At 40.1% G+C, this 222,704-nt stretch overlaps 2 protein-coding genes and 2 long non-coding RNA genes across 5 annotated transcripts; 2 read left to right on the top strand and 2 right to left on the bottom strand.

Moving 5' to 3' along the window:
- Positions 1-575: 575 nt before the first annotated feature.
- Positions 576-153,315, bottom strand: cntn6 (contactin 6). Its single transcript, XM_085273026.1, has 24 exons — positions 153,192-153,315; positions 68,223-68,283; positions 60,838-60,984; positions 57,792-57,915; positions 57,381-57,556; positions 53,995-54,090; positions 51,161-51,364; positions 50,914-51,016; positions 50,587-50,771; positions 48,248-48,390; positions 48,027-48,156; positions 47,550-47,703; positions 36,760-36,887; positions 36,025-36,197; positions 33,675-33,792; positions 30,806-30,964; positions 29,665-29,814; positions 28,968-29,038; positions 28,315-28,549; positions 25,474-25,589; positions 11,364-11,544; positions 7,530-7,642; positions 5,986-6,154; positions 576-2,201 (listed from the first exon to the last, which is right to left on the bottom strand). The coding sequence occupies exons 3-24, from the start codon at positions 60,896-60,898 to the stop codon at positions 2,122-2,124; spliced, it is 3,069 nt and encodes a 1,022-aa protein (XP_085129152.1). The 5' UTR covers positions 60,899-60,984; positions 68,223-68,283; positions 153,192-153,315; the 3' UTR covers positions 576-2,121.
- On the top strand, positions 116,856-119,841 carry LOC146573714 (uncharacterized). The gene is made up of 4 exons (XR_014892418.1): positions 116,856-117,698; positions 118,075-118,222; positions 118,968-119,053; positions 119,646-119,841. It is a non-coding gene; the product is annotated as an uncharacterized LOC146573714 (long non-coding RNA).
- Positions 146,948-150,450, top strand: LOC146573715 (uncharacterized). The gene is made up of 8 exons (XR_014892419.1): positions 146,948-147,083; positions 147,547-147,586; positions 147,732-147,778; positions 148,091-148,135; positions 148,983-149,012; positions 149,474-149,542; positions 149,749-149,823; positions 150,219-150,450. It is a non-coding gene; the product is annotated as an uncharacterized LOC146573715 (long non-coding RNA).
- Positions 153,316-184,737: 31,422 nt separating the features above from the next.
- LOC146573716 (uncharacterized) lies at positions 184,738-193,412 on the bottom strand. Of its 2 annotated transcripts, XM_085273029.1 has the most exons (11): positions 193,128-193,412; positions 192,647-192,787; positions 192,471-192,507; positions 188,452-188,554; positions 188,199-188,335; positions 187,999-188,093; positions 186,306-186,428; positions 185,929-186,188; positions 185,652-185,838; positions 185,352-185,479; positions 184,738-185,265 (listed from the first exon to the last, which is right to left on the bottom strand). In XM_085273029.1, exons 1-11 carry the CDS (start codon positions 193,249-193,251, stop codon positions 184,948-184,950), a joined length of 1,653 nt encoding a protein of 550 aa, XP_085129155.1. In that variant the 5' UTR covers positions 193,252-193,412; the 3' UTR covers positions 184,738-184,947. The 2 variants fall into 2 exon arrangements, with proteins under 2 accessions (XP_085129155.1, XP_085129153.1); XM_085273027.1 differs by lacking the exons at positions 192,471-192,507; positions 192,647-192,787; positions 193,128-193,412 and having other exon boundaries at positions 186,306-186,405; positions 188,075-188,093; positions 188,452-189,276.
- Between the last annotated feature and the right edge of the window lie 29,292 nt (positions 193,413-222,704).

Genomic DNA, 222,704 nt, shown 5'->3' on the forward strand with positions numbered 1-222,704 from the left:
GCTGTACAGATGAGCAAATAACTGGCCTCTCTTTTCTGCTAAATACCCCCTTTTTGGGTCACATTAGCCATTATCTGGTGTAATGTAATTATGTCTGTGTGTGTGTCTAACAGTCAGGCAGAGCTTCTGCTTACAGAGCAGCGTTTCTCACAGTGGACGCTTTCATTTGTCATAGTGGGAAAAGGCCCAGCTGGTAATTATTAACAGTAACAATGACTCTGTTCCACTCAGGTGTGTAAGCAAACAATGCCGCTGAGGCGCTGTTGCACAATAGCAAGCCTAACTTGAACTAGAACACAGCCAGTGGATGAAATGCAGTTGTTCTAAAAGTGAGCTGTTACATTTATCAAACGTGCCCAGGTGTAGTGATTAATTTCCCAAAGCAGGGGAATAAAAACAAAACGAAAAAAACTGCTAGACTTTTATGACTTTTATTAGAGAATCCAAACTGGTAGATTTCAAGAACATATATATATATATATATATATATATATATATATATATATATATATATATATATATATATATATATATATATATATATTTTTTTTTTTTTTTTTTTTTTTTTTTTTACATATGTGAAAACAGGTGCACAAAGCCTTTTGTGGCTCCAGAGCGAGCTGTACTAAATCTTATAAACAGTTTCAAGTGAAGCTGGGTATCGAGCTAGAAAGAATTGAGTCTACTCGATCTCTGGAGCCTGCCTCTCGTCTGCGTGCGCCTAGCAACTCAAGGCTACGACAGCATAACCCACAAGAATCACTCAGAGAATGTTCGGTGTTCAAAGTGCATTGTGGGTAATGCACTCAGCAGCTGAGTGGGGAAAAAAAGGACGCTGGGCATCGTTCACTTATGTGTGTAGAAACATTTTTTGCCCATCCCACAAAATAAATGCACATGCCAAATAACTGTCAAATTCAATATCAGTAAATCAGAATCTAAATCAAAAGATCTTGTTTGCTGTTTGCTGTGCACATGTTTACCTTGGGGTGGTTCATGCAGAAAGAGGAGACACCTGCACCATTAAAGCAAAAAAGCAGGAGAAATTCTAACTGAAGAATCTGAAAGAATATATAACAGTATAGAATAGTATATTATATACTAAGTGCAATAATCCTTTCTGTCATCGTTGTATTTTTACTCAGTTGTATATAGTATTTGTATTTGTATTCTATTTTTATCTTATTGTATATTTATTTTATTTTATTCTACTGTATATAGTATTTTATTTTATTCTATTCTGTACAGCTGTGTACTGTATTTATTCTTATTGTATTCTAATTTTTGCCTCATAACTTTTGCACTGTCCACTTCCTGCTGTGACAAAACAAATTTCCCACGTGTGGGACTAATAAAGGTTATCTTATCTTATCTTATCTTATCTTATCTTATCTTATCTTATTAAAAAAAAGGTTACTATTGGTGTTAATTTTGATGTACTTTCTTTAAATTTCCTTACCATCAGTTATTTAAATGCATAGGCATTTTTATTTGGAGATACACTGAAAATGCTGATCAATGAAACACACATACCAATGACTTGTATCATTGTTGCTTGTTACTTTGACTTACTGACGTGGACACCGACACCGTGTACCAGTAGCTGACTTTTTGGATAAACCTATAGCACTACTATATTTGTGCATGCTTTAAAACAACACTTAACAAAGTAAATAAAGGAATGTGAATGACTGTTTTAAAGCTGCATGTTAAAAAGGTGACACTCGTGCCTTTTATCTGTTCTTAGAAGCTAGGGCAAAAAAAAGTGGAAATGTAGAGTCAAATGGGGAAACTGGGACACGGACCTGCGCTGTTCAATTCTCAGTGCACGATAAGAAACTCATCTTCCCATGTTTATCAAATGCATGCATCCTGGAGGGTTGCAGTGGTCCTGAAAATTGCCAGATGAAAATGTTTTGTAATTGTGCTGTTGCCTGTGAGTAGCGGTCCGGCCACAGATTCTGTGGGGCATTTGACAACCTGTCAGAATGGTTTCATCATTCAGCTTTGGAAAACTTCTACTTCCGCTGCTTATTCCATAAATCTGATGGAATAAGATAAAAGACCATCTTACACTGTTTTCATTCTTTTGTCTAGAGCTGATTATAAAGGCATTAGAAGCTACAAAATGAACATAGAAAATATCACGAGGGCGGGAAAATGAATTGAAACTGGAAACACAAATCCTTTTGAGTTGAGACCTATAAAGAAAGGAACACAAAGTATAATGTTAGCAAAGAGATTCAAGACATAACTTCTGTGTCTTTTTTGAGTTTTGGAGTTTAGACAAGGAAAAATGACAGCACTGAGTAGAGGAGAAGTGCTTACATTATGATGTATGTTTAGCTTCGTAACACATTCGTTGTTTGGTTCACAGTGTTTCTAACGTGTCCTGATCATTCAAAGTGCCGTTTTTTGTTTCCTAAAATTTAAGAACATCTATATTAACATGCAAAAAGCTGATGTTGCTTATCTCTCTTAATCTTTCGACTTAAAGATGTCAAACTGTGTCTGTTCTTTGAATGACTGAGGTTTAGTAACAATGAAAATAGACAGTTGTGTGTAATCTAAATGATTAAGCTTATTATAAAAGCTCTGCTACGTTTACATGAAACTGCTGATCGATCACAGTCAGCAGTCGCCAGCATCACTACGAGGGCAAATTTCACTGGTTGACTGGCCAGGTTGCACCCCTAGGTGTGTGTGGCTGCACTTAGCCCAGGTTTCCTTTTCACAGCTGAGAGGTTCGCTAGATAAGGATTTGGGGCAAAATATTGCATTGGTTTTTTTTGCAATTTGTACATCAGAAACTGATCAATAAATTATAGTTTCCTTACATAGCTTTGAGAGGTATTTGCAGAGAGTAAAGTTAAGACAAACTGAGAATACTGGAAAGTCTAATTGGTGCAAAGGTTTTGCAAAACATCAAAGCAGTTGTAAAGTGCATGCATGTAGAAATCTGAGTGGTGAAAATTTGCTGAAGTCCAGAATATAACAGAGAGGCATTCTTAAAAGCACTTAAAAGTGATTGTGAATGGCATTTCTCCTTATATATTCAGAGGCCCTCATTTTGCCCCTCATCCAAGAGGCTTTTTGAGTTATAGAACAACTGGTGGAGAGTCCAAGGTAATAAACCCCTACTGGGGCTGTCCCCCTTGAAGTGGACCCTCAGGTCCACTTCAAGGGGGATTGATCATATGAGTCATTAAATGAGCCAAGAAAAAAAAAAGCCACGGATCATTCCTGTCACTGGGGCGACAGGTGAAACCTTAGCGAGACTTTGCCCCACCCCATCATTATGTGAGTTATTGAGGGTACCAGAAGCAAAGTATGAATGGAGGTTGAAACACCTGTGAAGGGATCTCAAGATAGGTGGCTGATCGCTAGTGTCATAAACCAACACCTCTGTTCAACAGTGGACATTCATAGTGGGCATAGATGACCTGCTTTACTTCTCTCAAACCATCTGTCTTCTTTGCTAGTGTTCACATCCACACCAGTGTGAACACTGGCATCCTCAAAAGAGTATTCTTTCTCCTTTAAATGCAGGTGTACAGCTGGATCTTATGCTGCTCAGGTGGCTCTCCTATGCTGTACCAAGTGTTTGTGGAGTGGCTGTTTGGTTTCTCCTACGTCTGAGCACTCCTCACTGCATATGCTGTGTTGTTCAACCAGTGTTTGGTGTTTTCTCCTTGGAATGAACCAGGAAGTTCAGTTGCCTTCCTTTACACCTCTCAAGAGGATAACTTAAGAGGATCTTTCTCAGCCAAAAAAATAATTTGTTAACTGTTTTAAAGTAACGATAATCATTTGCTTTATTTTTGAGAGTGAGATGAAATATGTGTATCATTACCTTTAGAGGGACTGGTTGGATTTTTGATCTTTGTACAGTAAGGCTACCTGGTTTTATTTCTCGTATTCACTGGGCTGATCTAAGCTAAATAACGTTTGACTCCAGCTCTGTAGACGCTGCACAGATAACACTCTGATATTGTGTTTCTCCAGCTTCTCTGGGGAAAAAAATGAATGAAGCACCTCTTCACTTTAGAATTTAAATGGCTATAGCTTTCCTGGCACAGGCTATCTCGTAGCTTCCTTTGCACTTATGCACTGCTGTACCTCTTTTAAACTGTACTCTTCATTTAGAGTTTTTGCACTTATCGTATTAAATTCCATGAAACCATATCCATATAATGTTAAATATGCCAATGGGTGTTTTTAGAGCTATTGTAACCTTGAATTTTATTTTGAGTCGCTTTGTTTTTAGGAAAATTTACAAAGACAAAGTCTGCTTTAGTTGAGAAATTGTCATAACAGAATAGTTGTTTAATTAGGTTTCCTGCTGATGATTTACACAGAATTTTCATTCTACCTGCCTAACTTACCTACTCTCATAACACATTTAGTTTTCCCCCCCTTATCCCATCTCTTTAGATTTACATGGAAAACATTTGATTTTTATTTAAAGAACACCAATTTAGTTGAATCAGACATTTACAAATGTAAAAAGGTCAACATATATATGTGTGTGTGTGTGTGAGTGTGTGTGTGTGTACATTTGCTGAACTATATAATAAATAAAAGGTTAAATAAAGTCACAATTATTTCTGGCAAAGTCAGCTTGTTTACATTTCTCCTCGTCTGTTTCCCAGGTAACGCCAATGCTTAGGGGCGATTGTGGCTCAAGAGTTGGGAGTTCGCCTTGTAATCGGAAGGTTGCCGGTTCGAGCCCCGGCTCGGACAGTCTCGGTCGTTGTGTCCTTGGGCAAGACACTTCACCCGTTGCCTACTGGTGGTGGTCAGAGGGCCCGGTGGCGCCAGTGTCCGGCAGCCTCGCCTCTGTCAGTGCGCCCCAGGGTGGCTGTGGCTACAATGTAGCTGCCATCACCAGTGTGTGAATGGGTGGATGACTGGATATGTAAAGCGCTTTGGGGTCCTTAGGGACTAGTAAAGCGCTATATAAATACAGGCCATTTACCATTTAGCCCAATGATCAGATCTTGAACTGACGTGACCCATCAGCTACACCTAAACAGCGACTGTGCTTTATGTTTTCATGATTCATCTGAAAAAGATGAAAACATGCTTCATATTTTCTCTTGTTGGCATTGATTAAGAGACAGCTGTGTTTTAAAAGATGGCTTTTATAGCTCTTTCTACAGTTTGTCTTACATTTATGTTTCCACTCACTCTAAAGACAGAAATGTGAAACTGAAAGAGGATATGAGGTTTGATCTACATGTCTTTGCTAATTGCAGATAATATTCCAAATTGCAAAATTAGTTAGAACAAAACAGATTACATGATTATAATCACTAACACATTTATTTTGACCATTAAACAGATCTAAGCTTCAGCCTTTTAAACTCTTTATTCTGTCTGAAGCAGGAAATCAAAGCAGTACGTCAGCTTTACCTGATTACATTCCGGGGTCTTAATCGTGCCAGAGTCTGCTAGTTGATATTTTCATTGAGACTACATAATACATTGTGATTGTACATCAGCTCCAGCGCTCCAGAAACTGGCAGATGAAGTTGAATTGTTTAACAATGTGATCACACCACAGCTGCCAACAGTTTTTAGACTTAATGAGATGTTTAATATCACAAATAAAGTGCTGTTTACCCTATCAATGGAGATCTATCACACCATCAACTACTCATCATTGTCAGTATATTTGCCAAAATGTTGAGCTACGGTAAGTAGCTCTGAAAAAACAAAACAAAAAAAGCCCCAAGAGCTAAAAAGCCCAACGTTCTTGGGTGAGATATCTGTGTACATTTTGTGTCTCTTCCTCTTGGTTGCATGGCACAGTCTACTTACAATTTATATGTGTATTCTGAAAGCCTTGTTCAAGCTACAGTAAAGCTGATAAACAACATCAGTCACACAGGGGATTAGTTACACACGGTGCACCCATCCCACTGCTTCTCTGCCTAATTCCAGCTCCAATCATTTGCATGCTGTGGAGTGTATGGAACTTACTGGACATCTTTGGTATGCGGATGGGACCGCTGCTGGTGCCATCGCCCCCTTCGGTCAGAGCTTTGATCTCAATGAGGTAGTCCTCTCCAGAGGGGATTTGCAGTTCCAAACTGGTCTTATTGGTTTCCAGTACAGTTGTCCTCTCATGCCAGTTCTGGCGATACACAACCTGGAGGACAAAATGCAATTCTTTAGTCATAACAGTGAGATATTAAACTTTTTTTACTCATCAACAGAAAAATTTGTAACTTCATTCAACGTATCAAACTAGTGTGTAAAAAAACACATTCAAATCCAAGAGTGGGGCACGATACTGTTGCTTCATCTTGGTTATACAATCCTATCTCTAGGAGGTAATGAATTCAAAATGCCACACGGCATGACAGGGATGATTTGGCTCGATGATTCAGGGACTTGAGAACAGCACCTCAGACGTCATTTTTGCACATTTACTTGTGTAGCTTCACCATCATTAAAACGCAGCAGAAAGATTTATTTAGTCCTCCGAAAGAAACACAGTGTAGAGAGCCAAACTGCAAATTTAGTTAAAAAAAAGAAAAATATGCAAGAAATATTGACAGTATTGTCTTTGTGAAATCTTTACTCGAGTCGTGTCTGCAAAAGAGCCGGCTAAAGACTATGTACTATGTATGTGCGGCGGGTAAAATAAGTATTGAACAAGTCACCAGTTTTCTAAGTAAAAATGTTTCCAAAGGTGCTACTGACATGACAAGCTCATTGGATGACTATGATAACCTAGCCAATCCACACATGCAAACTCCTCTGTCTGAAATCAGGCGAGCAGCATCTGGTCATGACTGCTATATGGTGAAATGATGTTCTTTCTACTTCCACATTAATACCCCGACAGTGCTCACTGCAACCTGCAGTAGCTTAGAATTCTTCTGTAACCAATGCCCTCAATATGTTTTGCAACAATAAGGCTGCATAGGTCTGAGAGAGCTCATCATCATGAGGACGGTAAGCAGAGGACCCACTGGAGGATATCAGGCCCTCAACCCACTTTCATAAAGTTTCTGATTGTTTGGAGGTCATTGTGTAGGCCACCCTTGTAAAAGGAGGAGATACCAATGATAGTGATGGGTTAAGGACCTTCTATGGCCCTGCTCTAACTGCCTGTCTCCTTGAGACTGTGCCAAGAAAACTAGCAATAGCACATAATGATGTACTATCCTAGAGGTAGAGGAGTTGGACTACCTTTGTGTGTGTCTTGTATGTATATATATAAATCACAAACAGTGTGCTTTTCCACACAAAGTATGCAAAGTGGATCAAATATGATTCATCGTTTTACTGCTTAGAAAAACTTCATTCCTTTTGTGGCATGACGCCTTTCATTTTATCACCTGGAACAGATCTTTTAATTTTGAAAGGCCAGACAGGGCCAATCCATAATGTAACACTGGAGTGCTGAGGTCTATCTTTCCACTGCAATGAGAAAGCCATTTATTGAGATGACAGCTGCTGAGGCTCTATTTGTTTCCGCAGTTCTGGACTTTCTGCTCTTATTCTGACAAACTCACCTTGTATCCTGTCACCTCGGACTCATTCTCCATCGCTTTGACATGTTCCCAATTTAGAAAGATCTTAGAGTTGGTCAGTTTCCATTCAATACTCCCTGGAGGGTGACTTGGTGCTGCAAGACATGTAATTACAAAGACAGAAGATTTACAAATGAATGCGTGTCAGTGATCGTATTCTCTAAGCTAGTCTGCACGTAGCCCATTATGCATTTTACATCATATAGTCGTCAACCTTCAAGAGCAAACCGGAGAAAAATGAAGGTGCATGACCTTTGACTATCCACAGGAAATCAAACTACTTGATTAGAAATAAACACAGTGTAGGAAATCATTTGCAGTCTCATGTGCAGTCCTGTGTCCTAATATAGCTGGCAATCTGTATAAGGATACTGATTATGCAGATTGGCTCTTTTCAGAATCTTACATGCAATGTAGGTGGATCATAATTTGTGATAACTACTGATTTATGAAGGCAGAAATGGTGCAGAGTGCAAAGTACAATTTCATTTGTTTCCTATGTTCGGCTTTGCATTGTGAGTTTTGAAATATTTCTTTTTCCTATCTATTATGTTAATAGTTACTATTGTTACTTAGATTTACAGTTATTTTATTTTATTGGGTTTATTTTGGTTTCATTTTATTTATTTTTTTAATATTTTGCTCACCTCATTTATATGTCATATATCATATTTGTTGTGTTTAACCCTAAACCTGTGGCTGCTGTATTTTGACTGTCACCTAAGCATAGTGAAATAAATCTAAGGACCCACAGCCAAAAAAAAAAAAAAAAAAAATAGAAGTGGCGAGTTGCCTTCACACCTAAACAGAAACATTGATGTAGTCAGAGGTTAAAGTGGGATTTGGCAGGTAGAGGAACTCTAATATCAGTTGTAGTGGCTCAGCATGGGGAGAAGAAGAAGAAGAATTAGTTTCTATTGAGAGCTCCAGTAGATTTTCTTTGTATACCAGCTGTGATCAGCTGACCTGCTACTGCTGCTCTGAGGTTTACTGGTCTTTGTGGATTTGCACAGCTGAATTGAACAGGGTGTAGCCCAGTATTTCACAGCTATCTTGGCTGATTTCAGTTCTCTACACTGACAGTATACCGCATATAATGTTTTTATACTAGACAGTGGAAAGTGTGTGTAAAGGTGGAATACACTGCAGTAATATAGGCATTATCAGATTAAATTCTGATTAATGTACACTCTTTTTACACTTTTCTAACAGTGGCCATGAACACCACAGCTTTATTATACATTCACCACGGTACAGAAAGCGAACCTGTTTTCATGCAACCTCTAAATAACACAAAGTTTGTATTAACCTCATTGTTCTTCAAGACGTTTCACAACAAAATAAATAAATAAAAACTTCACACCATACAGATCCAATATCTGATGTGATAAACAAGGACATTAAATGTAAGCTTTAAATCTGCAGTTTATCAAATGCCTCTGAGTTGTCCTTACCTTTAAATCTAACCTCTCTTCTTCCTTTCTTTCCTCATCTCTCAGTAAAGTCACCACACAGTCTTTTCTCTCCCTGTGAAATATAGCTGCTGTACCTTTAGCTAGCAGAAACTGTGCGGCAGACTGCATGCAACCAGTTCGTGTGTTTGCTGTTATTTGTTGAGCTGATAGGAACGTTGCATTTGAAATTACCTGCCACATTAAAAAACATTGTTCCCCTCAGGATTATCTTTTGTATCATTGTTCTTTTTATTTAGGCTCAAACTGATTCGATGTTTGAAGGCGCACAAAGCTGGGAAATAAGAACCTTATTTAAATGTGTTAAAGCTAAAGTAAGGAGGCTCTTTAGAAAATGTAAGCAGTAGAAAGTACAGATGTTTGTGTAAATATGTTCAAAGATAAAGTAAAAAGTTGTCAGTAACCTTACTTTGTTACTTCTCACCTCTGACCAAGGCAATTTTTAGCAAAGAGTTAGCTTTTCACCTTTCCTGTCAGCACACACTTGTTTAACCAGTATGTCCTCCACACTATTCTTACCAACATGGTCTCATTCTGGGGCATCACATGATGCCATTCTGTCACCTGCGTCACCTTTGATATACGCCATGAGATAACAGCCTTACAAATCCCTGAAAAGTCAGTATAAGAACATAGAAGAGATGCTGATAGTCAAGAGCCCAATGTGTCCAAACTGTTACATGTTTGAAGTTAACAGGTGTGACTTTAAAGGAGCTGAAAGATCCACTCTGAGTGTGCTTTTAATAAAAGCAGTCATGGAGAAAATGTACAATTTCCGTGTGGTACAAAAGTGCATTATAAAGTGTGGAGGATGTAATAGATTAAAGTTTCAGTTGTTCCATAATCAAATGAAGTTTTTACGACTGATAAACATTTTCCATGTTTGTCTATATTTAAGGGATAATAAGAAAGGACGGGCTTTTGAAATTAAGAGGCTCGAACCTGAAGATACTTTGAAGCTGAGCCTTTTATTGTCTTCAAAGACATGTTTGAATAGAAACCTGCACCGAACAGGGGCCTGCTCATCAGGTTATCTTTTAATGAACTACACTAACAGGAGGACTTGTGGACACATTGATATTGTATTATTGAAAGAATCGACCCAATCTTACAGCCTATAGTGATTTCTAATTTATTAACGGCTCTCTTTTGTTTTCACTCAGCTATCACACAGGAAACAAGTTTAGCAAAATTCTTAATTCTTTCATTTGGGTTTTTAGCTTAGTTTAATAGACAAAGGTACAAAACTTTTGACTTTATAATCAGAAAAAAGTAACTTGTAAATTGGTGCTTGTGAAAAAGAAAATCAAAGAGTGTAAGAGAGGCAGCTGTGATGTAGGTGTATGTGTGAATGTTACCCTGAGGTGAGAAATAGCTGGAATAGCTGGAGGCTTCAGTAGTCTGGTAATTAACTGTAGGGGTGTTACCATAGAAATGTGACAGTATAGACGGCTTTCTTCCTGAAAAGATGGATTTGCTGCACAACTATTTGGGAGAATATGACTGGATGGGTATGAGTGAGTAAACAAGTACCACTTTTTATTGTGATTTAATTTACTTTAAATCACAATAAAAGTTTAAATTCTTGAAAGGAATGCATCTACATTCATGCAATGCTTTAAATACATTTTGATTGTAGGGTTTAGGTTTATAAAAGAGGTATTCAAAAGCCCCTTATGGTAAAAAGCAGATATAAAATATCAGACATAATATAATATTGGGAAGATCTCCAGCTGGTCTCAATGAAGTTGGTAATATATTTTTTGAATCTTAAAAAGTATTGAAAAAGTATTGAAAAAGTTTTTCTATGATGAACCACAAACCCTTAAATTTATATTCACAAATCTGACTGTGTATTTAATGATTATTAAGATTTTTTCCATACAATATTGCAAACTCTGATGGTAAATGTTACAATTAATGATTGTAAAACTTTGTGATTTGACATCAATCTGATGCACTCATCAGAATATTTTTTTTTTGTTTCATGGAACAGGTAAAAAGCATGACGTTTAAGTATAAATACAGTACTTGCTTATATTTAAACATATTTATTTCAATATGGCCCCCTAACAGCATGTTGAAATACTATCCTAATATGATCTCAGTTTTAATATTCCTGCTATTAGAAGGATAATAATAGTGATATTATTGGTGTGAGTAATTACCTCAGTCTCAGCTGTTACTGTGTAAGTATTATCATCATTGGGCACATATCGAGTATGTCATGTCTAAACTCCATTAAACAGACTCAAACGTATTTTTTTTAAAAAAGAAAGACCCTCGAGTCAACATGAAAAAAGCGGTTAAAGTAAATAGATCCCAGTTTTGTGTGTGGACTCACGTGGTTTCTTGGTGGTGATATTAAAAGGTGTGCTGCAGGGTCCAAGTCCAGCACTGTTCTGGGCTCTGACTGAGATCAGATAAAGTGTGCTGCCCTTCAAGCCGGAGAGCAGAGCTGTGCAGTTGATAACCCTCACTCTGTCTGCTTCACTCTGCTCCAATCCTTCCTCCCAGAAGAGAACCTGGACCAAAGAGACATGAGTTACCACAGACCTCTGAGCATAGTGCCTACCTTTTCATTTTTTCCTTTTAAACTGTCAAGGTAGCCTGTTTCCACCCTGATTGGCCATTAAGATAGTCACATCATGATTATGAAGTAAAACATCCCGCACAATGTCATTTCAGAGTGCATATGCTGTAGATTCAAAGTGCATATGTATGTTTAAGCAGTACCAGCTGACATATAGTACAAAGGAACAGACCTATGGATAAGATATAGATATCAGGTTTAAAGGAGCATCACTTTAGTGCTTCCACTTTATCGACTTAGCTATTGTAAGTCTCCGAGCAGTCCAACACTACCAAATGATACTGTATCAGACAATCAGCAATATCACAAGCAGCAGTGAGAGTGAACAGTACCAGAGCTTGTCAGAATCTGTATTCACTGAGAGACTGTTTATGGCCCAAACACAAGACAGGAAAACCAGACAGGGAAATGTCAAACAGATGGTCTGAATGTAGGTACTTATTTAACTGAGTGCACACACGTTTTTGTTTTTTTAGGATCTTGCTTGGGAGAGGCAGATTAGCAATAGGGCCTGGAGTTGCTGATAACAGATGCATCTAGGGTGTTTTCTCCAACTGAATTTTAATTATAGAAGTCTTTTCAAACACTTGGGAAAAATCTCTGAAATACCTGAGCACAAGAAGTTCACAGTTCTTATAGCACCTCTGCAAAGAATCTAAACACTCACTCAAAGAGGGATCGAAGAAGGCTTAAGCTGTCTTGCTGAATCTTATGCTGTCTAATAGAGACAGTGACAGTGAAATATGTCATACCTGCAACACAAATTGTGGTTGTGTGTGGTAAACATGAACAGTAAGTGCTGCTGATTTTACATTATATTATACATTCCAATACTAGATAACCAAGCAGGACAGGTGCTGTTTGAAAAGGAAAGAGCTGTAACTACAAATTAGGACGCTGTACATCTTTCCTTATCTTAGTATGAAGTTAATTCATAAGAAGTGTCACATTGTATACGTGTGGAAATATCCATCCATCCATCCACTGGAGCACTAGTAGTGACACAGCAAATTTTTGGGAGTGGGGTGGGGGGTGTCACTACACTGATGCAATGCATTTCTATTGATGGCCTCACAATATTCTACTGATTTTGCAGTAACAAAAAAAACAAAAAAATCTAACAATGTGCCAAAATACAATGCCTATACTTTATATTATAAAGGTTTAAGATTAATGCAGCTTCAGGGTCTGAAAAGTGAAACCAATATGGAAATGCCTGCATTCTTTCTATTGGCCTGTGGGGGTCGACTCCGCTGGTTGCAGAAGTAGATTGCTTGTATAATTATTTACATCATCAAAAATCTTCCTGATGAATTTATGGTTTAAAATATCCAGATATATTACCATTATGGGTAATTCTACTAACTGTATATTAGTATATTTAAGCTTTGTAAAAGTGTGCGGTTTGTCATTTGTGGGTTTTGTTTTTCTTTAACAAATAAAAGATGAACTGTAAAACTTTTTATGGTGCAACGCCGGGCAATTTGACCTGTGGGATCATGCCTATTTGGACACAAAGAAATGTACTATGCCCATTACTTATTCATGCGTACAGTCAGCATATAGGAGGTGCTGATCCTTCTGTCAAGCTGATGCTGGTACACATTTACAAGATCTCTTCCAGGTCAAGGTGATGGGAGCTTGGATATATCTTTGCCCTATACATCTCTCTTACAGACTGCTGACTTGTCTGTGAGACAGACTGTGTCCCATTGAACAAGAAACAAATATGTCTTCAAAGGTTTTGCTTGCACTTGACCACAACTTGAAGCAAATAAACATCCCAGTATCTAAAGCTGAGCGACCGTCATCCTCCTCTCAACCACGAGCTGCTTCAGAAGGAGCAGTACATCCCAAGAGCCTCACAACCACTACACTTCAGTGTGAGAGGCTGAAGTTGTGCTACCTCTGCTGGAAATATATGTTCTTTGGCTTGAATGCACACCAACAGTGCTTTGATTACTCCAAAAAAGTAATTATTACACAGAAATATTTTCTTAAAAGTAATCCAGTATGTTACTTAATTAAAGAAAGTAATTTGTTAAAATAATTGTTACATTACTTTAATGTTACTCTGTAAAATGACCTGAAAGGCACTGTCTCAAAATTACCATTAAACAGTATGGCTGCAGTCCCACACACCCTGATGAGGACACGCATATGATCTCTCTGTTAGTATTACACCACGGCTCTCTTAGTAGAACAAAAAGCCGACGTCACAAAGCAAAAAGAAAACGAGCACAAACTGCTCAGCCTGACTGCTCATCAGTTTGTTACCTGCTTACGTTCAGGTTCTGGCTGCTGGGCTGAGGTCGGCATTCACTCAATTTTAACGTTACCCTGGGTTCTCGGCTAGCTTAGCATTAGCATGTTGTCTGTGCCGGGTTTTCTGGAAATCCATCCTATCACAACATCCTACCTGTTGTTTCTGCGTATGAGCACAACATGAAATTAAGCACCAAACCGTCCTACCTTCGTGAATATGAGCTACAAGCATAGTCAAAGGAGCTTGCAAACAAAAGCGTCTGGACTTCTTTAAGTTACTTGAAGACGTTTCACCTCTCATCCGAGAAGCTTCTTCAGTTCTAAGGTCAAATGGTGGGGAGTCCCAGATTTAAACCTGGTGGGAGTATCCCCCCACAGAGGGACAAAAGGACCCCCTGATGACCCTCTAATCGCCTGAGCCAAGGTGTGAAACTGGGTGTGGGTCCCAATCAGCCAGGGTTTCGGGTGAGTTCATTGTGAAACCTGGCCTTATAGACATTGCAGTACTAAAATATTAAAAGAGAATGAAAGACACAATACAAGAGTCCCAAAGCAATGTGCGAATGGCTGTCTTTATCCTGTTTATTGAAAAAGTAAGAGGAGTTTTAAGATTCAAACTATTTTCATCCTTCATCACTGTTGCAAAGTTTAATGTTTTACATAAAACTGAACTAAAAACAGAAATAAGTGGAAACTGTGTGGGGAATCATGTGAATTCCTGAGGTCAGATGGCCCAGGATGTGAGTGGGCGTTAAGGCGTCTGGGGAGGGAACTCAAAACTGGATTATAGATGGCAGACATTTGGTGTCGTAAACCACCGCCTCTGTTCAAAGATGGTCGCTCACAGTGGACATAGATGGCTTCTTTCACTCCTCTTTCAAACCATCTGTCCTCTCTGTCCAAAATGTGAACATTGGCATCCTCGAAAGAGTGTCCTTTATCCTTAAGATGCAGGTGGACTGCTGAGTCTGGGGGGATACTCCCACTAGGTTTAAATCTGGGACACCCCACATTTGATCTTAGAACTGAAGAAGCTTCTTGGATGAGAGGTGAAACGTCTTCAAGCAACTTAAAGAAGTCTAGACGCTTTTCTTTGCAAGCTCCTTTGACTACAATGACCTGGATGACTGAGAACCTTCACAGACAGCTTCAAGCATACTTCGACGGGTAAAATTAAGTGGCAAACCGTCCTATCTTTATGAATATGAGCCAGAAGCATACTCTGATAGGTAAAGTTGCAAACCGTCCTACCTACTTAAAATTTATGCTGGAATTATTGTGTGACAGTAGAAATGTGCATAAACTATGTACAGTTGGACGGTTTTCCAAAGTAGAACCGGTGCTTGCAGAGAGGCAAAGTTGTTACAGTATAATGTTGTTGTTTCGAATGAAGCTCTTAGAAAACCAGCACACCGCAGACCACGGCCTCTCTGTGTGAGGATCTAAACGTATTCTACGCTAGATTCGACACAGCGAACACCACAAGACCGGACAGTGTGCGCACCGCAGATGACGTCAGTACGCACACTGTGTCTGAGGAGGATGTGCGGAAGTGCTTCAGGAAGGTGAACGCACGCAAAGCTACTGGTCCGGACGGGATTCCCGGCCGCGTCCTCAAGTCATGCGCGGCTCAGCTGGTTGGAGTGTTCACGCACATCTTCAACCTTTCCCTCTCTCTGTCTGTAGTCCCAGCCTGCTTCAAAATGGCCACCGTCGTCCCTGTAACCAAATCCTCCACCATCTCCTCATTGAACGACTGGCGACCTGTAGCCCTGACCCCCATTGTAAGCAAATGCTTCGAGAAGCTGGTCAGGGACTTCATCTGCTCTGCACTACCCGACTCACTGGACCCTCTACAGTTCGCATACCGCCACAACAGGTCCACTGATGATGCCATAGCCCTGACACTACATACTGCCCTGTCACACCTGGAGAAGAGAGACACGTATGTGAGAATGCCGTTTGTAGATTACAGCTCAGCATTCAATACCATCGTTCCCTCAAAGCTGGACAGGAAACTGCAGGATCTAGGACTGAGCAGCTCCCTCTGCAGCTGGATCCTTAGCTTCCTGTCTGACAGACGCCAAGTGGTCAGAATCACCTCATCCCCCATCACACTGAACACTGGTGCTCCACAGGGGTGTGTACACAGCAAATCCAGCATGTCCAAATTAACACTGTCTGATTTGATTTCAACACTATTAAAGTGTCTATATGGGTCCACACCATCCATCCATCCATCCATTCGCTTCCGCTTATCCTTTTCAGGGTCGCGGGGGGCGCTGGAGCCTATCCCAGCTGTCATAGGGCGAAAGGCGGGGTACACCCTGGACAGGTCGCCAGTCTGTCGCAGGGCTAACACATAGGGACAGACAACCATTCACACTCACATTCACTCGCACAGTCACACCTAGTGACAATTTAGATTAATCAATTAACCTATCCCCACAAGCTGCATGTCTTTGGACGGTGGGAGGAAGCCGGAGTACCCGGAGAGAACCCACGCAAACACGGGGAGAACATGCAAACTCCACACAGAAAGACCCTGGCCTGATGGTGGAATTGAACTCAGGACCTTCTTGCTGTGCGGCAACAGTGCTAACCACCGTGCCACCGTGCTGCCCAGGATATGAGGAGGATGTGCGGTCCACACCAGAGAGTGTTAATTTAACTCTTTTTGGAGAGTTGGTACGTTAACTCTGATTTAGTGTTAAACACCAAATCTGTCTGGAGTTGATAATTTAACACTTGGTGTTAAGAGTTTATATATTAACTCTCAAAGAGTATTTTAGTTTAACTACGTAAGAGTTATCTTCTAATTCATTCTAAAAAGCGGGGATTTTACTGATCTGAACTTCTAGAAATTTCTTTTGGAAATAAACATTTACTAAAAAGATGCAATGGTTTTTGAAAAACATTTATTCTGAACTGTGCACCACAATTTCAAAACATTTTCTGAAAGATGTAACAGTGTACATGTTCTCACTTTCATTAGAATTTTGTTTATCAAAAGGTCTGACATGGTAAATGCAAATAACAGCATTCTCATCACTTATTTCTTCAATACAATATGCAAGTCCTTCATTCATCCCTTTGTGGAACTTCAACGCACTTCTGCTCTCCCCCATATTCCATCTTCACAAGCATATCCTGTGCGGAGATCGAATAAAAATTAGTTGACACTAATTAATGGCACAAATAATCCAGTAAACAATTGCAGCACAGTAAAAAAAAAAAGGAATCCTCTTTGAGCCATTACTTGTGTAAAGTATTTTCCCAAAAGACAAGGACACAGGCAACAGGTAATACTGAACTAAATGTAAAACCTCAACCTTTTTAATTTTTACCTAAACCGTGTGCACAAAACTCTGGAGGGATCTATGCTAACGTAGAACCCAGTCAGGACGTCTGCTACTGCTGTTTGCTCGTTTTTGTTTTTTTTTTATGGGCGATCGTTTTCAGGCTTCAAGTAGCACCATTATACCAACATTTCACATTCTAGACATTGTTTTAGGTGTATTTGACCAAAAATGTGACTGAAAATTCACATGCAAGCTTTTTTTCAAGGCTGTGGTATTTGCCTGCAAACAATACCTTTCAGCTAGCTAAAACAGAATGTTATGCTATCAGCGAGCAACATGGCTAATGCCTTTCACACAGCTTTGTCTCAACTCCAAAGAGCCACAGAAGTAAAAGCTAATAACAATTGAAACAATCTTTGAAAAAATGACTTACCAAGCATGGCAAACAACTCAAATATGTAGAGCAAAATGTTCTGAAACGGCTTCACTTCAGCTTCGATTGGAGCCGTGCTGAGGGCGGAGTCTGTGAATTTACTCTGTTGGTGTCATAGCCCCTCTAGGAGTTCAGAGTTAAGAGGTCAAGAGTTAATGTTTCCATTGTAACACCTCCAGATTTGAAATAGAAACACTCATTTTTGACACTCGATTTTAACTACTATCATTTTACACCTCAGAGTTACATTAAAAGAATGTGACTCTGCTTAGAGTAAAATTAACTCTACTTTTGCAAGGAGACTATTAACACCAAAAAATTTAACACTTTTGAATTTGCTGTGTACTGAGCCCTCTCCTGTACTCACTCTACACCTACGACTGTACAGCCACTAACAACTCCAACATCATTGTGAAGTTTGCGGACGACACTACAGTGGTGGGTCTTATCACCAATGGTGATGAGACGGCTTACAGGGAGGAGGTCAGCGCCCTGACCCACTGGTGTCAAGACAACCATCTCACCCTCAACGTCGCAAAGACAAAGGAGTTGATAGTGGACTTCCGGAGGTGCAGAGAAGTACACACCCCCATCACCATCAACGGCGCTGCTGTGGAGAGAGTGAGCAGCTTCCGGTTCCTTGGTGTACATCTGGCTGAGGATCTTACGTGGTCAGTACACATAAACAAAACAGTGAAGAAGGCGCAACAGCGCCTCTTCTTTCTCAGGAGACTGAAAAGATTCGGCATGAACCCCCGCATCCTCAGGACCTTCTATCACTGTGCCATTGAGAGCATCCTCACTGGATGCATCACCACCTGGTATGGCAACAGCACCGCCTACAACCGCAAAGTTCTCCAGCGAATAGTGCGGTGCTCTGAACGGATAATTGGAGGTGAGCTTCCCTCCCTCCAAGACATCTACAGGAAGCGCTGCCTGAGGAAAGCGGGGAGGATCATCAAGGACTCCAGTCACCCCAGCCATAAACTGTTCAGACTACTTCCATCAGGAAGGAGGTTCTGCAGCATCCGGTCCCGTACCAGCAGACTGAGAGACAGCTTTTTCCACCAGGCCATCAGACTGCTGAACACGTCACAGACACCTCACCTCCACTACTGGAACTTCAACATTATGTACTCCATACTGTACAGTAATGCCACTGTTTTGCACATGTCTCAACTCTGTATATTTTTATATATTTTATTTATTGTTGACTCTATCTAATTTGTAAAATATGTGTATACACACACACACACACACACACACACACGTAGAAAAACACTTAGTATACACATCCAGAAATTTTTTTTTTTTTTTGCATATACTATTATATATTGTACATATATTTATTAGTTTCAGATTTAGCCATTCGTATATTTTGCCTGTTTATGTTATTGTATTTTGCACAACTCTGTTGCTTGTGAAGCTCGCACACAAGAATTTCACTCGCATGTGCTGTACCAATGTACCTGCACATGTGATGTGACAATAAAAGTGATTTGATTTGATTTGATAGGTTCTGTGATGATCAATAGCCCCTTATCACAGTTGGCATGTTGACCTTTCACAGTAGGAAGGAGCAGGTGCTAATGAACTTAAAGATCTAATATTAAAGTGTAGACACGACAATATGACGGGGATTCAGCATACACAGAGCCCTTTAGCTGAAGCAGCTTTATGGGATTTTGCCATTTGTTCACCATGTATTCACTTTTTCATGTATGCCATCATAGTTTTAATGATGATGACTATCATTATTAAAAGCATGTTTTGGCATTTTTCAACTTTTGATTGGCAATCATGGAGTTTGCTGAGTTTTTTATTTTTTTATTTTAGGCATTTAACATCTAGAGCTGTAATTTGGACTTGTGCACTCAGACAGTGAAGGCGTGACCAAGTGCTCCTGCTATTTTGGTTCATGCAGCTGAAGCAGGGCTGGACAAAAGTTTGGGTGGAATGGAAGACAAATTGAAGGGTGTGATGATGACTCATTAGCCTCTCAGTCAGTCACATTTCTTTTTTTTTTTTTTCTTTTTTTTTTTTGGAAGTGACATCAGAAACAGCAGCATGTGACATCACGTGATGGCGGAGCTTCAGTTCATCCTTTGTCATCCTTTTTTTTTTTTTTATAGGACAGGGGGAAAGAATGAAAGAAAGAGGGGGAGAGGAAGAAAGAAAACCAAAAGGGGAGAAGAGACGGTGAGAAGGGGGGGAAGAGAGAAAAAAAAAAAAAACAAAAAAAAAAAACTCCTGGGTCACCTGTATGGAGAGAAAGAAAAACAAAAAAAAACAGGGGAGACAGCAAACAACAAAGAGCAACATAATAATAAAAAAAAAAAAGCACCATCACAATAAACTAGCTAGTCATAGATATCAATAGTTACTAAATAATAAACGATATTGTGCAGCACGCAAGATAGACAGCGCACAGTGTGCTTTGAGGCAGCAGCCAAGAAAGCTGTAGTCCGCATCTGTGAATACCCATGTGTACACCTGTGTGCATACCTGTGTGGATCAGCATGCTTGCATTCCAAAGGTTTCTCCATGTAATGATCTGCTAGAGAGTGTGGGGAGCCACAGCCCTGTCCTCTATGGTATCAAGCAGGTATGGAGGAGATCAAAACTCCAGACATCCAGAGGCACCCAGAACACAAGAGACCAAGGAAGACCAACAGAGGGGCAGCCGCGCCACTGTCCCAGTAAGAGCTGAGGAGAGTCCCAGATGAGAGCTCATTCAGCAGCCGCAGAGCAGAAGCCAGGGGGAGTTGCAGTGACGCGCCCGTGAGCTCCGCCGGCAGCCAGCTGTGCCTGAGTGACCGAGCCCCAGGTCACCCAGCCCGAGACCCAGCCCCCAGTCACATTTCTGCTCTCGTACTTTTCAAACTGCTGTTCCAATCAGAAAGGCATAAGAAGAAAATGTTGCTTGGGACTGACCTCAAGTACAAAATGGTGTTGTATAGAAGTGCAGTTAGGTAAGAAGTGATTGTTCTGAATTTTTGGCATACAAATTTAGAGGTACATTTCCTCATCTTATTTTAATGGTTTCTAAGTATTTCTTTAAAGGGGCACATAGAAACCACTTTTCTTTAGCAAAAAGACTGACTTGAAGTGTAGTTGTCATCCTCTAAGCAGACATATAAGATGGCACTTCACTGAAATCAAAGACACTGCTAACATAAGTAGTATTTGTCACCTAACATACATGGAGGGCTCTTTATGTGTGATAGACTGGCAGCTGGTTGTTCCGCTTCAAGACTTGGCCATAAAAACACTAGTTTTTAGTTCACTTCTATTGGGGTTTCTCCTTATTAACCTGACTCCTTAGTTCCCCATCAGTACAAACCTTTGATAAAATAACTCTGAGGAAAGTGCTGCATTTTGGCACCGTGTACGAACAGGATAATATGAATGTGCAAAGCTCTCCAGCTTCACTCCCCCTCTTCCCTCTTTGGCTGTAAAGAGGAACTTGCTGTGGGAGGAACGGGTATCCTCTTCTGGGAGATTAAAGAGCAACTTCAGATGGAGGTTATTTCTGGAATTCCTCCAGAGGACAACAGGTAAAAAGTTTTTAGGCCAATCCAACTATTTTCTGGGACTCTGGAAAAGTAGATGCTTCACTTAATGTCACTATGGTACTTGCAATAAAGACACTTTATTTAAAGCCTGTGAATAAAAGACTACCATCATTTAGTTACTGCCTGATTTTCAAAGAGCAATGATGTGACTTTTCTTTATATGCACCCAATTCAAATTTATATTCACAGTGCTTAGTTAAGGAAGTGCATAATTGCCCTGGAGTTTACAATAATATAGAAGTAAAGGAGTTCTGATGCTACCCAGCAGGTGTAGGATTCACATAGTGTCTACACATTATAAAACCAGCACATTAGCAGAGAACAAGCTACAGCTTGCATTCAGTCTCTTGGGACACGTAACAGTGACATGTAATGGAAAACATTTGACTTGAAGTGTAAAAAATACTGAAAAAACACAGATGAAAGGCCTCCTATGTAGCAACACAGCTGCTAGACTCAGCCACACTGGATGATGCTTTCAAAGCCTGGAGACGCGGTTCCTGTAATAACACCGCAGACAGGGAGGCTGAAGACACACGAACCAAGCAGATCTCTGTCTGTGCATCTGCACTGCTGATTTAAAGAAAGTGGCTCTAATTTCTTAATTTTTGTTAGATAAACATTTTGTTAGGTTCACATAATGACTTGTATGTGATCAGCTAACAAATAGTTGTTATCATTTTGCATATCTCCTCACCTCTTTACAGCTTATTCTTGTCGTTTTACCCACTTTACTTACTGGTTTAACCACACCACCACCAAACGTGTTCACACCAGACGGCAGACACAAATACTCACTAACATGTAACAGTAGTCCAGCATGCAATAGAATGAATTACATGTTGGTGGTAAAGAACAAAACACAGCTAATAAAGAGTGAATCTAGTTAGCACACAACAGCTAATTTATTAGCTCCACCTAGCTAAACATAATGCAATCTATACTATTTAATGTAAATGTTACTTTGTAAAAAAATATTTCAGAGACCTTTTGATATACTTTTGGCTGCTCACTTACTTCAGATGGCACAGTTTTTACACTGGTTGCCCTTCCTGACACAAACCCTACCATTTATCTTACCCCCTGAGTCTGGGTTTGTGTCTCCTCCTCCTGTTGTCAAATTGGGTAATTAACATATATACCATGGGGTCACAAGACTTCTTGATACAAAAAATTTATTCATAGGTGTTTCTCTTATTTAGTCCAGCCTCACTGATTTAAACAGGATGGTAAACAGAATTTAAACAGAAGTATCTTTTAGGTGTAACATAACTGATTTAAGCAGCACCACAAACTTTAAACAGATTACACGAAGCCCCTCACTGAATTATAAGAGCACCTGAATATTATGACCTTTATCCAGGGGTAATTTCTAGCAACTACAACTGTTGTTTTAGACCACATTAGCTTTAGCACAGTGCTCCTAATACACTGGCAACTGAGTGTGAGTGATAATAATGTGTCAAGTCCAAAAAAGATTGCAATTGCAATGTGTGTAAGTGTTGTTGCCCTGAGCATTGAAAGGCCGTGGCAGCCCATGGTCTGACCAGCACCAACCAGTAACAAGGCAATGGGATGTATCAGTATAATAACAGTAATGCCACTATGACATTAATAGGCCCCTGGTGCAATCCCACTTTAATTCCCAGTAACCTGAAATAAGCAGAACAACCCACTGCCACTCCAAAGCCATAATAATTTAAACCATAAATTTTCCTCTGGAACGCTGTTGTAGCACAGCCAAAATTAGACTCCAGAGGGGTTTGTACCCAAATGTACAGAGTTTAGGTAAGCACTTGAAAACAAAAGAAACTTTATCGTCCACATGAAGTCAAACCCTAGAAATGCAGGTGGGAAAAGTGCATGTAGTTTTCAGTCAAATGCATGCACATATTTTTCCACCATCAGCTGCTGTTTTTTTCTCAGTCTAATCAGAAGATTTCTGACCTGACCTGTTACTTCAACCAATCCATGAGTTCCAACTGAGCAGATTTCAGTTGTAACCTTTTATATAGTTCTGAAAGTAAATAACAACACAAACATAAAATAATTCAGTTCCTTAAAGGAAATTCCACTGTGTGATGATCCAAATTATAAGAAGCTGTATTTACTGTATATTCTGCAAGCACTAAAGAAAAACAGCACCGACGGGTGTGATGCTGTAGCATCCCTAAACCGTATGCTTGCTGGAGTTGTGCCAAGCCTTTAAAATTCAAATGATCCTCTAAAACAGCTTTTGAGAGGCAATTTAAGCCCTAAATTAGATTAATTAGAATATATGTCACAAAATCCCAGTAGACGTCTTTAGGAATGGTTTGTCATTGCAAGGCTTAAATATAAATATCTACCCACAGGCTGCTGTTCGGTTTTTCAGATCAAACTGGCCAAGCCAGCTGACAAAAGCAATGCCAAAAAATGTAGATTTTACAGTTAGATAGTTTAACATTGTTCTTTTTTATTTTCCTCCAGCTTGCATTCTGGCTTAGGATGGAGCTTCTGTCCGAAGTAGAGGAATTTGAGTATTTTGGTATATTGGTATCACAGGTAAAGTATTGTCTTGATGCATTCTCAATCATCCAGGAAAGTAAATCTCCAAAAGTTGATTCTGTTCATCTGGACGTAGCGTTTTGTGGGAGAAACGTTTCGTCATTCATCCAAGTGACTTCTTCAGTCTCAGCTGACTGCAGTTTTCCCCAATCTTATAACTGGTACATTTACATAATGACTGAAACCAGCCCACTGAAGGAACAATGGGCTGGGAGGTCAGTTCCTTAATCTTAATTATGCAAATTCTAATGACCATTGATCAACAACCACTGACCAAAACCCACTGATCAAAGACCACTGATCAATGGCCATGAGTACCATTCACAGAGAGTTGGGGAATGGCTGCAATCACAGCATTGTAAGATGGTGAAAGACGTACCCTTAGCCCCTTCCTCGATTCAGAGATGGTCTTTCGCTTTTCACGTAAATAGGAGGTTGTTTGGTTTCCCCGATGTATAAATCCTGGCAATCCTCCTGGCACTTAACAGCGTACACTATGTTACTCTGTTTGTGTCGGGGGACCCGATCTTTGGGGTGGACCAGTTTTTTGGTGCAGTGTGTTTTGGGGTTTAAAAGCCTGTTCATAACATTGGGGAAACCTGCTGTCAGCTGAGACTGAAGAAGTCACTTGGATGAGTGACAAAACGTTTCTCCCACAAAACGCTACGTCCAGATGAACAGAATCAACTTCTTGGACAAAGGTAAAGTAGTTTATGAAAGCAATGCTGATCCAAGATCCTATCCTCACCTATGTCTAGGTACTCTGGGTAGTGACTGAAAGAAGGAAAGTGGTTACAAGGGATGGAAATGAGCTCTGTTTAGGATGCCTTATAGGTGCCTCCTAAGTGAGGTGGTTTGGGCATGTCCTACTGGGAGGACGCTCGAGGGCAAACCCAGGACATGCTACAGAAATTACATATGTCAGCTCCTTTGCAATTGCCTCAGTGTCCGTCCAAAAGGAGGCTGGGTATCTCTGCTAAGACTGCTTACCCCGCTGCCTGGACCAAGGTAAACGGTAGAAAATGGATGGATAGTGTTTTTTCTGTTGTCTTTGTGGTTTTTTGGATTATATAATTTGCACATGATCAATAAAACCAGCAGGATCATATAAATTTTATAACTGAGCAGTAAATTTGTACTTGCATAGGCTTCAAATTATAATAAGTTGAATATTTTAAAACATTTCTACTCTTAGCTGAATATTTCATTGGATTTTCCCGTGTTAAACATGAATATTCTAAGCTGAGTTAAATACCTCTGTCTTGTTTCCAAACATGGAAACCTCTGTCTTATGACAATGTGTGTAGCAAACATTGGCAGCGACCTCAAAGCATCTCTGCAGAGGTTAGGCCACCTGGGTATACACTGCCATGTAAAATATCTGGGGTTTCGGAGACAGTGTTATTTTTATCTAGGTTTACCACAGCTAAATCCCAGGAGAGTGTTTGTTGTACAGGATAGTGATGTATGATGTTCACACATTCTCTTATTTATTTTCTCTCCCTTTTTTCTTAATAGCAGCTCTGAGACAGCCTTGGGTGCAGAGTTCTCTTAGAGACTGTAACAGCTGTCAACAGACCTCTGTGACTCCGGCACACACAGTGTTTTAATGCCAGAATATTTCGACAGCGTCACCATTGGTGGTTATATTCAGATGAGATCAGGTTATTGTGCTGTCAGCCATCTGGGATTAATTTTGTGTCTTTGTTTGAATGTTTCACTTTTCTTTGTTTTCCTACCTCATATGCAACGATCTTCTCACTGTTGGACCTCGGAGGAACTGGTTCCCAGAACACCTCAATCTCAGAGGCTGACACCGCACGGGCCCACGCTCTCGAAGGTGCTTCAGAGGGTTCTGTAAAGGATGGATTGTTATCAACAATGTTCCCTCTAAACTGCGGCGCGTGTGCATTTGCGCACTGCTGGCACGGTCTCTGCGCACAGAAAATCTGCGTTGCGCACAAAAAAAATCTAACCTGAATTGAAATTAAAATAAATACGTTAACAACTCTGTTTTGCAGTGTTAGTCAGTAAGTGACTGGCTGCTCCAGTATGGGATTAGAACGATGCCACCTTATCCCGTAGTCCAGCCAATGATGCGATTCACATTCGTATATACGCAGCTAATCGACGTCGTTGACAGGCTACGACAGCGTCCTTATGTGCCGACACTGGCGTTTTAGCTAGCAAAGCGGCGTGGCTGATGTGGAGTGAAGCCACGTTAATGACAACGTGTACAACCATTGGAGATGTGAGCAGGACAGACGGAACAATTGACGGAAAGTGTGGACTTTATACCAGCTTTTAAATTGTGTTGATCGGCCACGTAAAACCAGAGTTATGATAAAAATATTTGCAATGTTTGTTTTTTTCCTGAATACTATCGTTGTTTATATTTACTGCGGGAAGAAACGGTAAAAACTGCGTTTTATAAGGAAAACGCTCGAAAGCTCTCTCCACCTGTGAGCAAAGACAAAACCAAAACCCCCAACCTTTCCTATTGGTGGAAAAATGTACCATGTCGACCAATCAAAAAATGATATGGCAACATGGCATTTAGTTGTTAAGAAACGTGGGGGAAGTTTTAGGAGTGACGGCGGTGTTTTGAGATGTGAGAGATTTGCGACATTTAGCGCAAATCTTGTGTAGTTAGTGTGTAGTGTAGTCAATGGCTGTTGTTCTCCTTTATCTCATCGTGGACAGAAATTATTTTTGGAGTGGCACAAATAATCTGTGTGGCATCAGATTTGATGCAGAACAGCTGATTGTTCTGTAAATAGTTTGAAATGTTTATTTAAAAAAACGCCTTGGCTGCATTTTTAGGTAAACAGCTGCAAAAAACTTTGTTGTTTGCAAAACTCAGTAACTTTTTTGAAGAAGTAACTATATAATTAATTGCCCAACATTGGTCATTATATACTGTATTTTGCAGACAGAGAGTTACAGACTCTCTCCCAGACCACAGACTCATACTCAAAATACAATTCACAGCTTTATATTAAAAAAAAAAGAAAGAAAGAAAGTTGTGTTTTCAAAATTGGAGTTCAAGTTATTTTTACTTCCAATAGTGTTAACATGCTACACAGGTCATGAACAAGATTTTTTTTTACATTTTCATTGTAAGTGGGCTAAAGCAGTTAATTAAAAGTAGTCCGACATAAATGTAAATGCTGTAATTTGATTATTTTAATAAACCATGTAACTTGGATGGATTCGATGCTGGCGTGACCACAGTGCACACGTCTGCTGTTGCTCACAGTGGTCCAAGGGACCGCTCAGGGAGTTGGTGTGTTCGCTCAGACACATGAAAAATTAGAGGGAACATTGGTTATTAATGCACATGTTTTTACTTCTACACAATAAAAAATATATTTTTGTCAGATCTTTTGGGAAATCTAAAAAAAATCTAAACACAGGTGTAATTCTCTAAGCTACATAAAACATGAGCGTCACTTGATTTTTACCTGTTAACTACAGAACAACAACTGCTGCCTGCTGAGCTACCTGCTCTGAGACTTATTTCTGTACTACTCCATCATCTGTGACTCCAGGCAGACTCTTTTTTTTTTTCTTCTTCTTTTCTGTCCCTCTGTTGCAATGATCCTGGACTAGACTAGACAAGAGCATGTCCTCACACTAACGACACACACTCGAACTTACAACTCTCCTAACCTTTGCACCAGTTTGTCTTGTTCCTCGAAAAACCTTGATACCATATCTCATCCCATTTTTTGGTAAACTCAAAGTACAAGTTAATGGAGTCTATAATCATAAATGCACAAAAGCAAAAAACTAAAGACAACGACACAGTTGTTTATGATATTGCCTTTTGTGTGTACCGTATTTTTTGGACTACAAGGCGCATTTAAAATCCTTTAATTTTCTCAAAAATCGACGGTGCGCCTTATGTATGAATTCTGGTTGTGCTTACTGACCTCAAACCGATTTTCTGTGGTACACGGCGCTCAAAAATCTGTCAAAAAATGTTTTAGTACGACTTTGGTAAGCTACGAAGCCGCACCACTTGATGGATTGTCGGAGCATTATGGCTACCATAGTCAGGAGCCTCACAGAGTAATTCGTACTGTGCTTCAGCATAATATTACCGTATTGTGTGTGTATAAGGACCCCAAAATGTCAGCTGTTAAGACACATGTTTACGAAGCAGATTTCCAACTCTATCAGTCACGCAGTAGAACACGGGAACAAGAGCAGCTGTGAAGATGAAGAATTTGATGGATTTGTGGAATGAACTGAAAAAGTGAGTGTATTGTTCTGTATTTTTTGTGTTACAACCGAATGATGCTGAGTTATTGTGAATGAGTTGAATAAAGTTTAACATATTTGACTGTTTTGTTTCACATAATTTGCCTTATGTATGAAAACAGACCCGTTCATCAACAGTGCGCCCTATAATCCGGTGTGCCTTATGGTCCGAAAAATACAGTAATTGACACAAAATGCGTATTTTACATTGTTATCATACAGTTATCATCAATACACTGTTGTCGTGAAAGCCCTATTTGCAGCTAAAAGCGAAAGGATAAGTATTTATATTTGCAGGACGTGAAGACGCTCACCTTCCTCTGCAGAAAACACTCTAAGAACGCGGCTGAACGGCCCCTCTCCCATATTGTTGTAGACTCCCACTGTCACCTCAAACAGGGATAGGGGTGCGATGCTGTCATTTCTGTAAATATATCTGGATGCGTCAGGTGATGCCAGCACTGTCTGGATCCAGGTGCTGCTGCCAAGTGGGCGGAAAGCTACAACATAGCCAAAGTCCTCTCCGCTCTGCTGTTCCTCTGGAACTGGCTGAGATGGGGACAGAAAAGTTACGCCTTTGACCCAAACAACTGTGAGCAGAAATTAAATTAGGCAGCTGTAAAAGAGTAAAGCAGTAACAGTGTTTTATGTCTAACAAAGTTTTGAGCAAATCAACGGATCCAGCACCTCTCCGTGCTTTGACCCACATCCAAAAAATGTAAAGCTGTCACCTAATTCTGGATTTACACACGTGTAATTTGCACTGGCTCTGTATCTCCTTGTTGATTTACACAACAGGGGGAGTCAGCAGGCAGCAAATCAGAAAAGCTCTGCCTTTTAATTAAAAGCCATTCCACTGAAGCCAGACTGCTGCAGACGCAGTAACCTGCCAGGATTCCATTCTCATCAAAAGAAGAATACTCTGTCACAATGAATGCCCACTCAGAAATGCCCATGATCCTCTTACCTCCCACATAATAACAAGTTCTCCTCGAGCTCCTCCGCCACCACTCACGTTAATCGGCGCAACCTTGGGAACTAAACAGACACAAAAGGAAACTTGCTCATCCCTCAGTTCTGACTGTTATGTCTGACACAGGTGCAAGAAGTAGTTCAAATAAGGGGATCACAGGCACTATGTGGAGCTTCTGTTTACACAAAATGGGTTAATCACACAGGAGAGGAATTAGGTTTTTGTTGACAGTGGCATTACCACCCGTGTGTGCCGCCGTTATTAGCCGAGTGCCATATGTCAGCCCTGTGCGTGAGGCTCAACGGGAAACTTGTTCCCTTGTGATTCAGCCAGCGGGATAGAATTACTCAGCTAACCAGTCAAAAAAAGACTCGCTCACGGCCGTGTCTCGTGGCATGTGCGAGCGGGAGATGCTTCTCTTGATGCAACCACTAATTAAACCCAACACATGCTCCAGAGTGCACAAGAGCTTAGTGCTGATACTTTAAAAAGCATTTTAAAAGTGTAACTCAATTTCCACTCTTCCCGCGTGCGACTGAGTAATCAAAGTAGTGGCATGAAAACATAGAACAGATTTGAAACATCACAGGTAGCACGGACAAAAAGTGGAACTAATCAAACAGTTAAATTACATTTTCCAAGTGGGACTGATTAATTTGTTATGAAGAGAAACAACAAATCGAGAGGGTACCTGCTGCTTTGGTTCGAATCTGTTTTGATGGCGTGCTGGGTTCTCCAACACCAACACTGTTGATTGCCACCACCCTGAATTCATAATCCACCCAGGGGTTCAACTCTTTCACTGTGGCATGCATCATCTGTCCAGGCACAGAATCAGGAACTAGGATTAAAGAATTTAGAATTGACATGTGTTTTGTGTTTTTATGTTTCATGTGTCACATTCACATTTGGTTCCCAGCAAGTATAAGTAGTTCATATACCAATGAAATGCATGGAATGAAACTATGACGTTTACAGTTTAATTACAGCTCGTCAGCATCTCTACAAGCATCATAATTATTGTCGATCGCACAGGTGCATCAGCATCTTGCAATGCTATTTTAAACAGTAACACAACTAGATAACCACAATTAATAAGCTGTTGCGGGACTAAGGATTTTTAGGCTGTATTGCCAAAAGTGGCAAGAAATTCCTGTGAATACCTGATATTTATTTACTTAATGATGGTAAATCAGCCCTCAGTACACGTGCATTTTGATTAGAAAAAATACATTTCAAAGTACAGTGAACAATAGCTCCCCTCCCGGTGGTTCTGAGGGGGGACACAGAAGTGCAGCCTGTGTTTTATTTTTGGACAATAAAGTTACAATGGAAAGGTGGTTAATTTTGAAACCAACTAAATATCAGGATATGTCACTTTTATAGATCAGTGAAAGGGCGATGCTACTTATGTGCAAACGATACTAAGCTATGCTACGTATCTGCGTGGAGAAAAATACCAGGAAATATGTAACTATAAAATTCTGTGAGTAAAAAGAATTTTTTGCATTTCTACATCAAGACTTCTTGTTTATTGTGGAGCTATTCACAACTCACTAAACAGCTTCATTCACTGAAAAAGCTGCGAAGCATTTCAGCTTTCCTCTGTTACATGTCATACATGTGAAATGTGTCATAAATGGTTTATATGCACAAACTTTTAATACATCAAAAAAATTGTTTTTAAATATTGTATTTTGTATTTATATCATGCATTGCCTTAATTATGTTCATTTATAATCACCATAAAGAACACTGAATTTTGAACGTTGAATGATAAAAAACACATTCAATAAAAATATAACTGCCTGACGGTGGTGGTGCATTTGTACCTGTCCTCATAGTCTGCCAGCCTATAGAGAAGGGGGTCCTGGCCTGCATCATGTACTTAGTAACAGGGCTGTGGTTGTCAGGTCCAGAGCCCCAAGACAGTTGCACAGTAGTGTCAGTAATGTCAGTCACAACCAGGCCCTCGGGGGGCCCAGGAGGTCCTGCAACAAGAAGAGACACCTGCATCAGCCTCACTGTACGGCAGCAGCCTAAACAAATGAGCTCACGTCAGCTTTGAGACTCCACTGCAGGTGTTATTCATAACCTAGCTAACAGGAGATATAACAGGCTGTGACACCACCATAATTATTACACCGAATATCACAGATCAGTGGGAACGCAGGTTACACTTCTTTTATCAGAGACTGGGGTGTTTTTAATGCTTTAATTGTTAAAAAAAACAAGTACAACAAGAAAACAGTGAGTGAGCTCATCATGAAATCTGACCTATTTAGTTTCTGGAGACATGTATGCCTCACACCAGCAAGAAAAACAACAAAAGAAAGAGAAACAGGTCGCTGAATATTTTTCTTTTAGGAGGTTTGTTTAGCTTTAATACGTAGATACATTTCAAAAATGCCTTTATTCTTTATCCCTGGGTTTCACAGATTAGCTGTACAATAGGTTTAAGTAACCTTGTCTTTACATACTTATAAACTAGGACTAGATAATGTATCCATGTTAAGACTAAGGTCCAGAAAAAACAGAGGTAAAATTGTGCATAACATTATATGTTGTCTAGCCCACTGTAAGTAGGTGTACCTACTTACATTATGATACGTTTTTATCTCTATGAAGATATGTTGCATGGCCGAGACCCTTGGATGAGTTTTTCAGTAAAGATTTCATTTTACAAGTTTTGTGTAGTAGAATGAGCTTATTTTGCTCAATAGGGATTTTCTGTCTGAGGGAGGTTCAGTGTTTTTTGCTAAGTGAAAGTAAGTGAAGTAATAATAACAAAAGACAACATTAATTACCAAGGATTTGGGAAAAAGGCAGATTTTTCAGTTGGTTTCTCACTAAAATCAGGGAACGCAGCAACATGGGATTTCCTGCTAAGCCCTGCAAATCTGCAAAAGTAGCGCTGTGCTCTCAATGCGACTAACTACTTCTGTAGGAAGATGATTGAGCATCGACAACACTGGTTTTTGATTATGCATATAAAAACACAATATGGAAAACCTGCATAATCTATATTGGTGGCAGACTCTTTATTACCTGCATTGTTAATCTGAACATCTCAGATTATCCCAGACCATTCTTTCTACGCCTAGTCTAACCTTTGCACTTTTATCATGTATTTCCTTTGTGTAATAAGTCATGGTTGTGATGGAGTGTCTGTGAAGATATTTGCAAATTCAAATGGAACTTGAGTCTGCACACTTGGTTTAAGGTTTTGACAGATTTAAACTCAACTGAAGCTCGAGAATAAATATGAGCAAGCTTGACACAGTCTGTCTCTCATCTCACAGTTCTCCCTGGCAAAGCCTATAAGGCGCATAACATATGCATAAGCTATGCTAACACATAATAAAAATGGAATAAAAAGAGACAAAGGAAGTGTTTGGAGCTTCGGACACCTCTGAAGGTTGTGTAGAAGCAAGCACCCTGAACTCTACGTTGTTGAATAAAGCCTATTGTGCCTGGGTCACAGACATATTTTGTCTCTACTTAAACTACTGGCACATCAACCAAAGAGACGGGTATGTAGGATATCTATAATCCTTGAGTTTAAACATCAAAAATGCTCTCCCCCAGAGTAACATTTATGGCATGAAATCAGTTAAAAACATACTTTATAAAATGTTTTCTTGCATGAAGACTGTTTTTCTAGATACCCTTGAAGCTTTTGTGGCAACTTACTCTTTCCTTCAAGTTAACTGTGATATAAGAGGCAATGAGTTTAACTTCTTTTATTTTCTCAAAGACTTTGCAGTCATCAGCCTGAAAGTTGGAAACTGGGTAACACGTGTCAGGAGTATCTGTTTAACAGGACTAATTTAACTGACACATATGCTTAATTACCCATCTGTTTTTTTTTAACCACTTAGCCAACATCCAACAAGTCTGTCCAAGCAAGACGGTACGGGCAATTACATTCACAAGTTGACCTAACCTCCATGTCGTTGTGTTGTTAGACGAAAGCAGAATACGCAGAAAAGAAAAGAAAAAAAAACATCACTGTGCCACCAGTTAAATCCAAATTATACTCACTAATCACAGAATGTTTTTTTCACAAAAGATCTTATATGCAGAACACTGTTGCTTTGCATCTTTTCATGTGTAGAAATGCCTTCTTTTGGCATATTTCCACTAAAGCCACTGGGACAAATTTGAGTGTAACACCATCGGGGGGATGGCTTACAAAGCCCTGTCTTTATGTCTAGACGGGCTCCTTTCGTTTGGCAGCATCATTCTCCTGGCTGAATTTGAACCGGCTCTCGTCTGCCAGTCAAATCGATCAGTCAACGGCACTATGAGCAACCTGAGTCTGCATTGCCTGCAACAAGCCAACCGCGCCAATACAGGCGGCCGTGTCGTATTAAAAGAACAACTTTCAGTGCTGAAAATCATCAATATTTTCCTTCTGAAATCAGAAAAGGGATCTAACATGTCTTTACAGAGTAAAGCTTATTTACCAGCAGTGAAAATGCTGCTAACACTGAAATGCTCAATGTCAAATGTAGAGGAGTTTTCTGCTTTATCGCCTGATTTAAAACTTCTGTTGGAAATTATATCAGCAAGTAATGAAACATGCAACAAGTCTCCCTCTTTACACTGTCGGTGATACAGCTCTTATCATCATCTTAAGAAACACAGACATGCAGAGTACTACAAAATGACAAGCAGTGTAAGGAGGAAAAAGCATACCTCTGACAATTAAGTCTGCTGCTGCAGAAACTGTGTCGATTTCAGTGTGTACCATACACACATACTTCCCAGAATGCTTTAGCTGAATGTTCCTCACCATCAGGTCACCCGCAAATCCCTGATGACAGAGACATATGCGACTGAAAGTCTCGGAGAAGAAAAAACCTCCACCAAAAGCAGCAAAGTCAAAGTGAAAAAAGAAAAGACGTATAGGAAATCCTCAGGAGCACATTCAGTTTCATTCTCAGCCATGTGCTGCAAATCCTCCACAAAAGGAGCTTGGAATAATCAACCACAAAAAAAAGAGGCAAAAGAAATTAATTTGGTTTTACGTTGTAAGAAAGGCTACACAAAATTGACTTGTTTTCAGTGTTTTCAGTATTTGTTGTATTTACACTTTAACCTTACAACTCGGCTGAGTGGCTCCAAGAATAATTTTCAGAGATGCTTTTTTCAATTTGTTGCTGCTTGTTCTCTCTCTCTCTCTCACACACACACACACACACACACACACACACACACACACACACACACACACACACACACACACACACACACACACTCGTATTTTGTTTTGTTTTTTCCCAGAGAAACACAGAGACTCTTTGTTTGTTTGAATATTTTTAAAGGAAAGTCAAACATCTGTTGTCATTACGCTCACTGTGAAATGTTAGTGTTTTACGGCAGCTTCAGTGGCCCTGCTATGATCAACCTGACAAAGCATAAGTCTTGCATTCACAAAAATTTTGGCTCCTTTGTGAAGGCTCAAATTGATTGATTTGCACTAAGATCTCCTCTGGGCTAGAGTCTCATCCTTATAGGCTCCCTCGTCACGACTCACAGTAATATCTGTTGGCGTCTGAATTGAATGTACACAGCTTTCACGTGGGTTTAAAATGGAGCTAGCCTACAAATACCAGTTCCCCTGGTGCCTTCATGTTCTCACAGGACCAGTTCAGTGTATACAACCTTAAGGAATAATTTGACAGGGTGAGAAATGTGCTTAATTAGCATAGAATCCAGAGAAAAGAGTGATACCACTCACTTCTCTCAGAGACAGGCTGGGACCATTTAGCCTAGTTTAGCACAAACACTGAAGGGAATTCAAAACCTTTTTTTTAAATTCCAGGACCACAAAAGCTTAACAATTACAGACAAAATACTATATTTGAATTTATTCATTGACTATAATGCTATAGGTATGAAGAGGTTAACTGAGTTTATCATACAGATTGCCTGAGCTCACTAATCGCTACATATTATTTTATTAACCCAATATATTTAGTGAGTTTTAGAAGCAAATGTATGTGTTTTTGTCAGCCGGTCAGCCAGCTACCATTTCTTCTGAACCAACTTCAATTTGCTGGCTTAAAATTTGAATGGAAGATTATCTACATATTTACATATTTAATCATGTTTGTCTAATTGTTGCGGAACAACAATTTACAGAGTTTCAGGCATGTACCTGATATAATTGTGCAGTATGATCATGAAATACATCCATTAGCTGACATTTTTATGGGTAAATAATATATATTTTTAAAAAGTTAAATGGCAACACACTGCATCATGCAGTACTCTGTCATTTGATAGCTGTAACCTATACAGAAGTAGCCAAGGGAGCAACAGCTATTAAGCTGCTGCTGTTATGATGAGTTGATGCATGTCTATGCTGGAAAACAGGACAATAGCGTTTCCTGACTCACTGCAATAACGTGTGTCAAGATGTGGGGCCTGTGTGGGCAGTGATGGGGATATTTTGACACATGTAGGTCCTCCTAAAACCACATGTTGCCATTTTTATATCTCCATTTGTTCCATTTTTTTTTGTTTTGTTTTTTTCAGATGGAAACCTCTGAGGCTGAATAATGAAGCCAGTGAGGTGCAGGTCTATAATCTTGTCCCTGACGTCCTCGCACTGCTCTTTGGTCTTGCCCGTGATGATGATGAAACTGACTCTGTGTACAGGTGTGCTTTATATACATAACAACTTGGGATCAGAAATATATGGGATTAACTGTGCCACATGGGCACACAGCCACTCTGTGGAAAACAGAATAATGACTAGCTTATTTCATTCAATAATGCAAATCAGTTTATAGCTTTTATGGACTGTGCTTTCTCTGGATGTATGTCTGGTACTCTGCCTCTCTTCATTAAAATGAGAGACTGTTCCTATCTTCAAAAGTCAGAAAACTTACAAATTCAGGGATCAAATAATTATTCCTTCCACTGTATGTTTGAAATTGATTTGGATTTTACTGGATCCACCATGTTTGTGACAGATACAGACGTGGTGTATTTTCATCAAACACAAAGCAAAAAAGCTAACCATCATATGTATACATACCCCTCCAATCATCTCAAAGTGCTCCTGTCTGTTGAAGTCGATAGCTTTGCCGTTGAAAAACCACTTGAAGATGGGGCTCAGGGACGAATCACTAGACACCTCACAGGGCAACACGATGCTCTGTCCCACGCTGGCATCCAAGCTCAAGGGTGGAACTATGATCTTTGTGGGCTCTTGGGGAGAAAAACACATTGACTTGTTACTATATGCAGCACGGTGTCGCTATCAGCCAAATGAATAAGGTAATGAAGCTTATTTTGCCCAGAATCACGAGACAGATTTTGGTCTAGCAGTGTAATTAAGCGACCTTAAATAACTTCACTTAAAAAGCAAAAGCTGCCCATAACTCAGTAATGAATAATTAAAGACGCTGCAATCACAGTGTCAACTAGAAAGAAATAAAATGACTTTTTCACTCTCGTTCTCCATAATAATCATCATTTAACAACCCCAAATCTGAAAATGCTACAGGAGCTCTTTTTAAATTAAATGAAAATATTCTTCACTCACAGCTATAGACGTCAGTGGTTTGCCCCACTCTGCTACATGAACAATAACTCAGAGCTGACAAAACCTCGGATGACTTATATGTCTGTCAGAGCGGCAGGAACATAAAACGGCTATATATTTCATTATCCATTTCATGCTTGAGCTACTATTTTTTTTCCCTCTAACAAAAGTTTAAACCCTCGGCTTAGAAGGTACACTAAAAAAAGAAAAAATGGAAAAGAATACCTTTTACCACCAGTGTCCCTGTGCTGCTGGAAGTACCAAAACGGTTTCTGGCCACACATGTGTACCTGCCTCCATCCGATTTGGAGATATTGGTGATACGAAGAGTTCCATCCTCCATGATGGTCCGTCTGAGGAGAGAGAGACAAAACTGAAATAACCCACTTCTTTATGACTTCTTTAGTAATTAACTGAATGAACAATGATGTCAGGAATCAAAGGGACCAGCTCTGGCTGTGATAAGATTTCATTTCTCAAACCATTTGAACTTTCTCTCTTTTATCTTTCTCCATTTAATTCTTTTTGAATGAAGGCTTTAGAATCTATTCCAAAAATCTATTTGCACGCTTCAAAAGATAACAATTATCTTAGCTGAAGCAGAACAGATTTGCTGTAGGGTCAGCACAGTATTGACAGCACAATAGCTTAAATGCACATATTAATTGGACACACAACAGGCCACCGGGGCCGGGCGGGACAGTGATAGGGCGAGGGGAGCAGCGCTGTAGAGAGGGATCTTTACCTGCAGCCTTATCGCTCTACAACATGCGGCGATTATATCAACATGCTATAAGCCATTTCTGAAATGCAATAATATGGTGATATACAAGAATCACACCTTGAAAAAAGCATTAGGCTGGCAGTCTGATTAGAGAGCGAGACAAAAACATGAGTAAAACAACAGCTACACAGAGGAATGATGGCCTTGTTGTAAGAGCGAAACAGCTGGTGACTTACTTTTGTGAACTACATTTTCCTTTGATACAGGAGCTCTCTGTGGTCAATAAAGGTGGGGCTTCTTTTGGGGACTGTGATTGGGGAATTATTACATTTAAAAAAAAAGAAAAACAGATATATATATATTTAATATGTCATATAAAATCATATGTAGTACTGTGCAGGTGCCTTGAACTGATCCCCATTTTATTTTTATTTCACCAGGAAAATTGGAACTAGATGCATGAATTATTGGCATAAGTGTAGGCATAGTACACTGAAATACAATATATAAGGCAAAAAGAGTTTGTTCAATTCTCATAAGGCTCAAAGTCAATATTTGGTATGAGACCTTTTATTATTTCACACAAGCTGAACTCTCTTAGGCAAGACTATTCCTTAAATAGTCTTCTGGAATAGCTCTCTGGGTTTCTTGAAGAACATTCAAAGTTTTTTAGACCTCTTTTTGTCCCATTTTCTGTCCCACACTGCTTCAGTAATGTCCAGGACAGGGCTCTGGACTTTTTGTGTTTTTACTGCATTGGCAGTGTGTTTGGGATCATTGCCAATTAAAGTTTTCAAGATCAAGAAATATTCAAGGACTATTCAAGACAAGGTGTCCAACACCGCTGGCTGAAATATGGCTCCAATCCATGACAGAGCCTCCACCATGTTGTACACATGGCTGTAGGCACTCACTGTTCTCTGTCTCTCTTCTGGCTTCCTCTGTTTGAACCAACAGGGCAGGGATAGGGCAGAAGGTAGAGTGGTGCCCCCATGATCAGAAGGTCGGGGTTTGAATCCACTGAACGGCTACCCTGAGGTACCCCTGAGCAAGGTACCGTCCCTACACACTGCTCCCCGGGTGCTGGATTGGTGGCTGCCCACTGCTTCACTGAGTGAATGGGTTAAATGCAGAGAGGACTTTCCCCATGTGGATCAATAAAGTATACATACATACACATACAACAATTTCAAATTTGGATTCCTCCCTCCACAAGACCTGTTACTGCTAATTTTGATGAACCTCAGCCTTTTTTCCCCATTTCTGTTGCTTAAAAGTGGCTTCTTGACAGCCACTGAGAACGTTTCTCATGAGGCTTCAGCAAACATATATAGGTGAAGAGCCAAATGCATCTCTCAGATCCTGTGTCAGGATACTATAGATACTATTCACTTGCCACATCTTGTTCTTTCTCTTGTCCAGTTTCCACAAATCTTTACAAGTTACTTTGAAAAAGTAATTAATTACAGTTACTAGTTACTTCTTCAAAAAAGTAACTGAGTTAGTAACTGAGTTACAAGATTCTAAAAGTAATTAATTACTTGAAAAGCAACTATTTCATTACTTTAAAAAAACGTTTAACCCTCTGGGCTCCAGGGTATAATTGGCCATTTTTAACCACTTTTGATGTTTTCTCCACATTTCACCTTTAAAAACTATTTACTTTGCCTTGTTTGGTATCATCCTTTTCAGCACAACCACACGTGTCTGAATTTACAGTTATGTTTTCATTTTGACATACTGTATTAACACAATTGATCTAAAATCAGACAAAAACATAAAATCCGAGTAGAAAACGTTATAATTTTTGACAATCACAAACATGTTTATTGAATCATATTTCATAACTTTAAATGCAAATATAAATGGTCAATTTTAAAATCATATGCACAAATTTTGCAAACAACAAAGTTATTTGCGGCTATTTACCTTTTACCCTCTATTTTTATAACCATTTCAAACTATTTATATAACAATCAGGTGTTCTGCATTCAATATGTACATACTCGCTCTCTCTCTCTTTTTCTGCTGTCTCTCTCGCTCTCTCTCTCTCGCCGTCACTTCTAAAACTTGCCCCTCTTCCTAAACAACCAAATGTCATGTTGCCATATCATTTTTGATTGGTCGACATGGTGCATTTTTCCACCAACAGGAAAGAGCGTTTTTTTTGTTTTGTATTTTTTAAATTTTTTGCTCATAAGCAGAGAGTGCTCGCTGCACTGTCCTTAGATGTTAGACGAGACAAAACTATTGAGGAAAAAATGCCGCATATATATTGTTTATCATCTACATCATGGTTTTACGTGGCCTATCAACAAAATTTAAAAACTGGTATATATCACCTTGTTGCTTTGTCATCTTGAAGTGGTCATGTGATTGGCTTACCGTGACTACTTTATTCTTCCTCAATCAAACAGCAGCACTCATGCCATTGTTTTGCCCCCTTAGCTCCAGGTGTTGTGCCAAAAAGTGATCGTGATTGCCGTCCGCCGGAGCGAGCGCAGCTGCTTAAAGCTCTAGCGCCCAGATTACTTACAGCTAGGGATGGGTATCGTTTAGGTTTTGTCCGATACCGGTGCCAAACTACGTACTTTTGAAACAGTGCTCAAACCGGTGCTTAAAGAATGGAGAGCACAAACTTTGTCCAAAAACCTCTTATGTTTTTATTTTTAGCAGTCTCCTTTTTTCTGCAAAATGATAAGAACCGTCCAGCCCCCCGCACGGGGCGATCCGTGCTAACTCACTAATGGAGATTTACCACGCCGGCAGTAGATGTGCTCGGTGTGAGGTCTTGCAGCGAGCTATCAAATACGGTGCATTTCTCGGCTTTTAAAAAAACACTATGCGTCGCCAGGTGTTTCATCAGATTTGAGGTGTTACCTCTTTTGCACAGTATCACCTTAACCTCTTAAGCCCCAAAGGGGTTTCTTAGTTTCCTGCTCGAAAATGCAATGCCCAAATTTTATTGATTATTTCTCTGCAATTACAAACTCTGTGCTTACAATCTTGGTATCAAAATAAAGCTAACACTTGTGAAATTTCATCAGAGGTGTAAATATTGAAGCAGCTATTACTGTGTCAAAGTTACTGAGAACACAGAAACACAGAAAAAGTAAGTAGATTTTATCCTCGCCTAGTTTTTTTTTTTAGCATATGCCTCAGTTCACATTTCATTACAGAAATTTAGTAACCAACATATAAACATCAACTGTGCAAAGATTTATGTTTGTAAAGTGAAACAGTGAAAAATTACAGCACTGTCAATACATGAATATCCAGACGTTGTACAAAAATGTCCAATTTTGGCACACAATTGGACACCATGCCAGTTGAACTTTTTAGGTATTTAAGAGCAGAAATAAATTAATTTTATTAAGATGCCTAAAAAATTATTTTTAAAAAAAAATACATTTTTGAAGAATTAACCACACATTTACATGGTAATGACCCTTTTCTGCTGTGCGCATGGAGCGCTTCGCCTTGGGCATTTTTCATCTGTAGCTCTGCTCTAAAAGAACGTACGTACCTGGGCCCGCCTACTATCCTTGGAAAGGTAAAATGATTGGCTAGAATCCAAAGTGTATGAACCAAAGCACCGAAATGTGCGCTACTTTTCGTTCTGGTTACTACCGTTTATGTCAGAACCAGTGCCATTACCGGTACTCATCCCTACTTACAGCTACTTCCCTGCGACTGATATAAGATACCGTAATCTGAACACAGCTTCAACCGTCTGTTAGTTGAAAAAAAGTAACGTGACAGCACCGCATTTTCTTGTTAGTAACGGTAACGGCGTTGCAACGATAGGAATAGTAATTAGTTAGATTACTCGTTACTGAAATAAGTAACGCTGTTAGTAACGCCGTTACTTGTAACCAACATTCTGGCCAATAGCTCTTTGGGAATCACCTTTTTGGTGAGAAACACAGTATTATGCCTGTCAGACTCAAGGAGCAAATGATGTGTTTGCAACAGCCTGCCAGTGACTAAGTGCCTAAATATACTGTTATTTAAAACTATCTCATGGCTAAGTTATCTGTCATGTGCAGACACAACACCGGTCAGTCTATGAGTAGGATGTCTTTTTTATGTTTGAGTGATTCATGGGCTAGTGTTACAAGTGGCCTGACCAAAAAAAAAGATTATATCGGCATGATGAATTTTAGAGTCTGCAGGTATTTCTTCCCAAGAGCTGACAAGGTAGGATAACCTGTATTTTGCCTGAAAGGGGAAATCGAGGCCAAATAAGCTCATTGCGCTAATTGCTTCAAGAGTGCGTAATAGCTGAAGATGATTCAGCTGAGTATATAAACATTTTTATCTGCTCGATCTTCTCTGCTCACTCGTGGGGGAAAGGCTCAGAAACATTTCAATAAGAAAATCAACCTTTAACGATAAAATGAGTGGATGAAAAAATAAATATTTTCAGGTTGTTCAGACTGACATTAATATACAACTTTGCTTATACTACTTTACGTTACGCCCTGGAATTTTATTTTGCCACCTCGGTTGATAACAGAGAAGTCGGAAATCACAGAAACACACGCATAAATGAGGCAGATAATGCTCTCCTGTTGTGACCTTTGGATTCAGTAAATCAAACAGAAATGCTGTGAGCAGCCAGCTCAAAAAAATCAAACAATTTCATATTGGCTTCCAAGAATAAATATGTATTTGCTCGGGCCAAGCTAAGACCCAGGGAGCATGTCTGACACAGGGTGCTTTGCGCTGATTTATTGACAAAAATATCAAACACTGAGTGATGGAGGCACACTGAGAACATGACCCGAGGAGCAATGAGCTGCAAAAACAAATAGAAACGTAAAGAACTATCTACTTTGTAGACAAACTGCGTTCCAAGCTGTGAATTTCTATTCTTGTTCAAATGTGCTGCCTGGGTAATTTTTCTCCCTTTCCTCAAGACTGGCCGATGGAAAATATGATAAATAATCAATCCCACTGGTCGCATGTTGAGGCAGGTCTGCAGAGCTAAGGAAAGCCTATGGAAATGTGGTTGTACATAATGATTGGAGCGGGAGCAGGGGGGAAAGAAAGAGGAAGCATGTGATAATCGACATGAAAATGAAATCTAAAAATATAGTCGCTCTGTGAAATAAACAGCACTTCGGTCAGATTTACTTTTTAGCATCTAGAATGTTCTTCTTGATAGAAACAGACAATTGGATACTCAAACCAGTGTACTTTGACTTTCAAATATCTCGCACTTTGTTTTTGATGTGGTATAATATAAAGGAAATGTATTAACAATCCATTGCTGGTTTCTTGGAATACTAATAATCCAAGGAGAATGGACAGCTCTTCTAAGATACACTGTTTTTGTGCCTTCAGGGCTGCAACAGCTTGTCACTGAAGAACTGCTGTTATGCCCTTGACAGGAGTTACTTGTAAGTATTGGCTTGTGGTTTGTACCTTACAGAGACCAGTCTATAACCTGAGGTGACAACGTTTGTACCTTAAACAGTACAAAAATGGACCATTAAAAAAAGGTGCAAAGCTGGTTCCAAGGGCACCCATTCATTTCTTTTCTATATTATTATTATTTGTAGTAGTGTTAGCAGTAGTAGTATCATAGGAGTGGACAAAGATCCTAGGAGAATTTGAACCCAGGACTTTCCAAAGGCAACACAAGACAGATACATACACAACGTATTGAATGCTTTTCCTGTTGTATTAAGAAGGAAATAGTGAAATGAGAAAAATAAAAGAGTAGATTTAATATCTTTTTTTATATTTCACTGAACACTGCGTGAAAAGTTAGATCAGACTGACGAAATGCGCTAGAAGAAAATGCACCAGTATGTGTCTTTTTTGGGATCTACACTTTGAACTTCGAAGGTACAAATAATCACATTGAGGACCTTGAGGAAGGTTTCCAGTCAAGTAAGTTAATTGCATTTTCATTTTCTATTTATAACCATAGGAATGTATAACTTGCATGTTTTTAATTTCTTATTTTATTTTCTAATTAAAATGTAAACATTAAAATGAGTGAACTGTGTCCATACTTTTTTTTTCTTCAAATCTACTGGCAGCTAGTTTAAGTATAAAATACTGTTTTCATGGAGAGAATTTATCTAAATGAATTCCTTTCAAACCTGTAAGGTTCATCGTAGGCAGTTTCATTCTGTAAAGAAAGCTGACGTACAGTGTGCCATGAATACTGCTACTGAACCTATTAAAGGCAATAAATTTACAATTTTCAGTTTTCCAATGAAGCCAAATGTAAGAAATTTATGCTACATTTTCCTCAATCAATTCAATCGATTACCAAATTTCACAGTTATTAAACTGAGAGAAACCAAGTGAGACTTCTACTGCCACAAAAATCAGTTCAACAATAAACATGTGCATTGGGTTAAGACTGTGAAAGGCCTCAACAAAGAGCATTTCAAATTGTTTTTTAATGGTTAAAGCCATCTTAAAGTTGATCCCGAGAAGTATTAAATTTGCGGTGGTGAGTTGTTAAGTTGTTGGTGTAAGGTTATTTAGTATTAAAAAGCATGAGCCCACTAACTAAGGAAGAATATTTTGAAGCATGTATAAATGGGAATCCTACAGTCTTGTGCCTGTAGGTGGGGTCTTTGGGGTTAGCTTACAACCCACCAATTAAAATTTCCACAGATGAAGAGACCGCTTTTTGTGATGCCGTGTGCATGAGTGACGTTAGCAATAACAAGGACAATAATAAAAAAGGAAATGACCTTTCGAGAAAGCCCTCCACCTGTGAAGCTTTCACTTGTAGCACATATGTCATTTCTAGTGAAAAAGCAGGCAGAGCAGTCAGAATTCTCTGAAAATTCTAAAAGTCCTTGATTTAAAAGGGGAGAGGGAAAATGTAGGCTCTAGTTTTAAGCCAGGGACCATGTCCCCCCCCCCTCTGGGAAAAAGAACAATCTCGAGCTGCATGAATCACAGACACGTCTCACACTTTTGAAATACAACAAGTGCCCTTGTACCTATCACCATGCTGATTAAAACTCAACATCTTTATTTTTACATGACCAAAACTGTAAACTACAGGGTGAATAAAAAGTCTTATTACACTATGAGCGCTACTGCTGTAAAACCTTTTCAGCAACTGAAGGCAAATTATGCTGCATCCCTTTTAATCATAGCTGGTCTTTCAGAGATGGTGCCACACTTTGTAAAACCATCCATAATATATATTATAAGGGATCGTGGTGAAGCCCCTCATGGTATCAGCTGTTATGAAGAAAACTGTTTTAGCTCCATTCCACCCGCATATAAACCAAATGTCTTCTGATTGGCTGTTTTTCACAAGCAAAAGGTTTGAACTACAGGTGGGTGCTCTGTGCTCACAGACGGAGCTGTGTGCCCTACATGACCTTCTCAGAAATATTTCTAATATATATGATTGACATCACAGAGAGTAACGAGCACAGCTTGGGGGCAGAGCACTCATTGGTCTGTTGGAATTACACATACGATAACCTCATTATTTAATATTTTAGGCCTGTTTTAATATGAGCATCTTTCACTGTAAAAGTATAAAGATGACAGAAAGTAAGGAAACGGATAACAGGTCTCCTTTAATAACACCTGTAATAGTAAAAAAATACAGAACAAAATCCAATGTATATCGACCTGTAAGACAATCTAAACAAACTAAACAAGCATGAAAAGTAGTCAGACTGCTAGAATGACAATGAGATCAAATCAGGGTTCAAAACTCGAACCAACAATAATCAAAAAGTTCAAATGCGAGAATAACAGTAAAAGCTAAACAGGAACCCAAACTCAAATAAATTTACAAAGAATTGCAAAAATTACCACAACACATAGGACCATGATACTAGAAGCTGGCTACTGAGATTTATTATATATTAGGGCTGCCACAAACGATTATTTTGATAGTCGACCAGTCACCGATTATTTTTGCGATTAGTCGACTAATCAGATCATGCATCCATTGGACATAAAACGTACAGCTTATTGCACCAACATGCATCTGCTCTTATATAACTATCATTAGCTTATAGCTTTAAGTGTTTCAGGTATGTGCTAACTAAAAATAAAGGCAAGATGATAGTTTATTAAATTTTAATGAAATCTGCAGGTTGTTTAAGTGAAGTTTAATAAACTCCTTGCTATCTATAATATAACGGGACACCGGAGTATATTCTTGAGCATCTCACACTTCTGATAATCAGTTGTCTGCTTGATGTTTATTCAACTGTGTAAAACTATAACTTTAATCTCAGCCAAACCGATTTACCCAGGAACAAATAAAATACTAAAAAAAGCCAAACAATAACATTTTTAAGTTATCTAAGTGACTTATATATCATGTTTAACCTGAGTAGCGAAAGGTTTGAAAATGATTTGCTGGGAGTCCGGTGTTCTCACCGGCTCTAGTGAGCCTTGCCCCCGGCTAGCTATCGAGCTAGTGGGTAACAGACGTCTCCGAAAACGTCGGAGCGCTTTTGCAAATATGTGGTGTCTTGATAAACTGAGCAGATATTTGAGGTTTACACAGCTACATTATATGTTAAACGTTTATTTTGTGACCCAGAAAGAATAATAAGAGTAACATTAAAACTAACTAGCTGCTGCCATTATTGACAACTGCGCTAGGCCGCGCTATGAATTCTGGGACACAGCTGCTTCTTCTTCTTCGGGGTTTAACGGCAGCTGGCATCCTTGTACGTGCAGTGCTGCCATCTTCTGTTTCAGTCCGTTATTACACTCTTAAATCCTGCTACTTATCCCTGCATCTTTTGGGATCTTACAAAGCTTCAAACGACGCATGACTGTTAAATCAGTCGTCGACGATTTTGATAGTCGACGTAATCGTGACTAGTCGACTAATCGTGGCAGCCCTATTATATATTAATTTATTCATATTTATAAAGGATAAATGTTAAATCATACTATTTCTCCATACATTATTCTATTTGGTTAAACTGCCAACTTACTTCAATTTTCAAATATCATATTTCTTTTTTATAAAGGTAACAGCACTATAAACATTTTCCCTTTAATAAAAAGGCTGACTAACAGTTGGTAATGCAGCCTCATTGTGACATCAATACAGGAAAGCTTCTGTTCCTTTGATGGCCAATTTTAATGCATTATTACCAAATTTATGACCTCAGAGCTCCACGTTTAGAATACAATTAAAAATTCAACTTACTGCCAAACCTTTTGTTATTTCAAAGCCTCAATTGATGTTAAGGTGTTGTAAGCCACTGAAGCTGTGGTGGCTTTAGGAGGCAAGGCACTAACACAAAATTGAAGCCATTAAGTAATTATACAGTGTGAGACTGACAAGCCTTTTGGACGGTGTTTTACAGAAAAGACATGCTTTCAATTTCAAGTTGGATGATGTATGGGTATGCTGAACAATGGCTCAAAGACGGATAAACCAATGTGCCAATGCTGCTTTTTATTCCCATCAAAAAAACAGAAGGATCCAAAATACTCCAATATTATGTGATTAAGATAACATCATATTGTCAACAGTGGGAGCTGCACTTAGGCGCAGCTCAAAAGTGTGTAAGGAAAGTGATTTTCAGTGATTGTTGACAACTGTTAAACTGCTGTGAAGTTTCCTGGGAAATAATTTGTCTGCCCTTATTGTAGCCTGTCTACCAGTTATCTAGCCATCACTACATGACCTTTCATGTCCCTTTCTTTGACACCCAGCGTTTAATGAAAGCAGACCTCATACTGTGCTTGAACTCTTGCTTGGTTCATCCTGTGTGGATTAGCTTCTGCTGAGGCTGGGTGCAACAGAAAACGGGTTCTTTTAGCTCACAGGTGTCGCCTCAGACCTTCAATCATGACACGGCGCGGCCTGTCATGTCGCCTGAGGTGGCGTTTCACTGAAAGATGGAGTCAGATTGTTTTTCTCTTTGGCTTTCACATGGAAAAAGTCCCAACAGGATCTCTGTTCTACTTTTTTTCCCCGGCTTTGAAGATCTGTAAAACTGCGGCGACACCGGACGCTTTGAAGTTTCAAACAGCTAAATCATACAGTGCTCTCCTTCCTGTGCATTGCAAAACTGATAAGGCTCGGTGTCATGGCCTCCTTGGTACAGGCAGCAAACGGCAGCAGTGTCAGCAGAAAACCAACATCCATATCCGAGGGAATAAGGTGTCTATCTAAAAAAAAACACATTCTTTGACCAACGAGGAAGTTTTATGCAACACTGATTCCAAAGTCCCCTTGAGCCAAGGCATAAATAACAATCGGTACTGGAAATTAATGCCTTCAGTGGGTTGTGCAGCGGTGCTTATAATACCCTACCTCTCACTGTCCTTCAGGTGCATCCCCCCCTCTCTCCACCAGGAGATTGTGGCCCTGGGAGAAGCGTGGGGCCGACACTCTAACACCACCTCACCCCCCCTCTGGATCACCGTGGACTTCTTCACGGGGCGCCGGGTGAAGTCAGGCGGCGAGGCTGAGGAAGAGACCCGTGTTGATGCAGTTTGTCTCGCTTTGTCAAGGTGCAACAGCTGTGCATCAGCCAAAATGTCAAGAGCATCACCAGCAATTACGGAAATTATATGTCACCACCAGAGCTGGCTCATTGTAGGAAATAATTATGGAAATGAATGTGCAAGGCTCAGTGAGGTGCTAGTTTAGCTGGTTTCTACTTATTTATTCACTTTCAAATAGGGAGCATTTTAATTCCAGTGACAGCAAGATGTACAGACAGCATATCTTTGCCTTGCCTCTTGTTCAGTCCATTGTAAATGAAACAGGGCAAACACGACTGCTTACCTACAACCTTGAGCTCAGCACTGGCATACACAGATCCATGCTCATTCTCTGCCACACACTGATACATCCCAGAGTCTGACAGACTAATCTTGGGTATGGTCAGTCTGCCTGCTTCCAAATGGATCCTCTCCTGAACAATAAAAAAAATTGAAAGAAAATGTCAATTATCCTTATTAATGATTTTGAAACATGCAGTACTCGTACTCACTCACACATCTTACCTCTGCTTTTAGTGACTGACCATTCTTCAACCATCTGTACGTAGGCATAGGTTTGCCAATGGCTTTACATTCCCACTGCAGGTTAGCATCGATGGCCATATGGGCATCTTTCAGTGTCTGGACCCACTGTAGATGTTCAGCACCTGCAGAAAGACAAATGGTTATGAATATATCCTATGAATTCAAAAATTAATTGCATATATTCGTAAAAGTGTCGCTCTACAAAAATCAATCCCGATGTGACAAATATGGTAATTTCCCAGTGAAACTCAGGAATTAAGAGTAAGAGAGAAAGAGATTATTTTAAATGAAGAACTACTGCCAAACAACGTTTTTGGGAAGACAAAATCCCGTTTGATTACTCATTCTAAGTCATTCACGTGATTGTAGTGAAGGAGAAGGCATACTAGACCAGAGTTCACACTTCTGGTCTTTTCTGGTCTCTCCTAGGCAGGAATTAGTGACTTGACTTCATTAGTGACTTGACATGTTACTGCTGGCAACAGATAAGGAGTGGCAAGTAAAAGAAAAGGTAGTATTACCTAAGCTGTCTTTGGGTGATTGTAGACTTGACATGCTGCCACAGGTTTGGACCATTTGCAGAGGTTTTACTGTGCCTACTGACAGCTCTGCCATTACAGCATAATCGGTGAAAGATGACACCTCTGTACGAAGAGAGCAGCTCTCTCTGTCATATAGGACCTAATCTTTCTTATATTATATAGTGTATGGCACTGATTCTCTTTGCGAACCCACAGTAAAGAGTTTCAAGTTACGTACAACATGGCCAATCAGTGGAATCATTAATGTAACCAATCTGAAAAACCCAGAAAGAGATGAACTTCAAAAAGCACCCAAAGAGATTCGTAATAACTGTGCGAATGATTGTATACATTAGATTGTATAATCCAATTAGATATATAAGATGAGCTACATAGGGATAGGAAATTAATAAGAATTTGGTTCCTTTGTAGGTCGACTGGGAAATGGTCAACATTATTTAGCATGTGAATATGATCTTTCTTTGATTTCACGCTCATCTGTTTTGCTATTTGCATTAACACTTGTTGCCCATAAGTCCAAAATAATGATTTTATTGATTGATTTATATAAATATAAAACAATACTATTCTAATCGATACCAGAATAGGTATACCTACAGCAAGCGTGTTTTTATATACTTGAAGATTTGATAATTATGAACTGATCACTGCTTAGTTTAATTTGATTTGTGTCTCTCAGTCTGGTTGGGATTTAGTACTAACACTACTTAGTAAGGGTTAGGCACTAAATTGCACATTGGTTTTCAGAAAAGATTGTGGTTTAGTTTACGATATCTGTATTTACTACATTAACCCAGCACATTAAAAATGGCTCTTTAGCAGCATGTTTAAATATAATTCATTTACATTTGTAATGGGATGGAAACTTCTTTGTGCTGTTGCCATAACCTTGTGTATCTCTGAGACAGGTAATACCAGTATTTGGCATCATAGGCGTGAACCAGCTGTTCATGCAGGGCTTGTCTGAGCTTCAAGTCATACTTTCAGCGTCAGATGTGCAGTATTTAGTTACTAACTTTAAGAAGCTCTTGCTCACTACTACTTTTAAGTACTGGTTAAAAACTTCCTTCTTTACACTTAACTTTAAGCTCTAGTTAGTTCTACTTTTGACCCTCAGATTTCTTTTAAATTAAAAAAAAAAACTCCATTGAATTTGTTCTTTTTATGTTTTAATGTGACACTGTTTCAATGCCATCTCCATCTCCTTTTGAATTCACTGTGAAGCACCTTGAATTGCATTCATGTGAAATGTGTTGCATAAACAAACCTGCCCGGCGTTACTGCTGCTTTGTGTCAACAGCCATTCACGGCTTAATCTTTAGCACTACTGATGTCATAACCAGACACCTCAGAATCCACGCTGCATGTACACAAGGTCTGCATAAAACAAAGGATCCTGAATCTAGTTCAGACACTGATATCCATCTTTCCTACTTTCTTATCTGCACACATGGCAGACAGGAGCAGGCGAGACACTGACTCCTCTCTCTGATTCAGAGATGGTAAATTTGTCCTGAGATACTGGAAATCATATTTTCTAATTTGAAAATATTTATTGCACTGCATTTACACTCCAACAATAAGGACATATGACTTCAAATTATCATGCTTATTATCCTTCCATTAGAACAAATATTAGAAAAAATAATGCTTGAATAAAGGACTGTTTTCCAATAATTATAGCTCTGACTAAAGGTCTAAATATTACTGAAAAAGAAAAAAAGGGTTATTAGTAGACTCCGATAAGCACGAAGCAAAATGTTCTTTCTTACTTACTGTGGAATATAAGTTGCCCTCTGGCAACATTTCGTCCTCTGCTGTTTTCGGCTACACACTCGTACACGCCGGCATCCTCTGGGCGAAAATATGGAATTTCCAGAACCCCGCTGGAGTGGTTGATTTTAATCTTGCCAGGGAGTGGATTTCCATCAGCTCTTCTCCATGAGATGGAAGGCACAGGGCTGCGGAGGTCAAACACAAAGAGGTCACGCAGGCCACATTCTCCTGCTCCACCATGACCGGAAAGATTGCTGCTGCCGTGTTTGATAGTAATTGAGGACGCTGCTCTGCAAATACTCCAGTGGACTGTGTTGTGCCACTTACTTTCCTAAGGCAAAGCATTCCAGTTTCACTGACGATCCTTTGGAGACATGAAGGGTGTCAGGAAACTGAACCTCGATCTTTGGCTCGTATTCGCCCATCACCACTGCACAAGGAATAAATGGAAAATCATATCATTTAAAACACAAAAGAAGGGCAAGAGCTGTGGCGCAGGTGACAACTAGTTCACTCAAGTGATTTATCTCATAGACTGATAACCACAAGGCAGACTGGTGATGGTGATGCTCACCGTCCCTCCGTACCACCACTGGGGTTGGAGAGCTGAACACTGTTGAGTTGGTCATCATGTTTCTCACTGCGCATGTGTAGTTCCCCGCATCCGATGCTTCAACTTTGGCTATGTACAAATTTCCCGTCTTCTGAGAAATGAAACGACGAGCATCCTGCTGCAGGAAGCTGCGCTGTCCATTGAAAACCCATGAATATTTGATCTCTGGAATAATGGGAACAGGACATGAAATGCAGATAGTGAGGCACAAAAGAAATAAACTTTCCAGTCACATTTACAAAATTCCCAGAACAGCAAGACCATTAATGCCTAACACATACAAAGATAATTTAAGGACAAAAGTACAGGCCCACCCACACATTACACTTACAGTATGGGAGCTGCTCGGCCATGGACACCCACGCTACAAAGCTTTGGTGCTGATATTAATGCCAGAGGAGATTTGGAGTTCTGCACTTATTGAGTCATCATGGGATTGACCACTTTTAAGGACAATAATAATTCATTATTAAAAGGTGTGGACCGACACGTTCACTCTATGTAGTTTATCAGGAAATGAGAAATATATTTTATTTATCTGTTGAACAATACAAGATGACTTCAAAGCACAAAAGAGTTCAAAGTGTTTTTAGTTAAGCCAAGTTAAGATCAGCTGACCTTCTGCTCGGATGTTGACGCACAAACTTATGGTTGAGCATTTTTATAGTATACATGGTGAATTCAACTCCAACAACAATAAGTCATCAAGAATGTTCTTTTTGAGAAAAAAATAGGACCTTTTTGGACATTTTTAATTAAATTTAATAAATAATTGAGCCATTTTTCTTCCTTTATTATCATAAATTTGGGCGTTTATTTTGAGTCGCTCCCCCAAACAACAAATCTGCAGCTGACTCCAGCGCCCACCTGACTATTTTTCTGCTTTTTAACTGAAAGTTTACATTTGTGTGCTATTTTCTAAAGCTTTGTGCCTTCACTAGGCTTGAAGCGACATGGGACTGGGTGCTGCGGAAAGGTTAGGTAACATGGGAAGCACTGAGAGATGGGCTAAGGTTGCGCTGACACATACAGCAAAAGAATAGCCTCTCTGTTTTGACTCGGATCATTGAGTTGCTCAGCGAGGCTGTCATCACAGGGGACTCCAGCAGAAGAATGCAGGTTTGATAAAAGTTGAACCCAGCACTGGGACACTTTTTTTGGCGATATTGGTCAAGCCTCTAGCTATCAAAAATGTACAGAGTTGGTTAGAGTTCTATGTTATGTGTTATAAAAACACTGGAGGATCATATTTTATTTTTTCATTTTTTGATTTGAACTCAGAGTTTTGGGTTATTTTGGATGGCGTCATTGTTCCTGCCTTATCTGTTGAGCATGTGGAATATGGCAACAACACTTATGGTTATTAGTCTCTAACTTTATTAAAAATTATTTTACACTTCTGAAACAAATAAAAAACAAACAAAGAAAGGACTGATAAACAGGCCAATGTATGAGTGCAAAGCGCAAAGAAAAGCGAAAGAGAGCTAAGAAGAGTGAGAAGCGTCTGCAGGGAATGCTGAATGAACTTTGCTATTAGTGCAGCCCGCCCGTATCAGACACATGACATTCTGCAGGCAGCCCTTTTGACTGGGCAGATGGGGGAAAAAAAAGAAAGGAAAAAAAAAGTCCCACTTGCTTTCCTTCAGGGAAAGCTGTGAATTAAAATCATTACAAGGGAAGTCAGGGCAGTAACTGACAGACCTTTCATGATTAGGGACTATCAGAGAGTGGGTCTGTTGAAGAGCTGCAGTCTCACAGCAACAGAGGACTTGCAGGCACATAATCTCATGTCCTCTGACAGAGTTTAACTCACAGAGCAGCTCCTTTTAGGCCACTTACCTATTGATTGCTCTGAAAAGCTTCAAATGTCTCCTTTTTTAATAAGGTGCATCAGTGTATTCCTCAAGTGGTGCATCAACAAGTATTAAAGAAGTATTTAACATTATCTAAAGGTGGAGGGGAAAAAACACTTTTTTGTTCCATTTTAAAAACACCTCCAGCTACTGTGGTGTTATCACATCGTACAAATCCCATCAAATGTTTCACTATGCTTCATTTAAGAGGAAAAATAAAGAAATTGAGGTTTTTTTTGTTGTTTTTTTTTTTTAAACGGGAAGGGAGGGAATGCTGGAGGGCAAATTGCTAAAGTGTGGATTCCCACGTGGCAGCAGGATTCAGTTGGAAACAGAGAGCGGAGAAAGGCTGGTATGCTGGCGTGAAATTGTGCTGGTGGGCATCGAATGGCTGCAGGAGTGTGGACCACTTTGAGGGTCTGCTAATCAGTAGCACACAGACACATGAGCCGACTCACTGCTGTGCCACGGGATAAACGCTCCCGCGGCCGCACCAGCCACCGGCAGCCTTTATTACCCAACAGATAACCTGCCCACATCCAGGAAAAAAAGGAAAAAAAATGACAGTCGGGGAAGTGGAGCACTGGAGACTTTATAGATGACAGCATGGTCACAGATCATATGGGCAAGAAAAGTGAGCTCAAGGTTAAGAAGTATGAGGCTATGAACTATAGATGAAGGCATGGGTCTGGGCAGGTAGAGCTGCGGCTGATCATAAAAAGTTCCCTGTCTGACAGATAAGGAGAAGTGAGTGGAAAACAGTATGTCACGGTTCTGAGGGAAGAGCTGCAGAAAGAGAAAGTGGGAAGACATAAAAACAAAGAAGACGCTGCAGTGTTACAGCGAGATAATAAGCAGCAGAGTAAGGGAACAATAAAGATTGCTGAGGCAAGCAGGAGTGTGAAAGCACAGCAGACAAAGAGTCAGGAAGGTGCGCTGTACCTCCGTAATGGGGCGGGGGTCCGCAGAGCAGAACCACGGCCTGACCCTCTCTCACCGACACCGTGTTCCTCGTCTTGCTGCTGAAGTTCTGCAGAACTGTTGAGCGCAAAACACATCAATAACTTTTCAGGGTCTGACAGCTGTAATAACTTTAATTTTACGTGCGGGCGACATCCGAGGGAAGGGCGTTTTAATCCTGCACAACATTTCCCAGTTTGTTCATATCGCTCACAAGTCAAACCCAACAGCCCCCTGTTCATATCACGGCATGCGCTAGAGACCAGGCAGAGGGTACACCAAAATGCTCCTCTCCAATCGTGCGTTAGAGATTACTTTCACCTTTAATTAAATGCTGCTGTGCTGCGTGAGACAATAAGCAGTGGGGAGACATATCAATTCCAGCGTCAGAGAAATACCATCAAATCCCGGGAGGGGAGCAAGCAAATATCAGCGGTTGTCAAACCAGAAATCAACTGATTAAAAGTCCCTCCAAATCAAGACGTGCAGGCTTCATTCCTTCATGCATTGCATCAGAGCTGCAGACTAGTGTGCAGCGGTAACACACTTACTGTAACTGCTGTCATCCGTGTAACACTACTTTTTGTTTTTTTGTTGCATTTACTTTTGACAAGTGATTTTTTTTCCAGGTTTAAAAAACAACAGAAAAAATTGATGCTGTGCATTAATTAGGTTTTAAAAACCACTAAAGAAGGCAAACAAGAAATGCACTGTTTGACCAAAACAGGACGTGTTAGACAAAAACAAGACTGGCAATCTCAGTAGCTAAACAAGTAAACAGCTCTTTTTCTGGCAATACTTTACCCTATCCAGTGGAAATATAGTAAGGCCACCAAGTTGTTTATTTTTTGCTTGCTTCTTTTATGCTCAGTCACACTACAGAAAAAAACGATGGCAAAAATCAGTGCTTGCCTGGTGATTTTTCTGCATGTAGCTGCAGCGACCAACTGGTCAACCAGAAGTTGAGCTTACAACACCCTCAACCTCTGGACAATCACTTTCAATCACAAGGGGACACAGGTTGCATGGTGTAAGGCAGCCTGGCTTCTAACAATCACGGTCCGACTGCAGTGAAACAGAGTCAGTCTGCGCTGATGAGCGCAACTCGTCTGCATCTCTTTGCAGTTGAATCAACTCAGTTAATTACCAACAGGCTTTAACAGCAAGGTTTTCGAGCAGCTATGCAGTCCTGTAGCAACTACATCACTATTTGTTTCTAATATAAGAGGTAAGAGTTGTCATAAATCTGCTCGTGGCGTGGTCACCAAACACAGTTTTAATTAGTGAGTATGAGCCGCCTTCATCCAGTACTTTTGTTAAACTTCTTTGGGCATGTCTTACCTCTACAACAAAGAGAAGTTCACACCCCACAATGTGGCGGGGCGTGGTCTGGACATAACTGCAGCTGCCGTGCAGGTGCGTGCACCTTCCCAGCACGGCATCAGCAATCATGTCCCGTCTTAAAATCTGTACTGGTTCCTGTTTTGAGTGTTGTTGTTGGAGTGTTCGGCTGAGCTAGGAAACTGCAGCCTTGTGTGTCTGTGAACAGCAATCGAGTGTGTAAATAAAAGTTAATGCTGAAAAGCATGTATGTGTCGTCAGGTCTGCCGTGGGTCCTTTGTAGGGCTGGGCTATATCATACCGTTCACGGTAATACCGGTGTAATGTTGGGCAACGATAGGAAAATGAAATATCGCGATAGAATATGGGTAAAATGCGCATGCACAGTGCCTTTGTTTACATACGCACATGGCGGCGACGCAGAATGAGAAGAGCGAAAGCGGATCGTTGAATGAAACGGATGAACCAGAATTGGTTTGTAAAAATGCTGCAACTTCAGTGGTGGTTTAGCTTTCGTCCGTCAGATACACAACAAAGCACTATTTTTGGTAGCGCATGCTAGCGGGCCGTCGTTATTACCGTGTTGTTTGGAAAATACAGCACACTTAAAATCAATCCTTTGATTTTTCTGAAAATCAACAGTGCCCCTTATAATCCCGTGTGCCTTATGTATGAATTCTGGTTGTTTTTACTGACCTCGAAACGATTTTATTTAGACGGCACTTGAAAATCTGTCAAATGTTTCAGTACAACTTTGCTAAGCTACGAACCCACCGCTTGATGGATTATCGGAGCATTACGGCTATATTAGGCAGGAGCCTCGCGGAGTGATACGTACGGTGCTTCAACATAATATTACCGTACTGTGTGTGTATAACCTCTTTTTAAGTTTTGTGGATATTATACATGGTTATGCTGAGGATACGTCGGCCAATTTCCACTGGAAATGCCTTTTGGTTAAACTGTCAGCGAGGAATTTGCATTTGCACTGTTAAATTTTTATATAACTTTAATGCACATAAAAAACAGCTGCTTGTTTAAGTGAAAATACATTGATGTTTTGTTTTGTTTTTTTGCACTAATAAAGTTCAGGAGTTGTAAAGTATTTTGTCTAGTGTCAATTATATCGTCAATTATATCGTTATCGCAAATTTTCAAATGTATATCGTGATAAATATTTTTGGTCATATCGCCCTGCTCTGGTTCTTTACACACAGTTTTTATCAGTGATTAATTATTAAAAAACAACTTTGCAAACAAAGGCCAGAACAGTTACATCAGAAAACTTGAATTTGTTAACTTCACAGCTAATTCTTTTTTAATCTGACTCCGTTTCATTGGTCGTCCACGCTGGACCTGCAGAGGCTACACACCTTGTTAGCAGTGCACCACAACAGTTGGCTTATGGCCATACTTAGAAGTTGGCAGATTAAACATGATGAACTTCTCATCAGAGAAGCTTCTGTGGGTCTGAAATAGCTGTTTAATGACCACAAAGCTTACAATATGCTATATTGATAATATTGTACTGGATGTAAATATGTTTTATATGGAACACTTAGAGGGACATCACAACTATCATCTAACAAATTTACTAGCAAAGCATTAAGAGTAACACGAGTATAAAAACTGGGATCAGATTTCAATATTTCTGAATATCTTACCATTCAAATAAGGAAAAACAGCCAAAAACAACCATTATCTCTGTCCAGTATCATGTTCTTGCCCAGAACAGAATACAGAATACTTCTGGGGTTTGGACACCTGGCCTGACGAATAAAATATTGTGTTCTGGGATTTTTCACCATCTCCTGACATTTTAAAGACCAAATAAATCAAATGATTAACCAGGGAAATTATAATAGAGATAAATGGAATTAATCATCGGTCGCAGCCCCACTCTAACTGTTTTGCATTCCGTTGAGTCACACATAATATCACACCGAGTCAAAGTGGGGTGGGAGAGTGGGATTTTTTTTCACTGCTGTTACAGTATGCATATTTAAAAAAAAGAAGAATCAACTCACATGCAAACTGGACTTTTGCCTCCCTGCTGACGACAGTCCCGAATGTGTTGGTGGCAATGCACTGATACACTCCCCCGTGATTGATGACATGAGGGTTACTGATCAGCAGGTTCCCCTCTACAAGGCTGTAGTTTAGATCTGAGTCCGTGTTTATGTCTCTTCCATCTACCTTCCACCTGCACAGACAGACTGATGAAGACTGAAGCATTTGCACCATCAATGAAAAGTGATGCTGGCCAAGAACATGTAGCTTTCCTGCTTTTCCAGAAAGCATCGCACAAGGAGACCAACGACTAAACACAAATACTTGTAGTGAACGACTGCATTAAAATATAAATGGGTTCTGTAAATTTGATCCCACACGCTGTAGTCTCACTTTGTAGATAAACAAAAAGCTGTCAAACCACTCACCTATAACGCGGAGGTGGGTTCCCTTTTGCTTTGCAGTTAATAAACACCTGCTTATCATCAGTGCTCATTGGGAAAATACTGTCGCTAGGTTCCTGGGTGAAGACGGGACCATGGCGTGTATTCTCTGCAGAGAGAGAAAAAAAACAAGAAAAGTACAATGGGGAAAAAAAAGCACTCATTGCTCAGAAAACTGTGTGTGAACTTAACACCTATTATAATTAGCTGCCAACATGGCTCCTTGAGCAGATCCTGCATTTAATAAACGCTCTCGTGCACATGTCACGAGGCAGATAATACATTATGATGAAAGAGCAATTAACCAAAGATAACCCTCAAGCATTTTGGCTAACTGACTGAGTTTTTCTTCCTCCTCTCCCGTCCTCATTCTTACACATCCACATACACAGTTATGATCGCAAATCTGTGCAGCACATAAATACATTTGAGTAACACATGGCTGAAATGTTACTACTACCATTACTACTACTACTAATAATAATAAGAAGAAGAACAAGAAGAAACAAAATGCATCATCATTAGTAATCATATCATTGGTCAACATGTTTTCAGTGTATACAGGTATATATGATATGTATTTCACTGGTGCTACTTCTATGTGTCACAATGCTTTCAACAGTGTACTGTGAAAGGAAATAAAATTTATCGAGGCGTATTTTCATATGCTTTAAAAAACATGTTACTTTACCTCGCAGCTGTACAGATTTCCTTTCCTTTTGATTTGAAATTTGATCCTTGAAACATTCCAATTTGTTCTGATTTCATGAAAATTGGATGAATAGTTTAGTGCCGAAAGTTTAGCCGACAAAATGTATTTTAGTCATTTCTGGTCTCAAGCTGACAAAGTAGCATATCATAAAAATCAGAGTCAAACAACAATTTTAAGCATCTTTTTCAGTTTAAGTGGCAGAAACTGGTACACCACCTGGAAATCACTGGCTAGCTGGCTTCCTCCTAATGATATCACACACACTGTAAAAGATGGCAAACATTTCCCAAGCACAGCTGAAACTATGACTTCTGGCAAAGCAGCTTCTACTATTGAATCAATAGTCCAAATATAAAAGAGTGTTGAGCTTGTGATTATTGCAAACATTTCTAACATGTTTTTGCTCCGTCTTTGGGGGCCGTTGAGTGCAGATTGATGGGAAAACATTTTTTATTAAAATGCCAAAAGACAACAAATACATGAAAGTACAGAAAAGCAAAACACAGAATCCAGTTTAAGCTGAATTACATGTCGAGAATAATTAGAAAGATGGACAAGTAACCCAGCTGGCTAATTGAATTATGTTTTATTTCATCTTTGCTTTAATGCAAGCAGGATGACTTGGTTAAGATGTTTACACGAGAGCCGCAGTAATCAAAGTAGTGCCCCATTCTGCTTATAATCTAATTAGACGAGCGCATGCAAAGCTGTATACATGTTGTTTGAGCATGCATGTCTGCTCCGTGAAGCTTGTTGTTTTGGTTTCCTCCAGCCAAACTATCAATACACAGGAGTAATTAACTGATATTGCACTAATTAGTCCCGTGAAATCTATCGTTTCTTTAGCAGATGCACGGCCACACTGTGGCACTCGCCCTCCCTCTCCACCGACCACGTGTGTCATATGCCCAAGCTGCACAGCAGCGCTGCTCCGGGGGGGAAAAAATTGTCCATTTGTCTTCTGGTGCACTTGAAAGGATGAGGTGCTTTTCTTTTATAATACAGTCTTTAACCTTGACTAGGACAAAACGCGCTCCCTCCCACACCATCATCACCATCATCCTAATGAGAGTGGGAGTCTTTGCCTCTGGTAAGGGCCTTGTTTCCCCAACCTCTGAGGGAGGTGCTTCATTTTTTTACCCTGTTTGCGGTGTCCTTTAAATTAAACAAATTAATGAACCTTTAACAGCGGGGCTATTTCACCTGGGAAACGATTGGGTTGGTTTGAGTTTGTGCTCGCGAACAGACCTGCCCTGAGAACACGCCAACTGGACTGACCACCAGCACAGATGAACACACACATACAAATTAACCTTAATTAGATTTCCTGGGAATGCAAGTGAATGTGCGCTCCGTAGTGAGCGCACATTCACTTGCATGTATGTAGAGTATAGCGTGTAATGACATGTGCATAACCCTCTATTCTCTGCTCTGTGACTGCAGACTACATTATGCGCCTCGGTGAAAATGCTGACTTGAGTCGAGGCTCTAAATCAATGGGAATGCAAGCATAAATAACAATACAATAGACCCCACTCCATATGCTGTATAAATTTAAATGTATTCCTTGATGCCTTGTAAACGGTTGGCTTGAGTTGAGCATACAGTATATTCTTCAAATGTGACTGTCAACACTAAATCTCTACGCTGCGCAGGTTGCCATGTTCAGAGCTCTTAGCGAGATTTTAATGCCTTAGCTGTAACTCATGCAGGTATTAGGAAAATAAAGTCTAACGCTCATCTGCTTTACTCAAAGAGCATCTCAGCACACTGCGAACCTGTGCTGCTGGGGAAGAGGCACAGAATAATTGAGTGTTGAGGAAAGAGTTAGTATGGATTTTTACAGTGCTCTGCCACAATTCATGGAAGTGGCAGCAGCTGGACATAAAGCAAGAAAATTGCATAATAAAACAGCGAGGCATAAAAAGACAAGAGACAGTGAGTCCCACACCGGATGCGAGTCTCTTTTCAAATGTTGGTCTTAACAATGATTCACATCATGAGTCTGAGGTGCTCTGAAAGGAAAATATGAACTCTGATTGTGGCTTAGCGCTATTATCAAAATTTCAATAAATTGATGCACAAAAGTTTTACCATTTCCTACTAAACACTGATTTTAATGAACAAATTGGATCAAATTGGTAGATTTTACCCACAAGCAAAACTAATAGAGTGATTTTTGAGGTCTCTATCTTTCGGTTTGATGTGCAATAGTAACATAAACACGCATTAAGAAAAGGGAAGCCCTTCCTTGCTCAAGATCCACTGTATTCATATTAGGTGTGTGTTATAAAAACGCGACTTCAATTGGCATCTCACCAGCAAGGCACTCTTTGAGTGACAGAAGGATTAACAGTTCCCATGGCAACAACATCTTCATTTTCCAAGGTCAAAGATTCTCCTTCTTCCCATTCAGTTGCCAGAGAGTGCAGAATATTTCCTGGGCAAACGCTCCTCCGTTTGGCTCTGAAAGAGATGGGAGGTAAATGTGTTGCTGTGAAGATGAGGAGATGCAGTCCACATCGAGCCTGCTAGGGAAGAGAAAAAAATAATAAAAAGATGGAACTTGTGGAAAACCGGTGAGCCATTAATAATTCATTCAACCAAATAAGCAGAGCCAAAATCCCATGCCGAAAGGCCAGCTAGCAGTCGATGGGGGAGCTGATATTTGGTGTACACACTGCTACACTATCTCCAAGAGAAAGTCAAGCAGAAAAAAATATCAGCTGATTTTTGCAGCTCCAAGGAGCATTTTAGTTTATTACTATTTAGCTCCCACAACCTATTTTGTCACACGTACCTTATTCATTAGTGGCTTCTTGCAAACACAAGAGGAAGGAGTTTTCAGGTAGCAGCTATAGCGGGGGCACAAGCATTTTAGAGTTGATTAGCTAAATATTTACCTCAGGAGACGGTGGTCTTGAATTTGTCAAATGAAGCGAACTTGTAATGAATGCTAATGTTGCTTCATATGTAATTAGGCATGTGTTTGCTTACAAGTTAAACATAACAACTAAATGTTAATAATATGCCAGTTTTGTGTTTACAGCTTGTTTTTCCTTGCAATGTAAATGTGTGGACAGGGTAGACTAATGATTTAAAGCTGTGTAAACAGAGCGTGACATCTTTGTGACATGCTATTAGCGCCTGTGTTGAAAGAAAAAGGAAAGATATAGTATAACTGCTATAAGGGTACATGAGTTTATGCTATTTTGTTGCATTATTGCCTTTAGTTTAGTTTTACACACTTTATATATATTTGAAAAGAGTTTTGTACATGTGTGAAGCTTCTACGGTTTTAAAAGTCGCAGTCTTTTTCTTTTATTTCATTTTATTCTATATTATATTTGGACAAAAGACGTGAAAGCTTCAGTGCTTCAGTCAAAAAGTAGTGCTTTGGGGTCATGTGACTAAAACAGTAAGGACAATGCTGTCATGCATATAGGCTACTTTTCTTACATTTGAAACAAACACATAATATTCTTTTAAATACTGAAAACAGGGGAATGAATTCTTCTCTGATTTATAGAACAAATTTATAGATTGGCAGATTTATAGATCAAATATTCAGAGTGAACATCTGTGCAAACTATGTGCTTGGAAAGAGTTGGTCATGTTGAGTCTTAGCCTGTGTGTGACCACAGTACGTGTTTAAATCTGACTGAGTTATGACTTGGAAATGAAGTTCAACCACTGATGCAAATTGTGACACTCGGTTACCGAGCTTCTTAAAGTATTTGTCTGCATGAGCTGTGTGTTACACATGGCTGTGTTGATAATGATTTAAATCAGCAGGTCAGACTAAAACAACAAACGTGATGTTTTGGATCACTGTCAGGAGGCTGCCTGTTCAACTTGCTAACTATATTTGACTCTCCGTTCATGGAAAGCAAAGCAGAATCCACAAAGCTGACACAGCATTTACACAACATGTACCTAAAAATGTACCAAATCGAACTCTGACCCCAAACATTATTAGACCGCCTGCCATATGATAAGGGATACGGATGTGTTGACCCCCCAAGATTTATTAAGTACATGTTTACCACACATTTTGCCTTCAAGAAAGTTTTACATTGTACTGACTAACGGTTAACACACTGTTTAACTTATAAAAGCTTAACTTGTATGTAAAAAACAAAACTCAATTAAAAAGAGTCAGAAAACCTGCCGAGTTCTTTTTTCCAGGTATAAGTATTTGCTCATTTTGTACTCTGCAGTAAAGAATGGCCCCAAACTCCTCTTGAACATGCAGTCTTGCTCTGCAGCTGCTTTAAATGCTTGTTTGACGTTGCTGCCAAAGGATTTTTTTTCAACATTATGTTTATTAAAGTTTTACATATATACATATATAAAGTACATACACAAACAAATTTACACAATAAACAAAACATAAGGTACATTCAATGAAAGCACTTGAGTCCATGAGACCTCTGACAGATTTTAAAGAATAATTTTCAGATTGCAGCATATGATTGTGGTCCTGTACAGGGAATAGCTAGGCTGTCCCTGTCTCACACAGCAAACCAGATAGATCTTTATTCCCAATATACTGGATGTAGCGCCCCCAAATTTTCTGGAAAATTTCTTGTTTATCTTTTAGAGTATATGTAATTTTCTCTAATGGTAAACATAAAGACAATTCTTTGAACCAATGTGAAATACTTGGTTTGCCAAGACTCCTCCACGTTAGAGCTATCACTCTCTGCCAAAGGATTTTTAACCAGTTACTAAAAGTGGGGGTTTTTTTCAGCAGCAAAGGGAATGTTTAAATGCTCTAAAAAAAATAACTAAAAGAAGAAAAAAAATCCTAAGAACCCCCCCAAATATCAAATGAGCATATTTTAACACATTTGGACTAAAGTTCAGGCAACTTGAAGTTTCCTGTTACGATGCAATCTACCTCAGATGAGATGTATTCCCGCCTTGAGTTGAGTAAAGTATAAACACTATACCCTCCTAGTTTCAAACAGATCTTTTCCTATAGAAGGGAAATGCCATAACCACTCGAATCAAGGTTCTTCTGCTACAGCTGTATTTATAAACCACTGTCAAATAAGAAAGTTCAACCACTGAGCTTCAACTGCTTCAAAAAACAAATTAAAATGAACTGTATTATTGTCAGACAACAAGTAAAATGAAAATGCATGACTGAGTGATCAAGCCTGTGGCAAAATAAATTCTTTTTCTTTTTTTACTTTCCCTCTAAACAATATAATATTGAGGTGTCAACAAACAGCAATCGAGGTATTAAATGTGGTTTTGGAGAATTATTACATCTAATATCCAGTGTTTGATACATTTCCAGTGATTAAACAAAATGTCAGTGTTGTACAACAATGCCACAAAGGCAAAGAGGGAACGCATACTGAAAGCTAAACTGTGTTTGTATGCGTACAACACTAACTACAGTGAACAAGAACAGTTAAAACTTGTACATTCACCTTAGTTTTACTGACGATCAGGTTGACTGAGTGCTGCTCAGACAAGTGCAAACCACATGCACTCATGAGGAGCACATGGATGATAGTGTTATCTGCAGGGTTTCCTCGAGGGTAACTTAGCCTCTTGCAGTCTTCTTCTTTAGTAGTCTTCTGTGTAACTCAAAAATCCCTGCTACACAGCTTTGAGAAAATTTATTAGGGTAACTACTGTAAGGCGAAGTTTGTTAGACTGGCAATGTTGTTGTAAATTTTGGAGATAAATAAATTTGAAAACCTTACTTGAATCAACGATTGCTAGCTGCAGTTAATCAAGACAAAAAAAAAAAAAAAAAAACGGCGCTAAAACAGATAATGTCCACAAATCATGAATAGAAGAAGGGAGAATGGACGTGTAGGGAGGAAATGCAGTCAATTTTTTCTTCTCTCTATTATTTATTCTGAGAGAGCTCAGTAGTGTTCATCCAAGCTTCGTCTTGTCAGGCATCATCATTGATTTGGTTTCCACTTTTTTAACCTTCAGCCTTTTTGTTTGTCATCCTGCCCACAGCCTTGTCATGAGTCTCAATCAAATACGGAAGGACTGATCAATAAAAGTTGTGGTTGATGTCTTTCCTTATGAGACTCACTAGATTGATGCATTTCCTGTTGTGCAGAAATGCAATGAAGAAACTTTATCCATCTAACAACTGAAGCCAGTCTTTTGACCTACTTAGGCTTCTGAGGTGTGAAATGTTCCCTTCTTTCAATAAACTGCCTCGCGTTGTGCTATTCTCAGCCTACTTTAGAGTCTGAGGTAATTATATGTTGATTAAGGTGCTGGATGAAGAGATTCTAAATGAATGACACCAAGCTGCATATGGTAATTACAGTTAGATGCGAGGCTTTTATTTTGGCCCAGAAGACACTTTCAATCGATGTGAAATGTTTTCCAGACATTTTGTCAAAACGCCTATCTGTGATCAATGCTGCTATAGACCAGCACCTGTAAGTAATTCCTAATCAATATGTTTTAAAATTCAGACACACTTGCTAAGTGCCATGTGAGCAGAACTCAGAACAAGTCAAATTAGACTTGGATGAAAACACTGAAAAAGCAGATCTTTTGCTTCTTTGCTTTTCACTGACAGTTACTACCGTGCCTTTTAAAGGTCTTGCTTAGAGAGTTTCAGAGATTTGAAAGCTCGTATAAGAAGATCTAGCTGCACTCTTTGAGGTATAACTTGTAGATAGGACTGCATTATCTATATTAATCCTCCCATCATTCATTTTTGCATGTGAGTCAAAGACAGGCCATTTGCCAATATAAAGATACCAGATTAGGAATTAGAGTCGTTGGTATTTCATGGATTGTGAGGATATGAAACCATTAAAGCCAATAGGAGAGGTTGCCTAACAAGCCCCTGCAGCCTAAAGTCATTAGTAGACTTGCTCTGCTCGCTGACAGATGTTAATTTATGTCGAGTTGTCCACTTTCACTTTTGGGATGATCAACTTTATTCTGTCCACTTGCAAACACCCTCGTTTGTTCACCATTCAAAGTCGGGCTCAAGGATTCTGGTCACATTTAGCAATAGACAGTAGCTATTTATGCGTAGTGCAGAGGCCCCAATCCCATAAGGTATATAAGTGAGGGAGCGGGCACTGTTCCTGTCTCAGACAGCACAAGTCTCTTTTAATGATGCATAGGTCCTTGGCATCCTCAGGGAGGATGTGTTTCTTGGTCACAGTCCAGAAATTTAAAGCAGTTGCTTGTGATCCCCATGATTAATTTATATACCCTAGAAAAAATACAATGGTAATAATTCTTGTGCCCAGTGGATGGTGGTCGCAGGTGTTGGAAATACCAAATGGGATGAGGCCAAGCTAATGGTGCCTGGAAGGGAAACTATCTGTCAAGGATAATCCCTAATACTGTAACACCCAGCATAGATAATGTCCTTTCCCCCACCTTTCTCCCCCCCACTGCCCATGATATTGAGATAACGGTGCTAAAATGATTACATGAGGAATGGGTACTGACACGGATAAATCTGTGTATCCAGAGTGAAGTTTTGCCTGGTTTAACAGAAGATTACCTTTCCCACTCTGAAACAGCCAAACTAAGCTAAGAATAAAAGGTGGGGTGGGGGATGTCCTGTGAACTCCAGTGAACCACGTTCCACTTCATTACACTCTGAGTAATTGGTTAAATATGTGACTACAGAAATTAACTTTGCCAGCCTTGCGAGAGGTAATTAAGGCATTTTTTCCTCTTTTTTTGGAGCAGGGAGGACAACCAAGATAAACGCAACATTCAGCATCACACAGAGCCAGGTAAAGACTGCGTAATCATAGCACAAAGTACCAACAGCCTGAAAACACATCCCTGATTTCACTCACTTCCTGATTGTTCAGTAATTATATGGTACGCTAATGCTAATATCAACATATGCCTTCACTGTAGAGCTGTCGCTTCAAAGTCTTTGTTTTATCTTATCCAAGCTGTAAATATCCACAAACCCACCTGATCTCAGATTACAGTCCATCTTAAATCCCATCAGCCACAAGGGAGCGTGAGCAGTGCTGCAGCTCAGGTGGCAGACTGTCACTCATTGTACAAGTGCATAATACAAACACTGAGTAGGAGAAGAATATTGAAAGCTAACACCCTGCCAGTTCAATACAGACTTAGCAAACAGAACTACATGAAGTTAGGGCGTGGAAGGACCAGAAAGACCTCAGATGTGAGGTGAATACTTATAGATGCTCAAGGAAAGAAGATACAGAATTCTCAGCTGTCTTTTGTCAACTTTTGCTTTTCATGCGGCAGGGTTAGGCCATAATTTGTGATCAGTTGTGTAGTTGGAAATGTTCCTACCAGTTTTCTGAAGCTGAAGGTTTCAGATAACCTTACAAAGAAGGACAGAACCATCCTTTAAGCAGTCATGATTTCCTGAGTTGATTTTTTTTCTCTAGAGGACCTGAGCCATTACCCAATGAGGTAATGTCTGCTAGCTCCATTTTACATTTTTAAGAAACATCCGGGTTACGTTAAGTACAGCTCCTAAATGATGCTCGTGAGGCCGCTGAGGAGGTGAAAGATGCTAGAGCTCCAAAACTGCTGTAAAGTTAGCAAGCTAGTTGCAGCTAATGTGGTAAGGGGGGAATGCTACCAATATCAAATTGCCATCCATTGAGGTAAAGTCAGTACATTTAGATGTAAATCTACAGTAGGTTAAACACCTTCGGTACAATGTGATGAGTATGCACAACCTTAAAGTAAAGGGGTGTTTACTTTTAGTAAAATACTGTGATTGGTTACTTTTCTCAGTAACACTGTAACATCAACGCTAATACTGGCTTTAGCTTTCATGTCCCGCAATTGGGGTGAGAAATATAGTAAAACTTCAAAATAATATTGCTTTATATGTACTTTTTTCATGTCAGTCATGTCGTAATCTGGTGTAATCTCAGTTTCGCTCTACTGTAAGCATAGCTTGGGTGTGCATTTTATGCTGTGATAATTAATGTAAATTGTTTTTACTGGATGAATTAAAATTAATATCATTTATCAATACTGTATGTCTGACAGATGGTTTGTATCTCACCTTGCTACAACAACTCAACAATATTAGAGTAAAACATATAATGGGAAATATGGAGGAAGAAAATGAGGTGTGAGGATGGGGAAACTGATTTAAGCAACTTTATATTGGGTTTCTTTACTATTAACGAAATGTTTCTATCACAATTACGCATTGCTTTATATAATTTGTCATTATTGTGGCCTCTTATCCTAATAATTTAATATTATCCAGATATATACATTTTAGTTACCAAACAAATTTCTGGGGATTATGTTGGTAAACAAGTTGTTTTACTGAAATACAACTACACTAATATTTTTTGGGGGGAAATTGTATTTTAAATAGACTTACCTTCACATTTAATCTGCAAACTAGCTCATCAGGGAAGTAAAGTTAGAAAATAGCCCCTTTTGACTAGCATAGCAACAACAACATTAAAGTGTCTTTATTTATTGACTGCATGTTTTAGACTACATGTTTTTACTTCTCCAAACCTAAAAAGTGTAATACTTTAAATACTTAAAAAATAGTAAATTGAGAATTGCTAGGACAGAACATACAGATATGGCTAGATTATGCTACCACAGTTCCTTTACCTGGAAAAACAGTAATTTATAGTCAGTCAGTCATTTATAGCATGCAATAAATCACAAAGGCCAAAGACAAGCATGTTTCACACTGATTGAATACTCACAGGAAGTAGAGTCTGCTTGCTCTTTCCTTCACAGGTAAGACACAATCAGTCCTTTGGCCAGCTAAGAAAAAAAAACAGAGGAAATGTTGAGTGATTGTAATAATACTTTCATGACAAGAGAATTCAAACTGAGTTTAAATTCAACCATACAATCTGCACAACCAAACAGGCTATTCCTTTAAAATCCCCTAGATTGAAGGCACAAAGTGATACAAGATTAATAAGTGATATGTTTCTAAAGAAAATGTACATCGGAGAGGTGCTGCAAATAATTATGTGAGGGGAAAACCTTCAGATATATAGATCTGCAGGAATCAGAATAAACGCTTTATCCTGTCACAATGTTAAATTCTTTTTATGATTATATTATATGAAAATAATAATTTTGCTGCTCGCAGTAGGATGGCTAAAACAACAATTCCTCCTTCGGCCAAATGTAATATTCGTTCATGGTGTTTTTTCAATCAGCATTTAAAAATCAAACAGAGCAACTGTTCCTTTGTTGTACAATAAGTTGTGAATACTGATAGATTGGATGCATTCCTATAGTGTCCTTGTTTCTATAAGTGATTCATTCTCTAGCTCAAGTGAGCCGCTTTAGTTTTTTTAGTTTAGTTTTCAGAGGGTGGAAATGTCAAAATAATTCTCATCTTTTCTTTGTTCATTATGTTTAATGTAAAGACTGTAAAGTTAAAGCTTAATAGGTCAGACTGTTTATAATATGTGATATGTTTCTTTCGTTTAGACATGACCATTTGTGTTTGCTCTAATAGTAGTCATGTACAAATTTTGTATATTTTACAAAACACAATTAAGTTGATCAGTGAAATTACTGAAATACTACTTTTTTGACTGTTAAACAAAAGTATACAGCAATCATGGAAAATGGAAAATATTCCAACATGTATGGAATTGGGTTTGTATTAAGTAATATCCATATTAAGTATAGCTTTTCCAGTTGAAAGAAAAGCATTTAGAGATTTAATGAAAACGAAAATTGCAGAGAATTTTATTTTTGTTTTATTAGTACTTTTGGTGCTTTTAGTAGTACTAATCTTTAGGTCTTATTGTCACATATATAGTTATTTCACAGATCATCACATTAATTATTTGGTCTATTCATCTTTATTGACTCTAATGTTTCCATAGCTGCTGTGTAATAATGAATAATGAAAAATAAATAAGAAATAATGAAAAAAGGAATGAACAGAACTAGCTAATGTAAAATGGCAATGAATTCCACAATTTGGGAGATATTACTGTTTATTAGCTGATCTGAGCGACAAGGAAAGGGGGTGCAGTGCAAGTACAGCAGCTCTAAGACATAAGACAGGGCAAGGCTATTTAAGGACTGAAAAACACACAAAATCATTTAAAAATAAAGCCTAAAATGGACAGGCAGCAATCTGAATTACAATAAAACATCGGTAATATTCTTCCATATTCTAGTCAAAAGTTGGGCTGCAGCATTTTTGCACCACCTGAACCTGAGACCGGCAGGACTGGCTAACACCCACATAGAAATAGTTACAGTAATCCAACCAAGTTGTGATAAAAGCATGACTGTGAAAAAGAAATTGGTGACAGAATCAGAATACTTTTTTAATCCCTAAGGAAATTATGTGGGTTACAGTTGATCCAAGACAGTAACAGACTAAACTATTAAAATAATACAATTTATTACAGATTTTACAAATTTAAGAAATAGCACTAATATATTAAAAAATGCTCAATTATAAATATCAAGAATTAACAGAGGTGGCTATCAAGAATATTGACAAAGAATATTACAGAGGTGGAATATATATGATTGATATTTGACTCTAACCTGTGAACTTTGTCATTCGCTATTTTACTGTAGAGCATGTGCAAAAAGGATGTAACTATTGCAGTGTTTACAGTGTATTAGGAGTTGTACAGGCAGACTTATATGCATCCCCGTGATAAATCCTTACTTTTAACATGCTGCTGATAATAAAGTGCACTTCATTTACTGATCATCGGCAAGTGTGATCACTACTACAAAAGAAGTTGTTTTAGCAGTTTGCAAGTCTGGAGCACTGCGGTATGTGTTGACACAATGCCACATTTTCCACAATTCCCAAGAAGTGGACATGCCAGCAAATTTAGAAAAAGTTCTCAGGGAACCTGCAAAAAATCCCAAGATCTACATCTAACAAAACAGTCCTCAGTCAGCAAGTTAAATGTTAACGTTCATGGCAGTAGAATTACAAAAGACTGGACAAGTATGGCTTGTTGGTAAGAGATGCCAGGAGAAAACTTCTTTCTAAATAGGACATGGCAACACAGCTTAGATTACAAAGTTGCATCTATACAAAAATGCAAAAGTTCTGGAGCAGGCACGACCAAAGTGGAGATGTTTGGTAGTAATGCACAGAACCATATTAAGCAAAAACCAAACAGAGCATGTTTGCACAAATGGAGGAGATTTACACCATCACTACCAACAGAGGTGAAGATTTTGGTCCAGTCTGCACTCATGAAATCCTGTAGTGGGATCTCCAGAGAGATGCATGAATGAATGAATGCCTGGAAACCTCTGTCAATTGGAGCAAAACTACAAGGAAGAGTGGGCCAAAATTCCTCAACAATGGCTTTCTTCAAGTTATTGCTATTAAAGGTTGTTATAAGCAGAGATGGGCAGTAACGCGTTACTTGTAACGCGTTACTGTAATCTGATTACTTTTTTCAAGTAACGAGTAAAGTAAGGGATTACTATTGCAAAATCGGTAATTAGATTACCGTTACTTTCCCGTAGGAACGCTGCGTTACTGCGTTACTAAAACCGTGATTTTTTTTGCGAGAATGTCTCATGACAGTGACGTAAGCAAGTGCGACGTTGGTGACAGCAGCTGTGTGCAGATCAACAATGGATAATATATCGAGTGCGGGAGAGAGTATGAGCGTGCAGCGTTTAAAGTGTGGAAGTACTGACCTTACTTTGAGTTTGATTCCATAAAAAGTGACAAAAACATTAGTGTCCGCTGTGCGTGGGAAGAAAACTTCTTTTTACAGCGAAAAAACCCTAAACTTCCGAGCAAGCACCGAGTAGCTACGACGTGATGGGAAACTCACAGAGAAACTCGCGCAGATTCTTCAACTGACCGCAGCACACCTACACCAGGGTAACCCTCCGCCTACCCTGCTCCTGCTTTACAGGTGAAAATAGAGCAAAAGGACCGCTGAGTCTTTGACTTTATTTATTTTCTGCTGTGTTTTACTTGCATCTGTTTGAAAGAGTGAGTGAAAACACAAAAAATATTTTATTTTATGTGCTGGAATGTGTAGAAAATAGGTTTAAATGTTAAACTAATTTATTCAAGTCAGAGAATGTTGCATATAATTAAATGTTTTGCTTGATGCATAAAGTTAAAAGATTAAAACTGATAAAACAAGTTAAAAAAAGAGACTTTTCCATTTGATTACATTTTGTATGATGGATTATGTAGAAAAAGTAGAATTGGGCTGAAAGATCTATCGCTTTATCACCTCTTCAGGTTGTAAATCGTGTTTTTAAAAAGTAACTAAGTAACTAAGTAACTAAGTAATTAATTACTTTTGAAAATAAGTAATCAGTAAAGTAACGGGATTACTTTTTGGGGGGAGTAATCAGTAATTAATTACTGATTACTTTTTTCAAGTAACTTGACCAACACTGGTTATAAGATACTGAGTCATGGGCTGTACTTTCTTTTTCACAGGACTGTAGATTCACAAATATCAACTAAATTCCGTGGGCAGTAGCAACCATAGGCTTTATGATACTTTGTAGCACCTCATTTAGCTTTAAGCTTGTGTCAATGGCTGTGACCCATTTTAGCTCCTACCTTTGTGGAACAACAATTACAAAGGTGTAGTCATAGTATGAATGAGAGCTACTGTGCTGAGCAGCTGCCCCCTTCTCCACATATGACAGCCCACACAGAGGATTGAGGGTAACATTAAATAGGACATGTTTTGCATTAACAAACACTGGTCCCACTTTCCTGAATGTGAAAATACATTTCTACAAGAGATAACATTTGTAAGGAGGAAAAGTCAGATATCACAAACACGTGCTTCGAGACACTGCAGAACTAATCATAATGACCTGAATGTCTGCACAGGCACCACAGAGGCCATTTACTCAGTGCAATTTGGTTTCCAGCAAGACTCCTGCAGAGCCATCACAAAAAGACTGATTGATTCTGGAGCTGGACAGAGCCTTGCTTGCCCTGGCCTAAATAATAATAATAATAATAATAATAATAATAATAATAATAATATGAGGAAGAGCAACCAAAAGGGAAAGAAAAACACTGCGAACAGTAAACTGCAAGCATCAGCGGTGTCTTTTCCTTAAGTAAAAAAACTGGAAACATTTTTAATTTGAGAATGATTTTGTTTAGAACTAACAGGTATTACACAAGAGATATACTTGAGGAAAACACAGAGAGAAACAGCTTCCGTTGGGAACTTGTTTAAAAGCGTGGAAACCTTTCAAGAAATGAAATGCATTGAAATTCAAGACTCAGCTCACTGTAATGAAACTTACTAGCTTATGCTCTAAAATTGTCTGCATAAGCACTCAATTGTTGTTGCTTGCATCATTTAAAATGGAATTTTCCTGGGATAGCATACATTGGGAATATCTTGATTGGTTTTTTGATTAAATTATACCTACCTGCATCTTTTTCTTTAAAGATGCCAGAGATGTCTACACTATAAATATGTATCCGCTCAATCCTGTTTAAGTAGGAATAGTATTATCTGGGACTTCCAATAATTTTCTTACAGCTGTATCTGTCATTGATATGATCATAATCCAGTACAAATCTACAATGTTCTTAATTTTTAAATTAAACGTTTGACGGTAAATGACCAACCTTTTCTTATGCCAAACACAGAACTTCTCGTATTATATTAGTCCAGTGGGAATCACCATCTTTGTAATTTTCCTCTTTTATGATGCCTCAATTAGACTGTAAAAAATCCAGTCATATGGAAATGGCAGATGTGTCAAACCACAAAAACGATCTCCATGGCTACATTATGGATCAGTGAGTGTTGGTTTACTTAACCTTTCTTCCATGAGGTTCTTTTAGTATATGGTAAGCAAGAAAGTCTTTAAGTGGTGATGGGGCTAGGGTCCTCCAAATCCCCCAGCTACAGGGCTGGTGGTTTGATCTGACAGACTGGTCCATCTTTGAACAGCAGGATTTAGAGATCTTCACACAGTCTGTCCTGCTGTGTAGAGAATGTGACAGCAACCAAAACCATCCAGATTTTTCCTAACCGAAAATCTATGTGGTCAGGAGGAGACTGAGAGTGGTTAACCCCAGGAGAGCTGCTAGCCCCAATGGCATCTATATCCCAGCATACTGCTGCAGGGATCCTCACCAGGCTGTTCAACCTCTCCTTGACTCATGCCACCTTTATCACCTGTCTGAAGGCCTCCACTATCATTCCCATACCCAAAGAGCCTGGAATAGACAGTCTCATTGACTACAGACCTATAGCCCTCATGTCTGTAGTCATCAAGTGTTTTGAGTGCATTAGAGACCATCAACCCCCCTCCCCCGACCCCTACCTGTTTCCTTACAGAGCAAATCGGTCCACGGAGGATACCAACACCATTAACCTTCACAAAGTGAGCTAAGTGAGGATGCTCTTTGTGGACTCAGCCTTCAACACCATAATCCCAGACATTACTACCAACTGAACCACCTTCTGATCCCCACTGCCAACTGCTCCTGGATCAAAGCCATCCTCACCAACTGGCCTCAATCAGTCAAACTCAGACCCAACCACTCTAATGTCCGTACGTAGATGACACCACCGTGGTTGGGCTCATGTCTGATGGAGATAAGACGGCGTGCACTGGTGCTCAAAAAATAACCTGAAGCTGAGGGACAGACAGGTCCACTTCCCACTCATTATGAATAGAGAACGGGTGGAATCTGTCTCGACCTTCAGATTTCTGGGCACCCTCATCTCCGCTGATATCACCTGGACCATAACACAAACTCCCTAAAGAAGGCCCAGCAGCAGCCGCTCTTCCTCCCTGTCCAGAGGGAGAATAACCTGGACCAGAAGCTGCTGCTGGCCTTCTAACGTTCCTCAGTGGTTTCCTACTCTCTGGGTGTTTGGTAAGCAGGGTGTCATGGTCCGGGTGAGCACGGGGTTTTTCCACTCCGCTGGGTTCTACCTTCAGGCAGAGACTCCAATCAGCTTCCACACCTGGTTCCAATCAAGTCACCTGCATATAAGACCAGCATTCACAACAGACCTCTGCCAGATCTTCTGCTAACCCATGTCAGTGCTAGGCTGCGAACCCCTTGTGAGAACCCTCAACTACTGCTTTTCCATCACTGTGTTTTTCTTTGTCATAGGACCCACCTGGCAGTCACGTTTCCCGAACTACTCTCATCTCCGCCTGGACGCTGGTTCTGTCATCTGGTTTCTTCCTCTCCACCATCAGACTACACCTGCCTGCCTCCCTGCCAAGTCCCTCACTCCACGCATATTCTGGATCCTCTCTGGACACTCCTCACCCGGAACCCCCTGGACACCCCTTCCTCACATGACACTTTAAACCTGCAACGCGTAAGCCCTAACCTCCATAGCCTAATCCTGCAGCTGTGATTCACTGGACTGCCACTGACTACTTGTCTCTTCTCATTATAGTGACTACGTACCTCCATCCAAGCCGCTGCCCCTTTTTTCCATCCGTGAAATCCAGCACCTAGCCATAGCACTCAGTTTCATGTTCACAGTTTGGCCTCACAGTTCACAGTTCATAGCATTTCATAATTCATAGCATTCATAGTCTCCTGTTGTGTAATTTCACTAGACACTTGTAAATAAAGCACTGTGTTCACGCCCGTTTGCCTCCCTCTGTGTCTGCATTTGAGTCCACACCCACAGCCGGGCCCTCTCGGCCGTAACACAGGGGCCACAACTGAGAACAGGAAGGCTGTGCAGAGGGTTATTAACACTGTCCAAAAACCCTACCCTCTGCCACCCCTGGAGGCCATCGCCAGATCCTCTCATCTCAGGAAAACCAGGGCCATCACAGACGATCCCTGTGCTCACCACCTGTTTGACCCGCTGCCCTCTGATCGACTCCTCAGGTCACTTAGGTCCAACGCCTCCAGACTAACAAACAGCTTCTTCAACTGGGCCATTCGAACTGTCAGCAAATACTGAGGCCCCCCCCCCCCCCCCACACACACACACACACACACACACACTTCATCAATCTGACCCATGGTCTGAGTAATCCCCATCAATCAGGCAAGTCACGCACACCAAGTCTTTTCTTTGCACCAATTCCAAGCACTTTGGAACTCTTTTGTTCTCTAATGTGTGCCTTTCTCTTATTTTTGGGTATATTTCTCCTGTTTACTATTTATTCCTGCTGTCTACTATATATTTTATTCCAGCACCTACAATTTTGTTGTACATGTACAATGACAATAAAGGTCTATTCTATTACATTTTATTCCATTCTATAATGAAACAAGGCCAGAAATAGAACATTTATTCATCATCAGTGAAAATTCATCCACATCAACACAGGGCACTGGCTAACTGAGACACCTATGCAAGCTAATTTATTTCTGTGATAGGCAGGAAAGACTAGTTAGTTTCAAAAATCTGGGGAAAAATTGTATAGCTCTCCCACACCTTTCATCCCAGCAGGAACAATTTTCTCTTCCTGCTCTCTGCCTGTCTCCAAGTAAGAAGTCAGTGGTGGCTATCTCCCAAAATCTGTGATATGTTCAATCCTATATCCCGCTCTCCCTCCAAACTTTCTGACTCATTTCCAGATTCAAACCAGTGCCTATAGCTATAAAGAAAAAAAACCTGTAGACACAATACACCCCAACAACACACTAGTATTCTGTCTGAGTTTTATCCTAGGTGATATTTAGGGTTAAGTTTAAGATTAAGTCGCTTAATCAGTTCCCTGGTGTTAAAATTACTCAGGTTTCTCAGGTGAAACTTAACATGATTTAATTAACACATCAAATTTATGCCTCTCTGCAAGGTCACAAATCTGACTACATTTCTCTGACTGTAAATCTATCCAAGTAGTTGTTTCACACCTGAAACTGTCTGATAATGTCTAAAAACAATGCTCGAAATTGTGCACTTTAGCAGTTGTGTGACAACCAAGGATGCACAGCCCTTTCTTAATCCCAAGATATCTACTACAGCTATTTGGATAAAGCCCATGAAGTCTGAAAGATATGCACAAGGTTTCCTTTGATATTATTGCATTGACTAAACGGTAGTAACCAGATCGAAAAGCAGCGCACATTTCGGTGCTTCATTTCGGTACTTTTTTTTTCCTGAGATGTGATACACTTTAGATTTTAGCCAATCATTTTACGTTTCTGAGGATAGTAGGCGGGCCCAGGTACGTACGTTCTTTTAGAGCAGAGCTACAGATTAAAAATGCCCAAGACAAAGCGGTCAAAAGTCTGCCTGTACTCCACAGCAAAAGATGCAAACTCAGCAGCCTGCAACAAGTGCTTTAAGCTGATACTGTGATACTGTGCAAAGGAGGTAACACCTCAAATCCGATGAAACACCTGGCGACGCATAGCGTTTTTTTAAAAGCCGAGAAATGCACCGTATTTGATAGATTGCTGCGAGACCTCACACCGTGCACATCTACTGCGGGTGTGGTGCTTGTTATCGGACCCGGAGTTAGCAACATCCCCCACAAACCCGAAGAGTAGAGTCCTGGCCCCTAGCCCTGCCAGTGTAGCAGAAATGATAAGGATGATGATGGCAGCAGCAGCCGTTCTTCTCTGTGTGAGAAGCTAAATGGTGTTTGTGTGTAATTTACGTTCTGTAGGCTAACCACGTTATTACATTAATGCATGTAAGGTGAACTACCAAACACCGTCGTAGTTACATGAGGCTGTCTTCTTGTTTGATGGCAGGTGCTCCCTTCACCCTGGCCAAAAAGGCTAAAAAGACCAAAGAAAAAGTGGAAAACAGTTAAACATGAGAGGTTTTTGGACAAAGTTTGTGTTTTTTTCATTGTTTAAGCACTGCTTCCAGCCAAGAGTGATACCATATATGCCCCATAGCTGCAGAAAAGGCTAACATTGTTATCTTTTTACAAAAAAACAGCTAAACATGAGAGGTTTTTGGACAAAGTTTGTTTTTTGCAAACATGCAGGTTTACATGTTAAACAAACTTCTTCAAGACAAAGCCTGTTGCATGTAATTTAATTTAGTTTTAATTTTAATGTGCAAAAGATTAAAACTCATAATTTTTTTTAAAAAAGATGCTTTCCATTTGGTTCAGTTTTAATATGATGCATTATGCATAAAAAATAGAATTGGGTTGAAAGGTCTGTAGCTTTATTACGTATTCAGGATGTGTATCATGTTTTTTTTTAAATTAACTAAGTAACTAATTACTTTTAAAAATAATTAATCAGTAAATAACGGGATTACTTTTTTGGAGAAGTAATCAGTAATTAGTTACTAATTATTTTTTCAAGTAACTTGACCAACACTGTTAATAACTGGGAATGCCTATGCCTATGACTGAGATCTAAGTTGGATGTCTCACTTATATTGGGTAAAATTATCTGAAAAATAATTTGCCTTGCTATGTGGTACAGAAAGATTTTGGTTTTGCTTTTTTTTTTTTAGCATCTAATAAATCTGTTTGTGTGTTTCATCTGCAGAATTTGTAGATGCAGGTTGCTAACCAAGATTGCTTTGCTTTGGTTGAAATATGGTCAATTCTTGTTCCCAAATAACAACAAGAGGCTAATGTTTAAGAAGAACCCAACAGGTTATTATAGTTAACTAAAAGTAAACTAGATCTGTGATTTAGTTATTGGCGTGGCTGTAGCTCAGGTTGCAGAGCAGGTCAGCCACTAATCAGAAGGTCAGTGGTTTGATCCCAGACTGCCTCCTGGCTGCATGCCAAATATCCTTGGGCAAGATACTAACTCCATGTTTGCCTACTGGTGGTGGTCAGAGGGCCCTGTGGCGCCAGTGTCCGGCAGCCTTGCTTCTGTCAGTGCGCCCCAGGGCAGCTGTGGCTACAATGTAGCTTGCCATCGCCAGTGTGTGAATGTGAGCGTGAATGACTGAATGTAGTGTGAAGTGCTTTGGGGTCCTTAGGGACTAGAAAAGCGCTATACAAATGCAGGCCATTTACCATTTCTTTTAGAAAACTAATAAAAAAATTAAATACAGTAAATATCCTTAGTTTCAGTACCTGTTGGTAAATAAATATTACAACTTGCCTGATGAAGCATTGATGGGCATGTTTATTGCGACCCTGTCAACTTACTGCAGAAGCTGAAGTAAGTTGCACCAGTATTAATTGGTTCAAGGACCCTGGAATGTACTTTATTTCTTCCTTGCTCACTATTTAAACTTCTTGGTTTTAAATTTATTATCTCCCCCTGCTGGTAATGCAAATTCTGCATGCATGTCCATTTCATGCTTGCATGGGAGAGGCAAAACGTGAAATGCACATGGTGGATTGGCCTGTCTGCACGCTTTGTCATCATACTGCGTTGGGTCGTACCCATAGTCTACGGAGCTCCCGGTGGATATGGTGTACACCTCACCCCTGGCGTCGTTACCCGCCTCTCAATTTTAAATACACGTAGACATTGAGGGCTATCAGGAGGGACTATGCGCTTACCTGCTGCTCTCTGGCAGGTAGCTCCATGCCCTCCTGGGTTTTAAATGCACCTTAGAACACACATGCATCAACACTACAATGAGCGGGTGGAGGGAGGTTTGGAGTCTTCTCTCACCCCCATTCTCTGCGACCTGCTGGAGCGGGGGGGCTAGGAGGAGGAGTTGGCCGTCCGACTGCGGTCTGGAGTGTGGGGCCTCCCTGCTGCTGCGGAGTCGGGGCGGTCTGCCTCTCCCCACCGCAGGGAAAAGGGTAACACCACCTGGGTCTGGGTGCAGTTCCCCCCTCCAGGGGCAAGGGTACCTAGACCCGGTTCGTAGATAACGCTTGGGGAGTGTGATCGTGTGTACAGCGTCTCTTTATGTCTGTCTCCACGTTGGTTGAGTGTGGAGTAAGTGCATATGAGAGCATGAGGGTGGGAAAGGATGTTTGTGTCTGTGTGTGCGTTGACATCGGTGCGTTGGTGGTTCTTTGTGTCTGGGGATGGGCATCCAGGTACACACCGGCTCACTCCTTGGCGGCTGCTTATCGGGGCCTGGAGCCTGGGGCTCGCTCGGGCCACTTCGGAGGTGGGGTGCCCCCGGCCTCTCGGCCTGGGGCTCGGTCACTCAGGCACAGCTGGCTGCCAGCGGAGCTCACGGGCGCGTCACTGCAACCCTCCCTGGCTTCTGCTCTGCGGCTGCTGAGTGACCCCTCATCTGGGACTCTCCTCAGCTCTTTCCGGGACAGTGGCGCAGCTGCCCCTCTGTTGGTCTTTCTTGGTCTCTTGTGTTCTGGGGGCCTCTGGATGTCTGGAGTTTTGATCTCCTCCATACCTGCTTCATGCCCTGGAGGACGGGGCTGTGGCCCCCCCCCACACACCCTCTAGCAGATCATTACATGAAGGAACCTTTTAAAAAAACAAGCGCGTCCATGCTCACAGGTGTACACACGGGTGATCACACCCACAAACTACACCCTTTTTGGCTCCTACCTCAAAGCACACTGTTCTGTTGATCTTATGTGCTGCACAATAATGTTTAATATTTAGTATTTACTGTCATATTCCCATATATCATTGTGATGCTGTTTATTCTATTACTCTTGTTCTCTTCTGCTTGTTTTCTTTTTTCTTTCTCAACAGGTGATCCAGGTGATCGATAGATGCATTTTTTTTTCCTGCCCATTCTGTTGGTTTTTGTCTTTTGCCCTTCTCCCCCGTCCCTCTTCTCAGCTGTTTCTCTTTCCCTCTTTCTTTCTCCCCTTCTTTCCCCCAGTCAAGTCTGTCCCGTATTCAGCAATTGAAAATAAAATAAACAATAAAATGTGAATCAAATGGACCATTACGGCAAGGCTGGGATGGTCAATTTGGTAAAGTAAATCCGTTGGGCATCTTTCTTTGCCTTTAGACAACAATTCTGATGGCAAAAGAGCCAAACGGGACAGGCACAAAAAAGAAAAAAAGAAAAAAGGATATGGATATGTTAAACCACACACCGTCATAGAGACTTGCGAGTGCTATTAGCAAGGGCACTTCATGTTCCCCATAAAATGCCATTGCTAACATAGATAAAAAAAATAAAAAAAAACAATACCTGAAGAGGGTAAGTGAAGGACCCTTATTAATCAACACTCTGAGACACTTGACTTTCCACAGAACTCAAGTTCTTCAGTTCAACGCTTTAGAGTCTGTTCCTGGTAACCATTTATAAAAGAGCCTCAAATGACTCAAGCACAACTGCTTAGGTAAGGTAGCAGAAGAGGAGCCTATACTAATACACCTGGCTATGTAAGTGTGAATGAAATGATATACACTCCAGATGGGTTGTCAATCCATCACAGAACACATATTTCAAAAGTGATCAGCACAACCAGATGTGTTTTCACCCAGCAAGATATTTAGAACTGTTTGTCTATAGACATTTTCAACTGACACAAGAAATCACAAATGCCATTTCATAAATAATCAAAGAATTCTTGCAATTAGTCATAATGACAAAACGATCATTGTCTTACTGTCCTTGACTATAACAGTGATTCAGCATGCATAGGGAAGTCTGAAAAGAGACTTTGCATTCACTATTGCAACACAGCGTATGGTCGACCTGGATGAAAATAGATTCTCTAAGGAAGAGTGCATTTTATCATTCTGGCAGCAGCAACAGGGGTTTGTTTTGAATAAGTAGAGGAATACTTAACATGTATAACAAGGCACCCTGGCTATCCAGACAAGAAATACAGAGACTCTGACTTCATCACCACAAATCCAACGGAACAGGTACCAACACATAAATAAATAAGCAAATCAAGGACAAATCAGGTTACTTTTCCAATGCAGTGAGTGAAAATATTTTAGATTGTATGTGAGAGCACAAATTCAGAAAATGAGTCATTATCCATTATAGTGTCAGCATGCATCTGTGTTCCTTCGTACATCCAGCTGGTAATTTTTATTGTATGTGACGCTTTAAACATTACCTTCAAACAATCATACACTGTATATAAGATGCCTCTGATCCTGAGCATCCAGATAGTGTTTCAGATTGTTTCTCTGAGGCCTGCTGCTACAGTATGTTGCACAGATTTTGGAAACGCAAACTAGAGGCATTTCTAATGTTTTCAGTTGTAAATCATTAGTATTAGAATTATTAGAAAAGTGTATTTTACAGTATATTTGCTGTAAAACCAAAAATACATTAAAACAAAACAAAAAAACCACTCAGTTCCTTTATCTCTGCATGCAATGAACATTTATTTCAGTTCCTTCTTCCCATGCGTAGGTATCACATGGACTGCTGGAAACCCCACTAAGTGCCTGCAGCAAGAGAGTCGCATTACAGCAGCTGTACAGATTATGAATGATAGGGAAACTCTTTTCCCATTCATTAAAGTGCCACAAATGAATAATTCATAGTTTCAAATTTCGGGCTTCTAAATATGCAGCCATATTGCATGAGGCCTTTCCTTTTCATTTGATTGTTCCCAGTACAGGTTTTCCAGTGGGTTGGGCTCAGTTGTCAATTTAATGCAAAATACAATGGAAAGTCTCATTTGTCAGGTGACACAAAGAAACAGATAAAGCAAGCTAAAGTCATCACCAGAGGGTCTATTAGTCTTTGGATAAATGAGACATTTTAGCAACAAAAAATACAGTGAAGTAAACATATTTTGCTCTTGGCTCAAGCTATTGTCAACCAGAACAGTAATGGTGTTGGTATAATCTTTTATAAAATGTTTTACTCAAAGTAAATATCGCTCAAAGTAATAAAACACCCACAAGAATTTCACAGAGCTGCACAGAAGTGCTAATTCAAGGCAGTAACACTGCCATGCTCATATCTTCCTTTTGCCCTGCAGATATCTTACATATTAACCTTGACCTCTGCATTATCTGCATAAACATCAAACACCCTGAAGGGTCCGTATATTCAAGTTTTGACTTTCTTATTAATGCAAGACATAAACCAGCATTTTGGGGTGGCAATGAACAGTTGGTCAAGATGTAGATTTATGCTTTATTTATTTATTCATTTTGATGTTGTCATTGCAGAACACAACTAAAAATTAAGACGAGTACATTTATCACTGTGATGTAACAGTTTTTGTATTTTTATTCATTTTTTTAGTGAGCCAGATGTTTTGGTTTGATCTGTAGGCACAGTTAACATGTTAGAATATATGCTAAGTAACCTGTTCTGGAAAATGAATAAATTAAGTCATTTAAACACAGATCAGGCAGTAGTGTTCTTTGCATGGTCAGTTTTAAATAAAAAAGTGTTTTTCAGCCCATGCAGCTACTTCCATGTAAGTGTCCTGCCTATTTTTATTGCAGTGCCACCTGAGTGCCTGGCTGTGCAGTTCTGGGTTTTGTCCTTGTTTCTTGCATACAGAGATCATGCAAGACACACAGATGCCACAGATAATGAAATCCCCAAGTTCTTTGCGGTTCTATAATGAGAAATGTTTCTTTTTATAATGTGAAGCATTTCTTTTCCACATATTCTTTCAAAGAACATTGAAACCCTGTCCATTTTTACCTCTGGGAGACTCTACGCGGTGCTCTTATTTTGTTATTAATTGTTTTATTGGCAACACTCAATATTTGTTTCAATATTTTATGCTTGTCCTTTGTACCATTTGTTAATAAATATATGGTGATTTGCAAATCATTACTTTTTGTTTTTTAATTCTATACAGAATCACAACTTTTTGGCGAAACAAAGTCGTACTTAGTTATTAACATTGTAGTGAGATCACTAAATGCAAGTTGAAACGGATCGGTCTTAATGAGGAACACCTAGAGAGTCATCCAAATATACATTTCCCTCCACACGGCCGCTGTTGTTCTGGTTTGGCAGCTTTGCTGCTTGTGTTCATTCTAACTTCTTTTATGAGTCTATTATAAACTTTATTCGAGGATAAAAGTTCAATAAAGTTACTTTACTGTGTTTTACATTAATTGGAAACTAATAGATACAGAGAGACTTAACAATGTCTTAATAAACACACACACAAATGCATCTCTGACTGACTAATGTGGAATTTAAAAATCCAAGGATGTCTATGTAAATATTCTTCTTACTCTGACAATTACCTTGTAAGCCTGAATTACAGCACTTAAGAAGTCAGGTAATCAGAAGAAAATGGAATAACAATGTCGCCAAAACCAAAATCATCTGTATTTCCTCAGTTAGACACACAGAAATCTAAATGAAAGCGTTTCGGCGAGCACCTTGGAATATTTCACCCATGAAAGAAAAGCTGAGGCAGCCTTGGGAAGAAAAACTGTCCACTGAAAATTACAGTTCTCAGTGTGAGCGATGGCAGCTCTGTGTATGACACCAAAACAAATTTTGCTGTAGAAAAAAAAAGAGCCTCAATCATAAATTGCTGATGCTGTAACACCCACATCATCATGCCATACAGTATCATCACAGCTACTCAGGCTTCTGTCGACACTGGCTGGGCAATTGCAGCTGTCAGTCACCTAAATAATGTGGGAGATAGTGGTGGTATTTCAGACAATGGAGAGGGATTTTATCATCCTTTCTCCAGTAGGTCATACAGAAAAAAAGAAAAAAAAATAGTATAGGTGGGGTGCAAGCAGCAACTGCTGTTCTTGACAGGGCTTTGACTGAGTATTGTCATGAAAGAAATGAAGTTCATGGCTGTCTGATCACCCTTCCTGACATCATGGGAGTGAGCCTACAAGGAGCTTGCTCGAGCTAGGAGCCTCACAGCTGGGTACTGCAGCAGAAAATATGAAGACCCCCCCACAATACGGTTACTACATAAAAAATTCATGCCATTTTGTTGCTTCCACGGTTGAATCTCTTCAATGGTTCCAGTGGCGGCTTGTTGGAAGAAGCTTGATAAAGAGAAAAGTCTGCTCTCACTTCTCAGGAGATTTGTAGAGTCAGTCTCTGTGAGAGCCTGCAGGAGGGATCTGCACGCCCCCACTTTGAGCTAGCATATAGATCATGCTGGGTTTTACGTCTGGTGTTCTTTAACTGGTGTCTGGTTCTTTCATGTTCCTTTTTTTATGTTTGCACCAGTGCTTAGATTAAATCGCACCACATCTAATAAGTTGTTATGAGAGAAAGCGAGAGTTTCAGAAGGAAAGATTACTGCCTACAACCTGTGCAAAGGCTCAAGTCTAAGTTTTAATTTGTAAGGATGATGAGGCCTTCAAAGCTTCTTAACACAACAAAGACCAGTGGATTTAGGGTCTAACAGATAGTCAACATCAGCTGATAGCAGTCCTTCTGTTTAGCACACAAACACACACACATTTCTCCATTGTGTATGAATCATCCTGGCCACAAAAGCTAAAACTTAATTTAAACAATATATTGAAAGAAAAACACTTTTCACATTCACTAATCTGAAGACTGAGTCTGCTGTGTGTTCTTTTCTTTGAAAAACATTTTAAAAAATGAAGAAATGAGTTGAGTTACGCTGAAGGTACAAGCAACTAACAGCAGAAAACAACATGACACCATTTCCAAGAAGAAATGGAAATCTCTGAACTAAACTGACTGAACTAGTTTATGTGAAGTGGGGTGTCCACAAAAAACTAATTTGACTAGCTGGGGGTCTTATTCTGGTTCATTGTTTTGCATAAAAGAATATTACAGAGTTTCAGTTCTGACAACTGTAGGGTCATAGCACAAACAATGTTTTATTTATAAAACTGAAACAATGCTGTCAACTAATAGGGCTTAGAAGTGAGAGACTCAGCGAGCTAACTGTAACTTTAATCTATTCACTTACATTTCATAAATGTAGTTTAGTTGAAATGACTTTAAATGAGAAAACAATATTTCAAATAACTGTATATAAAGATGGACATGGTCTGAAAACTAAAGTTAAGAAATGCCTTAGACCAGCATTCTTTAATGGCAGCAGCAGAGAGCAACTCCCTGGTTTCATAAAGAAGTTTGTTTACATCTACGGGGAAAACAAGAGTATCTTTTAATACAGTCTCTTGTTTTGACGTAAGAGAATGAATGATTTAGCTTGTGCACCTGCCTACATTAGGCCAAAGCCACATATGCCTAAAGACTGATGGCAACCCCTTGGCAACCTCCGTTACCTAGAAAAAATGTGTATTTCTGGTCTGGTTGCTAAACGCTGTTTGTTGAAATCAGTTCCAAAGAGAGTGCTGAACTGAAATCTGCTTGTGATTTCTTTGGTTGCCCGCCAGGTAGCTGCCAACCAGTCTTTAGGCTTGTATGACTTCAGATGACCTGAGAAAGCTGACTGATGCACCAGGGGCCCACATCTAGCCTTTAAGCCCTTGTACAAACCAAAGGCACATGAGCATACATTATCCATGATACCTCCTTTTCAAAAGATGTCAGAGGTCATGTTGCTTTATTTTAGTGATGACATCATCAAGGTTTTCCAACTGTGAAAAAAGCTGGTCCAGATCCACAAATGATGAGGACTGTCTTCATGGGCGAGTACTACACATTTTCACAAGTAAACTAAACTTAATCTTTAAAAACCATCCTCTTCATGTAAATCAGTTTATAATGTTGTGTAAACAAAACTTTCTTTCTTAGATTCATGGTGAGAAGTTAAGATGGATTACATCCAACCGTGACATTGATCTCTTTGGCAAATGAATTAATGGGCTACATTGTGCTAGCCATGCGACAAACTGGTGGCCTATACAGGATGTACCGTGCCTCTCGCCCTATGATAGCTGTGATAGGCTCAAGAACCCCAAGAACCCTGATAAGGATAAGTGAAAGAGAATGGATGGTCAATAAAGTATCTATCAATAATAAAACAGTAAAATCCAGAATAAGGCTGGTAACAGTGTTGAAATGAATGACATACAAGTTATTTTAAACTAATGAAAAAAACCTGTCAAACTTCACCTACCCTGGTCAAAGGCAGCCAGCAGAAATACGTAAATTGAAAATCTAACAACACTGGCCTGCACACAAAGTGGCTGTACAAATAGTCAAAGAGAACACTATTGCACCTGCTTGAAAGCTGAGACATTTCAATTTCAGAATGCAAATGGTTTGAGACTTCTACTGCTAAAGGGTCACGCCCTGCAAAAATCAGGAATCACCTCGCTGAGAGCAAAACAATCTTTGCACACAGTTCAGTTTCAAAAAAAAAAAAGCAATTTCACCTGAGAATATGTTCAAAGAAAAATGTCAGACTTTGGAGAATTATGCCATTGTCTGTGTTAGTAAGTGCTCAAATGCAACCATTTGAGGAATATGTGTAATTCTGATACAAAGCATGGGCAAAAGCCTTCCTGTCTCTAAACCAACAGATAAAATATGGTTATTGTGAGATCAACAACGGTTCTTCTTTCTTCAATCAGTCGGTGGGAAAAGCAAGTATGCTTCTAAGATAATCTGTCTAGCTTTTGTTGTTCACATCAACAAGAACAGAGTCCACGTCATTGTGCCAGATATAATTATCTTAAATCAACCATTAAATCAATTTCTGCCTACAATTTCTACTTTAGAATTAAAAGAAGTGATATTGCCTTTCTCTTTTTTTTTCTTCTTTTCAAACATTTTGTTTGAACAGGCTTTACTAGAATAGGCACTGGACAGCTGGTGTTTAAGATTAGTGTGAGCTCAGCATGATGGATAGTTGACTGAACCATAAAGAAATGCACCCATCCAACTTTTTCCAATTGCAACTCTATACCGATGCCTTGGCTTCAAATATCAGAAATCAGATCCAACACTGGTATTAAATGAATAAGCTGCGTTTTTGACTGTGAGGAAGCGACTGCAATGCTACACCCATGCTAGCATCTCCTTTTACTGCTCTCACTGTGAGTGCGCCTCCTCACACACACACACACACACACACACGCACACACACACACACACACCTGAGATGGACCAGGTGAGAGACAGGTGAACTGAAATAATACTAAATGAGTTGAGGATGACATGTAATCATGTGATAATTCAATAAAAGCAGCATAAGAGTGAACGGACAGTGTGAGAGCTGGAGACGAGCTTTTTGTTGGACTTTTTCAGTTGTCATCTTAAGCAAAAATAAAACAAGTAAAATGCTTAGACTTTTAATTTACAGCATGTTTAAAAATGTAATTTTAAGTTGTAGTTCATTAAGATCACAGAGCCGCAGCATCCATTGTTGACCAATGAAATAGACACTTAAATTAACGAGACAACAGACCCAATGTCATTTTTTGGTTATGAATTTGCTGATAGCATTAGTGTTCAGTACAGCTGCAAATGCTGTTCGAAGCCCGAGTTTTGACAGTGTTAATTATATAATAATTGAATTAAGTCGTAATTAAAATCACTGCTTGTTTTTTGAAATTCACACCCTTTCCAGTTGTTTCATAAACAAAGTGCAATTATTTATTTAGCTACATCCATAATTATTTAGAGATCTGGTAACGTTGCAACCTTTCTTTTAAGTATAACAGTATGGCTGCATGACACACACATAAGCAGTAGACATATAAAAGGTATCTAACCAAGATGGCGGCGTGCACAGACGCAGCGGCCCGGAGCTCCTACACTTTTGCACTTTTGGTGGTACTGTGTATTATTTCACACAGTCTGGGGTTACTTCAATACAACAGAGATGATCTACTACAACTAAGCCGTGGAGATCTTCAACTAACATCCGAGTATCTCATCCCCCCGGAGATCGTTAAGCAACCCCCGGGGCTACCCGCAACAGCAAGCCGCAGGAGGAGACGTTGCGAGCGGAGGCAGAAGAGAGGCAAGCGGGGAGGCCTGTGGGCACGGCTAAAGACTAGTCCGTTTAAACCACCACTCCCGATCATATTCCTCTCCAACGCCCGTTCAATCCGTTACAAACTGGATGAAATACGACTGCAGATCGCCACTCGACGGACATTTAATAACTGTTCGTGCATGATTTTCACTGAAACCTGGCTGGACAGCGCCATTCCCGATGCGGCTATCGATCTAGCAGGCCGCACCGCCTATCGAGCCGACAGGTCTGCGGACTCGGGTAAGAAGACTGGCGGGGGGCTGTGCATCTATATTAACAACCTTTGGTGCACGAACGTCACGGTAACGGAAAAACTGTGCAGTACAGAGGTAGAACTGTTGGTGTTAAAGTGCCGTCCATTCTATCTCCCTCGGGAATTTTCTGCCGTTTACATCTGCGCTGTTTACATTCCACCAGATGCTAATGCTAAGCTAGCGTTAGCACAATTGAGCAGCAGCATCAATAACAGCCTGGTAGCACACCCGGACAGTGTCTTTATTGCGGCTGGGGATTTTAACCACGCGGACCTGAAATCTGTACTTCACAATTTCCACCGTAATGTGAAGTGTGCTACCAGAGGAGATAGAACGTTGGACCAGGTGTACACCAACATGGCGAATGCGTACAGAGCCCAGGCTTATCCCCACCTGGGTCTGTCAGACCATCTCTCCCTTCTGCTACACCCAATATACACACAAAAGATCAAGAGCACTGGGATTACAACCAAAACCGTGAGAACATGGCCGCAGGATGCTATTCCGATGCTTCAGGACTGTTTCCACTGCACAGACTGGGATGTATTCAAGGTGCAGGACACTGACAATCGTGTCGCATTGGACAGTTACACCTCCACTGTCTTGGACTACATCTGTTTCTGTGTGGACAATGTAACAACTTGGAAACGATTCCGTGTGTTCCCTAATAATCCACCCTGGATGACACACGGAGTTCAACAACTTATTCGAACAAGGAACAACGCTTTCAAATCCGGGGACCAGGAGGCATACAGTGCTGCCAGGGCCAACCTGAGAAGAGGCATCAAGACTGCCAAGCAGCAGCACAGGAGGCGTATCGAGGCCAGGTTTGAGAACAACACAAACCCAAGGCAGGTCTGGGAGGGCATCAGGGCTATCACGGACTACAAAAGAAGAACACCATCACCCTCAGCCGACAGTTCTACTCTGGCTGAGGATCTAAATCTCTTTTATGCCCGTTTTGACAGGGAGAACACCGACCCTGTCCTGTCCCCTCTCCCCTCAACCGACCCTGCTCCGGTCCTGAGCACTCATGAGCTGAGGCGTGTGTTCCGGAGCATTAACACCAGGAAGGCGGCCGGGCCGGATGGAGTGCTGGGCCGGGTGCTAAAAGACTGTGCTGCGGACCTGGCGGACGTCTTCACCTCTATATATAACACCTCGTTGTCCTGTTCACTGGTACCATCCTGTTTCAAAGCAGCAACCATCGTTCCCATCCCAAAACAGTCAAATGTCACATGTCTGAACGATTTCAGACCTGTGGCACTCACCCCCATTCCCGCCAAATGCCTGGAGAGACTGGTCATTAAACACATCAGAGCTGCTTTTCCACCATCCCTGGACTTGCACCAGTTTGCATACAGGGAGAACCGGTCAACCGAGGATGCGATCGCCACAGTGCTGCACACATTACTGAAGCACTTGGAACACAGGAACACCTATGCACGGCTCCTCTTTGTAGACTACAGCTCGGCTTTTAATACCATCCGGCCATACAAACTCCGTCCCAAACTCCACCAACTGGGACTTAACTCCTCTCTGTGCAACTGGATTGTGGACTTCCTCACTAACCGTAGACAGAGTGTCAGAGTGGGTAAGAACACCTCTTCCACCCTTGTGGTCAACACCGGTGCCCCTCAGGGGTGTGTTCTGAGCCCTCTGCTATACACTCTCTTCACCCATGACTGTATTTCCTCCTGCGCGTCCAATCTCATTGTTAAGTTTGCAGATGCTCGGACTTATATCCAACAATGATGAGACAAACTATAGGACAGAGGTGCAACAACTAGAGTCATGGTGCCACGACAATAACTTGGTCTTAAACACCAAAAAGACCAAGGAGATCATTGTAGATTTCCGGAAGAGGGGCCATAACAACCATCTGCCTCTCTTCATTGGCAGTGAGGCGGTGGAGAGGGTGAGCAGTTTTAAATTCTTGGGGGTAACTGTGACCGAGGACCTGTCCTGGGGCAACCATATCACCTCAGTTGTACGGAAGGCCCAACAGCGCCTCTACTACCTGAGGAGACTGCGGAGCGCACACATTCCCAGATCTCTGATGTTGAACTTCTACAACTGTGCCATCAGCAGCGTTCTGACGTATGGATTTCTAGTGTGGTTCCCCAGCTGCACCAAGGCCGATCAGCAAGCACTCCAGCGGGTGGTGAAAGAAGCTGGCAGAATTATTGGAACAAGTCTGCCAGAGATCAGTAATATCTTCCCCACTCGCTGTCTGAGGAGGGTGCACAGTATCCTGCGGGACCAACATCACCCTGCGCGCCACCTTTTCCATCTGCTGCCCTCAGGGAGAAGGTACAGGTCTATACAGGCCAGAACATCCAGACTGGCCAACAGCCTGTATCCACAGGCTGTGAGGCTCCTGAACTCTCTGCCCCCCTCTCACGGACAATAACCATATCCAACTTCTTAATAGCAATGAACTGGTCTGCATTGGTGCATCATATCTTTATTCTCTTCCCCCTCCTGCCCCCCCCCCCCCCCTCTTTCTTAAATAGATAACTATCATATCTGATATCATATCTCACAGTACAATAATATTGAATGGGTTGCATTGTTGTATTTTGTCATGTTTCTCAGGTCTTTGTCTGAATTTCTATGAACATTATTGCTAAGGATTGTCTTATTGCATTGGAGTCACACTGGGTTAAATATGTACACTTGGGTTTTAAGGGGTATTTATTATTTTCTTCTTTTTTTTTGGGTTGTATGGAAGCCCCAAACGCAATTTCATTGTTCTTGACAATGACAATAAATAAATAAATACTAAATACACATAAAATGACACTCAGTCAAAAATAGCATGCCAGAAATTTGTGCACATTCGTTTTTTCCCTTCTGAATTAAGGGTGGTTAAACTAGATTTTGTATTTCAGTACAGTATTATATGCTTTTATGTTACAGACAATTACCTAAAACCAAAAATAAATATCAATAAAGGACCGGGTTGTGCAATCTTAAATCACTAGTCAATGCGCACAATGCCCATGTTGCCGAGCAACAGCCATTTGCCCTCTTTGGCTGAGTCGCTTCCAAAAAGGAAGGACAAGCGAATGCTGTTCTAGCTGCATAAATATGAGTAGGCCATGATGGCTAAAGGGCTACTAAATCAACATACCATCCAAACTTTTGTTGTTCTTTACGTGAGAGAAAAGGACAGGGCATGAAGGACTCTGAGGAAATCTGAATTTTTGAGGAGAAATAGCTTCAGTTGTGATGACCCTACAAAGACAACCTTTGTAGGTCATGTAACTCTGGGTGGAGTTGAAGAAGCCCAGCCAGCTGGCTGATTGTGATTGTGGCTTAGAGTGTATAAAGAAATGGCCTGGCCACGTTTTCTTGCTCTCTTCTCTCCTCTACACGACAGGCAGGCTCCTGGGCTGATGGACTCTTTATTCACACATCCAAGCAAGCACCACTGATACATAGACTTTTCTGCTTTCATCTCTCGTCAATAAAACGGTTAATGATTAATATACTTGTGTGGACTCCCTCTTTTGTTGCAAGCTGGAGTTACTTGTAACTCAATGTAAATTTGGTGAAAGAGCACAACTGAGCACAAATTCCAAGAGGTTCAAGAGATTAAAGATGATTGGAGGACAGTTTCCTACCTGTGCTAAGGTTTTCGACCACATGAAAGCAGTGGTTCACCAACTTTCGCGTTTGTTTTTTTCTTTTGTGTGTGTGTGTGTGTAATTCACAAGGAGCTAGGTGTTGGTTTTTAAAGGAGTTCAGGTGTTTATTTCAAACTCGGGGTTTGAAATTTGAGATATGGTGTTGCCTTTTTCCAGATTATAACCCCTCAAATGGCTATACCTGTCCCTGGTTGAAACAGCAGTATCCCCTACAGCCTCCTTTACGCTTGCCCTCTCATGCACCTCAGTGGTTTCAATTAATTTGTCTCTCCCCGAGCCTGGGCCTGAGAATATCAACCCAGGAGACAAGTCACCCATTACCGCTAGGTCTCGGGCTCCATTTAGGCTGTACGACTGAGGAAAGAATGCCCTGACACTCTGAGGATAATGAAACAATCCTCTACACCTAGGATGAGAGCTGTACAGTCAGACATCTGTGTTCAAATTAGAGACAGTGGATACATAAAAACTAGGACAAAGAAACTTGATGGGTGTGTACACTATGAGCATGAATTTGTGCAGAAGGTTGCATCAGTGTGTCCTTATACTGGGTGATTGGTCTATATTTGGTTACTGAGCCACCTGGATCCTTCGTCAGACACTAACAAGCTAACTACCTGTCACACAAACAAGGGATATATGTGTGCCGAGCACTGAGAAAGGTGAGTCTCTGCCTTATTAAAAAAAACACTGATGCAAAGAATGACGCAGCAAAGACAAGAGCAGAAGAAAAACTGGCAACGTGTTCATGAAAATTACGCAGTTATGCAGGTTAGACCTTCAGCACAAAGAAGCAGATTCTAGTGTGAACACTGGCTCTGGAAATCTTCTGCAGCTTTGAATGAACTTTTCACAGTTTTAAAGACGAAAAAATTCTATTCTTCAGTTTCTGCTTCCACGTTTACGGTTATTTTCACAAACAGCTACAAAGTCATTCTAAAAACTTCAGTGTTGCAATAAAGAAGCTCAACAAGAACACGGCAATGTGACAAAAAAGAAGGTCATTTTTCATTCTACATCTTTTTTCTTTTACTGGCACCTAAGCAACACACACAGAATTCTAACTAGTTGTGTTTGCCAAAGAACTTACTGATACTCCAGGAAACACACTGACATTTCCAACTTTAACTTTGGGGGAATACTGAATTGCATTTTAGGCTGACAGTGAGCATGTATTTCAAGCTTTCTGGCACAAGTGATGGGGCTTGTAGTTCACCGTTCACTTGCTAAAATGTCACTTTGACACAAGTTCTCTATAAGCACAAACAGTGCTAACATCCTGGTCTCTAACAAGCACAAAATAGCATCACTAATATGCTGATATTAAGCAGGTGTAACAACTGCCATGTTCACCATTGTATTTCATATTTGTTTGCTTCTCGATGCCTGTTTCTCAATAGAAAAATAAGTGTGTTCTATATAGTGTTGTATATAGCCAACAGGGTCAACTTTGGCTCTTTTACGGAGATCAAAGAAGAACGAACAAAGAACAAGTAGGTATAAGAAAAAGTCACAGCTGGTTTTCTAATTGTCACGTTTCAAAATTAACAAGCCACAAACAGTAAGGCTTTTTTCAGTGTTAACAAGTGCTAATTAGAGCCAAACACATGCTACTGCTGGATCTGCTGTGACTGTATTTCTTTTTTCAGGTATTTGTGATTAAACAAAGTATTGGACACATTAATATTTTTACTCGATCAGAAATTTAGGGATCCCAAGACTTTTAAAAATTCACCATGTGAGGAATATGCAAAAATTCATGGCAAATAAATTCAGTCAGTTCCCTTAGAGACCACGAATCAGCAAATCATACCCACCACAGTCACATTTCTTAAAGAGATTGAACAAATCCTTCATTTTGCTTTCCTTCACTTTTGAATATTATTGGTTAAATGCTAAAATGATCCCTTTTACCTGTAAGTAACGTAGAACTAGAGTGTTTCCAATAATTACTTTAAATGACTTTTTAATCATTTTAGACGACTTAGTTCATCACTTGAACTGCACATTTCAAGAAAAGCACACATCTTATTTGTACTATTTGGCCATTTTATCATTTTCAGATATTGAAGGTTGGTACTAGAATTATATCAGTTACACGGTCTTCCTGCTACTGATTAAATTTAATTTGAATGGGTAAGTGAGCTTTGAAAACGTCGTCAAGGCTCTAGATGATTAAAGATCAAAGGTTACCTGAGTGATATAAAATAAAACTACATTTAAAAATTAATAGTGAAAATATCAGCAACAGATCATGGGCAATCATGGCTCAGGAGTTGGCGGTTCATCTTGTAATCGGAAGGTTGCCGGTTCAAGCCCCGGCTCCGACAGTCCTTGGGCAAGACACTTCACCCGTTGCCTACTGGTGGTGGTCAGAGGGCCCGGTGGCGCCAGTGTCCAGCAGCCTCTGTCAGTGCGCCCCAGGGCGGCTGTGGCTACAATGTATCTGCCATCGTGTGTGTGAATGGGTGGATGACTGAATGTAATGTAAAGCGCTTTGGGATCCTTACGGACTAAGTAAAGTGCTATACAAATACAGGCTGTTTACAAGACAAAAGAGACACGTTCGATCTTTAAATCATTGCATTTTTAACTGGTGAATCATTCTGATTCATGGGCTTGACTCTAAACCACAAAATTACATGTTTAAGTAGACGTGGTTTTGAGCTCAGCTGGAAAATTATCAGGTCAAAATGTCATCCTATCTAGCAGTTTTTAAGAATAGAACATTTCATTTGTTCATCCGAGTCTTACCTGTAAATCAAAAATAATTTAGATTTATTGTGCGAGTTCCATATGTGACGCATTTATGAAAAAAACAAAACATAAATGCAATGACCTCATGAAGCTAGTGGACAACATCAGTATATTTCAGAGAACAACTATATGTACATAATTTTGTGCGAAAGTGACAAGTCGCCTGACAGATTAATTGAGTAACACACCGACTGAAGCCTTAACCTGACTCAATTTCCTGGTGCCAAGCCTACTAACACTGCCATTTCTGTAGGCAGAGAGGGTGAGTAAATTCACATTTATTTACGCCAGCATGTCAAGTCAAGTCAAGTTTATTTATAAAGCACATTTAAAAACAACCGAGGCTGACCAAAGTGCTGTACAATAAAATACAAATATAAAATACAATAAAACACAAGTACATAAAACACCTCACTGATAAAACAATAAATTAAAACAATAAGTTAAACCTTGCTAAAAGCCAATGAGAAGAGGTGAGTTTTAAGAGAAGTTTTAAAAGTTCCAAGGCTTGTGGAGAATCTGATGTGAGGAGGTAAACTGTTCCACAGTCTGGGTGCAGCCACAGCAAAAGCCCCCTCTCCCCTAGTCTTTAGTCTGTACCTGGGAACATCTAAAAGCATCAGGTCTGCTGACCTCAAAGATCTCCTCCTCAAAGATCTCCTGGGGCGGTAAATGCTAAGAAGCTCTGCCAGGTAAGGAGGTGCAGTACCGTTAAGAACCTTAAAAACCAACAGTAAATTTTTAAAATCAATCCTAAAAGCAACTGGGAGCCAGTGGAGAGAGCAGAGGACCGGAGTGATGTGGTCTCTCTTTTTGGAGCCGGTCAGCATGCGAGCAGCAGCGTTCTGCACCAGTTGAAGGCGATGCAGGCAGGAACGATCTAAACCAGCATAAAGGGAGTTACAGTAGTCCAGCCGTGAAGTAATAAAAGCATGGACCACCCTTTCTAGATCGTTACTGGACAGGTAGGACTTGACTTTAGCTAAAATCCGTAGATGATAAAAAGATCCCTTGACTACGGAGCTGATTTGTTTATCAAATTTAAAAGCACTGTCAAAAGTAACACCGAGGCTCTTAATGGAGGAAGTACATTCGGAAGTTAGGGGTCCCATAAAATCAAAGGAAAGGTCGGGGTCTTTAGGAAGCCCAAACACAATGACTTCAGTTTTACTTTCATTTAGATGTAGAAAGTTAAGAGCCATCCAAGTCTTAATGTCAGACAAACAGGAGAATAACGGCTGCAGAGAGTCCTGCAGCCGTTATTCTGCAGCATGGACATACAATGTCCCAGTGGGCCTCAAAGATCTACAAGAGCACTGGTTCTTGACCAAGCATGAGCTCTCTGGCAAAACAAGGTCACTCTCCTTGAAAAATCTCCTGTGGCTGTTGAAAAAAAGAAAAAAGGAAGAAATGGTGAAAGAAGAAAAGCAGTTATCTGAGCCTCACATGAGAGCATACGGTGATGTTACGCTGCGATTGTCATCCGGCCATAATAAGAGCAAAGGTCGCTGAATTCATGCAAGACATTTCATCATCCATTATACATGAGGCTATGGCTAAATAACAGTGCAGCTCCTGGGTCTCTGGGCTATTGTGAATGGATATTACAAGGCAATGTTTTTTGTGTGTAAGAGCCACTTTCCAGTGTTATTCCCTTGAACTCTGCTAAATGACTGTGTCCATAATCCATAAAAAAGTGGTAAAATGTACTGGCAAAAAAGGATTTGTAGAGCCTTTGTTAATTCAAACTGCTGTCTTTATTAACATAAACACCCCCAAAAAGTATACAAAATTACTTAACAGGCTTTAATGTAATCCCTGTCATTGTAATCCATGTCTATCATTATCAGCTGGTTGCGAGCCAATTTCTGTGTCTGTTCTGCCTTTTTTTTCCTTTAAACCAATCAGCAAACTGATTACAGGCAGTACAACAGGACCAGTGACTGAAAGATATGTCAAGGAAGCAAGAGTGCACATTCATTGGCTCAGCTAATTTAAACATATAATGTTGAAAGTAAAATATTATTTCTAAGAGAGAAAATTTGAATCTTCATTTTAAAAATTGGGACAGCATTTTACTAGTAGCGTTGAAAAACACCGTAGGACTACCTCTGCTCTTTAAAATCAGTTTAGTTTTGAAATGCAGGTAGACTTCACATCTTCAACTAAAGTGTCAAAAGAAACTAAAATTTACTTTGAGTTGAGCATATAAATGAGCTGATCTCTACAAACACTCAATTTTTTAACAGCATCATTTATCCCAGCAGAGAGTTTGAAAGAATTAATCTCATTTTAACGGGACATCGTATACATTGGAAAGACAAGAAATATTAAAAATAGTTGTTGAGAGACCAACATTGTTATAAGAGCATGAGACTAAATTAAAAGGATTGGGAATTTCACAGCAGTAAAGGAACTTAAAATCCAAGAGCTAACCACATGGGTAATGGCAGATAGAGTCAGATAATGGGACAAGTTACCAAGAATTGAACCATGATCAGAAAGAAGAATGTCTTTGGAACAAATAAAATCAGGTAAAAACTCTGTCCAATGTGTGTCCTTTGTAATGTGAGGGGGGGGACACATGAAATGAATGAAAAGAATCCACGATACTGAAAGACCTCTGTCAAAGATGATATCGTCAACATGAGTGTGTCACCAAGTATTCCAGTCTGGATAGCTTCAAGGTGAAGGATAAGAAGTCACTCCTTAAAAGTAAAGAAAAACTATTTGGGCCATTTTCTGTCGATATTTTTAAATCTGGTCTGGAAAACCACTTTTTCAGTCTGGCTTTTAACCCGGTATAGAAATGTTGATTTTATTTGGATTTTATTGTCTTTTGATATTGGTGTTCAATATTGTTTACTGTTATTGCATTTTTATTTTTAGTATTTATATTAATATTTTTTCTTACTTTATGTTCAGCACTTTGGTCAGTGCTAGCTGTTTTTAAAGTGCTTTATAAATAAAGTTGGCTTGGCCGTGTGGACAACGCACTGCAGCAGGGTAAAAGGGATCCTCACTCTCGACTTTAACTGATGAAAACTGAAAGACACAGCAGTAAGACCTCCTCTTTGACCAGACACTCAAGGGTGGCATATGATAGAGCAACCACCTCGGGAAAGTTTGATAAGGGATGAATAATTCGAGTCACACTGTCAGGTTTCTGTAATTAATAAGAAATCCTTCAACTTCTAGAACTAGAAAAACCAACACGGTAGGAAGATAAAATGTTGACACTGAGGTTTTGAAATGTGGAGTTATAAACCACTGGGTCATGTCACAGTGGGTACGTTTTACTGTCTTCATTCTCTTTCTGTCTCGTTTAAACAGCATGTCTCGTGCTTGTGTCATTTGACAGGTTAATATTAGGTTCTACAGTAAATACTTTGCATACTGCAAATATACTATAGATATTATATCTTTCCACGCACATCAGACCGTGTTTGCTCCATGAAAGATGATCTTCTGGTGGGTTGTTCCACTGGTGTCAGGAATCAGTATAGACTTTTTCAGAAGAGAAGGCGGATAGTTTTGGTGCTGTGATTTCCTCAGAATTTGAGAAAAGCCCGTGACTGAAAACCATCATTTAAGACAAGTTTTTCTCAAAGTCTTGAAGATCAGAGCCATGACAGCTGTGACTGGTGAACCTTTCACTCTGGTGACCTCCATGTATTCTTCACGTTGCTGCTCCATTACACAAGCTCAGCACTTAATTGCAGTGGCACAGTCTGGCACATGCAGCGAAACTGTGTTGCTGCAGTCAGCAGTCCACAAGGCTCATTTTCAAGTCTCCATCAGTGCTTTACCACCAAAAAGAGAGAGGCTTCCTGTGGAGATACCTTTTACATTATCTTGTCATTATAATTGATGGGAAAATTGCTACTGGTGATCATTAACAACTTAGGCCACTTCTGACTGCAAGTGGCACTTTGTTGAGAGGTTTCAACTCGTTTATCATCCACTGAGCCTCTCGTTTTGGGCTAATCTTCTTACCTCAATTAATGATAATGAATTCAGGATTTTCTACAAATGTGTCATTAGTTTTGATATCAGTTAATGGTGCAAAAATAATAACAGCCAGACAAGCAGTCATAACAAAGAGAAGAAAAAAGAAATACAGTGTAATCATCCTTTTTAAAACAATAAACTAGCTATTTAACTTTTAAATAGGCAATGTTCTGAAAAAGCAATACCAAAAAAAAATGTCACAGCTTTTCCTGACAATTTCAAGTGCATCACCCCACATTCTTCACTGAATGGAAGTACAGGCCCTTAATGACATTATAAACCCTGGCTCACCTTGGATGACAATATTTTTGAATATTTGTGCTTTTATTAACAACTGCATGGCTACATTTTTTCGAAAAACTGAGATTTAAAAAGAAGAAGTGAAATTTAATTGCAATCCTGTGGGAAAGCAGAAAATGCAGCCTCTGGCATGAAAATTAAATATGCTATAATCCTGCCAACCACGAGGACCTCTCCTATTCTGTCCTTAAATAGTGAGGTGCAGAAGTCAGTTCAATCAGTATCAATCAATAGACCATAAAATGTGTCAAAACCCAGGAGTGAAGTTAAATTAAGTTAAAGCATAGCTTATTTTCCAAGAATAAATAGACTATTATTATGGTTGGTGCTTATATTACATGTGATCAGAGTTTCTAATAATGGGGTCAGCATATGTGCAAGCAATCCCCGAGAGCTAGAAGCTCCGGCTTCAGGTTGTTCAAATATTAGGCAATTTTCACACATTAGACAGTTTTCTACCATGGATCCATATTATATCATAAAGCAGGGGTATAACATTTAATAGTGTCCATTTGTAAGTCTTTACTACTGTCATGTCTTGAGCTAAAAGCTTATTGTAATGTTTAGCAGTTTTTAATGTTCAAGCTTAAATGTTTAAATGTTATGTTGAACCCGGTGCACGTTGCATACATCAGCTGGGTAACTGGAAATGTGAATGAGAAATGGGAAGTAGTCTTCAGGAGATCATCTGAGGAGCTTGGAAAGAAAGTAACTGAGTTTCTTCAAGTTTCTTGAAGACGTTCCAACTCTCATCCAAGAAGCTTCTTCAGTTCTAAAACCAAATGGTTCAGAGTCCCAGGTATTTAAGTATTTTAGTGGGAGTTGTTCCTTAAGAGGGCTGCTGACCTGCTATTGATCATGTGCCTCATCACTGAGCCATCCATCCATCCATCCATCTTCATCCGCTTATCCGAGGTCGGGTCGCGGGGGTAGCAGCCTAAGCAAAGAGGTCCAGACCTCCCTCTCCCCAGCCACCTCCTCCAGCTTGTCCGGGGGAATACCAAGGCGTTCCCAGGCCAGCCGAGAGATATAATCTCTCCAGCGTGTCCTGGGTCTGCCCCGGGGCCTCCTCCCGGTGGGACATGCCTGGAACACCTCGCCCAGGAGGCGCCCAGGGGGCATCCTTGCCAGATGCCCGAACCACCTCAGCTGGCTCCTTTCGATGTGGAGCAGCAGCTGCTCTACTCTAAGCCCCTCCCGGATGGCCGAACTTCTCACCCTATCTCTAAGGGAGAGGCCAGCCACCCTTCGGAGGAAGCTCATTTCCGCCGCTTGTATCCGCGATCTCGTTCTTTCGGTCACTACCCACAGCTCGTGGCCATAGGTGAGGGTAGGGACGTAGATCGACCGGTAAATTGAGAGCTTCGCTTTTACACTCAGCTCCCTCTTCACCACGACTGACCGGTGCAGTGTCCGCATTACTGCAGCCGCAGCCCCAATCCGTCTGTCGATCTCCAGCTCCCTTCTCCCATCACTCGCGAACAAGACCCCGAGATACTTGAACTCCTCCACTTGGGGCAGGAACTCATCCCCGACCCGGAGTGGGCACTCCACCCTTTTCCGGCTGAGAACCATGGCCTCAGATTTGGAGGTGCTGATCCTCATTCCCACTGCGTTACACTCGGCTGCGAACCGCTCCAGTGCGAGCTGGAGGCCCTCACCCGATGAAGCCAACAGAACCACATCATCCGCAAAAATCAGAGATGAGATTCTGAGGCCACCAAAGCGAAAGCCCTCCGCCACTTGGCTGCGCCTAGAAATCCTGTCCATAAAAATTATGAACAGAACCGGAGACAAAGGGCAGCCCTGGCGGAGCCCATCACCCACCGGGAACGAGTCCGACTTATTGCCGGCAATGCGAACCAAGCTCTTGCAACGGTTGTATAGGGATTGAATGGCCCGTAGCAATGGGCCAGACACCCCATACTCGCGCAACACCTCCCACAGGACGCCCCGAGGGACACGGTCGAATGCCTTCTCCAGGTCCACAAAACACATGTAGACTGGTTGGGCAAACTCCCATGCACCCTCAAGTATCCTCGAGAGGACAAAGAGCTGGTCCAGTGTTCCGCGACCAGGACAAAAACCGCATTGTTCCTCCTGTATCCGAGGTTCGACTAGCGGACGAACCCTCCTCTCCAGCACCCTGGCATAGACTTTCCCGGGGAGGCTGAGGAGTGTGATCCCCCTGTAGTTGGAACACACCCTCCGGTCCCCCTTCTTGAAGATGGGGACCACCACCCCGGTCTGCCAGTCCACAGGTACTGCCCCTGATCTCCACGCAACATTGCAGAGACGTGTCAACCAAGACAGCCCTACAACGTCCAGAGCCTTCAGGAACTCGGGGCGGACCTCATCGACACCAGGGGCTCTGCCACCAAGGAGTTGTTTAACTGCCTCAGTGACCTCGCCCCCGGAAATTGGTGGGTCACACCCCTCATCCCCAGACTCTGCTTCCTCCCCGGAAGACGTGTCAGTGGGATTAAGGAGGTCCTCGAAGTATTCCTTCCACCGCCCGACAATTTTCTCAGTCGACGTCAACAGCGCTCCGCCAGCACTATACACAGTGCAGGTAGAGCACCGCTTTCCCCTCCTGAGACGCCTGACGGTTTGCCAGAATCTCTTCGAGGCAGTCCGAAAGTCTTTTTCCATGGCCTCTCCGAACTCCTCCCACACCCGAGTTTTTGCTTCAGCCACTGCCCGAGCCGCATTCCGCTTGGCCTGTCGATACCTGTCGGCTGCCTCCGGAGTCCCACAGGCTAACCAAGCCCGATAGGCCTCCTTCTTCAGCCTGGTGGCTCCCTTCACCTCTGGTGTCCACCATTTGGTTCGGGGATTACCACCACGGCAGGCACCGACCACCTTGCGGCCGCAGCTCAATGCAGCAGCTTCGGCAATGGAGACGCTGAACATGGTCCATTCGGACTCAATGTCCCCAGTCTCCCTCGGAATGCTGTTGAAGCTCTGCCGGAGGTGTGCGTTGAAGATCTCGCGGACTGGGGCCTCTGCTAGACGTTCCCAGCACACCCTCACTACGCGTTTAGGTGCACCAGGTCTGTCCAGCGTCCTCCCCCGCCACCTGATCCAACTCACCACCAGGTGGTGATCAGTTGACAGCTCAGCCCCTCTCTTCACCCGAGTGTCCAGAACATATGGTCGCAGGTCTGGTGATACGATTACAAAATCGATCATCGACCTACGGCCTAGAGCATCCTGGTGCCACGTGCACTTATGGACACTCTTATGTTCGAACAGGGTGTTCGTTATGGCCAAACTGTGATTAGCACAGAAGTCCAATAACAAAGCACCGCTCGGGTTCAGATCAGGGAGGCCGTTCCTCCCAATCACGCCCCTCCAGGTCTCGCTGTCGTTACCCACGTGAGCATTGAAGTCTCCCAGCAGGACAACAGAGTCTCCAGGTGGAGCACCTTCCAGCACCCCCCCCAGGGACTCTAAGAAGGCTGGGTACTCCGAACTGCCACTCGGCGCATAAGCGCAGATGACAGTCAGGACCCGTTCCCCGACCCTAAGGCGCAGGGAACAAACCCTCTCGTCCACCGGGAAAAACCCCAACGTACCGGCAGCAAGCCGAGGGGATATAAGAATACCCACCCCAGCCCGCCGCCTCTCACCAGGGGCGACTCCAGACTGAGACAGAGTCCAGCCCCTCTCCAGGAGACTGGTTCCAGAGCCCAGACAATGCGTAGAGGTGAGCCCAACTATATCTAGCCGGTACCTCTCAACCTCACGCACCAACTCAGGCTCCTTCCCCACCAGAGAGGTGACATTCCATGTCCCTATTGCCAGTCTTGGCAGCCGGGGGTCGGTCCGCCAGGGCCTCCGCTCCTGGCCGCCACCCGGCTCACAATGCACCCGACCCCTATGGCGCCTCCTGCGGGTGGTGGGCCTGCGGGAGGATGGGCCCATGTCTCCTCTTCGGGCTGTGCCCGGCCGGGCCCCATGGACTAAGGCCCGGCCACCAGACGCTCGCCCTCGGGCACCCTCCCCGGGCCTGGCTCCAGGGCGGGGCCCCGGTAACCCTATCCCGGGCAGGGTAAACTGTTCCCTCGATATTCTTTTCATGGGGGTCTTCTGAACCAAGACCCTTCTGAACTGAGCCAAGGTGTGAAAAAAGGTGTGGGTCATTGTCAGCAGTGGTTTTGGGTGAAACCATTGGGAGACCTTGCTACACCCTATCATGTGATCTACTGATATCATTTGATGCAAGATGTGAGTGGGGGTTGAGATGCAAACCTGCATTGCAGGTGGCAGACAGTTGGTGTTGTAAGCCATCCCCTCTGTTCAAAGATGTTTGTTCACAGTGAACATAGACGGTGTCACGATCCTGGGTCTTAGGACCCAGTGTTTTGAGTTTTAGTTCATTTTGATGTTTATAGTATGTTTAGCTCATTAGGCCTCCTATGTTGATTTGCTTATTAGTTCCCCCTTGTGTTTCAACCCATGTTAAGTCTCCCCTGCCCTTCATGTCTCTCTGTGCCCCCTCTGTTCTGTTTATGGTGTGTCTTTGCATGTTTGAGTTTCTTGTTTTCTGTCACCCTGCATTGTGCATTATGTTCTCATGGTTGGTCTTTTGTTACTCCCTCTAGTCTAGTCTCTTGTGTTCAAAGCTGAGTATTTCCCTCTGTGTATTTTGGTTCTTAGACCTCTGCCTTATGGTTTGTCTCTGTTTCTTAGTTGCTGTCTCCACTGTGTCTAGTTCGCGTCTCTGTGTGATACTTCCTGTTTTACTTTGAAGGTCCATGCCTCATGTGAGTGTTTCTAGTTTTGCGTCTCTGTCTCGTCCAGTCCTGATTTCTCCCAGCTGTGCCCTCCTTCTGTGTCTCATTCCCTCGTTATCCCTCTGTGTATTTAAGCCTTGTGTTTCTCTTTGTCAGTGTCGTAGTCTCCATCATAGCTGTGTGATTTTTCCCTGTGGCTCCTTGTGCTTTAGTTTTCCCAGTTTAGTTTATTTTGTATTGTTTTTCGTGTCCCACTCCACGCCAGCAATAAAGCTGTGTTTTTTGAGTTTACCTTTTGTCTCTGTGAGTTTCCGTTTGGGTCCTACTTTTGCCTGCACACAGCCGTACTGTGACAGACGGGCTCTTTCACTCCTCTTTCAAACCATCTGTCTTCTCAGTCCAAAATATGAGAGTGACTTTTATCCCTCAGATGTAGATGGACAGATGGAGTCTTGTCCTGTCGTGGTGGCTCTTCCAGGTTGTGCCATGCATTTATGGAGTGGCTGTTTGGTTTCTCCATCTGAGCACTCCTCGCTGCACTGCACAGCATACACTATGTTGTTTATCTTGTGTTTGGGAGTTTTGTCCTTGGGATGAACCAGTTTTTTTCTGAGAGTGTGGCTGGGTCTCAAGTGAACTGGGATGTCATGTTTGGAGAAAACTCTCGTGAGTTTCTCTAATAAACCTGCTACACAAGGGATGACACTGTTGTCCCGTTTGTCACTCTGTTTCTCCAAGTTGGTGTCTGACCTTGTTTACTGTGCATCTTGATTTTATGAAACCCTAGTTGGAATAACCACATGTTTTAAGCGCTTTCTTTACATGTGTGTGTTCCTTTCCTTTCCTTTCTGGCTTATAGGGAACATTTTCCACTCGGTGTTGCAGGGTCCTGATTACTCCAAGTTTGTGTTCCAGAGGTGGTGGGAGTCAAAGAGTATGTACTGGTCAGCATGTGTGGATTTCTCCTCAATGTGCACAACACAGTCCAGAAACTGCAAACTATTATCCGTTGTATCTTCCCTGGTAAACTTTATGTTTCTAACCACTGAGTTGAAGAGGTGAAGGCTTCCACTTCTTGGGCTTTGATTTTGACCCAGGTTTCATCTGTGTATCTGTACCAATGGCTAGTTGCTGTTCCTTCAAAAGACCCCAGAGTTTTACTTTCAGGAGGTTAGTAATCTATCCAGTATTTAGATAGTTTGACCCAAAGTGACAAACTAAGTGAACTAAAAAGGCTCTAAGGTCTTCTTTTCAATACCTCTGCTGTAGGGCTTCAGCGGGGCTGCTGTCTGCAACTGGAGCGGGGAAGACGGAGTCATTGAGATTAGATGCCATGCAGAATTAGCAGGCAGACAAGGCAACAATGAAAGCAGCATAGGTCATGCAAGTGAGAGGCAAAAAAAGTATTATTTCAATGAGGAGTGAGAAACTGACTTTTTTTTCACAAATGTGAACAACAAGTATGTTTGATCTATGGCGCGAACCTTGCTCTTGGGAAAAAAATGCAATGTGGAGTTGCATTTCACCACAGTAACTTTTCCCAGGACTTTCCTGCGGGAAGCAACCTCTGCAAAGAAAAGGTAAAAGAGCTGAAAACTATCCTTCAAAAACAACAATCACTTAACAGATGAAGAAGGCTAGCGCATCAACCGAGGCATCATTTAAAGTGGCGCACATCCTGCAAGCACAAAAAACTCTTCACTGATGGTGGGATCATTAAAAAAGCAATGACTGCTGTGGCAGAATCATTGTTCCGGGAGCATAAAGATTCTTTCTGCCATAGTTAATGTCCAGCTTGTCTCAAACACTGTAGCACGAAAGGTTTGCGCACTGTCAGCGGATGCAGACAGACAGCTGGATTTGGACCTGAACAGATGTTCCTGGTATTCACTTCAGTGTGATGAGATTGTGGACTACAGTGATACAGCACAGCTAGCTGTTTTCACATGCATGGTGTTCGATGAATTTTCTACAAAAGAGGAGTTTTTGACATTACTGCCACTGAAAACCGCCACCAAGGGAGTTGACATTTACAATGCAGTGGAGTGGTACTTGTTGGGAAAAAAAGATTCCCATTGAAAAACTGGTTTCTGTTAAAGCTGATGGAGCACCAGCCATGACAGGACATCACTCGGGATTATTTGCACATTGCAAAGTCGACCCAGACTTTCCTAAATTTTTGAACTATCACTGCATCATCTATCAGCAGGCTATTTGTGCAAAAGTCATGGGGTTTGATCATGTTGTGACACCTGCTGTTAAAATCATTAACTCCATTCATGCAAAGGCCAAGCAACACTGGGGCTTCAGGCTTTTCCCAGAGGAATATTCTGCAGAATATGGAGATTTCCTTGGGTGGCTGAGCAGAGGTAAGATACTGGAATGCTTTTTTTCCTTGCTGTGTGAGATCATGGAAATGAGAGGAGAGGATACCACAATACTAAGTGATGCTGAGTGGCTCTTGGATCTGGCTTTCCTAGTGGATGTGATTGAAAAAAATTAACCAGCAGTTGCAGGGTAGAGACAAAACAGTGTGTGAAATGAACAGTGTTCTGAAGGCGTTCACAACTAAGCTCTCATTTTATATCCAGCAGACACAAAATAAAAGACTTTCAGCGCTGCACCTAAGTTGCAAAGATGCTACAGTCCCATTCAGGGGCAGAAAAGGTGTTTAACGGACACAGGGTCTGTGACCTGCTGTCCAAGCTGGGACAGAAGTTGTCAGACTGATTCTGTGACTTTGAGAAACCGGAGCCCTCTGTGACAGCATTGTTAACCCCTTCCTAGATGTTGACATCAGTGAGTTGTCAGGACAGATGGCTGAGCTTTGCAGTGTTGATCCTGTGGAGACGGAGATGGAGATAATAAATCTCCAAAATGATGTCCAGCTTAAATCTGAGCAACATTCCCAACATTTCTGGAGACCCAGACAACTATACAATTCTTCATCAGGCTGGTCTAAAAGTAGCGGCTTTGTTTGGGTCGACATATCTGTGTGAATCTGCCTTTTTTGACATGAATGTTATAAATTAAAGCACAGAAACAGACTGACAGATGAACATTTAAATGACTCCATCAGAGTGAACCTCAGTGGCTGCATACAGCTCTCTGGTTGAATCTATGCAGTGCCAGTCTTCTCACTGACAGAAACTGTGCAACTCATGCACGCTATAAAAAGACGGTGAATTTATGAGCTCAGAAATGTGCATCTTTTGTTCTTTATTTCTTTGACAAACTGTGAATTTAGAGAAGTTCAAGTCCTTCAGATATGCTGGATCACATGCTGTTGAATTAGTTTGGATTATCTGACTTTTACACATTTTTTGAGGTGTTCTTCAGGAGTACAGCATATCTATGCTATTTAATTTATTTAAATCCAGGTTGAAGACTCACCTGTTCTCAGCTGCATTTGAATAAAGCACCAAATCCACACTTTAAGCTTAAATTTCAAAACTTACATTTAACTACTGATTTTATCTACTGTTCTGATTTTATCTGTTTTGATTTTATATACGTTTGTTTGTTTGTTTGTTTGTTAATTAGTTAGTTTATTTGCTTGTTTTAATCAATTTTAAATCATGCTTTTTATTTGTTCTTGTTTCTAATGTCTCTGTAAAGCACTTTGAATCACCTTGTTGTTGAATTGTGCTATACAAATAAACTTGCCAAACTTGCCTTAATTTCTTTGTGCATGATCTCTATATGTTCATGATCATTTCCACCATTTTGAAGTACAACATATACAACGGTCAGATACTTGTGAATGAAACTTCTTATACACTATATGCGCTCTTGAAAATGGCTATACAAGTAATATTTTGTTAAGCATGAGTAGGTCTGATACTTTGCTGTGTAAAAGTAGCTCACAGAAGAAAAAAGGTCGGTGACCCCTGCTCTAAACGAGGCTAAAAAGTGATTTCATCCACATGATTTAACGATGCTCAGGCAAGTTCAATACCATGATTTTGAATCCTTCTCCTCTACAGACCTGTTTGACTGTGAGTCCACTTGGACTCAACCCTACTGAGTGGGGTGGGTGTGGGGATTCAGACTCTTTTGGCTGGCACAGTGAAACATGTGAGTTCCAGGGTTTCGGTGCTGTCTTCTGCTTTTACAGCCAGTGCAACACACAGGGCGATGTCAGGTCACGCAGGCCACACACTTCTCCGAGGCATTGAGTGGCTTCAAAGCAACACTGAATGAGCAGCTGAACATCACCCAGCCAAGTCCCCCTCTGTGTCAAAGTGGAAGTAAATAAAATATGCAGTCTGGATTTATATTTCCCCCTAGCAACAGGAGTATTAATCTTGTTTGTTGATGTATAAACTACAGTTGTTTCAGATAACAGCTGTGTTGGGTTTGTTTTGGTGGGAGGCTTCTACAATCCTCTGAGGTCTAAGTATGTAAGAAAAAATCCTAGACTATGTAGCAGAAAGTAAAAGTATCCGCCCCCCTGTTTCAAGTTTTATTGTTTCATTGCACCTAAAGAGACACTGGGGGTATAAAACTGAAGTATGGACCAGATTTAAAGAATTTCCATAACTTTTGACATAAAAGGCATATCACATCCCAAACACCCAGCATTCTAACACATGCACTCATGTCTTTTGATAGACACAGTTATGATGGTGCCCCACAAACATTACATGCTCCTGTTAAAAGCTATGGCTAAATTAGCTTAACCAAGATGACATTAACCTATGTGAGCTTTGTGTGGAGGGAGCTGCACTGACTGCAGTCACCAAAGAAGACAAACACGTTGACTTTTTCACTTTGAATTCTGTGTACTGATCCAGATGTCTGTGTCTGAGCTGGTAGATACGTTTGATGCATTTCCTAGTTGAGTTTGACAACATTTGTGTACAACCTTTTGGTCAATGGACTTTTACAAAAAATATACAGTGCATGTACAATTGCTACCACCACTATCTAGCACCTACTGCATCTATGGTACCTGTAGTAACTACAGCAATAGAGAAAAACAAGTACTTTGAAATTTTTCACAACAACCATTAACATAACAGAGAACGTTATTCCACCTGAAATTAATAAAGGCAATTATATGATTATTGTTGAATTTCTTTCTGTGCTGCAGAAGCAGAACCAGTGTTGTAATCATTCCAGTAAGAGGAAATACATTATTATTACTATTGTTACCCACTTTTAGAATATTGTTTGATAAATGATTTAGTGTTTCAAAATAACCTCTGTTTTTTTCTATGGTAAGAAAATTATATTTAGAATATGATCTACCCCAGCCAAACTCAAGCCTGTCGTCATGACTCTGGCGAAGTTGTTTCTTCTGTGAGCCAATCAGCCTCTTTTATGTGTAATTATCTTCTATCTAACTCTGTAGCTCCACCTCAGCCTGGTCTCTCAGAGCCCTCCATATTCATCTTCACCACCACTAGTGTCTGAACTCGCGGGCATCCTGTCAAAATTCATAGTATTGCTGGGTTCACCATCTGGCTTTTCTGTGCGGAGTTTGCATGTTCTGCCCATGTTTGCGTGGGTTGTCTCCAGGTACTCTGGCTTTCCCCACAGTCCAGATACATGCAAGTTGGTGGGGTCAGGTCGATTTGTGATTCATTGCCCAAAGGTGTGAAAGTGAGTGTGAATGGCTATCTGTCTCTGTGTGTCAGTCCTGCGACAGACTGGTGACCTGTCCAGGATGTACCCTGCCTCTTGCCCTATGACAACTGGGATAAGCGGAAGAGTATGGATGGACGGATGGGACTCTATTCTGCTATGATGGATCAACAAAGTCAAATAGCTTATTAATTGAGTTCTATAGCTTCTATAGCTGAAGTTCAAGTCTTCCAATTGATGTCTCCTTAGTGAGGAAAAGCAGAAAACTCTGCTCTTTGAAGAAGCTCTCAAAAACCTCATACTTGTCACAATTAGATAGTTACACGAACACACTTGCATGTTCCTAGTCACCTGATTGCCAATTAGCTGGTGAATGATCAAGTAACTGTGAAGCATGAAGGAAGTAGCTGATACCAATACAACCTGAGTTTTCTATTTAACACTGTGCTCCATTTAACCCTGAATATTCGCTATTAAGATTGGCAAAGATATCCAAAGTAGTACGAATTGTGCACAAAATAACTCAAAAATCATTTGAAAAACATTCCAAAAAGGTAATTTAAAGTGCACTACAAACTTCTTCAAAATACCACAAAGGCTATTTTGCATTTCAGAGGCAAATGTTCTGAGAGGCAGAGGGCTGCTGAGCTCACAAGCCAAAGCTTGAGCGCATGCAGGGTTTCCAACAACACAGCAGGAACTCCAGCTGTGGGAACAAAAATGAACCTTGCAAGCGGACAGACAGACTTCAGCAGACATAACCTGAACCAGAGCAAAGTCAATTGTAGAGAGCAGTTAAATCTATTTTGAGGAGATGAGTTTTAGTACATGTGATTGTAAGCTAGTTTCCTCCGAAAGCAACACCTCTCACTGCTTGGAGTCATGGGCCGACCCTGCAAGTCTTCTCACAGAGGGATAAAGTTTGCTTTCCAACTTTGTCTTATTTTCTTTATTTTACAGCAGATCATTTATAAGAGAATAATCACATGGGGCAAACTGCTTATATCATAGACTGACTTCCTTGGTAGTTTTTTAATCCATAATTCAAAGAAAATTTAAAAGTAGGATGCCCAAAATATTTTCCACTGCACACTTGTTGGTAGTACGCATGAAAAAACATCAAACATCATTATTAGTCCAGTAGGATTCCTTCTGCCTGAAGACTTTTTTTGGTCACTGGCTGCAAAGTAGTTGGCCTGATTCTGTCTGTATTCTTAATGAACCTCCTAGCAGATCACCTGGAGCATGGCATGTGAGATTTAGTGCCATGTAAAGTCAAATAGCATTGTTCTCATGCGGGCAAATAAATCAAATGGAACAAAAAATACCTAGACTTCAGACATGTAATGTGCAAACACTGTAAACCCCCTGCTGTGAGTGATTTGTTGTCAAGATTACAAATCATCACAGTTTCTCCTTACAAGAGCAGCTAAGAGAGTGAGGCATATGAGCAGAAACCTCTGCATCACTCCAGCATAAGCCAGGATATCACTGACAATGAGCGCACAAGTCTGTTTAAGTTTCATCATGACTCTGTCAAATCTTAGCGGCAGCTCATAAGTATCCATTGGATACTTGTTTGGCGGTGCACCATCAAGTAGATACAAAAATAATTCAATTGGCCAATCACGTAGCAGCGGTATGATGCATAAAATCGAGAGCTTCAGTTTATTTTCTTGTCAATATCTAAATGGTGACTTTCTCAGTGGCATAACTGACGAGACAGGCTGGTCTGTGTATTTCAGGAAATGCATATGTCCTGGGATTTTCAGTTTCCTCAGAATTGTGAAAAAACAAGCAATTCATCAGTGTGTGCGTCAGTTCTAGGGAACAGATTTTGCTGATGAGAAAGGTCAAGGGAGAGAAGCCAGATGATTCCAGCATGATGGTTCACCATGTAACAAAGCAAAAGTTTTCTCAAACTGATTTCGTGAACATGACAATGAGTTCAGTGGCCTCCGTAGTCACCACATGCTAATCCATCTGAACACCTCCGACTGTGCAGCTGACAAATCTGCAGAAATGTTGTGATACAAACCCTTTAGAATGAACCACAGTGTCACAGTAATGTTTTTAACATCATGTTGAATCCATGGCTCCTGGGTCTATATGGGATTGGGGGTATTTTAAGTCCCACATTCATTAGCATCAGCACCTGCAAAGATGCTTTACGTTTCTTAAGAACTTTTATCCATCCACACATGTGGCATTCTCTGCACCAGTGTTCACAAAGTTCTTACCCCGGTCACCACCTGCACCACCTGAAAGGACCTTGCTTGTAGTGCTGAAGTCCTTGAGTAGGAGCTGAGGGCTCAGAGGTTAGATACTCTGTTTGCCATAGAAGGATAAACAATAGCCAGCACCCATTCCACAACATGAAGGCACAAGGAAGCACCCTCCTCATATGAGCTGCAAGTACAATCATCCTTGCTCTTCACCTGTCACCGTGAGGCCGTGAAGATGAACCTGACTATGTCTAGCCAGTGTCTTTCAGACTTTTCAAACAAAGTTTTGGCAGCGGTCAAGGCCTGCGTCTTTACCTGCAATTCAGTGCTGGAACTCAGTGGCTCCTCCTGCAGGTGCTGGACCCACAGGACGATGGTAAATCGACCGGTTCTTTTATAGTACTTTTCTACTCTAACTGAACACTCAAAGCACTTTTTACACATCTTGCCTCATTCACCCATTCACACCCATTCATACAAACACTTTTTCTGTTCTTTCCTATGTAAGTGCTTTCTATCAAACATTCACAAACATTCATACTTCGATGGATGCAGAGACTTGAGGTTAGTATCTTGCCCAAGGATATTTAGCATGCACACTGGAGTGGACGGGGATCGATTAGTAGGTGCCCTGCTCTGCCTCCATGGATGATGGCTCTATGTGGCTCATACAGGATGGGTGAAAGTACCTGATGGCCAGTGTTTTCCTTTATATGATTAACACAGTTCATTCATCATATTTAGACAGCTCTGGCTCATGATATAGTCACCTGCATATTAAATGTATTGCTAGCAAAGTAGATTTTTAATTTCAGAGGTTCTGATAATGACTTAATTTGCTTATATCTCACAAGACCTATAATTCAGTAGATAATTACTCTCTGAGATGGCAGAAGTAAAATTTCACAGAGCAATTTGACCCTTTGGTGTGCAAATCCAAACAAACAGCAAACAAACAAGCACTAATGGATACCTTACCATCTCAGTGAAGTAGTATGATGCAGTATTTCCAATGGCAAAAGTAGACTCTATACCAAACAGGAAAACCAAAACCTTTTTCCTTCCCTTTGTTCAATATTAGAGTAAATTAAAATAGGATTGCTTATGTTTATTTCCTAGTACACAGGCAGCTGGATCCTTTCTGTCAGTAACACTGGAGTAGGAGGTAATCACTGAAATCTTGGTGACAAAGTTACAAAGACGCTGACAGGAGCGAGGCCAGTGGAAATGGTGAAGCCAAAGGCAACAGTACCATCGTGACTGTCCAATGCAAACAATCGTAATAGTTTATAGACTGGCCACTTATTTTTAACCCACTTTATTTCCCTCTGCAGTATGAGATTAATAGCCACAGTTTGAGAACAATGACTCTTCACTTTTGGTTTTTGCCTCCAAATGTTAGCTTGGTAATCTCCCGTTGTTTCGAGGTCTCAGCAAATACCTCAGTGAACACAATAACTAACTAAAAGTGAGGGGGGAACAAAACAGGATCCAAGCTGTGATAAACTGTAATTTCAATTAAATGTGCAAAACTTTTCTTTCCCCCTCCCTCCTCACAAAAACACCTCCCTGGCAATTTGGTGCTCAATCCTGACAGGAGCAGATCACAAGCGCTCTGCCAACCCCCCGCTCATGCGCTTTAATACAAGCTGTCCTGATCGATCATAGTAGCCAATTAAATGCTGCGCTTCATCTCCGCGTGAGGACAAACATTTAGCATTTGATAATAGGGAGCAGCAGCAAGCGGAGTGACTGGGGGGATAGCTTGTTAAAAGTCTCTCCAGGACATGACCACACCTGGCTGCTGCTGCTACTGCTGCTGCTTGAAACATTTAAACAGGCTGAAATTAGTATGCAAAGTCTTTGTCCACCGAACATGGTGTTTGCAGCCTGTGACAAACAGCAATGAACTGAGCGGGGTCTTATCAACCGCACAGAAACTAGGAATGATCGCAACACTCTGCTGTGATGGAAAGTGAAGCGAAACTACTGCAAAAGGGAGAGAGGCTTAGAGCTGCTAGGCATTGTTTTGTGCGCGTGCTGTTCGTGTCCTCACACATTTACTGTTCTCGGATTATTCTCAAAATGAATGTAAAGCATCCACCCTAGTTATATAGCAAGCAATATTCTAATTTAACATATTTAAGACTGCAGCTGCAGAAATTAGACAGGAGATGCTGCCTCTGTGCTACACACAATCTCGGTTGCTCACTTTAGGAAGAGGCTGTAATCTTAGAGAGCATGACATATACAATACATACCTCTGATGCATACCTTCAATAAAAGACAATTGAAATGACAATAAGATTTACTTCATTCCTTCTAATAGGTACAGAGATTGATGTAAGTCTCAAAGAGAGAAGCAATCTTTTGAAATCCAATTATGTAAAGCTGGCAGGTTTCCCTTTCACAGTCTAAGATCAATTGCACGGCAGAGAAAACGAGATATGATCCACAATATGAAGACAGTGAACAGGTTGAAGGAGTCTGTTGTATACAGCCAAGCAGAGCAGCAACAAGGAATAGATCAAGCGGTTATCAAATGAGTGCAAAAATACAGCATTGAATGATGCTAATATATCTTTGGAGTGTAAACAGCAGGTGTAATATGGTACCTACCTATTGTTAGCCTGTAAGCTAAAACGGTACAGTCAGTGACCTTGCAGTTGTCAAAGAAGAAAGAAAACGTTTGGAAGAAGAAAACACTTAAACCTGTCATTTCCTGCTTGTCTAAAACAGAGCAGCAAAGAGTCTTTCCCCCCCCATTCTTTTTGACACTCCACACAGGTTTTTTATTAAAGCACATGCAACTGTAGCAGTCACTGTTTTCTCTCGCCTGTCAAAGCCTGTTGAACAATTTGAGGTTTCACACCAAGCCCAATTAGTTTGGTGGCAGGACTTAGTGGAATGGAACAGCCGTGATGCAGAACAAGAACCAAAGTATTTTCTGGTTAAAAAGGAAAGTCAATCAAATGCATGTCGCATGGTGTCAGGAAAGAAGTGAAAAAAGGTTGATTCACACTGCTGCCTCACAACAGTGTTACTCCCAGCACTTTATTGCTAAATGCTCTCTCTCTCTTTGTAGCACACCAGCGATGCTGAGAGGTAATATGACAATAAAAACATGTTTGTTATTTAATATGAAGTGAGCACAGTGACATCAGCGCACAGTGACATTAGCGCTGTTTCTGTTTGTAACCAGGGTTACCGATACTGCTACCATATTACAATTTTTTGTTGACGTCAGCAGGCATGTAAATGCATAAATGATTGCTGGTGTGTCGTTATAACAAATAATAGAATAATGTCAGTAAAACCAAGGAGCTGGTGGTAGACTTCCGTAGGCACAAGCATTCTCCACTGCAACCACTGAACATCCAAGGTATGGACATTGAGGCTGTGGACAGCTACAGGTACCTTGGTGTTCATCTGAACAACAGACTGGACTGGACTCATAACTCAGACGCCCTCTACAGGAAAGGGCAGAGCAGGCTGTACCTGCTGCGGAGACTCAGGTCGTTTGGGGTGGAGGGCCCACTCCTGAAGACCTTCTATGACTCTGTGGTGGCTTCTGCTATCTTTTATGGTGTGGTCTGCTGGGGCGGCAGCATCTCTGCTGGGGACAGGAAGAGACTGAACAGGGTGATCCGAAGGGCCAGCTCTGTTCTAGGATGCCCTCTGGACCCAGTGGAGGTGGTGAGTGACAGGAGAACGGCGGCTAAGCTGTCATCCCTGATGGACAACATCTCCCACCCCATGCAGCAGACTGTGACAGCACTGAGCAGCTCCTTCAGTGGGAGACTGCGGCACCCACGGTGTGGGACGGAGAGATTTCGCAGGTCTTTCCTCCCCACTGCTGTCAGACTCCACAACAAAGACTTTAACTGAACAAACACACACATCCACACACGTGCAATAACACTAAGTGCAATAATCTTTTCTGGCATCGTTGTATTTTTACTCAGTTGTATATAGCATTCGTATTCTATTTTTATCTTATTGTATATTTTTATTCTATTTTATTCTACTGTATATAGTATATTATTTTATTCTATTCTGTACAGCTGTGTACTGTATTTATTCTTATTGTATTCTAATTTTTGCGTCATAACTTTTGCACTGTCCACTTCCTGCTGTGACAAAACAAATTTCCCACGTGTGGGACTAATAAAGGTTATCTTATCTTATCTTATCTTAAAACAGAAGCAGGGATTCCACCAGGAAAGTTGTTAGCCCTGGAAGCCAGGCACTCTGCACACATAGTGGGTGACAGGGAAGAAAGAGAGATAGCAGTGTATTCTGACAGCTAAGAGCAGTGAAGGAGCACAGAATCACAGTTAATGTCATTCACATATGGTGAAACAAATGATCCAGCCTACAACCATCCATGATCATGGGACCAAGGCTGAACAAGTAAAACAGCTTTAAATCATAATTTCTACCTGGTTCTTTATCCCCCCCCCCCCCCCCCCCCCTTTTTTTTTTCTTTTGCTGTTATATATAAAACAGCTACATGCAGCAGTTGTCTAATATGACAAAGTTTTAACTTTTGTATTAAAAAAAAAAACTGTGATTCAGCAGTAATGCATCTTTGGCCATGAGTCTGCTGGTTTTTTAATATACTACAAGAAACCATGTGGGTGCACTGCATTCTCAAGAAGATCAAAATCAAGAGCAGATAATTACAAAGAAAAGGTCAAGCTGTTTATCAATCCCTATTATAATTGAGAGAATACGTAAGACTGTGATACCTGATTTAATCTAGCAATTATGACCTTGTAGCTTATTTATACTAGATCACGCCCACAGTACAGTATTGCTTGATTTTGTCATGCTGTCGGCCATGAAATGAAAATGATTTGATGCTTCTACATGGTTTTGTAGGTGCATAAATGCTTTAAAAAATGGGCCATTTTAGCCCATTGCTAGGTGGCTGCTGGGGAACATGACAACATTATAACATATTATGTATATTTCAGCTTTTGTGGATATAAATGAGATATTATTTTAATGAAACTAAAACAGCATGATGCTTTGATAAGGTGTTATAGGTCCATAAATGCTAAAAACAGGCCATTTAGGAAGAAGATAGTATCTGTTGCTAGTTGGCTGCTAGGCAACCTGACACCATCGTATTATGCCATGCATAACTGCGGTTGGTATACAAAACTTAGATGTTGTTGTGAAATAAGAATTATGAAACGCCATTATACAACGTGAGCCGTTGCCAGGCAACATGATGACATCATAGTACACTGAAAAAAAGGGACTGGCCATCTCTTGGATTTATGTAAGCATCTTGCATGTATTTAACACAATTGCCTCATCTTTTAAAGATAAATGTAACTATATAGTGTAAAAACTACATGATATGCAGAAAGGGTGTATTAAATTGTTCATATCATGTTCAGGTGAAGTAAGTCAATAAGATAGCAACGTTAAATCTCGTGAAACCACGCGTGATTTTGTCTCGCGGGCTTTGGATCGTGGTTTAAAAAAGGCATCCATCTCAGTCAAGTCGAGCAGTCAACTCTACGTTTTTGGTATGTCTTGATTTTTTGAATTAATATTTACCATATTTCAGCCAAATGTAGTTAAACGTCTAGAGTGTCACCATGTAACATGCTAAAAAAGAGCCGTTAGCTTATTTGCTGTTTTATCTGTTGTCAAAGAATTGGCGCTTTTTCATTTGAATTTGTCTTTGGCACAAGAGCCGTAATATCACATTAAACCTAATTACGAGGCACTCATAACATAATTTGGTTTTCTGTGTGAATAGATTTGCCAAATGACTCTTCAGTTACATTGTGTATTTACTGCACCGTGGTGTTAGTGAGATTTTGGACATTGAACAGCTTTAGCTAATATCATCAGTGGCATTATGCTAGCTTACATCCCTACCCCTCCTGCCCTCACCTGCTGTCCTTTTGTTTTTGTTTTTTTTGCTGCACATTGAGAGACGACCTCTATTCTGCATTTCACCAGGAGTCAGCTGATGGATTGTGGGTTCAAGGTGTTATGGTAAGAAAGTATATTCTATTTTCGCTTAAGGTTTCTGTAACTTAATTATAATAGGTTTTTTATAATTATTAGGTGCATGCATACTCAAATAGACCACCCTATTAATACAACTGAGAAATCCAAAATCTGCCATAGGTTTAACTTATACCTGTATGTATTGTCAGAAAGGTGATTACTGGACTCACATTAATGCACACTTGAACTAAAATGAGGTTGTAACTTCTGGGTTGTTGGGTTGCAAATCAGGAACAAACATCTTTGGATTTTTTGAATCCCATAAGATCTGGAAACACAGTTTTTATTCAACAAAACATTACTGATTATTAACCAAGCACAATGCCTGCTGTTATTTCAAAATAATTTTATGTCATTTCAGATAAAATGCAGCATTCCAGTGCATCCCAACCATGCCTTTACAGGTTTCTGACGGAGCTGAGTTTCTCTCTGACAGTCTGCTGAAAGTGTTTGCAAAGTGATCGGGGGAACAGGGCACAAAGCTAAAGGATGTAGCTGCCATGATGACAGTAAGAACTTTAAAATTCTTTAACTACAAAGTTTATATGTATTGCATTAGGTCAGTAAAAGATTTTTATGCTGCATCCATTGAAACAGTCAACTATTACAAGTGAGTACTGATTCCACTGAAAGGATGCCATAATTTTCGTCATGCATTTACTGGCCCACTGAGAAAAATTTATCTTTTTTAAAAAATATATGTTTTCTTTTTTCTTTCTCAGCAGGTGACCCAGGTGATTGATATATGCTTTTTTTTTTTCTTTTTTTCTTCTTTTTTTTTTCTTTTTCTGCTCATTCTGTTGGTTTTTGCCCTTCTCCCCCGTCCCTCTTCTCAGCTGTTTCTCTTTCCCTCTTTCTTTCTCCCCTTCTTTCCCCCAGTCAAGTCTGTCCCATATTCAGTAAGTGAAAATAAAATAAACAATAAAAGGTGAATCAAATGGACCATTATGGCAAGGCTGGGATGGTCAATTTATTAAAGTAAATCCGTTGGGCATCTTTCTTTGCCTTTAGACAACAATTCTGATGGCAAAAGAGCCAAACGGGACAGGCCAAAAAAAAAAAAAAAAAAAAATATGTTCTGGAAACTATATATCCATAAAGTTGATGTCAAACAGGAACTTTTGATATTGCTTTGTAGATGCTGGTGTTGCATGTTGACTGGTTTAAAAAGTCAAGAGTTTTTGTCTGGGATCATTTTCTTCTGTGCTACTGAAAAGTTCACAAATCTCTGTTTTCTTTGTTATAATACTTTAGGATGACATTAATGCTCAAAGGGAGTCTCATCAAAGTGCTCCGCATCTGTGTGAAAGACAATTGCAATCTTGGTGCAGGAGTTCATGGTGAGTGTTTTATGAGTAGATTGTGGCTTTGCAACATTTAAAAATGCATTTAGTTATCCACTTGATCCTCATTGGACTGGTTAGGACCAGTAGTCCTCTTTAATAATTTGAAGTTCACATGAGGCCTGGTAGTGAACTCGGCCGCCGGCCCTTGAGGCCCCACCCCTGTATTAGGGGTCACATCAGTGTGAAAAAACTTTAAATTTGTCATTCTAGTGAACCAAGGAAAATCCCCCCAATATTTACATTAGCTTTTGTTTGGAAAAAAAAAAGACCAACTGACCAACAGCTAACCAAATTGTGGGGCTGAAAGTCTAAATTCTAACATCTTCTGAGTGGCATAACCTGGATTTCTGATGGGCCAGTGTCTTTCTAACAAAAACTAATGTAAAGCATTTGAAATTATTATGTTTTTCACTCTCTCTTAGAAACTCTGTTAGACCATGAATAGCAGCATGGCAGGCCACTCTTTGGCTATAGCTATTTACTATGTTGCTTGCATTGGTTTAAATTACTATAACATTAGAACTGGTAGATTCAAAAGAGATGAGTTTAAAAAGGAATCTTAAAGAAATGTTTTGTGTTTAACCAGGACTTGACTGAGGGCACTGCACAGATTGAGAAAACCACAAAGAACATCTGTCTCCAGAGGATGCGCCAGGCAATGACTTTTCTGATGTTGGCATCATCATCGAGGGTATAGTAGTTCTTCAAGATCTGGATAACGTGACCTTTGCAGTAGCCATGCTGTTTGGACCTTTTTTATTCCTTCAACATGAGTTACCCATCACAGCTCTGCTACACTTTTGAGGTGATTCAAAGGGTGGTAATGGAGTTGGATGCAACTCAGCTCTCAAGAAAAGCTCACAACTAAGACAAAACTGCTCCTGCAAGGAAAGCTCACTGTTATGCATGTGAGGTGATCAGCTCTAGGTGAGAGGACATTTAAATCTCACACTTGTTCTGCTGCATTTTTGAAGCTCAATTCCAGGAACAGATCGCAGAGTTCATTTTTATATACTCTGCAACTGCCATGAGGACAGGGCCGTTTTTTTGTTGTTGTTGTTTGTTTTTCCTTTTGCTCTGTACAGCATTTTGGCAGCATTTTTAAATTTCTCTTTGTATTTTTTCTTTCTTTTACTAGTGAAGAGATGTAGCGTGAACAGTTATACAGTCTAAATATCCCATATGGGTCGTGTGAAATGGTGTTTTCAGTTTCATTCAGTTGAAGTAAGGAACGTTGAATATTTCTAAGCTTGCTGTTTTGAACCAAGATGTCACAGTATGATCAGTGCTGTAATTTTTGACAGTCACTGTATCAATGTTATTTTTGCATCTCTTGAATAAAGGTTTTGACCTGCAAGTGCTAATTTCTTTAGTTATTGGGGTAAAATGGGTAATGTTAATAGGAAGGTGTTTGCCAATTCAGTAACCTAATTTAATGTTAATGGAAACTAACATTATCTCAAATTGTTTAGTTATAATTGTTGTTTAACTGAATCTTGATTTTTGATCTTGATTTGTTCTTTCCCAACATTTTTCAAAAGAAACAGTCTAATTTCTTTGCTGTGATTGATTCCAGAGAACACGGAAGAACTGACATTATTTAACTGTTGATTTATGTAGATTCAGTGGAGGAGTAATGTCAGTTTAATTCTTTACCTACTGTCAATGCAGTGAAATTAGACATTTTGTTTTGAAAGGTTACTGGTGGATGCCAGCAACCATCTTGGAAGAGAACAATACAATCTGTTATAAGGCCTCCATTTGAAAATTGTGTATTTGATACTAGAATATAATAGCAAAATGTAATTTGAAGATAACATGTAGTATTTAAGTGACCAAGTAGTATTGGGTAAAAGTTATTGAATGGTGTTGGGATAAAGTGAGAAAATTGTGAAGGATTAAAATATTCCAAGAGCTCAAATTACTTCATCAAAACATGTTTAAGTCACATTTTATCAACACAAATTGCACAGGCTTATTGAACATGAATAAATTGTGTTAATTTAACTCAATTGTTTAAGTTGCTGCCAAAGCAAAACATCTGTGTGCAACAAATGTCCACCATTGAATTAAGTAAATCCAACAACATATTTTTTTCAGTGTACCTGGTATAGGTAAAAACCCTTAGGGGCCCAGGATCTACTAGTGTGCTTGGAAGTGCCACTTTTTTCTGCAGCATGTTTTAATTGCAACAGAGATTCTCTGCTGGGCGAAAACTGTATGTTTTATGAGTGCAGCTTGTTAAGCTGTTCTGTACTTATATAAGTAATGAAGCTGGACCATGAAATTACACCAGCACAAACTGTGCATTGCATTCTCGCTAGAATGTGTATGTTAATTAGTTCATGTATTTATTTGGTGAAAAATGTATGAATGTTTTTATAGTTGTTTCTAATGTGCGGCTAAGTCTCTTTTGCATTCTGGAATTGCAGCTACGAGAACACATAACACATAGAATACATACATACACAGATACATAGCATACAAATACTAAGAATCAGTAAAAGTTTTGATCGGCCAAAGTGACTAAGTAACCTTCTATGTCTTCCCTGTCATGACAGTAACTTTTAATGTTTAAATATATGGAATTTAGAGATTCAGAACTGTAATATGCAGCTGTCACCTTAGAAATAAACAGCAGCACCAAGAATGCACTCAAGGTTAAAAATGTTTTACTTGAATTGAAATGTTTATTTTACTGCTCTGTGTGCATAATCCCAAGATTAACAATGTTCTATCGTCTTACTTATAACAGCTGTGTTGTACACGTAGGGTATATTTTGGTGGGAAGAGTCATATAAGACATGAAAAAAGCCCTGTTTTATGTGGGCGTGCCTGAAGTAGAAAGTCAGGCTGAACAGAGACCTGTGATTTTTGACGGGATTTGAGTTTTGTTGAGCAAACTAATGCAAAGAAAGGAAGTGTTGAGCTTGCTTTGTATTACACCACTCTGATATAATCTCCTTATATCGTGAGTTACCATTAGCTGGGCATTGGGCATAATTGTTTTTAGACTGCATTTGTTTACATTTTGAAAATCTTTTTACACCAATTAAGTTAGGAACAACCTGGGATTACTCAGTAGAGCTCAGAAGCAATTATTTTCTTGGTTTTACCTCAGGATAGAGACTTATTATTGTTAGCTATTACTATCTGTTTTATTCACTTTTTAACTTATGATCTCTTTTAAACTTAAAGAAGTTTAAAGAAAATTAAATAATATGAAAGTATTGCAAAGAATTGAAATCTCTCATATTTAAGCAGTGGCAATCATGAAAAACTACAACCCGCTTATGGTGGAGTCTTCATAATTTTAATTAATTCGGACTGATAAAATCCACATTCCAATCTCTTTAGTTGAAACCTTTGTTGTATAAAAACTCTCCACAGAGATCTGTTGTTGTTGGTTTTTTTTATCATGTGAGGCGACTCGTACCACAGAGAAATGGTCTGTGTGGTATTATTTTATTTTTTTCTTGTCATATTTGCCTCATTAGCACATCAGCACAAATATGAAAAAAATTAAAATTCTCCCACTGGCATCGATCCTGAATATAATTTGATAATCTGGGAACACAAATTGTCCCTGTGCAAGCTAATTTAACATACTGCAGACCAATGTTTTTTTTACTTTTATTGTCTTAGGCTTGTACTTGTTTGATCACGTTATGATGTGCACCAAGAATTTTGTTATGCTTTCAAGCTGTCATTTTTTTGTTTGTTTTTTAATAAAATAGAGTATGCAGTTTATGAGGTGAAATCACAGATATACAAAGTCTACAATTAAAAAAAAGGAAATACTGTTTAGGGACTATTTTTCTTCTTTAATAGTGCTTTCAGCATTGAACACTAATCTCACTGGAGGACTTCAAAACTTTACTACCCTGAAAAAAAAGCTATATGGAGTGCACTGGCTAGGTCTGTCTTCACTTGAAAAACAAGCTTTCTGTAGATATATATATATATATATATATATATATATATATATATATATATATATATATATACAACATAATTTTAGACAATATGTTAAAGAAGATATACAGAGATGAAAAAAACAAAGAAACCTTTTTTTGAGCAATCAGTGGATATAGCCTCCCCTGGCAATTATCCTGTTCTTTCAACACAGCGTGTGAGTGTTTTTAAAAAGAGACACAGATTGTTTATAAGTCCATTGCTAGTCCAGACCTGTAATTTGATTTGATAGCACTGGATTGTCAGTAACCTTTTCTCTGAGCCAGCTTGTTTAAAAAGCGACCTTGTAACCCTTGACATCTTTAAGTTGTCACGTAAGATGAAAGCCAAGGTAACAGCTCCTTTGAGCTGATCCGTAATTTGTACACCAAATAACTGACTACGCGGTTTTATGACAGAACCTTCGAGATTTAAAACTCACAATATCCACGCAATACTAATCAATACCACAATCACAGTTCAAGATATTTGGTTTACTCTTTGTTGCACTTCAAATCAAAGCTTAATTTGTTGTGCAGGATTGTGAACTTATGGAGTAAATTAGATTTGTGTTCAGAGGTTTCTCATTTCAAACTGAATATGCATTGAGGGATTATTAAAGGCTGTCCAGCGGCTACAAATAGTCTCAGATACCCTCTCTCAGCCCAGGAGTATTTAACATGCATCACAGTTAATGGCCACCACATGAATGTTTAAATGTTTCAAAAGGTTATGTACCCTGTAGCCTTTTGAAAAGGTTACCCACCCTGCAGTGTTAGACCCATCACCTAGTAGATGTCCTAAAGTGACACAGCTGCTCTGCATTGTGTGTCTGGCAAAACAACACAGAGGTGTTGTATGAATTGGTCGCTGTTTGACAGTGATCTGGGGCGATCAGTGAGGCAGGCTTTCTTATTTTGCTGATTTAGTCATAGGTAATAAAATGCAAGCAAAATCTAGGTCTCGTCTAAAACATCAGTAGCATAATGAAGGTAAAAAGTTTTAAACAGATGTATAGATTAAATAAGATTTAAATAAGAAGCCAAAAGTATTATTAGTAGTAGTAGTCAAAAACACCATGCAAGCCACTTTACAATCCCACTTCTGATCCCAGATTCACTGACAACAGTTCCACTGTGTGAATAATCCATCACCAAACAAATGAAATAACAGTCCTATTTTAACTATAGTGACTGGATATGCAGTTCTGCTTGTTTTCCTCCACTTTACCTTAGGGCTGCTCGATTATGGCAAAAATGATAATCACGATTATTTTCACTGAAATTGAGATCACGATTATTTGACGATATTTATTTAACCCTTTAAGACCTACTATAGAACCAAGTCCACCAGAGCTTATATTATTTTTTTTACATGCTGTAGTGCCATTTGTGGGAGCATTTCAAGTTGCTATACAACGGTTATAGCCCATATTTTACTAATATGTATGCATTAAGTCCATAGTAACTACATTAATTGCAAAAAAGTGCAATAAACTACAAAAAAAATTGAAAATCGCTTTTGTTTTGTTTACATACATTTCTACTTGGAGAAATTTAAGAGGTTTATCCCTCAAAACTTTAAATACAATAAAGTTGCAAAAAACAGTTTACAACAACAGGAAATTTATTTTGAGTGTCTTCATAGTTTTATTTTGGAGATACAGCAATTTTTATATATTGCAGGAAAAACAAAAAACAATCCTATGATGCAAATTTGCAAAGAAAACAGCAGGTGCATCATTTCACTGTGGGAAGTGTTACGAACAGCTGATAGGAACGGCAAAGCGTGTTTCTGGAATATTATGTTTTTGTTCCTGCAAGCGCTTTTTATGCAATTTTTGCAAAGCTATATGTGGAACGAAACCGTGACCGAGGACAAGCTGATGGCATAAGATGTAAGTACAACTCCTCCGGTTTCATATGCAAAACAAATTATTGCGCTAGCTTACACGGTTCAGGTTCTACAGGGATTTAAAAATAGTTACACAACACGGAGCGTGCTGCTCTGACCGGCTTTAAAGGGTTAACAATGACTTTAAAAAAATAATATAAAATAGTGTGCAACACCACTGAAGTTTTTTTTTAAACTCTCTTTTCAACCAATGGCAGTCACTCTCCAAATAACTTCTGCTTAGCTTTCCGAGCTTCCCTCGGGTCCTCTTAATCAGCGGTCTCCAACCTTTTTTGCGCCACGGACCGGTTTATGCCCGACAATATTTTCACGGACCGGCCTTTAAGGTGTCGCGGATAAATTAGGGAGGGGCTAATAATCGGCTCAGTCATTTTTAATGATCGTTGAAAGCCCAGATCGTAATCGTGATTAAAATTCGATTAATTGAGCAGCCCTACTTTACCTTGTTGCAGAGTTAGCTGAAACCAAAAACACAACTGAGTGGAAGTTTGGGTTTGTGTCAAATATTTGCTCCATAATTAATGGATCGCTCTGTAAAAGCATCTGTTTGCTATATTAACTCAAAAGGGGATGACATGTCAACACTATATCACAGATGTTGGTGTTTCTTGTTAAGGGACATCTCAGCATGCAGACTGAAGGAGCTGGGGTTCAAACCACCAACCTTGTTCAAACATGTTTTATTTATTTCCCATTGAGTCACCGTCCTCTGCAAGTGTTCTTCAGGTTTTAGATCTGCCCCAAAGCTACATCACATAACTGTAGGACCAATGATTATAGTAAGACTTGGAATTAGGTTTGAATGATACCAGAGAAGAAATCATGTGCAAGGATAGGCCCTGTCTAATTAAAAATACTTTTGAAGAGCCCTTTTGAATATGCACTTGAAATGCACAGATCTTCACCTAATATCTTCAACATCTGTGACAAATTCCAATCTTATGCCTGCTGTGACAGATGACCAGAGAGTTGGAATAATAATCTTATGTTTCCAACCCTGCAAAATTTTTTTACGTTTTTTAACCCAGGTTTCCATAAATATTGATATTTAATGTGTGGTTAAAAGCATGTGGAAAAAAATCCTTCATTTTAAAATGCTACACTGTACTGTATTTTTAGACTTTTTTTCTATGTTGCTTGCAGGAGGGGACTGTTTGTGTTTACTGGTAAGTTACTCGTCCTCCATTCTGCTCCTAGTTGTGTAATGGCAATCCTGGAGTTAGTGTTTAACTGAGGATCTCCTTCATTCAGATTGTTTTCACTGGAAACCCACAATTTTCTTTCACAAAAATGTGTCACCTGACAAATCCTTCAACATTCTGCTTTGTCAATCAGAGCAAGGTAGACGGTGGAAGGAGAGGAAGGGCAAGGTGCTGAAAAAGATATAGAATGGCTATACGTGGTAGAGCAACTCACGCACAGCTTTATCTTGTTCACAGAGGGCAAGCACATGGATTCTTCCCCCAAAGAAAGTAAGTGAAAACCTGCCATAGAAACAACACTGCACGCTAGCAGCACCCGTGTTCTGGAGTAACACTTGGTCCAGAGAAAGCTGCATGGACTCATTAACATCTTTTGCTTCTCTTTGCTGTAAGGCATCGCAGAGCAGCCTGAGAAAATAAGTGTGCCGTGTGCAGTTTTCTGACAACATCTTATAGGATTTCAGCTTCCTGAAATTTGCATTTTATTCCCTTTTGCTGTTTGTCCAGGCTGCTTAAGAAACATGGGAGGGTGGAGTTGCTTGGTGCGGCTTAAAGAGTGGTGAAATAGCCACAATCCAAGGGCCTACTCATTAAAGGTCTCCGAATTCATCAAATTTGCCCGGTGGACATTTAGCGCATTGCCAAATTCTGCAGAGTAATCTACTTTTAACACACAGTCTGACTTGTAACAATAACATCAAAAGGCGGGAGTGAAATTGCAAAAGCACAGTGTCAGAAGACGGTTTACAGACCGCTCTTCGAGCATGCAAGGTGAGAAAGAGTTCACGTGTTCTGTCAGTAATTACGGCATGAAGCATTGCATGAAAATGGGAATATTATACCAATTAGAATTTCTGCAACAAACATAAACAGCTTAACCAAATGACAATGATACACAGAGGGAAAGAAAAAACTAATTATATTATTGCTTGCATACGAACATAATTGAGTATGAAGCAATACGACTGCATCATATTCATGCACAATAAAAGGATATAATGCATCTTATTGTACATTATCCAAAATAAATAAATAAATAAAAGTGCAGACGATTCTGTGAACTAACAACAGACAGATTTATCAGCGAACAGTGGCGGATTATAGCCGCTAATGGGTTCAGACTTGACTTCGTCATGCTCCATTAAGACTATAGATTACATGCATGCAAACAAAGTTGCTTTGTTAGAGCTATCTGTCTGTACAGGATTTGTTCTTCAAAGCAGTGAAGGTTGAATATGATCTGCAGTGGTGTTCTGAATATTATTTTTCATTCAGAACAATTGTTGGGACGGACGCAGGAGGAAAACACCTCTTTTAAATCTCTGTGTTGTCCTGAATATCATTGAGATGCAGACAGAGACAAACCGTTGGAGACAAATTCCCATTCAACATTTATGGTCCTTGAGAGTATAATGAAATTCTTATCTTTCTAAACATGCATAGATCTCACTAAGCTCTCACCAGAAATAAGAGTCCTTTGGCCAGCTGTACATTTGAGATAGATCTACGGCACTGCATCCAGATCAGCGTGTGAGGAAAACCTAACAGCAAAGCTTCACTTGGACTTGTTAGTAAACTAAAGCCTCTCATTTCTTTTTATTAATTTAGATAATTTGACAGTACAAACGACTCAGAATAAGAAACAACGATTATAGTCCCACATTTAAAAGTCACGTTGCTGCCTGTTAAGTTTGATGAACTGCTTGTAAACAAACTGACGACACGTCTTCAGGCCATCGAGAATTTTGACATCAGCAATAATGAGTGATGGAAGTATGATTACAATGACCATAAAAATGACAAACAAGGCTGTGGCTTCATCTGTCCATATTAAGATAAGCTTGAGTGAGAAGTGAGAGGCTTAGGGGAGGCATTCAGTGGGATGCTGATTTGAATATGATTAATGGAGGGCCAGGTCTTCAAATCCCATCCAGCTCCTGCAGTCAGCCTCTCCCTGATAGGCTACCACTCAAAGTTGCTTCTGCTATCACGGCTCAAACTCGCCGTCTGTTTGTGCCCAGAGCTCAGGAGGGGGAGACGTCTGGGTGCCGTCTAAGCCTAGATCACAACAGAAAGGGTTACAGGCGGTCTGCCTGGCCAACTGGACTGGAATTCAGCATCACGACATCTCAGCCAATAAGAGATCATTTTGATCTAAAACATTCTGCTGTTTTTGGAAGGCTTTAATTGTTTTACAGAGAAAACAAAAACAAAACAACACGATAAGAACAGGAGATGTTGCCTAAAAGCATAAAATTATATTGGAAGTATGAGCGGAATTAAGACCACCAAACACCAATCACATCACATAGCAAGGAGAGAAAAACACTCTGAATTATACCAGTTCTTTATTCCGACACACGGAGAATACACTATAGTCATGCGGTCTTAAATGTGAACCAAATGGTAGGTGGTCAGGAAGTATTCCAGTAATGTCTCCTGATGGGTTTTTAAGGAAAAACATACTGAACCTCATGTGTCCATGTCCATTTTAATATCACATCACAATCACCAGATTGTTTTTTTCTGGAAAATCCCTCTAAACTCTTTCTTCTCTGGTGTAAAAAGAAGAGTCTTTTGGTTATTGATTGTTTTGGGGGTTTTTTTTTACACACACACAAATGGAAGGAGTAAAACTAATGGTTACATGATATTCACAGTACTATCTCCACTATCTGTCAATGAAAACTAAAGATATTTAGTCTAGGTTTCAACCATGATATTTTGGGTTCTCTGTGTTTGCTAATTCTTAGATATTTCAACTATTTTGATGTTGTAGATAGTCTCTGTTTCTGGCTACAGGTGTTATTCTAGTCCATCACAAGTTTATTGGAAAAGGCTAAATTGATACTACAGATGGAGATGCAGCCGCTCTCACTTTCACTATATGTTGTTGTTCTGCTGGCATGTTTGTTTCAGCTTTTTTGTTGCACTTTCCATGCTGGTTGGTCACACCACCATGATTAAAATGAAAAACTGAGCAAAAGGAAAAACCTTGGACTGAAATACTCAGAATAAAACAAAACATGGGATTGTACTGTGTCTAGAGCCACATTTGTATGGTAACTTGCATGAAGATGTATAAACACAACCTAACTTATAGCAACTTTAAACCCCAAACTATCCATAAGAAGTTAAGTTATATTGATAAATTTACAGCATTGCACATTTGCCAAGAAAGCTCTAAATTCTGCTGTGCAGCTTTCTGGTGAAGTGTGGTTAACATGTATGAGAAGACCTCGAACTACAATACACTGCTCCAAAAACTTAAACCAACACTTCAAATTTCAATGTGAAAAATCATGCATGGGTAATACGTTAGGAACAAAAGAATGCATCATTGTTTGATGGAAATTATACTCCAAGAATCTAAGTGAAAAATGGTGCAGCAGGCTAGTCCATTTCAGTGAAATTTCAGTACAGCAACTCAAAATGACACACAGTGGTCCCCCCTGATTGTATTCATGCCTGACAACATTGGGCTATGCTCCTAATGAGACAATGGATGGTGTCCTGCATGGTGTCCTGGGGAATTTCCTCCCAGATCTGGATCAGGTCATCGCTAAGCTCCTGTACAGTCTGAGGTGCAACATGGTGGCATCGGATACACTGAAACATAATGTCCTAGAGGAGTTCTATTGGATTGGTGAGGTGAGTGTGGGGGCCAGTCAGTGATATCAAGTCCTTCATCCTTCCTTCATCAAGCTGCCTGCATCGTCATACGAGGCTGGGCATCGTCATGCACCAGGAAGAACCCAGGACCCACAGCATCAGAGTAGGGTCTGACACTGGGTTCAAGGATTTCATCCTGATAACTAATGGCAGTCAGGGTGCTGTTGTCTAGATGTAGAGGTTTGTGCAGCCTTCCACAGTTTCTCCAAATCCTTTTACATCTGTCACATGTGCTCAGAGTGAAACTGCTCTAATCTGTGAAAAGCACAAGACAGCCAGTGGTGGTCTTGCCAATTCTGATATTTTACGGCAAATGCCAGTCAGGGTCCAGGGTGGGCCCATTGAAGGACATCAGGCCCTCAGCCCGAGGGTTGTCTCATTCTTGCCGCTCTAGTGCACTTCATTTTTTTCAGCCGTGTATTAAATCTATGGGAAATCTATAACAGCCCATTCAGTCAACAGAGTTTTTGAATGATGATATCAGTATGGTTGATGTTACACTGCAGTTACTACAGCCGGCAAAGCAGCCAAATGATCATTTTTCTTCGACAAATGTTTGGTTGATTGCTCCTGATTTCACATTTTGAATAATTTCTTGGAATTGAACCATAATAGTCTATTTGATAACAGTGAGGGGAAAGCATCAGTATCTAGAAATTACACGACCAGGAGCTACCAGATTTACGGGACCTCGGAGCAATTCTAAATGAAGATTTGAGACTTTTGAGATAATGTGAAACTATATTGTGGTCTCTCCTGGAAGCATGCATAAAGCGAGGCACATTGAAAACACTGGGATGATCAACTTCATCGGCTTGGCTTTCTAACATGTTTGGTAGATTTATTTTTAATCTCAATATGCTGTACTGATCGCAGTTTACGGAAATGTGGTCACATCGTGGGAGAGCTTACCCAGTTCAACAATTTCTCATTTGATATCATCCCATCTCGTGCCATCTGGCATATAAAGTTCAGCATGTGCATATTCAAATCTGAAGTGGACTTCTGAAATCTCATCTGGGCTTTCTATATTTCCTTAACAGATATACTCTCTTGAGGAAATACAGAATATATCAATATATCAGAATTTGTTTTGTCCAAACTAGAAGAACAAGATGACCTACAATCGATGCATACGCAAAAGTACTCTACAGAAGTTTCATATATGACAGATGTACGCTGCTGAGTGACTTTATTGGTTTAGCACTGGACAAACTTCAGACTGTGAGCAGCACAAGCACAAAACAAAGAAACAATTTGCTACAGTATGACAGGTAGCATTATTAGCATTGCAACCTCTGCCAATTCCAGTGCTCAGATGAAAAGGATTTCACCAGACTAAATACAAATGCATTCAACTGAAACCAGCATATGTTGTCCTCAGTCTGCAAGTTTAAGACTGCAAATACGAACCAATTTAGAACACGTAGCTGAGCAAACACGACTGTCAGTATAATAAGCAGCTTTTACTGTCTCTGCAGGTTGATAAGACGAGCCAGTGTCAATCAGGAAATATTTTATAATCATGAACTACTTCTGTCCTCTTAACTTCCAAGCTTCCTCAAACCTTTGTAAGTAGAGAATCACATTCACAGCAACAGGAATCCAATAATATTATAAATAAATCATTTGTTGTAGACAAGCTTGTGGGAGCAAGCTGCAATCCTTTGAGCAACCTTTAGAGGCCATTTATTTAAGCACATGTAAAATATTTGCATTTGTTCTCACTTTTTTAATATTTTGAATTTTGGCTGAATCCTGGAAACCTGAAATCCTGTTTTTCAAAATTCTACAGATAAAAAAATATAAAAATATTAAATATATTAAAAAAAATATGGAGAAAATATGTAGATAATTTTTGTCAAGGTAACAAATACATTTGTCTTTGGTGGGATTAAACTTGAAAGTTCATGTTTGTCTCCTTTTTTGCTTTTACTGTTTTTAGTCCTTTTTATATTTTTCTTATACTCAATATGCAGTGTTGGGTAAGTTTCTTTAAAAAAGTAATTAATTACTAATTACTAATTACTTAGTCAATATTGTATTTAAAATGCTTATCTAATTACTGTGTCAGAAAAGTAACTTAATTACTCAATAAGTAATTTAAGTAAATACTTTTTAAAATCCCTATAAAGCTTGAATGGACAAACAATAGAAATTAAACTCGTTAAATAATAAATACATTTTTTTAAAGACGGAGACTCTACAGTACGCAGCGGTAGCATCTCTTCCACAATGTGGCCTGCAATCATTTTTTAAGCTCACCTTCAGATGCTTTCTGTGCTGCTGACGTAAAATCACGTTTTGCCTGCTTAGCAGGAGTTGCCACGGTGTTCTCCATGGATGATGAACAAGAATCACTCAGAAGTGTTCGTCTATGCTCTCGTGTCAAGCGCTTCAGTAGATTACTCGTGCTATTAACAGCAGCCGATAGTTTCTTCTCCCCAGGACATAGTTTACATATTACTGTAATGTTCTTCTCTGCTTGTTTCAGAAAAGTGAAGAGACGGGAATATGTCCATTTCAAAAAACAGCCGACATCTTCCGCTTTAGAATACGACTATGCAGCAAACTGGCGTGAAATGACGTGCACCTGGCGGGCAGAGTTTACTTCTACGTTTAGAAGACAAATTATTGAAATTAAATAATGATATTCAGCGAGTTTAATTATTTTACAATGTAACGCAAGTACATTGTAAGTAACTGTAATTAAAATACCTAAAAATGAACAGTATTTAGTTACTCTACTTTTTCAGTGGAAAAGTAATTTAATTACATTAACGCTTTACTTAGTAACGCATTACACCCAACACTGTCAATATGAATCTTAAATCTTGTCCGTTTTATATTTTAACTAAACCATGTGTCCTGTGGTTAAAAGGTACAACAGGAACACGCTTGTCATTCTAATGCCTTACGTTGAAGCAGGTGTAACTATGAACAACACTTTTCATTAGAGTTCATTAGAATTTGCCAGTGGATCTTTTCATCATAACTGCTATGTCCACGTGTGCTTTTGTCATGACATGTGAGGGTATTCACTGATAAACCTTGATAGTACCACCAGAAGACCAAGGACACAACACAGTAAAGTGTTCCTTTAAGGAAGCACAGGCTTACCTAAACACAATCAGCATGGCAGCTGCTGAGTCTCACCTTCTAGTTCATGCCACTTTAAAGACATCAAAGGTGATGTCAGCAGAGAGCATGTCATCCCTATCAAGCCTTACATGCATTAAGGTCAACTTTGACAAAGTCAGCATCCTTCAGCTACTCAACTGCTCCAACCCCCCCAACAAGAGCTGACTGAGACTTTCTGCCTCTGCTCAGTTTGCTCCCACCGCACTACACCAAGCAAATAAATTTATGAAATGAGACAGCAGTTATGGAATAACACGCAGTAAAGATGGGGTTTTCAGTGTCAAGGATGTTTATTAAATGCATAAAAAGATGCATAACTGTCTTCAATGTGAGACTCTTGTACAGATGACACTTGTTTTTATAACGTGACATTTTCATTACGCTCTTACTGAGTGCAGTGCATGTTTCTATCATGAATTCAAATTTGCTGTCTTTTCATACATTATTCCTGCGTCAGAGTACACACTGCACCATGTGGCTGAGGTCAAAAAATGTTCTGACCCGGTGTATTTTGATTCACTTCACCATCTGCCTGGTCTAATCTACAAGGTCATTTAAATCCCTATTCTCGCTTGACCTCAGATCAAATTGTAATAATCACTCAGGCTTGGCATATAATGCTAAAAAATATGAAGCTGTGTCACAAAGGCAAAAAAACCCGTCACTTTCATAACTGTTTGTTTTAAGAGTTTCTCTCATTCACAGAAATCTCCAACTTTGCACTAATGCCACAGTGATGCACGTCAAAAACAAACCTTTCACTTGCTAACTCAATTTAATTTAAAGTGTTATATTACACAAACCTTTTTTTCAGATGCATGTATGTGTCTACACACTGTAAACTCAAATGCTCATTTGACTCATTTATTTAAATTGGCTTTTAACTAGATTTGTGCTGTTTGATTGTGCTGTTTTATGTTCATCTGTTTTATATTGTTGTGAATCACTTTGTGGTTTTTATCCTGTGAAAAGTGCTATGTAAATCAATAAAGTACTTAAATGAAATAATGTAAAGTTAATTTTTTAAAACAGCCCTACTAATTAAAAAAGCTTAAGTTTATCTATCATTTTCTTTCATTTAAGTTAGTTTAACTTATCATGTTTGATCAACTTTAGCTATTTTTGCATATTAAGTATCTGCTACTATAATAATACTAATATTATTTTGTTTTACTAATTTATCTAAATTAAATGGCAGACGTTTGATTCCTGGGGTCAATTTGACATCAAACATAAACAATATTAGTCTTTAGTCTCATATAACAGCTGGATTGATTTCGATTCTGAGAGAAGACAATGGAGTAAAACTAACTAACAACTAATATGAACCAGCTTTCTGATGAAGATGATTATGATTATGAACTGAAGAGGAGATTTTTCATTAAATCATCCTGTGAATTAGTGGATAGGTTTACAATCACCCTCTCTCATTAATTCAGGACGAGTCTATTGAACCAGATCAGAGATGTTGCAGCGACCCCAAGAATGTTTTAGGGCTTACAGTCCTGGAATGTATGCGGTGAGTTTTACATAAGCAAAACAACACTATACAAGAACAGGCACAATGTACAGTAAGTGCACACTGACAATTAAACCTATGAAATGCAATGTATTCAAAAATAGGAGAGCGTATTGTAAACAGCCAAAAGCTGAACAATGTTAAATTAGCAAATTAATATTCAAACGCAACTAAAGCTTCACGGTATGACCACTGAGCAGCAGGAAACACAATAAAGCCAGTGCACTAACGCTGCACACAAAACTCCAGAAAGAGATATTTCTGTTCCTGAAGCAGAAAAAAGAGTGGTCAGGTTTCAGCTTATGAGGCTCATCACTTAGCTGACTGGCATCTGTTCTTTGGGATTTCTCAGTAAAACCAAAACTAATGAGGAAATTTGATCTTGTTAGCGCTGGCCACACTTATCACATGCGTTCTGCTAAAAGTCATTCCAGGTGGTGTGCAGACTGTAATATTAACTTAATGCGCCTTGGCTGTAGAAGTAGGCTGAATTTGTATTGAATTTGTTACCTAGAAGTTATTTATAAAAATGAATGGCTCTAATTACTGATTTTTCTAACGACTTCCCACCCTTTCCACCGTGCTGAGTTCTGAGCACTGCCAAAACATGTGTGTCCTGCACGCAATACTGCACCTAAACCCATATCGTGAAGGCACACAGGCGGTGCTGAAACACCATTATCTCTATGTGAGAAATGGGTTGGGAGAAGACGTTTATAAGACTGGGAACTGAAGGTTGCTGGAGGCAGTCCTAAGTGCTGCTATTTGGCGCTTGGTAGCTGTGATATACAGCGATAATAATTTTGACCACAAAAATGTAGCCTTTTATTTAAACAAATATGTCTGGAGTTTATTCAAAATTATATGGCCGTAGCTGAAAAATGAAACCATCAAAAAAAACTGCAACTCCTCTCTCTGCATCTGCTTCTGGGTCTTGTTCACAACACATTGGCGTACCCCACTGTGACACTTATGTTGAAGTGTGGGCCAATGACTTTACTAGTGTGGACTACCCTGATGACTCATTTCAGCATTTCTACATCTTTATGGACAAATAATATTCTGATAGACAGTCTCCATGCTCTTATTTTGAAAAAACAGTCGCTACTAACCAGCATCCTTTTCTGTGTGTCCCAGCTGGCTTGGCTGGCTGTCTGCTTGTTGCGGTTGTCTTTGATATCATTCAGCTGCTTCAGTCTGCTGGCTCCAACGTCTTAGCCTGCTGCTGCCAACAGCAGTCCTGGTTCTGTTTTGTGAGCTGGACAGTCACCGTGACCAGAACCCACAGCAGGTTCAGAACTGGTTCGTGTGCCACTACGCTGTACTCAACAAGGCTGCGGAGCAGAACAAAGACTACTTGCTGCAGTTGGAGTCCATCCACGATATCAAGACTGGTTCAGAGGCAGCTGATTAGAGCTCCACAATAACACGCACAAAAAGAAGACTATAAATCTGCAGGAAACACTGATGATAGCATACTTCAGTTCTGCTTTTTCCTCACCTAACTCTGCATCCTTCACCGAACTGCAATTTCCTTTCAGACTACAGTGTCTGTGTTTATCATTAAACTTCTACGCAACATGTGTTTAATCTTACGCTTGATCAAAGCTCAGTGAGATCTGTGCTACACTGCCTGTCACTAAAGTACGAGGAGCTCCACTGTGCCGCTCAGACGTGAAGTTGTGCTTCCTTTTAATTAGTGCACCGAGAAGGTGTGATAAGCTACTTCAAACTACTACGTTCAAAGCCTCGAGAACTGATGGCTCCAAATTTGCTGATTGGTATTTAATCTTCAATTTATATAATTACTAACAACATATGTTGTCTCCTCTTGTAATAACTGTGAAGGAGGAAAAAACGCTGAGGTCAAACCGACAATCATCTCTATCTTGTATTGTTGATCAAAATAACGCATTAAGCACCTGTTAAATATGCATGTAAACAATCTGAGTAATAAATAATAAGCTCTCTGAAAACAAAGCAGCTGTCACCACTGTCTGCAATACAATTGAAATTCCAGAGCAAGCACAGGTGTGTCTCAGTGAATAGATTGTGAATAGCATCTCTTTTATATTTATGAAATTGGTTATGAGTAATCTCAGCCAAAATGCTCTTGGAAAAAAAACAAGAGATGCAAAGTTCTTATATATTTTTTGATTCTGGAGCAGGAAAGCTATCAAAAGTATCCAATTTAGTCTGAACAAAATCATCTGAAGGAGCGACATGAATAAATCTGTGGTCACTTTATCCTCCCATTGCATTTTATAATCAATATCCAAACAGCAGCAGAGTGCTGTGCAACGCCTGATACGACACGCCTCTCAGCGTGGAGACTCTGTGGACCTGCCGAGTTCTCATCGCCGGGAATGTCCACTCACACAAAGTAATGAGATCATCCTGGGTGAAGTGATGCTGAAAATGAATCATCTCCTCGCTATCCCCAAACGGCACAGTGGGTACATTTCTCCTGAACCTTGCACTTTGAGGCCATCCATCCTCCACCACCACGGTGGGCTCCGGCTTCACTCATCAAAGACACAGCGCACCGTCATCCGACCTCACCGACGACAGCACCTGGCAGGGAGCTCACGCTTAATCCAATCACAGCCAAACAGGTCGAACCCAGCAAGCGCATACCTATAAGAGGTATTATGATCTTTCCATTTTGGGTGCTTATTCACTTGAGGATTAAATACAACCGCAAACTGTACAAGCCGAGGTGCAGTTTGGCCTGGTGAAGATCTATATTTGTTGATAAAGGTATGTCAGCCCTGTAGATACACAGTTATACCCCGGTATCTTCAGGACATGTTTTCTATTAAGAGAAAGTGGCTATTTCAGGTAACACAATTTTACTCAGAGACAAAAGTCTACGAACATTCCTGTGGGTTATGAAATCACAATGCGCAATGAGAGGTGGGGTTGAAGGATGGCCACGGACTTTATCCATTAGACCTCGCAGCCTAGTTTTTATGTTGCCCCGATATTAGGATAAAGCGCATTGATGAATTCCTGCTAGTGGAGGCTTTCTTTTTTCAGGGCACAAACATAAACAATAAGAAAAAAGGAGGTTGCAAGCTGGCCACGAAGATAAAACTTAATCTATCACACCTCAGTAAGTGTCACAGAAAAAGAGTTTAAAGGTTTAGAATAATCACAGATGTCAGAAGCTATTTTTCACTGCACACAGGATATGAGTTGTCTTGGAAATATGTCTTGAGGAGCCACGCTGAGAGCAAAGCTGGGGCTGGGACTGCTGCCCGGGTAACTCAAGGGGGAAATGGAGCAGGTCACAGGGCCAGGTGAGTGACAGAGCCGCAGGAGACAAAAATCAACACAGCCAGGCTGCCGGGACAGACACCCAACAGAGAGCAAACAGGCCTTTGACCAGGTGACCTGCTGCAGATGGGAGAGGAGGGGGGAGTGTATACCAAATGTTCTAAAAGCTGAGACCTCTATTTGTGACGTGCGACTCATCCCGGTCACGTCACGTGAATGAGCCCATCGTGCCTATTCGACATGCAAATTCTCCCATAAAAGACCAGGAAGAGCCACACGGCTGTCGAGGTGCCGGTTTATTGAAAGTGTAAGCGGCTCATCACATGATCAGTTCATTGCAAATCCATTTAGTGTGCAGTGCATTAATCACGCTGCAGGCTGCCAAGGTTCAACATTTATGCTACTCTGTAGATTACAAGAGAGGGGTGTTGGAAATTCTGCTTAATCGCAAGAAAGCTCTCATTAGGTTCTCTCTGCTTTCATTCATTTTTCCCAGTGCTCCGTGTGGTCTTACATACGTGCTCAAACAGGCATGATAGAGAAGCATGGGAGTGATAGAGCATGTGCAACACATCTGTAAAGAGGTTTTGGCTTCTCTCTGAAGCTAGGCTTTGCATTCACTGCGTTTAAAGGCGTATTACTGGACCATTTGTGGGGGAAAAAGCTTGCTGTACAGTAGATATAGATATCATTATGAGATTCTCAATCTTCCCATCAAACTCCCAGTGGGCTCTCTCAATTACATTCTTCTCGTAGAGCTGCGCTGAGTGGGGTTCTGACATTATATTTGGCGCTAATGTAATGTTACCACTGCACAAGACTGCATTACCTAAAGGTTATATGAATTAACCCAGTTGCAAAAATAGCACGCAAATGCACACAGAGCAGCCACTCTGTGCATGCCACCCATATCTACCTCGACGCATGGTTACTTATTAGATTAATAGCTCTCCATCACGAGCGGTGCACAAAGAAAAGCTGATTGTCAAAAGCGATCACAATCATTTAGCGGTTGTCAAACTTGATCAGAAGCAGCATTATCCATTGAAGCATTGGCTGAGCGCTGAATACATGTATATTAATTAAAAAAAAAGGGGGTTTGCATCAAGCATCAAAAAGCACATGGATTCATAGAACATCACACACATACACACACGTATAGTTCGTCAATATCAGATAAGGCTCCAGACATGATTTGATGGATGGAGGTGCCAGGAGGAAAATCATTTCTGCTAACTTATCCTAGCTGATGTGAATAAGAAGGAGCGATGGGAAGTTCACAGGATGCAACATAGCAGGTAGTGACACAGGATGCAATGTACTGTACTTTAGATATATACAGCACAAGGACAAGAGGACTGTCCTCCACTTTTGCAAGTGCACAGCAAAGTTGGATACTGGAAAACACTAACCAGCATGATTCTGCAGCCGACGCAACTGATAATAAAGTACCTCATTGTACCTTTAGGGGCACAGCGGCTTCTCAGTGGGACAGGAACTTCCAAGGGAAAAAGATTGTACTTCTAATAATATGTACTTTATACCCTTGTGGTTTGTACTTCACAGCAGCAGGTCTTGAACTTCTGGTGGTAATTTTGTATATCATTAAATGTTATAAAAAAACGTTGGAATTATCCTAAAAATTAAGTAGCCATTCATTTATTTTATGTGTTTTTATTCAATTTAATTCAATTTTATTTATACAGCACCAAATCACAACAACAGTCACCTCAAGGCGCTTTATATTGTAAGGTAGACCCTACAGTAACACATACAGAGAAAAACCCAACAATCATATGAGTCCCTATGAGCAAGCACGACAGTGGGAAGGAAAAATTCCCTTTTAACAGGAAGAAACCTCCGACAGAATCAGGCTCAGGGAGGGGCGGGGCCATCTGCCGCGACCGGTGTTTGTTTATACAGTTGAAGCAGGCTAACTGTGTCAATGTCCACTTGAAACTCTATCTATCTCACATCTACACCTACAGCCTGCTTAGATTAACCACTTAACCAACATTTATGTTTTTGTGGGAAACAGAGAAAAATCCACCAGACACCAGGAGAACAAAGTCTATTAAAAAAAGGCACCAAAATCTTCTAGGTGACAAGGGTCAACCAGAAGACAAATATTATTTATTTATTTAAAAACCTATGAAAACAGCAAAAAAGGAGGGAAATTTATACTTTGTCTGTTTGTTTGTTTTTGTATTGCATGAATACAGACGTCTCCTGATACTCCACAGTTCAACTGTGCTTTTGCTGCTCGGGAACATTCTGCATATATACCATTTCGGTGCTTGAAAAGGTACACATAATTACCTTGAAGTCCACTAATTAGCTCTATGGGGGTGCATTTGTTTAGATGGTACCTGCAGGCACAGAAAATTACTTCTGCTAAATCCCCTTTTCTGAGAGTTAAAAAAAAAGTGTAGCGCTCGTGGCTGCAGTTAGGGTGGACTGTGAAGGGAAGTGACACCGCTGCTTAATGCAGTGGGCTTCTCAGTGCTCACATACATGGGGTAAAAAAGTAAAATATAATATCGAGCTGCTTTGAGGTGTTTGCTTCTGCATACATGACTAAAATCACATTCTGCATGGGTAACTATTAGCTGCATATATTGGGAGGAAAGCGCTGTAAAGGCGAGGGATAAAACACAGACTCCTATCACAGAAGTTTCCTATTACAGATAGTAAGATCCATACACTGCTCAATAATGTGTTCTTAGTCAGGATAAACTAGCACTTTATGCAAGTCAATGCTTCATCTGACCAACTGGCTGCCAATCTCACAAAAATCCTCACTTAGAAAACATGCATTTAAAGAAAAGAATTTTGTGTGGTCTAAAAAAACCACAAGCTTTAGGTTTCCCATTTCAATGATGAGCTGATATTCCACCTGAATATCATCTATTTAAGAGTTTGCAGTTTGCTATTCAACTGTCTGTGTGACGGGTTCATCTTTCATCTTACAGCCTTTCTATCGGCGCAGTGCAGCTTTCGCTCGACTTCAAGCAAAGTCTGTTTTTTGAAAACATGCACTGCCGTTAATGCGTTCGTGACACCAGCACAACAGAGGATTTGTTGGAGGAAACTGAGCTCGGCTCCCGCCTTCCTTCCGTGGTATTATCCTCAATCATCTTTCAGCCACACCACAGAGTCCAACTGAGAAGCCTGTTTGCAAATTTCCAAACTTCACTGGTGTTTGTGCAGATATTGAGTACGTGTTACTTTAAACTGTGAATAACATTTATTTTGTGAGCGCTTAGCTGTTCTTTTTTTATATTGCCTCGGTCACGCTGGGATGGCGTACATCTTCTGACTCAGATATCATTGTAAAACTCAAATCTGCATGGGCGAGCACTCATAGAGATGTCCGAAAAATGGCCATTTTCCATAAGAGACATGATATTAAAGTGTGTGTGCAAAATCCTGATACAATTACTGATGAGTGCAGAGCCAGGCCTAAATGAATAATTGATTGTAAAAGCTATTGTCGTGGAAATCAACAACAGAAGCAGGAATTATTTATGACATTGTATTTAAGTTCGTAGATGCACCATATAGACTTTCCTGCACTTGGGCTATTTTTAGCGGGAGAGGATGCAAAAGAAAAAGATAAAAGTACCTCCCAGTGCTGTATAGTACAGCCATACAGTACATGGTAATTTCACTCGCTATCCTTCAAAGCAGTGAAAGTGAGGTCTCTGATTTATTCATAAGCCATGCTTCTTCTGCCAGGGAGCATTAGACAAAGGCAGATCACACAAAGGTAACAATTCTGCTGAGAAAAGCGAACTACAAATCAAAACAAATCAAACCAAGGTGAGAGCGGTTTACTGTGATGCTCCAGTAAAGCGCAGGATAGCCAAGCACTGCAGCTTCTGGGCTCAACAGTTGGAAAGTAAAACTCTGGTATCGAGCAACTGAAGGCAGGACTGTTTGGACAGCTGTTGGTGGGGTTTCTTTCATTAATTCTAATGCTACAACACACAGTGCACCTCAGTGGCTTTAAGGCTTCTTGCAGGTTCATGTCAGGAATAATTCAACATGATTCCAGCTGCACAGGCTCCATCAAGCTTCTGTCAGTTTCTATCAGAGAGTGAAGGTCATCACTCTGTCCTGCTTACCTGGTCTCCTACAGCCCCCGCCACATGTCCTCCTCCTCTTCTCTCAATCCCTTCTGACTGCTGTGGTTGATGACCACAAACACTAAGCCTATTTCAGTCCCTGAACTGGTTAAGCAGTTAAGAAATTAGATGGATGGGTAAAAGGCTTCCTCAAAGTATCTCAAAAGTTGGACTTGAATATTACATATTTTAAATTTAGAACATCTTACTGTCTGCAAGAACTAAAATTAGCCATGTAAAAAAGAGAAAGAAAGAGCACACTGAATTTTAAACTATCTGATCTTCTGACCAACCAGTTCATTTCCCTTCTGCATTATTAAATGGCTTTCCCATTCACTGCTTGCTTCTGACGTTTTAATTCTAAGCTTTTAAACTGGTAGATTCCTTGAAATTGATTCATTAGATGCATGACCAGCACAATGTGCTCCTGATAGACACCAGCCAATCAATAATCACAATAATCAACTGACAACAATCAAATTAAAAAGCAACACTGCGTCAGGCATTTGTTTTCTTTTTATTAGCATTGTTATCTTGACCAAAAGGTTACTTTTAATGAAGAAAAATGACTTCTAATCCAGAGCTCGTGGCTTATACGCCCCACAGGTATGATCCATATTTGTCTGTGCACTCCTCCCTTCTATAGTAATGCAAATCAAACCAGCGTTGCTACAAACAACAAACTCAGGGAGACATGATGTGCATAAAGATATAGATTTTTCAACATATTAGCACATAGCACTGTTCATAAAAGAGTACAATCAATACATTAGCAGAGTCTATCGATTTATATTTAAGGTAACATTCCAATTTTAACTATCAATAAATAATGCTGCATATAGTTTCTATATTACTGATGAGTGTCAGGAGACATATAGATAACCTATAATTTAGTTCCACATATTTTAAAAAATTTGTAATTTAGAGATTTCAACATTATTGTTCATTGACTGTTGGGGTCATAATATATTATTATGACCACATCATAATATTCACGAGGGACACATATATCATTTTAATATTATAGTATTAAAAATACAGTGTTGTTATTAATGATTTGTTACATCATTATTAATTGTGATTGGTTTCAAACTTGTAAGGAGTTTAGTAGAACATGGCGGTAAACATTAGATTGACTGTTTTAAATTGTATTTAGCATGCATTTGCCACACTGACACATAAATTGTATCAAAAACATACTCTTTCATGAACGGAAGCCAACCTAAAAGCAATGTGTACATTTCTTCACTTCCTAACATGGATATTGATGACATTAACCTGCGAGCTAAGAGAGCAGTTAGCATTATAGAGATGCTCAAGCTAGCATTAGCATCTTTCACAATTATTATTGCTCTCCTCTACCTCTATTTTGGTCTCCACCAGCTACTGCAACTACCTACATGCTAAAAAGCGCTTTCATTTCATTAATGAAGCAGTTTTATCAGATATTTTTAAGGACAATGACTCAACAACAGCAGTGATATAGAGAATCCTTTCGCTAACTGTTAATTTGACCTGTTAAAATGTATGCTAGCAACATTCTGTAGAGCTGTAGGGAATGGAATGTTGGCTGATTATTTTTCTACAAGAAAAAGTGTTCATATTCCGCTTTGCTATTTTACAAATAATAGATATAAAAATATTGATGAGGGCAGCTTTAAAATCATTATATTTAATAACCGCTGCCCTTGCCTGAGTGAATTTAAATGCCTGCGCTGTGCACCCATACGGTAAAAAAATACATTTTTCCTGGCCAAAATATATTTCAAATATATGGTAAATATATTTTGTATTTGTGATGCTCCAAAAAAATATATTTTTGAAATTGAAAATATATTTCTTTCAAACCAAAATACATTTCAAAACATATTTTAGGGTGAAGAAAATACATTTCCAACCTTACAGTAGAATGTATATCAAAGTATCCTTTATTTAAAATATATTTAGTGCAATAATGATGATAATGATAACAATACTAAAAGTAACATGTTTTATGCACATCTGCAAAAAACAGTTGGATTCAAACAAAACAGAGTCAAAGGTCTATCACGAATTAGGTTGTTTATTCATTTGCTTACAGTATTTCACATTACACAATATCTCACTATAATGTAGCGTTCATTGACTTTGAAATTATCTGTCAGTGATACAGTAAACAAGATACAACAACTGCTATGTACACTTTCGTTTTTGACAATATATACAATTTAGTACTTAAAGGAACACACTCCACTGTTTTGGAAATAGGCTCATTCTCCATCTCCCTCAGAGTTAAAAATGCAGCGTCTTCTTTCTAGATCCGTACGTTAATAGGGCTCTGGAGCGTGATCTTACGGGATGGGGCGTAGCCAGGATTTTTGGTCAAGGCGCCATATTAGCAGGCCAAACAAATGCTTGCTGTGTGGTCGGTTGTAATGTTAGATTGCACTACCGACAAAGGAATAAGCTTGAAAACAGGCTCTCTTTTCATTGTTTCCTCACCTGGAAACATCATGAGGGAGCTTATGTGTTGGATGTTACCAAAAGAAGGCGTCTAGCCTGGATAGCAGCTGCGAGACGAGCTGATATTCAGTTCTCTACCAGCCACAGATATCTGTTGGTGTGCTCCAGTATTTTCATTCAGGTAAGTTCTAAATAAGTTCATATTATTATTTATAGCCTGTTAATTTTATTTTCAATAGCACAAACTTAGAACAAACATGCAGAACTACCTTCTATTTATAGAGTTGCTAATTATTTGGCATTATTGCAACAAACCAGCCTATGAAATGAATGAAACAAATCCTGACTGGGTTCCAACACTACACATGGGGCACTACGAAATCCCTGCTTCAAACTACATGCTACATACCACCATGCCAATCAGATTACTTCTTCCATGTGAGGGTAAAAAGGTGACCTTCCTGGATAAGATGGCAAAGGTTTGCTGCGTTTTGGTGAACATGTGCCCCAGTGTGGTAGTAAAACCAGGGAAAAATGCTCTTGTTAAATACTCTTAAGTCTTGTGCTGTTTATGTAGTGATAAGTTTTCAAAAGAGACAGTAAATTACAGAATGCTAGTAGTGGGTGATATTATACAAATGCTGTCATGATTTTATGTGAACATTTTGTCATTTGTAAACTATACATAACATTTTTTCTACATTGTAACTGATGTGATGTTCGACAAAGTGCTTTTAATTAAAAATAGGCAAACATTTCTTTGTTTCTTTATTCAACTTTTGAACAGTGGTATTTAGTAAGTACATATTCAGTAAATGCAAAGTATTTACATGGCCCCCTAAATTAAAACATTATGGGTTATTCAGAACAGAACTATGCTTGGAAAAATATTGTCCCATCAGTTGATCCAACTCCTCCACAGTAGCAGGTGGAACTTTTCTTTTTTGAGGATGGCTTCTTTTACCTGTCACAACGAATGGTCTGTTTATGTTTTGATCAAGAACCTTTTTTTTGGGCAGCTGAAGAGGAGAAGTCTATCTTATGGCCAACCTCTGGCTGTATCTTGGTCATATTACCCAGCAAAACCCAGTATGCAGGTTCATCTGTAACAGTCCTTGTGCCACAGATCCTCACTGTTGCTTCTACATTAAACAGAAGAGCAGTGACATGGCTGCAAGTCTCCACGACTCTAGCCATACAGCTGCAGTGGGCGGCTTCAACCTTCCCTGTGATGCTCACAATGACCTGTGGCTGCAATGCTGCAATTCAGTCTTTAAGAGTGCAGGACCTAAAACACACACAGACAAAGTTCATTTAAAGACAAGAACTTTAATAAGCCAAGTCCGACACAAATGTGTTTTATTTACTTTCAAATCCATTTATCATAAATGTAACAAATAAAGTGTTTTTATGTATCCATCTATAGAACGCTGCATGTTATATTCTAAATCTGCATGTTTCTTTTTAGAAACCTATCAGCAAAAAATGAACCTAAAGTATGTAATGCAAGGATGTAATCACTTTCAAGAGGGAGAAAACATAAAGTTCGACTTTAAGTGACAACTATGGACACCTAATATGACAAGCAGATTCTGCAGGTCATTAATCAATGTATAAAACTAAAACAGAATGTATTTTTAGTGACACAGGACACAAACAAGGAAGCAAGATGTGTAATTAGGATTATTTATAATAAATATGAATTAATTAGGGCAATTTCTTTAACCATAAAGAATAACTAAATCCTTCAGGACAATGTCACATCAATGCACTGAACTCACTATGTTATCCCTCTAACAGAGCCTCTACATGTTCTCACTGTAATTTCCCCCTCACGAATGAATTTTTGCTAGCACTAATTTGAATGCTGGGGGGAATCAAACGCATTTTACTCGCAGTACTCAAGCTGACTTACCTTTGCTTGAATGACGGCGTACTCACAACGTGGAGGCTTAAAAATAGCCAAATCTTGTACCCAGTCCTTGGTGAATTGGATGTGCGCCTCCAGAGATTTATAATTGCGAAATTGGTGCGCCGTGTATGCTCTGACTCCACAGACAAGGTATGAGAGTAGATCATGCTAAGTCAATAGCGGTTTGGTCTTCAGGGTTTCTACTCCACGGCTATATTTCATACGGGTCCACATTTCAACAATCAAGTACCGTCTCTTTGCATCTGGACAGAATCTGTCTCTATACCGTCATTTTCTTTTGAGCTACGTTTCAGAATGGTTCGTAGCAATCTTGTTTTGATTCGTGACCTGCCAAGATGGTGCTGCGCTCCCACAATGCATTGCGACATTACGTCAACTCCAAAGCCCTTTGCGTGCAGGAGTGTATGCGGATGCGCATTGCCACGGTGGTTTAAAAAATAAAGATATAATGAAAAGTAATTAATAAAAATTAAATATTTAAACATTCCCACAAATGTGCAATGAACGTGCAAAAACTCTCTTTAGTAGTTGTTGCTGTTTCTTTCTTTCTTTCTTCTTTTTTTTTTTTTTTGAAAAATAACGACGTCTCTGAGGCGCGAAATCTGACAGCGAGAGGAACGGCCGGATACAGGAGACGGGAAGAAACAAGCCGATTATGTTCGCGTTAATTAAGTGGTTGGAAGATGTAAAATTCTCAATTCTGCCAACTGAACATATACGAGATTTTAATGAGGATGAATAATTAGCCGGCATGGAGGAAACGGACCTTTATTTCGTGGAGTGGCGACAAGAAGCCAAGGCGGGTGGCCAGTCTAAGAAGCCTCCATCATCAAGCTAGCAGGTGCCTTTTCCCATATAATATTACTTTATTCTCGTGTATTTGGAACGGAAGCGTAGAGCTGCCACCCAGGCAAAAGAGAAATATAAGTATATCACGTTATAACGTGAAAAGTTTATCGTTCTAACAATATACTATCATGTTTGAACAACATTGTACGAAAAATGTACATAATTATCACGTCCGTACAATATTGTGCGAACGTGACAATTATGTATATTATAATAACGTGATATTATATTATACAAACATGAAAAGCATAATGTTAGAACAATAAACATTTCACGTCATAACGTGATACAGCTCTATTTTTCTTTTGCCTGGGTGGCAGCTCCACGCTTCCATAATTTGGTAATCAAAATATGTAACTTAATTAATTATATTGTGACGTACTTTTGCCTTTTCTTATTATTCTGCCTTCTCAATAACTATCAAAGCCTATTCACATTTAATTTGGCTTTCACAGAAATCCTACCTCTCCTTCTGGCTACAGAGTACTTACCAAGGTTAGAAACAAAGAACAGTTATGCTTTATTAATGTTCGCTAATTACAATGTTCCACATTTCCTTGCTTTTTAAGTCATTTTTAGGCTTTTTAGAGTTTTTGTTTTTTATTTTTTTAGCAGTAATGTTTCTGCCTATTTATTTCAGCCCATGAAATCGAATGCAGATCTTCCTAATGTGAGATTTACATAAATGTAAGTAATTTTGTTTGTCATTGTCATTAATGTTGTTGCTGTTGTTGTTTTTGTGCAGTTTGCAATCATATAAACCTAGCAAGCATCAGTCAGCACAGTGACTAACCTAAACAGATTCTTGCTTTATTCACATATATTATATGTAATTATATATACCTGCACATTGTACCTAGGGTTGCAGCCACTTGGCCCCATCCCATTGTTGTGACAGCCCTGATTGTACTTATACACTGCATCTGAACAGGGAACAGTCTGCCACATTAATGTATTTTTAAGTGACTTGTTTGTAATACATGAATTTGTTTTTTACAGATGTCAAAGTCTCAACCTCATGCTGCCCTCCCCCATCCTCCTAAAGTAAGTATTTGTTGTTGTAGTTTTTTATGCGGTGTCTGTGTCACATGCTAATCATAATTATTGAAATAACTGTTTTCTAACAGATTTTCCAAAACACTAGTTATGTTTGTTGTCATTCAGACCAATACTACTGCTTAGACATTGTTTAGTGGTCATGCATGTTTGACAAGCTCGTTATGATACCAAAACAGTAGGCCTATCACAATAATCGATATATCGACTTAACACACAATACATGTACATGACCTCAATAATTGTTGATGATGTAATTTATCCGCCATTATATTTACAAAAATAAAATATAATGATAACAAAACAATAACATTAAATAACATTGTTTTCTATTTGTTAGAAAATTTACTATTTATTCAAGTTTTTAAGGTATCTAATATTTTGATTCCTAATTTCAATGATCTAAATACTTTAAGAATTAGATGTTGGTTTGTCAATTGAAAGTGTGTAGATCTTGCATTATTATGGTGTTATATTATGATTATACATTCAAAGACATAAAATGGTCTTAAAATGACAATGACATAACTTGTCGCAATTGTTTATGGGGCAATATACCGACCAACAAAAAGTCGCTATCGTAACAGGCCTTCAAAACAGACGGTTTTATGATTGATAAATTCAAAAAATAAATACATTTAATTTCTCTGAGATTCTCTAATATTCAGTTACAGTTCACAACACAGTTACCCGTACATGCAGTATTATACTGTAAATATAAATCTCTGCATTTAGCATCCCACTAGAAGCGTCACAGTTACTGCCTCTTTTTTTTTTTTTTTTTTTTTTACAAATACCTGTACTATCACTAACACATTTACTGTTTTACTTTTAGCCTGTGGATACAAATGCAGATTTCCTTAATGTAAGTTGTGCATTTTAATTACATCATGTTATTTTTATTATTATTTATTTATTTATTTTATTTTACATTCAAATATTTCAAGCTTCTTGGTTAAAGAAGCTTGATTGCTAGTAGGTAAAGAATAGTTCACCTATAATTCATATTCCCAATTAATTTCTCACCTCTGATTGAATGCCTTTGTTTGTTTTCCTTTTGACTATAACAAAACATTTTTGCTGGATATATATGGTGAATTTATATGCATAGATACAGTCGTAGTGCTTGACACATGCAAACAGCAGTAGATGTACTAAAAAGGAAATAATTACAATCATGATGTTGATTGCTGATGTCAGTATATATATTTTAGAGGAATGTTTTGTTTTTCACCCAAAATGAACTATATTGCTTCAGAAGAGATTTATTACCCTACCGGACTCTTATATATTGTTCTGTTTTTTGTTTGTTTTTGTTATTTTCAGGTTCAATGGTGCGTGTTCTTCTAATGGCCGCCTTCCCACTGGAGGTTTTGATCCACAGCAATTTAAAAGGTAATCAGCTTTGAAAGTCAGTTCAAATGGTTAGCTAATAGTACTTTAAAAAGCCTACAACTCTGTCACCAGTTTCTTTACCAAAAATTACCCATAAAAGTATCGCTCAATAGCATATATTGTAGTTCAAATGTTTAGTTGTACAAATATCAAATTTTTGGAAATCTAAAACTAGTCAAACACTCAAATGTTCATGCTTTTTATAGGAGGACAGAGCAAAACGGACATCGGCGCAGAGTGAAGAACTGCCCTTGATAAGGACACTATGACAGCCATATATAGTAAGTGAAGACTTTCTGTGTATCTAAAATTGCATACAGCACAAGTAACTTACTTTGCAACCATTAAAATAGGTTGTAAAGTAAGTTACCAATACAAATAGGTGATGATGCATTGTAGTGGTTGGTCTCAGACAAAGAAGGTCAACAGATTTATGAATGCTGGAAGGTAAGGAGAGACGACCAAAAGGGGTGTTAGCATTACTGTAATGTGAACTGGATAGACTTCCCATCTAGGAAAAAAAAGAGGTAAAATTATGCGTAAAATATATCTGTATTAATATCTGTATCTATATAAACAGAAATATCTGTTTGCTAAATGAAGCCAGCTAACATAAATCACATTTTTATTTTAACTCTGATAAAAGTAATAGAACTGTGACTTTTGTTTGTTACAGTGGCGGTAAGGAAGGGGTTTCCCAGCGTGTCCAGAAGGGCTTTGAGGATTGCCGTGAAAGCTGGGGGAACTGAGACTGCTGGAAAAGGAAAAGAAATTACATTTTAAGTATGCTGCCTTATGTTCATACAATCACACACACATATACACATACACACACATATGTGTGTGTGTGTATATATATATATATATATATATACACACACACACACACATATATGTATATGTGTGTGTGTTTCTTTTAGAATGTTTGAGTATGTAATGAGAATAAACTTATAAAATGAATATTCCTTGCTTGATTGATATGCTATATGTATGTTTTAAACATCAAATAAAGATTTCTTTCAGATGTTACATGTGAATGTGTTTTCTTAGAAATATATGAAGGGTTAAATTTATATTTTTTTGAATGATTTTAAATAAATTTAAATTGTATTTTGAAATATATTTTATTAATATATTTCAAAATATACAAAAAATGGCCAAAAAATATATGTGCTAAAAAACATTTCAAAATACATAAACATATTTCAAAATACATTTTGAAATACATTTCAAAATATACAAAAAATGGCCAAAAAATATATGTGCTAAAATACATTTTAAATATATAAATATATTTTAAAATGTATTTTAGCACATATATTTTTTGGCCATTTTTTGTATATTTTGAAATGTATTTCAAAATGTATTTTAAAATATATTTTTTTACCGTATGGGGAAGCATTTACTATACAAGCAAGATCATAAATTTTATATTTACAAGGTGGTCACATAGTTACTTCACACTCAAAAAACAGTCGAGTTGTGGTTGTTTGAGAGTGTAGCTTCTCCTTTAGCAATAAGCCATTACCTTTAAGTGCGAAATTCAACAGTAAAACGCAACATAACCATGTCACAGTATGCACTGGCTGCCTGTCTGGCTTGTGGCCAAGGAAGCAGTTGACTTGGAGAACAGAAGCGACTGACAGATGCCTGAGCAGCAACATAGCATTCATCAAGGCATCTGCAGGCTCTGAATACCGAAGCGGCCTCTGCTTGCATCCACCTGCAGCTATTAAGACTGCCAAATCCCAGGCACGAGAGGAGCTGAAGCAGTATTCCAGTATCACAGACCTGACCCTGCTAGACAACAGTCAGCTCTGGGTGTTAAACCACCTCATCTGCTCCATACATCACTGTTATCTCTATCACCCCTGTGAAGATTAGCCTTCAGCCAGCACTGCCTACCTCTTCATACTGCTGCTGTTGAGCAAAAACCCAGAGAGCCCAGACAACACGAGGTGATAACCCCCCAAAAACAAGGTTTATACTTTGAAATGTGAGGAAGCGCCACAGTGTGTACAAGATACTTGCCTTTCCTTTCTCCTCCACTTAAGTGCAGTGTGCAACGATCTCTAATCAGTCTTCATGTAAAATCGCATTATTAAAACCGGTATTTTCACATTATTTATTACTGTGTTCATGCCTTTTGAGTAAATTAATGGGAGGTTAAAAGATTCATTATCATGTTTGGATTTCCCACAACAACAGAAAAACATACCTCGAGCTGCCTAGACCCTAAATTGCATACATTTATATTTTTGCAGTACTGAACTTTATGTCCAGTTCCCAAAAAGTTGATTCTGTTCAGCTGGACGTAGCCTTTTCAGTGGGAGAAACATTTCGTCACTAATCAAAGTGACTTCTTCAGTCGAGACCGATGATGAACAGAATAGACTTTTTGGGATTTTCTTACCTGGATGATGGAGCGTGCATCTAGACAGTTGTATTTCATGCAGACTACACCTCTGTACTCAGGGCAAAATAATTTTGTTTTTTTATGTACTGCAGTGTCGCCTCAGTGTTTTGGATGAGGGCAGCCTGGTGGCCAAACCGTGCCTGCCTCTGTCATTATGTGGTGATGAGTACATGAAGGGGCCATATGTATTCTCCTGATGACCCTCCTGAGAGTAATCGGTAGGGCTACATGAACGTGGCAGGTTTATTAAGTCAGTGCTAAGAAATTAAGCTGCAAAGTGGCTTATTAATCATCATTTTCACTGGACTAAGTGACAGAGGAGTGTGATCACTGAATACAATTTGGGAGGGCTGCATCTGAATGAAAATGGCTAATGGCATTTTTATTATGCTTTAGTGCCCTTCCTGGGGAGGAGAGGGGTGAATAAGTGTGCGTATGAGTGTGTGTGTTTGTTTTTTTCTTGGGGAGGGGGGGTTTCCTACATCCTTGTATGACAGCACAAATGCCAGCATTAATGGCTTTAGACGTCTAAAGACAGAGGTGAGGTAAATTTTGGTTACAGCTCTTCCAAACTGAGGGAACTGCAGGAGGAGCGCATACTGACTGTAGGTGCGCACCATTATTTCACGGTAAGTGTAGGCTTTGGGAGCATTCATTAACAAGTTGTTTGCAAAAAAACCTCATTTTCAAGCATTACTTCCGCTACTACAGTTGGGCTCTATTCAGTCGCTTTCAGTGAGAAAAGCGGTATTTCTCGGAGAAAGCCCCGGTTTCCAGTCTGACACCTCGCTGGCAGGTGCATTTTGCGCTCGAACCTGGTGATCTAAATAGTTGGAATTTGCAAAGCGCGTTTTGCTTCTGTCTCTGCCACCAATCCTGCATGCATGCATCCACTGCTCGTGAGCATCTTGGTGCCCACGAGGAGCGGGGAACCTGCCTCCTTCACACGGCGTTCTGCTGAAACCGCTCTCATTTTAACAGTGAGCTGCACCCGCACTGGAATGCGCAGAGATCCACGGAACACACTGTTAACTGTTAACTTTCCTTACAAAAAATATTTAAAGAGGATATAGCAAAGCACACCTTCTCCTCACCTACCGTTACACGGTAACTGCGCAAACGCACGGTAAAGGAAAGGCAGAGGATTTAGTCAACGTGCAGGCGGGATACACAGGGAACAGCACAAAGATCGCACACTGCTGAGTGGCATAATAACTTTGACAGATCCCTTACCTGTTCAGGAGCGGAGACACGAGCGTGAGCAGAGGAGAGAGGACAGAGAGGGCATCGGGCAGAGCGCCGAGCCACACAGCCTGCACTGTGGATGAAAGAACTGCCAGACGTCCCAGCAGTGAACTCCAAAGTGTGTCTGTCTTTTTACCACGCCAATAACGGACAGTGAGATTCAGACCACTCCCCCGTTGTATCAAATTATTTCCAACTGTTTCCTTCTGATCACAAGCATCTCATTTAGGAGCAGGTCTAACAAAACGACAGCGTGCTTCTGTTCTGCAGTGTGCAGTGCCCTTAACAACAACGGGAAAGTGAATCAGAGGAAATGTGCAAGTTAGCTATGTGATATTATCGCATGCCTGGCTCTGTCAACACGTGGATCACGCGGGTGATTATCAGTCATTATCATTATTATTCCATCTATTTTCTTAGTTAAAACCAACCATAATAACAATAATATGCATATTTAGGCTGCCGAAACAAACGATACATATCCTCACCTTGTGAACCTATTTAAACATCCAGCAGTTACCAAGCAACGCTGGCATTTTTTATTATTTATTTATTTATTTATGTATTTATTTGAGGTCATGTTTCTGGTCAGCAGGTGAACTTAAATCCAGTACTGCTTTTCCTTTAGGCAGTGTCAGCAGGGCAATGTGGCCTCCTCCCTTCAATGATCCAGAGCAGAGCAGATCACACAGTAAACTTCAAGTTTGTATCAGTTTGTATCAGTTTGTATCAGGTCTCTGAGCTTTTGGTAAGTGGGTGAGAGGGTCTTCACTTTAAAAAAAAATGGCACACAATCGTCCCACAATGGGACATGTTTACGTCACACCTGCTTGGGATGCAGAGGTGCCACGCTGACCCACTGGATGGTTTTGGGAACTGTGACTGTATTGTCGTTTTTAGCTTCTTCTTATTGGCAAATCAAACACCCATGGCCTATCATAAATAATTAATAGACTAGGCTTTTGTTTTGTTTGTTTGTTTGTTTTTTAGTGTTCAGTTCATTAACAGGAAAGTTGCAATTTGTTTTTACTCACTTTTAGTTCTATTTTGTTTTATTTTGTTATTGTTTTTTTCATTTACATGACAATTTTTAGTCTTTTATATTTAATCTGGAGTTTTTTTTAAAAAAGGGTAACCAAAAAAATCTGATTTTTTTTTTTTTTTTAAAGAGTATAGACAACATCTGGTTAATGAGCTGCTAGACTGCCATGTTATGTATGTATTTCTTAAAGTGTTGGTCCACAGAGCTCTGCTAACATTGTTCCGCTTTAATTTACTACTTCAACATTGCTTTATAATGTAAAAAAACTGCAACTTACAAGTGAAGCTGCACCAATTTATTTTTTAAAGATATCTCATAAGTTAAATGTCTTTACACTGAAATAAAAGACAACAGTTTTGCTAGTTATGCACAGGTGAAATTAAATTGGTCTTTATGTGTCTCATGATGTAAAATAAGGTTGTCACCACCACTCTGGAGGGTTTGCACTCAGAAATTTGAGGAAGTAATCCCTACATCTTGGTAGAGCCTATCAAGCCTATCAGTTGGAGAATAAAGCATGTGTGAACTGCTGTAATCAGATCTGTCCACAGCTCTGTCAGTTTGCAGCAAAGTCAGAGTTTTGTCTGGGTTGCACAGGAATATTCAGTGTCTTGTCTTGTAGCCAGTTTGGTTTACTGTTGTGGATTTTAAGGCTGGAGCAGTTTGGTTTTTTTCCACGGATTTCTGTCTGCATTCATTCTCTGTTTAAGTCTAATCATTCTCCCTGCTGCTGACAAGAAAGCCTATAGGGTGACGCTATTGAAACCATGCTTCTGTGTTTGTTTGTTTGTTAGCAAAAGATCCAAGGAAGATGCTCTGAAATTGTTATTTATTTATTTAGAAACAGAATCATTCAGAAACAAGCTCAAAAATATTTCATTCAGGGGTCAGAGTCACTCTTCCACAGGATTAATCTGCAAAGATCCACACACAGATTTTTAATTTTCAGGTTCTTGTAGTTCAAACGAACCAAAGCTCAGTCAGACTTACAAATCAGACTCACTTCCTGTCCCAGGTTATTTACTTCAAAGCTCCTGACAAAATCCAAATCTCTTTTTAACTTGACTCTCAGATGATCAATTGGAGCCTCTGCTCTCCAACTGATCACTCTGCTCACTGGTTTAGGGCTGGCTTCCTCTAGGCAAAACTAGCTGACACTGCAAGAATGTACTTGAGGCAAGAAGTGAGTAAAGTTGAGATTTTAGCAGTTACGTAATCAAACACAAGTAAGGTGGTCTGAGTAACACTCCCAACAGTGTAGTGCAGCAATCTGGTGTTCAATGACAAGCAGAGGTGGGTTTAAATGCTGCAGATAAGGGTAATGAGAGACAGATGCATCAGCTGGAGTTTAAATGGCCATGCCCACTTCTGAGGAGACTTAAGCAGTTTTTATGCTCATACACACCCATTAAATAGAAGGAGAGGTAGACAGAAAAGGAGAAGAAAGACAGAGAGAAAAGAGATCCAGCACCTGGAGGACAACAGGGACATTAACAGCTTTGCCTTGACTGTCGTGGTGCAGCTATAAGCAGGTATGTCTGGTTCTTTGACTGACATAGTGCTTGGTTTAGTTTTTGACTCTTCAGATCAGAGAATAATTTTCTGTGCCCTCCGAATTTTTAATTCCAGTTATTGAGGATTTAGTAGCATCTTAACGGGAGAGTGTAGATTCCAATCAAATGAACCACCCCTATCTAATCTATCCCTTTCCAAGCATACAGAAGAACCTGTGGTAGCTGTCACTTTAACATAAAAAGCACAATCAATTCTGCAGTTTGGATGTTCTAAGCTACTATAATATCATAATGTAAAAAAATGGTCCCTAGCATGGTAAGACAGCTTGCTCTCTTAGTACGGATGAAGGCCTCCTTTGTATGATAATATACTAAAAAGAAAGAAAACATAATTTTGTCTACTATATTGCACTGCTTTACTGGTTGAGTCATCTACATCTGGTCCTTTATTAGTCATTTGACAAAATCCAAACGAGGCATCGTGCATTTCACTCAGCATTGCGTCGCTGTAGCAACTCTGTTACAGGTTTTGTCATCTTTTCAGAGAACTTATGAGGTTCCTTTAGAGCAATTTCTTGATCACCTCAGTTCAAGGCCTTGCTTGTTTGGTTGCTCGGTTTTGCCAATCAACTCTCTGTTCTCCTGGGAACACTCAAAGCTTTAGAAATTGTTTTACACCCTTGCACTGATCTACATCTTTACATTTTTATTGCAGAGGTCTGCAGAAAGTTTAATGTACTTCACAGCTTTTTTTCCCTTTTTTTTTTAATTGAATATAAACAGGTTAAATATACAGGCGAGTGTCTTAATGGACACCAATCAAGATCTAGACACATCTGACCTCAATCATTTCATGACTTCACTTTCCATAAAAGAAAAGGTAGGAATATTTGCAATATGCGATGCTGAAAATTTTTGTCCTGGCATTGCAGTATAAAAATACTGGTTATCTTTAACATAAAATAAAACACGAGAATAAATGAATTACTACAACAACAAAATAAGATTCTGCCTAAAATCCATCTTTTGTTTCCTTCTGTGTCCTTTTAATACAAATTAAAATAAGGTTCTCCACACTTCATCCACTGGTCTCACCAGCTTGCGAGTTTTCTGCCCTCTGCACAAATTCAATTAAATTATTTGTACTTTGCCTCTATTTAAGGATAGTGGTGACTTTGGGGTTCACCTATCTTTAATTGAGTTCTGGTCAAGAAAACGCTTTGTGACAAAAAGCAACTTGACTCAGAAACAAAGATAAAAGGAAGAAAATTAAAAGTGCTCACAATAATTAAAAAACGCTATAAAAGAAAAAGATGCCCTTAAAACTTTGGGTTATGAGTTTGGAATAGTAAACAGTGGCAATCTAAGGCATTACAAGAAAACTGTATAGTCTAAATAATGTTTCTGAGAGTTTCATATTCTGGATGCTGGTTAAACCAAAATGAGGCTATTCTCTTAATGCATGTTATTGAATTCTACACTTAAAAGAAAAAATAGAAAGGTCAAGTTAGTAACAACCTGTTAGGCTAAAGAATAAAATAGTGATAAAACCATGAGATATGACACATTTTTGCAAGAGCTTTGTCTTGTCCGGTACAGAGGAGTCTACTGGGACACTCGCTTTGTGGCCTCATTCTGAGCACCTGGGCCAGTAAAGAAGCAGAAAGAGAAAGAAGTCATTATCATTACAGACAATAACTCCAGGGGCCGTTCATGTAAGGAAAATTCCCACAGGAAAGTCCGCCTGCAGTATGCACATCATTATCAGTATAATCAACTCCCTTGTGAAATTCCACCCCTCTCCCCCCAAAATAGAAAGGAAGTGGTTAGGGTAGATTTCAGTTTCATGATCTGTGGAGAATGTGCTCAGGATCCAGGAATACAAACTACACCAAGGGCAAATATGCACTTATCAGAAGCGTCTACATAATTAAAGTATTCATTTCATGTAATTACTGCTTAATCTGATGGGACACAAGCGTTACATTATGAACTTCCTGATATTGAACAACCTGGGCAAGTGTAGAAAACTCGGTAATGTTAGTGGGCTCCATCATCATGGTGACACATCATGGTGGCTTTTTAACCCCGAGATTGTCAGCGCTCATCAGATGCTGTTTTCTGATGAAACAGATTTTGATTCCTTGGTAGAAAAGAAGAGCTCACAGTACTACAGATTTTCCTTGGTTAGAATTTTCTTTGTTTTAGGTTCATCAGGTGAAAAGGCAAACCGTGCCTTGCAAGAGAATTTGGATTTGGAAGGTATTAGTGCGCAAAACTTTCTGCTTTTAGATTTTAATAAAGCAAAAAAGATACATAAAGATAAAAGCCAATATCAGTTGCAGTTTATCTCTGTCATCAAGTAACATCATCTGACTAATACCAACAAAGTCACCAAATTAAGGGTACTACTTTTTGGCCTTAAGTGGAACCTTGTAGTCACAGTGAGGTTGCTAGGCAACCAGCAAAGATTTTAGTGAGCTACAGCTCCCTGCCAAGAAACAGCGTAGCATATAATCTCCCCAAAACTACAACTTAAGATAAGATAAGATAAGATAGAACTTTATTAATCCCTCGGGTGGGTTCCTCTGGGAAATTCGACTTCCAAAAAAAGCACAGCAACGACCGAAGTTACAGTTACAGAATTGTTATATATATATATATATACACACACACACACACACACACACACACACACATATATAAATACAGAGACAAATATAAATAAAATATACAAAGGGGATAAATAGAATAAATAGGAATAAAAAATAAAAATACAAGTGAATTGCACATTTCAAGTATTGAGTCTATTGCACTGTTGACTATTTACAAAAAGTATTGCACAAGGTATTGTACAGTGAGGTGAAGAGGCACTGCAGCTTAGTTGTTCCCCCCTCCTTTGTCCTCCTGTTTCCCCTCCCTCTCCCCTCCAGAGAGGAGTTAAACAGTCTGATGGCGTGTGGGACAAAGGAGTTTTTAAGTCTGTTAGTTCTTGTCTTGGAGAGAAGCAACCTGTCACTGAACAGACATCTAGCTCTCTCTCTCTCTCTCTCTCTCTCTCTCTATATATATATATATATATATATATATATATATATATATATATATATATATATATATATATATATATATATATATACATATATATATATATATATATATACATATATATATATATGTGTGTTATAATATTGAGATTGTGATTAATTTTTGTTTTTAGGTTACGTTCAGAGGCTAGACATGGACCACAGATGAAAATTAGCCTGTGGTTAATACTGATATATTTAAAATAATATTTATTAATGTTTGTTTGCCTTTGCTGTACAAAGCAATCCACAAATAGTTTTACTTTGGATGTGGCTCATACCCTATTGAGCTTTTCTTTTTGGTATCCATTTTTATAGACAGATTCTAACCATATTGAATGCAAGGGCCAGGTGTTATTTGCAGTCATATTAACATGTTGTTTAAACTGAGATACTGGGAGGCTAATTATAAGTCCACCCTCCACTGCCCCATCCCCAGTGAAAGTCTGTGTGGTGGCTAGTTCAAAAAGCTAAGATGCAGGACAAGACATTTGTAAGTTGAGATATTTTGATGATTGTGTTGTCTAGAAGGCGGACTCATTCTGAACATCTGCCCTGCCTTTGATAAGGTGTTAATGTTACAACCATTAGCAAAATGTAATGTTTTTGTCTGTATTATAGTGTGCTCTCCATCTTAAAGGAAATAACCAGTCAAGTGCTTCACTGAGCAGATATATTATAAGCAGTAGATAAAAGAAACATAAGTTGTAGTAAACACTGCAAACTCTTGAAGCCTGTGAACCTAACTAAACAAAACAAACACAGTACCAAATCCCTGTTTCGTGTTCTGAAGCGGGGAGCAAAGTAACTGTTATGCTGGCTTCAAATTCTATAGGGAAAAAGCATTTATCAACATGCAATTTTAGCCGACAGGGTTGTTGTCTAGTTAGACTGATTAAGTTCCCACACATAACAAACTGCACCTGCAGCTCTTTTGGAGGATGGCTCATTGTCTCATTGTCTTTATATGCTGCTGCATCATCTCCAACATAGCTGTTACCATCCATCAGTCGAATGGAGCAAACAGACTCTGAAGAATTCGCTCCTCCTTACAGTCACACCAAATATGTTTTATCACTGAGCAAAACAGGGAAAGCTCCTGAGACTCAAGTGCTGCCTGCTCTCACATCTGAAGCAATTTTGATGCAAACCAACATATTTCAAGAATATTTGCATGGAAGTCCGAGCCGTATGTGTGTAAGCCAGAAAAAAGTCAAAGTCAGCTTTTCTTTGAGCACAGTCGGAGACTTGTTTTATTCCAAACAAAGACCTAGCTTGTGAGTTGACTGCTGTTATGATAGAGGACAGTTTAGTCCTGAATTCCAACTGCATCTCATCAACTGACTATAAAGAAAAAACGGGACAGCTGTCTTTTGATGTCCTGTTGTCATTTGCATAATCACATTCATTCAACAAGGGTTAAATTGAAAACATACAGGGCACGGACCGGTGTGCTCACCCGCTTTAATGTTAGAACCACGTTTTTTCCTCCACACTGTTTTATTACAAAGGAGCAAGCTAGTGTGTAACATGCAATTTATTTGATAACTGTGAGCTGAAAACAGAATCTGTGCACTGCCACCCTCAGTGAGGACACTTCAGGGTAGATTTGCAACTATAATTTATGGGTTTTTAATTATAAAGGTCTAATGCTTTGTGTCATGTTTATGGTTATTTGCCGAACGTCTTTTGCACTTCTTGTGTTTATTTAGAATTAACAAAAAGTGTCTGCTATTTGTCATTTTTAATTAAGATTTTATTTTAAAAGTTGCAAAAGTTAAATTGCAGTCCCTATACAATCTAAGGAGCTTGGAAAGAAAAGCGTCTGGACTTCTTTAAGTTGCTTCAAGACGTTTCACCTCTCATCTGAGAAGCTTCTTCAGCTCTAGGGTCAAATGGAGTCTCCAGATTTAAGCCCTATGGGAGTGTCCTCCAAGAGGAACATGGACGCCCCAATGATCCTCTACCTAATCACACGAGCCAAGGTGTGAAAATGGGTGTAAAGTCACAATCAGCCAAGGTTTCAGATGAACCCACTGTGAGACACCCTATCATGCGATTTCCTGACGTCAAAAGGTTGTGAGTGGGCGTTAAGGCGTCTGGGAAGGGTTCTTAAAACTGGATTATAGATGGCAGACAGTTGGTATCGTAAACCACCGCCTCTGTTTAAAGATGGTCGCTCACAGTGGACATAGATGCGCTTGTGAAGTGGCTGTTTGGTCTCTCCAGTGTAGAGGTCTGGGCATTCCTCGCTACACTGTACAGCATACACCACATTGTTAAGTTTGTGTTTAGGAGTTTTGTCTTTGGGATGAACCAGCTTTTGTCTGAGTGTGTGGCTGGGTCTGAAGTACACGAGAATGGAGAAGACTCTCCTGAGTTTCTCTGATAAACCTGCTACATAGGGGATGACAGTATTGTTGCCTTTGTCTTCCTGCTCCTCCCTAGTTGGTGTCGAGACGCTTTTCTTTCCAAGCTCTTTGGACCATGATGACCTGGATGACTGAGAACCTTCACAGACATATCCCCATACAATGCACAGCTTCAAGAACTATTTTTATTCAAATTCTAACACCAACCTTGAACAACCTTGAACTGGAAAGACATCAATTAAATTAAATATAAATATAAATTAAAGCCACATAGTTTTAAGAACTTGAAGTCGAGTAGGTGAAAAATAATGCAAATTATTTGTCACTACAGGTGGGAAAAAAAAGCCATGTAAAAAGTCAAGCTCAGAAGGAGCATCACTCAGTGTAATTCATCGAGCGTATCACTGATGAACCATCAGTTCATTATAAGGTTACTTTTTAGCCAAGTTAGAGTATTCTTTGTTGCTTGCTGTTGGCACTGCTGTCATTCATTAGAATACCAAGAATGAGGCGCCAAAGTCAGGCATTTCCCTGTATTTGAAATGGCCAGAAGAAGAGATGCATCAAACTGTAAGCCAGATGGACAGTTGTGTATGTTATGTTTTCAATTTTTTGCATTTAAAAAAATAAAACGTGGCAAAGGAACTGAAAACGATGTAGCAAGGAATTAATTTTTGTTGCTTAATGATAAATGCAGCATTGTGATTCATCTATCACTGGAAGAAACACAGTCAGCTGACTGCGTTGGACCATAAGTCACCAATCCCCTAAATCTCAAAGTGGCATTTGCTTATAGGACTATTCCTGGTTTTAATTTGTGGATGACCTACTACTACAGCACTGCTGTTGTGAAGTCGCCGTTGAGGCGCACCCTGAGAGTCCTCCGTGCTGTTAATAATGATTCATAGCACTTCCTCCTCCTCAGTGTGTGAGTAGGATTTCAGAGGGAAGAGACAAATCAGAGCTGCTTTTTATATCCCGACCTTTCAATCAGGATCTGACCTGTCTATAATAAGTGACACCGAACCCTGGATGTGTAATGTATGTGTGCTGCCTCAACAAATTGCTTCACTGGGGACCAGAGGAGAGCCTTTCTTTTCCTGGCACATGAAACTCCAGGGAGAAAGAGCCTTCGAATGCTGCATTCAAACTTCAAGCTGTGCCCAGCTTCAAAATTTAAAAAAAAAAGAAGAAGAAGCTGCATTTAAACACTATTACACGAGTGCCTTTTCTATTAACAGCTGCACAGAAGAACAGAATGGCTCCGATCGTATGAAAACCTGCAGCCATTTGTCATATTATTATGTCTGCTGCAGCTTTAATCAGGAACCCGCTTGGTAAGGTGTCAGAAGTGGCTTCTGCTATTGCCTCAAGTCACACTTCTGTGTTATTACATATCTGAAATTTTATTTGCTTACTGAGCCAACACAGGTTTCTCACTCTAATTGTCTCTTCTGGGAGAGAGGTCTTAATGTGTGATGGGAGGAAACATGAGTTTTTGACCCACATTCATCTGACCACAGATGAGACTGGGTGACTGAAAAGAAGCGGTCGGCTCAGTGACAGTAAACGTTCAAATCATTCACAAATTCAACAAAATATTTAATCTGTTCAGGTAGACCTGTGAGAATACAGGGAAATATCTCAACAAGAGAAAATTGTAAGCATTATGGGAGTAAAGAATTTTAAAGGTTAATAGAAGCAAGAGAAGCATAAATAATTCACCTTTAGTGTGGCCAGATGGAGAAATAACTCGTGACTATTCAAACTGTTTAGAAAAAAGCTTTCATTACGGGTTGTAGTTATGAGGGCTGATTCTGCAAGAGGAAATAGCAGAGGCACTATAAATTCAACTATTGACTAGAAATACTTGCACTTGACACTCGTTTTAAAGCATGTGCAGTACAGTCCATTCAGAAAGTTTTCAAGCAGGTTTTGTGTAGCTTGTTGCGTTTCACTTGTCTTATCACTCTTACAGACAATAACAAACAAAAACAGGTTTTTCTGGCATTTTGATTTTTTTTCATTTGAATAAGTCCTCATGCCCTTCTCTTAATAGTAGGTTAAATCAGCATCAGAATACTTTAATTGTCCCTAAGGAAATTATGTAAAGCGTTCATGCTCTCCCCTGTAAAACAGAGAAACACACAATGTCTGCAGATTGTGTCTTTGCCAACAATGACAGCTACAATGGTAAGAAATAAACCTACATGCTTGGCACGCCTTTCTTTTCTCACCGTCTGCTGTTCAAACCAGAATTGTCTAACCTCAACTTGCGAATGGCATAAATGAGATGATGGTGTATCAAGCTACGGTGCCAGCTGGGATAGGCTTCCCCTCAACTCTGAATTGGATCAGCAGTTAAGAAGGTGGATGGATGCATGGATGAATAGATGGGGTCCTTATGCAGCATATAACACATATGTTTCACCGTGACGATTTTTCAATGAACCATTTGTGTGTGTGGTGTGTGACATTCGATTGCCTCCGCTGGATATAACGCTGGTTTGGCAACAAAAAGCTCAGATAAACAGACCCTGCCTTTCTAACATGTCAAGAAGGAAAGTCCAGCTAATGTTTGTGAAGTACAGGGAGTGCAGAATTATTAGGCAAATGAGTATTTTGTCCACATCATCCTCTTCATGCATGTTGTCTTACTCCAAGCTGTATAGGCTCGAAAGCCTACTACCAATTAAGCATATTAGGTGATGTGCATCTCTGTAATGAGAAGGGGTGTGGTCTAATGACATCAACACCCTATATCAGGTGTGCATAATTATTAGGCAACGTCCTTTCCTTTGGCAAAATGGGTCAAAAGAAGGACTTGACAGGCTCAGAAAAGTCAAAAATAGTGAGATATCTTGCAGAGGGATGCAGCAGTCTCAAAATTGCAAAGCTTCTGAAGCGTGATCATCGAACAATCAAGCGTTTCATTCAAAATAGTCAACAGGGTCGCAAGAAGCGTGTGGAAAAACCAAGGAGCAAAATAACTGCCCATGAACTGAGAAAAGTCAAGCGTGCAGCTGCCAAGATGCCACTTGCCACCAGTTTGGCCATATTTCAGAGCTGCAACATCACTGGAGTGCCCAAAAGCACAAGGTGTGCAATACTCAGAGACATGGCCAAGGTAAGAAAGGCTGAAAGACGACCACCACTGAACAAGACACACAAGCTGAAACGTCAAGACTGGGCCAAGAAATATCTCAAGACTGGTTTTTCTAAGGTTTTATGGACTGATGAAATGAGAGTGAGTCTTGATGGACCAGATGGATGGGCCCGTGGCTGGATTGGTAAAGGGCAGAGAGCTCCAGTCCGAGTCAGACGCCAGCAAGGTGGAGGTGGAGTACTGGTTTGGGCTGGTATCATCAAAGATGAGCTTGTGGGGCCTTTTCGGGTTGAGGATGGAGTCAAGCTCAACTCCCAGTCCTACTGCCAGTTTCTGGAAGACACCTTCTTCAAGCAGTGGTACAGGAAGAAGTCTGCATCCTTCAAGAAAAACATGATTTTCATGCAGGACAATGCTCCATCACACGCGTCCAAGTACTCCACAGCGTGGCTGGCAAGAAAGGGTATAAAAGAAGAAAAACTAATGACATGGCCTCCTTGTTCAACCCCATTGAGAACCTGTGGTCCATCATCAAATGTGAGATTTACAAGGAGGGAAAACAGTACACCTCTCTGAACAGTGTCTGGGAGGCTGTGGTTGCTGCTGCACGCAATGTTGATGGTGAACAGATCAAAACACTGACAGAATCCATGGATGGCAGGCTTTTGAGTGTCCTTGCAAAGAAAGGTGGCTATATTGGTCACTGATTTGTTTTTGTTTGGTTTTTGAATGTCAGAAATGTATATTTGTGAATGTGGAGATGTTATATTGGTTTCACTGGTAAAAATAAATAATTGAAATGGGTATATATTTGTTTTTGTTAAGTTGCCTAATAATTATGCACAGTAATAGTCACCTGCACACACAGATATCCCCCTAAAATAGCTCAAACTAAAAACAAACTAAAAACTACTTCCAAAAACATTCAGCTTTGATATTAATGAGTTTTTTGGGTTCATTGAGAACATGGTTGTTGTTCAATAATAAAATTATTCCTCAAAAATGCAACTTGCCTAATAATTCTGCACTCCCTGTATATCCAACAGACAGCCAGATCAGGGGAAATGGAACAACAATCATTTTGGAACAATCTTGAACCGTGAAACAGCAATCAACACATTTACTGCTTAGTGGGCTGCCCACTGCTTCACTGAGTGAATGGGTCAAATGCAGAGAAAAACAAGTAATTTCCCCATGGGGATCAATAAAGTATCCATTATTATTATTATCATTATTATTATTATTATTACTGGTCAGTCGCTGGTTTCTTTTTCACATCATTGAGAACTGTGGCTAAACGGGTTCAGTCTTTATTTTATCTCAGCACATGCTTCTCATGATCTGGGTCATTCAGGTTCCTTTCAGCCCACTCACATTGGGCTGCCATATTGAGCAATATCTTTGGTCTGGCCATTCCACCATAAAGGCATCCGATATATGCCTTGCTACAGTCTTGGAAAACACCGTTAATAAAGATCCCTAACACTTGTGTTAGACTTGTGACAGTGATGGATTGTGTATACAGTGATGGGTAAAAATACTGAATCCGTTTTAAGATGACCTGAAATATAAGAAAGCACAGAAGAGGAACTGAGTGTACTGAGCATTTATATCCACGTCTTGTTTCGTGGGAATCCAGCCACAGGAGGCAGTGGGATACAATATGCAGTCCCCATCCTTGTGGGACTGTGCAGTATGTTCTGTTCCAGATCCAAGGGAGATGGATAATCTTTCTTTTTTTCCTCCTCCAGAAAAGCTTTCCGTGTGACAGTATCTTGTCTGACTTGCCACCCCTGGAGCATCAGTGAGGCATCTCTGGGCATCTAAAAAAAGCACACTGGGAGAGGGAGATTTCCTCCATGTGTTGCTCCTGAAGTACTGGAGCAGATCCTTGGACTGATTTCCTCTCATGATTTCCTAGACACAACAGGTGCCTGTTTACTTGTGATCAGGCCTTTAGACAATCTACCGCGGGGGGGGCGGGAGGACCAGCTGAATGAGCAATGAAACAATTTTATGTGACCTTGAACGGCGTTGACAGCATGATGTGTTGTTCAATATCTGAAAAAAACCCAGTTATACTGATGGATTTTAATTTTCACTGAGAGGGCTGCTGCTTGTCAGCAGTATTCTCTTTTGGTTTGCACTTGAGGGTATCCTTAGCAGTCACTCCCAAGTACTGTTAAGAGCACTTTTAAGCCTGTGATGAATTTATTTCTATGCAAATTTTCTTTGTAATGATAATAACTATGTTAATAGGTCCCACGGCATATTGGGCAATTTAGTTTCTAACATCTACTTTGGCATCTTTGTCTGACAAAAGGGCTGAAAAGATTTCAGCTCCTCACTACAGGCCAGCACACTGAAATTAGCATAGACTCTCTTGCCCAGTCTTTCCTAGGAGGCTCTGTTTGTGCAAAGACAAGGAAACCCTACCATGACACACGACACAGAAGAATTTATGACCATGGAAAACATGGAAATTCTTACACATTCAAACGAATGTTCCCACTAGGTCTCCAGTACCTCACTAGCCTGGAGAGGGGAGGCATGTAAAGTCATCTGTGTGCTGCACTGTGAGGTCCAGCTCTTTTCCTAAAGTGGTACAAGCCTGTTTAGCATCTTTGTTGTATATATGTAAGACCAGCTTGTAGCTTGTAGTTGAAGGAGGAAAAACATGTGTAAAATTTAAACATTCATCCAGCAAGGCCACAGCTCGTAATGAACAGTGACTGAGTCGTTAGTGCTACTGTTTAGATTGTTATTGTTGCAGAACTGTGAACAATAAGCAGCACTGATCAATAATTTTATTATTTCTTAATAAGGACAAATGCCATGACTGTGCAATGTGAAAGTGCTCACTTACACTGATGAACCCAGAGCAAATGATCAATTCTTTGGTTTTCCTTTGCTCTGCAGAGCATTTAGTGTCTTTTAGCTCATTGTTTTGTTTTTGTGGTGCTTAATTTTAGTCCTGTTTCAGCCTCACTACACGTGACTGCTGGAAAACATCTGATAAAGTTGCTGTTTACCACCTGCCCAGCAAAAATACCAAACAAATGGCAGAATGGCACCATTGTGTAATATACCATTTGTTCAGCGGTTTACATGGCTGACCAAATGCTAATTTTTTGTCATATCTGTTAGCAAACAACTGTTTTCTAAACCAAATCAAATCTAAAAGCTTATAATGTGTCAAATGTGCTGTTTTCATATTCTACTGTTCCTGAGTGGACAAAAAAAAGCTTTGTTTTTCACTTGCTGTTTACATTCAAACAACATGAGTGAGTCATTTGCCACTGAAAAACAAAGATAAGGGTAGATAAGAACATAAAAACCGAGATTTTTAGACAATCTGAGTGATGAAATTTCAAACCGCTCAACTAGACTCTGCAGCGTGCTTGCCCCAGGGCCCCAGAAATACAGCCCTAAGTTTAAAGTGCAGAGGATCCACAGCTGAGGGCTATAAAACAGATGGATGAACTTTCTTCAAAATATTTGTGAGATAAACGAAAGAAAACAAGCCACAGTACCAACATTACTGCCAACAGTTGATGGAGGATGAAATAGCATCATGCCAATAAAACAAACAATATAAATAAATAAATAAAATAAAGGAGAAAAAAAGATGAGGAAGAAGAAGAAAACTCTATTACATGATAGACAGAAAGGAAACTCCATCATCATTAGGCGACCTTGGTTAGAAGGAATCAAAGGTAGCAGTTTTCAGTCTTTGTTCAATCTGTCTGATGAAAATCGTGCTGAGTATAGACATAACTGGGTTAGCATGTCAGCTTTTTCTACAGCACGCATGGACAGACTGATGCTGCTGCTGCCTTCACATTGCCAACCTGCTTCCCAATTTCCCCTCTGATCCCACGCAGAAACACGGGCAGATAAAACAGAAGCGAGGTATACGGCAAGCCAGAAACCCCCAGCATGACAGAGAAGGGAACACCGAGGCTCATTAACAGCAGCCGCCTGGACCAATCCCAGTGCTCAGTGTAGGGAGTAAGAGCCAACTCGCTCCATTACAGGGACGAGAGAGACTTCTAAAGGGCAAGACCATCTGGAGCAAGCCTCACTCTTTTTTTTCTTAACTGCATATGGGCGGGAGGCAGAGCCCAGATTCATCAGGCAAGCTGATAATCAGATGCCACCGACACTCATTCATGTGGCTCTGTGTCGGGTCAATTGTGGCCGCTGGTGAAATGTAGCAGCTGAACTGAAGTTTCAAAGACACTCAGCATGGCTAAAATATTTTTGTGAACTTAAAGCAGTCAAGTTTTTGAAAGCAACGGGGCTTAATCAGACAGAAGGACGTGTCTTTAAGTAACAATAAGTACAACCATGTCGTCTCCCTCAGTGTCCAGGAAGTGTCAGAGGAATGCCGCAGGGACAGGTGAAAACTCAGACTCCAGTGTTATGATGACATCCGTCCCCCTGAGGACAAATAGCTGCAATATGAAAAATTGATACAGGGCAGAAAATAGACTCCCAGTCTGAGAGAGAGTAAGGGTGACCATGAGGCTACTGCAGAAGGAGTCTAAATTATAGCAGCACAATTTACCCAAATTAATTATTCACTGGGCAGGAGGCTGCTATCAGTAACTAGACACACAATTACAAAGACACAAGGTTGGGCTTGTTTAAGGGTACATCCAGAAGAAAACTAATGAGGGCTGACACACTGATTGATAGCAGACTCCAGAAGCTATTTGTCTGCCCTCTGCGTGAAGCTCTTTGCTGAGAATGCGTCTGGAAAAGCCTCTTCCAGGATTAGGAGCACAAGGAGAACGGATGAGAGTAACAAGTAGTCATAATATTTTCCTGTGAAATTAAAGAATAAGATTCCAGTGATGGTGGCATACAGCGGTGCTTGGAGCAAATCCTCAGAGCCTTAGAAAAATAATGACCTCTTCAGGATTACATTGCAATATGTATATACATGAAGCGTCCTGGAAAATGCTGTTGCAGTAACCCCATTGCTTCTCAACTCAAGGGAGCTGTTCAACATGCTCACAAGTGACAGCAAGCCTTAATAAGTAAGCCAGTAGCCAGGCTGCACGGAACACTGCTTCCGTGCTCTGGGCAGATACATAGATAATCAAAGCATGACAGTAGGTTTTACATTTCAAATAACCCAGGGTGCATTACCAGCAGTTATTTACAGTGTAAGCACTACACATTAATTTTTAAACAGGCCCTTAAGGTCTGGTTGACAGACAAAGCTGGCAAGCAGGAGCAGCCGAATGCACTGTTGTTGTTTTTTCGATTCACAATATGAAACATAGTAATGGCACCAAGCAAAGTGCTGGAGAATGCATTATTAATGCGCTGATGATGTAATACGTAAAGGTCATAGCCATTGTCTCTGCACACAGTCATTCATCATTTATTGTGTCTCCGTGTACAGAGATGCACAGTATTACTGTACAACCAAATTAAAATATAGATTTTTCCTTTGCAGATATATTCAGGGAGTCCGTTTTAAACACGCGTGTGATTATCCGGCTACAAATCAGGATGATATCATTTATTTCTTGGATACTCTCTTTTGAGCGAAAGCCCACAGGAGATATAGCGACAGCTTGGCAGATGTCTTTTCTTACTGGGAGTAGTGGGAGTCCCAGACGCCAAAAATGAGACTGCACAGCTGCCACGTCTCCATCTGCACCAGTGTTGCGTATGTCAGCCGGCTTTCGTGTACAGGTGTGTCCCCCTGGCTCCGCTCGCTGGAAACGAGGCGGTGAGAGCTCGTGTTCGGTAATCCTCCTTTCTGGCTTTCGCCGCCGCAGTTTTGTGATCTCATTTTCCATGTGTGTCTCATTAATCCCCGTCACGGCCAAGTGGCCCGGCGCTCCTGCTGTCATCACCTCGTAGGGTCCTCAAGCCACCGCACGCCAACCCAAGGCCTCGGAACAAAGCGGACAGGCGAGGAGGGGGGAGAGCGGCGCCTGTGCACCGGGCCACAAATCATGGATGAGGGTCGGACTGTCGCAGACTGTGAGAACTCACCTTGGCTTGGCTTCTTGCAGCCCTATAAATGAAGACTGTGTGCTCTCTGATGGATGACGTGCATCAAAATAGAAGACCACAGGGTTGTTTGGCCATGATAAGTGTCACTTAGAGCTGCCACACAGACACAGACACACATTTTATATGGGAAGATATTTGTTCAAGTTAATGTCACATTCAGTAGATTTTTAGTTATCACTTGAAAGTACTGTATATGCGTAATGGATTAAATCATACTTATTAAACTAGATGGAGCTGTGGCTTGAGTATGCTATGTGTTGTGTAATGAGGGCGCTAATGATGCTTTAAAATTGTTTACTGGAAAGCTCACCACTTAGTGCTTAGTTCAGTCTTTTATCACACGGCTTCACGACTAACTTCAATATCTTCAAATGACGGCATTTGTCATTGCACTGCGAAGATGGGAGTCAATCGACTGCTACCGAATATGCAAAGTGGAGCACAGAGGACCGTGGAGAAGATGAGACTGCTTTCTTCTTCCAAACAAATATGAGTGTAGCCTACTGTTTTGTGATAGTATAATCTCAAAGTGTAAAGATTCAAATAAAAGTAGAGCTAATTGCGTCATATGTATGTGTGGATGGTGGTGTTCTTCCTCTTCTTTTGGCAGCTGTCGCCCCCATCTCTCCTTTTTCCTAGCATCCTTGTCTATCACCTAAACCCTCTGCGTGTCCTCCTTCACTACATCCATGAATTTTCTTTCTGGTCTTCCTCTTTAGGTCCTGCCTGGCAGCTCCACTATCCCTCCCCTGCACATGTCCAAACCATCTCCATTCCAAGCAATCCTGGTCTCTCTTACTTTGTCTCCAAAACACTCAGCCTGAGCTGTCCCTCTGATGTAATCACTTCAAATCCTGTCCCTTCTGAAAATTTTGGCACCTCCAGCTCAGCCTCCTTTTTTGCCACCATCTTCAAACCATACATCATAGCAGGTCTCACTATCACCTTGTAGACTTTTCTGTCGCAAATGACCCTCATACATGCCCTAAACCACGCTCACATGCTTCTCTGCCACTCCTGACTTCCTCCTGCACTATCACAACTCCTCTCTTGGCACCCTATCATATGCTTTCTACAGATCCACAAAAACACACTGCAACTTCTGACCTTCTCTATATTTCGCCAGTATAGAGAAGGTCATTGCATCTGTAGTGCTTTTCTTACCATGAAGCCATACTGCTGCTCACTGACCATCACCTCTGTTATCAACCTGGCTTCATCAGCTTTCACCCTCTGTAGTTACTACAGCTCTGCTCATTACCCATCAGGTACCAGTATGTCCTTATTGGAAACTATTGCTAAGCATTAGCAGAAGGAAGACCATACAGATTTTAAACAAACCCCCGGTTGTCTGTACTTACTCATAATAGTAATAATAATAGTATTATTAGCCATGGAAAACTTTCATGTTATAAATAGCCTAAGCATCAAACATCGCTACTCGAAGTAGCTCCGTGTTGTTGTCAGATCTAGCTATAAGCAGGGGCGCATCTTATCCATCAAATCAAAGTTCCAGAAAATAATTTTCATTTTCTTTCAGCCAGTGTAAAAGTAGCAAAGGAAATCTGCTGTTGTGTGCAGCGTCTGAACTCTCCGAATGCACACCCTGTTAAAAAGTGATCAGAGCTGCAAATATGCCGAGGTCAGAAGAAACCTGACTGCTGGAACTCTCGGAGCATGCAGGTTTAACTATAACCTCAGAGCATAAAGTAACACATATACACACACATACTCCAACAGATAACCTGTTCTAACTCATGTAGTTTTGATATTTTTCTGTGTAACCTGAGCAGTTCTGCTTTATCTGTTGGTTGTTTGCTGATTACATGTGTCATGATGGCCTCTGTCCCTAGGTTAAGCTAACAGGGAAAATACTAACTCGGCTACTTTTCCGCTTACATTTGACTCATGCTGTGTCACTTCTTTTTTTTCTTTTTTTTTCCTGTCCCGTTTGGATCTTTAGCCATCAGAATTGTTGTCTGAAGGCCAAGAAAGAGATAGAGGGGAAAGGAGGGAAGAAAAAAAAAAGAAAAACAAACAAAACACCTGGATCACCTGTATGGAGATAAAAAACCAGAAGAGAAAACAAACAACAAAGAGCAACATAATAAAAACAACACCATCACAATAAACTAGCTAACAATAGATAACAGTAGATACTTTTTTAATTTCACCTGTTGAGAATGAAAAAAGAAAACAAGCAGAAGAAAACAAGAGCAATAGAATAAACAACATCACGATGATATATGAGAATATAACAGTAAATACTACATATTAAACATTATTGTGCAGCACGTAGGATCGACAGCGCACAGTGTGCTTTGAGGGTGTAGTTTGTGTGTGTGAGCACCCGTGTGTACACCTGTGAGCATGGACGCGCTTGTTTTTAAAAGGTTCCTTCATGTAATGATCTGCTAGAGGGTGTGGGGGGGCCACAGCCCCGTCCTCCAGGGCATGAAGCAGGTATGGTGCTGTGTCACTTCCATTGTACTAGTACTATTGTAATGCTGCTGCACCTTGATTCAGAAGATCCACACTGCAAATTTGAAAGTCTGTTATCACTGACAGTTGCTCTTTGGAAAAGGAAGATGGAAAACACCCTTCTTTTACTTACACTTACACATGCTGCTTCCTGCAAGCTGCATCATATTATTGTTTTCAAATTCTGTCAGGGTGGCTGTAGCTCAGGTGGTAGAGCAGGTCAACTACTAACCGGAAGGTTGGTGGTTTGATTCCAAAATATAAATAAATAAATAAATGTGACCGCACATCACAGTGTGTCCGATGTGTATGATGCTTATTTTTGGATCATATAAAATTAAAATATGCCAGCATCTGAACAGGGACCAACCTGCCAGCTACTAGATGGCTGCTCTAACTTCTGGTCACTTATTATTTCAGCTGCACAACCTAACACTGCAGGCTAGAACAAGACTAACTGATGAGCAGCAACTTCATGGAGAGGTGAAGCAAGGTTATGTTTTCTTATCAAGTGAAATATTAGAGGTTTTTTAACATTAAATCACAACTGAGTTTCTACATAAAAGTTCCTTCTACTATTTTCAGCTCTTTCACTTTTCATGATGCAATGGCAACGTATTCGAAACCTTGTTTTATACGCCTCTTATAGTGCTTGTTCTGTAGAAAATCTGTTTTTCATGCCATCTGCAAGAGTTCAGTCTACACGAGGTGATAGCAAGTGTTTTTTGACAGCTTTTCCCTCTACACACTCCAAAAGCTTAAGTTGTTTTTGTGCAATTCAAAAACCATATCCCAAGTGAGTAAAGTGTTGCCACAACTGGTGAAAGTGGGGATTTGACAGTTTTAACAACCATCTTTCCATCCATCCATTTCTGTTCTCAGTGGGTCAAAGCGGCAGCAGGCCAAGACAGAACATGCATTCCTGAAAGAAATGCAACCTACGTAAAATACCATAATGACATCTACCAATTTAGTGTTTGAAATGATGTCAGAACAAGGTATTGTTACAACCGAATGAAAAAGAAATACAGATATAAAGATATATATAATGAAAGTAGGACTTTAAATGGCTTCTTCTTCTTCAAAATAAACCAATAAAAATGTGACTGGACTCAAACAAAAGTACTCTTTCACTGAGGACAGACGCTGAGTCTACTTGATGTCAAGTATTATGAGACCTGTGATTCTCGCCTGCTTTGCTTATTTTAAAGAAAAAGAGCAAATACAAAATTCCCAGCACAGTAAACTGGATGATCATAAACAGTCTCTAGTAGTACATATTTTAACACCTTAATAGCTTTCCTGGATTATGGGTGAACAATGGGTGGCTGAACTCAACTCAGAGCCAATCATCAGAGGAGTCTCTGTATTGGAGTTTTATTCCTTTTTTCATTCCTACATGGAGCAGACAGAAATATACACAATTTACCAGTGGGGTAGAGGATCAACAGGATTTAGAGAGATAATGGGACACGTTGAATAAAATATAATATTTAACTGTCCTTCTCTTGCCACTTTTATGATTCTGCAAAGCCATCAAACCAGCAAAGTAAGACTTGTCAAGTGGTTGAACAATGAATATAAAGTAAATGATGCTTTGTAAAGGCTAAAAATGAATTTCGTGACAATCTGGCTGCAGCCGCTACTTCCAGTCATGGGGTCATGGCCAGATTAGCCTCTGTTCCAGTAGCTTTGGAAACTATTAGAGTTTTTCTACCAGTGGTTTTTCCACCAGTGGTCAAAGAGCAGTGCTTGTTTCTTGTTTTTATCACCCATAGTGTATGTGGAAACAATTCAAAATCTACTGCAGTGGTGGCTGCTTCATGATTTTGAAGAAGAAAACAACAAAACTTTCCGAGAGCCAATAAAACCTGTGGTTCCTGTGAGCAATAGAAGTGCAGGCTAATAGTGAAGGCTATTAACATCAGTAAAACACATGATGTTTATAGCCATACTCAATAACATGTTTCATAAATTTGGCTTTGTACAGCACCACGACAGATTATCACATACATGTCTCAGCTCAGCTCCTTTTCCCCTAAAGTTTGGCAAACACCTACTGATCTCATATGAACAAAGACTTAATAGACTTTTAATAAAGTCTTGATTTTAAGTTATTAACATTTATAGTTATAAATGTCATTCATCTGGTGAGTAAAGTGTTCTTTCTTCTGGAATAGAAACAAAATCCTTTCAACTATACTGAGTTCACTGTGTGGCAACAATAACACCCAGTCAAAACTGATAAATCATGCTTTTTAGAATTGCGTTATGGAAATGGGAAGTTATGGTAATATTTAAAAAATAGCAAACACATGCCTGCTACATTACACATACCTCCAAGAGATATGGATGCACATTAGCATTGATCAGGAGTTGTGTTTCTGTCCATTGGATTCATGCTGTCAGGGGCTCGGTCTGTGACCCAGCACTTTGAGTTTATTGTTTTATTTGTTATTTCTTAGGTACAGTGGGGCAAAAAAGTATTTAGTCAGCCACCGATTGTGCAAGTCCCCCCACTTAAAATGATGACAGAGGTCAGTAATTTGCACCAGAGGTACACTTCAACTGTGAGAGACAGAATGTGAAAAAAAAAATCCATGAATCCACATGGTAGGATTTGTAAAGAATTTATTCGTAAATCAGGGTGGAAAATAAGTATTTGGTCAATAACAAAAATACAACTCAATACTTTGTAACATAACCTTTGTTGGCAATAACAGAGGTCAAACGTTTACTATAGGTCTTTACCAGGTTTGCACACACAGTAGCTGGTATTTTGGCCCATTCCTCCATGCAGATCTTCTCGAGAGCAGTGATGTTTTGGGGCTGTCGCCGAGCAACACGGACTTTCAACTCCCGCCACAGATTTTCTATGGGGTTGAGGTCTGGAGACTGGCTAGGCCACTCCAGGACTTTCAAATGCTTCTTACGGAGCCACTCCTTTGTTGCCCGGGCGGTGTGTTTTGGATCATTGTCATGTTGGAAGACCCAGCCTCGTTTCATCTTCAAAGTTCTCACTGATGGAAGGAGGTTTTGGCTCAAAATCTCACGATACATGGCCCCATTCATTCTGTCCTTAACACGGATCAGTCGTCCTGTCCCCTTGGCAGAAAAACAGCCCCATAGCATGATGTTTCCACCCCCATGCTTCACAGTAGGTATGGTGTTCTTGGGATGCAACTCAGTATTCTTCTTCCTCCAAACACGATGAGTTGAGTTTATACCAAAAAGTTCTACTTTGGTTTCATCTGACCACATGACATCCTCCCAATCCTCTGCTGTATCATCCATGTGCTCTCTGGCAAACTTCAGACGGGCCTGGACATGCACTGGCTTCAGCAGCGGAACACGTCTGGCACTGCGGGATTTGATTCCCTGCCGTTGTAGTGTGTTACTGATGGTGACCTTTGTTACTTTGGTCCCAGCTCTCTGCAGGTCATTCACCAGGTCCCCCCGTGTGGTTCTGGGATCTTTGCTCACCGTTCTCATGATCATTTTGACCCCACGGGATGAGATCTTGCGTGGAGCCCCAGATCGAGGGAGATTATCAGTGGTCTTGTATGTCTTCCATTTTCTGATGATTGCTCCCACAGTTGATTTTTTCACACCAAGCTGCTTGCCTATTGTAGATTCACTCTTCCCAGTCTGGTGCAGGTCTACAATACTTTTCCTGGTGTCCTTCGAAAACTCTTTGGTCTTGGCCATGGCGGAGTTTGGAGTCTGACTGTTTGAGGCTGTGGACAGGCGTCTTTTATACAGATGATGAGTTCAAACAGGTGCCATTCATACAGGTAACGAGTGAGACAGAAAAGCTTCTTACAGAAGACGTTACAGGTCTGTGAGAGCCAGAGATTTTCCTTGTTTGAGGTGACCAAATACTTATTTTCCACCCTGATTTACGAATAAATTCTTTACAAATCCTACCATGTGGATTCATGGATTTTTTTTCACATTCTGTCTCTCACAGTTGAAGTGTACCTCTGGTGCAAATTACTGACCTCTGTCATCATTTTAAGTGGGGGAACTTGCACAATCGGTGGCTGACTAAATACTTTTTTGCCCCACTGTATGTGGAAAAGATGTTAAGTTCTTGTATTATTATCAGGTTCCCTTGAGTTTTGAGTCTAGTTTAGGTTGTTCTTTGTATTCTTAGTTATGAGTCTGTTCCTATTCTCTTCATTATATGGTCTGCCTTGTCCTCAGTGTTTTACCTTCTGTATGCCGGCGTTTAAGTCTCCATTGTCGGTGTGTCGTGTGGAGTCTGTGTGCATTAGTCTGTCTTGTGTCATGTCTGTGTCCTGTTAGGCTTCCTGTTTTATTTTGAAGGGGTCTTTGTGTTCTGTGTTCATTGTTTTAGTTTCACTTTCTCCTGTGGTGTCATCATATTAATTTTTGTCAGCTGTTTCCCCATGTGTTTCCCTTCCCCTCATCACCTCTTGTGTATTTAGTCTGTGTGTTTCCATTGGTTCCTCGTGACGTCGTCTGTGTTTCTTCCCGTCACGTCAGCTTCTTGTAATTTTCATGTCCATGTTCACATTTCATGTTTTTTCGCGCCATAGTTCCTTACATGTACCTGTTTAGCATTATGTTCACATCATGGTAATCATAATTTAGTTTCTTTCCAGTGTAGGTTTTAGTTTAGTTGTCACCCTGTTAGCCTTTTGCTTTATTTTGTATGCTTGAGTATCAGCCCCAAATAAAGGCTGGTTTTTTTGTTCGTGTTTATTGCGTCTCCTCGCCTGTGTCAGCAATTGGGTTCTCCTCATACAATCCACGCGGTCAGACCGTGACACATGCAAGTGTTTACTGTCTTTTGGCTCTCTTTTGGCTTCCACCCAACAGCGTTCTGTCAGGGCAAGCAAGCCAAGCAGTGCTTGTCCAGTGAAATCTAGACATTAGACATCAATCTCTCACTTGTCATTTCAAACAGCTTCTTACATGTTTGCATCAGTTCTTTAATTACTGCAATCTTGTGGCTACAGCTGGTTATTGCCTCTGGTACACATGTGAGCTAATAGAACTCTTACACTGAGCTCAGCTATAAACATCTGCAGCGGTAATGTTGATCGATGAACTGACCATGGATAATACTTTGATCCTGTGTGTGTCCTGCATGTATGGCAGCACTGACAATAAAGTTGACTTTGACTTTCACACTGATGGACTTTTATCTGCAGAGTAAGTACATTTACTTATGACGCTTTGAGTAAAATGTATTAATACATAATATAATCAGTAATGAGGTGTTTCTGTATTGTGGTGTTGCTACTTTTACTAAAGGAATGCTTTAAAAAAAGTAGTATTAATATTTTGCAATTCTTCAGGCAGAAAGGAGTGTGCCCAGGAAGAATGCAGAAGGTCCATGAGGTTGGCAACATATAAAGAATAAAAGACAGGAAGCACAAAATCATGAAAAGGTACGTTTCATCTTCTCTGTCTGCCTTTCTGTGAAAGTCACTGCATGTCACTTTTTCTTCTATTCCCTTTAGGGGTCTCTACTGTGGATCATCTGCCTTCAACTCACCATATCCCATCATGCCAACTCTCTGTCCTCTCTCACTTTATCATAAACTTCCTCTGTGATCTTTCTCTTTTCATCATTTCTTCTGTTTACTGTCCTTTTCCCAGTATGTCCACATTCCAACCATCTTAACCCAGCCATGAAAGAACCACAAGCCTAGCGCCGATCTTTGGCAATCGTCTCTTTTAGCTCACCTGATAACATCAGTTCATTAAAACAAGAAACACCTTTCATATTATATATAGTAATTATATCCATTAAAAATAAACCGTATTTAGTTTAGCTTTAAAATGGACTGTCCCCTGATGTCAGCACAAAGTTGATCTAAATTTATTGCATTATTAGTAACCAAAACTGCTGTTTCAGGGCAGGTTTTTGTTTTCTTCTTCTAAATGTGAGTGACAGCAGCGCTGGGCCACGCTGCCAAATGTTTTACACCACAAGGGAGTCCGTCAAGAGATGTTTCTGATGGACATAATGAGGGAATAGTAACATTTTTCAGAACAGAATGAAGTCAGGGATTTTCAAGTTTTGTGCATAGTTAAAGAAAAGCCTGACACATGTGCCCCGGGGCCACTGAGTGCTTGGTTAATTTAGCTGTGGCTCTTATTGCTCTTTTCACCGCTCGATGACAAATCAGTGATTCAGCACTGACGCAAATATATGTGCATATTTCTTCTTTTTTAAACTTGCAGAAAAGAAAAAAAATCTCTCATGGAGAAAAGGGGGAAAAAGAAACTTGCATCAAATATCGTGTGGAATAAAGTTCTCAAACCTAAATGTCAAATAGGTCATTGGATATGACGATTCCAACAAAGCCGCCCAGTCTTCTTTAAAGAAACGGGTTTCTTTAAGGTCTGACAATGTCTTTCACTCTTTGCGTGTCCTTTCTTATGAAAGACAAGTTAAAAATAGATTTCCTACACGCTGGAAAGAGTGTACTCAGTGTGAATGCAGGGGAAATGTCGTTGATCCTCTTTCTGCTGTCCTTTAGCCTCTGCTATCTGAAAGAGGGTCAGAGATGAAACATTCACATACAGAAAAGTCAGTGGGGCTTTTCAACACACCGAGCTGAAACATAAAAGCTGTATTGTACATCCATTTTTACAGAAACTGCCAGGAGATGATCTGCAAAAAAACAAACAGCGTTTAAAGGATAAAGTCATGTTGGTGTATGGAGTACATAATGCTGTGTTGTTAGACAATAAGTTAACAACAGCGAATAAGAAAATGCTGCTTATACGTCTAGATATATATCTCACTCTCTCTATATATAATCCGGTTTTGCAGATAAGAGCAGCATAAGCTTTTTCTGCTTTTATCAAGTGGTTCAGGCTTACTTAGATGCGCAAAACCTAAAACTGTGAAAATTGTCACCAAAAGCAAAATCCCACCCCACAGCAAATAAGGAGTTCCCCATTTCCCCAGTGTCAGCTGCATAAAACAGTGAACAGCCCTGACAAATCTTTTTCTTTTTCATGCGTTTTTTTTCCTACTTCCTTAAATCGACTGTCAACAGATTCCTGGAGAATTTCAATTTCATGACATTTGTGGGCAAGCCATTCAAAGCCCAGACGGCGTCTGGAAGAAAAGTATTGATATCCACAGAGATACTAGGAACATTTCCCCACAAAACTCACAATTGGAAATTTCAGAGAGCAGGCAATGGCCTCAGACACAGCTCAAAGACATGGTTACTGGACTGTTCAATACTAAACGAAGACTTTTTCTCTGGAGACCAGTGAAGCCTTCCTGGAGCGCTGCTATGCCGACTTCTCCTCTGTGGCAGCCTTCAAGGTGCAGAAGATAAGAAAAATGAAAAATGACACTGTGGGGAAGCTGAGCACTCTTGTTGTGGAAAAGTCAACATACCCTCTGTAAAGCATTGTTTATTTAGACTCTTTGTCCTTGGGAATGGCGTCTTTTATTCGCTTGAAGATACCTTACAGGGCTTTTCACACCTACTTCTCTAGGTCCTATATATACACACACACAAATAGTTTTATATGAATACCTTTTGGAGCGCCATCATTTGTCACTGCTAAATACTAAAATGCTCCACCTAATACTTTTGAATGACATGTTAATGAACGGTGCAATAGCTGCACTGTGGACCTAGATTGCGTTAAAATATTGGTATTAACTTCAACCCTGTTGTTAGCTTTCAAAAAGGAAAAATTAAAAAGTCCTTGCAATTACCAACATTATATACTTACAGGCACCTTTGTTAGGTACACCTGTTCACCTGCTTATTAATGCAAAAGCCAATGAAATCCCAGTGATGGTCTCAAGCCCGGGTAAATGGAGCTGCATCAAGAAGGGCTTCTGGTGTCAAATCACACATGTGGCTCATTAGGAATAATATTTCCATACAGATCGGTCAGAGGCCAGGTTAACAACTACTGTCTGTACACAGTAAAATTCGGAGTGTTAAAATAACACTTAAAGAGTTAGATAAGATAAGATAAGATAAGATAGAACTTTATTAATCCCTCGGGTGGGTTCCTCTGGGAAATTCGGAAATTTAACACTGGTCCCGAGTCTATTTGGTCCCATTCGGAATTGGTGTTAAATCAACTCTTTCTATAGTGTTAAAATTTTAGAGTAAAATTAACTCTAAATAGAGTAAAAATTTAACACTGAGTAACACCGCAGAGTGTTAAATGAACCTAACACTACTAGTAGTGTCATATTATTTACTCTAACATAGTGATAAATTAACTCTATTTGAGTAAAATTCCACTGATTTTTAACACTGAATTGAGTTATTTCAAGTTAACACTGGGGGTTCAAATAACTCTGATGAGAGTTGATGTTACTCTATACTGTGTTATTCGTACACTTTTTCTTGTGAAAAATTAGCTCTCATAGAGTAAAATTTTAAATTAATTTTACACCAAGTAGTGTTACTAAAACTCTTCCTCTTCCAGCATGAAAACCTGGTTTCTAATAATGCTTTAAAATATAAAACAAGTAAGCAAAAACCACAACTAGATAATACGTTTAACAGCTTTATTTTGATGTCAGGCTCAAAATATTAAAACATCTCATGTAGTGTACATAAAACACTACACACACAAAAACAGTCATAAAACACTTTAAAACAATGAATTTAGTTCGGCATAAAATGACAATATGGAACCACATACAGGGAGGAATCAGAAGTGCCATACTTCATTTGAAGATCAAATGGTTTGAAGTAACACAGCTCTTTTATGTTCAACACCTTCAGCACCATATTGGGGTGCATTCTGACCTTAAATGCATGATAATGGTCATCAAAACACAGGGTTTCCATCAGTTTTCCACAGAGCAATGCAATGTCATCTTTCACAACAATACTTTTGATCTTATAAAACACTGGAATCTCAGACACTACCTCTGTACAGATGATAAAGTCAGGGCGGTACTCTGTACCATGATGTTTTATCCACTTAGCTGAAAAAACACTGGTAGACAACGCAGCTCCAAATTTTAAAGCAATTTCTGGACCTTCTTTCAGCTCTCCAAGTGTCACCATCTTTCCTGGTCCTAAAGCTAATCTTTCGAGGCTAAAAGACTCCCAATACATGGCCATACAACTTTGGTGTTTCTTGGCCAATGTCATTGTAATGTTTTTAAAGCTTTTTAATTGCTTCTTAAAGAAGTTATGTTTGGCTTCGTAACGCATGCACCACATGTGCAGAATTGGGCCAATATTTCGTATACTGCGAGGGTAATGTATCATGAAGTGATGCTTTGGTAGGAGACTGAGTGTAGGAAATAACTGCTTAAAGAGCTGATGATGATCAATAATTAAATGTTTGAGGTAGATGGTCATACCTTCTGACAGCACTGGTGAAAACACAATATTGACAATTTGTAGAAGCAGAAGTAGAAGATGCCAGTAGCTATCACCCACCTGTACCAAATCGCCAAACATCAAAGGTACATTACGCAATAAGCACCAAGATTGAATTGCATTTAGTCCTAAATCATTACTGCCATCAAACAACTTTACCCTTGGTGGGCGATTTCGCTGCTGATTGAAGCCATAGTCAAAGGCATGTATTCTACCAGCAAGTTGTTCAGCACTTAGGAAGTTCTCCTGAATGTACAGCAGCACAAGTTTCACCTCTAACTGAGCAACTCCCTCCAAAATGTCATGCATGATATCTACAGAAAAATTGTTGGCTGTGTTGAAATATTTAAGTGAATTCAAGAGACAAGTGCGTTTCACACCACATACATGAGGTAGCGTAGGATCTCTTTGTACACTTTCACAGTGCTGCTTATGCATATCAAGAGTTCTTAGTGCAACACCAGAATCATCTTCACAGAACACACTTTGAAAACAATCCTTCTCAAGCAGACAAAAACGACAACAATATCGAGCTGCAAATGACTCCACGAACCCAAACAGACTATGCAAGCCAAGATTGTCCCCAGTGACCTGGATTACAGTGCCATGAACCAAGTGTTTAAACATGGGAAGTTTCAGTCCCTCTGTCTCAAGAACTTTCAGATCATTGACAAGTGGCTCAAGGATTGAATTAAAGCCATAACGCTTTGAGTCTTGTGCATGAAAAAGAGCACACAAATGAATATTGACCAACAACGAATTAAAGATTGGAGGAAAATTCCTTAGTGTAAAGTATATTGCACCTAATTTATGTACACCCTTTTTAGAGCCCAGGGGATTTGCCGTTTCAAAGTCATCATAAAACAGTTGAATTTGTAAGGCATCTTTTTCTGCAGAAAATAGGGGACATCTTTTAACATAGGCAGCATCGATTAAGTCTGCATACTAGGGCTGGGCCATATTATACCGTTCACGGTAATACCGGTATAATGTTAGGCAACGATAGGAAAATGAAATATCGCGATAGAATGGGAGTAAAACGCGCATGCGCAGTGCCTTTGTTTTCATACGCACATGGCCGATTGTTGAGTGAAACAGATGAACCAGAATTGGTTTGTAAAAATGGTGCAACTTCCGTGATGTGGAACTGGTTTGGTGTTTGTCCGTCAGATACACGACAAAGCACATTTTTTTGCAGAACATGCATGCGGCCGTTGTTATTGTCATATTTGTCGGATTAAGATGCTCTTAAATCTGGGAGTAATCTGGGTCCTAAACTCCGTATGCTTCAGGTCAAACAACACTGCAGCATCACTTAGAGTTAAAAACTGTCTAAATTCTTTCATCTTTAATAAAACGATCAGCATTGCTGCTTTACCAGGTGTAACTATAAAGTTTAACTTCCAGGCATCCATGAAAACAAAAGTTATTACATTTAACGGAGTTAGAAGTTAGCAGGAAGCTAGCGGAAGTTAGCTCGCTAGAAGAATGAGTTTAATAAAGTTTGATTTATCTGACTGCTTTGTTTCGCTTAATGTGCCTTATAATCCCGTGCACCTTATGGTCCGAAAAATACGTACTGCACACTGCAGTTTAATGTTGCAAAGCACCTCTTTTTAACTTCAGTGGATATTATACATGGTTATGCTCAGGATATGTCAGCCCATTTCTACTGGAAATGCCTTTTGGTTAAACTTTCAGCAAGGAATTTGCATTTGCACTGTTACATTTTTATAAAGCTTTAATGTACATAAAAACCAGCTTCTTGTTTAAGTGAAAATAAATTGAAGGTTGTCTTTTTGCGCTAGTAATGTTGTGGAGTTGTATTTTGTCTCGCATCAATTATATCGTCGGTTATATCGTTATCGCAAATTTTCAAATATATATCGTGATAAATATTTTTGGCCATATCGCCCTGCTCTACTGCATACACACCTTCTCTGGACATATTCCTTGACTTGAACATGTCGACAACATGGTGGTTTTGAAAGATAGTTTTCAGTGTTTCCAAAATAGGAACATATGCAAACCTATCGGTTACAATGACTTGATCAAAAGTCCCTGTGATCTTGTTTCTTCTACTGTCAAATCTTGTGCCAAGCACCATTTCAACAGGTTCAACAGTTGCCCATTTTTGTTTAAAGTGCCTATTTCGTTTAGCTTCTGAATTTAACAGTGTGAATGGGTTTTCAAAGTTTTTGAATGACTGCTCTAATTTCTTTTTACTTGAAGTGTCCTGTGAAGGTAAGCTCTGTAAAGCTGCATCTTTAGCCTGAGTATGAATCTCAAAAAACACTTCCTCCATTGAGGAGACAAAACTATTCACAGTAGATTGGCTTAATCCAGCTGCCCTGAGCTGTGCAACAGTAGAGGCACACATATCCAAAGTGCTCTTATTTGAACTTTTCAACATTTCAGATGTTGTGGGTGTTTCTTCTACATTAGTTGACACCACCTGCCCTGTAGTGCTAACTTCTTTAACTGCCACATCAGGCTGTAAATTAACATCAGTGTCAGCCTGTTGGTCGAAATAGTTAAGGTGTTTGGTATTTAAATGTTTTCTAAAACCTGAAAAAGTGCCAAACACACAGCCACAGTCACGCTGGGCACATTTAAGGCGAAGGTTTCTTCCAGGTAAGTAACCATGGACTAACCGTAAATGCCTAACAAGCATGTTTGAACCAGTAAACTCAGCTTGACAGACAAAACACTTCATGATGGAGAATTAACCTTCAAGCCCTAACGAAGCAACCTTGTCCTTATTTCAGCAACTCTGGGACTTTCTTTGATTTTGCCAACATCTATATTGTACACAGTGGTTTGGATGAACGTGTACATGTTGTGAAGCATGGTGTTGTAAGATGTGCCAAACACAAAATGTGCTTTAAACAGTTCATCAAAAGCACCAAGTGAAGAGGTAGACTTGCATGGTATGGCATTCTTGTCAAGAATAATGAAGAACTGGTGGATGTCATGCTTTTTCACCCCAACAGCCAGGAGGTAGGGTTGAGTGCTGGTAGTGATGGCATCAAGGTGCTCTTGGATATTTGTTCCAGTCTGAAAAGACAAATACAGACAGGCAATAAGAATCAAGTGTTTCTTAAACTGGTAATTCATACCATAAAAATAGAAAAGAAACAAACCTTCTTGAAGACCACAAGATGCCTTTCTGCTTGAGAAGCTGACACCGTTCCTGGTCTCTTCCGACCCTGACCAGATGGTGGAATCAAATGTAATAGCAATAGAATCGCTGAGAGGTCACTGTCCCAGCCTGAAAAAATATATTTGTTTTTAATAAAGTTGAATCATCCTCATCAATAACAAATTTCAATGCATCTGCATTGACAAAATGTTTGAGTAGACTCAAAATACAAAAGGACAGCTGTTCTGTGACAAACATTATATATCCTGTGAATGTTCTAATTAAAGAAATAACAGCTCACCAATGTCAGCATTAACTTCAGTGGCATCCTCAGGAGAGTCAGCTGCCAGCAAGAGTTCTTCCAGGTCACTGGTAGAAGGAAGCTTTCTGCCTTGTTGGATAATCTTTCTTTTGAATGTTGTTGGCCACCTCTCCAGCAACCTGCCTGATACATCCTCACCAAACATCAGTACAAAATCCTGTTCGATCTGTAACAGGGATAGAGAACAGAGAATTATATCTGCTATCTGCAAAAAATAAAATGTGTTTACATTGTCAACGTAATGAAAAATATTCACCAAGCCTTTGATATCTTTGAAACGTGGAAACACAGACAGTATGTTGCTTGACAGCAGGGGGTCAAGGACCATGTTGTGTCGATAAACAAATGTCAACTTCATCTTCTTCTTGACTGTGTCTTCATCAGCTGAATGTTTCATCAGAGAGATTGCTTCCTTGCACTCATCCTCACTCAGCACGTTCTCTGTAACAAACTGCAACTCTCGTCTGACAGTTGGTCCTCCACACTGGTCTTCACCCAATGATCCATCTCCTGGTGCTAGACAATATGAAATACAACTTTATCAAAACTAATAATAACATTTGATAACCATTATTAATACAGAACCACAATTTGGAACTGTATTATACGTTTCCACTGAATTATAAGTGTTACCTCCAGATGTTAATCGCCTCTCTTTAGCAGTGCATCTCTGTATGGTTTTAATCCTCCAGGCCAAGTACCCAGTGCCACTCTCGCCATCATAATAATGTTCCTTGGAGAGTGACATATACAGACATTTTGTTTATTAATTTATCAGTAAGTTATGTGACCATGAACAGTTGATAAGGACATACATTTTGGCAGGATTTAAAATTTTGATTTTAGTTGTATCAGTTATTGCTGTTAGCTACTTACATAGCCATTTTTTGAGTACGGGTAGAGCAGGGCGATATGGCCAAAAATATTTATCACGATATATATTTGAAAATTTGCGATAACGATATAACTGACGATATAATTGATGCGAGACAAAATACAACTCCACAACATTACTAGCGCAAAAAGACAACCTTCCATTTATTTTCACTTAAACAAGAAGCTGGTTTTTATGTACATTAAAGCTTTATAAAAATTTAACAGTGCAAATGCAAATTTCTTGCTGAAAGTTTAACCCAAAGGCATTTCCAGTAGAAATGGGCTGACATATCCTGAGCATAACCATGTATAATATCCACTGAAGTTAAAAAGAGGTGCTTTGCAACATTAAACTGCAGTGTGTGCAGTACGCATTTTTCGGACCATAAGGTGCACGGGATTATAAGGCACATTAAGCGAAACAAAGCAGTCAGATAAATCAAACTTTATTAAACTCATTCTTCTTGCTTCCTCCACTTCTGTACCATTGATTCATTAATGTTGAATTCTCTGGCAGCTGCTCTGTTCCCATGTTGTTGCAGTATATTAATGACTGACCTCGTATTGTGGATGGATTATCTCAGTTGTTCTCCTGACTGAAGTTTGGTCCGTTTACAGCATCCTGCCATGCGATTGCATTTGTCTCTAACCATTAGGAACCTTCACGTTAACTTTTATAAGTGGAAAAGTGTTAGTGTTCGTCCTCCAGCTTCACTGTTTATGTTATGCTAACATAGCTGTGTCGCTAGCGATCACGTAGCACATCATTATATACCAGCTAGCCCAACTTCAGTAACCCTACAAACGTCACTGCTGTTTAGTTTCCTGTCTTCATTTATGTTGGAAGTGATAGCAGAGCTGTATGTTTGATTTTTTTCAGAAATCTTAGTCAGAACATGCAATATCATGCTTAGGTAACTAGCGAAACTAGCGAGCTAACTTCCGCTAGCTCCCTGCTAATTTCTAACTCCGTTAAATGTAATACATTTTGTTTTCATGGATGCCTGGAAGTTAAACTTCATAGTTACACCTGGTAAAGCAGCAATGCTGATCGTTTTATTAAAGATGAAAGAATTTAGACAGTTTTTAACTCTAAGTGATGCTGCAGTGTTGTTTGACCTGAAGCATACGGAGTTTAGGACCCAGATTACTCCCAGATTTAAGAGCATCTTAATCCGACAAATATGACAATAACAACGGCCGCTTGCATGTTCTGCAAAAAAATGTGCTTTGTCGTGTATCTGACGGACAAACACCAAACCAGTTCCACATCACGGAAGTTGCACCATTTTTACAAACCAATTCTGGTTCATCTGTTTCACTCAACAATCGGCCATGTGCGTATGAAAACAAAGGCACTGCGCATGCGCGTTTTACTCCCATTCTATCGCGATATTTTATTTTCCTATCGTTGCCTAACATTATACCGGTATTACCATGAACGGTATAATATGGCCCAGCCCTAAGTACGGGTCACTGAGGTAAGGGAAAAAGGTTACAATTCCTCTGGCATACATTTCTTTTACCTGCCGTGGTGGTGATGTACTGCAAGATCAAAAGGAAAAGAACTAGTCAGCTTCGCTGGAATTAATAGAGATTTAAAATAATTTGAAAATGATAGTAAAAATCACAGGGCCAGAAATAAATTACCCATTTTTTTCTGTCATGTCAGCTACCAGTATGTTGACCATTTTTCTTCTGGTTTCATCCACCAGGGACTTGGTCCGATTGTACTCATTTATTATACGTTCTCCACCAGGTTTGATTGTGAGAATGGATTCCACCAACTGGAAAACACAATAAAAACATTCTACATGTTGATATAACCACTACAGTTCAGAACACTTAAACTACAAACAAAAAAGACACTATTAGAAGAATGTGGAAATCTGTTAACTCTTACTTGCTTAGCTTCTGCATCCAGCTTCTGACGTTTCCTCAAAGGGCTGTCTGAAAGGATGACCGTATCCTGTGAATCTGATGAATGTGGCGATGATAACTGGAACCTGTCATGGTCCTGGGTCGGTGACCCAGCGCTTTTAGTTATCATTTTCTAGTTTATGATGATGATTATTATTGTTTGAGTTCTGTGTGTTATATTTGGTCTGCCTTTGAGTCTGTGTCTCTGTCTATGGTGTCACCCCATCTGTTTGTGAATCTGTCTGTTTAGTTCAATGTCTTGTCTGGTTCCATGTGTCTGAGTTTCCTGTTTTATTGTGAAGGTCCGCGTCGTATGTGAGTGTGATCAGTTTACGTTTCCCCTGTCCCGTCAGCCCAGATTCCTCCCAGCTGTGTTGCCCTCCTGTCTCTCATCCCCTGATTACTGGTGTGTGTATTTAAGCCCTGTGTGTTCTCCTGCCTGTTGCCGGTTCGTCTGTGTAACTCCGTGTCAGTCTGCGTTACCCTGTGTTCCACGGTGTCCTGTTCCTCGTCTGCGTCTCTCTGCTTCTCATCCCGTTGTCATATGCTCCCAGGTCTGTTATTTTTAGTTCTCCCAGTTTAGGTGTCTTTAGTTATTTGTTATGCCCCACTGTTTGTTTGCCACTACACCTCTGTAAATAAAACCACCGGTATCTCATCCACTGCCTGCATCTTGGGTCCTTCTTCCAACTCCACACGGCTCGCCTCGGCAGCCGTGACAGTACGAACCGGCCACTATGGACCCAGCAGCATTCAACCCGCCCAAGGAGCTCCGGGAGGACATTGTTTACTCCGTGGACAAATTACACTCAACAAAAATATAAACGCAACACCTTTGTTACTGCTCCCATTCCCCATGGGATGGACGTAGAGACCTAAAATTCATTCCAGATACACAATATAACCATCCCTCCCAAACAGTGGTCACAAATCAGTCCAAATGTGTGGTAGTGGGCACATCTGCTATATTGAGATAATCCATCCCACCTCACAGGTGTGCCACATCAGGATGCTGATCTGACATCATGAGTAGTGCACAGGTGTACCTCAGACTGCCCACAACAAAAGGCCACCCTGGAATGTGCAGTTTTGTCTCACAGCAAAATGCCACAGATGCCACAAGCAATGAGGGAGCGTGCAATTGGCATGCTGACAGCAGGAATGCCAACCAGATCTGTCGCCCGTGCATTGAATGTTCATTTCTCAACCATAAGCCGTCTCCACAGGCATTTCAGAGAATATGGCAGCACATCCAACCGGCCTCACAACCGCAGACCTCGTGTAACCACACCAGCCCAGGACCTCCACATCCAGCAGGTTCACCTCCAAGATCGTCTGAGACCAGCCACCCAGACAGCTGCTGGAACAATTGGTTTGCACAACCAAACAATTTCTGCACAAACTGTCAGAAACCGTCTCAGGGACGCTCAACTGCATGCCCGTCGTCCTCATCGGGGTCTTGACCTGACTCCAGCTCGTCGCCGTAACAGACTTGTGTGGGCAAATGCTCACATTCGATGGCGTCTGGCACGTTGGAGAGGTGTGCGCTTCACGGATGAATCATGGTTCACATTGTTCAGGGCAGATGGCAGCTGAGAATGTCCCAGTTGTTGCATGGCCAGCATACTCACCGGACATGTCACCCATTGAGCATGTTCGGGATGTGCTTGACCGGCGTATACGACAGCGTGTACCAGTTCCCACGAATATCCAACAACCTCGCACAGCCATTGAAGTGGAGTGGACCAACATTCCACAGGCCACAATTGACAATCTGATAGACTCCATGCGACGATGTGTTGCACTGCATGAGGCAAATGGTGGTCACACCAGATACTGACCGGTTCTGGGTCCCCAGACCCCCAATAGCGCAAAAAAACTGCACATTCCAGGGTGGCCTTTTGTTGTGGGCAGTCTGAGGTACACCTGTGCACTACTCATGATGTCAGATCAGCATCCTGATGTGGCACACCTGTGAGGTGGGATGGATTATCTCAATATAGCAGATGTGCCCACTACCACACATTTGGACTGATTTGTGACCACTGTTTGGGAGGGATGGTTATATTGTGTATCTGGAATGAATTTTAGGTCTCTACGTCCATCCCATGGGGAATGGGAGCAGTAACAAAGGTGTTGCGTTTATATTTTTGTTGAGTGTAATTAACGCGTGGCTGGAGCACGAGGGGAGAGAATTTCGCCAAGCCGTGGCTAATCGGCTATAGCGCTTGGTTTCTGGTCTCTCCTGGCTGCTCAGCTCACTTCACCCGCTCGCACAGAATTTCATTCTGAACGGACTCCGTCTTCACCCCCCGGCTGCTACCACCCACCCTGCAACTCATGCTTCACTGCCCGGTCCGACAGAGGATGTTCTGCCCGGCCCGTCAACCCAGCCTTCAAGGGGGAAACGGCGCTCACGCTGCCGACGCTCCTCGCCACAGTTGGACCTGGGGATTTCCGAGCGGCCAGCTGTGGTGAGTGGACAGGACAGTATTATTGGTCGCCTGGTCCGGCTCCAGCATCCTCATCAGCATCGCCTGGTCCGGCTTCTGCTTCAGCATCAGCTGCTTCACCTGGTCCGGCTTCAGCCTCCTCATCAGCTGCTTCGCCTGGCCCAGCTTCAGCCTCCTCATCAGCTGCTGCCTCGCCTGGTCCAGCCTCCGCTTCTGCTTCAGCCTCGCCTGGTCCAGCCTCCGCTTCTGCTTCAGCCTCGTCTGGTCCAGCCTCCTCATCAGCGTCCGCCTCGTCTGGTCCAGCCTCCTCATCAGCGTCCGCCTCGTCTGGTCCAGCCTCCTCATCAGCGTCCGCCTCGTCTGGTCCAGCCTCCTCATCAGCTTCCGCCTCGTCTGGTCCAGCCTCCGCTTCAGCTTCCGCCTCGTCTGGTCCAGCCTCCGCTTCACCTGGGGCTGCAGGGGCCACGCAGCCTTCAGGTCCCCTACTACCACCTCCACATCGTCGGTCATCTGCCTGGCCGCTTGTTGGGCATCTCCGCCACCGTGGACGCCCTCCTGAACGCCGCCACTGCCTTCCGCGTGGCCGGCCTCCGGACTTGTTTCCACGCCGCTGTTGCCGTCCGCACGGTCGGCCCCCAGAACTGTTTCCACGCCGCTGTTGCCGTCCGCACGGTCGGCCCCCAGAACTGTTTCCACGCCACTGCCTACTGCGTGGCCGGCATCGGGACCTGCCCCGCTGCCATTCGCATGGTCGGCCTCCTGAACTTGACCATCTGGGCCTTTTTGGACTCTGTCCCTCCGTCCTGGGCCCCCTCCACCCACCCTGGTCGGGTGCTTTTCTTTTTTGGTTTTGGTCCGTTTTTGTGTTTCTGCTGGGCTGTCTGGAGCCAGCCCTTGAGGGGGGGGGGTACTGTCATGGTCCTGGGTCGGTGACCCAGCGCTTTTAGTTATCATTTTCTAGTTTATGATGATGATTATTATTGTTTGAGTTCTGTGTGTTATATTTGGTCTGCCTTTGAGTCTGTGTCTCTGTCTATGGTGTCACCCCATCTGTTTGTGAATCTGTCTGTTTAGTTCAATGTCTTGTCTGGTTCCATGTGTCTGAGTTTCCTGTTTTATTGTGAAGGTCCGCGTCGTATGTGAGTGTGATCAGTTTACGTTTCCCCTGTCCCGTCAGCCCAGATTCCTCCCAGCTGTGTTGCCCTCCTGTCTCTCATCCCCTGATTACTGGTGTGTGTATTTAAGCCCTGTGTGTTCTCCTGCCTGTTGCCGGTTCGTCTGTGTAACTCCGTGTCAGTCTGCGTTACCCTGTGTTCCACGGTGTCCTGTTCCTCGTCTGCGTCTCTCTGCTTCTCATCCCGTTGTCATATGCTCCCAGGTCTGTTATTTTTAGTTCTCCCAGTTTAGGTGTCTTTAGTTATTTGTTATGCCCCACTGTTTGTTTGCCACAACACCTCTGTAAATAAAACCACCGGTATCTCATCCACTGCCTGCATCTTGGGTCCTTCTTCCAACTCCACACGGCTCGCCTCGGCAGCCGTGACAGAACCGCTCAGGAGACACTTCTGCAACAGATGTTTCCAGACCTTAAAAATAGAAGCAAAACAAATTAGTTTACATGGTCCCTCCATAGACTCATTTTATACACTCTTTGATTAAACAATGTAATAATGACACTAAAAAAAAAAAAAGACATCCAATGAAACACAAATCACTCAAACAAACCTGTTTCATATTTGATGGTTAGTACCCCGGTTGAGGGATCTGTTACTATATCCTCAAAAACATCCTCATCCAACTCAGTCCCTGAACTATCAAAAACTTTCACTCCTTCTGTTACGGCTGGCGCACCAAACTTTGCAAATGCTGGAAACAAGCACACAAGTTTGTGTAAACAAAAAGACATGACATTTAATGTTTTGTAGCTTAAAATAAAGATCATTTCAAGATACTCTTTCAAAAATGAGTCAGATAAACAAAGGCTAAATTATTAAGCGCCACTAACATGCTTGATAAGTGGTAGATTAAAAGGAGTGACACTCACATTATGCAGTTTTCCCCCCCACTAAATATACATTCATAACTAAGATGCTTCCAAAACACAGATCATTTTCAATTAATCATAAAATGCAGTTTGACGAGACTAAATAACAAAAAGAACTTAAAGCCTCTTGTACACCTTTTTAATACAATGTTGGTTTCTTACCGGCAATCAAAAACTCCTTAAGGCTTGGCTCAGATACTCTAACAAATTTCTGCACACCTCCGAGTTTTGCTTTAAGCAGCATGCTTCCTGTAGACAGTAATTTCTTATAGTCAGTGCTCTTCATTGAACTACAGTAAACAGAAAATGTGAATATTAAAACAGTCCCATAAACAGCCTTGCAATGGGATTTCTTACACTGTATGTTACTTTTATGTCAGTGTAACAAGGTGTCAAGATATAATCCTCAATACAAAACTAAAATAATAACTACTACTTTTTACCATTTGTCTGACCTAACTTAGCACTAGGGAGTCAGTATTTTGTTCATCTTTAGTTTAACATACTGAACAGTCTGGTAACCAAAATGGAAAGCAGCAGGGTAACTTTTGTCAATACCATCAACTCACAATAAATACAAACGCTGTCATCTTAAATTCAAACTACTAAAAAATGCATTAAAAACTGAATCCTGGACATTTTGGATATTTTATCAAGCTTATAACACCTGCTGGTTGTAATCCTGTAACTGTAAAATCACTGAAGACAGCCGAGTTAAAATAAGACAATAACCTTACTAAAAACGACCTCTATATCTGGTACCTAGGTATCAAAAAAAGAAAAAAAGAAAGATGTAACATTTAGTGTACAATTTTAATTAGTTAATGCTTGAGTTAGGTGATTTAAAATTTAACGATAACTAGCGAATTTCCCGCGCACTGAGGTTAGCCAAAATGCTAGTTAGCTAGCTAATGTTAATATGTAGATCCCAACACATGGAGGGTTTCATTTAATGGAATTTCGAACATGCTAGAACACAACACAATCACCACTACACACTGAAATAAATTTTGATAACAAGCCTTACAGTCCAACACTGATATCAGTCAACTTTTTAGCTAATTAACAACCTTACATTAGCATACAGATAGTGTCACATTTGCTTCTGGTACAAAATGAAATATATAATAAACATGGACAAAAGGAATGTAACCTTATTTTAATGTGCTACCTGTGCTTAAAATGTCGAATTGTTGGTTTAATAAGTAAATATGAACAACTTACCCTGCAACTGATGTGAAGAAAATGGTGTCGTGAAAAATCCTCTTGGTTTGAAAACCAGTCTGTGGTGGGAGGAGCTTTCTAGAGTAACGTTGACACTGTCTCTTTTAACTCCAGGAATCATCACCCACACTGGGGGGCGTTTTGCTCCAGCTGTTGTTATAATGACTCTATTAGAGTAAATACACTTTAACACTGCTGATTTAACACTGGGAAATTTACTGTGTAGTTCTTCTTATACATATACATTCTTACATACAGAATTTACAAACACATAAATGTAATGTAGATGTAAAGTGGCCATTCATTTCAAGATCAGCTGCTTCACAAAATATATATAATTTGTAAGGATTTGAGTGTAAAAATAATTTCCCATAGCTTTACTTTGGGGGATTATTAACTTTCTTGATAATCACAGTATCCCAAGTGGACTGTGGGTGAAAACCCATGAAGGCACATGGAGAACAAGCTAACTTCACACAGAAACGCACAAGCCAACAGATTTGTCCCAAGAACACACTGTGAGGAGACGGTGCTAACCACTGCAACACCAATTCAATTCAATTCAATTTTATTTATATAGCGCCAAATCACAACAAAAGTCGCCTCAAGGCGCTTCATAGATACAGAGAAAAACCCAACAATCATATGACCCCCTATGAGCAAGCACTTTGGCGACAGTGGGAAGGAAAAACTCCCTTTTAACAGGAAGAAACCTCCGGCAGAACCAGGCTCAGGGAGGGGCAGGGCCATCTGCTGCGACCGGTTGTGGTGAGAGAAGGAAGACAGGATGAAAGACATGCTGTGGAAGAGAGACAGAGGTTAATAACAGATATGATCCATGCCACACCACACTGAGGTAAGACATGCTCTGAATCAAGCGTTCAGTCGCTACTCACATAAAAGAGGTGGAGGTCTGAGCATACAGAGCACAAGAAATGTTGTGATGCATTTGTAGTGGCAAAGCTGTTGTTGCCACGAGATGTGGCAAGATCACATCAGTTACATACTAGGCCACACCTAAAAGTGCTTTTTTACAAGTGTTCACTAGGTGTGGACATGTTGTGGAGTACCTGAAATATTAAACCAAAGATTTTATTTGAACTATAGGATAAAAACTGTTCTGTCTGACCACCCAAAAATCAAACTGGTTTTTAGGTGTTTGGAACAGCGCACCAGAAGAGGAAAAGTGTAACCAGCTGTCACTGAGAAAGAATTTTTTTTTTTTTAAATAAAAAAGTTCAGGCTGATATTCAAGCCTGACTGAGCAGTTTAAAAGTTGAAAAGAAAAGGTTTGGTTGAAAGGAAAGATCAAATATCCTTTTAAGACACAACCATGGTTTCCTAGTTCACAGACTTGTGATTTACCACCCTTCTATCTTCAGTGCTTCTAATTGTGAGTCTTTGTGAGGTACATATCTTCCTTGACACAATGGCCATGACAAACCAACACATTCTCATTCTTGAGCGATGATTAATGGTGTTTTGTCAAATGAGGCTTTTTGTGCAACATTGGCATTATCAAATATTGTCATGAGCTCTAAGAGTTTGTTTCCACATGCTTTTACTTGCACTTTCACTTGTTGGTTAGGTTTATGCATGAAAGTCTGCTTTGTTAGGTGTAGGATATGATTGTGGTTTGGCCTAAAATATGTACATTCAAAAAAAGTAACTCTACACATAGAAAAAAATAATGAGTTAAAGGCCCATAACCCAACGTCACACACTGCTGCCAAACGACCCTTCTGTGTAAATGAGACAGAGCTTTAGCTTTGACAAAACGGCATTAATTAATACCGTGGGAATTTGATAATATGGGAGTTTGTCATGCCCAGGGAATGAGTAAGTGGTGGATATTCATCACTTTGCTGCAAAGAAAAAGTTTAACCCAGGATTTACAGTGGGGGAAATACTTCTTTGATCCCCTGATGAATTTATAAGTTTGCTCACTAATATTCATGGTAGTTTCATTTTACCTGAGAAAGACAGAATATGAACCAAAAGTCCAGAAAAAAAACAACATCACATAAAAGTCTTAAAAACTGATTTTCACTGAGATAATTTGATCCCCTGGGAAAACATGATGTAGCACTTCAATGGAGAATCCCTTGTTGGCTAGCACAGTGGTACGATGTTTCTTGCAGTTGGACACCGGAGGGAGTTTGGCAAACTCCTAAAAACCTTCTAAATCCTTTTGGTTTCTTGCTGTTTGGCAACTCCATACTCCAGCTCCTCCACCGAGTTTTTAAATAGGACTGAGGTCTGGAGACTGACCAGGCCACTGGTCTTCTTTAGGCGCTCCTTTGTAGGCTCAGCAGTATGTTTTTGGTCACTCTCGTGATGCATCCATGACCCTTCTTCATCAGGTTTCATCTGACCACAGCATTTATCTCAGGCCTTCTCTAAATCATTCAGATGTTCACAGGCAAACTTATGATAGGCCTATACAGGTGTGTCCTTGAGCAGGGGGGACCTTGATTTCATCTCATTATGCCATAGTGCATTACCAGTGATGTTGTTAATGACTGGTCCCAGCTGCCTTCAGCTTCACTTTCAAACTCCCCCCATGTGATCCAACACGTTTCTCATGAACATCCTCAACCCATGAGGCCAGATCTTGCATGGAGCTGACTGAGGAGCTGAATAATTGCATCAGCACCTTCTCACCAAACGTCTTGCTGATGATTTTGTAGCTCGTTCCAGCCTTGCGTGGGTCTACAGTCTTGTCCCTGATGTCCTTTGACAGCTCTTAGCTCTTACCTGTGGGGATGGAGGGGTTGGAATGGAAGAAACTGGTGGACAGGTGTGCTTTACACACATAACCAGTTGAAATCAGAAGTATCCATAACTGAATGACTGATTGTAATTTGTATGCCACATGGGCACACAGCTTGTCTGTGGGTTGAAGGGCTCAAATACTTATTTCATCCAATTTAATTGATAACTTTTATGTAATGTGTTTTTCCTGGACTTTTGGTTTATAATCTGTCTCTCTCCACATAAAACCTGTTTTTTCTATTCTTTGTAAATAACCAAACTTACAAATTCAGCAGAGGATCAAATAATTATTTCCCTCCACTGTAGTTTCATGATCATCATGCTCATCCAGCTAATTGGTGTTGACAAAACATGACTATTTCTGTAGCTAAAAAGGTCAAATGGCTGTATTTTTCCTTCATTAATGCGGGGTTTCTGAAAACTGTTACGATGCACTTATTTTGCATTGTATTAGATAATATTTTGTGTCATTCCTTTTGTGTCTGCCAGATTTTTTAATTCCTTGCTCGCCCTAAGTTTGTCAACTTTCAATTATCCCCAACTTGCCAAACACACTTCATGACTTGTCTCAAGTTCAGTTATTTTATTATATTCTCAGCCTCCAGTGGCCTTCTAATTAACCTCATTTCATTCAACCTGGAGGCAGCGATTATCCGGTGAATACACCCGTTTAATAGCGTTTTATATAAGTATTATTTTTTATGCCTCTACTTGAGGCAACGATGCAATTATGCCCATGATTATGTGTTATTCTCGCAGAGATATTCCACCTGTCGTTAGATTGGATGAAGTTTTGTTTTCCATATTGTATGCTAAGCACCTCTGTCCCACTTTCAAGCGTGGAGAGACTGGAGGAAAAGTTGCCAAATGAATAGGATGACACCTTTGTTTCTAACATATGGGTTCTGTTCCGTTTGTGAAGGGCAATAATCATGACGTCTCACCCATCAAGCAGGGACCTGAGCTGGAATCACAGCTCTCCATTTTGAAATTGGCTTCACAGAGGGTTTGGTGCGAACTGCGCTGGCAACTGCGTTGAAGGGAATGGACGGCATCTGTGCTACCAGCTGAGTTGACTTAAGCCTCCTGGCAAGCGCTTCATTTGGAGAGAGCTGTGCTGGAAAACACAACACTTCCCCACATTTCTCCGTTTGTTTTTGTATCACAGGGTTTGTTTCAGTCAAATGTCTGTCTTTCTGTTTGTCTCTTTTGGGCAAGAGGAATAATGGTGGAGGTCTTTGGAAACCTGTTACTTAGCAACAACGGCTGTGGTCAGATTTATTTGGAAAACATGTTTGTCAAAGTTTGTCAGACTGTTTTCTAGAGCAAACAAAGCAAGGAAAACAAGAACAAGAGAGAACGGTATTAGAGAGCAAAAATGTTGGCATCCACTTTTTTCTGAAGCATTTCTAATATATGGTTTCTTCATGACATAAATGTCTGTTCTTTTTAGCTTTTTAATACTAATGGCAGCACAAGCCACATGTGTGGCAGTGCACACAGCACTGCCACACAAAGTGAAAAAGAGATGCAATTACAACTGGCAAAACAGGCCACCAGTGTTAAATCACAGTGGCGATCAAGTTCTGCAGCTTCCACCTGAAAAAGAGAAACAAAATATTAGATTTGGTCCTCCTGTCAGGATAGTCTGCTTTAGCTTTGTGGTTCCTATTATGTATGTTACATACATGAGCTGGATCTCCTCTCATTTGGCACAACATCAAATGACGTTTTCTGGCCATATTAAGATGATCTTTGCTCACCATCAGCTCTACTCACCAGGTTTAGATTCCTGGAGCTTCTGTGTTTTTTTTTTTAATTATTTGTGCTGGTGGACAGTGGCACCTGCTACAGTAGGAAATTGCAATGGGAGTCCTGCTGGTCATGTCCGTGACCTGATACCGTGCTATATTTTCTCTGTAAAGTGCTGTTGGTCTATGGGTCATAACTGCAGACCCAACTCTGTGATTGTCAGCATGAATGATTGATCAGTTAGACACAAGATTTAATATCTGATCTCTCTGTGAAATTACAGTTGCATCATGCTACAGTCACACTAAGGGAGACAGTGGTTGGAAACCAGTGCTTGACCAAAATTATTTGGTCAAGCGCTGGTGATGTCACTGCCTTTGAAATGTTTCAAAGATAGGAACCAGGTCGTATAATCAGAATGCAACCAGTTGCCAATCTTTCCCATATGGAAAAGATATATATAAATCTTATAAAGTTTGTATCTGTCTTGTGTGAAGCTTGTATGAAAAGCATATAAGAGTGAAAAGAGATATAAGATCCCTTGAAAAATGATATAATGAAACTTGTATGTTTTGGATACTTACTAAAACAATGTATGAAAGTAATGAGAAAGTGGCCACTTTAATGAGTAAATCATGTAAGCCTTATATGATTTACTCATGAAAGTGGCCACTTTCATGAGTAATCACATATAAGTTTTTACTATTTCTTTTCCATATGGGTTGAGTTGAGCTCCTTAATACAAAGAGACACGTTGCAGACGAGTCACACTCATCAACTCACAGACTGAGTCACACTGATCTGCCTGTTTCATATTGCACATAGCCTGTTTGCAAATTTCCAAACTTCACTGGTGTTTGTGCAGATATTGAGTACGTGTTACTTTAAATTTACATTTATTTTGTGAGCGCTTAGCTGTTCTCTTTTTATATTGCCTTTTTTTTATATTGCCTCTTTTTATATTTATATTTATATTTTATTTTATATTATATTTTTATATTTAAATATAAAATATTTTATATTTATATTATATTTCATATTGCAGGCCTTTCTTGCTTCGGACCAGCTCCTCATTGCTTGGTGTCAGTGTAAATCTTTCCACAGTGCATTATTTGAGGACAGATTTTTCACAGAAACCCAACACTTTAGGCTTGCATATAAATCATCTGGCAATGTCAGATCCAGAAAATTTGGAATTGCATGTCGCTTTTTTGCAACACAATTAAGAATGACACTTAGAGTATATTTAAATAATTACTCCTTTTGTATGGGCCTTCCATATTTATCTAAGGCAAGAAAATGCTGTGCACAAAGGCCATATTTCAGACATAAGGCAAAGAGCTATCTTCCACTGTACAGTATGAACTATTACACCATCCTCATTGTGAGTTCTTTACAGTTTCATCAAGTCATGAAGGAGATGAATGATGTGTGAGGAAGCCCTGTGGAAAGCTGGGCTGTGTGAAGCGATGGCAGCGCCGTCTCTGTTTACAGTGTTTGTAGTCACCAGGCCCAGAGCCATTTGTCACCCTATTGGCGCATCGTCATACAGTAGAGCACACAGCCCAATCTGCTCTCTCATTCATCAAATTGAAAGTTGATGAAAGAGTTTTGAGTTGAATTAGACAAAAGCGAACAGAGCCATTCTGTAGTCTCAGCGTGAGTATCCTTTCTCATTTAAATGTATAGTTTCAAATGGTCCACATGGTTCTCCCAGCTCTATGCATGCACAAAAAGTACACAATGACATAAAATTATCATTTAAATGAGATGTAGTTGAGTTATTTGCAACAATATCGTTATCTTCAAATACGTCAGGCATCAAATTGCAACATGATCATTTTCTTTAGCATCACAATGACTTTAAGCAAGCTCCAGTTTTACTTGAGGCTGGAGCTTCAGTAAGTAGCTTGAGAAAATATGTTACAACGCAAAGACAAACAGTATTACTCCAACTAATGCTGGGAGTACAATGAGCACAAATATGCATGTTAGAAAATGATTAGAGGTTCAGCCCCGCAGCTACAATTATCTGTCTTTAAAGAGTTGGTTTCTTTCTCCGCAAAAAATGTACTTTACCCACCATTTGTCCTCTATTTAAACTTACACACAGTTACATTACTGTAGTTCTTTTTAAAAAAAAATCAAAACGCAGAAAACTCACAGCAGGTAAAGTTACAGAGAACAGCAGCAGAAGGGTGACCAATTTAAGAGACGGAAATATGGCAATGATATACTTAAACAGTCCAAAATATGGCTGTAATCACAGAAAACACACACACACACACACACACACACACACACATATATATATATATATATATATATATCCATCCATCCATTCGCTTCCGCTTATCCTTTTCAGGGTCGCGGGGGGCGCTGGAGCCTATCCCAGCTGCCATAGGGCGAAAGGCGGGGTACAACCTGGACAGGTCGCCAGTCTGTCGCAGGGCTATATATATATATATATATATATATATATATATATATATGAAAGATAAGAATACCATTAATGACAATAATATTACATCTAATGTAACTTCTTGAGCCTGAAGACATTTTACAACTACAGTCTAATTTAAAAGCAAATTAGATAAAACACCAGTTATTATTCAACTTAATTTTAACTATCATGCAAACTATCATAAAAATATTAAAATAGCTTTTTTTTTAACCGTCAACAAACAGCAGTTACAACCTGAACAGTACCTGCACTGACTGAAATCCTGCATGTGGGAGGCACATAATGGACCATGATGCCAAAGCTAGTAGTGCACTAATAACATTTACAACTCAACTCTAAGAAATTATAACAAGTCGTCATCAAGTACGGAGAATACCAAAGTGAATTTATGTTTGTTGGTGGTGTCTTGCATCAGCCAACAGCCAACTCAAGTACACCAGGACTATTTGATTGGCTGATGCAAGGTCCAAAATTAAATGCTAAACAACCATCAAAACACACCGAGGACAAGGCGCACTAGTCTAACCAGCTGAACACAGGGAGGGCAAAGAGATCAGCTGATCACATGATCAAAAGGGAGGGAAAAGAACAGAAAGTAAACCTATAAAGAGAAACTAAGAGAAACAGGAAATGATTAATGGACACTCAACTTACAAAAAGGAGCTCTACAAATCTGTAGACAGTACAAGCAATGGATGCAGCCACCATATCACTCACCATATCATTGCCCGTTTGTTGGTGATGTGTCCATTATGAAGCCAGGAGCTGAGCTTTATAAGCTTCGCCATCTTGGTGATATTAAACCAGATGTGACGAGCACATCTGACTCTGAAACCAAGGATATGTGATGCTGACCATCACATATGTCCTAACCATAAATTATAGATTACTTAATGTTTTAATCAATATTATCTGAAACTATAAACCAACCCACAACCTCATCAAGAAACAGGTTACTAGGGTCACAGATTAAGTGAGATGGTTTTCTGTAGATTTTGATACAATGAGAAGACTCACCTTCTCCTGGTCATTAAAATAAGCTGGATTGAGGCACTTTCATGCATGATTTACTTTTCAGGTTCAGATGATACTGTCTATGAATAATTTGTAACAGATCTAACAAAGACAATCGAAAAACACAAGACAAGAACAGAGTTTCTATTGGCCACTCGCAGGTAAAACTACAGAACTAACTAAGAAAGACTTAACAGACCAGTACCACTGGATATTGATGAAATTTTTGTTGTTGTTTGTTTTGTTTTGTTAGTCTTGTCAGATGTTCCACGCTTATCCAACACTTGGTGCTCGTGGGATTATTTTATTCAAAAGCAGCTTAAGCCAAAACAACAGGCAGAAAGATTTGAAAAATAATATAACCAAAGGTACATTTAAAATATTCAAATAACACAGAAAATGTTGCATCCTGCAGAATGAAACAGTACAGTCTCAAGTACAGTCAAAAAAAGAAAGAAAAAAAAGCAAGTTTATAAGTCCGCATAGTGCTCTGTTGTATCTTTGCATGAAGAATTCATCACAGGCTCATTTCCACTGCAGCAAATATTTCTGCTGCTGCATTTTCATTTTTAGCTGTAATGATATCCAAATGTAAAAATTCATGCCCACTAATTCTTTCATGTAAGAGGACACTCCTCTCTTTGTCTAAGCTGATTTTTGGTTTAAAATGATGGCAGTCATCTAATCATATCTCCATGTAATATATTCTGCTACTTCTGTTGCTGTTAATAAAAGAAGAATAGGCCTCTATACTGTACTATCTAAACCTCGGATTCAACAATGAAGATAAAAGATTTCAAGGCTGCACACCAGAAGAACTCTCTGTACAAAGGACTACAAAGCTAATGTAGGATCAGACACAATATCATAATAAGCTCAAACAATGAGGTTGGAGCATTAGAGTGGGATACAAGGGTGTTAATCAATAATAGACATTATGTCTGTGAAGGTTCTCAGTCATCCAGGTCATCGTAGTCAAAGGAGCTTGCAAAGAAAAGCGTCTGGACTTCTTTAAGTTGCTTGAAGACGTTTCACCTCTCATCCGAGAAGCTTCTTCAGTTCTAAGGTCAAATGGTGGAGAGTCCCAGATTTAAACCTAGTGGGAGTAACCCCCCACAGAGGGACAAAAGGACCCCCTGATGATCCTCTAATCGCCTGAGCCAAGGTGTGAAATTGGGTGTGGGTCCCAATCAGCCAGGGTTTCGGGTGAGCTCATTGTGAAACCTGGCCCCACCTTATAGACATTGCAGTACTAAAATAATAAAAAAAGAATGAAAGACACAATACAAGAGTCCCAAAGCAATGTGCAAATGGCTGTCTTTATCCTGTTTATTGAAAAAGTAAGAGGAGTTTTAAGATTCAAACTATTTTCATCCTTCATCACTGTTGCAAAGTTTAATGTTTTACATAAAACTGAACTAAAAACAGAAATAAGTGGAAACTGTGTGGGGAAATAATGCTCTACATCTTTTAGGCATCTATACCTGGGACAGACCTTGGCATTATGCTCCACAGCACGCCTCATTATTGTGTTTTGGAGGATTCATGACTTGGTAGCGCTTAATGGGCAGACTTCCTGCAAGTCTTTTGAAAGATCTTCTAACTTTGGCTCCTGCTGTTTAGCCTCCGGATCAGACTTTGAATCATGTGTTTCTCATTTTCCGCAGCTCTTCTAATGTTAGTGGGGTGAGGTTGGAATGAGGCATCATTTTGCGGGTTTAATATTGTAGCTAAAATCCAATCACAATACTACACACAGAGATCTCCACAGGGAAATTCTAGCCATGGACACAAAATCTGTAGCAAAGACAATAGGAGCATATTTATTACACTTGAGCTTCTACTACTCAGATGAAAGACTGGATCCAAAAATTATGCCTTTTATAAACTATAACTTGTTTGGACCAGCCCCCAAACATAGAGACAAGGACCATGAAACTTTTTTCAAAACTCATTTCTTGTAGGTTATTTTCAATGACCTGTTACAAAAACACATAAACAGAGGTACCAATGCTTAGCTCTGTTACTCTAATAAGCATGAATACACTATATGGACAAAAGTACTGGACAATGGCAGAGGGAATTTTAGTTATATAGCACATTTTAGAATTTGTAAACTCAATGTGCTAAACACACAAGTTAAAAACCCGTGTAGGTTAACACAGTATTAAAGCAATGAAAATAGCAAAATAAAACGCGTTACACCAGCTGCTCGACTATGGCATGAAGCTCCCAGCACAGTTTTTTTGCTGATGTTACCAGAGCAGGTTGGAACAGGAGCATTAGCCACTTTTACACACTATGCCCCTCAGCACTACATGTGGCCACTTTGCGGCAGAGTTGCTGTGGCTCATAAACACTTCCAGTTTCCCATAATATCACAATCCTACAGCTGATCGGGGAATATCTACGAGGGACGAAACTTTACAAACATACTGGTTGCGCATGCTCAAATTCAGTGAGCTGTTCACGACCTATTCTTTCTCTGCTATTGGTAACAGCAGACTGCATGGCTAGGCGCTTAATGTTATACACATATGATAATGAGACTGAAAACAGCGGAAGGTTTAGAGGTGTGGACAAATACCATTGGGCGTTTCCAACAGGACAACTGTGAAGATACATTTTTCATGGCATCAAAAAATATGTCAACATTATTATACAAAAGTTGTTTTCATATTTAGGTAATATTAATTGGAATGAATGGTGCACAAAGGCCCTGTAAGTTCTGTGCCATGTAGATGTTGGGACCTGTTCTTTAACTCTTTGTCATGTTCCTGAACTATTTGTAGTAATCATTCAGTGTATTTATGTAGTGCAACTGCTTTCATTGTTGCATATATTGTGCATACCATTCCCCTGATGAACTCACATGTGCATAATTATGGTGATGATATGATATTATATGCCTCGTATCTCCAGTAAGACTTATGTCTCACTCTACAATTAATGAAACATAAGTGCATATGTTTGCATTTTCTCGTGCAGCATAACTAAATATTTGAATTTGTGTTGGCGAGCAGTGAGTAATTCATAGTATGTGTTGTGTATCTGTAACATAAAGTTCTTTTTTATTTTGCCAGATGAAGGCAGTCGAAATCCACAGATTACCCAACAAGTACACTCTGCATTACTAGACTTTGTTTTTTATTGTTGCCATGGTGCTGTGCCTGGGCTTACATCTCTGTTTTAGTTGCTAGTAAGCCTTTAATATGACTTGGCATCTCATTTATGATGTGGTCCTGTGTAAACCAGAGGACAAAGAAAACACACATTTCTTTAAATAAGAATTCTTTATCTCACAGCAGCAGTCATTGTTGGAGACTTTTGCACTTTTGTCAGTGCAGGCACCATGTGGGTAAATAGGGCTCCGGCTGCCCATCTGTCTTCTCTTATTTAATTTCTGTTAATTTTAAAAACAATCACAGTCCTTAGAACTTGACAGGTGGGTAAGATGTGAAGCTGGCAGAGAGCCACAACATCACAGCCAGACGCAGAAGACCAGTTGCTTCTTTGTGCGATCCCCTGTTCCTGCTGATGGAAGTCTCTGGACAATAATGACAACTAACATGATTGGTGTCGTAGGTGAGAGCATTGTGAAACGTCACAATGTGTCAGATTAGAGCCTGGTCTAGAAACAACCGTGTTTCTACAAAATCTGTAAAGAAAACTGTGGATTTCACTGAATGTACTTAACAAGATTTACAAAAGAAGGAAGTCTTATGTGAGACTGACTTTGTACGCTAAAATAGCTTTATTACAGGGACAGAGTATGCCACATGGCACAGAAGTGTGGGTGCAAAGTCACACATCAAAAGAGTTTAAGAAAATGAGCTGATTGTGTTTTTTTCTTTCTCACATCCATGCAGTCCCCAATTACCGCCACTGTCAGCACTAAATGCATTATGAGTACTGCCATAGAATCAGAGACAGATTTCCTTTAAAATGCAAAGATAAGCCATTTTGAAAGAATGTATGCACTATATAAAGTTAATGCTGGGGGGGGGGAAACCCCAAAGAGATCAGTCTCCAAACTTAATATAGTGCTTTAGAGGCTTTTTAAAATTTTCAGACCTAGTGGGTACCATGCATTAAAAAAATCCTGTTAGACTCTGCACAGATCTGCTCATAAAACCTCTCAAATGTCCATATGGTGTGTCTTCTGCACTTGTAGCTGCATTGCCTGAATTGCCATTAGCACAAGCTGTGCCAAAAAGCTGCCTTGTTCTTTGCAGTGCATCATGTGCAACATCATGTTTTTTTATCTGCAGATTTCTTTGCTCATTTGACTAAAAACATTTTCATGCACGTTCATGCACAACTCTGATGTGGAAAAGAGTAGGTTCTTTGATTTAATGGCGCACAGTTGGCAATAAACACTGTCGATGCAGTCGTGAAAAAGAAAGTACAGCCCCTCTCAATTCAGAAGTTTTATATATTGAGAGATAAAATCTCATCTGGTCTTTAGTAGGTCATAAAATGTGGTAAATACAACTTTAGCTGAACATCAGCACATGAAGTATTACAATGTGTTGTATTTATTTAAGAAACTCTAAGCCGAAATACAGAAACGCTGCATGAAAACTGAGTAACCACCTCAATAAAAGTGATCGTGGTTCAGGGGGTTGGGAATCTTGTAACCGGAAGGTTGCTGGTTCGATCCCCTGCTCTGTCTGTCTTGGTCATTGTGTCCTTGGGCAAGACACTTCACCTACCACCTACTGGTGATGGCCAGAGGGGCTGATGATGCGATATGGCAGCCTTGCTTCTGTCAGTCTGCCCCAGTACAGCTGTGGCTACAGCTGTAGCTGCCTCCACCAGTGTGTGAGTGTGAGAGTGAATGAATAGTGGAATTGTAAAGAGCTTTGAGGGCCCAGAAAAGCACTATATAAATGCAATCCATTAATAAAAGCAGATCTGGCAGTTTGCTGGTCTGGAGCCTTCAGGTGTGCCTTAACACAATGCCAAGGAGGAGCGACATCACCAATAATCTTAGAGAAGTACATGCTGCTGATCTGGAAAGGGTTAGAAAAGCTACTTTTAAACAAGTTCATCGTTCTACAATGACAAAGATTATTTATAAGGGAAATACATTCAGTACAGTTGCTAATTTCACCCTGAAGTCACACTCAGAGAGCTTTATCTTGGATTCAGTGAGCATGTTAAATGTTAACGTTCAGGACAGTAAACTTTAAAAAAAAAACAAAAAAAAAACAAATATGGGTGTTTGGAATGGTGGTAAGGAAAAATCCTCTTCACTCTGGAAAGAACATGGCAAGACATCTGGAGAAAAGACCAAACAAGATTTCTGGAACAAAACTGTCATGTTTGACCGTACTGCACAGCGCCAAAACATATACACAGCGGTCCGGCTTGTTGTGCAGCCACAGGACCTGAACACAACGCAGCAACTGAGGTGATCAGCTGAACTTTTGGTATTCTAGAGACAAATGTGAGGACATCTGTCCAACAGCTAAAGCTTGGGCCATACAACAGCCAACAATGATCCCAAGGACACTGGAACATCTACATCAGAATGACTGAAATGTTTTAGTAAATCGATTTATTTGTCCTTTATTGGCTTCCCTTCATTGGCTTCCTGTTAAATCCAGAATTGAATTCAAAATCCTGCTCCTCACATACAAGGTCTTAAATAATCAGGCCCCATCTTAATGACCTTGTAGTACCATATCACCCTATTAGAGCACTTCGCTCTCGCTCTGCAGGCCTACTTGTTGTTCCTAGAGTATTTAAAAGTAGAATGGGAGGGAGAGCCTTCAGTTTTCAGGCCCCTCTTCTGTGGAACCAGCTTCCAGTTTGGATTCAGGAGACAGACACTATCTCTACTTTTAAGATTAGGCTTAAAACTTTCCTTTTTGCTAAAGCATATAGTTAGGGCTGGACCAGGTGACCCTGAATCCTCCCTTAGTTATGCTGCAATAGGTGTAGACTGCTGGGGGACTCCCATGATGCACTGGGTGTTTCTTCTTCACGCACTATGTGTTAATAGACCTCTATGCATTGAATCACACTTGTTATTAACCTCTGTCTCTCTTCCACAGCATGTCCTTCATCCTGTCTTCCTTCTCTCACCCCAACCGGTCGCAGCAGATGGCCCCGCCCCTCCCTGAGCCTGGTTCTGCCGGAGGTTTCTTCCTGTTAAAAGGGAGTTTTTCCTTCCCACTGTCGTATAACTGCTTGATCATAGGGGGTCATATGATTGTGTTGGATTATTCTCTGTACATATTATTGTAGGGTCTACCTTATGATATAAAGTGCCTTGAGGTGACTGTTGTTGTGACTTGGTGCTGTATAAATAAAATAAAATTGAATTAAATTATATTAGGGGTGGTTGTAGCTCAGGAAGAGCAGGTCATCAACTAATCGGAGGGTTGGTGATTCATTCCTTGGCTGCTCCAGTCTGCATGCCAAATATCCTCGGGAACCCTCATGTTAACTTTTATTGAGCGGAAAAAGGTTAGCATTCCCTTTGTTTATATTATGCTAATCATAGCTTTGTAGCTATCATTATATACCAGCAGTGTTGGTCAAGTTACTTGAAAAAAGTAATCAGTAACTAATTACTGATTACTTCCCCAAAAAAGTAATCCCGTTACTTTACTGATTACTTATTTTCAAAAGTAATTAATTACTTAGTTACTTAGTTACTTTTTAAAAACATGATTTACAACCTGAATAGGTGATAAATCGATAGATCTTTCAGCCCAATTCTACTTTTTCTGCATAATCCATCATACAAAATGTAATCAAATGGAAAAGTCTCTTTTTTTTTAACTTGTTTTATCAGTTTTAATCTTTTAACTTTATGCATCAAGTAAAAATTAAACATAAGCAACATTCTCTGACTTGAATAAATTAGTTTAATATTTAAACCTATTTTCTACACATTCCAGCACATAAAATAAAATATTTTTTGTGTTTACACTCAGTCTTTCAAATAGATGCAAGTAAAACACAGCAGAAAATAAATAAAGTCAAAGACTCAGCGGTCCTGTTGCTCTATTTTCACCTGTAAAGCAGGACTGCGGTAGACGGAGGTTTACCCTGGTGCAGGTGTGTCGCGGTCAATGGAAGAATCCGCGAGTTTCTCTGTGAATTTCCCATTACGTCGTTGCGCACTCGGCGCTTGCTTGGAAGTTTAGGGGTTTTTTTCGCTGTAAAAAGAAGTTTTCTTCCTGTTAGGTTTTGTATTGTTCATTGTCATTTATGCTTAGAAATATTTAACCATATATGCTTAGAGGTGTATAATCATTTGTAGATTGAAAGAATGTCTCATCCTAGGAGGTCTGTAACAACTGTAGCATGAAGAGGGGAGTGCGTTCACTCCTCTCTAGAGTGTTCTGGCATAGATCACACACCTCCTAGGAGAGGCCGTATCTTCTCTTGCTGATATATGGTTTAGCAAACACACGTATATTTCTTTAAGTATAAGAGCCTTTTGTTCAGATGGACCCGCTAGACTCCTGGCACCAGCCTTTGGGGAGTCTTCACAGGGTCACATCTTGACCTCACACACACACACACACACACACACACACACACACACACACACACACACACACACACACACACACACACACAGGCAAAGTACTCTTTGTGTGTATGTGGACGTCATATGTTAATGACCCTATGTATATTCATGTAACCACAATAAAAGGAGTGCTATGGGGAGCCTGGCTGAGAGTCTGACGGAGGTCAAGTGGTGGGACGACACTTGGCTCCAAGCAGGTCTCCCCCATGCATGAGTAACATGAAGAACTTTGCCTACTTCGGGTCTTGCTTGCTGTGTAATTATATTGTCTTCAACGTTCCAGCGGATGGGTTCAAGCTACAAACCTATCACTTCCCACGCACGATGGACGCTAATGTTTTTGTCACTTTTTATGGAATCAAACTCAAAATAAGGTCAGTACTTCCACGCTTTAAACGATGCACGCTCATACTCTCTCCCGCACTCGATATGTGATCCATTGTTGATCTGCACACAGCTGTTGTCACTAACGGCGCACTCGCTTACGTCACTGTCGTGAGACATTCTTGCAAAAAATCATGGTTTTAGTAACGCAGTAACTAAAAGTAACTGTAATCTAATTACCGTTTTTGCAATAGTAATCCCTTACTTTACTCGTTACTTGAAAAAAGTAATCAGATTACAGTAACGCGTTACAAGTAACGCATTACTGCCCATCTCTGTATACCAGCTAGTCCAACTTCAGTAACCCTACAAACATCACTGCTATTTAGTTTTCTGTCTTCATTTATGTCTTTGAAAAAGAAAGTACAAAATTTTAATGAAAGTATATTGCAGTAATTCCCAGATTTTCAGCCCTACAGTGTACACATACACTGTAGGGCTGCATTTACAGTGGGGCAAAAAAGTATTTAGTCAGCCACCGATTGTGCAAGTTCCCCCACTTAAAATGATGACAGAGGTCAGTAATTTGCACCAGAGGTACACTTCAACTGTGAGAGACAGAATGTGAAAAAAAAAATCCATGAATCCACATGGTAGGATTTGTAAAGAATTTATTCGTAAATTAGGGTGGAAAATAAGTATTTGGTCACCTCAAACAAGGAAAATCTCTGGCTCTCACAGACCTGTAACGTCTTCTGTAAGAAGCTTTTCTGTCCCCCACTCGTTACCTGTATGAATGGCACCTGTTTGAACTCATCATCTGTATAAAAGACACCTGTCCACAGCCTCAAACAGTCAGACTCCAAACTCCGCCATGGCCAAGACCAAAGATCTTTCGAAGGACACCAGGAAAAGTATTGTAGACCTGCACCAGACTGGGAAGAGTGAATCTACAATAGGCAAGCAGCTCGGTGTGAAAAAATCAACTGTGGGAGCAATCGTCAGAAAATGGAAGACATACAAGACCACAGATAATCTCCCTCGATCTGGGGCTCCACGCAAGATCTCATCCCGTGGGGTCAAAATGATCATGAGAACGGTGAGCAAAGATCCCAGAACCACACGGGGGGACCTGGTGAATGACCTGCAGAGAGCTGGGACCAAAGTAACAAAGGTCACCATCAGTAACACACTACAACGGCAGGGAATCAAATCCCACAGTGCCAGACGTGTTCCGCTGCTGAAGCCAGTGCATGTCCAGGCCCGTCTGAAGTTTGCCAGAGAGCACATGGATGATACAGCAGAGGATTGGGAGAATGTCATGTGGTCAGATGAAACCAAAGTAGAACTTTTTGGTATAAACTCAACTCGTCGTGTTTGGAGGAAGAAGAATACTGAGTTGCATCCCAAGAACACCATACCTACTGTGAAGCATGGGGGTGGAAACATCATGCTATGGGGCTGTTTTTCTGCCAAGGGGACAGGACGACTGATCCGTGTTAAGGACAGAATGAATGGGGCCATGTATCGTGAGATTTTGAGCCAAAACCTCCTTCCATCAGTGAGAACTTTGAAGATGAAACGAGGCTGGGTCTTCCAACATGACAATGATCCAAAACACACCGCCCGGGCAACAAAGGAGTGGCTCCGTAAGAAGCATTTGAAAGTCCTGGAGTGGCCTAGCCAGTCTCCAAACCGCAACCCCATAGAAAATCTGTGGCGGGAGTTGAAAGTCCGTGTTGCTCGGCGACAGCCCCAAAACATCACTACTCACATTCTGTCTCTCACAGTTGAAGTGTACCTCTGGTGCAAATTACTGACCTCTGTCATCATTTTAAGTGGGGGAACTTGCACAATCGGTGGCTGACTAAATACTTTTTTGCCCCACTGTAAATGATTTTAAGTTTGCATTTTTGTCTTTGAGCTCCTCAGCATCTGGGACAGGAGCAACTGTTTGCTGCTTGTCTGGTTATACAGACCTCTGTCTGTTTCTGCTGTAAAAATGTTGGAAGTTATTTCCTCCATGACAAGAAAATCCATTTTACAAGTTGTCACAAATTGCTGCAGATGGAAATGAACAAACTCAACCATTGATGGGGCTGATTAACTCTGAAGGACACAGTATAATATGAAGAATATAATACGCCATAGCGCAAAACTATCTATAGGAGATGCTTATTTAATGGTTTAAATAGGTCATGATTTCTCAAACTGAGCACAGATAACAAGTTGGATGGTTCCTCATTTCCTTAATCCTGAGGATGAGGCTTCCATGTTTTCCAGAAAACAAAAAAAAATCAAATTTTGATTTCTCTGACCACAGAAGAGTTTTCCACTTTTCCATTTTCACTGAGCTTAAGCCTGAAGAAAGCAGCATTTCTGTACTGTGTTCACATTCGCTTCGTCTTTGTTTGATAGAGCAGAATAACCTGCATTTGTGGATAGAACGGTGAATTGTGTTGACAGCGATTTGAAAACAGGACGTGTTGCTGAGCCCATGCAGTGATCTCCACGACAGAATCATGCCTGTTTTTAATGCTGTGCAGCCTGAGGGCACGAAGATCACGAGAATACAATATTGATTTTTTGTCTTGTGCACAGAAATCTCTCCACATTCTCTGAATGTTTTAATGATATTATATACTGTAGAACATAATACATATATACAGAATACGTCAAATATTAACTCCTTGCTGTTTTGTATTGTATTTAACACTATTCTGAAAATTCACAGTTTATAGATGCATTTTACTGTGCCAAATCCTCTAAGATGCTCCTTTTATAGCCAGTCATCTTAGTAACCTGTTGCCAATGAACATAATTATTTGCAAAACTATCCATCTATCCATTTTCCTGGACCTCCTTCTCCCCGGCCACCTCCTCCAGCTTGTCCGGGGGAATACCAAGGCGTTCCTAGGCCAGCCGAGAGATATATCTCTCCAGCGTGTCTTGGGTCTGCCCAGTTATTTGCAAAACTAATTGGGTTCTAACTAATTTTTTTCCTTACCTTTGAGTCTTTACTCCCATTTCGACTTTTTTGCATCACACATATCTGATAGTTTACTGATTACTGAAATACTAAGATTTCATTCACCAAACCTGAAGAACAAACCTCTTGAAAAGATTGCACCACACAGCAAGTCAGGCTATTTTATAGACAATTCCTTTTGAAAAGCCACCACATAACAAACATTGGTAAAAGCCTCACTAAAGACCCAATCAGTTTTTTGTTTTGTTTTTTCATTTTAACACCAGGCTGTATGTTTTAGAGCTGCATAGTAGGGCATTTTAACATATGAGTCTATAGGGACTCTCTTCCACTCCAAAAACTGTAGTTTATGACTTTCCACCAATGACTGTAGAAAACTTAGCGGAAAAGTGCAGCGGGGCCTCAGGTCCTTCTGTCGGGTAGTCCAGTTTACTGAAGAACACCTCAGGCTGTCAGGTTAAAACAGTCGGTCGCCTTTTTGTAACGTAAACGCTGGCCCTCCTCTCAGAGCCTACGCTCTATCTGCTATTCCCGAACAGAGATACGCAAGTTTCTCTGTGACTGCAGCTGCCAGTCAAAGCTGTTATGATGATGTTGCACCCCAATTTAACATGATTGTGGTAGTAATTAGAATCAAACTTGGGAAAGGAAGGATCAAAAAATCAGCGTGATGAGAACTATTGATAATAAAAGAAAGAGTCTTTGGAAAAAATTTATCTGCGGAGAATTAATTTATTTTAGTCTGACCCCAGTCCCATCCGCTAACATGGAGCAGGCGGGGTTTATTACCTATACTACAGCCAGACACCAGGGGGCGATGGAGACATTTTGGCTTCATTTTTGGGGAGCTGTCGCATCGTCCATGTTTTCTACAGTCATTGCTTTCCACACTGGCTTCATTTGCCAATCACAACTTGTTACACAACATCCAGTCAGTTCAAGTCGTGTATAAGACGTCTGTCTTTCATGCTTCCTTTTTACTTCTATTTACTTTATTTTATTTCAAAGTTCATTTAGGCTTAGGTGCTGAATATATATTTCAAAAGCAAACCTCTCCCACCTGCAACTAGCACCTCAGACATTTCCTTGCTTGCCTGTCCTGTAACATTTAACACTAGCAGAGCACTTCTGCTTGCATATCTATGGCTAAAGTTTTTACAAAAAGAAGTACCAATGGCAGCACAATGTGACAGCACTAACCAGCTGTCAGTCTGTGAGACTGAGGTTACACATAGACACATACACAGTGTGGGAATAGGTGGTCTAGTCTCAGTATCTGTTACAGAAATCATAGGTGAGGTGATGAATGAGAGCACTCTTTTTTCATCCATCATCCTTCAGTCTTTTAAAGAGTATGTAGAGTGCACGCTGAGGCTCAGCAAAGATGAGCACCGGTCAAAAAGCCAGTAGTGTATGGAGGCCTCACTATGAAAAAAGACTTAGATATAAAGCGTTTGTATTGGGATGTAATGAAATACTTTTCGCCGTGGCAATAAACTGGCCCTTGCTGGCTCAGCAAACATGAGATGATGAAAGCATGGCTGATGCACATTTGATTGTGAAGTCTCTGCTAGAAAAGAGGGGATAAAGTGCCTGTAAATCAGCCATAAAATTGCAGATGGTAATCCAGTAAATATGTTAAACGACTAGCATCATTATCGCCACTCTCTGTCTGACCCATGGCATACATCATTACCTTATCAATGAGATGGAACTTCATCTTTCTTGGAGGAAAGTCTTTTATTTGATTCCCACAACAAAGCAGTCATTGTGATATTATTTTCTCTGCACAACTTTCTCTCTCTCGCCTATTTTCTCATACCCACTTTGCCAATACTGTTGGACAAAGAGCTCGTAAGTAATAATTTAGTGATGAGGCTTTAACATTGTAACTACTCTGTCATCAGTGAAGTTCGGACAGCATTTTAATGGAGTGACAATTTAGCTTTTCTTTAACAATCATAAGAAAAATAAACAGACAGCCTCGAATTGATTTATAGACAGAGATCGACTTAGGATGTGTGAGCTCTGCAGAGGCAAAACAGCAGCAGCCAGATTCCGGTCAGTTAGACAATGAAATCAGATAATCTGTTCCAAAATCAGATAAGCCTCACCTGTTAGCTTCTTTCATCTCCTCTCATGCAGAGAAGATCAATGTCAACAAGGTCATCATCCCTAAAAGTAATCTCTCCTCTTACTCTGCAGATGCATTATTACTTCTTTTTAAATGTTATTAAGACTAAGGCTGTCCACAGCAGTGCAAAGTCGCACTGCAGCCCATCCCCTTTCAGCTGATCTGCAGCTGGAAGGGGAGACAATAGGAGAGAGAGACACAAAATCCAAAGTCCATTGTACACAGATGGATTTTCATGTGGCTCATGTTGTGTTTAGAATTCTCTTACTGTTTCCTTCAGATACATTCTAGAATTTTAATAATTGTGGTTTTTAATCACTTTTATGCAAAGCAAGGCATTCCAAATAAAGGATAGTGTGAACATAATTACATTTTGGCAATCAATGTTACTTCTTACTACGGAGCCCCGCAGGGGACATGGGAGAAAAAAAACAGACGGACTTTTGAATTCCAAAAGTTGAATTCCAACAATGGCGGCAGCTACTTAGTTGTAATATTACTCTTTCTGGGTCACAAATCACACTTTTAAGATATTTTGAGGTGTGAATGTAGTTGTGTAAACGTCAGATATCTGCTCGGTTTACAAGACATCACATATTTGCAAAAGTGCTCCAACGTTTTCGGAGATGTATGAAATTTTTGTGAGTTCCCAATTTATTTTTGCGAGATCTCGCAAAACTCATCATCATCTATTTGATGATGATGTTCTATGTTCCAGCTTATTCTGGTTTATTTTTAGTTCTGCCCGTGTTAAGTCTGCGTTTCCTAGTCTGCATCCTTGTGTATTGTTTCCTGTTTTATTTTGAAGGATTGTGTCTTATATCAGTGTGTCCACCTCTGCTCCTCCTGTCTCATTAGCCCCAATTTCTCCCAGCTGTGTCTCCCTCCTGTTACCCATTCCCTGATTACCACCCTGTGTATATTAGCCCTGTGTTTTCCTCAACCCAGTGTCGCGTTGTACTATCAGATCATGCCTGTGTGTTTCTGGTTCTCAGGGTTCGTTGTTCTGTTCATGTTTTGTGCTTTGCCAGCAATAAAGCTGTGGTTTTCTGTTGAAATTTGTCTTCACGAGTCCTGCGTTTGGATCCTCACCTCTGCCTGCTGCACACAGAGCCCTGAGAGCTCAGTCTCCAGCCTTGGTGGGGTTGTTTTCATATTGTTCTCTTCCTCTAGTAGTCCATTAAGAAGACTGTATAAAAACTTTAGGGAAACCCATTCCTTGTTTATTTTCTTCATAGCAGTAGATTTGTGATAATAATTTATTTAATTTGTAGCCTTGTTGGTTTTTTACTAACTGATTAATACAGTGGGAGTCGGACAGTCACTCTCCTTTGTAGTTCTTTTTTGGTCTCCCATCTGATATGTGTGCTATTAAATCCTACATTGTGTCACAACCTTGTTCCATTTTGTTTTCTCTGTCTGGGCTGTACTGAATTCCTTATGCTATTATTGCACACTTCCCAGCATGATATACCTAGTGTCCCAATAAAACCTTAGCATTTTGTCTAGAATCTTTATTAAAGCTTTTTTGTAAAGTTAAAACAATTCTCAGTATGTATTTATAATCATGAACATGCTCTCTGGTTTGACAGGAAAAAAGTAGATATCGGTAGAGCCGGTGCCACGCATGACAAATTTTTGGTGAGACGATGAGAAATAGGACTTTAATGTGAATGCCAGAGATGAACTCTAAAGGTAGACCAGCATGCTAATGTCAGGCTGAGAGGTGCAGTGCCTGTGGACATTTTACTCTAAAACAGATTGTAAAGGACAGATAGTGAGTTTTGACAACCCTGAAAAATAAATACATCTTTAAAAATCTCACCTCCGGAGGTGAGATTTGTAGGCTGCGCATCAAATTCCCCACCTTCTCAGCTCCCTGGAGACTTATTACGGCCGGTTTGCACTATGTGTCAGCACAAATAAAATTGTACTTATTATTTCTTTGCTTACTATTTTATCCGCTCTTTTTCCCCTCTGAAGGTCAGAGGCATCAGATCCTAAATTGCTGTGACTGTAGCGTGCTGAGGCTGATCCTCTCAAAGTAGGAGGGCGTTTGCCATGTTAGGAGCTCGGCTCAGAGCTTATCCTGCGGTAACCGATGTGGAAAAATGCGGACCGAATCTCTGAAAGACCTGCTCCTGCCGCTGCCCATGCAGGTTGTTGGCGGTGGAGGTGAACTCGCAGCAGATAACACGAGTCCTCTTTTGAATGGATCAGAGTAGCCTTTCTAACAATGCTGTAGCAGCTGGAAGCGAGGTTCAGGCCACTCAAGACAGGGAGTCATTAGTCTTACCCTGAGCTAAGACCGGAGCCCAGGGGAAACACTTCGCTTCATACCAAGCACAATGTCAGAAAGAGGCTTTGTCTGATTGATTGCACTACAGCTGTTTTTATAGGATAACATAAATTACTGAAATTAAAAGGGCCATTCTATAACTTATGTACATTTAATGAGGACAGAACTGGCCATGTAGTGGGTCTGCTGACCACATGTATTATCGAGGGCATTGGATTCATAGGTTCATAAGCCAATGGCTGCTGCAAAATTAGCTTTATTCATTAGTTTGAGCATTAGTTTTCATCCTGCTTTGCTTGATGCATCACTCTGAGTTATTTCCCCCCTTTTATCTTTTTATTCTTTGCCCCAAAAATGAAATGTAGAACAGGTAAAATATCATTAGGTCATGTAGTTTTCCCAGAATGCCTAGCTGAACTGCAATAAAATTTTATTTAAAGGAGAGTTGCTAACACATGCATCAAAAGCCCACAAATTCTAATCTCCATTACACTCCCCCCAGATGGCCCGTAGATTAAACTGCTACTGCCCTGAAAAGCTTATGACAACAGATACGGTACATTAACATATGTAGCACTGCACGCTTACATTTAGAAGTCTATTTGTCCTTTGCAGAGGACGCTGTATCCAGGGTAATAATTGTCAAACCCAAACAGAGTGAATCAGGACTTTGCAAAGAGCCATTTGGACAATAAAGGAAATTTGTTCAGTGCCCTCAACAGCATTTCAGTAAATAATACAAGCAGCTCTGAAATTGCATTGATATTAAACACAAGCTCAGGGCAGTTGCTCGATTACCCTTTTCTCTCTCTCCTTTCTCTCTATCATTTACTTAACATGGTGATATTTACTGTTTCTGAACATCTGCTTATAATTTAATCATCATTTGAACTGTTGGCTTCTTAATATTATCCATTAATCTGGCCGTTATATGTTATTTGTGTTGTGACTCGTTTTACAGCTTAATGTGGGTGATATTAAATGGGCTAGCCCTTTAAGAACTTAACGTTGTATTTGTCATTTTTCTTTTTAGTTTTGTACTCACACAACTCTGGTAACAGTGCTGCTAACCCTGCATGTCATTAAGTGACTTCCAAAGCCCTTTTTTTTAATATGTAAGCGTGTCAAAATCAGGGCAGAGCTGTTAACTCGTGTGTTTGGGGATTTTGTCAATGTTACGAGTGCCTAAAAGTGTTTAATAGTGGAGGCATACAGGAGGCAACAATAAAAGTGAATTTTATCAGTGAGTCGAGAGATGGCTAAACCATTTTATTCTATCAAAAACAAACTCAGAAGCAGAACTTGTATGCTAATGAAAAAAAGATAAGCCAAATAATCAAACACACTCCTTTCCACCAAGTAAACAGCCACACAAACGCTGCTGGCATCTCTCGCTCAGCTACCACTGAGCGGTCCCTGATGACTGAGTAGAGTTAGCTGTGTGCAAACCACCAGCTTCACAGGAAAATGACACAAGAAAGAAAGAGAGAGAGAAACACCATCGATGCCACCCCCCACCCCCGGAAAAAAAAATCCACAGTAGGCCTAACAGGCCTATGAAAATTCACTTATACTCACTGGGATGTATTTGAACCTGTCCGAGACTTTGGAGACCGCTCACATGCAATCTGCCTAAAAGTCATCATCGTGTAGCCTAGTGGAGGTGATGCTTTGTGTAGCTCAAACACTGATTGGTTGAAAATCTGAACAGAAACGTAGCTGAATTAACCCTAAAACAAGAAAGAAGCCCAAAAATATGCTCATGAGAAACAAAGGCAAACACAGTTTGTGATGTTTGACGGAGGCTAAACTGAAGGACCTACAAGAGTACGAACATAAGCCAGAGTGGTCATGTATTTTTGACATTGTCCACTGCTGGCAGTACACACTAACAACATGTAGGCTGTCCTCGACATGATCACACCTTTAAGTGTCTTGGTAGCACCTACAGACTTGGAGCCGTAATCATGAAGTGTATAATGAGCATTTTCACAGTGGAACGGAGCAGCTTGGCTTGGAAGTGACTGCTAGTCGCTGATGTAGTTTTAATAGGCTTCATTTCACTCTATTTCATACTTGTTTCATTTACAATAGTGTGTTTGGGAACAGGAGAGAAGTAATCAGTTGTCAAGAGCTGACACTGACTGACACAAGGCATAATGGAAACACAACACAGTGCCACGAATATACTAATTAGTGAATCACATCATCCTTACGCTTTGGGATTTTTCATGCAGGCTTCAGTCATTTTCCACAGACCATAGTTGGCAAAAAATAAAACAGAAGGAAACTTACCTAACAGGTTAGTATTTAATTAATCCAAAGAAACATCCAGACTAGACTTCCCGTAGCTTGTTTTAACTCATAGCTTTCCCATATTAGTCAACATAGTGAATATGCTTTAGTAGGTGAGCCTACTATGCTGCTCAGGAGGTGTTTGAAGGTTCTTAGGGTCCTTTATAGGCATCCAGTGAGATGCCCTGTATATGCTATAGAGAATGTATGCTGGCCATCAGATGGCAGGAAACTGCTGCTGTTGCCATCTGTTGGCTAACTCATTAACAGGCCAGTGACTCATGGCAGTTATTACAGTTACCAATCCTTAGATATTGCAATGCTACTCACACTGACATGTTTCATGTGTCAGGTTACTTAATTACCCGATGTAGATAGTAATCTGTTACATTACTTCTGTGTTGATAAGTGGCCTGAGATCCACTGCAGAAACTGCAGAAACCTAAGCCCCACTGAAAACACTGAACACTTATTTTGCTGAAGTATGAACACAAAGAGCAAAATTAGTGAAACAGAGGCCAAAGTGAACTTCACAGTGATTCTACTGTACAAACAGGCAGGTGTGGAAAAACTACAAATGTTGCAATGCTGCAAATCCAACTGCTCATCACTGTTTTAGATACAAAAAAGAGGTTAGCATAAAGCCTGTGCTGTTTAAAACTGACCTCTTTCTCTGGAGCACACTTCTCACACCACTGACCTGATTGATGCTTACTGACTACATGCTGAACGTGTTGCATCAGAGACTGCGGATTTTCTCGCTGCCATTATCTGACCAATCTGAGATGGTGTGATTGAAACTCAGCTGTCCATGACAACAACGTCAACATGTGTCCGTCTACAGGTTAGCCTTTGTCGTCGTACCCTGAGCAGTTTTAATATAACATTGCTGTTTCAGTGTATTTGCTGTGAGTGGATGCAGCAGTGGATAGCTGCTACTAGCAGTTTGTGGAGTTTGCCATTTGCTGACTTGTCCTTATCCATTCATTCAATAAAAATAATAATGTTCTTAATTTGACTCTTCAAATGTGTTTCCTGTGTCATGGCTGCAACTTCAAGTGAGCTGGTTGTGACCTGCAGTTGAAGTGCAGATAAGTGAGTTGCCTAGTACAGTAATGTGTTATAGAAAAACATGCAGAAAAATAATCTGATTACGATTACATCTTATAGAGCTTTGTGTTTCATCAAGTACTTGTGCTACTATACTCCAAAATCACTCTGTGTTTTCATTCTTCCAAAATCTAAATAAACACATCTGAAATGCCATAACAGCCATCTTTTTGAAGAATAAGGTGTCGCCTTGCTTGCAGCACAAAGCAAGGCATGGTCACATGGCTGCAGATAAATGGAGAAGTGAGGTCAAGCATGAGATCCACCTGGATCCAAAGAGGCCAGTGCTTCACTCCTCTGACCTGGCTGTGTTGGGATGCATCCAGGTAGATGCAGAGCTATCTGAGATGTTCTAATACAAGCCCTTCTGCCTGCCTCTCCTGGGTACCCTGCTACCTTTGCCCCGCCACGTGTTCCCCCCGTAGCCTACATTTCCAAAACGGTGCCACGCAAGCCCACATTCAACATCTGTCTGTGCTAGATATGTCAGTCTGCACCGGGCCCTCTCACAGCACCACCGCAAACGCCGAGAGGAAATTCATGCACTCCAGGCTTCCCACACCTCTCCACTAAATTATCACATCCCCAGAAAGACAGTGGCATGCTGCCTGAGAGTTTGGATTACGTATCATCAAGTGCTGGGCCCAGACAGTTGACATTTCTGTGTAATCATCATTACTCTCACAACTGCTTCTCAAGTAGGGTCACAAGGTAGCCAGCGCTGAAGTGTCATACAATAAATGCTATGTAAATGCTTGAATGTTCAAAACGTTTCTTGTCTGAAGAAGTGCATACTCAGATGACTGTATAGTGAAGCTCTAAAGATGTGGAGAAACCTTGGCGATGAAGCAGACGGGCTGAAACGGTGAGGATCGTGTTTATTTCCATTTTTTCATATTTATATCCTGTTCATAGCCTGTACATACTTATAGTTATAGCATATTCATAACATACTTCATACCGTGTACATACTACATACCACAATAGACCCATTTCTGTAATATACTTTCATATCTATATTATTGCTAATATATATTGTAATATATCTATATTATGGCACTTCTGGATGGATGCAAACTGCATTTCGTTGCCCTGTACCTGTGCATGTGCAATGACAATAAAGTTGAATTCTATTCTATTCTATTCTATAATTAAAATCCTCATAATGAACAGTGGCTGGAGGTGTTTGAGAAATTCCTTCTGGTGTTGCTGTAGCTTTTTTAACATTATAGTTTCATACTCTGCTAAAAACTTTACTGTGCAGTTTTCTGGTGATGTCCACCGTGTTAGCCGCCACAAAACATGTATTCAAGGGTGACTTCACAGATTTTAGATTCAACTTTTGGTTACCCAGTTTTATATAATAGATTACCGTAATTGTCGGGCTATAAGCCGCTACTTTTTGCACAAGCTTTGAACCCTGCGGCTTTTAGTCAGGTGCGGCTTTTCTATGGATTTTCCATGATTTTTGTGATATCGTAAGACGATTTGTTTTGTTTGTTCCGCTGTTGTACGGCACTACGTTGCCTGGCGGAAGGATCGAGGTTCAAGAGTGGTATGTTAGTCACATGTCCGTCCGCCAGGCAACGTAGTGCCGTACGAAGTAGAGCGAAAAACAAACTTCAAAGTAGCGCTACGCATTCAGCGGGAGGCGTGGATGACGAGCGGCGATAAACTTGCGAAAAGCAAGTTATGCCCAACTCCACCGGTGGATACTGACAGCGTGGAAAAGTGCGAAAACATCCACGATCACCAACGGATTTTGAAGGGCTGGACTGCTGCATGATGGAGAGGAGGACACCGCCAC

This window comes from Mchenga conophoros, linkage group LG5 (genome assembly GCF_057382185.1).
Source record: "Mchenga conophoros isolate Kocher_MC1m ecotype Shallow Benthic linkage group LG5, M_conophoros_male_GT1.1, whole genome shotgun sequence".
In the NCBI taxonomy this organism is placed as follows: Eukaryota; Metazoa; Chordata; class Actinopteri; order Cichliformes; family Cichlidae; genus Mchenga; species Mchenga conophoros.

Bases quoted from the DNA above. Each gene is read 5' to 3' on its own strand.
- LOC146573716 (XM_085273029.1), bottom strand. From the start codon at position 193,251: ATGAAGAGCACTGACTATAAGAAATTACTGTCTACAGGAAGCATGCTG. The intron at 186,429-187,998 runs TTATACCGTTCA...AATAAACAAAAT, and splicing joins GTACTTAGGGCTGGGCCATA to GTCTGTATATGTCACTCTCC. The intron at 185,839-185,928 runs GTGAATATTTTT...TCCCTGTTACAG, and splicing joins TCAAAGATATCAAAGGCTTG to ATCGAACAGGATTTTGTACT.
- cntn6 (XM_085273026.1), bottom strand. From the start codon at position 60,898: ATGAAGATGTTGTTGCCATGGGAACTGTTAATCCTTCTGTCACTCAAA. The intron at 36,198-36,759 runs GTATTCTTTTCC...TTTCTCCCCAAG, and splicing joins AGGGACACTGGTGGTAAAAG to AGCCCACAAAGATCATAGTT. The intron at 2,202-5,985 runs GTAAGTTCCATA...CTTTCTTTATAG, and splicing joins CCGCATACCAAAGATGTCCA to GTCTCAACTCAAAAGGATTT.